The 282,565-nt window shown below is 49.9% G+C and overlaps 5 protein-coding genes, 1 long non-coding RNA gene and 1 pseudogene across 19 annotated transcripts; 4 read left to right on the top strand and 3 right to left on the bottom strand.

The window, feature by feature from the left end:
• The first annotated feature begins 5,750 nt into the window (after positions 1-5,750).
• LDLRAD4 (low density lipoprotein receptor class A domain containing 4) lies at positions 5,751-125,909 on the top strand. 10 transcript variants are annotated; one of them, XM_064481685.1, is made up of 8 exons: positions 5,751-5,787; positions 34,822-34,912; positions 68,231-68,662; positions 80,718-80,858; positions 116,520-116,560; positions 116,979-117,128; positions 123,560-123,610; positions 124,637-125,909. In XM_064481685.1, the coding sequence occupies exons 3-8, from the start codon at positions 68,623-68,625 to the stop codon at positions 125,111-125,113; spliced, it is 900 nt and encodes a 299-aa protein (XP_064337755.1). In that variant the 5' UTR covers positions 5,751-5,787; positions 34,822-34,912; positions 68,231-68,622; the 3' UTR covers positions 125,114-125,909. The 10 variants fall into 10 exon arrangements, with proteins under 10 accessions (XP_064337755.1, XP_031295123.1, XP_064337753.1 ...); XM_031439263.2 differs by lacking the exon at positions 5,751-5,787 and adding an exon at positions 5,908-6,178; XM_064481684.1 differs by lacking the exon at positions 5,751-5,787 and adding an exon at positions 21,999-22,692.
• A 6,379-nt stretch (positions 125,910-132,288) lies between these two features.
• Positions 132,289-144,135, top strand: LOC135319812 (uncharacterized). The gene is made up of 2 exons (XR_010378724.1): positions 132,289-132,590; positions 136,724-144,135. It is a non-coding gene; the product is annotated as an uncharacterized LOC135319812 (long non-coding RNA).
• Positions 135,741-150,829, bottom strand: FAM210A (family with sequence similarity 210 member A). 2 transcript variants are annotated; one of them, XM_031439268.2, is made up of 4 exons: positions 150,699-150,829; positions 144,384-144,900; positions 139,525-139,636; positions 135,741-137,400 (listed from the first exon to the last, which is right to left on the bottom strand). In XM_031439268.2, exons 2-4 carry the CDS (start codon positions 144,857-144,859, stop codon positions 137,167-137,169), a joined length of 822 nt encoding a protein of 273 aa, XP_031295128.1. In that variant the 5' UTR covers positions 144,860-144,900; positions 150,699-150,829; the 3' UTR covers positions 135,741-137,166. The 2 variants fall into 2 exon arrangements, with proteins under 2 accessions (XP_031295128.1, XP_010975280.1); XM_010976978.3 differs by lacking the exon at positions 150,699-150,829 and adding an exon at positions 150,340-150,421.
• A 64-nt stretch (positions 150,830-150,893) lies between these two features.
• RNMT (RNA guanine-7 methyltransferase) lies at positions 150,894-170,211 on the top strand. The gene is given in 12 exon segments (XM_031439261.2): positions 150,894-151,018; positions 153,220-153,669; positions 155,053-155,188; positions 157,922-158,047; positions 160,181-160,296; positions 161,236-161,417; positions 162,190-162,354; positions 165,154-165,271; positions 166,263-166,289; positions 166,291-166,365; positions 167,365-167,398; positions 169,880-170,211. Coding segments are annotated over 11 exon segments (1,425 nt in total). The 5' UTR covers positions 150,894-151,018; positions 153,220-153,261; the 3' UTR covers positions 169,918-170,211.
• A 385-nt stretch (positions 170,212-170,596) lies between these two features.
• Positions 170,597-190,185, top strand: MC5R (melanocortin 5 receptor). 4 transcript variants are annotated; one of them, XM_064481679.1, is made up of 2 exons: positions 170,597-170,731; positions 186,901-190,185. In XM_064481679.1, the coding sequence occupies exons 1-2, from the start codon at positions 170,638-170,640 to the stop codon at positions 187,944-187,946; spliced, it is 1,140 nt and encodes a 379-aa protein (XP_064337749.1). In that variant the 5' UTR covers positions 170,597-170,637; the 3' UTR covers positions 187,947-190,185. The 4 variants fall into 4 exon arrangements, with proteins under 4 accessions (XP_064337749.1, XP_064337750.1, XP_064337751.1 ...); XM_064481680.1 differs by lacking the exon at positions 170,597-170,731 and adding an exon at positions 180,514-181,480; XM_064481681.1 differs by lacking the exon at positions 170,597-170,731 and adding an exon at positions 184,171-185,704.
• A 33,332-nt stretch (positions 190,186-223,517) lies between these two features.
• Positions 223,518-224,576, bottom strand: MC2R (melanocortin 2 receptor). The gene has a single exon (XM_010977012.3). It carries the CDS (start codon positions 224,574-224,576, stop codon positions 223,683-223,685), a length of 894 nt encoding a protein of 297 aa, XP_010975314.1. The 3' UTR covers positions 223,518-223,682.
• A 44,948-nt stretch (positions 224,577-269,524) lies between these two features.
• Positions 269,525-270,654, bottom strand: LOC105099134 (polyadenylate-binding protein-interacting protein 1-like; annotated as a pseudogene).
• Between the last annotated feature and the right edge of the window lie 11,911 nt (positions 270,655-282,565).

The following is a 282,565-nucleotide window of genomic DNA, read 5'->3' on the forward strand; positions in this document are numbered from 1 at the left end:
GAGTGAGGAGGTCTCCACGTTCTGTGCAGGCACATCAGAGAGGTTACGACGTGTTTTAAGGCAGCGTTTATTGTTACCAAAGCTGGCAGGCAGCCACTGCAGGACCCGGTGTGGGAGGCTTGCCCTGCGTCAGGCACCAGCGGGTGGCAGGGGATGGGGGCTCTCCCGTGGTGACATCTGGGATGCAGGGAGGGTGGCCTGGTGCTCGGTCTTACCCAGAACCGTGCTCCTTAGCTGCTGCTCAGCCAGCGCTGGGAGGGAGCTCCATAAGCAGCCTCTCCTTCAGGGCTGCCCCAGGGCCGTGTGCAGGTGGGGGAGGAGGTAACGTGGGAGACAGTGACTTCACTGTAGGTCTGGGATTCGAAGGGAATTTTCTTTTAAAAATTACAAAAGGAGACCTCAGTACCGTGATGGACACATGGCTGGTACACAAGCAAGTCTTTCCATATGAGAGAACAGCAACGGGAGGACAGGTAAACCCCTGCAAGGAAACACGTGAAGAACTGTGTAGAGGTCTGCATGAGGAGAAGTGAAATCTCACTGGAGGATACGGCAGCCTGGACGGGAGGCCCTGCCAGTGCCCATGCAGGCGCCGAAACACCCAAGGCGGTGCCGAGTTGCAGGCGCCCCTCCAGACCCTGTCGCCCCTGCAGGTAGCGGGGGACACTAGCTTGTGCAGAGACCACCGAGCAGAATGGATCCGAAAGACCCAGACACCCCTGGAAATTCAGTGTGTGGTGAATGAGGCACGTGGGGAAAGAGATGGCATATCCCAGGACACCTCCCTGAGAACCTGTTTAAAAGTGAAACTGTGAAAGTCCCAGAAGAAGATGCGGAAGACAGTTTTGGTTCATTTCTAACTGTGAAGGGAGGACTGGCAGTCATGAAAGGAAGAGGGAAGTTCACCCATGTGCAAATCAAACTTTTCTGGGTGGAAAACGCATGGCCAAAGTCAAAAGACATGACAAGTGGGAAGAAAGGTGCAGCACTTCAGCAAAGGGGCTTTAGATGCTAACGAGGAGATGCAACAGCCCAACAGGAACAGGCGGAGACGGGAGCAGACAGCGGATAGAAAGGAAATACAGTTAACTTTTTTGGTTCTTGAAAGACCTGCATTAATCGGCTTTCCAATCATCCAGTAGAATTCCAGGTTGATTTTTTTCCTCCTGTGCAACCTCGTGGAGACCCCGAGCTGGGGGTTGGGGGCTCTCTGGGCTGTGGGGCTCTTGGCGGCCGGTCCTCCGCTCTGCTGTGAAATGCTTCAGTCTGGTGTCCATGGCGAGGACAGAGGGCAGCCACCCCGGAAGGCCTCTGAAGGGAGGCTGGCCGATCTGAGAGGTCAAGGCCAGTCTCAACTGCAGGGCTGCCCCACCCCTCCGCCCCCCCCCCGAACCCACCCTGCCTTTGGGAGGAGGGGCTTACTAGCCCCCCCAGCATGCACACCTTCAGATGGGCTACAGGTTTGGCTTCCCTTTGTTACTTAATGTCCATCCTGAAGCCACAAAGAGGGTTGCTGTTTCTGTGAAGTCTGCAAGTGAAGAGAGCACTGAGGGGTGGCCACAGGGTCAGCTCCGGCCTGGCCTTTGATTCTTCCGGGTGTGGACGGTCTCCCCTCGGGCCCAGGTCTGAGCTACCCCTAACTGACTAAAGATCCAAAGTCGTCAGTTATGCAAAAATTCAAGAGGAGTGAAGAAAGGAGTGGGTTGGAGAACAGTGGGCGAGGGCAGCCCTCTTCTGTGACAAGTCCTGCTGACGGTGTGGACGGTGGTCAGCTGCAGAGAGGACGGGCCGTGTGCTGATGTCAGGGCGGGGGCAGGAAGGCGGGTAATTGTTTCATAATAATGGTATCACCCCTGCAGTCTGGAGGGAAAGTGGGGAAAGACCAAAAGTCAGACAGTGTGAGGCCCAGCCAGCCACGGTCGATCCTGGGCAGTCACTGGGGGAGCAGGACGCACGCGGGAGCCCCTGCTGCTGGTGGACCCTGGGTGGGGCGGATCCCCGGAGAGGTAAGCAGGAGGTGTGCATGGGGGTCCTGGGCCTCCGCCAGCCAGGCTGTCCAGGAAAAGCCAGGGCCCCGGGGGCAGGAGGGGTCCAGCGGCTGCACTGCCACTGCCCGCCCCGCCCCCCCCCCCCACTGTCAGGTACAGGAGCCAAAAGCATCATCCATGGGCTCTCCTTGCAGGTGTGTCAGGAGGCTGAAGCAATGGCTGGACAGGAATGTGCTGCTGATGGGGGTGGAAGGAAGCTGACTGAGGACATGTGGGGCCGTTTCTGTGCTGAGCGCAGAGCTCCCCCACGATTTGTGCCCTGGTAGGGGGCTGACTGTCCTGAGCACTGGGGAGGGCGGGGCTGGAGCAGCGGCTGCGTCACAGAGGGCTGGCCCCAGGCTCGGGGAGTAGCCGAGGTTCCCGGCAGGCGGGGGCAGTGGGGCAGCACCTGGGCACCAGAAGAGGCAGGAGCTGTGAACGGAGCTGGGGCCTCAGTAGACAGAGGGACTGCACTGCGCTGTGTGCTTGTAGACGGTTTTTGAAAATTACGGTAGTGCTCAAGAATCATTCCACCACTCTGGGTAACTGACGTGTAGACACCATCCCTAAATGTGCCTGGACGGACAGTCTTTCAGGTAACCATTTACAATTTTTCCTTTTCCACTACGTGCTCCCCTCCAAGGAGAGAGAGCAGATACTGTTTTTGTTTTTTGTTTTGCCCATGGGGAGTATTGCAGCAAGGCTGAAAAAAGAAGTTACCTGCAAAATATTTTCCTTCCTGTCTTTGGTGGTTTTAAACCTACACCCATAGAAGGGGGCGTGAGGTTTGAGGGTCCTGGAGTGGGGGGGCAGACGGATCCTGCAGCGGGTATTTGCATGTAGATGGGGACATGGCCAAGCTCACAACAGATCCTGATAGGCAGGAGTTGTTATCTCCGGATTACTGGAGACTGGACACTGAGACGGTGTGACGGTGTGCAGTGACGTGGTGAGCCGTGATACCCCAGAGGCCTCTCTCCTGAGCTGGGCTCAGCCGTGTTCTGTCCCTGTGCGTTGATCCAGACCGGGGCTCTTGCTTCCCGGTGGAGCTCTCCTCACGCAAGCTCCTCTCCTCCACGTACTTAAATTAACAGGTGCAAAGAGCAGGGTGGGTCATTCTGCTTAAGTCTCATCCAAAATGAGACCCGAGTAACAGTTATATTCTCTGATTCACATTCTCGTGGTCGTTTGGGGCCCTTAGAGTCCCTTTTTCAACACTTGCTTACGTTTACCCTTCTGTTTTTGTCTCTTTAAAATGACTGACCTTCTTCTAAGGACTAAGCATGGTTGAGATTGAATCGACACTAGGTAAACTGTGATTAATACTGAGAAAAAAATTTTCTCACATCTCATGCCTTGAAAGCATTTTTAGTTGATCTCCGCGCAACTTAATGATATTTTACCTCACTGTTATTTACTTGTCTGTTGCAGTCTAGGCTCCGTTCACCCCCCGAGTCTCTCTCTGTCTTACCCTGCATGACTGTCAGGCACAGTTCTGTGCGCTGGGGACACACATGCTCCACTCTTCTGGGCAAAACAAAGTCCCGTTCTCCTGGGCCCTCACCTTGGCCCTCAGCCTGAATGCAAGAGGTTACTAGCAGCGTTCAATTGTGCTGGATTTTACACAGAGCAGCCGTACCTCTAAGTGCCTGCACCTCTGCTGTGAGGAGTGTGGAGGGGGCCGGAGGGAGGGTGTGGCTGGAATGGAAAGCAAACACGAGGAAGAGAGTGGAGAAGGCAGAATAGCTTCCTCCCCTAGCTGTTTCCCAGAAACAGACCTGCAGGTTCTAGTTAAAGATGAGGGGAGACAACAAGAAAAGGGAATGCAACATGAACTAAGATTCATCACACCTGTTAAAGCTGAGGTTAAGATTTAAAATTTCAGGTCTCAGTGGAAGAGGGTTGAATCGTAACACAAGGAAATTATGAAACAGAACACACTGTTTCGTGTTCTTGGAAAAAATAATTTTCTTCACTGTCCACAGGCAGTTTCAGATTTAGAAGGAAAAAACCACTTCTCTTTCTCCCTCGCCAAGGGAAGTGTACAGCTGCTTCAACCTCACAGCCTGGGAGCTGCTGTTAGAGCAGCACGTTAAACAGAAACTGCCAGGTGTTTGCTAGTCAGATTTGGACGCCCTGTGCCAGGCAGGTATCTGCTCACTGCTCACTGAAAGAGGTTTATCGTGGCATCGTCCTGCTGGTCTGAGTGCTCCTCTGCTGGCCTGGGCCTGGGAGTCTGCAGCCCCTCGTTGCTGGGCCGAGCTGGTCGGAAGGGATGTCAGAGCTGCGGTAGGTAGGTGGCAGTGCAGTTCAACTCCCTCGTGTGTAGGCATTTTACACCCATCTCTTTGTGGTCTGGGCACAAGCGACTGAATCTTTCAGAGCCTCAACTTCGTCATCTGCAAAATGGGGAAGCGATAGCTGCCACAGTTACTGTGAGGACTGAATTAGGCAATCTACGTGAAGTACTTACTATAGGGCCTGGCGCATGGCTTTCAACAAGTGGTGGTCAGTATGTTATGCCACTTATGAGCACTAATCAAATTTATCTTTGTTGAGGAGGACTGAGGACTCTTTAAAGGAAGCTGAATTAAGGCAACACTGCACTGAAAAGTTACTGACAAATTACTGTAGATTTCAAAACATTCTTTTCTCTGATATTATGGAAGTATGAGCCGGTCAACTTTTGGCAGGAGATGTTGAAAACTGTTACCCTTTTCATTGGCTGCACCCCTGTTAGACCCCGCCTGAACCCCCAGGGCGGTGTGTTTTGAGATGTCTGCAGGGGGGTTAATTTTGGCAGAGGGGGGCTGTCTGATTTTGGTGGTTGTAGTAAACTGGGTTAAAGTAACCACGCGCTGTGGCAGGAACCACGCGGTTCTCAAAGGTTCTCAAAGACGGTCAGGTCGGCTGATGTGAACGCTAGTACCTCTGGAGGACGACGCGTGTATTGTCTGCACTCGGGGGACTGACTTCAAGTCCTCAAGGCCTTAGTGCGTCCTCCAAGGAGAAGGGGTCGCAGTGGGGAGAATCCAGCTGACCTTCCGGTCGGGAGCCATTTCCCTTATAAAGTGCGGGGGTCCCAAGGGTCTCACCAGGTGGGGTCGGGAGGATTCACTCGGCCGGGCCCACTGAGGGCCCTGCAGCCCTACTGTGCGTGTCGGACCGGTTCCCGAAGGCCGGCTTGCCCAGGTGCACGCAGCCCGGGCGGCCCCTCCGCGCCGACCCCTACGGCCCTGCGGCGCCTGCGTGGAGTTCCCCGGCCGGCCGGCGGTAGGCGCGCGCCCCGCGAGGCCCGAGCCGCGCCGCGTGCGCAGGCGGGGGTCCCGCGGCCTGGGCGCCCGCTCGCCCAGCCCGGTGCCCGCGGCCCGCTCGGGGTCCGGCCGGCCCACCCCGCCCCCGCCCCGCCCGGCCGCGCGCCGGTCCCACTCGGAGGGGGATGGGGAGGGCGCAGAGGCCGGCGGACTGCGAGGCAGACGCGGCAGCGACGAGCGGGCCCGCGGGAGACAGACGGCGCGGAGGCGGAGGCGGCGCCCGCGGCCCAGTCCCCGCTTTCTCGCTCGGCGCTGCCGGCCGGCGGGCCGGGCCGGAGATCCCCTGCGAGCCGGGGAGGAGCCGCCGCCGCCGCCGCCAGACCGGCTGCGCGCCCGGGGAGAGTGGGAGGGGCGGGGAGCCCGGCGCTGAAGGAGGCCCGCGCGCCCCCGCCGCCCCCGCATCGCCCGCCGCCTGCGCTCCGGGGCCGCCGCCGCCGCCGCCGCAGGTGAGTGCCAACCCGGGTGCTGCGGGCATCGAGGCGTCTGGCCCAAGTTCCGCGCCGCGCGGGCGGGGGCGGGTTCCGCGGGCAGGTTGTGCGGGACCTGCCGGAGTTTGCGGGGGCGGGAGCGTCCTGGACTCCGCGTCCCCGGGCACCCCGCGCGCTGACCCGCAGGGGCTGGCAAGTGTCTGGTCCCGGCGCTGCCGGCGCTCAGGCTGCGCCCTGAGCCCGCAGGAAGCGGGCGTGTGCTGAGCGTCTGTGACCCTCGCGGCGGAATAAACAGGAAGCGACGAGCACCCAGCCGGGCCACCCTGCTTTTGTTGTGCGGGCTGCGGGGCGCAGCGCGGAGGACGCGTCCTGGGACCCCAGCCGGCCGCCCCGGGGCCGGGCGCGCCCTGTAAGTGCGCGCCAGAGCACCTGGGCTCTGGGCTGGGCAGCTCGCCGTGCTGGCCCCGAGGGCATCGGCTTGCTTTTAAACTTTTTTTTTTTTTAATTGTTAAAGGAGGAGGCTTCCAATGACACGGAGGTTTCTGGAGGACCGCGGGGGCCGTGGCGGGTGGGTGGCACCTGAGAAGCCGCGTGGGTGGGGGCCGCTTCCCGGGTTGGTGCGCCCCTCCGCACAGCCGGAAATTCACGGCGAGTAGGGACCCGGGCGCAAGGGTGACTGCTGAGTGCCAGTGGACACAAAAACCAGCTTGATTTTTTGTTTTCCCCAGGGACTCTTAATGAGCTGGAATTGGATACTTCTGATTTGCTTCTGTTCTCTTACTATGTGCGCCATCTAGTTCTTTCTCTTCTGAGTATGTCGGCAGCTTTGCATCCCTGGATCCCAGGGTGCAGTTCCGTGATGCTTTCTAGGTATCAGTGATGATTGTGATAAATATTGTCGATGGCCTACTGTGTGCTCCGCGTGGCGGGATGAGGTGAGGTTATCTGTACAGGGCTGATTCCAGAATTGCCGTTAGTAGGCTTTTTGCAGCGGAGGTGGGTGGCGTGGTGAGCAGCCCTGGCTCCTGGAAATGTGTGGTCCCGTGGCTGGCTGGAGGCTGGTGCTTCTTGGGGCTCGACTGGGAAGATTCCCTTTAAAAGGCCCCTCCCCTGGAGTGTTAGACAGCAGCCTGCAATGGGAAGCTGCCACTGCGTGCAGTCCTGCCTGCATTTGCATCTGTGTTATTCATTTTTCCGGATTGATACTGCCAGTACTGTCGTGCGCACATCCGCCCTCGTGCTCTGCACAGTTCTCTTGGAGTTACCTTCAGTGTAGGGTCGTTATGTCCAGTTTGAGTCATTCCAGGACCAGGGGAGTTGATCTAAATATTATCCTTGTACATGTATTGAATTATGATCTTCGGTTTCCCATCAACCCTTGAGTGCCATTCGATGGCCCTTGCAAAGAAGAGCTTTTTAAGACATGGGGGTAAATTCCTCATGATTGTTGAAAGCTCAGCTCTTTTAAGAGCTTCACTTTGCTACTGGCGTTGAACACAGTGTTAGGAATTAGGGCCGAGACTATGGGTGCCAGGAAGGGGTTTGCTGCAGTGGACCGGAAGCTGCCTTCCTCTCTTGTTTCAAAAGACCCCCCCTAATTTCCTAACATTCTGCTGCTTCCCCTGGAAGAGTCCTTGCTGTGGTTCTAGTTTGTGGAGGTTTATATTTACGATGGAGAAGACTTTCCCCGCAGGGTTTCCAGACTGTCTCGTGAATCCTCTCTGGGGCTCAGTTTGCATGACCACAGTCCTGCAGAGGAACCCAGCCAGTGCCAGCTGCTTACCAAGGGATTCTGTGCCAATTTGTTGGCCTATCGTTTGAGATTCAGAGTCTCCCACCCCCCACCCGCCAGGGTATATACATCCAGAGACAAATATTTATTTCCCCCCAACTGCTGACAGCATTCTAAGAATAGTTCTTTTGCCTGGCACTGAGAGCAGGGCCTGCCCGCCTGCAGAGGTGTTTACAGTGTGGGACTGTGTGTAGTCTCAGTCACTTAGCAGCCTGGCCGAGCAGCCCGCAGCCCAGAGGACGCTGTCTGCTTTTCCTCTGGGCTGCGGGAGGGGCACCTCCCCGCCCAACACGGGGTGGAGGGAGGTGAGGATGACTCGGCGCCCTGTGCCTGGTTCCTGGCTTGTGGTCCAGCGGGGACCCCTAAGCTCCTCCAGGTCCCTGTGCTGTCACCCTGGGATCCGGGCAGGAGGTAACGGCTTTGTGTCATCACGCAAAACCCAAGCCCTCAGGGCTCGGGGCAGGGACGCTGGCAGCCGTGCCGGGTCAGATCTTCCTGGTGACTTGCCAAGTGTCTTCCCATCTTTCTTATGAATCTCGGCTTACAGCGGCTCCGTGATGTGTCTGTCCTTTGGGTGAGAATTAGCACAGAAGAAAGAAATGAAACGTTCACTCCATGTTTACCTGGAGCATTTTTAGACGTGTTTAATATACTTTATAGAGACGTACGGCTATTAAATGTGGACAGTGCAGAATCGCGGTGGAGGTTCAAGCAGCCTTTCTCCAGCTTCCTCTCCCTCCTGTTTTAGGGCTCAGGACACTCTCTTGGAAGCCAGTATTTTCTGACGTCAAACTGCGTTTCTGCCTCCATGGGATGTGTTAGTCTGGAGTGACACCGTGACCTATACAATGCATGTGCATGGAAGGTGGAGCTTGAGTTTTAAAATAGCAACGTATAGCTTCTGCCTCCATTTGAGGATTTAGGCCACAGGACCTGCCACGTCTTAGGCAGATTTTTTTGGTGGCATTATTTGCTTGATTTTCAGGCAACTAGAGGACACAGGCAAGCACCTGCAGTATTAATTGCTGTAGAAATACCAGGTTCACATCTCCAGTTAATACTGTTTTTTCCTCTATTATAGGAGGACTTGAAAATAAGGTTTGTGTTGTCTCCTGTCTCTGTGATTTGAGTATGGATTGCTTTTCTTTGAATTTCCACTAAAAATGGTACTTTGGCCTTTTAAGCTGTTTTTGTAAGGACTTTTCTTTCCACCAAGCTTGTTTTCCAGACAGTCTTAGAAATTACGAAGAACATAGCTATAATTTCTCCCTTGATTGGCAGCGGAGAGCTTTCCCGGACAAAAATAAGGCTGCTCTGTGCCAAATGGTTGACTTTTCTGGAATAAAAACTCTACAGGGCTTGCAGAAAGCCCTCTGGTTAATATATTGGCATTCCCAGAGCCCACTAAAGCCCCGGCAGCCTGCCAGACACCACTTAATGAGGACACAGAATGTCTGGCTCAGATCCCCCTGAGCAGGAGGGAGTGGGGGCTGATGTCCACACCCTTTATTCATTTTTAATGACTGCATTTTTGTTTTGCAGATTTTGCTCTGCACCCCTCCCGACCAACAGCCACCCTGCCACCCCTCCCCCACCCCTTTATTTACTCCTTTCCTTGGCTTTGGGAAGATGTCAAGACTTTCAGGGGTAACAACTCCACTGAGGGGTCATTTCTGTTTACACGGGGTCTTTTGTCGTTGGCTTTTTTTTTCTTTCTCCCCTACCCCCCGTTTTTGTTTTTGTTTTTTGTTTTTTTTGGAAGAGGAAGAGAGGAAAGGAACAGAAAAGGGGATGGCAGCTTTTTTAAAATGATGCTTTACTGTCTGCTGGAAAAGAGAAGCATTCATGAACCTTTAAGTTTGTCAGACAGTGTCTATGGCAGTGCAAGCTGGTACTTGCCAAGCTCCAGACAGATGGCTAATGACAGGGATAAATAATCACCGCCGTCACCCCGCGCCTACAAGGCTCACCCTGCAGCCCGGCGGGCGCGGGCCCGCCGTGCTCCGGAGCCTGCTGGATGTCCGGTGCGCGGAAGGCCTCTGCCTGCTGCCTGGAATTCTGACTCGGTTCAGAAGTGAAAAGGGCGTGTCTCTTGCTTTTATTTTCGGCAGAGCTGCAGGGCGGCAGTCCAGGGAGCAGCTCTGTGTTTTCCAGGCCCCTCTCCCCCATGTTGTCCCCTCCTCTGCATCAGGGGACATCTTCCTCCCAGGGCCCTGCTTCTGATGAAACCAAACTTTGTTCTCAGCTGCTCGGGCCCTCAGGGTTCTCGAAGCCAAGTTTCAAGCCACTGATGGCTGTGTTCTTTCTGCAGGTGCAGACGCTGAGAACAACTCGTCTGAGTAGTGTGTGTGTGCTGCCCGGGAGGGGCTGTGTGGCGCTCCCTGGGCACAGTGTCCTTTCATCCCTGGCAGTTTGCAGGGGCAGCTGGCGGAGTGACAGGTGTAAGGAACTTGACGGCCTCGCTCTAGTTGTTGGCGGACGCACTGCTCAGGTTACAAAGCCACCTCCTCAGTTGGTCTCCTGCCAAACGACTCGCAAGATCTTCTCTTTGCAGACGGGATTCAGGGCCTGGATGCTCCAATGACACTAGGGTCAGGCGTGGACAGGGCGTAGTGTGGTGGTGAGCGACACCTGTGTCCCCTCATCCACGTGGTCCCTAAACGGATCTAGAATTTCTCTTCAGAGTAAGGTTGTTCTGTCCAGTTTGCAGAAGGGTCCATACCGCCCACCTCGGCTAGGTGGCTGGACGGTGGTGTGCGGTGGGGACCCTCGATGCTCCGGAGGTGGCCTGGGGCCCAGCAGCCTGGGCACCCAGCTGGGCAGGGAATTTCCGGAGTGAATCCTACTGTCCCGAATGGAGGGGTGCCAGGCTACGCTGGGGGGGGGCTCCGAGCAGAGGTCAGAGCGGCCACAGCGCTGCCTTGTGCCAGGGCATCCCTGGCGTCACACTAGCTGATTTAATCCTCACAGCCGCCTGGGATGTGGGCACCGCCACCACTGCCGTTTGCAGCCAGGCAGCAAGAAGCCTGAAATGCCCCGCCCTAGTTGAACCTGGCTTTTTATTCCATAGTGTGTTGGGCCCGGCTGGAGCCAGTGTCACTGATCTGGTCTCTGAAATCCTTTTTTTCCTGATTATCTACTTACTGAAATTAAGTAGGAAACGATGAAACAACGAAGAAAAATAAACAAGAAGAAAATAAAAATGACTAAAGTACCTGTAATTCCACTGCCTTTAGAGATGACCTCTGTTAACAGGTGCAGATTCCTTCCAAGCCTATTAATTAATTATAAAATCATGCGTGAAACTGATACCTTTTTATAAACTTAGCATTCCACCCTGAACGTTCTTTCATGTAGTTTAGACATGCCCCAAAATACCACTGCTGGTGTCTGTACTATCCCACCCTGTGGTTATATTATTGTTTAAGCCTATTTTGGGACATTGAGGTTGTGAGCTGCTCTCTGTCGTTATAAACATCACTGCATGGAAAGTTTTGATTCCATCCTTTGGATAGATCCCTAAAGGCAGACTTGCTGGGCGTGAGAAGTTTAGAGAGAGAGGGCTCTGGAAGCATCACCGTTGCCCTTCAGAAAGGAGGGGGCACCGACCGGAGGGTGACTGCACCCTTGCCAATGCTGAATATTGTTAGGAAAAAAGTCCTGGCAGATTTGGCAAAGAAACGGCATAGTGTTTAAATTTTCCTTCCCATCCTTCTGTTGTGAAAATCAAGGTCTGTGTCATCCGGCTGGTAGGGAGGAGAGGTGTGCCGTCTGCTGGAGTTGTGTTGTGGGCCGACTGTGATGGCAGCGGCTGCTCCCGCTGGGGGAATGAGACCGCTGTGCTGTTTTCAGTTTGAATTAAATTCTGCTTAGGGTGGCTGAGGGCACGAAAGAGTCGAATAATACACAGCAAATTAAAATTACAGGATTTTATGGCCAAGGACTGGGCCTGGTCCCCGCCCAGGTCCCCATCCTAACTGGCCGGGGTAGCGTGGACTCCTGCCTGGAGGGACGCGGGCTGGGAGCGGGGAGCTGTGCGAGTTCTTCCCGGCACTTCTCTCCATTCTGACCGCCCGCGTTTAGAGACCAAACTGTTCCCTGGCGTTTCCCCCACGGATGCAGACATACACTTCATTCTCTCACCGGGTCCCCGGATGGCTGCTCCAGGAGGCCCAACTGGGTGCGCTCTGCAGCGGGCACTCCTCCACCCGGACTTCTGCTCCCGGCCGAGGCCGGGGCCGCGCAGGGTCCCTGCAGGTCTGGCTGGCATGGCTGCGTGCTGGCTGCTCCTGGCGCTCTGGGGAAGGCAGGCCGCTCAGGAGGTCGCGGTTAGCTAGCACAAGTCGGTTTTGTTTTCTTCGAAAGGCAGCCTTTCAGGCTGCCAGGTTGGGACCAGCTGGAGGGAGCGCGCCCTGACACCCGCATCTCCGTAGCTTCTTGTGCCCACGCCCACCTTCGCGGCCGGTGTCCGGCAGGAGTGGGTGCCTGCGGCGCCCCGGGGTGCGCGCTGGGAGCTCTCTGCCCCAAGGGGCGTGGCCGGCGCCGTGCCACAGGCCCGGCCTGAGTGGGTGCTGCTCTCCCCTGAGCTCCGGTGAGTGGCCCCGGCCTCTGGGCCCAGCCCGGGAGCTCCGCTGGCAGTCATCTCGCCCACATTGCCCCCGCCCACCATGCGGGCAGCCACACCTCTGTGGGGCCAAGGCCTTGGAGGTGGGGTGTCAGAGGGGACCAGCAGGTGGGAGGGCTGGCTGGTGGCCACTCAGGTGTCTGACCAGCGGGGTCAGGGAGCAGCCCATGTGGGGTCCCCCCTCACTGGGACTGGTGGGAGGTTCCCAGGGGAGTTGGTGCCAGGGGTGTAGGACTAGGGGGCTCCGGGCACCTTCCCTACTTTGTTGTTGGCTGAGGTGTGCGGGGCTGGCGGACTTTGGTTTGCTCTGACCTGCCGGGTTCCTTCAGCAGAATGGCATCTAGAATCTTCCAGCTGGAACAGAGGGCCTTCTGGACATAATGCAGCATGATTTTACGGGTGGGTAATGTTTGCAGTTGGGTGTGTTTCTGTGACTTCAGCTATTAAGATCAATATTGCACCCTTACAGAACTTAGCTTTCATGCTACTGGTCTTTAAATATGAGAGCCATGCCCCCGGGAGGCTGTGTGACCTTGGAAGGTCTGTCTGCCCTTTCCTGAAACAGCCATTTGCCCACCTCTCAGGTTTTGAAGGGGATTAAATACAGTAACGCTCATGCAAACCAGCTGGGAGAGGTCCAGCGTGCTCCTTAGGGGACGCTCATTAGAGGGCAGCTGTCTCAAGTCAGATCAGTCTCTGGGAAGTGCCTGCCCCGCCTGCAAGGTGGAGACCCCGCTCCTGCCCCGGCCCTCGGAGACCCACGGAGAAGGTAGACTGGGCCCAGGAAGCAGCAGCAGGTAAGAGCGGGCAGCGTGTGACCAAGTCCCGGGTTAGGAGCTGGGAAACGGCCTCTGAGCCGTCTGGGTAGGAAGGAGCCCGCACCTCGGCGCCTGTTCCTCCTCCGCTCCACGTCCTTGTGCGGCCCGGAGATGTCTAAGCACTGGCTCCGTCCCCACACTGTCTGCTCTGCTCAACCAGGAAGGCTTCGGGGAGAGGCTGGCTTTGGGCTGAGAAGAGGACAAAGAACAGTTTGCAGGGCGGCCCAGCAGGGAGGCGAGTCCTCTGTCGGTGGCTCCCCAGAGCTGTGTGCGCCGGGGTCAGAGGGTGCTACCGGAGCGTAAAATTCTGTGTATAATGTGCACAGGGCACTGTTATTGGAGCCACGTGTGTAACTTACAAGCATGTGCGCGTGACCCACGCGTGCTGCTCACACTTTTTGCTCAGAGGAGGCTTGCTTAGACAGTGGGGGCCACTCTTGGCGGTGCAAGTGCGTGTTCAGAACAGGGTGAGGGAGCAGCTGCTGGGGACGACGGCTTATCAGTCGTGGGTCCGTGGTGACGCGTGGAGGTCCTTCAGAGGACCCCCACCCCGCCCCACTGTGGGACGGCACCGAGACCCTGTGCCGTGTCAGTGTGTTGGCGCCACCTCTCCGCCTGGCCACCCTGGCTCTCGCGGCCCTCTTCCCCAGTGTCCAGGCTGTCAGGGTCGGGGCTGAATTCTGACGTGATTGCTGGGGGGACTTGATCCCAGGTCAGGGAATGTGGAATACGCGTAGGACGGCTTTGTTGACCCCAAGAATTAGCCCTCTGGAAGGTAAGAGTGTTTATACAATCGAGCAGGCATGCTGGAGTTGGGTGAGGGGGTTGTCCAGGGGGCCGCGGGGCCGAGACACCGGGTCTTCCCGTGCCTGCGCAGGATGTGGCCGGAACTCCTTTGTGTCAGACCTGGTCAGGGTTGGTGGCCAGCGGGAACTCGGGCTGCCGGGCGGAGGACGGCTCCTGGGGAGGTGCTGTGACAGACTGGCAGTTGACATTTGGCTGGCGTGGTAGTGGGCGGAGGGGGAGGAGGGCGTGCTGTGGTGGGGGGCTGGGGGTGGGGCTCGAGCTGTGTGGGAGGCGCTGCCGTCTGGAGGTGGGAGCTGGCTCAGCTCTGCCCTGTGGTTCTGGTGGTTCTTCCATGGAGGCGCTGGGGGGAGGTCGGCAGACTGGTCCTGTTGTGAAGTTTCTGCCCATTGTGGCTGAAAACCCAGTCAACTGGCCAGAGACGCGGAGGGGGGAGGCTGCCGGGATGCCTGCTTTCTGCCTGCTTTCAGCCTGTTTGCACGGGGACTCTGTCTTGCCCGCAGCTCTCGATACTCGGTATTTGTGCGTGTTTCGCAAAATGCTTAAGTTTTCATGCTCCAAGCAGCTGGCACCAGGAAGCCAGGTTTACACTTTCACGTGGTAACAATAATGTCTTCTATTTGCAAAAGACACTTGTAACTTTGTAAACCTCTTCACAGACATCTAATTTCCTGTTCCTTGGCTTTAAGGAACAAATAATTAATGAAACATACCTAGAACTATAATTAATCTCGAATGCACTGTCAGCTGAATGTGGAATTTGGATCGGAGTTTAATGTGTGAAACCTGCTTGGAAGGAGGTGCCCTGTGCTTGTCTGGGCCATATGGCCGGTGGTCGCCCGGACCAAGGCTTCGCAGTCCCCCGGGACCACAGGTCTCACACTTCATCAGGCCTCGGGCAGGTGTCCTGGTTTCCTCCGTCTGTGTGGGGGCAGGCACCCGGGGACAGTGAGCACAGGACCAGAGGAGCGCATGCTGGAGCCGGACGCCAGAGGTCGGTGCCCTGCTCCCTGTGATTCCCAGAGGTGGATGTCCCAGAGGTGGGGATCCCGCCATGGTCACCAGGGCTCAGATCCTGCCCAGAGGGCTGACACTTAGGCACAGAGAGGGAGGGATGTCCACTCTGCCCCTCCCTTGCCCTCCCCCAATTTAACTTGCTGGCCAAATAAACTGCAGATGAAAGAGAGAACATCTGTGTTTCAAGCAAGTTAATTAAACTATAAAAGATCATCAGATTTGTTAACTTTATTAAAATCATCACAGGTAGAGATTTTTCCTTTGGAGACAGTGTCTTTTTTTTATAACCTTCGTTGTCCTCAGCTGTTTTCTTCTGTTTGGGGGTCAGGAAAAGGTCAAAGTAGAGAAAACTGTGGTCTGTGAATCGTTCCTTACCTTTTCAGAGAAGCCAGGTTACCTGGACGTGGGTCCCATCCTCCTGACCTCTGGCCGAGCTTTCATTCTGGTGTGAGATAACATCTCGAGTCTTGTTGCCTTGGATTTAAAATCCTTAAGGACGTGACAAGTAAGTGTTAGTGTATCAGTGAAAAAACCCGAAGGAGACAAATTCCAGTCAGTGGCAAGTGACACAGGCGTCCACTTCCACCACTGGCTTTCAGCCTGCGAGGTGTGTCCCCACACAGCGTTGCCCGCGGGCGAGGTCAGGGTCTCCCCACGGCCAGAGGACACAATGCAGCCCCGCCCCGGCCAGCGTGGGTGCGTTTTCTCGAGGGCCGAGCTCCACTCTTTGCCTCCGTTAGGAACCTGGTTGGAATGACCCGGGCACACGCACCTCCGCCCAGAAGACAAACTGCAAAGAAATGAATCAGGACCTTAAAAACAGACGTCTCCAGTGTAGCGCTGAGGGTGATTAAAATCCCCATATTTTTATCTTTTCCGTATTTCCTACAACAGTCATTTTTATAATGAGAAGACTACAGTGAACTTGATTTCTTCAGGCCGTGGAACAGAAAAATCGGTTTCTGGAAAACTGTGGAAAACAGTGTGATGTGTGTCTTTCCCAGCGCTCTGGAAGCGCGGAGGAGTTGCTATGGGGATGGTGAGGTTTACTCTTCGCCGAGGGTTCTCCATCTGGCGCCATGTGCACCCCAGCCTCCCGCGTACAGCAGACTGTCTCCTGAGACGTGGAAGCGGTTACATGCAGAATCACCGTTAGCTTTGGGTTCTGAACACTTTCTGCAGCCTCTGCCCGCCCTGCTTCTGGGGTTACCTGGTTTGCCGTGAGACTGCATCGCTCAGTCTGAGGCTCCATCGGTGCCGGGGGAGCGTCCTGGGCTTTTGTCCCAGGGGGACTTAGCGTCGGCCTCTCTTCACCCTCATGCAGCTGCTCAGAGCCAGTGTGAGCCTATGCCGGGTTAGAGAACAGGTCGTAGGACTCCGTCCTGGGTTGTGGTGGGATGTCAGGTGTGCAGTGAAGTTCAGTTTTACCCCTGATGGAGACCGAGGCAAAGCAGCTGAGAGAAGCAGGAGGTCGGTCCTCACTTGCCCTGGAGGTGCAGCTGGAGGACTGAGCTCCTGGGGGACGAGTCGCCCCGAGTGCTGACGCTGGCGGGGTTGGTCCTGCGTGTCCGCTGTGTCCTCCTCACTGCTGACGCTGAAGCCACACGGACACCCTCCTGGCACCCCACCCTGCTCAACGAGGAGACGTCTGCACAGGAGGCTGCTGTGCTGGGGGCCTGCGGGCCCCGTCCTGCCACTTGGAGTCGCTCCTGAAAGCACCTTGAGGCGAGAACTGGATCTGAGCCTCCCCCGATTTCTGCCACGGTTTCCAGGGAAAACGCTCCCACGCCGCCGGGCTTGTGGGCGCACACGCACACTCCAGAGCCTGGTTCTTCAGGTCAGTGTATGTTCGTCACTCAGCGTGAGCTGCTCCAACTCCGCGGACTTTGCTTTCTCCAGCTGTGTGACAGTGAGAACCGGACTACGGCGCGGAGTCTGGCTGCAGAGCCAAGGCCAGGCTTTCGCGCGCCTTCCCGGGACCCTGGGTCAGCTGATGCCCAGGGCTGAGGCGCCGGCCTTGCCCCGATGCTCCTTTCTCCCAAGGAGCCGTCTTTCTTGTGCTTTTTCCCGGTTGTTCGGTGGTGCCCACAGTCATCGCCTGCAGTAGGCATTATCTGGTGGTGGTTTGTTGAATGAATGAGTGAATGAGTGAACCACCAGCCTACTAGTGGATATGTTTATAGGTTTACACGCTGAGCTGCTTCACAGCGAGGTGGTGACGGTTACAGTGCTCTCAGGGCAGGCCCCTGGCGCTCCTGACACTGTGAGGGGACGTCTTGAAGGGCAATTGCTTTACTAGTGGTGGCGTCCTGCCCTTGGGGCCAGTGTCTGGAGGAGGCTGGGCGCTTTGCCTACTGGTGTTCAAGACAATTTAGTGCTTGTATGAAAACTCAACCCTGGTGACCACACCAGGCAAATTGGGGAGGATGTGTTTTCACAGTTCCGTGGAAATAGAAAGGGAAGTTGGGTCCACAGTGAGGAACAGCATGTGTTGGGTTCTCCTTGTTTTCGAGGAAGTCTGCTCACTGGAAGTGAAGTTCTGATGGGAACCTGACGTCACTGCTGAAGCTCAGATGCAGACGTGTATCCGTCCCCGCTGTGCTGACCCCAGGCAGCACCCCTGCCCCGTGCCGACCAGGGGACTGGCCTTGGGGGCCTTCGGCGCCCACCTTGTGCTTCCCGCAGGCACTGCTAGTGTCTCAGTCTTGGGTAGAAGCCCAGACGCTCCATGGGGACCTGGTGGGTCCCAGCAAGTCAGGCACCGGGACTGGCCCCTGGACGTGGTCATCTGAGGCGTCAGGAGTTTGTTACGGGTGGACACTGAAGCACTTGTGTTCCTGTTACCTGGAAGTGTCGTCGTGTGACTTGACGCCCCCGCTGGGTGGGACCTCAGAGATGGTCGTGGGGCGTATAGTAGGTGCCCGAGTCCCTCGATGGGTAGAGGCTAGGGGAGAAGCTGAGAAGCTGCCGGCCAGTGTTCCGAGCCAGGCAGCCAGGTGCTGCTGAGGTGCTGGGAGCAGCCGCCTCCGTGGTCCACGGTTGTGTCTGCGCGGGGCTCTGTGCTGGGGCCTCGTGGAGTGGCTGCCCTTGCTCCTGGGGCCTCGCGGAGCGGCTGCCCTTGCTCCTGGGGCCTCGCGGAGCAGCTGCCCTTGCTCCTGGCACCGTGTCCTTAGTGTCTCATCCTGCATTTCTTGTCTTTATTTTGTCTTGGCATTTTGCTCATTCTCCAAACCGCTGCCTGTGCCATGATGAACGGATGGAGTGAGATAGGCGTGCACTCGAGGGAGACGAGCAGCCAGGGTCCAGGACCCGGGCCTCCACCTCTCCCAGCCGGGGCGCTGTCCCCGGGGGCCCCGTCTGGAGGAGGGCGCAGGCACCGCTCCGGGGACACAGGGAGCAGCTGGCCCGTCCAGGGAAGCACCTCCACTGACCAGACGCCCCCATTCCAGCAGGAATGCCCTCGGGCCCTGTTCTCAGTGTCTCGTTCACTCCGTTTCTCTATCGTGATGTAATGTGGATACTTAAAACCCCACTTTCACAATGAATATATGTGTGTTCATGTGTAACTGAAAAATTGTTCTCTACACTGGATTTGACACAACATTGTAAAGTGACTGTAACTCAGTAAAAAATGTTTAAAAAAAAAACCCCCAAAACCCAAGAACACCTGCTTTCTTCTTCGTTCCCCCACCCTTTGGAGGAATTCCTAAGCCCACAGAGTGAACTGGCAGGACGAAGCCCAAGGAGCCGTTCTTGTGACTGACTGCGGCAGGCGAGGTTCCCTCGGGGTGACGGTGGTTTGTCAGGGGAGTGGCAGGGTGTCGCTCTGTGAATTCTGCAGGTGAGACGGGGGGACTTGTAGCGGGGAAGCGGCAGTGTGTTCAGAGGAAACAGAGCAACCAGGAATTCAGAATAGTCTTTGATATTCTCTTAAAGTCCTGATGATCAGAATCACCACACTTTCATTTTCTATGGAAACGCGCGCTCTCTTGACCAGGCGCAGAGCTGTACCTGCTCCTTGACACTCCGGTGTCACCGGCTGTGCTCAGCCCACCTGGTGGAGCTGACCGTCCAGTGGGAGCATGCAGTGGCCCGGCTGTCCTGTGAATAAGCATGGACCTGCCCCTGGGGAGGGTTGGGAGGGCATGAGCACGAAGGGGTTGCCCGGGCCTGGGGGCGGGACGTGCTGGGCAGGGAGGGGGAGCTGCGTGGGCGCCGGGGCCGGGTTCCACTGGCCGATGAAGGATTTCTTCTTCGGAGACTCGGTGGCAGATGACGGGCTGGTCTCTTGGCTGCAGTGTGGAGACTGGGCTGGGGGTGTGGGAAGGGCCAGGAAAGCTGAGCCTGGCTGCTTTGCAGTGGCTCTGCTGATCTGGGGCAGAGCCAGGCCTCATACTCCAGCCGCAGAGTTTGCTTCTGCGGGTGCATCAGGCGTTGTCTCTGCATTTGTGGCTGTGATGGGGCCGGATGTGTCCCACCCAGGGCCGCAGCGGCCTCAGCACGGGGACGTGCTCATGAGTAACAAGATGAGAGTGGGACATTGAGGGGAAAAACCTCAATTCTTTCAACCTGAAAAGCTTTAATCGTGTGTCAGCATCAGGGAAGTCCTCATCAGTGAGGTGACGTTTGAACAGGGACCCAAGAGTGACCCACGTGGGCATTTGGGAAGGTTTCTATGCAGAGGGAACTCTGCAGAGGCCTGGAGGCCAGAGCTTGCCTGAGTGTTCAAGGTTGTGCTGTGGGGGAGCCAGGTGTGCGCGTGCCCGTGTGCACTTAGGACGCGTGTGTGCACCTGTGCGCGTGCCCGTAGGACGCGTGTGTGCACCTGTGCGCGTGCCCGTAGGACGCGTGTGTGCACTGTGTGCGTGCCCGTGTGCACGTAGGACGCGTGTGTGCACCTGTGCGCATGCCCGTGTGCATGTAGGACATGTGTGTGCACCTGTGGTCCTGGAGGGTCCCGGCACTCCTTGGAAGGAGCCCTTCCAGGCTGGGGATTGTGGTGTCTTGGCTTAGGAGAGAGCCCTGCTTTGGGAACCTTCTCTCTCTGAGGGACGCTCACCAGCGGCGTGGAGCCATGTGTCTGTGATGCAGCCCTGTGCTGGCCAGGACGGGGGCTCTGGGCCTGCCGTGGTTCTGATGGTGGTGCTTGTCAGACTCGCCCTGGTGGAACAGCCCTGATTGGGGTGGTGGGTTTGCCCCGGCCCACCGCCTGCTCCTGGCCCGACTGTGGTCTGCGGTCCAGAGTACAGCCTGGGGCCTCGAATCCTGAGAAACTGAACGCTCGTGTGGGGCATTTTTTATGGCCCTGGAAACTCTGGGCCTGGGTCTCGACTGGGGACGATGTGTCTCCCAGGGCACATCTGACAGAGTCTGGAAGACGTTTTTGGTTCCAACTGGGAGGCAGGAGGTGCTACTGGCATTTGGTGGCAGACCAGGACCTGAAACTGTCCCGCAGTGCACAGGACGGCCCCACGGCAGGGCATTATCCAGTCCCAGGTGTCTGTCCTGCTGAGGCTGGAAACCCTGCGTTCGAGCCAGTGGCAGTTCTGGTAGAGGGTGACAGTGGATGGAGTTAGAACATGAACACTGGCCAGAGAGTGGTGGGATGGTGCGGGGTCTCCAGTGTCTGCTTCTGTTCCTTGCTGTTCACCTAATATTCAGAAAGGAACTTCCATTTTCCCAAAGCCATTTTTTCCAACCAGGAGGATAGTCACAGGCGGCCAGGGTCCAGATGGGCAGGCCCTGGTCTCCTCTGTGCTCCCAGAGTGTTCTGCTTGGCACTGAAGGAGCAGGTCTCTAAAGGGATGGTGGGGTTGCCTTTTTTCAGTTCCTGATTCGTCCTAATCAGTGAATTCTATGAAGTCCTTTCCTGGTTGGCATTAAATTGAGATCTGCTAATAAAGTAGTCCTGGGGACAACAGTGAAGACACTGGAAATGGGATGCGTTTTCTTGAGGGTTTTATGGCCCCTAGATTTGGATATTTACTTAAAGTTTGCTTTTATGACTTCAGAATTCAAGTTTCTTTAAACAAATGTTTAAAAATGACCAGTGGGAGGTTCGGAAAGTGGGTGACCCCTCGCCTGTGTGCTGGAGGTTAGCTTTCTCACAGTTGCCTTTCTGTCTTTGACCGGGTCCCTTAAAGCTTTTGTGATCCGACTGCACCGTACGGAAGTTTGCAGTGATAAATTTGTTGTTCCCTAATTCAGTATTTACTGCTTTCTCACTGTTCCTAAGGCCGTGGTGTGGTCTCTCATGACGCACATTCCCTCTTTCCTTAGCTGGATCACTGAGAGTGTTTAAATGAAGCAGAAAGGATTCGGCCATAACCACTGGCCTTTAACCCTCCATAAAACAAGGTCTTCGTGGAAAATGCCCTCCGAGGACGATGTGTCGCCTTGTGCGGAAGGGGCAGGTGGGCCGCTGTCCCCACTGGACACAGACCAGTGACCCCGGGGGGCTTCCGTCCTCCTCTCAGGGCCCGTTCAGGGTGACGGCGTGTCCTGGACTCAAGCAGTCTGGGGTGCTATGTTCCCCTGGAGGCCACTGCAGCTTCGTGATACCTCCTTAAATGAAGGGTGGGTTTGCATAGTTTGTGCTACTTCCTAATTTTCATCTGATTTTGGGGTGAAAGGAATCTTAATCCTGAAACGCCCTCCAGTTGTAGCTCTTAGAGAGGCACTGAGTAAAGGAAACCACGAGCCTGGAATGTTCTAAGTACCTCGTGTATGGTCCTGACTCCTGTCACCTGTATCACCTGCTTTCATCTCTAACCCTTGTGTCTCCATCGTCCGTCACCTTTATCTGTCGTTTGTCTCCATGTCTGTGTATCTGCTTTGCCTGTCTGTCTGTCTGTCTGTCTGTACTACACACAAAACTCAAGGGGCATCCGTTGTCTCCCCTCAAAGACAAAAGGCTCCACTTTATTTTCCAGTAGCCCCTAGGAGCACGCGCAGAGTGTTGAAGGCCACTGCTTGAGCAACCAGTTGCGGGGCCGTGCCTGCGCCGCCCCGGCCTCTCTGAGCACAGCTCCCGGGGCGGCTGGCGGGCTCAGACCGCTTTGTGGGTCTCTCGGATCTGCTTGGTGAAACAGCCGAGTAGTGTTGGTTTTACCTAATTTGGCCAAATCGGTTCCTGCTTGCTGGGGTGGGGCGGGGCCTGGGGAACACGGCAGTGGTGGAGGCGGCGGGACTCTGGGTGGCCCTTCTCGGGCCGGGCTCCCCTCACGTCCTGTTGTCTGTTGCTGTCCTTCTTTCTCCCACGATCTCCTTCCCTCTGTGAGGATGTCTTTTTCTCCAGGCCTTTCCTGACCGTCCTCCTCACAGGCAGGAGTGGTCACCTGTCCCATTGGCCCTGGGGTCCCTCTGTCCCTCACTTGACGAGGAGGAGCCATCCAGCCTCAGAGTGACCCTCGCTGGATGCGGGGAGCTCATCTCCTTGGATGCAACCCCCTTTGAGGCCCAAGCACACCTGGAAACGTGCCTGGGATTTGGAGCAGGTGGGCTTTTCTTCCCCGTGGGCCCTGCTTCTCTGTGGGGTCCACCACTGAGGCCCCGCAGGGCCTCCTGCTTTGGCTGGACAGTGCGTTTCCCGTTCTTCCCTGGCTCCTGCAGGGCCCCGCGGGTTCTGCTTCTAGGTGGGAGTGCCGTGGGGGGTCCAGCCCCGCAGCTCGGCGAGGTGGCGCACCCGAGACCCTGGGGCCCAGGTCCTGGCTCCGGTAAAAGCACAGGCCGGGGGTCTTGGCTGTCTCGCTGGCTGGATGTCGGGCCTTCTCGTACTGTTTACCACAGAAGGATGTGGCTTCTCAGCCCAGGACTTGGCTTTCCGGTTTCCGGTGACGGCGACTCCTGGCCTCTCCATTTGTGGAAAGGTAATTTTGAGAAAACACTGCCTGGGGCGGGCGAGGTTTCAGCAAATGTTTATAGAAGCCCCAGTTGAGTAGCTTGTGTGTGCTCGCATGTGCATCTGTGTGCACGTGTGTGCGTGTGCATGTGTCTGTGTGCATGCGTGTGCATGGGTGCGTGTGCATGGGTGTGTGTGCACGTGCAGCACTATAGCTCTCGGGTGTCTGTCTCACTTTTCTTGAAGCAGCAGTGCTGGTTCCCCCATCACAGGTCACGGAGGATCTGAGACAAATGGGGACAATATTCTCAGGATCAGGAGGTTTCCAGGGGGTGTGGTCTGTGCATGATAATTCACTTTCTAAAAACCACCTGCACAGGCTCGTAGCCTGGGCCACGCAGCTTTGCGCTCAGACTGGGCTCCTGCTGCCACGCAGCTTGGGAGGAGCCGCCTCCCTTCACGTGGATGCTCAGCCTGGTCACTGCCCGTCCTCAGTTGGCTCCGGGAGGCTGAAGCTGGCGGGGCCTCCTGGGATTGGTGGTGGGGCCAGCCCCACGCCAGCCTGTCCTGGGGCCCAGGCCACAGCCTTGGATTGTGAGTCACTGTCTTTTTTTTTCAATTGAAGTTTAGTTGATTTACAGTATTGTGTTAGTTTCAGGAATACAGCATAGTGATTTGTTTTCGTTTGTTTTTTGCAGATTATGATCTGTTATGGGTTATTACAAGACAATGGCTGTGGTTCCCTGTGCTATACAGTAAATCCTTGCTGCTTATGTGTGCCGTGTCCAGCAATTTGTAACAAATTTACGGTTACCAGAGGGAAGAGGAGGGGAGTGTGGGATCGACAGTAACGTCCTTGCTGAGTTTGGCTGTGTCACGTGTAGACCTTGGCTTCTCTTTATCCTGTGCTCCTCACCCATGTGCCTGCAGAGTTTCCTCCTGAGGCTGAGGCACAGTGTCACACTGTCACGGGGGCAGGATGGGTTGTGCCTCGTGGGCGGCTGGGTTGTGGGCGGCCTGACTCGTGGCCTTTCCTCTCAGTCCCTTCCTCTCCCTGCGCCTTGGTTTCCTCCTTCACCGCCCAGATCTTCCTTTCCCCTCCCTCCTGTCCCGGCGGCCACTGAAACTGAGAAGGTGGCGGATTGTTTTGTGTGTTCAGGTCCTTGTAGGGGTAACTGTTTTCCTTCTCAAAGTTAGTTATTTGAATTTCCCAGCTGTTGGGGTTCTGGCTAAGTGGCACTGAATTCACTGAGGATCTGAAAACTTGGTGCTAATAAGGGTTTACTACCATACACTGAGGAAGAGAGAGATTTTAATGTCAGCAGACGTCAAATGTTATGCTTTGAAAACTCCTCTTCCTTCTGGTAGCGAGGTGGCCCGCACCCACTGCATCCTGCCTGGGGCTTGATTTCCTTGCAGCTGGCGTGGCCGCACTAAGTCACTTCACACTGGCCCTGTCTCCCCTTCACTGGTCATTAACCTTTGCTTGTACTGCTTTCGTAAAGCCTAAAGTAATGCACAGGGGAAAACCCCACAATGTTTAGAAGCTACGCAGTATTATATTGTAAACCTGTAAAAATTCTTAGCAGAGTCAGTAGTTCGGAAGGATTTTCATGAGAACTCCTCCAGCTGAAAGGTAGTAAATTCCTTACAATAGCTGAACTTTGGCTTATAACAGGGTCATTGTTGGGCAGTGTCCATGTTTTTAAAACCTTCCAGAACTCAGGGGAGGAAATGATTCTGAGACAATGGAGTGATTAAAAAATGAAGACATTAACATTTGCATTATTTGTCAACTATTGATTTCCTTTCTTCCAACTTTTTACCCCACATTCTGAATAAATGGGACCACATGAAGAACTAGAAGATTAGCTTTTCTTTTTTCTTTTTTTTTTGGTTGAAATTGGTTTTGCAGAAGTGGATATTTGGCAGCAAGTATGGAAACTAGCAAGTCAGTTTACAGTGTCCTGGGCTTGGTTTAATTAATCAGTTCACAGTGTCCTGGGCTTGGTTTAATGAAACCTGCAAGAATGAGGAGAGACTCTATGCCCTCAAGTAAGAGAAGGCTGAACTGCATAGGTTTTCTGGAATTTTATTTTTACCCTTATTAATTCAGTAGCTTGTATAACAGCATGTGCAGACTGTACTTGGTTAAAAGTTGCCTCCAAGTGTGTAGAATTTCAACTTCAATAGTAAGTTTTTGATGATCTTATGGAGAAAATGCTGGGAAATATTTCTTAAGAATAGTGTAAAATGAAGAATGTAATTTTTTGGATTTTTTTTAATTGAGTTATAGTCATTTTACAATGTGTCAAATTCCAGTGTAGAGCACAATTTTTCAGTTATATATGAATGTACATATATTCATTGTCACTTTTTTTTCTCTGTGAGCTACCACAAGATCTTGTATATATTTCCCTGTGCTACACAGTATAATCTTGTTTATCTATTCTACATATGCCTGTCAGTATCTACAAATTTCGAACTCCCAGTCTATCCCTTCACACCTCCCTCCCCCTTGGCAACCACAAGTTTGTATTCTATGTCTATGAGTCTGTTTCTGTTTTGTATTTATGTTCTTTTTTTTTTTTTTTTTAGATTCCACATATGAGTGATCTCATGTGGTATTTTTCTTTCTCTTTCTGGCTTACTTCACTTAGAATGACATTCTCCAGGGACATCCATGTTGCTGCAAATGGCGTTATGTTGTAGGTTTTTATGGCTGAATAGTATTCCATTGTGTAAATATACCACATCTTCTTTACCCAGTCATCTATTGATGGACATTTAGGCTGTCTCCATGTCTTGGCTATTGTATATAGTGCTGCTATGAGCATTGGGGTGCAGGTGTCTTTTTGAAGTAGGGTTCCTTCTGGATATATGCCCAGGAGCGGGATTCCTGGGTCATATAGTAAGTCTATTCCTGGTCTTTTGAGGAATCCCCATGCTGTTTTCCACAGTGGCTGCACCAAACTGCATTCCCACCAGCAGTGAAAGAGGGTTCCCTTTTCTCCACAGCCTCTCCAGCATTTGTCATTTGTGGACTTTTGAGTGATGGCCATTCTGACTGGTGTGAGGTGATACCTCATTGTAGTTTTGATTTGCATTTCTCTGATAATTAGTGATATTGAGCATTTTTTCATGTGCCTATTGATCATTTGTATGTCTTCCTTGGAGAATTGCTTGTTTAGGTCTTTTGCCCATTTTGGATTGGGTTGTTTTTTTCTTATTAAGTCGTGTGAGCTGCTTATATATTCTGGAGATCAAGCCTTTGTCGATTTCATTTGCAAAAATTTTCTCCCATTCTGTAGGTTGTCATTTTGTTTTACTTATGATTTCCTTTGCTGTGCAAAAGCTTGTAAGTTTAATTAGGTCCCATTTGTTTATTCTTGCTTTTATTTCTATTGTTTGGGTAGACTGCCCTAGGAGAACATTTTTGAGATGTATGTCAGATAGTTTTGCCTATGTTTTCTTCTAGGAGTTTTATTGTATCTTGTCTTATGTTTAAGTCTTTGATCCATTTTGAGTTTATTTTTGTGTATGGTGTGAGGGAGTGTTCTAGCTTCCATTGATTTACATGCTGTTGTCCAGTTTCCCCAACACCATTTGCTGAAGAGACTGTCTTTATTCCATTGTGTGTTCTTGCCTCTTTTGTCGAAGATTAGTTGACCAAAAGTTTGTGGGTTCATTTCTGGGCTCTCTATTCTGAGGAATGTGGTAATTTTTTAAGAAAAATCTGACATAATGGAATATAAGGACTTGGCCAATGACAGTCTTTACAACCAGATGTGTGTTCTGAACTTGACCTCTAACGAGGTAGTAGAACCATGTATCTGTCCTCAATTAAAATGATCGGTTAACATGGGAATACTGGGGCATCTATGTTTACTTCAAGTAAAGTGGGGCAGGTGGACATTGTTTTGAATGGTGGCTTCATCAGAAGTGTTCATCTCCAGCCTGCCGGGGCGCTTGCAGCCACTTTGACATACCGTGGCTCACTTTTGGTGTGTCCGAGTTGCTTCCAAGCAGATGTTCTTTCCCTCCTTGGGCAGGTTATGGTTTCTGCAGTGGACCTGGCCCCGCCTTCCTGTTGGTCTCCCAGTGGACCTGAAGGCCCCGCCTTCTTTTTCCCCCTCACTTGGTGGCTGAATCTGCCCTCCACTCTTCCCAGGGGGCCCTTCCATCACCACCAGTCCTGAAGCTCACATGAGCACGCTGTGGGTGTTGCCTGAATGCCTGCCAGCAAGCAAGCGCTCTGCTGTGCATCGAACACATGTTGTTAGGGGCTAAGGAGCTTCCCTGATCTGTAGAAACCAGGGCTTTCTGGCACTTTGTTACTGGACTACAACGGTGCACCCCCTAGGAGCTTGTTAAAAGTGCGGAATCTTAGGGTTCACTGCAGACCAGCTGAGTCTGACTCTGCTCTGCTCTTGAGCGCCAAGCAGAGCTCATGCCAGGCCTGTTCAGTCACCATTTCCAAGTTTATCAAAGCACTGAAGGCCAAAGGCAAAGACCCCTTAGCAGCGAGTGTGCTTTCATTGAGTTACTTCAGGACACCAGACCCCAGACTTTGTGAGGAGTTTATGCACAGGTGGTGTCGGTGGCCTCTGCTCTGCTTCCTGGTCAGTCTTGCAGGGCTGTGCTGTGAAGGGGGGTCCTTCAGGGCCCCCAAAGTCTCCCTGGTAGAGCAGAGTGTGCGCTTTTCTGCAGGCAGGGAGACAGTTGATGTGACGGATGTGGGCTCGTTAAGTCGTTAATTAAGTGCTTTATTTAAGTGCCTAGACCAGTGTTCAGAACTGCTGGTCACAACCTGTTGGCAGGTCGTGAAATCATTTTAGTAGGTCACAACCAGCACTAAAAAAGTGACCTGGAGGAGAAGAGAAGATGGAATGTACTTCACATAGTCAGGCTACATAGTGTTAGAAATTTTAAAGAAGTTATGCACGTGGTACGTATATGTAAATATTTACTATCACAACTCTGCACGTGTATACGTGTACACACGATATCTGCTCGTACGTGTGTGTTTGTGTGCATGCGTATATGTCTACATATTTACATATATATATTGCATTAACAGTGTTTGAAAGTGCAAAGTGACAGTATTATGGAGGAGTTACAGAGGAAGTATTGAAAGACACAGTCTTGGGTAATTTACTGGAGGAGGGAGACCAAGCATAGATGTTTATTGTTGGCTCAGTTTACAAAAATGGCAAACATGTATCTAGAGATCGATGAGCAGTTACTTCAGAGCCATCACACTACCGCTGGTAGTGTTAAATATGTGGAGTCCAATGAGGCACAGTCAAGACTGAAATGATTTTGAACTTCATGCGGTTTTTAATGAGGCTTGGGCACCTGTAGTGTCTCCCATATCTCTGGTGTCACCTTGGTGAGTGTCAGCAGAGGGTGGAGAAGGGTCTGCAGGATGCTTGCTCCCAGGCTCCCATGTGAGGCCTTGGTTGCTCAGTCCACGTGGTGGAGGCCGTGGCCGTCGTGGAGGGGGAAGAGCCGGGTTCTGCCTCTACCTGAGCCTTCAGCATCCGGCTGGGGCTCGGTGAATTTGGTGTCGGGTGAGCCCTCGTCGGATGAAGGTATGACTCAGTGGCTTCTCCTCGCTCTTGAGTGAAAGCCAATCCAAACAATTGCCCATGAGCCCGCTGGCCCCCGTGGCCTCTCAGACCTCGTCTCCTGGTGCCTTTGCCCTCATTTGTTCTGCCCTGTGTCCAGCACCCTGCTCCGTCTTCTAGATTCCTCCCTGGAGCGCTGACCCCTGTCCAACCCCCTGCCTCCTTCCAGCCATGGCCAGAGGCCACCCTGCCCGCTCTGTGTCTCCAGGTGCTTCCACCTCCCGGCCACCTGCTTGGTTGACTGCCGAGCAGGTTCCGTGTTGGCTGTCACCCTGTTCTGCTCACGGATGCTTGGGGCCAGGAGTCAGGTCTTACGTGTGGTGCCTACCGGCCGGGTGCCAGTCCAATGGGTCCAGATGGATGTTGACACACTCAGATTTCTTCTTCCTACTCATGGGATGGGATGGCGTGTCCCGTCTCTTCCCAGCCTTGAGCATTTGCTCCCTCCCGGTTCCAGGGACTTAGCCCTGGGAACAGCTCTCTGCCAAGAGCTGGGTCTGTATTCACTGACCAAGAGGTCAGTGAAATACTGAGAAGACATTTTACCTTTATGATAAAACTTGTGAAAACCAGGAGACATGTTATTTTGGCAGCAGACTTGTGTCTGTCTCATTTCCCATGTTCCATTTTGGGTTTTCAGGGAAATGACAGCCTAGTCCTCCTTCCTTTCTGATGGTGCATGGCAGGAAGGCTGGGGTATGACGGGTATTCCCCAGCCTGGGACTGAGCCGCCCGTGCTGACCCAGTGTGGTCCGCGGCATCTGCAGTTGCTCCTGCCTGTGGGGTGTTCAGGGGAACGTCCAGAAGAAGCTGAAAGACTGCTTGTGATGAATGACTTGCTGCTGTTTCCTAACACGGTAGTAAAGGGTGGGGCTGAAGATCATGACTACAAAAACACACCTTCGTTTTCAAAGGAATCCCCAGGAACAAAGCATACTCATTTATCCCTTATTTGTAACTATTAGTTTTGATCGCTGTGTGACTCTACCTGTAGGATGGAATAGGGTTTAAGTCCTAGCTCTTCATAGCTGTGTGGCCTTGGACAAGTTACCTGCGCCCTCCAGACTCCGGTTTCCTCATCCGTCAGCCAAGGGCACTAGCGGCACCTGTGCAAGGTTGCTGTGAGGAGTGAGTGAAGACAGTGTCAAGCCCAGGCTGGGCACCAAGCCCACACGGGTGATTGTTGTGTAGACACGAACGACCAAGATGCCTGAGTATCCTTCTCTGTTTGACTTCTTGTCATAATTAAGTGTCCAAGCAGGAGGTCAAAAAGAGCAGAGAATGGGGCACTTGGGCCAGAGCTCCGTCCTGGGTGTGGAGGCTGTTTCTTGCGGCTGCGGCCTTGCCGTCTGATGGGCATGCCGAGGCCCTGGGCAATGTGGCCGGATGTTCGGGTGACCAGGGTGTTTAGCTTTAGCATGCCAGCGGCAACTGCTCTGTGTCACAAGGGGGCTCTGGTATGCGGGTGCCAATCACAGAGTGAGTTTCACACAGCTTGTGCCCCAGGACTTGACCCACCTGGTGCCTAGGTCAAGACCCTCCACCTCTGTGCCCCTAGGTCTCTTCCTCACCCTCACGAGGCTCGAGCCCTAGGGTGTAAGAGGTGGTGAGATGTGGAAGGTGAGTCTCTGCCTCCAGTCTTCTCTGAGGCTGCTCTGCTGGGGAATCCCAATAGGGAGACACAAGTCTGGGTAGGGGGTGCACAGGAGGGAGGCGATTTTATAAAAAGCCCAGAAAACATGAGACCTGTCCTCAAGGGTTGGTATTCTGGTGGGCGGGTCCTGACAATACCTGAGGGTGGGAAGGTGAGGACTGCCCAGGAACACTGGAAACTGCTGGAGCAGGACTGAGGAGGGGTCACCAGCAGGATTTTCGGGACAAGATACTTCCGGAATGAGCCCTGGCATCCGTATCCAGTCCTCCCTGATCAGGAGGGCCCCTCTTGTACTGCGTGGAGCCAGGTCTGACCCCGGGCGGCGTCCCCCGAACTGCCCGCGGAGCTCCAGCTGCGGTGACCACGCTGCACGTCCGTTTGGCTTCTGACAGGCACGGTGACATCTGCAATGGGATGTGCGCTGGGCCGCTTCAAGAGGGCGTCCTTCCAGGACACCACAGAGCTGCTCTGTGATCTTTTGTGGACGCCTTGGTTTGTGACTTTCTTCCCTTGAGTTTGGAGACAGAGCCGCTCCTTGAAGGCGCTGGGACAAAGGGACTGGAGGATGGGGTCGGGCGGGAAGCTGATGGGAAGCCTGCTCCTTGCGGTTCCGCGTGCTCCGGTTCCCTGTGCGCCGGTCTCTGCTGAAGCAGAGACCCCGCCCCCTACTAGTGAATTCAAAGATCTGTGCGAGGAAAGTGGGGGAGAGCCCGCGTTGGGGGGACCCGGAGCTCAAACCCCTGTTCAAGGGACAGTTGTAACCAGACTGACCCGTTGGGCCAGAACATCACTTAAAAGAAACTTTTTTTTTTTTTTTTGGTTGCTTACGGTGCTTTTTCTACCTTTGTCACAAACTTTTGTTCCCCGTCGGGTTTGAGACGTTTACTTCTCCCTTTCAGGATCCAGAATCATCAGTCCTAAGGGCTTTGCAGCCCCGGGGCGCAAACGTGTGCCTCGTGTTTGCCTCTCGTGCGCGTGCGTGCTCCCCTCGTGCGCCCCCCGTGCGTGCGTGTGTGTGCTTCCCTCGTGCGCGCTCCCCTCATGCGCATGCGTGCTCCCCTCGTGCGCCCCCGTGCGTGTGCGTGCTCCCCTCGTGCGTCCCCCCGGCGCATGCGTGCTCCCCGTGCGCGCGCTCTGCGCTCGGGCGACGGCGTCCTGGAAGCAGGGCCCGGCCGCCATGTTGGCTGTGGTTCGCCTGGCAGTGCCGTGTTGCTCGTCAGGTTCCCTGGGTCCCTCACGGGCCGCTCTGGCCGCTGAGAAGTTGGGAGGTGGAGCCTCTGACCTTCACAGCCCGAAGCAGTGGGGCCGGAGACCGGACACCTGTGCGGTTCTGCCTCGGCGACCGGCGGCTGTTCTGCGCTGGGAGGGTCCAGGCCTCTGAGGCGCCCTCTCGCCCTGCCTGCCGCCCGCGGGCCCCACCTCCGCCCGTTTTCCGGGCAGAGAGCGGTCCAGGTGGAGTCCGCCAGCAGTTCGGGGAGGGGTCTGTCGCGGGTTCCTTGCCCGCCGGAGCGGAAGGACCTGGGCGGCCCTTGCCTACCTTTGGTCCGCTTCTCCTGGAGGAGAGCGGGTGTCCACCTCCCTGCTGACTCGAGTCCTGTGCCCGCCGCATGTCCCCTTCCCGGCGCGGTGCGAGGGGTCCTCCAGGGAGCCGGCTCCGCCTGGCCGAGCCTCGCAGGCCGCGCACCCGCGTCCTGAGGTGGCTCCGGCGGTCGTCCGAGCACCAGGCCGGGGCGGGAGGGCCTCCGCCAGTGCCGTCCCTCTGAGTGAGCCTCATCCCCAGGTGGCGTGTCCTTCCTTTGTGGGCGCGTGGCGTTGATGCTGGCCTTTGTGGGATTGTGGGAAAGGCTCCCCGGAGCTGCGGGTGGAGGGAGCTGGGTGGGTTCTACCCTCCGGGTCCCTGCTCTGGGTCATTGGTTGTATTCACACATGGAGATGGGCCCAAGAGGGTTGCAGTTGTGCCGAGGAGGGGTGAATTTACTGAAATTCTCTGCCCTGTATGTCATGGAACTGGTGTTTTTAGTGTTTCTTGGCTTGAGTATGAGAATCCTGCTGCTGGTGCGGCTGTGCCCAGGGTAAACCTTAGAAAGTTCAGGTTTATTGAGTGATTTATGAGGGAGCAAGAGCATACGATAAGGTCCTGAATATGGATTTCAGGGGAGTATAATGGGTTTCTGTAATGAGGAAAGTTTTTATTTTGTAATTTGTTGAGTAATTTAACTGATTTGAGTATTTTAAAGTCTCTCTTAACAAACTAGTCCTTTTGAAATCTAAAATAGACACAACATTCTTTGTAATAAACTAATTCCTCTCTTAGAGGTAGCAAAAACAATGACTTAAGCATTCGACTTCTAATTTTAAACAGAGCTTAAATCTTGCTTACAAGAATTACAAATCATCAATTTAAAAAATCTTAACCTTTGAAATAGATTGTCATGAAGTTGGATTAGCATTTTTGTTTCAGAATTAAAGCCAGGTTATTTGACCTACACAGGTTTTTCCATTTTGGCTGGGAATGCATTATTGGTATAAATGGAGAATTAAGAATGATTCACAAATTCTTACTTTGGAAATGTTCGTAGGGGATTTGTTTTGTTTCTAACCTTCAGTTGATAGATAGCTAATGCCAGAGAAGTGACAAGTGTATTTGGCGAAAGTGGTAATTAGTGAGCGACATTTACAAGCATTGACTCAGGATTACAGGTAGAATGAAATAACCATTATTGCAGAAATTGTTGATTCATCATTGGGGGTACAACATTGCAGCCAAGTGTCTTCTGCTTATTTTGAAATTAATTTTGAGGTTCTGAGCTCCGCTTTGAAGGATTGTACAAATTCTCTTGCTTTGGCCTTATTGCAGTAAATAGAGATTGGCAAATCATAGCTTCAAATTTGGCTTATTTTAAAAAATGTTAGGAGCCTCCTGTTTGCCACACAGTCTTCAAAGTCTTGGGGCTGCCTGGGTGATGGTGATGGTGATGGTGATGTGGTTCTTGCCCGCAAGGAGCTCATGGTGAAGTAGGAGAAATGAGTTTTTACTGGTGGATGCATGAGGCAGGTAGAGAGGGCTGTATTGATGTACTAGTTATGTATGCATTTAATGTAGATTTTATGTACCCTCAATTAATTATTAAATTAAACCTGTTTATTGCTGCAAAACAAATGACCATGAACTTAATAGCTTAAACGGTCACCTGTATGTCACCTCAGTGTTTACATGGATTGGGACTCTGGGAATGGCTTAGCTGGTTCTCTGCTCAAGATCTCGGAAGGCTGCAATCAAGCCGTCAGCCCAGCTGTGTTCTCTTCTGGAGGTGTGAGTGGGGGAAGAATCCACTTTTAAACTCATGTAAATTGTTGGCAGAATTCATTTCCTGGCAGCCATAGACTGATGTCCCTGTTTCGTGGCTGGCTGTCAGCTGGGGGTTATGCTCAGCTCCTAGGGGCCCCTGCAGTTCCTCACCATGTGGCCCCTCACACGTCCTTCAGATGTGGCAGCCACATCTTCAGGGCCAGAAAAGGAGTCTCACTTTCTACTAGACTGAGATGGAGCCTTATATAACATAGCCTGGTTGGGGGAACGACATTGCGTTACTTTGTCGTGTTCTGGTGGTTAGAAGCAAGTCGTGGGTTTTGCCTGTGCTCAAGAGGAGGAAATTATGCAGAAGTGTGACCCACTGGGGTCCCTGTAGACCTCTGCCCACCACATACATTTGTGGTTTCCTCCCTGACTTCTTTTTCCAAGAAATCAACCCTTAAATCCTAGGAAGACTGCCGAGAGCAGTGTCAGTTGAGGAATAAACCATCATCTGGAAAGTCAGAAACGGGCTGCTTGCTTCTCCCAGGAGGGGAAAGTAATGTCTGCAGGGTCACAGTGTTGGCAGGAAGGAGTTACGTGCAAAGAGGGGGCTGTTTGGCTTGTGGCTGGAGTGGACCTCCACAGGAATCTCACAGGGTCCTCTGGCTAGACACAGTCACTTTTCATCTGGTGTCTCTGCATTGGCTGATCACTCGGGTGGCATGGCGGGAACATGCTTTGGGGGATAAGTCTCCTGGAGAGAGCACTGCAGCATGCGAGCCAGACAGACTCCTCTTGCATGGTGGCAGGCTGGGTGCTGCGGGCTATGGTGGTGTCCCCAGCAGAGCTGACTGAGTTTACCTGGAATGTCTCTGTGACCTGGAATGGCGGGAAGCACGTGGGATACTCACCAGATTGGGATGGAGATGCGGGAACAGATTGTGTGAATTGGACGGAGTCTGGAGGACCTTCTGCCGCATGTGTTAAGTCAGCCTCGCAGACAGTCACGGACATTGTCACCTTAGCTCGGGCTTCATTAAGCAGGGGTCAGTGATGCTCCTGCAAAATTAGACTGGAATTTCGGGAGAGGAAAAAGGTTCCACTGGGCCTGCCTCCCTTTGCAGTTAAGGATCCGTGGATCCGTGTGGTGGTGAGATACTTTGGGTTGTTAAAGGTAGTGGTCTTTTCACAGCCATACTTAGGACGCCTAGGGTTAAAAAAACCTAAGTCCACTGAGGACATTATGCACTATATGTTCATGACCCCTCATTGAAGAAAAGGCCCGTGAGTTTGAAGGAACAAGCGTGTGTTCTGTGATTGGAAGCTGGGAACTTGGGGCCACTGTGGCAGCTAGAGAGCTTGTGGGGTTTATCCCCTATTCAGTTGTATCCTGTACCAAGGTTTTCTGCTGTAATTATCTCTTCCTTCTTTTTATAATGTGATGCTTATTTTACTCATTTTGATGTTTTTTGCTTTTTATCATGAGTCCTCAAATATTTTCTGAAACTTGGGGAAGAGGACGATGCACTTAGAGAAACCAAGAAATGGCTCACCGGAATTCTTTATTTTTCCTTTCAGCCGTTGAAGTTCTACATTTGTAACGTCAAACTGCTGTCTCCTGATGGGACCATTTTCAAGAACTGACATCAGTTTTCATACAGCTTAAAAGGTGAGTAAAACTTGAGACTCTCCCCTTTGGTAACGTTCCTGAAGCAGAGCTTGTCCCAGCATTGACTGTTCTGGGATGCTGTTCCTCTCAGGAAAGTGGTCCCAACTTCTGGGTGTATAGACCATCTCACCAGGGTGACTTTTTCACCACTGATGGGGCAAACTTGCACAATACCAGATTAAATGTGATTTCTTTTTTTAATATGCCAGTATGTTTACAGGGGGCTATGAGTGTATGTAAAATATGTGTTTCTGGATTTACTAGCGTATGTTTAGAAATACAACCTTATTCTTTAATTTGTGTTTATTGCTGAGCCTGAGCACTTAATACCATTTATGGTCGGTGAGAAATGGGATTCTTATTTCCCATTCCAAACTTGCTGTTTTGCATGGCTTCCAGCTTCATGAAATGGGAACCATGGTGGGTCCCCATGAGAAGTATTGAGCCCTGAGCTTCACACGGCCCCCGGCCTGTAGCGCACACCACGTACACACCAGCTCCTCTCCTGGCTGTTTGGCTTTCCTCTCTGTGTCGCTAGCACACGTGGTCTGTACTGTGCAGTGGTGTTGACCTCCTGAGTTGCTGCATTGGGCTTTATGTTTGTGTTCCTGTGTTTCTTCTTGGAGGGTGGGGTGTAAGTGGCTGGGCCTTGGGGTGTCTGGAAGCAGAAGCCTGGATGACACCTCTGTGTTGTGGTTCCCTCTGGACATCCTCAGACCCAAAGCTTGATTCAGAGCCAGCCCCAGTGGGGGACGGTCAGGGAAGGTGCCAGCTGGGTGTTGGGTGCCTCCTACCTCCCTCAGCTTGCCCACCACCAGCTTGTCCCCGCAGGTAGGCTGCTTCACCTCTTTCTGCCTCTGTTTTGTCAGCTGTTCAGTGATTTCAGTGATTCCCAATCTGTCTCATTGCCAGGCTGTGAAGAACACCAAGTGGAGACATAGAGGAGAATCTTTAGAAGAGTAAAAAAAAATCCTGTAAAACAAAGAGTTCGACTTTTCCCTAAATTTTTAACGAGCCAGTTAGGACTCTTTATGCCAAATTCCTTACTCGAATGTAAGCTTTATAAGGGCAGGACTCTCCCTCTCTCCTTTCTTCCCTCCCACTTGTTTTGTCCTCCAGGGTCTGGAGCAGTGCCTGCTGCCTAGGAGGGGTTCAGTGAGACTTGTGTCAGGTGCAGTGAGCTGAGGGAGACCCCTCCAAGAGGCTGTCACAGCTTACCCAGGCCTGCCTGTTTATGTTGGTGGTTGCAGACGGACGAGGCAGCTGGAGAATCAGGAGAGACTTAACGTGCTTCCTCCCTGAGGCACACAGACCCCTGGATTTACGTGGACTTTCCACAGGTTGGAAGCTCCTGAAATTGTAGGCTTATGAGACCACCCTGAGTCCATGCTGGGTGCGGCTCCTACGTAGTTTGTTCCTGAGTGCTGTTCATTGTCAGGTATCTGAGCGCTTGGAGCCTGTTCACCAGGCCTCTCACAGGGTGCGCGGTCAGGGTCCACAGGGTCCCCTGGGCCTTGCGCCTCTTGGATGTTCAGTGACTTGACGAAAATAGTCCTCGTTCACGTGACCCTTCGTTACTTGGCGGGACAGCAGTGTTCGGGCACCGCTTGCGCTCCCAGTGGGGCGAGTGTGCTGAGGTGTGCGCCTTCCATTGTCATTTGCACACCCACCTCCAGCTCAGAGCCAGAAGCAGCGCACCGGGCTCTTATTGCTGTGGATCTCACCCACTGAAGCCCAGAACGTCTGTGAGGAGAATTCCCCTGGGTAACTGAACACACCACTGGACTCTGGCCCTATGGGCTATGTAGCTTGATTTATAAAATTGTAGAAGTAGAAATAATTTTTGCAAATTACATAAGTGCCTGATTTCTTCCCATATACGGAGTTACTGCATTCCGTCTACTATTTTAAGCAGCTTTTAAAATTGGTAGTGGAAAACTTTTTCTTGACTGCATTACTGTACATGGATTTTTAGTTGAAAACAAAGCCACTTGCTCCTTCTGAACACAAGGGTGGTTAAGGAACAGATCCCTGTCCGCAGAGCTGTGTATTGCTTTCTGCGTCGCCAGTCGTTTTCACATGTGTACTTGGATTCCTAGGTGTTCTGGGAACTTTGGTAGCACTGAAGCAGATTCTTAGAGCTGACTGTCCTGGAATTTATATTTGCTCTGTGACTCTAAGACGCTGTCCTGTGAAGCTCTCAGCTGGATGGTGAGACATTCCTACATGTGGATGGGACGGACCTGCAACTCTGCGTGGCTGGGAAGGCCCGAGCTGGTCTGGGTTTTTTGTTACCTGCAGACTGTGCCTGTCTTCCTGTACAGTGGATATTTTGGACTTGGTTTTAAAATTGGGTTGAGTCCCCATGTGTTGGTTGGTATTAAATGTATTTTAAAACTTTGACCTCCTTGAAAAATCTGGAGACAGGTACCCCTTTGCTATGTCGCATTTGTGAGGTGTGGTTGGAATCACGGCCTTTGGCTCAAGCTCTGCTTGCCGCTTTTACTTGGGTTGTTGCTCTGGCAAGTCCTCCCTTCTCTGAGGCTCGAGTTTTCTCATCTTTACATGGGATGATTGTTGTTTTGTGGGATTACTGTGAAGGTGCCTCACGAGTTTTGGATGCACAGTAGGAGCTGGGTAAGATGTCTGTTATTCTCCATCTAAACGCTAGCTCTTAGCCAAGGACTGTGGCGGCAGGATCTGAGGACGACAGCAGAGGTGGGTCTCCCCGACCTCTTTCAGGACTGAGGCTTGCTGAATGGGTTTGCGAGACGTCTTGCGGGAGTCAAGTGCGGGAGGTCTGGTGCCCTTGGTTGAGCATATTGCTGCTGGGAGGGAGGAGGAGAAATCATCAATTCAAGCTTTGTGCATCATTTCCTGTGCTCTTCACGAGAGTTAGATGTGCTTGGCTCTCAGCAGAGGTGAGAAGGGTTCAGATGGGGAGAGCCTCACCTCTCTTGATTTTCTTCAAGGTCCTTAGGGATCTGAAGTGGATGATGAGGGCCAGGAGCCATGTGGAAGTCCTCCAGCGTGAGAAGTGTGGTCCTGGTGGGGAGACGCTCCAGCTCCAAGCATAACCTCAGACACAGGTGGTGCAGCCTGATCTGGCGCCCTGTCCGTGTTCAGGTTAGACTTCTGAGGCAGATCAGCAGTGTAGGGAGAGGCACCACCTCTGAGTGTGGCCTCTGCTGTCCACACTTGTGCAGGGGAGCACTTATTTTCTCCAGGTGTGTCATGAAGTGGATTAAACGTGAAGAGGTTTGTGCTGGCGGTTCCCTAACTTGAAGGAGGACTTAAACTCTGCCTGCAGTTGGGTTAGGGTCACTCAGGCTGCGCCCAGATGTCCTGCTGCATGAGAAGCCAGGCAGTGGTGGGTCAGTGCCTCTCTGCCCTTCCAGGTTGTCGCAAGTGGGAGGGGTCCTGGGACAGAGGCCAGGTGGACCAGTTCCAGGGTCCTCTTGGCTTGTAAGAGTTTACGGGTTCTCCAGGCCTCATTCAGCCGCTTCTGCCTCCCCTCTCTCCTCCTCTTCCCTTTCTCCTGCCCGCCCCATGTCTATGCACCATCAGGGTGCTCAGATCTGAGCTGCATCTCCCTGCTTTGCCCTCGTTGTTCCACTTGAAGACACTGAGGAAAACGGGAACTCAGCAGGGCTACCAGGGATGCTGTGCCCTGTCTGATGAGGACAGCCCGCAGCAGGGCGCCACTTTCAGAGGCCGGGAGAGGGGACTTGTTACTGCTCCCATTTCTGCCTGCGGTCTGGGAACTTGGGAGTTTCCTTTGCCTGTTGGATGCTGTGTTTCTATTATTAAACTGTATTATTTTCTTATTTAGTAGACTTCAGAGTTGTATCAGAAAAACACCTTCACGTTTCACTGTAAACTCAGACATGCTGGCCCGTCACTTGATGCCTAGCACAACGTCAGACTGCTAAAAAGCTAGCACATTTTCCACCTAAAAATTGTGTGGGGGAGGTAAGGGTGGGGGGCGTGGAGAGGAGTATAAAAATAAACCTTTCAGAGATTTTGGGTTGCTTGGTGGCGTGTGTATTCCCATGGTGGTGGAGGTTAGAAATAGCATTGCTTTTTATGGGATTCTCAGCAGCAGCTCAAAACCTTGGCTTGGTGGGCCTGTCTCTGCGTGTGGGTGAGCCTGCGGGGTGGGGCAGTGCCTGCCTGTCTTCCCACCCGCCTGCCCCTGGCCGGTGTCACCTGGGTGACCAGCACTCCAGTGTGAGTGTGCTCACCAAGGGCAGGCTCTTGTGAAGACGTGCCTATGGTGGCAGGTGCCAGCTGTAGCAGATGGGGCCTCAGCAGTCCCAGAGTCCCCCTGTGCCCGGGTGTGGGCGGGCACCGGGAGGTGTTGTCATGATCTGGGAGGGCATCCTGCAGGGCTGCAGCCTGTCAGCCTGGCTGAGACCTCTCATTCTGTGAGGTGGTGAGCATCTAATTCCAGCGGGGTGGATGGGCTAGTGCTTCAAAGGAGTCCTCACGGATTCTTGGAAAGGTTAGAGTTACGTAGTTCTTACAGGTAGGGGTGGGCACCCATTCAAAGCAGAAAAGAGATGGAAGCAGGCAGCCACTGGGACGGAGGTTCTGCCCCTCCAGGGGACCTAGTATGTGAATTCCTTGAAGTTGTGCCTCTTCCTGCAGAGAAGGCCAGGCTTTGATGGCATTCTTCAGGAAGATTTTGACCTCCAGAAAGGTTAAGAGCGTTTGTGTCAAGGCTTAGATATGAAGTTCATTTTGGAGGAATCGTTTTGGAAACGTATTGAGTATGGGAGAGGGGATGTGGGCAGGACTGAGGAGGACTGGCAGGGGGAAGAGGGGCTCTGGTTATAAATGGTGGAATGACGCAGAAGGGGAGGTGTCACTGCGGTTTTTTTTCCTGAACTTTCTTCTTGATTGTTGTGTAGTACTTTGTGTTTTGTGTTGGAGATGGTTCCTCCCGGAGGCTGTGTGGCCATGTTCGGTTAACTTCTCAGGCTTGGTGCTGCAGAGAGGTGCCTGCTGCTCGCAGTTGTCTGGGGTCTTTGTGGACTCCGGCCGACATTTAATCAAGTCTCCCCTCTTTTCCTGGGGTCTGCTGTGCCGCAGTGTTCTGCAGTTTTTCTGGAGAATCACTGAGGTGATTGCCCTAGGCGATGGTGACGGGAACTGCGGGCAGTGAGCGCTTCATCTCCGCTGTCACAGCTCGCCGTGGGCCTTCGCGCTGCTCGGTGGCACTGCTCCACCCCTCGGCCCCTGGAAACCGCTATTCTGCTTGGTGTGTCTCTAGACCCCTGTCAGCGGGATCACACAGGGTCTGACTTTGCCTGGCTCACTCAGCACAGTGTCCTTCTGGCCCATCCATGCTGTGGCCTGTGTCACAATGTCCTTTTTGAGACTGACTGATACTTCAGTGTGTGGATGGACCGCATTTTTTTATGCGTTTGTTCGTTGGTGGTCGCTTGGGTTGCTTCCACCTTGTGGCTGTTGTGAATAGCACTGCTGTGAATGTGGTGTCCAGGGATCTCTTCAGACCCTTGCTTTCAGTTCTTGGGGTGTCTTCTTTTTTTCTTAAGTTAAACGACCCAAATTATTTTTTTAAAGCACACTGTCTGTTAGACGCCATTAGGAATCCGGAGGCTGCCTACCTCTGTGCACCTGGTGCTTCACCAGAGTTGCTGCTCTGTCTGGGGAGAGAGGGCTGCCCTTGGGGGAGTGTACTGGCAGTGGGAGCAGCCGGTCGCAGCCTGTCTGGCTCTGCAGAGGCCTGGTGCTTCCTGCTCCAGGGGTGTGCTGCCCTCCCTGGCCGTGTCTCTGGGGAGCCATGCTTTTAAGGCTCGCAGGTGCTTTCTTTCAGGTGGGCTCGTCAGGAGTGCAGAGAGGAGACTGGTGCTTCTCTTCCCAGGTGCCCCCGACCCTTGCCTGCCAGCCTCTTGGGGTGGGACGGGGGTTGTACGGGGCAGCCAGGCCCTCTTGAGGGTCCCTGGAAAGAGAGAGGCATCCTACGCTCTGCTTGGATGGCTTTTTATCCTAAGGGCGTGGTGTCCTTGACGTTGGCCATGTCCCCCATCCGAAGGGAGGGCTGTGATGCAGGGACTGGTGCCTGTCCTGGCTGGTTGCTGCGTCCTGTGGTTAGCTCTCCCCCTCCGCCTGTCCCAGTGAAGATGCCTGGAACCATCTCTGCTTATTTTTGGTGCAGATATTTGAGAACTGGCCCCCAAGGGGAAACCTAGAGTGACAGCAGATGTGAATTTGGTATCTTGATTTAATATTCACGTCATCAACTACTGTACCCTAGAATTCCCTCACTGTGCTGTTCCCCAGACTGAACAGGGTTGTTCAACTGGGCAAAGCAAATGCATTGTGTCCTGTTCTCATGGGGGTCTCTCTGGAGAGCTCCGTCTGATCAGACGTTTCTACGGCTGAACACCTCTTAGGATCAGAGATGGATGTGGTGAGGAAGAAAGTACGGGGAACTGGGGGCTGGCAGCTAGTTTGAGCTCTGAAACCAGTCAGTAGTTAGCTGCATGACTTTGAGCGGCTCATCCCTTAGAGTCTCGGAGTCCTCAGCTGTGCGCACCAGGAGGCCTGTGTGTCTTCTCTGCTTTTCAGCCTCAGCACCTGTGAGAGCCTGACTGCAGTGGGTCTCAGTGGGTGTTCGCCCCGCAGTGAGGGCAAAGGTGGCCAGAGCCCAGCCCCACGTTTGTTCAGATGAGCACTGGTCTTGGGAGGGGGCAAGAGAAAAGATTTCCCGTACACCGAGTTCATAAATGCTGCCTGTTTGATCCCCTTCTTGGAGACCCTTAATGTACCTTTAGTACATGAGAGGCTGGGAGACGCCCTGCAGCGAAGAAAACTGTAGTTCTGTTCAACCGAGACTCTCCTAAACTTCCTTGACCCAAGAACACTCTTGCTGTGGCTCTGTTAGTCCCGGGCCAACTTTTGCTAGACAGGGTAACCTAGAAGGAGACTTCCTGCTGGAGCATTCTGGAATTTGAGAGCAGGGCTAGGATGGGGTATTTAGAGGGGTAATGAGGTGAAGGTTCGGGGCAGGGGTGGGGGAGCAGTGGGTTAGTCTCTCAACAGGGTTTAGACTCCAAATTCTGCAGTTAAACCTTGTAGGCCATGCTCTGCACCCACAGCATAAACGGCCCTGGGGTGAGGTGTTTGTCCCTGGACCTGAGGTCAGCAGGAGGGCCTCTCCCGCACCGCTGCTGCTGCTGCTGCTCCTACTGTCAAGTGACTGGGGGTGAAGGTGCTGAGACCCGTGGAGAGACCTGGTTTCCGCTGCCCGGTCCATCCTTCCTTCCTCTGCAGGGTCTGAGGTGGGCACCTCTGAGAGACCAAGCAGGAGAGTCCCCTCCGTCAGCCACACCGGTGGCTTCAGTCGTGCCCTTGGACATGCTGGGTCATGGCTGGTCTCTGTCCCCTGACCGCCTGCCCCCTGCTGTCTCTGGGGACCTGTGCCCCAGCCACTGAAGTTTGTCTCCATCTACTCCCCTCCCAGAAGAGTACATATCAATGTGATTATGTTTAGAAGCTGGAGCGTTTGCATAAATCAGATGCTTTTGCCCAGCCCGAGAATAAAGGCTGTAGTTATTTTAACAACAACAGCAAAAATCCTGCAGTCTTCAGCTATTTCTGGAGGTAGACTGGTAATTAGCATGCAATTTGTAATTCATTGCTGTCTCTGGCTGTTTGTTTCCTTGTTCCACTGCAGCCCAGTTTGGGAGACTGGGTTGATTTCATTTGGAAATGTGATTTTGGGGAGACCTCTAAAATGCCATCATGAGATTAATGGTTTCCTGCAGCCAAAGTTTGCCAAACCTGGGCCTGCTGTTCGGTGACTCGCTTTCTGTGCAGGGGGTAGCAGCTTGCTTGCAGGGTAAGGACTTTCCAAGGAAACTGTTAGGAGCAGCAGCTTCAGGACGATGGATGCTGCCCGAGGAGTGTGACACTCCAGGGGAAGAGGAGGTGATTTTGGGGATCGGTGAAGGGGATTTACACTGCTTTACCTGTTTCAGTGTTATTTTGGGGAGATGTTTCGTATTTTCAGTTTATATAACTTACTGGTGTTCATGGAGGCTAAATGCAAGCAAGTGCCTTTCGGGAATTTGTGCTGCAGGAATGAAGGGAAAATGTTTACAGGGGTTCCTGTGAAGGGGCCGGTGGTCTCTCCCTCGGACCCTCATGCTTGCTCTCCAGATGCAGAGGGAGAAGTGGAAGACAGGCAGTGCTGTTTCTGTTGTGCAGTGCTGGGCTCTGCCTGTAAAATGAGAACTTGGCCGTGGTCCGAAAGGAAGGCTTTTGGATCCTTCTTTTTAGAAGATTTATTGGGGGTGTCTTTAATGAATAAACAGATTGTCTGGGTTTCTCCAGCAGAGAGTGCCGTCTCAGTCTGGCTCCTCAGTTGACCGCAGAGTTGCCAACAGGGCAGGTGGGCGGGGGTGCTGCAGGGAGGGCACGTGTGAGTGGGCTGGCCGGAAATAGAGGAACTTGGCCCTCTGAGGACTTAATTCCTTTTTTTAATTCACTGAAAGCTGTTGTATGCATGAGCTCGGTCTTTCTAAACTAACCCTCCTGCTCTTACTCCCCAAGACTCCACAGAAGAGGAAGGAAGCTAAAAACACAAAACAAAGCTGTTTTGTGAATGGGCCTCACACGCATTGTTCGCGGGTCCCTTGATGAGAGGGTTTAGATCATGGGCTCTAGGTTCTAATAGTAAAAGCATTAAACCGGCCCTGATTGTTCTGTAGGACGTGGTGCTGAGGAGGAGCTAGCTTAAGTGTACAGAGGCCAAGAAGTCGTGCAAAAACAATGTCCTGAAGTGTTGTTGGTGCGCTTGGCTGGGAGGGGAAGTCATTTCGGGTTTCTGGGTAATGGTGAACAGCTGGAAGGACCTGAGTGCAGTCCTGTGCCCTGAGGGGTGGATGGGGGCCCACATCCAGGTGGGTCACCTGGACCCCAGTGCAGAGGCTCTCACACCAGGGATGTGGGTGCCTTCCAGGCTTCCGTGCTCAGCCTGGTGGTGTTCAGGGTGTCCGATCTCAGGTGTCCCTGCAGCTCTGGCCCAGCGTGGGCTGGGGGTTAGTGCCCCTGGGAAGGCGCTGGGGATGGTGGTTTTCCTCCAGAGTCGCTCAGCCAGCTGCTCCTGTGATTAACCCAGGAGATTTCATCCCTTTCAAGTTTACCTGATGCAGGCTTAGGAAGAGTGGTTCCATCTGCTTTAGTTTCAAATTGTGATATTCAAGAATAATTTACGTTTTCTCAAACTCCTTGCACCAGGGACAGACTTGAGGCTAGAGCACAGTCCTGTGAGGGGATAGTGAGGACCCCTGAGAATGGGGGTGAACGATGTGGAGGCAGATCGTCTGAGGACGGGGCCTCGGTCTCCTGGTGCCTCAGCTGCTGGCGGCAGCCTGGGCTGGAAGGCGGCCGTCGTGTGTGGGCGCTGCTGCGCTGTCATTGTGCTTTTTCACTGGGCAGTGTTGTCACATGGTTCAGCAATAAAACGAGTTGTCAGAAGGCTTTCATTCAGAAGTCTCCTTCTGTCCACTTTGTCCCTGTACTGTCCCAGAATCACTGTCATTAGGTACCTGTCTTTCTAGAGTTTTTTTATGAATTTATAACAGGTGAGAAAGTGCAGTAACTGTCAGACACCTCTGTTTATCCAGAAGGTTCCACCCCCATTTTCCTGTGCCAGTTTTTATGCTTATCATGGTTTGGAGATCCTTCACATGAGCACATGAAAGGAAGCCTCTTTCCTCTTCTGTCCCCTCCGCTCCCCTTCCCCCTCCACCCAGGGCCTCCTGTTTACAGCTGTCTGGTTTCCCGTTTAATAGATGCACCATCATTTATTGAAACAGTTCTCTGTTGATGAACATTTGACTTATTTTCAAATTTTGGTTGTACAAAAATACAATGAATAACGTTTCATTTCACATAACTTCATTGCACTTAATTACATGCAGGTGCACCTTTAGGATAAGTTCTCAGGATTGGAATTGGCAGGTCCAGGAGTGTGTGCATTTGTAATTTTGGTCGACCTCCCTGGAGGCACCAGCTCACCACCATCAGCAGGGGTGCGGTGCCTGTGTTACCACCTCCCCGGCAGTTGGCCGCGTCACCGACCTGGCGGCTGGAGAAGGGTGTCTGATGTAGTTTACGTTACACTCTGTTATGAGTGGCCTTGTGCATCTTTCATGTGGCCTTCAGAGCCGTTTTTATTTGTGAATTGTTGCACTTTTTTCTCTCTTGGATTTCTAGGAACACTTTATGTGTTAGAGAAGTAGATACTATGATAAAACTTGAAAATGTTGTTTCCCAGTTTTTGTCACTTGTCTTTTAACTTTGATTTTTACCAGGCTGAAGTTTTTGATGTGTGTGGTCATATTTATCAGTCTTTTGTGGCTGCTGGGTCTTTAGTTACAGTTAGGAGGGAAATTCTAACATGGCTGTGCAGTCACCCTGGGTTGTTCAGGGTTAACTGGTGTTAGAGAGTCTGTTGGCTTCTGTTACTGAAATACAAAAATAACACTGGTTATTCAAGTTGTGCTTGCTTTTTGTTTCACGTACTTTGCTTTTGTCTTCCCCTTCTTGACTTTGTTTAATGTAATAAGATATACTTCCTGCTTTTTCCCATTTCCCAACCTGGAAAGAGATGTAATGGCCACCTGGAGTGGAAAAACGGAGGGCCTGCTCTCAGTGGGGTGGATGAGACTTGTGGGTTGGAGTACTTGGCCCTGCCCTCCATGTGCACCAGGGCATGAAGGGTGCGGGCTCGTGGGGGAGACTCCCGTCCCTGCTGGGAAGAGGGCTCTGAATGTCACTCTGGAGGCCTCAGGAGGCTGGGAACACACACTCAGCAAGTGGCCTTGGGAATTCATGAGTTGGATGAGGATGATTTGCCAATGAAAATCTTAATTCCAGATAGGTTGTTCTCGACGCATGCTGGTTCCACTTTCTCTTGCAAGTAATTATTAGATGTGCCAAGCCTGTTATGTTTATGACTTACAGTTTTATTTTTCTCTGTGAGTTTACTGGGGACTTGGGAGTTAGTTCGTGGGGAGGAACCCGTTCTCCAGTGGGCTTTTGGAACTCTTAACAGCATGTATTAAAGACATTAAGGACCTTAAAAAAGAACAAACTAGGATCATTCAGAAACCTGCTTAGACCTTGGCCACTTAAAATAAGATTTTAAGTATGACCCGTCTTTGTGGAGTAAGCATTTTCTGTGACTTGGAAGGTGGGATGAGAGTGGGGTCTGAGGGACGCAGGAGAGGCGGGACGGGGACTTGGGGATGACTGTACCTAAGACTGAAAAATACCGGCTGGTCCTGGGCCTGCTGTCCTGAGAAATGATTTGTCGCGGACTCAGCCTGCCCTGACAGGGCCCCTGTCGGCTTGTCTGGGTTGCTGCGGGTCGGCCGTAGTCAGGCTGTCTTGCTGTGCTTGTCTGTGGGCGGGCGGCGGCGCTTCCAGCTGTATTGCATTTAAGCAAATACGGTGACGGAGCAAATTAAGCTTCTTTCTCTGCGCAGGGCCTTGAGTTCCTGCCCTGGGACAGCCAACACTCAGTCCGTACCGGGTTGACTCTGCGTGGTGCAGTGCAGTTAGCTGCGTGGGGGCAGACGAGCAGGCCTGTGGTCCGTCCCTCTGCGTCCCTCTTACCGTTGTCCTTCAGCTGGCTTTTTTCCACTGGTAAAGTCAGTCAAGTTCAGGAAGGGCGGTTTTGCTGAGGACAGCACTCCAGGGCACACCTTGGTGATTGGAAGACATCTTCCGGAGTCAGAATTCAGAGGTGTTTCTTACCTTTGACTGAATCTTTTCAGCCTGTGGCTGACACACTGGTGCCATCGAATTGAAAAGTGAAGTGTCACAATGTATTCTGTCTTACCAGCCTTCCTTGTTAAATTCAGATTGTGGTCTTTGGAGAAACAGGAACATGTTTTCTCTTTATTTTACCCAAACCTCAATTCACAACACCTAATAAAATACTGATACACTCTGATTCGGTTTTTAAAGGTGTTTTAATTGATTGCAGAGCTAAGTCAACCACAAAGGAACCCTCAGTCCTGTAGTGGTGTTGCCCCATTCATGCTGCACCGTAAGTGCCTTTACGTGTGCACACCTTCCTAACAAGGGGGCTCCCGCCCCAGCTGGGGATCTCTCTGTACACAGAGGACAGCCTCTGTGTATCCGTAGAGTTGCACACTGTGACCGCCTCTGCTCAGTTTCACATGAGCGACAGGCCCCAGTATTGCAGCAAAGATAGGGAGAGAGATGGCCTGGGAGTGGCTGGAAAAGCTCACTTGTTCCTTTCACCTCTACTTGAATGCGCAGCATCTTGGAAGGGCTGTCACTTGAGAACCGTCCTTGCTTAAAGGGTCTTGTGTCCCTGCCAGCCACCTGTACAGACTTGGACTGTGGTTGCAGCCTTCCCTGTGCAGCCAGCGTGACCCAGGCCTGCAGCTCTGCCAGCAGTGGCAGTGTGCTCCTTGCACCTGGGAAGGTGACAGCATGTCCCGGCAACACAGAGGAGGGTCTCTGTCCCCAGACAGCTGCGTGGCATCGAGGAGCTAAAGCTAGGTGAGCCCTTGGGCTTTAGGGGAGGAAATCAGTCCTTGAGATCATTTCCCTGCATGTGTGAGTATTTCTACCACGGTGGAGGGCAGGGTGGTGCTCAGAGGACCACCTGCTGGCTCTGTCAGGTCAGCTTCCTGAGCGATTTATGAGAAGAGCCCAGGCGGGGAGGCTTTGGGAAAGTTCAGTCTTGGAAAACAGAAAATAACGGCTAACTTTCTGCATTTATTAGAAAACAATATAATCTGCCTGTTAGATATAAACGGGAAATATTTGGCAATCTTAGGACACAGTTGCTACGTAGTAAGTGGGTTAAAATATTTTTCCTCGACTGCAAGAGAATGAGTTGAATTTTGCTTCATGGCCTCATCTGAAAAATTTTTAATTGGTGAATTGAGTTTGTTATTAAGTTCATTATTGTTATGATAGATACATTTGGTCTAAGCTCTGTCTCGTTGTATGTTTTCTTTTAGTCTTTTTCATTATGTGACCTGTTATGTATTTATGCTCCTATGTCTGGCCTGAGTTCTGTCAGGCTGTTTGAGGTTTTCTGTTTTTATAATTCTTTAACTCTCTTGTTATGAGGTCTTTTTAAAATTTATGTTTTATTTTTGATGTTTACAATTGTACTTTTTCTAGTAGTGACGTTTTTGAATATGACTTCATTAAATCCTTGACTCCTCTGTTCTGTTGCAAAGGCGCTCCTGCAGCGAGCAGTGGCGGTCAGCACGTCGTCTTCTCCTTGTCCCTCCTGTCCCTGTGGTGTTTGCCGTGACTCAGTTGTGTTACCTCATTCGTGTTTACCTTCGTATTGTTCCCTGTGTTTGTATGTATGCTACTTTACTCGTCACGTTGGGCTGATAACTTTGATTCCCCGTCACCGGCAGCAACAATGTGGCTGTTCCCCAGCATCTTGACTGCTCTCCTGCACTGTCAGTTTTTGCTCGTCTTACCGTTGTTACAGTCACATCACACCGCGTGATCTGCATCATGCGCATCACATAACCACAGATTTTACACATTGTAGAATTTGCACTTGATTATCACTTTAATCTGGATATTTGTTTTAGTATTAGTTCTACAGTGTGACATGAATTCAGTTGTCAGTTCTTTTGTCTTTGCTTTGCCAGTGTCTTCTGGATTCAAGGGGACAGTAGTTTCTGAGTTCTAGTGTGTTCAAAACTGTTAGTCTGTGGTCTTTATCCATGAATGAATGCCAGGCTGGATATGAAATCCTTGGATCATACTTTATTTGCTTAAGTATTTTAAGAATTTTGAAGATTTATTCTGCTGATTTATGGCATTAGCTATTACTGTGAAGAAATATGAGGCCAGATTAATGCATTTTCCTCAGATAGGTGACTTGTTTTTTTTTCTTTTTGCCCAGCTACTTCATGAAGTTGTTTCTTTGAAAGTCCAAACTTAGTAAGTCCAGTTATATTAGAATATGCCTGCTTGTTGACCGTTCTGGGTCTGTTTCCCTGTCACATGGACTGCCCTGCGTGCCTGCCTGTATGAATTTGTCTTCTGGTTATTCAGGACAGTTGTCTTGAATAACATCTTTAAACATTTGTTTCATTTCATTGCTTGTCTTTATATTTCGGAAATTCCATTTATGAATGTATTGAATCTCATTTACCATTCTTCAAAATCTGTCATTTTTTCCCGCAGTCCTTCCTAAGCCTGTCTTTAGCTCAGTTTCACTTTCTTGCTTTTCTAATTCCTGTCCTCTGCTTTTTCTTTTGTTTTTGCAATATCTTTTTTGACTTACGGCCATTTTAAATTCATTTTCATTTCTGTGACTTTTCCCCTTCTCAGATTTTTTGTGATTTCGACCAGCTCATATTTTATTTACCTCCTTTTGGTTCTTACGTTTGTACTTGGTAGTCTTTTTTCCTCCCCTTTATTTCCCCAGAGGTGATCAGCTCTTTAAGTTTTAAAAATTCATGGCAAAATATTTTGTCATAACTTTCATCTGCCCAGTGGCAACATTCTCGGGACTGTTCTTCGTCTCTTGATAAGTTTTATAGTTTAACATTTTTTTCCCCACGGAACATCTTTTTAATTGCTTTCCCAGCTCCTTTTTAAGTCATCGTTGAGTGTGCTGGGTTTTCCATGACTAGCTTTCTGCAGGGGCTGTTGTGCAAGGGAGCCTGCACGGTGGCTTTACAGGTGTCACAGCCTGGAGCCACCATCCGCTCCTGCTGCCTCAGAGATGCTGCTACTTCCTGAAATATGCTCATCCATGAAACTTTTTTGATAGCTATGAAATTTTTTTGAAGTCCCGTCTTTTCTGACTCTTTGAGCCCACGTAGGTCCTGGAGGACTCATTACCCCCTTGCTCGTGACGTCTCCTGCATCGTTGTTGCGCACGTGGAGCGTGCTGCAAGGTGTGTGCTTCAGGGAGTGCTCTTCACCGTCACGTAGTGTCTGCCTTGTGCTTGGGATTGTCCAGCACTGCGTCCTCTCTTTTCTCTGTGCTTCTCTTCTTTGCGTCCCCCTAAGCACTTTCTGGCCAGTCTCGGCTTCCTCTAGCAGTCCTTAGATATTTTGAAATCTGAAGATTGTATCTGTCTCCTAACTTCATGGAAAATGGAGTTTGAAAATCCCATACAGTTTTTTTCATTGGCTTTTTGTGTGTGTTTGATATCCAGAGAAGAAGGAAATGGTTCTTCTGGTTCTGTTATTATGGATGAGGAAAAGTAGTTTGACAGGTTAAATAACTTGATCACTGTCACCCAGTGAAAGGCAGAGTGAGGATCCGAAACCAAGTTTGAAAACATAAGCTCTGTTCCTGTGCCATGGTGTTTCTTCAGCACTGGAAATAGTCGCAGCAGTGGGTGGCTGTGTGGTCGGAGGAACCTTAGTCTCATGGGGCATTTGTCACAGAGGTAGTATACATCTAAGTAGCAATTGAGGATCCTGGGACATTTTTGAAACTTTATTTAGTGGAACATGAAGAACTTTATCATCTTCTACAGCTTCGAGTTTATTTGCTGCCGCCCCCTTTTTCATTTTCTTCTTCCTTCTGTGACCCCAAAAAGGAGACTGTAGGTAGGTAAGACTCTATTCCCATCTTCTGTTTTCTTTTGATTTTTAGAACTGGACTCGTTAATATGATATGAGTTCTTGTTTGTTAAGGGGACCACTAGTCAGACATTTTCTGGAGCTGGTGGATGAGTGGGTAAGACCAGGTCTCTTTTCTTACCTTGTCTGCTTGCACGAGTTCAGAGTAGTTGAGCTTCCTGAACGAGATCCCTGAAACCAGTGACTGTGGCTGTCAGAGCGGGACCCTCGGCCCTGAGCACTGCTGTGCTTTTCTTGAACACAGTGCTGGTGGGCTGGTTGGTGAATGTTTCTGAGAGCATAAAGGTTACTCTCAACACCCATGTTTTCTCTGTAAAGATAAGGTTCTGGTGAAAATAGAATTGAACTGTGTGCCATGTTCTCCATCTTTGCAAAGAACAGTCTAGCTTTCAGAGATTATTGGTGATTGTTACTCTATTTAAAAAAGAAAAGGCTTAATTGCCAGCACTAAAGTTAAGGTCATTGTAGGACCAGACTGAATGCTTGTACATACGGATCCTGTATACAAATTGTGGCTGGTGTGTGTTTTGTTGCTAGCTGGGTAGATACATGGGAGACTCAGGGTGAGGAGTAGACGGGGAAGATGGCGGTGTTTCAGAACGACGCTTTGACTTTGCGTTGACTTTGTTTCCTCTGAAGAGGACACGGTGAGCCTGGGGACACCTCTGCGTGTGTGTGTGTCTGTGTGTCTGTGTCTGTTTCAGGTTTGGGTGAGGGGAGAGACAGTTTTTTGAAAGAATTCATAAAGTAATTTAAAAAGCAGTTTACAGTTAATTTATAATACCTGTATTGTAGTGTCTGTTGGTAGGGAAGGGGGAGGCATTTCATAGTTTAATTTCCCGTATTTCAGGGACTACTTTCCATTGCAGCTGAGAATAACATTCACTGATTAAAATAGTAGCTTTTCAAAAATCAATGCATTTTATGGTGAACATGCCTTCTGTTTAAATCTGTTTTCCTTTTCATATATCTGTTTCTTAAGTTTTGTGTCCTTTTCAAATGCAGAGGTAAAAAATCAGCATGAAAACTGCACGTAGCCAGAACACACGGTGCCGACATGCAGGGCTGGTACTCTTTTTTAAAAAGTAAGGTTTTTTTTATTAAGATGATAAGGGATTATGAAAACATTTTGAAAATGGACATAAACAGTTTTTAAAAGGAAATAAAAATCACTCAATCTCACTTTCTGGAGGTAGCCATCATTGTTTTTAAATTAATTCTTTAATATTGTGGTCAAATAAACAACGGAATTGACTATAACCATTTTTAATTGTATAGCTCCATGACATTACGTGTATTCACGACGTTGTGCAGCCACCACCATTGTCCATCTCCAGACCTGTTCTTCCCAGACTGAGACTTGGTTCCCATGACACTAGGTCCTCGTTTCCCCTCCCCCGACCTCTTGGTTGCCATCATTCTAGTTGGTTTTTTTGAATTTGACTACTCCAGGCACCTCATCTGAGTGGAGTCACATAGTATTTGTTTTTTGTCTGGTTTATTTTACTGAGCCATAGTATCTTCAAGGTTTATCCACCTTGTACATCATGTCAGAATTTCCTCCGTTTTTAAGGCTGAATAATACTCCATTGTATGTATATACTACGTTTTGTTTATCCATTCATCCTTTGAAGGACACTTGGGTTGTTTCCACCTTATGTTACTGTGAATAATGGTGCTGTGAACATTGTTGTACACATATCCGTTCCGGTTTCTGCTTTCAGTTCTTTTGGGTATGTACCCAGAAGGCAAGTTGCTGGAACATGAGGTAATTCTGTTTAATTTTTTTGAGGAACTGCTAGACTGTTTTCCACAGCAGCGTACCATTATTTATTCCCATAGCAAAGTGCAAAGGTTCTTGTTTCTGCATGTCCTTGCCAGCACTTGCTGCTTCCTGTTTCATTGTTTTCTTCTCTTTTTGATAATAACCAATCTGATGGGTGGTGGTGTTTCATTGTGGTTTTGACTTGCATTTTCCTGTTGATTTGTGATGCTGAATATCTTCTCATGTGCTTGTTGGTCATTGTCTGTCTTCTTTGGAGGAATGACTATTCAACACCTTATTCTAATCAGGTTGTTTGCTTTTTTTGAGTTGTAGGTATATATTTTGAATATTATTAAAAAAGAGACAACAGGCCTGAAATGGAGTCACTTGTGCTAAATCTGCATTACCAAACCAAGACTTAATTCCTAACTTAATTACAGTTTCATCCTCTCCCAGGAGTGGAGTCTTACAGTCAGTTTGGAGCTACCTGTTTAGCAGTAGTGAGGTAATCTGCCTGATAGGCCCTGTCATCTCCTAAAGGAAGGTGACCTTACCACAAACCATCACTCCTTGCTCTAACTTCCTTCTCCCCTCCCTTTTGCCGATGGACGTCTTCCGTGTGGTCCAGCTCTTCAGATGCCTTTCTATTGGTTAGGTGGGTGCTGTTCAGTTCACGAGTCCTTGAATAAAGCCAGTGAGATCTTTTAACATTTGCTTACTTTAGTTTGTTTTTTAATGATATCAGTCCCTTATTAGATATGTTTCCTCCAGTTCTGTGGGTTTGTCTTTTCACTCGTTTGACAGTGTATTTTGATGCACAAGTTTTAAATTTTGATGAAGTCCAATTTATTTTTTTTTTTGTTACCTGTGTTTTTTGCTGTCATATCTAAGAAATCATTGCCAAATCCAGTGTGATGAGACTTTCCCCCTATGTTTTCTTCTAAGAGTTTTATAGTTTTAGCTCTTACATTTAGGTTTGAACCATTTTTAGTAAATTTTTAGGTAATTTTGTGGTGTTAGGTATACATTCTTTTGCATGTGAGTGTCTAGTTTTACCAACCCATTTGCCCACTGAGTGGTCTGGGATCTCTGCCTTACGCCAGTGCCACACTGGTTTAATTACTGTAGCTTTGTAGCAAGTTTTGGAATTAGGAAATGTGAGACCTGCAACTTTGTTCTGCGTTTCCAAGGTTTTTTGGCCTTTTGGGGACCCTTGATATTCCATATGAATTTTAGAATAAAAATTTCTATTTCTGCAAAAAATGTCATTAATATTTTGATAAGGATTGCATTGAACCTGGGACCTTCGATTATATTGATAGCGTTAATGGTATTAAATCATTTTATTTTTGAACATGTGATGGCTTTCCCTTTATTGATATCTTTAATTTCTTTCAGCAGTGTTTTTTAGTTTTCAGTGTACAAATCTTCCATCTGCTTTGTTAAGTTCATTTCTCAGTATTTTATTCTTTTTGATGCTATATGTAAATGGAATTATTTTAATGTCCCTTCTGTGTTGTTCATTGTCAGTGTGTAGATACGCAGCTGACTTTCGTGTGTGGGTTCTGTGTCCTTCAGCTTTGCTGTCCTCATTTATCAGTGCCAGTAGTTCTTGTTTTTGGTGCTTGTGTGGAGTCTTTAGGGTTTTCTACACAAAGTATCATGTCACTTGTGAAGACAGGTCATTTTACTTCTTTTCATATTTGGATATTTATAAAATAAAACAGATACAAAAACATAACAAAATAAACATGCAGTTTAGTAAAATGCTCTGTGGTGAACATGCCTGTAACCACCACGGGTGTCAGGAGCAGAACCTGGCCGCCCGGCCCGAGGAGGCCCTGACGTGCCCGCTTCCTTCCAGAAGTGACACTGCTGACGCTTGTAATCCTGATTCCCTGCTGCTTCCTTACGGTTTTACCATCCAGGTTTAATCTGCAGTCTTTCCCAATGAAAAAAAACTTGCTGTGTTTTTTAAGTTTCTTTTAACATACAGGTCTCCCTCTGCCCCCTTGTTTCCTTGAAGATTATTTGTGAAAAATCTGGGACATGTTGACCCGTAGTCTCCTTCACCCTGGGCTTGGCTGCTTGCACAGTCGCAGTGCAGTTCTGTGTGTTTCTCTTTCTTCGGCAATTCTGCAGATTGGCAGCTGTGTCCAGGAGCTTGGTCGGGGTTTCTTCTCTGGCAGGCTGAGAAGATGTACTGTTCTTTCATCAGGAGGCATGTAACATCTGCTCGCTCCCCCTTTTTTTGTCATGTTCCTAGCTCTGTTAATTTATTGAACTATAAACTGGTCGTGTTGTAATTCCGCTATTTTGGTTTGTATTAGTTGGAACATTTTTGTAAGGAGGTATTTCCCCTCCTCTACCATCTGGTTACTCAGTGGTGTAGTCCGTATAGACGCTTGATGTCCCTTTTAGCCACCAAGTCCCCTATCATCCTCAAAAGATGATTGATTAGTTTTTAAAATGTAATAATCCTGTACTTATGGATTTTAACAAATGGATTTCAGCTCAATAACAGTTACTACTGTTACTGAAGTTCAGGTGGTCCGACCCTGACTGCTGAGGGCCTCCTCCAGTCTCCTGCTGAGTTCTCTTGGTGTGACCCTCGTGGTTTTGATGGTGTCCTTGCTGGTGTGACAAGACTTCCAGGCTCATCTTGTGCAGTTTCCAAGACAGACCTGGAAACAGACTTTTTTTCTTTTAATGGGAATTTGCATTTTAAGAGCATGTAGTCTGAGTCCTCGGAATGCTCACTATTCTAGATGATTGTTTTTTCAGCCTTTCCAGTGGACAGAGCTGGGCACATACGCATATCACAAGTTAAAAGATCCTATGAATTCATCTTAATATACTCAACTGGAATTTAGGGTTTCAAGATTATTGGGTTTTTACTTAACCTTTTGTATGTTATGTTTATTTCTCTCCTCTTGTTACCAGTGGAGAAAAACAAATCACATCTCAGAACCACTCTTGAAATGGGTTTATTTTAGGTCAGAGTAGGAATAAAATATCCTGTGGAGCTTTTCCTCAGAAAAAGGTATTTTCTGCTCTCGGGTTGTAGTCTAACTGGGATTGTAGCAAGACACTTACAGGTGAGGAGATACGCTGTTCCCGGCAGGCACAGTTACTGACATTTACCAGCGACCGTCCTGCTTAGTCTTTGCTCGCGGGGCTGTCGTGCATTTTATTCGGTTAGGTCTTGGGCCTCTGTTACAGGTACTGAAATAAGTCAGTGCGACAGAAGATCCCTGAATTTTTCAGTTGTAGACTTTCCAGGTCACACATCCCTCGCCCAATGTCTGTAGGCTGGCGGGCAGCCGTTCCGGTTTACATGGTTCTAAACTGTTAAGATTTGTTGCTGTTCATGCGTGGAAGTTGCAGTTTTCAGCCAGTGGTCCTCGCGCTGGCCATTGGAGCCTCGCAGAGGGTCCTGGCCTCTCCACACGGAAGCCCCTGGGACCCGTGCCGGAGACGTTGCCGCCCACTCCAGCCCAGCTGAGCCGCTGCCTGTGAAGATGAACTTGGACTCTTGATTTTAGGTGGGATGCTCCTGGATGCTGCAAACCGCTGCGTGGTGTGCATGTGAGGGCCCGCAAGCGCCGTGCACCGGGCGGCGAGGACGGCTGCTAGGCTGCACATGAGATGAAGAGGGCCTTTCTGGGGCACACAGGGACCAGCAGGCAGGAGAGGGGCGAGGGGGGTCTCCTCATGGACCTGCGTGGGTCCTTCCTTGGAACAAGGCGGAGCCTGGTGGGTTTAGGGGCCAGCGGCAAGCCTGGTAGGGACCGGAGTAGAGGGCAGGCCAGCAGTCTGGGAAGGGCAGGCTGTAAGGCTCTGCTGGTCACGCTTGGGAATCACACATTACACCGCAGACAGTGGTAAACCACAGTCAGTTTCCACCCAGGAGAGCCCTGAGCGGGGGTGTCCTTGAAGGTCAGCCCCGGCAGTGTGAACAGAGTGGCTGAGGGGTCAGTGGGCACCAGGGTGGCTGCGTGTGCAGGTGAGGAGTATGGACGATCTGGGACGACCACCCCTTCTGCTCTGAGTCACGAGTGTAGAGAAGGAAAAGGCCAGGAGGAAGAATTTTTTTGCCTTTAATTGAAGTAGGGCTGATTTGCAATGTCGTATTAGTTCCAGCTTCAGTGACACACAGGTGTCTGCTCTTCCTCAGGTTCTTTTCCATGTAGGTTGTCACAAGATACTAAGTCCCTGTGCCACACAGTAGGGCCTTGTTGTTTATCTGTTCTGTACATAGTAGTATCTGCTAATCCCAAACTCCCGATTTATCCCTCCCCTCCTTTCCCCTGTGGTGACCGTAAGTTTGTTTTTCGTGTCTGTGAGTCAACTTCTGCTTTGTAAATTGGGTCATTTGTTTCGCTTTTTTAGAGTCCATATACAAGCAATGTCATACGCTCTCTGCCTCTGATGCACTTCGCTTAGTGTGATCGCCTCTGGGCCCATCACATTGATGCAGAGGAGGAATTTGTTTTTGATGTCTTAAAGTTGAATGTGTTTGTGGAGTATGCGAGACTGAGCCCACTTCCTGAGGCTGTCCAGAAACTGGATTTGGAGCTTAAGGAAAGTGTCCTGAGCCGCAGTTACAGATTTAGGGCTATCAGCACCCAGGTGGTTGTGAAGATGTCTCTGCAGCGGGGGTGGAGAGGCCTGACACTGGGGCTTTGGGGGTTCCTCGGGGTGCGGTCTGAAGAGGTGGCCTTCCAGTGGGAAGAGTCCTCCACGCTGGTCTTGTTCTGGTCTTTCTGACCCCACCTTACCTGTCTGTAATGGAGACCTGGGTGAAATTACTTGACTGTGGGGAGAGAGAGGTTAGACACATGATGCATGTGAAACAGCATTAAAACACACAGATTACATACAGATATCAGTTATTTTGAAATATTATTTTAAATGTCCATCAGAATTTAAAAATGCCCTCAGGGTCTCCTGTAAGATGGAGTGTTTGACAGCTTGAAGTTCTGTGATTCAGGGCGGCCTGGGGGAGGTCTGGGGCTGGTCCCCTGGGAGGCGGGGACTGGAAAGGGGCAGAGCTCCCGAGCTGGTGGGATGTGTGCCCTTGTTACCCAGGGGCAGGTGCAGTGGGGCGCCAGCTGTGGCACTGCGTGGGGCAGGCTGGAGGCTCTGAGACACCCTGGCCCTGCTGACTGTGCTGCTGGTGTGTGCACAGTGGGTGCGCAGCCAAGTGCCGCTTTCTTTGTGGACGCTGGGAGGGCTTAACAAAGTTCCCTGAGTCTCCACGGGCAAATCCACAGCAGGGAGCAGGGTTTCCAGGCTCTGACAGGTACAGGGTGGATTACAAGCACCGATGAGTCGTTTGCACCTGTGCCAGGGCTTTGTCAGTCCCAACTGCTGGGGCAGCTCCTGTTCCTTGTTGTCTCCTTGGGGAGTAATAGCTCCTTGTTCATGGGAAGCTTCAGGCAGGGTTTCCCCTGTGGGTGTGGACCAGGCCAGAGGGTGGGCTTGGCCCCTCACGGGCGGGAAGATGAGATGTATTCTCTTGCTCAGAAGTTCTCCAGTTTCAGAGGCAATGACCAGGAGCCAAGCTCTCTGTCCTTTAATCCCACCAAGTCCTTCATAAACAGACTCAGCCTGCCTTCCTGCCAGTGGTCTGTGCAGGTGGTGAGCCTCTGCCTCCCTGGACGTGGGAGAGCAGGGTGTTTATTGTCTTTTGAGCAAACGCGGAAATCCCTCATTCTTCTCCATTTTCTCATCACAGCACATGTGGCACCAGCTTCTGGGGCTTTGGGAACCTAAAAAGCTACTGAGTCTTAACACTAACTTGTGTTAAAGTTTGTGTGTGACATACATGCATGTATAAATAAATATATGTATAGTTCTGCCTCGTTGGAATGAAAATGTGTATCACAGACTGAAGTTTTCTTGGGCTGCCTGCAGCCACAGGCCTGCATACGGTGAGCTCTGTTATTTGTGTGCTGACTAATCAAAGAAGTGATTTTCCCCCTTTACATTTTTATAATCAGAAGATTTTTTTTTTCAAGTAAGCTTGAACATAATTCAGTGATTTATAGTTGAATGCTTTGTTCATATTTTAATTTTCAAAAATTAATGTTACGGTTTTTGAAGAAAGATATGAAATGTATTTAAACAAACTGAAATAGCTCCCTTTTTATATATAAGGAAAACGGAGATTTCTTAAAATAGAAAATCAGTAACTTGCTTTTGAATAACACACTGACATTTTCTGTGGTTTGAAACTATTTTGTGGGTTCAGTATTAAACAGTTTTGTATTACTTTTGTATTACTCTGCATATTTTTAGCAGAAATATAAAGTCTGTTCTGTTTTCTCTGTATATTTTTTTAGACTAGGAATTTTAAGGCTAGCCAAGTTATTTCCTTTTAATTGTAGAATTTTTCAAAATTCTCACTTTTAAAGTGGCATGTTCACATGAGATTCTAATTCACTAGTATTGGGGTGACCTGCTGCCTGGTCTGAAGTGGACCATCCCGGTTGGTGAGGGGACCCTTGAGAGAGGGTGAGTCACCTGCTGAGTGTGTGTTGGGAGGGCCTCCACTGGCTCTGGCCCCACGTCTAGCCTGCTTTGAGCCCCCTTTCCTGACGAGCCCTGGAGGCCTACAGGCCCCTGAACTGGCGTGTCAGCCCCCGGCTGCATCTCCTGCTGATGGGAGTGGGGCTTAGCAGGCGGTCCAGCTGCCCAACCTCCATCCCTTCTTTCAGTTCCCATGGAAACAGGTTGCAGGGAGACTGGCACGGTGCTGTCTTTGCCCTGTTCTGGGATCTGAGGTCTGTTCCCATGGGAACCAGCAGGGAGAGGGGAGGTGGTAGAGTCGCAAGACTGTTTTCAGTTTCAGCGGTGGCTCCGTCCTCGAGTGCAGCTCTCCTCTGCCCAAGTCCACCACCGGGCTCAGGGCCCAGGTGCTCTGCGTGTGGCTGGGCCTCACAGGGAGGCAGAGGAGAAGGAAGGGGGAGAGAGGCGCTCGGGACACCCTTGAGGGAGCCAGTCACCTCCTTTTCTCCCAGGCCACCATTTTTAGGCATTGGTTTGCTATTTAGATGTCATTTGTAACTTATTTCTTGTATGGTTTTATTGAACATAATTAACGTTTTTATTCAGAGGAAGTGAAGAGACGGCTCATCGCAGTTGGAGCGGTTTCTCTGATGCGGGGAGTCCCTGCGGTTGATGGTGTGGTTGGGTGTTGACTCTCGAGTGCTGGGTGGGGCGAGGGCCTTGTGGGCGAGCAGCAGGCCTGCGTCAGGCGGTGGGGAGGAAGGGGGTCACGCCTGATAGTGCCCTGTTTCCATAATTATTGAAGTCCAATCTCGTGGGTTCCTCCGAGGAGTGATGTTTGGCAAGTGCCCTTGAGATGCTCTGCCCCGCTCCCCGCATACAGCCCAGTGGTCGGCTGACCACGCGTCCACACACCTCCCGAGGGTCTGTCTCCCTGCCCTTCCTCCCTGCTCGCGCCTGAGCTGCGTTTGGAGGGCCTGCTGGGTGCTTGGGTGCTGCATCTTTGTGTGCTCTTCACGTGTTTTCTCACTCACTCAGCCCCACTGCCTCACAGCCACGTGAGTGCCGTGTGCGTGACAGCTGGGGAGACTGAGTGCAGAGAGTGTGGTGGCCGCTCTGAGCCCCGGCTGTCTGACCCCAGAGCCGTGCTCGCTCCTCTGAGCGCAGCACCACCGTGGTCCAGCGGCTGGGTCAGTGCCGAAGCAAGCGTGTCATTCCCACTCCTGGCCTCTGCAGCATGTCCTCTGACCCCAGCCCTATAAACAAGCAGCTCCTCGCTCTTTGACATTAGTCTTGTGTATTTACTTGTGGTTATTTTCGTATTTCAAATTATTTATCAATATACTCAGTGTTTCAGTTAAAACAGGCAAAACTTAGTCCTGATGGCTGCATGCCTCCTCTCAGGACACTTAGGGGAACCCTCGCCTAGAGAGTTTGCTTTCCTGTGAGGAACACAACCAGATCCTCGTCTCCCTCTTAGGGGGAGTGGGGACGAGCGATGCTGTGGCGTGCCATGCTAATGTCGCCTCCTGTCCCCTGCGGGGCCTCTGTCCTGCCTTCCACGGACGTCTGAAGGAGCTTCCAAGGGCTCCACTGCAGAGCAGGACAGCTCCGGAGGGGAGGGGAGTCATCTAGGGCTGGGCTTCGAGGGGAAGAAGAGCTGAAAGGAGGTGCTGCTTTAAATGCGGAGAAGGTCGCCTGTCAGGCTGGCCAGGCCGTGGAGTGCTTAGATCCTGAAAGGCCCCACAGACACTGTGGCTGACTTTGGCAAGTGATGGGAAGAGGAACAAGGGCTCCAGATTCTAAATTTGGTGCTTAACCTTTCCTTCGGCTGCCAGGACCCTGTAGTTTTCTTGGGTGGTTTCCTCGGAATTCTCTCTTCCAGAACAGGTGGTGGACACGTGGGACAGGCGGATCATTCACTCAGCATCAGGGATGCACACTGTTTGGAATGGGGTGGCTTCTGCAGCCAGGGAAACCCTGCTGACTGCTGACTCTGGGCGTCGGGAGGGCCAGTTCTGTGTTGCAGGAGGCATGTTTCCCTGAGGGGACGCTTGGCAGGACACACGTACCTCCTGTGGTGCTTCCATGAAGAGCACCTGCACTGCCCTTTGTCCCCAGATAGCACAGGTGGGCCTGATGTACCCTTTCTGCTCAGCTGGAGGCCTCAGGACACAGGGGCAGGCGTGTTGTCCCGTCAGCCAGGTCCGGGCAGCCTTTCCTGGAATCCTCTGCCTGTCCACACCTGCTCTTCGGGACAGACGCAGAAGACATGATGTCCTGTTAGTGTGTCCCTGATGGACGTGGAGTCCACATGGACACCGTGCATCGGGTGGCTTGGCGCCCTGGGCCCTCACCCATGGGCGTCACTCTTCTGCGTGGCCACCACTGCGGTGACATCACGTCCGGGGGCCAACCTCAGACTACCATCTTGTGTTATGTCCTTGAGTTTCTCTGGTCGGGTTAAGTTGTTCCTTCAACGCTGACAGGGCTGAAAGGGTAATGTTCCCAGGATGGGCGTGGCTCAGATGGCCGCCTCACTGGTTGGATTCCGAGTTGTTCTTGAAAGGTTGGTCTGCAGATGATCTTTCAGCTCTCCTGTGAGAACTGTGGTTTCTCCAAGGTGGCTCTAGGGTCCTGATCTTCCTGAAGGGTGTGTGATGCGCGTCCATGAGCCGGGGTGGCCCAGGGTAGAGTGGAAGTGCATGTTCCACAGGAATGTGGGTGGGGCTGTACCTGTGTCCCCTCTGCTGGCTGCCTCTGCACAGGTGAGCAGGACTTCTCCTGAGTCTCATCTTGAGAGGCGTGTCTGCCAGGGCGCAGTAGCAGCCCTGTGTGACCCACCAATGCACCTGCGTTAGATTGAGCACTGGTGTCTGCTGGCCACCGGCCGAGCCTCGTGGCCCAGGTGCCGGAAGATGCCTGCCCGAGGCTCACACACGTCTCCTTTCTCCCATGTCTGTCCCAGACCACAGGGACTCTTTTTTGGAAATATCTAAGAAGAATATTATTGGAGTACTTTTGTCCACCACTACCCACCTTCCTGAGTTGTAATACATTATAAAGTGGCACGCTTTCTTTTTCACAGGGGAAAGTGTTTAGAAAATGAATGTGAGAGACAGGAGAGAGCTACACCACGAGTGACTCGGCGCCCCCTGCGTGTCTGACTCTAGGGCAGGTGTGGGGCTGGCAGGAGCCGCGCACGGGCCTGGGGCAAACCTGTGCTCGCACAGCGACTGCAGTTACCCAGCCTGCATTTCTGCAGGGTGCCTCGGCTGTTTCACGGTGGGTCAGTTCTTATGAGCTTTTCAGGTGTTGGTGGCTCTCACACCTCCTGTCACGTGGATAGGCCCTGGATTTACTGAGCTGTGGGCTGGGGGGGGGGTTGCAGGCCTTGCAAAAGCTTGAGAAGTGCACGCGGAGAGCTCGAAAGGGCATTGCTGGACAGAGGGGACAAACCAAACAGGGAGGGTGGGGCGGGTTGGCCCCTGCTTGACTCTGCTCTGGCAAAGAGACGTGAAACCTGGCTCACGTTTATTTACTAGTCTACTGCTGTTTTTAAGAGTCGATATTTCAGTATGAAAATGTGAAAAAAAGTTGACTATCAAGAGATTCTTTTTCCTTTTAAAGGAAGTGTTTTTTGGGTCACTTTTTTCTCTTTTATTCTACCACATTTCATACAAAATACCTCACCCACACATTTGGTTAATTTTGTACCCTCTCCCCTGTTTCTCTCTGTTACTAATTTTAGCTGACATAGGATGCTTATGACCTTAGGTTTTTATCAAGAACTCAAAACAAAAATGAAGATGAATGAGCTGAGGCAAAGTGAGGTGGACTGGTGTCTGTGCCAGGTCAGGTGAGGTGGAGCAGGTGGGCCGGGGGTGAGTGCTGTGTACCTGCCCCTCGGTAGACGCAGACTCACTCTGTGAGGAGGCGCCATTGTTGCTTCCACTTTGAGGGTGAGGAAACAGAGGATCAGAGTAGGGAGGTGCCTGCCCAGACAGCACACTGCCAGGACGAGGTGAACCTGAGTCCATCCGACTCAGAGTCCGGTCTTTTGTCCTCTGGCCTGTTTGGGAAGCTCTCCTTCGAGCATGTTCAGACGGTGGAGGGTTGGCCCTGCCTGCGCTCCTGACGCCTGTCCTGGGCCTCCATAGGGGGCGGATGCCTCCAGCCAGCAGCCTGGGCCCTTGGTGCTTTGTGGGTGGGTGCAGGGCAGAGGTGACCAGCCGAATCGCCAACGTGACTCAGTGCCGCGTGACCCGCGTGTCCTGGGTCCTGCTCCGTGCCCCTGGTCAGTGCCCCGGACACAGAGATCAGGAGAAGCTCCCATTAGAGGTGACTCTGCGGACAGAGATCGAGAGTGGAGGTGCTGTGGGGACAGGAGCTGGTTTCTCTGGCTCACTGTTGCCTCCCCAGCACCTGAAACAATGCACGTGGGGGTAATGAGAGAGACCTCACAGAGAGCAGGAGGTCAAGGGAGCGCCGAGGCGTGAGTCAGGTCGGGGCGCAGCCGCCCCGCTGGGGACCAGCCGCATTCCTTCCTGCTGCTCTTGCACCCCTTTCCCTTGGGGGCCCCTCTTTCTTGGCCTGCTTGCCCACTGTAAGCTGACTCCATCTGAAGATGACGAGGTGGTGGGGAGTCCTGGGTGTGGAGCCCGCCTGTGCTCTTCCCACCAGGCTTCGGCAGGTGACCTCTGCTTGGCAGGCATCCCCTCTCGAGGTGACCGTGACTTGCTCAGACTAAGTCGGGGGACTTCAGTCAGTGCATGTCCACCCGAGGACTCTCTGTGCCAAGGCCCCGCCCTCCGGGACTTCTGGGCGCGCTGGTGCTGTGGACATTAACCTCTGGTGAACCTGCCTGGGCAAGTGGACTTTGTCTCAGGACCTCCTGAGCCACACGGTGTGCCCAGGCCCCTTTCTTGGCCTCTCCCTCTGGCCGGTTGGCGTCCACGGGAGAACGTGGGGCCAGGGCCCAGATTGACACCTGGTTCCGGCCCAGTTTGGCCTTCATCCCACAGTCCCTTAGTGCATTTCCTCTCCTCCTGGGGCCTCAGTCTCCCCCTCCATGAAATGAAGGGGTGCCGGGCGCCCCCCATGGCCTGCCCCGCTCCTAGGTAGTGTGAGGAGACAGAAGGGACAGCTTTCCTGCGTAATTGCCTTAGTCTGGGCACAGCCCAGACTGTAAACCCTTTAGGCTTTATCATGTGTCGGATTTGCTGAGGTGACATCTTGCAGGACGGACCACTAGGACTGCCACTTTCCCTGTTTGCCTCTTGTGTGCGTATTTCAAGAAAGTGTTCTAGATTTTGTACTTGCCTCCTGAGATGGTGACCTCAGTCCCTGAGGTCCATCCCGCCATCCAGGACTGCAGTATCTCCCAGCCTGTCTGTGGACTCTCCAGCCCGAAACACAGAAATGGAAAGTAGTGAGAGGGGTCTGTCCCAAGTGCCTGTGCAGATTCTCTGTGCGTGTTCGCTGTATCCTTCTTGTGCACATCTGTCCCGTCTCCCTGAACCACAGACAGGGGCCCCGGGGCGTGCTCAGATCATAGGGACCTTGACTTCATCACACTGTGGGGCGCAGAACCAGTGATGAGCCTGGCTGCGGGAGGAATGGGGCCTGAGGCTGGCCGCCTGGCCAGGGTCCACATATCCATCCAAGGTGGAGGAAGCCCAGCTCCGTGGAAGCACGTCCTCAGGCTTCTTTGACCCTTCCCCTGCCTTTGGTCTCACTCAGAGTCTGGTGCCACTTTGACCTCTGATGAACCTGCTGGCTGTTCATTTTTTTCCAGTCAACAGCGCAGCACAACTCTGACTGTGTTTACTTTTATTTTGGGGGTTTTGCAGCAGTGCCTTGGTTTGTCGAGTTAGGACCATCCCCCTACGGCTCCGGCTCCTTCCTTCTCGCCTCTGGAGGGAGGGAGCGAGTGCCGGTCAGACAGGCGGGGCCTGGCAGCCTGGAGCCACGCTCCGGCTGGCCGTCACCCAGGCAACCGCCACGCAGCCAGCAAGGCAGTCTGTCCGGGTTGAGAGGGAATAAAAACAAAACTGCAGTGTTTATTCTCTACGCATTGCACTTTTAAAAATGTGACTAGATTTTGATAAAAGGCCATTTCCTGTCTGTTGGGTTTTGGTCTCTGTGCCCAGCGTGTGACTCTGATTCCTGAGTCGTGTGTCTGTGTTCCAGAGCACTTCCATGAAAGGGCGATGTGTTGAACGCAGTTGAGTTTCCCCTCCTCGGTGATTCTAGGAGGCTGCGTGTCGTACAAGTTCTTGGGAACCAGTGGTGAAGCAACCATGTTCCACAGCTTACTTGGTTCGGTTTTGTGGGCATTCATGTTTTAGAAGAAGCCCCTTCCTGTGGGGTGTTTTTCCCCTTGGTGTGCTCTTTTTCCTTAGTGACTGTTGCTCTCTTAGGGAAGGGACTTAGTGACACTTTCCAAGTGCAATGTTGAATTGATGTCTCTCCTGGTTGTTCCAGCCCATCATCCCAGTGTAAATAGGGCGTGTGTGTGCGCGCGCCTGTGCACACACAACAGGATGGTGGTGGTGTGCTTGCAGCGGGGGCTCGTGCATGTGGTTCAGGGTTACCCTGTGATCTTCCGTCCTGGGTAAGTAGCCTCTTTCTGTTCTTTCTCTTTTTCCCCCTTGGTTTTCCTGATTTGAGTATGACCAGGGTTAACGTTTTTAGGAAACAACCTGCGATTCTGGAGTCGCAGATTGGAAGGAGGGGCCGGCGTCAGCCCCACACCTCCTGCTCAGTAGGTCTGGGCTGTTATTCGGCCTCTGTGGGGTTAGAGTGGTCTTTGCGGTGTGAGAGGGTACAGACCCGAGACCCCCACGGGCCTCTCCTGGGCACGTTGCTGTGCAGCGCAGGTGCGCAGGGTCACCTCGCACCCTCCCTGGCTCACTGTGACCAGTGGTGGTAGCCAGAGCCCTGTCAGCGCAGAGGCTCGGAACCAGAGGTGGGAGTAGCCTCTCAGCCTGGGGCCACCACCTGTCACTCAGGCCTGGGGCGGTGGGCTGGGGTGCCGGGGGTGTGTGTGCCCCTCTACACACCGGCTGCCTTGGCCCACTCATCTGTGCGTCCGGTAGACTCCTGTGTACTGAGTGCCTGCCTGGCACAGGTGGTGTCTTAGGTGCTGAGGGCCAGTGGAGGAGCAGCCAGTCACCGCCTGTCTCATGGGGCTTCCAGTTGGGATCCTGCTTCAGCGCCAGGGCTGGTTGAGGGACGCCTCTGAGACTAGCCGGTGAGGGCACCTTGTGAGCAGGGCCCGCGAGGGTGGAGGCAGCAGGGCAGCGATGGGCACCGTGTTCGGCTTCTCCGCTTTCCTGCCAAGTCGTGGTTGGCTGCCAGGCAGTGAAGGCAGACATGCTGTGGCTCTGCTGACCTGGGCCCCAGCCCTCGCCTGTCCCCAGCGTGCTGGTCATCTGCACTTTCCCACTGAGCCCCGCTGGTGCCCGGCCCTGGTGTGGATGGTTGGTCCCTCCCTGATCAGCACAGTCCGTAGGTTCTGGGGGCCTTTTCCTCTCTTTTGTTTGTTTCTGGAAGGGGTGTCTTACCTGTGTTGTTAGCAGTTAGGAAAGCATGGGATGGCTGTTCACAGTTTAACTTGAATGTTGCTCATAAGGAGGCTCCCAAGTGTTTCATGAAGAGGGACTGTGCCCCTTCAGTCTTTGTTGGGAATGGCACGTGTCCTGCCCTAAAAGTCCAGGCCAAGACCATGCCTGAGACCTCAGAGCGAGCTGCTGCAGGCCTGCCACCACGCCTCTCTTTTAGGAGAAGCCCAGCTAAGCGTTGCTGAGCATGACAGAGAAGCGAGGAGAGTTTGCTGTTTCTTTTGCTTCTGTCTGCATCAGCCTCAGTCTTGCCCGCAGCCACTTGAAATGTATAGCTTGGTTTTTAGAAGAAGTCATGTAGCGTACCTTTTGCAGTGAAACAAGATGATCTAAACCAAACCCCACAATGAAACATCAAGACCTCACCACACTTCAGTCTGTCTGAGTTTGGAGAAAGAGGACAAACACAGTCCAGCATTTCTGGGCATTGACAGCGTCACAGGAGAGAGTACAGGTGGTCAGGCTTTAGGGCAGGCAGGCTTTTGTTTTCATCTGGCGGTTCAGTCCCCTGACAACAGTGCATGTGGTCCTTGACTCCCGGAGTTGCCGTAGGACTTTGGGATGCTGGGTGTCCGTGCCTTGTGAGTATTGGCCATTTGATGGGGAATTTTTAAATTTAGAGGAAGAATATTTTCTCACATTTTCAAGGACTTCAGAACCACCATTTATGTAAACGATTTTAATTAAAATTTTCACCTGTTGGTTGAAGTTGAGGACCCCTGGGCTGACTTTGGTGACAGGTTGCTACTGCAGGTACACGAAGGCAGTGCAGCTGCATTTTCTTACGATGAAGGTGCTTCGTTAATGAATTAGGTCTTCCTTCTACTTAGTCTGTGTTAGTGATGTTTTACTTTGTTACCTTACATTTACAGCAACAAGAAGATTTTAACAGAGGGTTCCTGTCTGTTATGTGCTGTTTTCTTAAATTTTTTTTCTCTGATTTGGTGGTGTGAAAGAGGAATAAGGTTACATTTCCTACAAACTGGTTGTAAGTTGGTTGGAATGAGGTGATGATAATCACTTTCTCCAGTACCGAAGATTCACGTTTGGAATTCTGCTCTTGTTAATTTTGCTCTTGTGTAATAGAATGACATTAAAGTATCTGGAAAGTGTTGTGTCAAATGCTTTTATTATTATGGAATATGTAATATGCATGGGCCAGTTTATACATTAAGTTTACTTTTCCGTTCTGTTGTGTTTTTTAAATTTTTTAAATTGGGGAGGTAATTAGGTCTGTTTATTTGTCTATTTATTTAACGGAGCTACTGGGGTTGAACTCAGGGCCTCGTGCATGCAAGGCGCATGCCCTACCCCTGAGCCGTGTGCTCCCCCTCCTTCCTGTTCTTTTAAAGAAATTAATACTGGCCTTTGTTCTCCCCCTTAAGAGTCACTTTTTAAAACTGCTCAATCCAAGTTCTTACTGGCCTGCTGACAGCAGTGGGTGTGAACCCCAGACCCCACTTCTAAGACCTTGGGAACCTGCTTAAGAAATAGGTTTCCTCTCCAGGTGTCTGGCCTGGAGTGGCCTGGGGGAGACCTGTAGAGCAGCTCAGAGCAGCCAGCCTGGTCTGGTTCAGGATGCAGGTGCAGCTTCCGCTCCGCCCTTCACAGGCACCAAAACTGGTGCTGCCCCTCCCCCACCCCACAGTGTGGTCACGAGCAGGCTCTGGGGCTTTTCCTTGTCTTTTTTGGCCTCTGTGAGTCTACTGAACTTCGTGTTCTGCGGGTCATCAGGACAGTGACCTCTCTTTCTAATTTCAGCAGCGGGAGAGAAGCACAGAGAGCTGCAGATGAGACCCTCCTGAGCCCCCTGGAGTGGCTGAGAACCCTGGAAGGATGCTGGCTGCCGGGTGGCTCTGGGGGCCCTCCCTATGAGGTGGGAAGCCCAGGGTCGGTGGGACAGCTTCCTCACTTCTGGGCCCACTATGGCCTCCGCATTCTGGTTGGACAGCTGACGTGACTAGTGCGAGGGTGACGCTGCCAGACTGGGGCCACCCCAGGTGCCGCCTGCTCCCAGGGTCCAGAGCAGGCAGGTGGGAGTCAGATGCTGCCAGGAGCCAGGTGGGCATGCTGAGATGGAGGTCACCTGAGGCCCTTGGACGCTCCTTGTGTCGGGACAGCGGCGAGTCGGAGTGCGGGTCTGCAAGAGCAGCATGCAGGAGGCTGGCTTTCCGGCCACACACGCGTTCACAGGTGAGAACCGTCCGCGCTTCACTGAGAACTTCAGTTCAGCGCAGCTGAACTAGAACTGAGACTAGACTAGATAAAGTACTAGACAGCTGTGCGAAATGAATGTGCACCTGCCTGTAGGTCTCAGGGCCACTGGCGTCACGGCTCAGGCTGCTGCGTTACTGATTTTGACAGAATTGTGCCACGTCCTCCTTCTCTGTAAAGAGAAATTTGAAACAGCATTTGGCAGTTCACTATTCTGCTATTGCTCAGTCATGGGGCACACGCGGTATCCTGTCAGTCGTCAGTTCTGATAGAAACCTGTCACTTGCAGAATGGTGCCCGGGGGTGTGTCTGTGCAGAGCTGGGGAGGCCCGGAGAGAGTGGTTACTGCTGATGGGTGACCTCTCCCTGCGTGTCTTTAGTTTTCTTCCTCAGGTGCACTCGTGTGCAGATGGGGGTGGGCTGCCTGGAGGCTCTTAGAGAAGCCCTGTGTTGCTCTTGGACGTGGATCTGCCCCCGCCTGGTTTGCTCCTTTCCAGGGACCCACTCAGTCTGGCTGGTACCCCCAGAGCCAGGGCCTGCACCACCAGGCTTTTGAATTTGGGTCCTGGTTCTTTGGTTCACTTAACATCCCACTAACTCTCTGGGGCTCTGGCTGGCCCCTCATTTATAAAATGGGGGCCATAAGGTTGATTCCTCGTGGAATCCAAGGAAAACATTTTTATGTGAAAAGAGGTTTTTAAAAAAAATTTTTTTTTTTTAAAGAAGGATGGTAGAAAATATACAAGGATTGACTGTGTTCTCTGGTCCTGTGAGTCCTACAAGTTTGTGGCTCTTCCAGTTTTGTGTGGAGGGCAGGTCAGGTTGCTGGGTGGGCCGGGTGAGAGCTTGCAGCTCTGCCTCCTCCACTGGCTGGAGCTCTGCTCCCCGCCGGTCACAAGCGTGTTTCCTCCTCCCTTTGCTTGTTGGAAAATCAAGATGGTCACGTGCGGCTCTCACAGAAGAACCAGGAGCCGGCGGGCCAGTTTGCCTGGTCCAGTGCTTGCTGCCGGCCCTCTCAGCATCTGCACCTGGAGCAGGGGCGCCTCCCTCCTGGGGGCCGTGCTAGGGAGGGTCGTCCCAGGGTGGGCACAGCCGTGACCCCACCCTCCCCTGGCACCACTCATTTGCTGTTCGCGTGTTGTTTGACTCTAGTCTTATCCCAGGGCAACTGAAGACTCTGTCTTAGTCTCCGGAATTGAGCTGCACGGCTTCTGCGGGTTCTCGACGCTGATGCAGAGAAGTCTTGCTTTAGTTGTCCTGAGTGGTGAGGGGCGAAGGCATTTTTTCCTAGGCTTTTGATCAATGTGTCTGTCTTATGCCAGTAAATAGCACGCTGTTTCCAGTGCTAAAGCTTTGTAATGTAGTTTGAAACCAGGGAGTGTGATGCCTCCAGTTTTGTTCTTCTTTCTTAAGATTGCTTTGGTTGTTTGGTGTTTCTTACCCAACTATAAGATTGGTCCTGTTAATTCTCATAAAAACAGGATGGAAAGCCCACCAAGAAGATGATGGCTTGTGTGGTATTTACTGGCATAAAAACAGACACATCGATCAGTAGAACAGAATGGAGAGCCCAGGAGTAAGCCCACACACACACTGGTCAGTTAACTTACAGCAAAGGAACTGAGGATATAATGCAGTGGAGAGAGGATAGTCTCTTCAGGAAACAGTGCTGGGAAGATTGGATAGGCACACGCAGAAGAATGAAGGTGGGCCACTGCCTTAAACCGTGTGGAGAGATCAGCTCAGATTTGGATTAAAGACTTGAATATAAGACCTGAAACCATAAAACTGCCTCCTAAGGGGTCTCCCTTTAAGATGTTGTGGTCCCCCTGTAGAGGAAGGAGCTGTATCCACCCACTCCCCACCCATAACATACATGTCTCATTTATGACTCTTTACCAAGAGGGATCTAAACCTTTGGTATCCAAATTGGTGATGTTCCAAGCAGTGGTCACTTTAAGTCGTACATACATTTTGCTGGAGAGAGAAAGGGCGCCGTGTGCTTAGATTCACGTGGCCTCTGGTCCAGGCTGCTATGTTCAAACCCAGGTGCTGCCACGGCAGCCTGTGTGGCCTTGGATGAGTAATTTAACCTCTCTGTGCCACACTTTCCTCATCTAAGACACGAGAATAAGGCCAACGCATGTGCTTCAGAGGGCTGTTTGCAAGGTGAGTGAGTGTGTGTGGGCGAGCGCTTCTCAGGCGGCTGTCAGTGTGCAGGACAGAGTCCTTGGTGTCTCGGCAGTGCTTGACTTGATGGCCGCGAGCAGTTGTTACCCCAGGCTCGCCTCATTTACACAGTGTGGCACTGGAGGGACTTGTGCTGCTGTCAGTGGGGTTTGCCCAGAGATCTGAGGACATTTCCGGAAGAGCCGTTCCAGAGGACGTTGAGAGTGTGGGACAGGATTGGAGTCCGTGTTGTGAGCTCACGTGAATGTGTGCTGCTCTGGGTCACTGCTGGGCAGACCTCTGACCTTGGTGCCCTTTGTGAGTGGGGCTTCGTGTTCTCACATGACTGTCTCCACTGCCTTCAGTGAAGACGGATTTCCCCTGCAGTGAGAATCTGTATTACGTGTCATTTAAATGCACGTGTCTTGCTATATTTTATCATAAGACAGAAATGTACTTTCACCATGCGTGCTGCTGAGCAGTTTCGATTCTGTGTCTTTTCTGTTTCTCTTTGTCCTGCTGACGTACAGATAGAGGCACACTCCTGGGTCAGGACCCAGCGGCCTTGGTTCCCTCACTGACTTCCATTGACTTTCATGCCGGGCACTAGGCTGGCCCTGGAAATACGATGGGGAAATGACTTAAAAAACAGGAAAACGTTTAATTTAATAAAAACACTGCATAGACTTCTTCTGTGCAACATGCCCGTGTCGTGTGTGTTTGTACAATTAAGTTACTTGTGAGTGTGGAAAAGGAGGGACCCGTGCAAGACTCAGTCATTTTATTTCCATATAAAAAAGTGTCCTGGGGGGGTTTTATGACCATCCCTTTAAGATCCTGGAGGCTGTCGGGAATGTCCATTTGCACCAGGAGTTTGGGCCTGGGTCAGAGTGCAGAGGGGTGAGGTGGCGGGGGCTCTGGGCTTGGCACGGAGCCAGATCTTACAACAGGGACGGAGACGCTGCCGGCCCAGAGAGTGTTTATGGAGGGAGCCACCCTGGCGCTGGCAGCCCCCGTTGTGCTCACTTGCACTTTCACACGTGGGTCAGGACGGAGACTGTGGAGGAGAGGGGCCACTTGCTTCCCTCCTATTTCTTTGAAACACGTGACCAGCCTCGCTTTGGCTGAAGGATATATCAGGGGGAATGGATGTGGCTTGTTTGTGGGTCAGTGGTGTGGGGCTCACTCTTGGATTCACCTGTTCAGCACATTCTTGTTGAGCACTTATGTGTGCCAGGCACTGAGGCAGGTACTGGGGGTGGAGGGGAGCAAGGCAGAGGAGGCTCCTCCGCTCAGGGGAGTTACTAGTCGGCCAGGGAGACAGACAGGAAGTAAACAAGCAGATCCCATGACTTGACACAGCGGTCAAGTCATAGGGAAAATCAGATGGGGAAGGAGATGAGAGACGATGGGGTCTGACTGTTACTGATGGGGTGTGCAGGGACGGCCTCGCCGACGAAACGGGGAAGGAGTCTAGGCTGAGGGCCCAGCTCGGGCGCAGGGCTCAGGGCACGGCTCTCTCCACGTCTGTGTGAGTATCTGTGAGTTTTAACCAGTGCTGTTTGCTATATATTTAGTACATTTAAATTGTGTCTCTTTTTGAATCGTTGCTTGTTAAGAATTGTCCATCTCCCAAACACTGAGTCCGCGAGAGGGACTTACTCACGTTCAGTTCTTGAACTTCAGTTTCTGTGTTTTCTGGTACTTTCCAAGCACACATTTCAGATGTGTTGATACAGGTGTGAAGGAAACAGCTGCAGGTGGTGGCCAAGCACAGTCTCACTGTCGATCCTGCAACTTGCGTGAAGACTCTGCAGGCGGGTGGGGGGAGGGGCTCCCTGTGAGGAGCTGGGTCTGGGGAGAGGCAGTGCTGTTCCCAGCAGAGGCACGGGGGTGGGAGAGATGGGCGGATGGACACTCGGCTGTGTCCCTGAGGGGCGAGCGTGTCACTAGGGGCCCAATAGGGGGAGGACAGGGCTCCTCCAGCCCCCGTTCTCTTCCAGTCTGGCCCCTCAGGCAGCACCAGGGCTGTTTCTCATGATGCAGCCTTTCAAGGTGCCTCCCCCGGCAGGTAACACCCACACTGGTCCACATTGGGGCTGATCTCTCGGCTGCTGGACAGAGCCCGCGAGCAGTCCCCAGGGCGGTGGGTCCTCATCCGGGGCAGCCGCAGTGCCAGGCGCCCAGCAGCCACGCTCCGGCCCACCTCGCTTAGCGGGAGGGCGTCTGATGCACGTTCCGTGGTGTTTTCAGCAGCGAGCACTGCCGGGCAGAAGGACGGGAGCCACGAACACCCTGCGTCCTCCTCCCCCAGCTCTCCTCCCGGGGGCTTGGCTCTTGGTTCCTTTCTGCTTGTGAGTCTCTTGGTTTCTTAGAAGGAGTCACCACAGCCTGTTGCCATCCTCTCAAAACGAAAGCTGCAGCTCTGGCTACGGGACCGTCTGTGTGGCCTGAATTTGCTCTTGGTATAAACACCGTCTCCAGAACTCGCGGCTGAGCAGTGTGGTGCTTGCCCAGTAACTAAATCTGGATTTACAACCTTTTTCATCTCCAGTAACTCGAGCAATTTTTATAATTTAGATCTGTTTCCAAAGTGTGATTTTGGCAATACAGGGATTTTCTTATCTTAAAAGTTTTACGAAAAAATTTAAAATCCCTTGGACATTTAAGTGAAAACCGTAACTTTTGGAATGCCGAATCTCCCCGTGAGTGTTCTCGTTTATGTCAGTGCTGCTGACACTGCAGACTTTCTATAGCTCCTGGGTCCGTGCTGTTTGCAGACGCCGGTCAGCACACATTCTTTCACACGAGTGGAGGAAACACGTTTGCGGTGACCGGGGGACTCCTGCGTAATTTGAGTTCCTGACTGTTGGCCCCCAAGAATGTGGGTGAAGCGCTGGTGTCCGCAGGATGGCGGGCCCTGCTCTCGGTGCTCGTTGTAGCCTGAGTGCGTTTTGATACCTGCTGTGGTTGACAAGTTGCTCTTTCATCTCTGAGTATTTACTGAATTAAGAGCAACTTTTTGCTACCTTGTACTTCCTTAACTCATTCCGTTACTTTATCATTCTTTTATTCATCCAACGTTCATCATTCCTGAAAAACACCCCAGTGCCCTGGTCCTGTGGGGCCCACACCGGGAGGGGAGGGGGGGAACCAGTCAGAAACAGGGCTTCAGGCTCCAGGATCCAAAGGCGTATCCTCTCTCCAGCCCTGCCCGGCTGCACTGGCTGCCCCGGCCAGGAGACCCTGCACCTGCTGCAGGTATCTCTGCTTGTGTCTCTGGGGCACCCGTTTTCCTCTCCTCCTGTCTCCGCAGCCTTGCGCTGAGGAGGGTGTCATTGGGTATGGCTGCCTCTGGGCGGCAGGCTCGGTTTCCCTCCTGATATGCTTGTGCAGGGCCGCGGGCCATGGCTGCTGGCAGCGCGCTCTGGTCACGTGGCCTCCACTGAGCAGGACTAAAGGGGCGCCCGGGAGCCTGCCCTTGAGACGGCGTGTGCCGCCTGGGCTGCTGCTGGAGTGCAGCCTGTCCTCGTCTCGTTGACGCCAGCAGTGTCGTGGCGCTCACACTCCCTGAAACTCTGGCAGCTGCCGTTGCTGATGTTAAGGAGAACTTGGAAAAGCCCTCTTGACTGTGTCTCCCACGCAGTGGTGACCTCAGCTGCTCCGGGAACTGAGGGCTCTCGCACTCGTCCCTTCTCACCTTCCTGTGTATGCACCATCTCGGCTCATCTGTGGGATAACTGTCCCCACGACCTGTCACGTTCCTTCTCACAGGAACCTGACACTCGGTCATTTCTGTGTGATCCTGTCTGAGTGTGACAAACGTACACACACAGGTCCCCATCTATGTTTTGTGGCTCCCAGTTTGGACACACGGTGCAGACGAGGGGACTGGACCGGTTTGTGTGCTGACCCTGCTCCAGCCGCTCGGATCATCAGGGACAAGCGGCCCTGCTGGTGCGGTGTGTGGGCCGCGGCCTGAGCGTGTCACCCTCTCCACACCCTCTCTCCAGCTGCATGTCTGTGTGGAAGCACCGATTCCAGGTGGAAGGAAGAAAGCCGACCAGAGTGCGCTTCCTCTGCCCCTCCCCCGTGCTCTCGGTTCAGTCAAGTCAGAGCAGTCACTGGTGGACCCACTGCTGGATGCTGGGGCTGCAAAGGTGTGATGTCCTCTGGGCTCGAGAGGGCTTGCCAGTGGGCGAGGCAGGCAGACAGGTGATGGCAGTGTGACAAGGGCTGAACAGGAGGATGCATAGGTCACCATGGAAACAGGCAGCCGTGTTCAGTTGCGGATGGATGGGGAGATGGAAGGTCATAGGCAGCTGTCAGTAAGTGGGGGGAGTGAGTCATTCCAGGCAGGAGAGGTGGGGGGGCACCAGGCACCACGAGGGGAACTGAGTGTGCTTGAGGACAGCCTCGTGTCTGGGCGTGTCCGGCGTCCAGGGCAGTGTGCGAGGAGTCAGGAAGTGAGGTTGGAAAGGTGGTCAGGACCACATCAGGAGGGAGGGTCTCACGTATGTGGCTGACGTGGACTGTTCTGAAGGTTGAAAGCAAAGGGATGGCATGATATTTCTGATTTAGAAATAACAATTTGCTTGATAGAATAAACCTTCCTTCGTCCACCAAATGTTTGTTTGAAAACCTATTACGTTATCTGGGCCTCAGGAAGGTAACAGGAAAGAATCAGTGCCCTCCGTACATTTAGATGAACTCACATTCTAGTGATCGGGGTAGTGAGCAAACGAGAGTCAGTCATGTGATTTATGGAACGGTGTTAAGTGTTACAGGAAAGATAAAGCAAGAAACGTAGATAGGGAGTCTTGAACGTGGGTGGGAAGGGGCACATTTCTAAACAGGGTGGTTTGTTACACTGGAATATGAAGAAAGTGTGTGTGTTTTGAATGAATTCAGCGTGTGCGTCAGGACCCAGAGTCTGCCGTCTTCGTCTCTTACTCGGATCCGTTTTCTTGCTGGTTCAGGACTGTCTGAGAAGCAGTGTTGGGAAGAGCTGCCGTATGTGCTGTGAAGTAGGATCAGACCCTGACTCTGGGTCCCCTCAGTGTGTCTGCTCCTTCCGGTCACATGGGCGGTGGGACCGACTGGGGTCTGGAGAGGAGAAGGCGGGGCGTGGTGAGGGTGGGAGTGATTGTTTAGGCGGGACCAGTGGTTCTGTCTCCGCTGAGGACACACAGGACAGAGCGGTCTGCTTCAGCAGGGATATCAGGCTACAGCGAGGTGCCGTCCGTCCAGGAGCGGGCCCTGGTGCTTCCACACTGCTGTCACTGGTGACTGCCCTGGCGACCAGTCCCCTGACGTGGGCTTAGCCACTGCAATGGTGAGCAGGTCCTTGGAGCTGAGAGTGGAGGGTGTCTGCGGCCCATCCTGTCTGAAGCAGGCCGGCGGGGAAGCCGGGTGAAGGTGGAGGGTGGTTCCAGCCTGTGACAGGAGACGATTCTGAGCAGGTGCTCGGTTGGAGATCTGGGTCAAGTGACAAGAGCAGCAGGAGGCCCGGAGCTCCCGGTGCTGGGTGGCCAGTCCCACCACCCCTGGAGCACGGCTGCTGGTGCGCCCTTGGGAGAAGCGAGCAGAAGGACGGGGCGGTTAATTTCAGAAGGTAGGAATTTTATCAGCCACTGTTCCACTGCGAAGGGCGCATTTAAGACCCTGTCCTGGTTGTGAGTCATGTGGTTTTGAGGTCTCTGTTGAGGAGTTAGGCACAGGACTTCCAGAGCTCCTCAATTGGCCTGTAGTGCTGCAAGGAAAAGAAGTTCTCTATGAGAGGCCAGGAGGGGCATGTTCAGGACAGAAATTCTTACTCTTAGTTGTTCTTTTCCTTTTTCCTCTTTCACGTGGTATACGCCAGACGGTTAGTATTAGCTTGTACGTAATTAGAAAGACATTTAGGACAGAAAGTTTTTTCCCCTAACTTGGTAGAAATCGTGGGTTTTATGTTCCATTTCACAGGAGGCTTGTTGTCTGCCCTGGGTGAGTCAGGAATTCCCTTGGGGCTGTTTGCCGTCTGTGACAGGGAGAGGTCGCCCCGTTCTCCAGGGCCCTCTCGGCAGCAGGGTGTCATGAATCTACGACAATTCCCAGTCACTGAATTCATCAGAAGGCCGTGGAAGAGTTTGGAGAAGCTGCAGAGGTCTCAAAATTGGGAGAAAATTCTTTGTCACTAAGAGCAAAGTGATTCTAAAATCTATTGCTGATTCTAGATTTTTAAAAATAAGAAATCAAATAGAGAATTACGGCAGAAAGAAACGCCGTTTTCTTCACTTTAAAAATCCTGACTTTAGAGAAGGGGATTTATTTATCTACTTTAGGAATTATTTAAATATTTCAACTTTTGAAATTAAACCTGTAACTCCTGAAGGAAAAACTGGCTCTTGAGTCTCTAATTCTATATTCTACTCCAATATTATACGTCTGAAAGAACCATGAATTTGAATTTGTAGCCAGTGTTTCTGATGTTTAACAGTCTTTAATTTTTTTCAGCTTCTGGCTTAGCAGAAATACTCAACAAGTTTCACAAAGAATGGACAAAATATGAGAAGAAAACATTAAAAAAAATTCTTCCGTGTTCCTTCTCTGACTTGCGTCTTGCTCCACGGAGGGCGCTCTGGCTCTTGTGTGTGAAAATGTTCAGGAGCCCTTCCTGTGGTCCCAGGGTTTCTGAAATGCCTCGTTGACAGTACAGAGCTGTAGCAATTGGGCCCTATATCCAGGAATCATCAAAATATCTGCCTGTTTTAAGAGATCAGGGTTTTTAAAAAGTAAATTAGCAAACACCAACTAAACATCCCAGTAGAGTACTGTTAGCTAGAGAGGGCCTCACACGGCGAGGGGTCTGATCTCACCAGGCAGGGGCCCCTCGGGCTGCCCGCCCCATCATTCTGAGGCTCTCCAGGCCCCCTCTGTCCTGGCCACACGCCCGGCCAGGGAGCACAGAGGTCTGGGCAGGGGCTCTGTCAGTGGTGGTGAAAGATCAGCCCAGGGGATTCCGTACACGGCCGAGGTTAGAGCCTCTCACCTGGGGGTCTTAGTTTGAAATGTCACAATAACCTGGTTATTGGAGGACCACCCCTGATGTCTGAACACACTGGGCTTTTGGATGGAGAGTGTGGTGGAGACGGTCTTGCATGGTGGGTCAGGATCGAGTTGGAAGCCTGCCTCTGTCAATACAGTCAGGTTACCTGGGACAGACCCTTGGCCAGACCGTTTCATTCCAGCTGCAGCATTAATCTGTGACACTTAATAACATCATAGCAGTTTTCCCGATAGCGCACCAGGAAGCCGACGCAAAATTTCAGTGCACTTGTTTCGGGTCAAGTGGCATGAGATGGGAGAGGTTTTTAGTGATACCCAGCTGGCGACTCACCACTGAAAAGGTTTCGATATTGATACTGATACTTCCATTATCTCAGAAGTAAGAGCGCTCTAAGCACGTGAAGCTGCTGTGGTGCATCTGGGTGACGGCAAGCCCACCCGAGACACAGGCTCGAGAACTTTGTTGCGTACGTGGGGTACTCATGACAGCTGAGTCTCACATGTCCACGAGAGCAGGTCTGGAAACCGAGAGACAGCGATTGGAGAGCCTGAGACCGGAGGCTGGGGATCTGGACACACACCTGGATTTTGCCATTTGTTAGTAGTTCAGTTATGGGCAGGTCACTTGATGTGAGTCTGCATTTCCTCGTCTGTAAAACGGGAGTAATAATTTCACAGGGTTCTTGTGGGCTCAGGGTAGGTCATACGTTTATTCAGCGGGTAGGTGACTCACCAAGTGCCCGTTACTCGCTGGCAGCAGTGTCTGTGTGGAGAATATGGGGAAGGAACCGCGTCTTTGGAAGAAGTCATGCGTCTTAGGCATGCTCATGTAGAAGATTCACACTATGAAGAGGGCTTGCTCTCTGATCTCCGCGCGCCCTTCTTGCCCCAGGCATTCGGCATACACGGGCCTCCGTATTGGTTGTAGGCATGACTGGGCCACGGTCGTCGCCTTGAAAATATTTTGTTACTTTGGACGGGTCTCCCTTGGACCACCCGAGTAGAGAAGAGTATGGACGTGGTTTCATTTCCCGGCTGGTTTAAAGTTCCACGTCGACTGGGACGTGGGAGTTTAACCCGAGGTCCTTTCAAACCACAGCAGTGGCTGGCTTTTTACTTGGAGTTTGACTCCGTCTCAGTTAGTGTCTCCTCCTTTCCGGTCACCGTTTCGGCAAAATTGGGGGTCCCGGCTTTTGGCTAATGTCCTTTTCATGTTTGATAGTAATCCAGACTCCAGAATTTCAGGGGCTGTAGCTCAAGGGTAGAGCATTTGACTGCAAACTCCAAAATTTCTTTTGGAAAGAAAGATAAATTCTTTCCTTGACATTTCTTTTTTCCACTAAGTTAAAAAAAAGTTCACTTCATAAATGTGATCTCAGATAGCTGGATTTAAACGCGTGCCCCTGAGTGGGGTGGGGCCTCCTTGGAGCTCCCCGCAGCCCAGGCTGCGCCCAGGGCGGTTTTCACCTCGGAGGTGCAGCCAGGGACTAGCTTTTGGTTGTGCCTTGGGGGTGCTGGCACGTTGTCTACACCAGGTTGGGGGCTGCTCCCCCTGCAGCCCCACGTGCCGCTAGCAGAGCTGGTGGAGGGCTGTGTGCTGGTGCCTGCCCCATTATTATTTGTTTGAACAGTGGATGTTAGAGTGGGAAGGACCTCAGACTTGACTCAGGCCTGTCACGCACGTTCCAAACAGAATCAAAGAGGAGTGAAGAGGCTGTGAGGGTCAGCATCAGTGGGGGTCCTGGGGCGCTTTTCCTGAGGTGTTTTCCTGCCATCTGCCCACTGAGTGGGGCGTTCTATGTGTATCCGCCAGCTTCTGTGGGCGCTCCTAGGAGCGGCTCCCAGGCAGTGTAAGGTGTACAGATGTTTGTGTGCTCACGTGTGTGTGATTATGTCATCTCCTTCGTTTAAATTGACAGTGCTAAGATTGCAACTTTATCTTAAAGTCTTAGTTTTTTTATTTTTGGGGGGGGTTAGGTAATTAGGTTTATGTATTTTTATTTTATTCATTTTTAATGCAGGCACTGGGGATTGAACCCAGGACCTCGTGCATGCTAAGCAGGCACTCTACCACTGAGCTACACCCTCCCCCGTTTATTTTGTAGTCTTATAAAAGCGTATTCCATTTTCAGTACTGACCCGTGCAGGTTTCAGGTCCCCTGTTCCTTGGTGGCGGTGGGAGTTGGTTTGGGCTCCATCTTGTTCTTTAAGTCACTCACGTGGCCCTTGGCACAGGTGCTTCTCAGGTAGCAGAGAGCACAAACTATTTTTCCTTCTTGTATGACATAAAGTCAGTGCTGTCCCTTTGGTATTAAACCTGGTCCTTAGGCATGAGATGAACGAACACCAGAGAGGTTAGATGTTTTTCCCAGAGTCTCACAGCATCCTGTGACAAGTTGGAAATAAAATTTTGTAGCCTCCTTTTGTCCAGCCTGAGCCCCCGAGTCCTGCTGGAGCCCGGGCTGCTGCCGCACCCGCTCCCCTCCTCCGTGCAGGCATGGGATAACTGCCAAGGAGTTTTTCAAGCAAAGGAAGAGTTTCAAAGCTGTGACTCTGCTGGCAGGCTGTGGAAGGAGGGCACCTGTGTTACTCATTCTGTGGGTTAGAGACATCGAGTGAGTGTGTCCGCAGGCCCCGGCTGCCCCAGGCACTGAACTGTGCCTTTCACAGAGGGCAGCCCCTTGTGAGCGCGGCTTCTTGTGGTCTCGAGGTAGACCGAGTCCCAGCCATCACGGCACACGAATGGAGAAGTGAACATAGCAGCTCAGGAGCACGGGCTCTCATTGACCACTGCATGCTTTGTGTTGTGCTTTTTCAGAGTGCAAATTCACCTGCACCAGCGGTAGATGCTTGTATCTTGGGTCACTGGTCTGTAACCAGCAGAACGACTGTGGGGACAACAGCGACGAGGAAAACTGTCTCCTGGTGACCGAGCACCCACCTCCGGGCATCTTCAGCTGTAAGTCCCTCCTTGCACCTCAGCGTCCTGACGTCTGACTGTGTTTGGGGGTGGCTAGGAGGCAGGGTCCTGGGGGAGTGGGAAGGATGCTGCTCCTTAGTTAGTGGAAGAGGCCCTGCATCTTCACGGGGGCACCGTGGTTGTCTTTTAGGGCGGAAAGACGGTGTGTCTGACAGTCGGAGGTTCATTCCGCTTTCAGAGATGGCAGTTGCACTGTGTTTGGAATTGGCTTTCTGCTTCTTGCCTTAGAAGCACTGACTGATCACAAGGAATAATATATTGATTCAGTATTCTTCTTACTGGGTTCATAGGCTTTTTAGAGTAATTTTAAATAATGACACAAAAGTTTTTAAATAAGCAAAGAAAGGTATGTAGGGAGTCCACAATTAACCAGGTAGTTACACTGAGAAAGTAGAAAACGTTTATGTGGGACCAGTGCCCGGCTCACCAAGCTCAGGAGTCCAGTGGTGCCAGTGTTCCCCCGGGCCTTTCTGTTGGAGCAGTTTGCCCCTTCTCACCTCGAGCATCCGTAGTTCGTAGGGCGCTGTGTCTGCTCTTGGAGAAGACGGTTAAGGTGAGATGTGTGCTCTCCTGGTGTTGAGATCCTGTTTCCTCTGCAGCGGCCTCGGTGGTCATCAGTGTTGTCCTTCACCCAGCGCGCTGCCTGGACCCGGGAGAAGGGGCCGCAGTGAGCCACGCCCACGGAGCATGCCTGTGGGTCGGGGTCCTGGCTATGGCTCTTCCGGCAGCTCGGTGCCCTCGCCTGTACAGGGCTGCAGGAATCCTGCTGGCACCGCAGTCAGTGAGGCTGAGTCGGAGTCTTAGAAGGAGGAGACCCACATGAGGGCAGTGTCTGCCCCGGGTCTTCTCTGGGCTGAGCGGCAGCAGCACCTCTGTGACGGGCCCCGGGGAGACTTGGGCCCTGTGCGAGGTCACACGGGCCTGAGGCTCTGTGTGAGAAGTGGGGGAGCACCCTGGCCTCTGCCCAGAGGCGGCCTCTCCTCTCCTCGCCCGCCTCTGCCGCCCTCCTGCGCCCTGAGCCTGTCCCTTCCTCCCTGCCTCCCTTTCTCATCAGTATTTCTTGGGTTTTAAAGCTGATCTCTCGACGTATAGAATAAAGTTACAAATATTATCCTTTTTGAAATCATTGTGTCTCTATGTATTGATGTTTTAATTTCCTCTGAACCTGTTCAGAGTAAGTTTCGGGTCCTGTGTCTCTTTGCCTGAAATTACTTGCATGTGCATTTCCTCAGAAAGATACTCTCTTCCACAACAAGCCTTGTCATCAGACCCAGAAGACGTCGTGTTGCCACAGTACCGCTCTCTGCTGCACAGCGCGCGTCAGACTCCTGCGGCTGCCCCGGTCTGGTCTGGTCTCGTCTTCCGTAGTAACTGTTCCTGTTTCTTGGCAGGGGCCCCGTGGACAGTAGCAGGGAGGTGGCGCTGGGAGAAGCCCCGCCATCATCACTGTCCGGGGCGGGCGGCAGCGCGGCTCCTTTCTCTGGGACTAGTGGTGCGGAGGGCCCTTCTGAGGCTGGAGACAGAGCCCAGAGAGGTGAAGTAATGCGCTCAGGTCACCCTGCTAGATGACCTTGGAGTGAGGAACTGCACTCAGGCTGTGGTTTTGTTTTTGCTTTAAGTGTTTTTTTTTTTTTTGTGTGTGTGTGTGTCTTTTCCGTGATGTTTTTTGAGTAAGGCAAGGATTTACTCATCAGTTTTCAGCAGTTTGTAGGGTTTGGGGTGGAGACCAGACAAACCAGTCTGTTGTCGCTAGGCCCGCAGACGTGAGTGCTCCGAGGGCGCTTGTCTATAGGACAGGTTTTAATTGATGGAAAACTGATGATAATCTTGGTTTCATCCTGGACTTTCACATAGATTCTAAACTGTCACCCAGGAGCTGCAGCACACCAGGGTGGCTGGCGTTGTTGAGTTCCTTCGGGTCTCCTCTGCTGACAGACTGGGCGCTGAGTTCTGGCCTGACCGTGCGCTGTTGGCACGACTCGGGGGTCGGTCCTCGAGGGACCCAGTGGACGTGGGGGCCTCTGCTGCTGCTGGCCTTCCCTGCTGGGAGCCTGAGACCCCAGAATCCCCGCTGGAGCTGGCGTCAGCACGCGGGGCACCTCCACGCGCCTTCAGCGCTGCAGCAGGGCGGGTAGGTGCGCACGCCACATGTTGTGCTGCCCCCAGGCAGGGTGGGTGGGGGCTCCCCTCGCGGGCTCTGCCTGCCTCGGTCAAGGCCATAGTAGAGACCGCTCACCGCGGACCAGGCTGTTCTGCACAGCAGCACGTGTTCTTTCGACAGAGCTCCCCACCCCTTTTCCAACTTAGAAAAGAAAAAAGAATCCATGGCGTAAGAGTTACAGGTTTGTGTGAAAATGACCCAAGATGGCATCTAAACGCGATGAGGGGAGGCGGAGTCAGGGGTCATTGTGGCCGCTTCCCGGCACTCTGTGGGGTGAGCCTTGGAGGGGCACATGCCGCCCCCTCCCCACCATCCTGCCAGGGGCCCCTCCCCACCTGCCCGCCCCTTGATTTGTACCTTTGTTTCTCCAGGATGGCTTTCTGATCTGTTAAAATCTTGCAGGTCTTGAAAGGCAGTGTTGCCTTTTCAGATAAACAGAGGGAGGGAGTTTCATTAAACCTTGGGCTCCACTTCCTCCCGCTGTGACACTAAATTTACGTGGATAAAAACAGCCTCTCAGATTTACATTTTGATTCTGTTACTGCTTTCGTGTGTAGGGGGCTGTCCCACTTGAGATGAAATTTATCCACTTCTTTAAATATTTAGTAGTCTAGCATGGATGTTAATGAAAGTCTGGCAGTGCTATTTTGAGAGTTGCAACAGTGATAGTGATTTTCGGTGTCAGGTTCCTGCTTTGCAAAGGGAGAGCGGACGGGAGGAGGAGGGGGGAGACCGTTTCAGTCCTAATAGAGTCTGCCATCCACTGGGCCTGCCAGACAGATGGGTCATGAATACTGTCTAGACAGTCCCTGCCCGAGCGGAGCCCTGGCCCCCGAGGACACACACGAGACGCGGCTTGAGTAACCAGGAGGGTCCTGGCAAGCACTCCCGCCATCAGACAGAAATCGATGCCCGCCTGCTTCCTGGGGGAGGCTGGATGCAGGGGTGGGCTCTGTCTCTGATGAGTTTTCCTGCAAACGTGATGCTAGGCTTTAGGGAGGGGTGAGGGAGAGGTGTGTTGATGGTGCTGTTGCTGTGAGGATGCGGGCATGTCATTCGGAGAAGAGGCGTGTCCTCGGGATGGTTGCTGACTGGGGGCCTGGGCCCGCCTTGAGCACCGCCCAGTGGGTTCTGCTGGTGCTGCCGTGGCCGGCCAAGGAGACCGTCCGCCCCGACTGCTTGTTCCTGGTTCAGCCTTTGCTTAGGACGGGGTTGGAGAGACTGCCCTGGCTGGCTGTCTTTTTGTGTGAACCTTCAAGGACTGGCCCAGGCTGGTCTCCTCACCCGCATCGTGGTGGTGCCGCGGGGGATGAGGAGGAAGCTCGCGGGGGGCGTCCTGGTGCTCATTTCACCCGTGTCTCCTCAGTGTCCGGGGTGCGATTATGGAATCAGCAGCAGGTCCCTGCTTGTGCAGACTCACAGTCTCAGTGCGTGTGTGTCTGGTGCGTGGGGTACCCTTAGGGTGAAGTTACGGTGGGGGGGCCCCGCCCGGACCAGCAGACTCAGCTCAGCCGGGCTGGCCTCCTTGCTGGCCTTGTTGTCAATAGTCTTGTATTTGGCCCCGAAGGTCTGCAGCACGGCTGGGAGGGGACCGTCCTCCAGTAACTGCAGCAGTAAGGCTGACGTTCAGCCATCGCAGGGTTGTGCGTGCTGCAGAGGTGGAGGGACCCCCGCGGGCCGGGCCTCCTGAGGAGTTAACGGCTGGCTGCCGAGCCCTCGTAGTTCCGTCTCACTGGAGATGCCAGCCAGGGCTTTTAATTTGGGAAACAACTCCCAACAACCTGAATTTAGCAGTCATCGCTTTCGTTCCTTCATCCGTTCTTGTTACATCCTAAGAGCTAACGGCAGAGGGAAAGCAGATGGTTGTTGCTTCTGCCTTCCCAGAAGGAAAAGGGAGTCAAAGATGGAAACTCTTCTCAGGGTGCACAGTCCCCACGGAAGGAAGAGACCATGTGTCTGAGAGCTGGGCCTCCTCCCAGAATGCTTTTCTCGGAAGTACCTTCCGGGTCGTCCAGAGGGCACAGCGGACCTTCAGGAAGGCGTCTTCCTTCCCCGAACTCTGCCCGCTGTCCCCATCCGACTGTGACACATGGGGCGGACGCTCATCCGCTTTGGATAGACTGCAGGGGGTGCCCCTCGCAGCATCAGGGTGCGATGCCCACTTACCCGACAGCCCTGGGCGTCTGGGGAAGCCCCGACACCTACTGGTTCTGTTCTCCTGTTGTCAGAGGAGCAGGACATCCTCTATGTCATCAGGCTCCCGCGATTTCCCGGGCTGACTTGTGGGCGTGCACGTGCCTCGGCTGCAGCGGTGCCCTGCGGTCTCCTCTTGGGGAGGAGGCCCCGCCCTCACGTGGGCACACCTGTTCTTGAAGGGACAGCGGGGCACGCTGCCTCTCACCTTTCTGTGTCTTTAGTGGGGTTCTGGGCTTCCTTCATTTCATAGCTCTAAAAAGTGGGAGACAAAGGAACTTGAGCTAAACCTCTGGCCCCTTCCCCTAAGGTCTTGGGAGCCTGTCCACAGTGGACGTGGGGGGAGGGGGATGAGCCAGGCCAGGTCAGTTACATACTTTCTGTGGCTTGATTCAGCTCTGTGTCTGTGACTTGACATAGTGTCCACAGAGGGACAACCGAGGAAAATGCCCTCCTTCCTGTTATGTGTGCTTGGAAGACAGAAATGTCGGGTGTTCTCTGCTCCTAGGGGAGGGGGCTTGGTGTGAACTCAAGTTCTTAAATGCCAGTCTGACCTTAAAAGAGGGAGAGGGCCTCTGTCTCAGATGTACCAGGGCACCTGCAGCCCGACGTGTCCGCAGGAGCCGTGTTTGTTCTAATGTTGGGACATTTTAACCTGGAAATGACAGGGCTGATGGCCAGTTAGTAGCTCCTTCCAGAAAACGAGGTACCAGGACTGGTCAGTTTTCAGTTGTTGAAAGAAGATGTCTGGATAGGAGGCTGGAGAGCACTCTGGGGCAGATGTGCTTAGCGTGCTTACTTGTGGGGATGGGGTCCCTGAATGGCAACAGCACATCCCTCTGGGGCGTGTTTCACAGAGCATTTCGTGAGTGTTGAGAGTGTAAGGGGCACAGGGCCAGAGAACCCAGGGGGTGGGAGGTGGGTGGGCGCAGGTAGACAGGATGTGGCCCTGTCGAGTGTTGAGCCAGGGCCCTGAGAAGATCTGTAGAGATTAGGTGGGTTCCCCGGTGCCAGAGTTTGGGACTGCAGACAGTGTCTTCCAGCAGGTGCTCAAGGCAGGCCTCACTGTGGGTGGGGGTCCTGGTGCGCTCCCTCTCCTGAGCAGCCTGGCAGGAGGGCTGGGAGCACATGGGGGAACAGCTGAGTGGAGAGGTTGTGATGGGCTAGCTCGCTTGGAGGCAAGGCCTGGTTGTGAGGAGCAGCCCTGGACAGGTAGACTGGGACTGCAAAGAGCCAGGGGTGCCAGGCCTGATGTTTCTATTCTCTATCCCAAAAGAAGTCGCGGAAGGTTTCTGAGTAAGAGAGCGAGGCTGTGGCACAGAACAGTTACGTTGTGAGATCCTCAGAGACCACCCAGCGCTGAACTCTGCTTTCTAGGCAGGGACCTAAACCCAGAGAGTGAAGTGTCGTGTCAGGGTCCCAGGAGTCGTCCTTGGCAGGTCCCTGGCGTGGACGCTTCCTGTCTCTTTAGGGCAGTTTCCTCTCCACTGCATGATGTCCCCATGCTGACTGTCAGGGTGGGAAGTGACAGGGAAAGTCAGGGACCAGAGGAGGAGTCACCGGAAGGACCCTTCTCTGCAGGGTCGGTGGCCTCAAGGTGAACTCGCTGTCACCACGTGAGACAAAGCATGCACAGGCTTTGGAGAGTCTTATGTTCCCATGATTGTTAAGATTATGTTTAAATAAAAAAAGGCACCTGAAAGCACGTCAGGAGAGGGATGGAGAGGCCTGGAGGGGCTCCCTGCTGAGGTGGGGAGTGTGGTCATCCCAGCACAGAGAGGAGAGGCTGGGCTGAGGTGCAGACCCCCCACCCCCCACCCGCCAGGTCCTGACGCAGGCACGCAGGCGCTGTCCTGGGCTGCGCGGGAGTGAGCTCGCCTGCTTGGGGAGTGGCCTGGCTGAAGACGTGCAGACCAGGAGAGGGTCTCCGTGCAGACCCTCAGCCATGGCTGCTTCTGGACATGCTCAGACCCGGGAGCAAGGTTTCTGCAGCTGAGGCTGAGGTTGGACACCCAGCTTGTGCCCCAGCAGGGGCGTGATTTCTTAGGGGACACGAAGGGATGAACCGAGCCATCCCTGCCTCGCCCCCCCTCCTCTCCCAGGTGCAGCCTGGTTTTGTCCTAACATCATCATTCATTCCTTCATTCAGCAGATACTTGCTAAGTGCCTGCCCTGTGCTGGGTGGAGCCTGTGCAGAGCCTGGGAGGGCAAAGCACCACTGCCTGGAGGGTCAGGAGAGGCTTCCCTGAGGAAGTGATGTGGAGCTGTGGCCTGAGCGTGGCCTTTGGGGGGTCTGCAGGGGAGGGGAGAGCGCGGGGTGATGTGCAGGGAGTGCCTGCAGGGGAGGGCCTGCTGCCCAGGCGAGGAAGGCTGGTTCCCGGGGAGGGGGCTGCCATGGCTGCAGGAAGGGAAGGTGGGAGTGGTGGACACCGAGCTCCAGGAGGAGGACCGGGGCCTGCAGGAGGGGGCGAGACGGGGTGCTGCGGAGGGAGCCCCGTGATTCCCAGCTCCCGGGGCCCCAGCTCACATTGCCGCAGGCTGGTGAGGCTCTGCAGTGGGCAGCCCAGGCTGCTGGCTGCCGCACCATTGTCTCGTCCAGACACCAAACACAGGTTCCTGTGGGGCATGTGGTCGTGAGTGAGCTCTTATACCTGCAGGAATCCCCGCTCACAGTGGGCCGCTGGCAGGGGCCCACCTGTAAGTCTTCGGAGGTCTTCATTCTCCCCACCTACACCTGGAAATGAGTAGAAGCAGAGCGCCAGCTTGCCCAGGGCTGGAGTATGGGGCGCCCTTGGGGCCTGGGGCCTGCGCTGACCGTGGGGCGGTGCCGTCAGAGGCAGGGGTTCGATTATTTGAAATGACAGCAGGTTAATTACATCAAAATTAAACATGTTTTCACTTAGTATATCCTTTTGTGAGATTTTCACTTCAAAATATTACAATCCAGGTTAAAAATTTCCATGGTTGGGTTCAGTTTCTGAAAACCACGACTTCTGATACGTGTGCTTTTCTATATGTGTGCCACACTTAAAACAATTTAAAAAACGACAGCCCCATACCCTCTTATGCCTTACCTCGTCTTACGGTTTGTTCAAGTCTCCAGGGGAAGTTTTCTGTGTTTTCCAGAAAGGAAAAAGAGGAGTATTAAAAGTGAAAAGAGAATTTTCCGCCCTCTGCTGATAGGTGTGGCCTTGGTCCCGAAGGGTGTTGGCCCCTGGCTGGACCGTCCTCAGAGCCCCATGCATGTGGGGGAGGGGGGCCCACGTGTGGGGACCACCAGGTGTGCCGATGTCTGTTCTGTGTGCTGTGAGGGTGGGGGGGGGGGTGCTTCCCTCCTGGACCTGAACACACTCGTCCAGTGAAGGACGTGAAATGGTGTGTTTACTGCCGAGCAGTTGCCAGGTGTCGTCTGTGCCAGACAGGATTGCCACCCTGACTCGAGGGAAGGCTGGGTTCCTGTTCAGAAGCACATCTCTGTTGTAGACGTGTTGTTCACAACGTGGAAATGTGGACACGTTAGGAGTAACTGGAAACCCTTTCTTTATGGAGGGTGGTTTGATCTTTTAAAAAAAAAATTTAGGAACCACTGTGTACATGGTCTTAGCAACTGCCTGGCCAGATGGCCCAGATCAAGCCGTTTCCCCTCGCTTGCTCGGTGCATCAAGCAGTGGCCTCCTTGCTCCCCTCCCCGCGTGACGTAGGAGTCAGAGGCGGATGCAGAGGGAGAGAGTCCATCCCAGGTGCTCGGCCCTGTGAGTCACGCCAGCACCGCCCTTGCGAGCCTTGAGGGAAGACTTGCCCTCGGACTCACGCTTTCCTGCCCTCACCCCCCCACCAATGATGCAGCTCTCCGGTGAGCGGAGCTCAGTTGGTGACAGTCTGTGTCCGGTGAGGTCGGACACTCAGGTGCTGACTCCTGGAGCAACAGTCCTGTCTTGTTCATGGAGTAAGGCCTGATGTCAGAGGCCTCATGGAGTAGCACACGGGAGTGTGTAACTGAGTGCTCTGGAGCGGTTCTGTAACTGCCCCTGCGGGATGATCCGCTGCATCGTGAGTGTGTGTTGTTCGTGTCACCACGGACGGCGCTTCCAGAGCAGCCCTGCTGCCCGTCATTTGTGAGGCCCTGAAAACAGCTCCTCAAAAATGGATGGTGCAGCAAACTTAGAAATGTTTTTTAGAAGGGAGGAGAAACCTGGCAGTCCACCACATTTCCAGATACTCCAGCTCCCCAGGCAGCTTGAAGCAGGCACCAGGCCCCTTGCCTCTCCCCGAGAGAAGTGCAGGCAGCCCGGCGTTTTGGGTGGTGGTCCCAGGAGAGGCGGCTGCAGCCTGGGCTCTGTTGGGGGGGGGTTGCAGGAGGTCAGTGCTGCCCCTGCCTGGTCGGGGAGGTGGATGTGCGAGTGGGAGGCTGTCTCTTCTCCCCCCACACCTGCCGACGTGGTTCCCATCTTCAGTCTCACGCAGGCGGGATGGCCAGGTATTAATATTAACGCAGTAAAGCTGGCGGCGGTGGCGGCAGGCAAATGTGGTCTCCCGTGGTAGAAATATTTACCCGACGTGTCCTGCCAGTGGGAAAGGTTTTGGCAGCAGACCTAGACGTTACCTCATGCGCCTGGGCAGACAGCCGGTTCGATGCTCAGCAGATCTGCAGAGTGAGGAGTGGCGTGGGCCTGCCTGGCCAGCCCCGTGGCCGGGCCCTGACTGGGAGCCGTGTCTCTGAGCCTGTCTTTCTGTCTGCCTTGGTCTCTCCCTCGTTCCTTTCTCTCTCTCTCCAGCCCTCCAGAGTGTTGTCGTCTTCAGACGGCTGTGTTTTTTATCTTGAAGGGCACATTGTGAAAAGGTCTGCCAGCTGGCGGGCAGGTATTAACACGCGCAGACCTGGAAAAGGAGTTAAGAGGGGAAGTGCAGAGTGTGCCCGCGAGCAGACGTCCCCACTCTCAGGCACACATGGCTTCTCACTCTGTGACAGTCAGGGACCAGTGAATGACACAGGCTTCTTGTTTCATTTTGGTTTGTTTTCATTCATGATAAGCACAAGGCCCATTCTAGGAGGAAGGAGGTTTTATTTCAAGATTTTTAGCAACAAAATAATATTTTGAAACATTTGAAAGTGTACTAATTATGTGTTTTTGGTAATTCTACCCCAAAGAAACGTAACGCTTCACATCCTCTTATTTCACTGGCCTCAAATCTCTTGAAAATCAGTGCAGAAGTTCTGGGTCAGCACAATAGGAAAATCTGGATTAGAAAGTAAAATCTTTGGATAATACTGAAAACATTGAGAACGCTTTGAACTATCACTAAAGTACCGAATACTCATTCTGTCCGCTTTCTAGATAAATAAATAGGGTATGGAAACCGCTCCATCTGCTCCAGGGACCAGCTTGCTTTTTGTTTTCTTTGGATCTTGACCCAGTTTCATTTCACGTAGGTTTTGTACGCCTACTAAGTGGCATAGTTTTATCAGTTGGTGTCACATCTCCTGAAATTCCTTCTTAGAGCTAAATAGCCTCTCTGTTGGCCCTGATTGTTAACCAGCTCTTAGGACTGTGTCGAAGTGCATTTTGAGACAATTTTCTTCTAAAATGCTCTTAACTTGGATTTAAGTAATACTAATGTATTTGCACACCCACAACTGAATGCTAAATATTGGCCTGAGTATTACCAAATCTTTGGATACGAAGTTCATTCCAGCCATCAAATCATTAAAAAATTGTTAGCACTGTAAGTGCTAAGCTCACAAATACACAGTATGGCTGCCTGGTAAATTCTTTTCTTTTTAATTTTTACTTTCTGTTTTTTACTGAAGTATAGTCAGGTTACCGTGTTGTGTCAGTGTCTGCTGTGCAGCATGCTTCGGTCGTGTGTAGGTAAACAGCAAGTGTCTGCTGTGCAGCACAGGGAATGGCATTCTCATCTTGTGCTAAATTCTTACTTCCTTACTGGCTTTTTACAGAAGGCAAACATGCAGGGGAGAAGACGAGGACGCTTCCTGCCGGGGGCAGAGGGAGCCGGGCTCTGTGGCCCAGGCCCCTCGTGCTGTCAGCCGGCCTGGGCCGCGACTGATGCAGCCCCCACGCTTGAAACCAGGCGGGGCTGCCCATGGGGCGGTTGCTGGGGCTGAGCCTGTGCAGGTGACCTGCCTGTTTCGGCGGCTCTGGCTTCCCCGCGTCCTTGGAGAGCCCTGCGGTCAGGGAGCACCACTGGGCTGGGCATCGTCCCACAGGCTGAGCTATGTTCCCATCAGACACATGGGGCTGCGTGGGGACCCCAGCTCCCAGACGGTGGTCGTGGTCTGTGGGCACGGCAGTTATCTGTTGTCCCGGGAAGAATTTGGGGGAAGAAATGCTCGCGAGTGAAGGGCACGGCGGAATTTGCTGTGTTAGTCAGGACCATTGCTCATATTGACACGGGCCTGAGGGGCCCAGGGTGTCACGGGAGATTTTAAGTTTGGACTGTGCGTGAATCCAGTCTCTTGGGTTCACCTGTGGCCACTTTGAAATGATGGTGTGATGGATGTTTACAGTTTATATACTGGAAAGTGGAGGTTGATAACACGGGAGGTTCTTTAAAGCAAGGTTTGCTGCGTGTGTTCTTCCTCAGTTATGTGGAAGCTGGCCCAAGGCACTGTCACAGATGGAGTCGCTGGGAGCCGCAGAGCTCTGGGCTCCAGCCCCACTTCTGTCCTGTGTGGCCTCTTCTCTGCAGGCAGTTGGCAGAAGTGTCCTGCGACAGAGGCTCCACGTGGGCTCCCTCTTGAGGGAGAACGCCTTCAGGACTCTATGTGGGGATTGAGACTCTCTGAGGTCTGCATTTTCCTGCTTTGATTATCAATCTAGGGCACAGCCACGGAGCAGAAAGAGGGGAGGTCAGAGGACTTCCTGGCTGTGGAGGAGACTCTGGGTTCAGTCTAAGCCGCCCAGCGTACCCGAAGGCCCACAGGCGGGAGGCGGGTGTGCTCGGGGCCCAGACGCTGAGCCCGCATGTCGTGAGTGAGGCCTGCTGTCAAGTGGATTTTGTTTTGTCCTGGGGCCTTGCACACTGCACATCAGCAGGAGATGAGAAAGGGCAGGCCGTGCAGAAGGAAGACTGTCCGGCATCTTTAAGTGAGCAGTGGTGTCCTTGAGGCGAGGAAGCCTTGCACGAGGCACACCTGTCTTCAGCGAGAGGCTGGGTGTGAGCTGTGGTCTGGCTGTTGGTTTGCCATCCAGGGCCCGCGTTCCCACAGAGATACCCGTTGCTTGTGGTGGCTGATTGTGACGGGTTCTTGTTGGGGAACTCCATCCTCGTAAGAGGCGCTGTCCTTCCTGCCAGAGCACGGCCGGCTGTGTAGGGCAGCTCTGCCATGTGGCTGGACGAATCACTTCGTGCCTGTCCCACGGGGCCGGTGTGACAGCACAGCCCCTGGCCCGGTGGCTGCTTCTGAGTAAAGCAGTGTAATGATGTGTCTCAGTCCCCTTGGGTGGCAGGAGCTGCCACGCACTGCCTGCGTCTCCCCTTGCCCGAGCAGTTCCCTCCTCCGTGCTGGTGGGCGGCCTTCGCTGGGGGTCCGCTCGCCTGCTGCCCCTGCAGTCTGGTTGGGGGTTAAATTGGGCAGACAGAGGGGTCTTCTCTGTGTTGGAGGGTCAGGAATTTGGCCCTGACCCTAACCAGAGAAACACGCTGGGTGGTGTCACCGCAGGGCTCCCCCCTCACAGTCCGCAGGTCAGTCCTCTGGGGAAGTGTTTCCTCACCAGAAGGTCCCGGAATTCATGTGGTGTATTTTCTTCATCCAGACTCTTCCGAGACCCTGCCGCCTTGTAGCTGCCCGCTCAGCGCAGGCTTCCTGTGGGTGGGCGGCTTTTCTTCTTTGCAAACCTCTTTTCTATTAAGTGGTCAAGACGTAATTAAATTACGATCTTCCTTCCCTTCTTTCACTGGGGAAAGTTCAAACGTGAGGAGCCTCCGATGTTCCCTGGGGCTGCTGGGGGGCCGGGCCCCCATTGCTGGAGGCGTGGCCCAGGGGTGGGCCCGGCCGCCGCCCCCCTGCCCCCCTTCCCCCCTGCCGGGGAGGGAGCGTGCAACGCCCTGTCTGAGCCGCAGTAGCTTCCCTGCCGAGTGGAAAATGCCAGGGTCCCCGGAGCTGTACTGGGCTGTGGTTTCACTGCAGCACCTGAGAGATCATTTATGAAACACCTGTCAGACCAAGTGAGGGCAGAAGGTTCTCACCTGTCCTTCTAAGCTGGCAGCGTTTCAGGGAGTTTACTTGTCTGGCTGATGGAGATTCGGATTGAACGCCAGAGCTTGGAGAAATGACAGAGGATTCTGAGCAGAAAGCAGCGAAGGCTTTTCAGCTATAAGGGCCCTAACTTGTCTCTCTGGACAAGTGCCGGCAGCAGGGGTGACAGAGGATGGGTGGACCATCTCAGAGACGCCTGCTCCAGGCACAGATTACAGTGTACGGTTAACCCTTGGACTGTGCGGGGTTGGGGCGCCGACCCTGCACGCGGTCAGAAGTCCGTGTGTGACTTAGAGCCGGCCCTCAGCATCCGAGGTTCTGCATCCGTGGACTCAGGCAGCCACCTCTGTGGTCATGTGTGTTTACTGCGGAAAGCGCGTGTGTAGGCGGGCCCACGCTCTCCACACCGTGTCGCTCAGGGGCCACCTGTGAGCTGCGTGTATTCCCACTCCGTGACACGGACCCACCTGTTCCCACAGACTCCAGGGTATCCGTGGTCACTGAGTACGTGCCCTTGAAAGGGTTAACTTCATTTCTTTTAACCTCAGTTTCCTGATCTGTACATGGAGATAATGAACTGACTTCACGGAAATGCTGTGGGAGCTAACTGAGTAAATCCCCTGGCACGGTGTCCAGTGTGTGATGGACACTCAGCAAATAGTCCATTCCTTCCTCCCTCCTTTTACAGAGTTCAGCTTGTGTAATGAAACAGATGTCTGAGTCAGGTGGGCCTCCCTGTCAGATGAACCAAAACTCTGGGCCCCCAAACAGAGTCCAGCCCGGTAACGATGTGCCCGAGTTACCCCGAGGGGCCGCTGCTTCTGCGTGGAGCCCTGAGGCGCTCGTCACTGCCAGTGTCCGTCCATTTGAAGAAGCCGTTGATCCACGTGGTTCTCCACGTCTGCCTGGAGTTGTCCTGACACTCAGACAGTGGGAGGGGCTCAGGATGGATGGAGAAGATGGGGACAGCCTCCCTGGGGGGAGAGGGCCGTGTGTGCAGGAGGCCGGCACCGCACCGGGTCGGGGGGAAGTGGGGCTGCCCAGAGGAGCTTCCTGTTTCTGTGGGTGCTGCCGCTGCCCCTCCGCTGCCCCGACTCGGGCACAGCGCAGGGTCTTCCACGGCGCCGCTGTGCAAACGCGGAGTGGGGCCTGGGCAGGGCTGGTGCTGACAGCCTGGTGGGAGCGGAGAGTCGACGTCAGGTTTGTTTGTTCACTGTATTATGTGGATTAGTTAAGACTTCACCTGTTCCTAATCTATTCTCAGGGAAGAATTTTAAAAGATAAAAGGTTAGTATCTTGCTTTATCTATTTTTAGTAAATGTGACATTCCAGTTGAGTCTAAATCCCTGCAGGCCTGGGACAGAGTTAGAATTGTTTGTGTGGAATAGACGGAAGGAAGTGAAGGGCTCACAGCTGGTGCTTTGCTCAGTGTCACGAGCAACTCCAGTGTTTTGTTCACAAACAGAGGTCTGCTGTTCTGTGCATGCTGAATGCTCATACACTGGAGTGTTCACGACCTTATCTGCACACTGCCGAAGGCATGGGTTTGTGGAGCTTCACTTGGGCATCTGCACGCTGGCTGTGGTGACAGAGCAGCGTCTGAAGATGCGAGACGAGGTTTTAGGAGGGACACCCTCAGAGCCTGTCTGCGGACTACCCTCACACAGACCTAGACTTAGAAAAATCTTAAATTAAGAGGATCGGTTTCTTCAAAACTAAGTATTTGCGTGATTTGAACGTCAGTCTTTTCCATCTTCTGAGGCTGGAACGCTGTGCTCCTGAGCGGTGCCAGGAGCAGGGTGCCTGGCCTGGGAGCCGGGCTGAGTGGGTCTTCGTCCTCAGTGCCTGCGCTGTGAGCCTGTGGCATCCACGCCTGCTGCTCGCAGGCACCTGTGCTTCATGCAAGAGCCACACCACGGCTCGGTCCCGGCGGCCCTGACCATACCCGCATGTGGTGCGTGACCTGGGGGCTGCAGTTGGTCACTGTTGTGGCCCTTGACATGGCAGAGAGCTGAGTAGGCCTCACCGTCTGAGACTCTGCTTGCGCGTCTGCCCGTCTGTCCCTCTCTGTGTCTTGCTCCTGCTCGCTGTTCTGGTCAGGTTGCTGGCAGTTGGTCCATTGTCCCGTGGCCTATCTTGTGCTTTAACAGAGAATACAGTCGCTTCGTTTTCCTCTGGCCCTTCGCTGGGCACACAGCAGGAGCTCCCTACGTAAGTGGTTACTAACCCAGCAGGCTGACCCGGCGGCTCGCCGGCTATGCAGCCGCTGCAGACACTTAGTGTTCCAGCTGTTCGCTCACCATCAGCTGTTTGAACTTAAAAACATAATTCCCATATGAAAACATTACAAATTATGGCCAGAATTGAGAATTAGGACCCAGTAGTGTATATAACTGAGAATGCAGCAGATTGTTTCATGTGTTTTTATAAGTCAGGAAACCCACTTACGTTAAGTAAAATAGTTGTATGTTTTGGTAGTGCAAAGCATTTAGTGTCACATATTTAGTTTCAAGCATTTAGTTTCAAATACAGCTTTAGACAGGGCCTTTTCTGTTAATATTTCACCGTTATATGGCCAGGTCTGCTTTGGAAAGGGGGTGAGCAGAATGGACACCAGAGACGCTTTGAAATGATCTACGTAATTTTCTGCTACAGTGAACTGTTGCCCTTTATTTTAATATCAGTATTTCCTTCAGGGAGAATGGATGTTCAGGAACATTAAGGCAGAATTTAAATTTTGGTACCTTGACCATTGAAAATAATATTTTAATGAGTAATTTCCATCTGTGCATATTTTAAAAAGGTAATCAGTAATTTATGTCCATATTCCACCCCCAAGGATGGGGAGTATAGCTCCTCACTCCTCAGTTCTGGGTTGTGCGTAATGTCTGCCTTTCAAACAGATGGGGGGTGGGCAGAGGAACCTCACAGTGCAGGCACCTGACAGCACCTGGGCCAGGTGAGCACGGGGACAGCGGCGGTGGCAAGTCTCTGACAGCGTGGACTCTTGACACAGTGTGACAAAGTGACACTTGGCCTTTGTGGTCTTCCTCCGCCCAGTCCCATAACTGCAGTCTGATCATGTTGGGGAAAGTCAGAGAAATCTCAGTCTGGGAGAATTCAACAAAACACCTGACCAGTCCTGTGCAAAACTGCGAAGATCGTCAGCTACGAGTGAAGTCTGGGAAACTGTCGCAGCCCAGAGGAGCCTAGGGAGACACGGTGACTGAAGGTAATGTGGTCCCTGGATGGATCCTGGGACAGGGAAAGACGTTAGGTGAAAACTGAGGAAATCTGAATCGAGTGTGAACTTCAGTTGTGTTATCTTTTAACGTGATCTGGAAGAGGAAAGAGTGACAGCTGAGTCCTGTTGCTGGAGTGCTGCCTTCCTGGGCCAGTTTGGGACACAGCTGGGCCCGGCTGCGGGGAGGGTAGCCGGCCTCCCCACCCCCTCATCTCCTTCTCTCCTCTTTCTGTTTCTGGGAGTTACTCTGCTGGATTGCTTGTGATGAAACGTCTTGTCATCCTCTTACTGTGGAATGCAGTATTAGATAATCGTTGACTCCGTGTTACTGTTTTCACTTGAAATGAGCTAGAAGACAGCAAGCTACGGAATGTCTAAGTTTTGTTGCCGGCTCAGTAATGTAGACAGCAGCTGTTCCCTTCGGGAATGGGCAGATGTAGGTCAGTTGGTGTTTGAGTTGAAGATGACTGGGCCTGTCCTGGTGAGTGAGCCGGTGGAGCCCCCGAGACGCTCGCTGCAGCTGCACAGCCGTCCCGAACTACGGGGGAGGCGGGGTCGGCTGGGGCTCACGGCTGCGCCCCCCCTGCTTCCTGGTGGGGGTGAGCCTGGCACATAGTCACTGGGAACCTGCTCGACAGTTGCGTTATTTTCTAAGAAGGTGGGTAAGCAGTTTTTTGTGTGTCAGTAGTCTCTTCTGTTTCGTTCTAATAGCTTCATTGGTGTCTTCCTCGTGGCTTCATTATCACAGAGGAAATGTGGTCTTTGTTAATAAGCGTCAGGTTAGTTACCCACTCGGCCTGCAGCAAGTGATAGTTTTGGAAAGTATTCGTGCCCTGGCTGGTCAGTCACAGATTGATAATTTGCAGACTGATTAATTTGAAGGGAAAGGAATTTCAGGTGTTAAAGACATGCCAATAGGAAAAGAGGAAATACATTTGGAAGATTTCACGATGGGGGATTGGCCGTTGCTGAGGACCTGCTAGTCTTTGGCGATCCCCGTCAGTGTGGGTTACGGCCTTGGGCCTGGCTGAGGTGGTGCCTGTCAGCTTTCTCCACTGGAAGTTACTCCCCTCCCCCTCTCTAAAGGGAGCGCCCCCTAAGCGGTGATCCAGCTCTGTAAAGCATAGGTATTGTCAGTGTATTGTGGTGAAAATCAGCCTGTGAAATCCTGGGTGTTCCAGACCAGTTATCAGGCCTAAGAAAACAGTAAGCAAGTAGTAGACTTTGCCTACACTTTGAAAAAGGTCCTGATCGAAACTTGAGCTTCTCAAAAAACTAGCGTCTAAAGGTGGTTTCCTTTAGAGGAGGGTTTTTATAGGGAGACCAGAAGTTGCTCAGAAACAAGCTAAGAAATGCCCCCCATCCTGACACCTGGCATGTGGTCATCGCCGTACGAGTCCCCCCGCGCTCATCTCCACTCTGGTCGAGTCGCAGAACCTCCAGATACTGGACGCCGGGTCCCCAGATTCTTGATGACAAATCTCATTTCCACTCTGAATTTGACATTTTAAAAAAGTTTTTAAACAGAAACGAATCATTGTCCAAGGTACAAGGGATTTCACATACTGAAGAGTAATGAATAGCTTTTTCAACTCTGATTGTCAGTTGGAAAGGTGTTGGGGCAGGACGCTTGGGGGAATTGCCTATTGATCACACTGTTGTCAGTTTCTAAGCAACCATTGCCAGATTTATCTGCACATCACACAACTTGTGTATTATCCCAGCTGGTTGAAATTCTTGCCCTTGTACAGAAATAGATTAGGGAGATTGGAGCAGGACTGAACCACGGGTGGACTGCACGCAAGTGTACTTTCCAGGAGACGCCTCTCTGGCAGAAGGAAACAAGAAGTGATGTGCTCTGAAGAGGAAGGAGACCAGCCCCAGGCGGGGGTGGGGGTGGGGGTGGGGGGGTGGCACACAGACGCCCCTGCTGTGGCCTCGGTTCTCCATTCTCACCTGGGCTCCTCTGACCAGCGGGGCGGCTGTGAAGGTGTCGCGGAGCGGATGCTCGGGGAGGACGTCGCTCTGCCACTTTGGGTGAAGGCGCCGTGGAGCAGTCGCTCGGGGAGTCGTTGCTCTCCTACTTGGGCCACAGCTGCCCAGTTGATGCTTTTCTTCTCAGGAACATCTTCCCAATTTTCAGGAACTTAAATGTTGTCACCATCACTAGATGAGTTGCTGCTGCTGCTTGAGAGTGTGGGAGCGCCCGCAGTCTGCCAGACCTGTGTGAAATCGTGATGTAGATAAAAGTAATCCTTGTCTAGTCTGTGAACCCACCACCTGTGGCTGTAAAGGTCTCTTGAGGGAGAGGCCCTCCTTTCCTTTTCTGCAGTAAATAATTGTGGACCAGTAACAAAGGGCTGCTTCAGAAGGATGCCACGGGGTCACTGAGGTGCTCCTTAGGTGCCTGGTCCCCGGCCCGTGAGCGGAGGCGGGGACTGGGGCGTGTGCCTGGCGTGAGACAGCGTTTGTGGACAGGGTCTGCCCACTTCAGCCATGTTGTTTCTATAAGTCGTTAGTTATGTTTACAGCCTAACCCACTAAATACCGCGACAGGAGCGTTAGCCTCTGTTTGTCTAGAACCGGCATTTCTAAGTACATGCGTGTCTGCGCATACACACGTTATGAGTGTGCGTGTCTTGTACATGTGTGGATAGACACCTGTCTGTGTATGTACCTGTAATCTGTGTACGTCTTCCTCAGAGTCTGGATACCAAGATCACTTTGCCCGAGAGTCAGGAGACCGACATAGCAGCTCCAGGGGCGACTCTTTCAGTGACCTTGGCTAAACAACGCCTTTCCTGCCCCAGTTTCCTCAGCTCAGGAGTGGGGTGTGGTCGGTGAGGTCCCCTCTAGCTGGGGGATTGATGGTTTTTGAGACTGCTCCGGTTCCTGGGCAGCGCCCCAGCGCCCTCTGACCAGGGCATCCGTCGGTCTGTGAAGTGTCTGGTCTGCCCTTTTAGGGCCCACCAGGCTGGACGTTGAAACCTAGGAACCAGGACCCCTTTCTAGTCCCTTTGTCTGACTGTTTCCTGCCTGTTGGGCACTTGTTAGCTCTCAGGTTAAGTGTCAGCAGAAAAAGTAGAACTCTGAGTTCCTGCTTTGCTTTTATTCTTTCTTTCCAAACTTATGTTCAAAACAAGTTGAGGAACCAGGGGGTTATTTTCAGGGAACTGAAGCCCTAGATAGGTGAGGTGATGGCAAGTGTCCCTTTGTTTTTGTGTCTGTTGGCGGGAGCCCGCTGCAGCCAGACACCACTGGGGGCCCAGACCACGAAGAGTCCGTCCGGCGGCTGCTTCCTATGGCCTCTGAGCAGGTGTTGGGAAGGGATGGGGGCTCCGGGCAGTCGTGGGCACTGGGGATGGGTCTCGCCCCCGGGCTGTGGCGGAGGTGGGGCTGCCCTTCGCAACGGCGCCTGAGGACTCACGTTCCTGTGACCCCACAGGACGGCAGTGTCACTGAAGTGACAGGATTTTAAAATCGAAGTTTTCTCCTTATCCATGGTTTTTCAATTTAACCTTTTCTCCAGAAGGCAAGAAGTTTCAGGTAGTTTACCTTCCGGACTTACCTGTGAAGGGGCCTTGATGGGATCATGTCTGGGCTCAGTCTCCACCTTTTATGTTGAGAATGGCATTCAGAGGGGCCTTTGTGTTCAGGGAGCAGTGGCCCCTGTGCCGTGGTTGACCAGAGGGCAGGACATGGCACAGCCCTGGGTGAGGGGACGCAGTTGTCATGGAGACTGTGAGCTGGTGGGGCCAGTGCCACATCCTGTTCCACACTGACCTTCTAATGTGTGTCTAGTCCCGAGTTTCCCACTTGCAACCTGTGTGACCTGGGAGAATCCAGGATCTGATTCTGTCTTCTCCCTTGTGAAGCTTCTGATTGTGCCCCGTGGCCTCGGGGGCCTGAAATGTCCCAGTTTGCGATGCTCCTGTCTCGGGGGTGTGGGGCTGCCCCATAGCTGTTCTGTAGGTTCTGTCTTTGAAGGGTTGAAAGACTCCAGAATTTTTATTTGGTGGGGGAGGTGATTAGGCTTATTTATTATTATGTGTTTTAATGGAGATGCTGGGGATGGAACCCAGGACCTCGTGTGCACGCTAAGCTGCGCTCTACCGCTGAGCTGTACCCTCCCCTGGACTTGGGGATTTTTAACTGGATGTGAACAGGTGAAGTACTTTGGGGGACGATGCAGGTGATGGTCTTGTCGGCCCTCTGAAGTGAGCCTCTGTTACCTTGACTGTTGCACCCGGCTTTTTCCTGGGGGCACCGCCACGTTTGGAGTTCTGAAAATTTCTCAGTGAGAAATAGATGCACGCGTTGCGGCTCCTTAAGATCTTGTGCTTGTAATTACATTTTTGAGCACCTTCTCATGTTGGAGTACATGACATAATTAAGAGATTTTCAAGAAGAGGTAAATGAGAAAATAAATGGTTTCTGCCATGTGAGTAAACACTGCGGCTGAGACGTGGGCTGAGCGGGGGACGTGCTCTCACCATTATGAGGGGTCCTGACTACAGTCAGGAAACGTGACTCGAGAAATCGAGAGAGTGGCGGTCCTGCTCACAGCGCATGCACTGGGACTCACCTGTGTCTGAGGAGGTTTTGTGCTGGGGCCCTTGGGCCTTGTGAGCTGTTGACTCCAGTGAAACAGTGAATGAGGAGGACGCACTGTGAGTCTGAAATTAATTTTGGAAAAGCTGAACATAAAGATTTTCCTGATTGTCAAATCCTCCTGTAATTATAAATAATTGTTTTCTTTTTCTTTTTTTGTTTTTTTCTTAAGTAATTGTTTTACTTATACTAGAGAAAACTTAAAAACAAGGATGTACGACACTGAGTAATTGTAAGAGAGAAAAGCAGAAAGTCTGAAATACCTACTCAGGGTTACACACCTCCTTAATTGTACTCACTACCCGACAGTGGAGACTCTGTGACCTCTGGGGTCGCTGAGACTAGAGCTGTGGGGCTAAGTAGGTGCAGCCCAGTCATGACTGTCCCGTCTCCGTCCCGTCTGGACACACGTGCCCTCAGCTCAGTGTTCAATGTCTGTCTGTGGCAGTTCCTTCATCTGTGCGGAGGGGCCGGTGTGCCCAGTTTGTGGGCTGGTGTGTGCGCGTCCTCCTCGACCCTGGCCCCCGGGCTGGCCACCCTGGATGTTGTAACTGACCTGAGTCAGTCAGATCTGAGCCTTTCCCTTGTCCCTGGCTTCTTAACTGTGTCCTTTCCATTTCAAATTTGTTTTCAGTGAATTTCAATTTAAAAAATTCAGTAAAGGCTATTACGATGGGACATTGATGAACTTAGGAGACCAGAGTTCTCAGCTGGTGCTCCCTCCCCTCCCCACTCCCTGTGCCTCCCAGGCGGCGCCCTCGTGTGAGTTCTGAAGTTGGAAAGGGGCTGCTGACTTGTGGAAACGTTCTGCTGCCAAGTTTCCTTTGCTACAGACTTAAAATAGGCCAGACCGGGGCAGGATGGTGCCCTGGAGCCGGCTGTCACCCTCCCAGCTGAGACTGCTCTGCTGCTGGGGGTCACTGGCGCTGGTCTCTGTCGCTGGTCCCTGTCGGGAGGGGAAGAAGCTTAACCCCCATGTCCCGCCTCTGACTGCTTGGGGACAGACCTGATGGTTTACCCTGGGTGTAGTGGAAGGTTTACTATTTTTTGTCATTCTGCATTTTTTAGTAAAAGATATTTTTATTGTTGGGGATGACAGACATCTTTGTTTCTGGGATAATTGATGATTCTTTTTGGCAGCACGAGTATGTTTACACCTGATTAATCTTTAAAGCAAAATACAAAGAACATTTTCTAGGTTGGTGATTAGACCCAGTTTAATTTTGCATGGGTGCTGGAATTACAGAGATGCCTTCCAGCACCCAGACGAGAGTCTTTCTAGGGACAGCTGTGGCCTCCAGGCCAACGTAAAGAACTGTTGGTGAGTATTAGGCGTCCTGGTTCCACAGATCTGCTCACACAGGAGTGGTTTTCCAGGTGCTGTGGCACAGGAAGGAAGTGAAGGGGGCTGTTCCTCACTGTGGCTCTCGAGAGAAGACTCGTTTTCTGTGCTTTTCCACATCACTCCTTCCACTCAGCAAAGGAAACCCAGGGCGCAGCGCTTCCTCCCAGCATGCCTCCGTGGTCCGAACACCAGCAGGTCGCCGAGGACGGGTGGTCGCAGCTTCCAGTGCTGACACGGGGTGGCACATCGCAGACACTTAGGTGCTCCTCAGCTACTTGACCCCACGGGCGGCGGAAGAGCCACAGGACAGACTCCTGTTTCTAACGGATCTTTAAACACATGCCCTTTCAAGGCCCTCAGTGGTTTTCTGAGCCAGGGCGGGTCATAGCCGGACCATTTTCAAGCTGCCAGGTGCCTCCTCTTCTTAATGCTTTTTGTAGGTAGTTACAGAAATTTTATCTCCCACCCCGCAAATAGAGCATTGTTCTGGGCTGGAAGATGGCTGGTTTTTGTCAGAAGGAAGTGTAAGCTGTGTCCGAAGGTCAACTTTTGTCTCCGGCACTCTGCCCTCCCGTGTGGGCCACAAGGCCAGAGCCACGCCACCAGCTTGCTTCCGCTGAGCCGGCGGGTCCCTGCGTGTTGGGGCTGCTTGTCTTTCCTTGTCTGATAAGACCTGCCTGATCAGCGCTGAGAACCTTTTCCTCATCTGTTCTCCTGATTTGTGTATGTGTGTTTTTCAAGAATGTAAACAGTTCGTTTAAATGTTTTTATTTTCTTTAAAAAAAAGAAGCAAAAGAAAACCGCAAAACCCAAAACCTTTGTGGGGACTAAGTTAGCACTTAGCCACAGCACCCTGAGGGTCCCCAGTGACCTTTCCTCTGTTCCTGTTTTTCGCTGTCCTCACTGCCTCCCCTTCCTCTTGATTTGGCAGTTTGCCTGGAAACTTGTTTTTCTGTCATCGCAGACCCCTCTGGTCCCCCCTGGAACCTGCAGGACCTTTCAGCACAGCGCAGGTTTGACTCTTCTTCCTTCCTGGGCCTCTGCCCACGCTACCCTCTCCTCAAAAAGGAGGAAGGGACACGTTAAGAGGGAGGATCTGAGGGATCTGTAGTGAGTCACCGAGCATGGCTGTGGTGCGCACACTGCTGTCTGGGGCGCAAAGGCTTTCGCTCTGGGTGCCCTCGTCTGAAAAGAAAGGTCACATGTCAAGACAGCAGGACTTTGAACTCGAAGCAGCAACGTGAAACAGAGCCTCACGGCCAAAGAAATGGGCCCTCGTGGCTCCGACCCCCATAAAATGAGGCGTGTCCTGAGCTCGTCGCATCTTAGAGGCTCTTGTAGACCGATACTGCTTGGTCTTTGGGGTCTCCTAGTGTCTGGTGGAGGGGAAGCCAGTGCACCCGGTGGGACCAGAGCTGCGCAGAAGCCGAGTCTCCGTGCTCCCAGCTGGCCCCGAGCAGCAGTTGGCTGAGTTCTGAGACAGCAGGTCACCCTCAGGATGCTGGACGGGGCCTGAGGTCCCGGCCACATGGCCAAGGGCTGCCCTCCGCCAGCGGTGCCGGGGTGCTGCCTGGAGCTGTTCCCCTAGCAGGTGGCCTGGCACAGGGCTGGGGCCTGGGGTGGGACCTGGCCCGCATCCCCCTCTATGTTCCCGATTCTGTGCAGAGGACAGAAGGGACCAGAGCCACCCTCAGCTGACGTAGGGGAGTGGTTGTGCTCACAGAGCTGTGCCCACCTTGTCTCTGCGTGAGGGGGTGCCGCGCCAGGCCTTCCCAGCACCTGGGACAGAGTCCTGTCACCGTGGGGCAGGTGATGGTTCCTGTTAGTCCTGAGGGAAGAGCCTGGCCCACCCGTCCTGCACCTGCTTCTCGTCCCATCCCCTGCATGGCATTCGTTCCTGGACATTTTATGAACAAAGTGATTTCAGTACATTAATAGGAGCAGACTCGCAGTGAGAGGGAGGCTCGGTGTGACGGCAGTTCAGTGCTCGGGCCGTGTTGCCTGAAGATGCTGCTCTTACATGAAGCTTTCCTTTAAGAGGCCAGCACACAGTGGAAGCAGAGAGTCCTCCCCTCCTCCCCGCCCCACGGCCTCATCCCCCTGGCCCCTGCAGTTCAGGGCAGCAGAGCGGGGCTGTCCAGCACGGAGTCATTGTTCTCTTGTTCTCATATGAAAACCATGCTTGTCACTTGCAGGGTAAGTCAATTAGAAATGGAGTTTGGGAACCAATCTGTTTCATAAGTTGAACTCTGCTCATTCACCTTGTAAAAAAGGGAATCTTTATGTTTTTCAAGGAAGAAATATTAAAAAAGACCTGTTGTGCTAATAATTAGCATTACTTTGAGTTAATTTCAGTTTGGACATCAACGATGTGATGGGCTTGTATTCAGTTTTCCCTGAAAGAATGAGGTGCTCTTTGCTTTTATTGATTTGTTTTCTTTGTTATGCATGAGTGAGGCAAGGCAGCTGATCTTCGTTGGAATGAAGCTGCTGGCCCGAAGCGTTTCGAGGGGTGATGATGTTTTATTTTGCCGGTGGTTTTTCTTTTTAAAAATCACTAAGCCTTGAAGCACATTCTTAACCAAATTGAAGCAAAAGGCTGTGATGGGAGGTGGCATTTAGTTTGCTCTGGTCAGTGATCCCCAGTCCTTTGTGTCCTCCAGCAAGGAAATGCAGACAGGTGACCGCTGAGGAGGGGTGAGCAGTGAGTGGGGGTCTGGCTCCCCTCTCCGGTGCCAGTGCAGCCCTGCAGCAGGTGCAGGGCTTCTGAAAACGCCCCGCAGGGTGGCGGGGGGGCATCGTTGGAGCCAGAGAGGCAAGGAAAGACCCCAGCAGGTGGGGGAGTTCACTGCACCCCCCCCCCCCCGGCTCAGCCCTGGGATGGGCTTTGTCCTAACTGGGCGCTCACTGTGTGGAGAGATGCCACTGACCGCCCCAGCTCGAGACGTGTGGCCTCGTGCAGGGGAGGTGAGCTGAGCCCTAAGCGGGGCTGGGGCCCTTGCAGGCCTCCTGCGCCCAGGACCCTGAGGCATGGTCTCAGGCCATTGGAAGCATGTCTTCTCTTCCCTCCTGAAAGCCCCCACATCTGAGAACCCCTGAACCCAAATGGAGCTTCTGTTCCCTCCAAGGACCCTAAGTGAAGCACAGGAAGCTGGACTTCGCCCTTAGCGCCGTTTGTGCGTCTCCACCCGCGGCCCCCACGCGGAGGTCACAGGGAGCCGCCCTCCTGCCTGCTGCTGTGTTGGCCTTGACCTGGTCGGAGGAGCCGTGCTGTCCTGGAACCAAGGACCAGACTCCTGGGAAGTAATTTCCCCATCAGTGCTTGTGCTTCATTCTTCAGATGCGGCCAGTGTGTTGACTGGGGGGCAGTGAAGTTGCCTTTTGTTTTTGTGTTTTCTGTTTCCTTCAGTTTTGAAGTATAGTCGATTTGTAGTGTTGCGTCAGTTCCAGGTATACAGCAAAGTGGTTCAGTTGTACACAGATGTGTTCTTTACCATTGTGGGTTAATACGAGATACTGACCGCAGTTCCCTGTGCTGTGCGGTATGACCCAGTCCTTTGTGTCTCACATACAGTAGTGCGTGTCTGTTAACCCCAAACTCCTAGTTTCTCTCTCCCCACCGCTTTCCCCTTTGGGAACTGTAAGTTTGTTTCCTATGTCTGTGAGTCATTTGTTTTGTAAATAAGTTCATTTGTTTCATTTTTTTTTTTTAGATTTTTCATATGAGTGATATCATACGGTATTTTTTTTTCTTTCTGGCTTACTTCACTTAGAATGACAATCTCCAGGTCCATCCATGTTGCTGCAAATGGCATTATTTTGTTCTTTTTATGGCTGAGTCGTCGTACTCCCTTGGATGAAGTACCACAGCTTCAGTGTGCAGTCATCTGTCTGTAGGTATTTAGGTGCGTCCGTGTGTTGGCTGTAATTAGTGCTGCTAAAATGGCTGTGAAGTTGCAGGCTTCTTGGTGGGTTTCGAGTAACAGAAGAATGGTCCTTCTCACTGCCGTCGCTCGCCGTGGGTGAAGTCAGCTGTGAGTGCCCTTGGCTGCGATCCAGGCGGCGGACTGGGTGCAGTGACGGCACTTGCAGACCTGGGCTCTGGGAGGAAGGAGTCTCGGAGAGCCCCCCTCAGCCTCTCCCTCACTTTGTGTCTGTCTGCCTTGGAAGGTTCAGGGCCCCTTCAGTCCTGGTTGGGAGGCCCCTGCGTCTCCTGTCGTGCTTTGGTGTCAGATGGGAAACCCCAGAAGGGTGTGAGGGGGGACAGCAGTCACTGGGAGCGGGCGATATGGTTGGATGGTCTTAGGGTTCCTGGTCATGTGTCCCACGCCCAGCACGCACCACCTTTTACGTAACGATCCTGGTGACCAGCAGGTGGAGTCTGAACCAGGGCTGTTCTGAAGTGGTCACTTCTGCCTGGACCTGTCTAGGGAGAAATTGTCTCTTCACAAGGTTTGCTGCTCAGTGGTTCTCCTATAAAGTTTTCCTCAACTTCTTCTTGGAAGTCAGGAGGAAGCCGGGCTCCTATGAGAGGTGATGCGGGTAGGCTGAGAACACATGTTCGTCTGCGAGGACATGGGGCTGTCGGTGGGGGGGCGTGGGCCTCGGGAGATGGGAAGCAAGGCCATGCAGGGCAGGGACGTGTGCGCCATGGCGGGCACTGGAGGTGACACCAGTCGGGTCTGCTGGGGGGCCCGTGCCCCGTGTCCACGCTCCTGCTCAGAAACCTGGAGGCATGCTGCATCTCTCCAGCCCATGTCTGCACCAAAGTGAGCTTGGTGGGCTTCCCAGGCAGCCTTGGGTGGAGACCCCGGGCTGCTGAGGACGTGGAAGCGACCACCTAGTGGAAGGAGGTCTTCCCAGAGGCTCACTCCTCTGCAGATGGGACGGGTTTGCAGCGGTACATCTACCGTCAGATTTAGTGATGTGTGCTACCATTACTGGACTATTTCTGTATTATTAGAAAGTCTGGCAGGAAAAAGCAGAAGGTGACTGGGCCACAGTTCTTGGGTGAAGACAAGACAGCACTTCTGGTGCCATCCTGGCCCCAGGAGAGCAGCCGCTCACTCTAGCGTGCCGTCCAGACTGTGCTGAGACCCGTGGCACATCGTGGCACTTGGGCCTGGACGTCTTCCTCACGCGGCACTGGCTCCCTGCCCTGTTCATCTCTGTCCCTGCACTTGGCACCTCAGTGCTCCAGGAACACGGCACCTGTGGCTTTTCCGGCTCCTTCCCGTCTCAGGGCTCGCCTCCCAGGCTGCCGCACTCAGCTGGGACTCTGGACGCCACAGCACAGAAGGGGGCCACTGCGGCAGGTCACAAAGTGCTGTGCTGCTTTACGAACAAAGACCTTCCTGTTTCTCCTGAGCCAGCCTCTGCCAGGTCCAAGCAGGAGCCAAAAGGAAAGCGTTCGGAGCTGGAGCTTATGTTCCCGGTGGCAGTGTTTGTGACTCCCTTTTGTCTCCTGCCCCCATGTAATATCTCTCTAGGGCACAGAGCTGTTTTGAAGTGAGAAGTGATTGTCATCCCATTTTTTTTCTGCCATCCCCAGCGAGTCACTGACCACCCTTAAAAGAAAGAAAAACTCTCACAAATACAAAGGAGGCGTTTAGAGGGAGGGTTATCATAAAGAAAGTCTTTGGGAGGGAATTTTGTCTCCTAGAAGTTACGGCAAAGTTCAGGAGAGTAGGTCCTTGCCCAGTTTATAGCCTGTCCTTTTTTTTTTTTTTTCTTTTAATTGAGTTACAGTCATTTGACAGTGTTGTATCAATTTTTCAGTTTTATATGAACATACACATATTCACTGTTGCCTTCTTTTGCGCTGTGAGCTGCCACAAGATCTTGTACGTTCTTCCCTGTGCTGTACCGTATAATCCTGTTTATCTATTCTACATATACCTGTCAGTATCTACAAATTTCAAACTCCCAGTCTGTCCCTTCCCACCCTCCTCCCGCTTGGCAACCACAAGTTTGTATTCTATGTCTATGAGTCTGTTTCTGTTTTGTATTTATGTTCTTTAGCCTGTCCTTTTAATGGTCACCAAGTCGTGTTCTGATATTTCTGATTTTAAACACTTCTGATTGGAATGAGCGGCTGCTTTATCGAAGCTTCTGCACCAGAGGATAAATGCGAGGTCAGGGAGGTGAGTCCCAGCCTCTGCTGTGCCCCCGGCGCCTTGGGCTGGGACCTTCAGCCTGGTTGGGAGAGAGAACAGGTGTGGTGGGTCCACGTCCTCACGGCAGCGGCAGGACAGGAGGGGCTGTGGCCTCACAGGGTGGAGTGTTGAGTGAGGGGTCCGTGGTTGCTTGGGAGGGAGGTCCGCGGTGGGCCGTGAGCACCGCTTGGGAGCTGTCGGCTCGTGGCAGTGAGGGCCTGGCTTTGAAGAAAGGGTTGACAGCACTGAGCAAAACGATGTGTGGTTTTCTGTGGAAAGGAACCCTTAGCAGAAGTTTTAAAAGTATTATTGGACATCTTGACCTTATACTTAACCAAATAAGTCCTATGCTTAATTTCCTGGTAGCATTTTTCCTTCATGGTTTAGCCTTTTTCTTAAGTATCTGAATTTGCACGAGACTAGTCCCAGATTTCTTCTGGTTTAACCACTGTGATCTGCAGCAGATGTGGAGGGAAAGAGAAACAGGGCTACCCACGGGAAAGCCAGCTCCTGGGCTGTTAACACCTGCGTTGACTGAAAGACGTTGGATTTGGGAAATGGGACAAATACTGCAACGGTTAGGGTCAGGCCTTGGGAACTGGGGGCTAGCCCTGCACTCAGCGGGTGCAGGCCGTGGGAGCCCGGGTGCCGTCTTCCCCACGTGCTGACGGCAGACTAACTGGGGAGACAGTGCAGGGCCTCCACGCCCACCGGGGCTGGGACGGGAGAGGAGCAGCTGCACTTTCTGCTTTTGTTGGTGGGCTGGGGTCGAGCAGGAGAACTGATCTCTCATAACCACCAATTCCTAAGCTTGGAGAGTGCGATGCAGGCCAGCGGTCCTCACCCCAGGAAGGCGCAAGGACACCAAGTTTCAGGTGTTGTTCGGGGTTCGTACCCCAACCCTGAAGCCCACCTGTGAATTCTTGGCTAAGAGCACTTTGCTACAAGCTTGGTAGGTGCCTTAGGAAACAAAAGTAAAGCAAGTGGCTGCATCATCTTTCTGACAAATGACCACCTTACTGTCACATATCTGTGGGGCACGTTGGAGAGTGCCCCCAAACTGCAGTGACTGGACTGGGATCCTGCTTGTCCTGGGAAATGAGAGTGACTTCCCAGTCCCACGTTCGGGCCTCCCAGGCCAGCATGTCCCCACCACCAGCACTGTCCTCCTCCAGGTGGGGTTTGCTGAGCCTGGTTCTGGCTCCCAGAGGAGCTGGGGGACCTGTAGGAAAGAAACTCGTGGAACTGTCACCCTCAGAGGAAGGGGACGCAGCCCCCTTGGGAGAAGTAGTGGAGACATGCAGTGTTGGCGGGGATGTAGGCACATCTTGAACACAGCTGAATGAGGTGCTGGTGCTGGCTGGCTGACTGGTGTGTTCAGCTTGAGTGCTTTTGTTTTCTGACATGAAAATAAGCTGGGATGAAAAATAAGCTGAAACCCAGTGAGGGTTGATACAGGAGCTCAGAACAGAACCCGTGAAAATGCAGCGACCAGCTTGAAAGAGCCCCAGGTCTGTTCTGAGTCAGGGGTCGCAGTGGACCAGTAAGTGCTGCAGGTTGGTGATAATGAGCTGTTTGTTTAAAGTGATACTGGGGCTTTATGAACATGGGAAACCCAGAAAATACTCATGAAAGAAGGAGTAACCGAGTCACGGTCACCTGACTTCTCACGTGGAGTCCTCTGACTGCGTGGAAGGTGCCCCCCTCCCTTGCTGAGCCTGGAGCCCGGTCACCCACGCTGGCTCCCTCCTTGACGGGTAACCGGCTGGGCGGGAAGGGAGGGAGTGGAGTCCCTTTTCTTGCATGCAGCTGAAGGATGTGCGCTTGGTGTGACTGCTGGGTGCGGAGGCCCTGGGCTCATCTGAACTGGAGGTTTATGCTGGGGAGACAGTGCCGTCGGGCTGGGCTCCCAGACGAGGTGTCCAGAGGCTGCGTGCAGTAGGGCTGAAATGCTGCCTTTCCTGTAACATGTGTTTTAGTGACACATGGATTGAAGACACTTCCACAGGGTGTCCCGGATGCCACCCCACCTTTTGTGGTGTGTGTTTTCCATAGAAAAATTAGTCCCCAGTTGCAACTGCTGGCTTTTGTCTGAACTTTGGAATGCAGTCCACGCACATCAGCTGGGCTGTGTGCACTTGGTACGAGTCAGACTCTTCTTACAGGGCGGGTCCCTCCTGGTGCCTCTCCATTCCCCCCTCCCCTCCCTGAATCCCAGAAATGCCTCTGCCTTAGTAATGCTGAGCTTACCCCCTACTCTGTGCTTACACGTGTCTCATTTCTATGGACGCCCTCCTCGGGGCAACTTGAGGGGCCTCCGGACCAGTCTCCTTTCTCTGGCCTCTGCTGCATGTGCCCTAGCCCCTGCCCCACCCCTTCAGCATCTTTTCTCTGCCAGGATGGCGCTCCAACTCCTGGCCCCTGGGTTCAACCCCAGACCCCGCCTCTGACCTCTCTGCTCCAGCGGTTGAGCCTGTCCAGCACTCCACTCCTGCGCTCACTGTCTGCCCCACCCCTTGCCCCAGCTTGGCAGACACCTCCAGGCCCTGGATTCTCCGTCAGAACCACTCACTGGGCTCTCTGTACCTGCAGGAGCCCAGGGACCTCATCCCCACACGACAGCGGGTGGTGTGGGGAGTGCCGGCTGCCCCCGCGGGGCTTGTTCTTGGAACCAGCTCAGATGCCGATGGAAGCACCACCTTGGCTGTTGGGAGGACTCCGGGCCCCGAGGGTGATGAGTGCTGGTGTGTCTGCTGACAGACACGGGGCGCCTGTCCGCCCCCACGTTCTCCTGGGACCGACCACCTGTCACCTCCTCTCCTGGTTGACTGGGCATGCCTTGTCCAGAAGCAGGGCTCTGGACTCAATATGGCCACTAAATTTCGTACATTTTCCTATGTTATAAAAATATAAACATGTTTTTAAACTGCAGCTGCTTCTCAGGGAAGCCCTCGACAGGGAGAGAGGCAGCGTCACCTGATTGTTACAAGTTTGCCTCGCGGTGCAGCTTCTGCCGAGCTCATCTTGTCTCCGCTAAGCTGTCTGGAGGCGTCTGGCACATTTCGCACAGCTGGGCCGCTTGCCTTCTGTCTTCTCCAGAGACTCTCCTATGTTCTTGGGAGCTTTCTCTTTGGGAACATGAGGAAGGGACTTGTGCAGTTATAAAAAGAAATGAGAGATCACCCAGCCACAAAATTGCATTTTCGCTTGTTTGGCCCAGCATTCATTTCCGGCTCATCCGTTTCTAAAGTTTGCCCAGCAGTGTGAACCTGGTAATTTTAGTTCTGTGGTTTCTGTGGACTCCCAGACCCTTGCCCAGTTGTTAAGAATGTAAACTGCAAACGTGTCTTGGTGGGCGTGTGAGCTGGAAGGGACTGAGGCTCCCTGCGCTGCTGGCACCTGAGCTGGGCTGCACGTGCATGTGGGTGTGGGCACGTTCATGTGTGTGTGTGCAGCAGAGGGTTACGGGGGAGACCGCAGCGTTTAACGGTTTAGAACATAAAAAGGTACATCTGTCCTGCTGTGATTTACTCACACTGGGAGGAACGTGGCCTTTGAGAGTTGGAGTCACTGTCACTTGGGATTTTGGCCTGTGGCTTTTCCAGCGTTTGCTGTAGGTGTCGTCTGAGGCAGTAACTAAAACCCTGGGACGTGGTCTGACTTTGTAACCGAGCAGGACCCTGCTGTCAACATCGGGAGCATCTGACGTCTGCAGTGGTGTTTGTAACTGCGTAGCTGTGCCGTGGTGTGAAGGGGTTTTCTCACGCTCTCGCTGAGCAGGGTTGGGCTGCAGCAGGAGGCTTGGGTGGTCTGCCCCCGCCCCCCCCGTGGTGCTGGCACGAGGATCATGCTCGGTGTCCTCCTGACCCCGACACCTCGGAAACAGCAGTTGGGAGTTTGTGCATCTTGCTGCTCATAACTTGCCCTGACTGCTCGTGTCTGCAGTTGTTTTGGACCCCTTGTGGTTTCCTGGTATCCTGCTGCTCGAGCTGCAGGCCTCAGCCTGCTTAAAAGGCTATAAACCATTTATTAACTTGACTTTAAACTGCGCAAGTTCTTCTCTAGAGCTCTGTACCATGGAGGCCCTTCCTATGCACCCTTCGTTCCAGGTACAAGAATATTAGGAGAGTCCCAAAGCCAGAGGTGAACTTCATACCCAGTGGAGGAAAGGGGACCCCTCCATCTGTAAAAAATAAGAACTTTGCAACAATTTGTTACCTGTATGTGATCTCTGTGTAAACTAGTTCCACCCCTTGAACTGTTGAATTTTTACTATAAAACCCCTGGCCTTCTGTCCCAAGCAGGTGCACAGTCTTAGAGGCATTCGCCCACTGTGACCTCCTTTACCTGCAAAGAAATAAAGCTGCTTTTTCTGCTTCATCCAAAACTGTGTCCTCGAGTCCCAGTTCAGTAAATGGGGTGCAGGGGCCCCCAACTTTTATCTCAGCTTCTGATGAAATTCATGCTTTTGCCAAAACCAGGAATGAAAGGTCTGGGGACTGTGGACACATCCTAGGAGTTAGAAGCAGGACAGAGCAGAGGTGACAGTGGGTGCCTCCGTGCACTCAGATGGTCTGGGAAATGCTGTCTTCTCAGAGGGACCACAGCCTTGGCGTTCGTAGAAGCAGTGACCCAGGCTGCTGTAATTCAGCAGCAGCACACACGTGTGTGCGCAGGCGTGCATGTTGTCCGCTTGCAGGCAGGCTCATCTTCCGAGGGTGGTCAGAGTTTGTGTGGGACCAAGAGCTGGGAGCTGGAGCAGGCAGCCATGGGGTCTGGTCACAAACACCTTGAGCCTCATTTTATGTGGCCCATCCAGAAGGAGGGCAGCTTGTGCTGGTTCTTCGCTCTTGCAGTGAAATTGAGAAATGTCGTATATTTGAAAAGCAAAATAAATTTTTTTTTGAGAGCTACATTGAATGTTTTAAACTTTAAAACACTCAGTAGGTATGTGTTTCACCTGAAGTATGACGTGGCCAGAGCGGGCCGTCTCTGCCATCCCTGAAATGAGCTCTGTTCTGCAGGCACTGGCGCTCAGCTGTGCTGGGGGGAGAAGCCGGCCTGGGAGAGCCAGGGGCTGAGCCTGGCAGCAGGCAGGCAGCAGACGTGGACAGCTGTTTTCGGATCTCTCCAGCGCCAGGACTGTCCTCCCCGGTGTCTGCCTTTACTGGGGAGGCCAGCAAGAGAGCATGCGGGCCAGCTCATGGGGTGGACCAGCGACATCTTCACAGTTCTGTCTTTAAGAAGAGTCTGCTCAAGTTTTCCAGGAGGCAGAATTAGAATTCCTCCATAACATATGGCACCTAGAAGTCCTAAGGGATTCTGGAGTTCTTACGGAGAATGCCAGACATCCTAGACACTGTTCTGACACAGAGCCTGTGCTACCACAGGCTGGCTGGCTGGGCCATTCTGCCAGCACTGCCCGCCCTTGCGTGTGGCTGGGCCCAGGGCGAAGGTGCAGAAAGCACCTGTCCCGGGGTTTGGGGCCGCCCTGGCCCACGTGCTGAGCACCGCTCCTTAAAACCACTGCTGGGGCCAGTCTGCCTCGCTCCCTCCATGCAGTGTGCTCAGGGCGCAGACCCTCCGAGCCCCATGTTTACTTGTTTAATCCAAAGGAGGAATTTGGATTAGACTGTAGTTGCAGAAGAAACCTGGGGGTTTTGTTAAATGCAGGCTCTGGTCCCAAGGAGTCAGGGCGGGGCCCGAGGTCCTGCATTTCTAACCAGCTGCGTGGCCCACGCTCTTGAGTGTGAGGCTTAGGTAGGTGGTTTATTTTACCCTCCCAAGTGCCCTGTGAGGGGTTCTTAGCCTCATGTCACGGAGGAGGAGATGGGCTGCGCTCCAGCTGATGCGGTCGGGGCAGGATCTAACCCGCCCTGACGTGGGCTGCTCTGACACCCCGGTACCGCCTTCCACATGCTTCTGGGCTCGGAGGAGTAACCACAGCTCTCAGGGCTGTGGAAGCCACCTGCTAGGGCGGAGCTTACCAGTGTGAAGTCAGCACTGCCACAAACACAGAATGACAGTGATTTTATTTTTCCATCAGAGGGAAAAAATACTGTATTGGTATCGACAGTGTGTAGGTCAGCTCTGTGGTCTGTTAGCACAGGGTGTTGCTGTGTGTAGACCAATTGAGTTAATAAGCTTGCTCGTGTGGTCACTTCCCCTGACGTTCCTATCGCAGGACGGGGCGTTGGGGAGTCACATTTCTCCACAAAACTCTGTGTGTTGCAGTTCTTTAAGCGCTGAGAGCACATCAGTGAGGGGTCCCTGCCATAGCTAATGTCCAAAAATATCAAAGTATCCTGTTTTGAGTCTGCCAGAACGCAACGGGTGTACGAGACATGTGACTCCAAGGGCATCTGGCGACACGTGCACACAGGATATTTAACGCGGTTTGCAGGCTAGTGCCCCAGACGAATCCAGGAAGTCTACCCAGGGCCACTGACCTCCTTGGGTGGTTTTGGGGCCTTTGGTTTGTGGCTGGGTGATTCTGAGCTCCCCGCCCGCTAGGCAGAGTGACGGGAGGGCTTGCGGGGCCGCTTGCTTCTGAATCAGGGCCCGGAGTCCCGGCTCCAACCTGCTCTCTCCCCTTGGAAGCGTGCTCGCCCTCCCTGAGCCGCTCCCTCCTCTGCAGTGGAGAGTAAGAGATGTGCTGTGCTTGGACGTGCCTCCCTTGGTGTTCAGCCACCGCGGCCACACTCCTCACTCGCGAGTCTTCCTCTGCGAACATCCCTGGGGTGCCCGCAGGCAATTGGCACCCCTGCTCCACCCAGGGTTTCTTCTGTAGCTGATGAGCTCCGCCAAGCTGGAGCCGGAGGGCACCCCAGGCAGCCCACCACAGGTTCAGGGCCGTCAGCAGTCCAGCCCCGTCCAGCAGGTGTCCCTGAGGTGTGCGGGGGCCAGGGCAGGAGTGAGGGCAGTGCCACAGGACAGGATGTGGTGGGACCAGGAAGACCCTCCATCTGCCCTCATCCCGGCCGCCAGTCCTCTGTGCCCAAGGTGTGGATGTTGGGGAGGGTGCTACCCAGCCCCTACCTGCGTGACCCAGCATGAGCCCTTTACTGACAGAGTCCTCCTGGCCAGCAGCCTGAGTCCTGCTGCAGCAAGAGGGTGTGCCGTGTGTGCACACTGGTGTGTGTGCGTGCACGTGTGTACTGAGTGCATCGTATGCGCATTTATGTGCACTGAGTTCATCATGCCTGTGTGCGTGTGCACGTGTGCTGCACTCCCAGGCAGCAGTGCTGGGACAGAGCTCTCCCGTCTCGCCTGTCCTTCCCTCTGCCTCGAGCGTCCCCGCTGTACAGCAGAGCTGTGCACTGTCCTCCTCATTCTCCCAGAGCCTCCAGCTCTGCACACGGATGGCCTCGCAGTACCCTCCCTTCCGGGTGTGGGGAGCCTCAGGAACACAGCTGCGCAGCGCTTGGCTTGGCCGGGAGCCGGCCGGCAGGAAGTCTGGGACCCCGGGCTGCCCTCAGGCACCGCGCTGCCGGCCCTCCCTGCAGGACCAAGGGGCTCAGTGCCCTGTTGCTCTGGAAGGCGTGCTGTGGCGCTGTCCTGTGTTGGGGTGCATGGTCACAGTTTAAACAGTCGTGCTGGTGATGGCAGAACCCAGCAGGGCCCAGGGACGGTGCAGACGTGTCTTCTAAACTTGCACAGGGGAGCCTCTGCAGCGCAGAGGTTGGGCTTTTCACCGCTACGTTTTCCCTCCAGGGCTGCGTGGACCCTGCGTGGAGGTACTCCACACCACAGAGGTGGGTTTAGCTGTGCTGGGGGTAGGGGGGTGCGGGCGTCAGTCTGGCAGAGATGGGGTTCAGGTGCCGAGAGTGCTGAGTTTCTCGTATCCCAGGAGGGGGCCTCTGCAGGGCTGCCCGCCCAGGAGGAGGAGTCCAGAGCTGGGCGTGCTGGGCTGGCTGGAGTTCAGGGGCAACGGGGGCCCCTCACGATGCGGGGCCAACGGGATACGCTTGCCGAGCCCTGCTTGCCCCGAATTGCACAGCAGGGCTGGTTGCTCGTCAAGGTCAGGCTGAGCCCAGAGGTCGCCCTCCCCTCTGCGCTGTCAGAGCAGAGTCTGGCCTTGCCCTGGGACCGTCCCAGGAGGCTGGGAGGAAGACAGGTCTGGGGAGCACGCTGGCACCAGGCTGACAACTCTCCTCTTCTGTCACAGCGCAGCTGGAGCTGGCCCAGGTGGTTGTCATCGTGGTGGTGGTCATGGTCATGGTCGTTGTCATCATCTGCCTGCTTAGCCACTACCGAGTCTCCACTCGGTCCTTCATCCACCGCCCGAGCCGGGGCCGGAGGCCTGGGGATGGGCTGCAGCCGGTAAGTGTGGCCAGATCCTGAGACCCCGTGGCTGACAAACTCATGTTGCAGGTTCTCTGCTCGGTGGGTTATCGCCAACCCAACACCCAGGTCGGGCAACCCCACGGAGGCCAGCGCCACCTCTGGGTGCAGTCCCCTCTCGGTCATCGCTGCCCAGGTGGCTGTCAGCACATGGTGTCCCCTGCTCCTGGCCCTGGTGGCGGCCGAGTTGTGCTGTGTCTGCCTCCCCCTCAGCGTTGGGCTTGGGAGTTGCATCCGTGCTGGGACAAGCAGGGCCCGGTGTGGCCGAGCTGGAAGGCAGGGGCAGGGGTGAGGGTCCAGCACCTCCTGGGGGTGAGGGGTGGGCTGTGTGGGTCTTAGCGAGCAGTGCGGCTCTTCAGGTGGTGGTGATGGTTGTTAAAGTTTCTAGCTGCATCCTGCCCTGAGTCGCCACCCTCCTTTGGGAAGTGAAACATTGACATTCGGCCACAGTGCTCTGTGACCTGCACCTCAGAGACCAGGGGCCACCAGGGGCTTGTGTTCCAAGCCGGCTTTCCAGTCTGGGGTTCCGGCCACAGTTACAGGTCCTTGGCTCCCGTGGTGACCATAGGAGCGTATGGAGCCTAGGGCTGCCTGGCGACTGGCTTGAGGGGCCATCGTGAGTATGGGAGGCAGCCAGCCTGGCGGGAATGGTGGCCAGGCTGCCAGGCCCAGGGCCCCTGGGATCCTTTGGGGGACAGAGCTGCTCGGAGTCCTCAGGCCTGCTGGCCCAGGGCTGGAGCTGAGGCTTGCTTTGCGCACACCTGGCCGCCCAGGACAGGTGGGGGGCTGCTGTGTGCCTCCCCTCAAACCACAGCGGTGAGCTAGTGCCCTGGGGCTGCAGGTCAGGCCTGCTCTCGTCCTCTGCTGTCCCCTTCCTCGTCCCAGGTTCCTGGTTGGGCTGCTAGCCCCAAGCCCCTCCAGCCCTGGGACTGCGGCTTCCCTCACGCGGTGACAGTCTCTCTCTGTGGGTCCTCTGTCACCCCAGCAGCATGGGTCCCAGAGGTCCAGACCCCGAGCCCCGTGGTGAATAAGGGCAACTCTCTGCCCACAGGAGGATCTCACTCTTGTCAGGGTCTGAACACAAGGTGCCATTGCCCGCAGGGTCCAGGGCGCTGATCCGGGACCCCCACGGATGAGAAAACCAGAGGTGCTCAAGTCCCCATATGAAACAGGGTGGGGTGTGCACGGGACCTGCGTCTCTAGGTTACATGCCCAGTGTGATGTGCACCATGCATCAGCGGTTTTAAGTGCCACGTGGTTGGTGGCTGGAACTTGCAGGGCTGGTGTAGAACCCGTGGATGTGGAGCCGGGGCGCAGAGGCCGGTGTACTTGGAATCCTCCCAGATTTAGACAGGACGGAGAGCTAGTGCGACAGCAGCACCGGCCCGACACCCGGCTGAGAGTCAGGCTCCTGCGCATACTGACGTGTCCTGTCCACACCGTCTGTGCTGGCTGAGGCGCCCTGAGAGCAGAGACCGGGCGGGAGGGTGGGCAGGCCGGCAGGCCACAGGGCGGAAACACAGATGGAGTCTCCTGCTGGGTTTGGAGGTGGGCCCAGGGGCCGCCGCTGGCCTGCGCCCACCCTCTCCTGGGGCTGCTGAGCGCCAGCCTCCCTTTTTGGAAATTGTGACTTCCCAAAGGCTCTTTCCAGGCCATACACCACAGGGCACGTCTGAGAGGCCCCACCTGCGTCGCCGGGCATTGTCACCAGACACTTGCAGGTCTGCCCGAGGGAGCCCGTCCTGTGCTTATTAGGCAGAGCTCGGGCCGCGCGCCAGCGGGTTGGTTCCTTTGACTCCACTGCTCTTCCTCTGCGTGGCCTCGGTGGGCTGGGCTTCTCAAGGCGCGGGTTTTCCTCCTGAGAAGGGGGGCGTGGGTACTGCTTAGTGATGTTCCAGCACTGGAGGCCCATGTTCATGCGTGACCAGGCGGCTCAGGCCCAGGCTGTCCCTCCACCTCCCGTCTGGTCCTCCTCCTCCTGGATGTGGGTGCAGGCCCAGAGAGCATGTGTCGGGGAGCGTGCTTCCTGCCCCCAACTATCTGCATCTCCCGCACAAGGTCTAGGAGATGCCGCCACTCTTACCCCAGCTCTGGGAGAGCTGTCTGATCATCGGGCTCGTGGTCCCCACCCAGAAGTTTGACAGTGTTGAGAGATGGATTGGCTGTCACAGCTCAGGGCATGGGTCAGGGGCTGCAGGGATGCTCTGCACATCCACCAGTGTGCAGGGCAGACCCCACGATGAACAAGGGTTCTGACCCCAAGTCAGAAGGCCCTGACCTCGGCAGGTGCCAGGCTCTGTTGACACCTGTGGGTGACGGCTGGTCTGGCTTCGTCTGCAGAGGGAAGAGAACGTGGCTAGCAACTGGAAGGAGGGGCGGAGGGGCCACAGGGAATGCGCACCACCCGGGGTCTTGGTCAGGGACCCTGCCTTGGGAACAGCTCCCCTGGCAACTGGACGTGGACCAACATGACCACGCGATCCCCAGCCTCCCGGGTAGCAGTGTCCACCCGACTAGTGCTGGCTGGCATTTCCCCCAACTCCTGGGGGCCACCTGTGCATGTGGGGAGGGGTGCGACTGCAGCCTTTCAGGGGGCCCTCCCTCAGCATCCCAACCAGCCTCTTCTCGAGGGCTCAGAGGGTCTGGGCGCGGGGAGCCCCGCGGACTGATGCAGCACGGCGGGTCCGGGTCTGCACCCCTTAGAGGGAGGTGACTGAAGACGGGGTGTGGGCCGCTGCGGGCGTATGGTTCCGTGTCTGCTATCTGAGCACCTGCGATCTCCCGAAAGCCCTTCACTTGCCCCAGGTCTGGCGTCCCTGGAGCGCACGCTGCTAGCTCGCAGCTTGTGGGTGCGGGATGCCCCCTGCTGGCCTTGCGGCGGGCGAGCATCCTGAGGTCTCAGCCTGCGCCTTGCTGGGACCCCCCACTTCTGGGGCGTTTTGGCCCATTTGTTCTAGAACGATGTGAGGTCTCCATGACCACGCTGGCAAGAAGGGGGTTTCTTGTAAACTGATACCGAGAAGTGCCGGTCATCTGACCCATCAGCTCCAGGAGACCTGGTTTAACACTGTGGGCCGAGGTTATTTGTGTATGTTCTCATGGAAGACCTGACAGTCAGGATGGAAAGTACTGGGGTTTGTCTTTGAGGAAGGAGCTGAACATGCAGCCGTTCTGATTTGGCTGAGGAGACTCCACTCCCTGGCATGAGCTGCCCTCTCCTAATGGGCTTCTACTCTGGCCAAAGGGGGAGGCGAGACTGAGGTTAGTAAGACTGGATCTCAGGATCCCCGTACGTCCCTGGTTCTCAGGGAGTCTTCTGGGAAATGCTGGGCAGGACCAGCAGCTCCTTTGGGCCGAGTCTGCCCTGATTCGGAAGGTTTGCTTTGTCGTCAGGGCGCCTCCCCAGCTCCTTCTTCCTCACACGGCCCCATGCCGCCTGCAGCAGGGTGTGTGGAAGGACACGCCCTGGGCTAGCTCCTCTCCTGCCAAGGGCGGGACGGAGGGAGACTGTTGGCCGAGGCCGGTCAGCCTGCATCACCGCAGCGTCCCTGAGATGCCGTCCAGGGGGGCCTGGGGAGGGACGGACCGGCCCTGCATTTGGTGGAAGCCACCGTCTGGATGAAGAGAAAACGATGGACCCAGCCTTCAGTCCCAGGAAAAGCAAATGCTGAGCAGTGGGTTTCTGAGGGCGCCCTGCCTCAGTTTGTGGGGCCTGGTCTGTGTGGCTGCAGAGCTTTGAGACTGTCTGGACTCCTTTTCCTTATCTGAGCCCGCCAAGTAACAGGAAGACAATAAAGGGCCCAAGAACTCCAGACACAGCCTTGAGAGATGTTGGCACATGTCACTGATGTCTGTCTTCCCAGGCAGCCCGGCCGGCTGGACGGTGAGCCAGGCGGTGGCCGGCCATCTACTAGGAGCAGAGGGACAGCACACTTTACTCAGCTTGAACCATATGCAGCTGACCTATAAAAACAGATTTCAGTGTAAAAATTTAACGAAAGAAGCCACGTCAGGTTACAGGACACACAGTCAGCCCCCAAATCAGTTGCGTTTCTTTGCACTAACAGTGAACACTCGGGAAAGACATTAAGAAAACTTTCATTTTACAACAGCATCAAGAAGAATGAAATACGTGGGAGTAAATTTAACCAAGGAGGTGGAGGACTTGCACACTGAGAACTATGTGATGTGGCTGGAAGAAATTCGACACAAATAAAGGGAAGCTGTGTCGTGCTCACGGACTGAAGACTTGATGCTGTTCGGGTGTCGGTACGGTCCTGTCAAAGTCCCAGAAATGGAAAAGTCCACCCTGAAATCCCTGTGATGTCACAGGGGACCCCCACCCATGGCCAAAATAACAGTGGAGAAAAGTTGGAAGTTTCTCACGTCTTGATTTCAAACTTACTAGGCTGGGTGGACCTGCGGGCAGCGGGGCTGCTTCCTTCCCTGCGCTGCCGACCTGACGAGGACACGGCTGAGGGTGCTTTTGGGCTTCTGTGAAAATGCCAGCAGTGTTGTTCCTGTTGCTCAGAATTCTGTGAACTGCTGTCACCTCGCCTCATGGCTTACTCCGAATGTAACACAACATGACAGTATGGGCATCAGCCGAGACTAGGAGTGCTTCCCCTGCTGAGAGGAGCTTGGTTCTGTCAGGAGGTGCAATGCCAGATGTGCGCAAGGCCCCCTCCTCCCCGGTATCTGGAGACGAAGAAACCCAAGGGTCTCGGCACGAGGTACCACTTCTTGACCTGACTCTGCGGGCCTTTGAGGGAGCAGGCTGGAGGGCCTGTGGCCCCAGGGCAGGTCTTGGTCAGAGGAGCTCACCTCACCAGGAGGGCAGCGTGGCCTGGGGCAGGGCTGGCTCCAGGCCTTCTGGACCCACTCATCTTCTGGTCATGGTTCTCTGCACAGCAGTCTGGTGGCTGTAACGTCTCCCGTGTGGCAGGTGCTGAGGCCGGAGGGGCGGGCGTTCTGTGACAGGGACGCAGCGGAAGGGGCAGTTTTCAGGGAGAGTTAAGTGTTACTGAAACAGCAGGCGTGGTGCCACGGAGGGACTGGAACCTGTGAGAGCGGGGACTGTCCCCTAGATGGCCCTGTCAGCCGTGGAGGGCGGGGTTCCCCCCCGCAGGACTCCAGCATTTAACCCCACGCAGAGCCTGGAGCAGAGTGGCCAGAGGTCAGGGTGGAAACCAGGAGGGGGTGACACTGCCAAGATCGCCAGCAGGGGGACCAGGAAGCATGAATGGATTTAGAATCAGGGACATTGATGTGTATTTGGTGAGTTTTTCCAGTTGCTCATTTCTAGGGAATTTATTTCCCTACAAGAATGGTTATTCTGAGCACGGCCACTGAGAATGGTTACTGCCATTGTCAGGAAATGTGCCATGCTCTCCGGGTCCCCTCCCACCTCACTTGGTGATGCCATGCTGTGTGTTGTCGCCGGGTCTCGGTGGACTCTGGAGGCAGGAGGACACTGAGCTCGGGTCTGAAGGGTGGGAAGAGAGCAAGGGTGAAACGGCGAGTCTTAGAAGCGTCGGGGGTGTCTGTGCCGTCCTCACCGCGGGAGCAGCCAGGGGCTGGACACAGGGTCAGGGTTGCTCTGTCACTGTTGCCCTCGTGTGGCTGTGGAGTCAGACCTTCAGCCCAGACTTGCTCTGACCGCGGCCGCCGCGGGCAAGCTGGGAGGTGGCCTTCGCTTCGGAATACCTGGGGCTTGTTGGGCCTCCCAGGTTTGCCAGGGGCACCTTTAGGCCACAGGAGGCCGAGTGATGCCACAAGGTCACGTGTGCATATCCTGGGAGTACAAAAATACAGGCGCCCCTTCCTCCAGGTCTCTTATTACAGTCACAGGAGCTCAGTGGACCCTGCTGGTCGCCAGCAGTTTGGGCTCGGAAGGGTTACAAATTGAAATGCTTTGTCAACAAGTTCACGGTGTCAGAAGTGACCCTCAGCCACGCCTTCTGTTTGCATGTCACCCTGTTAGTCTGGCCAGACATTTTTGAAAAAACGAGATGTCAGGTTCCACCCACTTTGTGAACATTTGTACTGAAGAATCAATCTGGAGAAGACGCTGTAGGGTTCTCAGGTTTCAGAAGCTCCGTGTTCGCAATGTGGACGGACAGTCCCGGTTTGACACACGTGGGTGGGGATGCCCACGCGAGGGCTGACCCTCTGCGTCCAGATGTGGACCGAACAGCTCGGTGACACCTGAGCTTCAAAACACACGTGTATAGACTGTGGATTGGCCTCAGGGCTCCCGGGGGGAGGCCTGCACTGTCTGACTCGCCGTGGCTGCGGTTCTCCCTGGGGGTGCAGGTGTGAAGGGCCTTTTGTCACAGGAGTGTGGTCCCTTGGCTTTGGTGCTGCGCGTGAAACTAACGTCTTCCTGTGGTGTCTTGTCCCCCCGCCAGGAAGGGCGCCTGTGGCCTTTGGACGGCTCTGGACCTCTGCCCGCCTCGGAGGTGAGGGGTCGGACGGGGGCAGGTGGGTGGCAGGAGCCGCGGGCCCCGAGCAGGAAGGGAGTGACCCTCACACCAAGCCTCACTTGGTTTGAAAGGTGGGGCGGGGTCTTCCTCGACTCTCCCAGGGACTCTCGGTGCCAAGGCTCCTTCCAGAGAGTAGGTCAAGACTCCTGAACTTCACCTGGTGCCTCGGGCTGCTCATGAGGTGCGGGGTGTGGGAGAGTCTGTCAGCACTGCAGCATGATTTATTCTGTCTCCCAGGCTAATATAGGATGACTGTAAAAATGACAGTTTTTTAGTTTAAGTTAAATCTGTGGTGTCAGAGATGCCGACGGATGGATATACGTCCTTCCTCTGGAGGAAACCTGGGTGGTGTAGTAGATAGAAGACTATGTAGGAAACCAAATGCCTGGATCCTTTTTGGGGAAAAAAAGTCTATAATCATATTTACTTTGGAATAGAAAACATTTTGCATGTCAGTACTAAATTATTGGAAAATTCTATTCAGAAAGAAGAAACTGGAAAAATTAGAACCCAGAAAGTCACTTGTTCCTGATGTGAAAGTCACTGATAGGGGCAGCAAGCTCCATAAATTCATAAGTGAACCCAGCGCCCTGTACCTGCTCCAAGGACCCACCTGTGCAGCCCGGGCCCCGAGACAGGTGCCAGAGCTGTGGGGCCACCCGTCCTTACGCTGCAGGCAGAGGAGTGAGGAGCAGGGCAGGGGCAGGTCACGTGGGGGCAGCCCCTCCCTACGCCCCACGAACCAGCAGGAGGGGCCCACGTAGCAGGGCGCCTCCCCCACACCCACGCTTCAGGTAAACCACTTACCCGGTGCTGAGCCAGCCTGGGCTTGGCGAGGTGAGTGATGAAGCCACGAAGAGTAAGAAGGCTGCTTTTTCTCTGGAACGGTCTTTCTGAGTTTCCGACAGGAGAGCACACAGTCCAGGCGTGGGTTCCGGACCCGAGGCGTCGGTGCTGGTCCCTGTGCACAGCGTCTCCCAGCCGCTTCTCTCTCGCTTGCAGGTCATATGCACCTCGCGGTCCCCGGATGCGCTGGCTGCCCCGTCCTTTCTCCAGAGGGGTCGGTTCAGCCGCTTCCAGCCCACCTACCCCTACGTGCAGCACGAGATTGACCTGCCCCCCACCATCTCCTTGTCGGATGGGGAGGAGCCACCTCCCTACCAGGGGCCCTGCACCTTGCAGCTGCGGGATGCTGAGCAGCAGCTGGAACTCAACCGGGAGTCTGTGCGGGCCCCGCCCAACCGGACCATATTTGACAGTGACCTGATGGACGCCTCCGTGTATGGGGGGGGCCCCTGCCCGCCCAGCAGCCACTCGGGCATCAGCGCCAGCACCTGCAGCAGCAACGGGAGGATGGAGGGGCCGCCCCCGGCCTACAGCGAGGTGACGGGCCCCGACCCTGGCGCCTCTCTCGCCCTCCCCCCACACGGCAGCGCACACAGCGGGGGCATGGACAGGAAGCCTGGGAACCTTGTCTGACCCGACAGCCTTGTGAGGATGAGGCAGAAGGCGCTGCCCCGCCCGGCACGACGGGGTCAGTTGCACATGCGGTCCTGCAGCGTGCACAGCGGTCTTTCAGGGGAGCTGCTCACGTGGAACAGAGAAAGGGGTGCTGTGACGACACCATGAAGTAAAGCCCACAGAGGCACCTGATTAACTGAGAGCAGACGTGACAGGAAGGCGTCAGAATGGCCTGTTGTACCATGAACCAGATGCGGAGGAAGCGTTATTACAGTCTGTGGGGAAGAATTGCTAGTTTGCTTTCCCCCAAACTGTGGAACTTCGGCTTTAAAAATGATTCTAAATTCCTGTTTTGTGTGCCAAGGTAGAGAGTGGAGAGGTCAAACGAATGCAGGGAGTCAGTTTGTGTTGTGATGCTGTGTTTTTGAAAGCTGCACTATGTTTAAGATTATGAGGAAGTTTACCTGAAGTTCTGTGTGCTGTCTTTTCACCTGTGGATTATTTCAGGCCCTCGACCCCACAGCCATGCACGAAAGGATGTTCGAGGCAGGAGTGTAACATACGCCACCGACGCTGATCAGGAAGTCACGGCACAGCAGTGACGCGTCACGAAGCACCTGGAGACGCCGGGACAGGAGGTGCTGCGTCCTCGCGGGCTCTCAGGCTGCGTGTTTCACTGTTAGGCCCGACGCCTGGTGCCGCCCCCATCCTCCAGTGGCGCGGTTTCCTCAGTGATGTAGATTTATTTCACTGTAGCATGGAATATACTCAAGATGCACATCTTATTTTATGCAATAAATTGTTTAAAATGCAAGGTGGTTATTCTGTGCCGTTGCAACGTGACTTCTCAGTGTCCACTGTGTCCGTTCCTGGATGGCTGGTCATTGCGAGACTTGGCGGACCCTCCTGTGCAGCCTGCTGGCCCCCCCCCTGGGAGGGACACGGGACGCAGAACCAGCCACACTCCTGGGGGTCACTCAGCCTCTGCACTGGACGCCAGAACTGCAGGCCAGTCTCAGGTGCAGGGCGGGGAGCATCTCAGAGCAAAGGGTGGAAACCACAACACTGCAGCTAAATGCAGCTAGAAAGCTAGCGTTGCCGACTGTTAGTCATAGCTGTTCCTGGTAATTCACACACAGTGGCACTGGCAAGACAGTCATGTCATTCAAATTCACTGTCTTCCAGACAGAAGCTGTTCCCTCTCAGCTGCCGTGGAGAACTGCCCTCCAGAGGTGTGGACAGATGAAACCAGGTCTTGATGGTCTGCAGCTGGGCCTCTGCAGTGACCTGGTTCAAAAGCCAAGGTCGCAAATTAAGTCAGCTTCCCCTCGACCCAGAGCAGAGGTGACCTAGATCTGTGCTCCTTCCCAGGTCTGGCCGCTGGGTGTGGAAAGAGGCGTGACTGTGAGGACACAGCCCATCGGTGGAGCCCAGGGTCCAGGTTAGAAGCGGCGGTTTAGGCACTCGTGATGGGGCTGCTGTCTCTGGGAGGGTCGCAGGGTGCCTGGCGGTGGCAGCTGAGGCTCCAGGCGCCAGTCCTCCTGCTGTGACCTCGCCAGCTCAGCAACTCCCAGGATGTGAGTCCCACTTACAGGAACTCTCAGGCATCTGTTAGCTTTTTCAGGAAGTCTAGTGTTTTTCAGACAGAGGCTGTCCTTTAGTACAGAAGAGTTTGCTACACAAAATTGACCTGTTCTTCTACCTGAACCAAAATTCAGGGTTAAAGAGCCTGACAGGCAGCCCCTGCCCTCCACACCACAGAAGCCCAAAGCTGCAGACAGCAGAGCACGCTGTGTCACACTCAGGAAGGGTTGTCACAAGGATGACACTTAGGTCCACTCATTCAAGCTAGGGGAGGGCGCAGGGCCGTGCACTCACGGGCGCGTCTCAGCTTCCGATCAGTCCACGAGGAGGCCTCAAAGGCAAGCGTTCTGAAAGCTGCCCAGACCTGGAAGGATGCACTCGGTCCCCGCCCTCCTCAGAACCAGAGGCTGCATCCTGACAGGTGGCCTGAATCTCCCCTCCGCCTGCTCTTGGGGCCTAGGGCCGGCCCCGCCTGCTGCTGTTGGCCGCCAGGCGCCCACGAGGTGGCCTGGCCGTGAGGCAGGGGCCGGGGGCGGCCCCCACACCTGCTGTCTGCTGTGTGCAGGCTGCTTCTTGAGGTTCACCACTTAGGGTAGCAGCAAGTTAGTGCAACTCTTCACTTTTTAAAATTGCTAAAGCTCGACAGTGTCTGTGAAGGAAAAGCTAGTAAGGATGCTAGTTCTTTGTTAACTTTCAGATGTTGTCCGCACGGCTAACATCAGAAGCAGCAGTGCTGGACGCTGGGCCTCGCAGTGACATGTGCCCTCTGCCCCACCCTCCACTTCTCGGTTGCCCTGGTTACCGCGGCCTTGGCGCAGTGGTGCCGCGTTAGCAAGTCCCCCCAGGATGCCGTGTCTAAAGGGGCACGGCCAGTGCTCTGACCCAGACCACAAATGCATCCCAAATGCGGCTAACCTGACACTCGGACCCCGCCAGGGCAGGCCTGCCCCTGACGCAGGGACGCGGACAGACGTGGCCGTCCCCAGGTGTCAGCTCAGGTGACTCCACTCCCCCAGTCAGCGCTGCGTGTCACACGGGTCACATTTACACTCACGGCCGGGGAGGCAGCCACTGCCGCTTTCCCGATGTGAGACGCGCGCAGGGACCAGGCCGTGTCCGCGGCTGCGCCCCAGACGTGTGCCTGTGAGAGACACGAGGCTGAGAGCCCCACGGGCTGGGGCAGACGCGCGAACCTGGCTCACGGCTTCGTTGTGCCGCGCTGCTCACGCCTGGGATGTGTGCCGCACTTGTCCTGCACAGGGGGCAGAACAGACACTTGTTACTACCGTGATACCACGTGTAGATCCAATTTTAACAGAAATGGCACAGAATTAGTGAATGCCTATGTGCTTTGTCCTTTTTTGTAAGGAAATTTGCAAATGGATGTATTCAGATACAAATCTATGTAATTTTCCTACTAAACATCAGCATCGTAACACAAGGGAACCAAGTCTGAACAAGCAGGCGGCAGCCCGCGACCAGCATCTGTGGGCGATCAGAGGTGCGTGTTTGCTGTGAAAACACTTAAAATTTTTTTTAAAACCCCACAGCTTTTTTGGTGCCACCAGATACTTATTCTAACCCCTTCTGCAATGCTCGTTGGACCAGTATTAGTTACAATCAGAAAAAATGTTGGTTTTTCACCTTGCTTTATGAAAAGACATTATCTCCCATGTTGTAGAACAAGGCAGGGAGCAGACCCCAGCACGTTTCATAAAAACCACACAGCTTACGTCAGAGCAAGCGGAGTGGCCTGTCCAGATGACTGGTGACCATCTGTCTCCTTGCCTTTTCGACAAACTGAAGCTGTGGAACCTGTGAACCAAAGGAGTGTCTGCAGTGAAGGTAACTCGGGACCAGCCAGTCCGCATGAGTGAAGACCCCGTCCCAGAAACACTAGCTGTGGGTCAGCCAGGTGAAGTCTCATGTCTGTCCTTCTGGTGTCCCTGCTGGTCTCGCCCCAAAAGCAAACTCGGCTTTGCCGCTGGTCGGGGGTCCCGTCACCGCCGACCCGCCCACTTCCAGCTGTGCTTTTGGTGTCCGGCTGTGACCTCTGCATTTTTCTTCGAATGTCCCAATATTTAAAAAAGGAACTGCCTGTGACAGTTTCACTAAAACCACGGACGAACTGTGGACGTGGGTACCCTCTCCAGTGCCGCCCAGAGGTGATGAGCAGATTCTGCCCGTCGGATACGTATTTCCAGTTCTTTCTGCCGTCAGAGGACATTCACTCTAATAAATCCCACGTTCTTCATCTGCTCTGTGGTGCATGTTCTGATTCTGCACATGATGAGATCCTACCCTTGTCCTCCAGGAAACGAGTTACTGATGATCCTTAAACTGAAGACGCCTCTCTCAACTCTTGGTGCGAAGGGACCAGAAGTCAGCAGCCCCCGCCGTCCGCTCACTGCAAACTGCAGGCCTGGGGGTTCAGGTTAGGGGCCGAGGCTGCTCCTTGTCGGAAAGGCTCCCCTCCCCGCACCTCCATCTCTTGGGAGGGCTGCTGAGCAGCGCGTCATCTGAGGATGCTCCAGACTCGGAGGCACTGCACCGGTTACCACGCCATCGCCTCCTTCCTGCAGAGCTACCGAGGCTGCGATATGCTGGTACTGCTTCTTTACAACCCTCGTTCATTTGCGTGGCATTCAGAAGTCATGCTTTCTAGTTTAAAAGCTGTTTTAAAATGCGTGCACTACTACTCACAGCGTCTAGTTCACCTGACCCCCAGGAGGCTGCCTTATAATAAAAGCACAACTGTATCTGAGCTTTTCAGTGGTTGTTCACGTGAGCTGTGATAATCTCAAGTCGTTAAAGTCTTCTTAAACAGCCATTTGTGCTTACTTTTCAACACAGTTCCCATACGGAAAAAGGTTTCCAGCTGTCAAGTGTCTGCGTCCTCAGCGGAGCAGTGGTGACGCAGTTCTGAGAGCTGCAGTCTGTACCTGCAATACGTACTTTCAAAGAAAAATGCTGCTCTAAGTGCTGCGTGCTACGAAATCAGCCTTTTCTGCTTATTCTTAATGCTGTGGTTGAACCATAGCTCAAAATCATTGAAAATAATCAGTAATATACATGTGTCTCCTGTTTCTTTTTAAAAAAAATCTTTCAAAAACAAAGCACACATAAGGGGGAAAACCTACGTGCTTTAAAACCTGTCACAGAAAGGTCCTTGCAGCTCCCTGGCTGGCCCTCCCCGTGCGGCTCTGACTTTCAGGAACCATCGTATCCGCTATAAACAGCCCGCTTGGACCACACACAGGTCTGGGTTCCACACAGGACATTCAGGATCCTCACCTGAGACAAGGTCACCTTTAGGCTTCTGGACGCATCACAGAGAAACTGGAGCTGACTCAGCCCAAACCAGGAACACGACATCTCAGGAAAGCTGTTGAACGCAGGGCGCACGCCCTCACAGACTGCAGTTCTGGGCTTGCGAGGTTCCACCCGGGACGATGCAGCAAAAGGAATCCAAGCCTCCTTCACCGAGACCGTAGAATCATACTGTCTCTAAGCTCTAAGTAAGTTTATGGATTCACAGATGATGTGACTGTGAACATACAAAACCTCCTACAATCTACCAAACTACTAGAATAAGTGATTTTAGCTTGGTTGCAGGCAATAGTTTATTTTTGCATTTCTGTTAGTAAAAAACTTTGGAAACGTACTTTGGAAACTGAAATCTTAAAATTCTCTTTAAATAATAGTAATGGGCCCAAGCTCATTAGTTAACACGCATTGTAGATTCTGGCTTAACGTCCTTAAGATTATTTTGGAAAGGGGATTAGAAACCCGTACAGAGGGAAAGAGCTGAAAGAAAAGGGTTTCTCTCCCTTGAAACAGCAGACAGTCCCTGACAGACTGCATGGTGCTCTGGAGCGGTGTCCAGTCTCCCTCAGCAAGTCCTTTGGGAAACACTACGGAACACCCCTGCCACCCCTTGCCCTCCGTCAGGAAGGTAAGACTGGTGCACACTTTCGTCACAGGGAAGGTTCCGCATAGGATTCCTACCTGACAGCTTGGTAAACCCACCAGGAGTCTGTCTACACGCGGTCGCTAGCAGTATGGTCCAGGAAGTCGTGCTGGCTTCCTCCTGGGTGGTGGGCTGAGCGAGATGCTGGGAGACCACAGAGGCCTCTTGAGGACAGGAGGCCGGATACCCACCTCCACTGCCTGGGTCCTTGGGACCCTTCCCGCCACCCTGCTGTGTGCTGGGCGGGCTGTGAAGACTTCAGAAGCTCCAGGCCAAAAGCAGACAAAAGGCCTGGAGGCTGTTGGTGACCCAGGAGCTGGAGCTGAGGTGATGGAGGCCAGGGAGCCCTGTGTGGGCCTGCTGGCCTTGGCCGCAGCCACATCGCACTCAAGGGGGCTGTGAGAGCCCAGGCACCAGCAGGGAGGATCCGCCAGTCTCTGGGTCTCTTGGACCGACTGCCAGCTGCTAAGCAGATAGACTGGGACCCACTCAGGAAGCCCTCTACCTGCACCCTCAGGGGGTGTCTACAGACACACGGTGTGATCGGAAGAACGCGCCAGAATCCTCCAGAGAGCCACTCACGCTGACCTTGGAATAAACACTTCCTCCGACTCCCCATGATCACACTTGCACATAAGTTTTAAAATGAGTGTCACTTAAAGCATCATCATTAGATTTCTCTCATTACACTGCTCTGATGTTTTGGTTTCAATGGATTCTAATGAAAATGCATGTTTTAAAATTGCAGCTAAAAAGTAAAAACTTTGCATTTGTTAAGTTCATTGTTTTGATGCCACTTTCTGTCTGGATTTTGGGTTTTGCCCAATAATGCAAACCTCATTCACTCTACACTCTACCTTTTTTTAAAGTTTTAGTCATCTGAACAGAGCACAGCAGTAACTAAAATAGATTTTCAAAAGGGCTTACCAGAGAGCAGCACGTGTACTTAAACCAGTTGTGTGAGCAGCTCCTGCGATGGCTTACTGCGGCTCTGCTGCCAGGACCGGGAAGCACAGAACGTCCGGCAGTCTGCACCGGCACACAGCATGCTGACTCGTCTCTCCCGGGTGGCGGGCCACAGGCCCACCCCCTTGGCCTGTCTTCGGCCCCCCGAATCTCTGCCTTTCGTGGGGGACCCTGAGGGCCCACTTCGACAGGATTTCCTGCCTGCAGTTCAGGGGCAGCATGGGCTTTGAAGACCGGGGGGCGGGCGGCTCAAGCATTAGCTCTGTCTCAAGTCGATGTCTCCGAGTGTCACATGAACAACAGGGGCACTGGCACCGGTGGGAAGATGGGAGGGCGTGCTCGTCCCGCGCAGGCCCAGCAAGGCCTCCCGGTCACTGCCCGCCTGCAGATGGCACTCAGCCCACCAACATGGCCGCTGGAAACGCACTGCCCTGAGCGCGGCCACAGTGAGCAGCACGCAGGGCTGTGGGGCCCACATCCTGGCAGAGACTGAGTGCCCCAGCCCCCAGCCTCCTCCCCATGGGCTTCAAGTACAGTATGCCTGTTTCCTTCCCCATCACTCCAGACATGTAGTTTTTCCAGTGAGCACCGCGCGGTGTGTGTTGGGGGTGGGAGTTCTTTACAGCCTTAGGAATAAAATGAAAATCCAAAGGGAGAATAAATAGTTAAAACTTTTAACTTCCCACTTTCCCTGTTTCCCCTGCGCTGGCCTCCTTTCTTTAGGGAGGGGGAGCGGAGCTGTCTGAGCACTGCTCCTGCCTGGAGGAGACGGGCGGGCTCCCTGCTCCTGGACCCATCATCGGGGTGCGGCCGGGCCTCACCAACAACCTGCAGAGAGAGGCCCCCAACCCTTCGTCAGGGACACGACGAGCCTCCCATCCGAAAGCTCCCACAAATGCCCGGTGCTCTGGAGCGGCATCCAGTCTCTCCCTCAGCGAGTCCTTTGAGACTCGCCCCACGCCCTCCCTCAGGAAGGTAAAGCTGGTGCATACTTTCGTCACGGGGAAGGTTCCGCACAGGATTCCTACCTGACGGCTCCGCAAACCCACCAGGAGTCTGTCTACACACGGTCGCTAGCTCCAATGCTTCTGGCCCGAAGAACACAGAAAATCCCGTCTGAGCTGCTCCAAGCGTCACAGGCTCAGACGCCGTGACCGCCACCTGACCCTCTGCACAGGGGCAGTAGGAAAAGCAAACTCCCTTTTTACCAAGGGGACCACTGTAACTTCCTGAGGTCACATCCTCTTTGGATCATGAAATAAATAGCACATAGGTTCAGATGTATGAAGACTCGGTCTAATTCCACGGTTTTGATTACTTGCTCTCAGGTATGGATGTTGGTGTTTGAAAACAGCTCCTGGGCGCAGAGCCAAGGTCCAGCTGGGCAGTGGGGGGGGCGCCAGCTCGGAGCCGGCCCAGCAGATCCTCCAGTCTCGCAGGAGGAACGGATACAGCCTCCTCTCTGCAGCCACAAGATTTCAGAGTAGCCACCCCCCCAACCTCCTTCCGCTCTAAGGAAAGAATTACAGAAAATTAGGGAGTTTAAAGGGAAAAGAAGAGGGAAGGCACCAGCAGACAGAGGGTAAGGGATATTAATAAACTGGCTTCAGCTCAAGACACAGAGGATTTTAAAAGTTTCAGAGCATCACCTTGCTTTACCCTTAGTTCCTGGCACGAGAGGGGAAACACTGTGCTGGGAGTTGAAGTCCACACTTCAGACTCAGCTCTCCTGTGCTGCTTCAACCAAAGCCCCTGGCCTCCACATTCTAAAGCCACCCACTGAAGCAAAGCCCTGCATAGATCCTCTGCAGGCCTGGGGCTCTGTGACTCAGGAAATTTCGCTTAATCTAAAGTGCTTCCAATACAATGCAGTTACTGAGTGGTCTAGGTTTCTCAACAGAAGTTCCACTAGGTTTTATGGACACATGTTTGGTAATATTTTCAACTACTTTGGGAAATTAAGACTTGTCTCTTAGCTCTAAACCAAAACAAGTGGGGCGTGCACATCACGGCCGACCGCGGCCACCGTGCCCTGCAGCTCGCCTCCAGACCAGGTGAAGGCCACCCCGTCGGTGCCGGAGGCGACGCAGACCCCACTTCTGGCACCTGGGAGTCCATGGAGCCCCTTGTCGGAGACTCACAGAACAGCCACAATTAAGTCACCAGATTAAGTGTCCAAAGAAAACACCGACTCAAATTCGATACGATACAGAGCAGTCGAAGTGTGCTTCAAATCATTACATGATCTCAAACCCTGTACTCAAGAGGTGCACACAAGCAAACCCAAACAAAGCACCTGTTTGCAGAACGAATGATTAAGAGCACCCACCTCTGGTTCTACAGATTCCTGGTTCAGACGGTGAACTTCCAAGATGGCAGAGAGGCCCATGCTTTTTTTTTTTTTTTTTTTTAGTTCTTACTCTACTGAAGTGTAGTCACTCCTACGCGACTCTGGCATCTAAGTCTGTGTGATCTGATGCACCCTAGACCACGGTGCGGAAAAAGCCAATCAAGTAAGCTTCTAATACCAAAAAATACTTCAAACCAATGCGAGTAACAATCTATTTTAGTTTAGGGCTTCCTTATGGAGATTCAATTTTGAAAATCTGAAATAAATGAAAGTCCTCATTTAAAAAAAAATGAACTGTAACACATTACTATATGTAAAGTAGATAAACAACAAGGACCTACTTTACAGCACAGGGAACTGTATTCAATTTCTTGTAAGAACCTATAATGGAAAAGAATCTGAAAAGAAAAAAATACATATGTATGTATATGGAGAACTGAACCACTCTGCTGTACACCTGAAATAAACATTGTAAATCAACCACGCTTCAATAAAAAATTTTTAAAAAGAAAAAAACCGTAGCCAACAGAAATACACCTCTACTACGGTGAAAGCAAGAATTTTTCATCCTTTAGTAATTCAGAAATGTGTATCTCACAGTATAGCTTACAAATACATTTTTACAAAACCAGTATCCTCTCAAAGATACCAGAAAAGATGCATGCGTTCTTCCTCATTTGCTAAAACACCTGTCCATTTCACTGCCACACCCTACAGTCTAGGGTGGCTTTGCTTGCAATGTCTGAATTGGTCAAGAAACCCTGAAGGTGGCCTGAACCAAGTGGAAAGAACACGGGAATAGCTGGACGTGTCTCATGTACAACTTGCTGCTTTTCTTCAAACACCTCTCCTGCCCAGACGTTAATCATTAGAGAATTCCCAGAACTATATTCTAAGATTGCTCCATTTCCTCTTGGAGCAAAAAGGACTATTGTAGTATCTTTCATTTGTGAATAAATGGAAGGCAGCTTCTATAACAAATAAACTGAAGACATCTTTGAAGGCATAGTTTTATTTCACTAGTGGCAGGAAGGTGATCTTAATACTTTCTCTTTTGTTGGAATCTGCAAACAGCACCCTGTCGTATGCAAAATGTTGTTTCTGGTACCTTAAACGGTGGGTTCTGCTGTTTTTCTTGAATAAACTAAGTCTTTTACCTGTTTTTCACTTCACTTGCTAATTTCAGAGCAAACACTTCATCCATTTTATAGATGTTAAATCTCAGTTGTCACCCCCTCTTTACCCTGTCAACAGCCCGCAGAAGTCATGGGCGAATTAATCCAAAGCCTAAATGAAGGGGGCTCACAGTACACTGCAGACTGTGTACTGACCAGACACACACCCTTGATAATCTGACTCCATGCGCCCGGTGCTCTGCCGGCTGCTGCGAACCTTCCACATCGGCCCTTCGCAGCTCCCCGAGGACGAGGTCAGCAACAGCAGCAGCAGCAGCATCTGACAAGATGAAAGGTTCCTGCTGCCCAGTCACGACGAAGCACCTCTCAAACTTCCAGAGGGCTTTTTACTAGAGAATTTCAAAGCCTTCCCCGATGTCTCGCCTTCTGGAACTAGATAAACCCAACACAACTATGAAACTGGACTGCAACAAATCTCAAGCAGGCTCAACCCAAGGTGGACACTCAGGGTTATCAGTGCTTCCAAGACCCACAGTTTATCCGCACTGGAAATACACCCTGTGCAATGTGAAAAGTCAAAGGAAATTGTTTCAGAAGAAAGTTTCATACAGCACATAATTTTAAAACAGGACTCTCAAGTGGTTAGTATCTTAGCATTTAATATCGGCAAAAATGCGATTTATTTGATAAACAAGCTAGAACATGTTCACTGTTTTTAGGTCTGAAAACGTGCTGCTAACGTGAAATCACGCACTCGATCTGTATTAGGAGACAAACCGCTCTGCCTCATCAGGCCTGCCCTGACCACCAAGAGAAGGAAGAGTCCAAATCCATTTAAAAAGTGCTCCAGCATAATGATTAGATGGATCAAATGTAAACGTTTTTTTTCCCTTTAAAGTATTCTCTCAATTTGGCCAAAGTAAGTATTTAACACAAAACCCCTGCCAAACAGCAGTGAGCCTGCGGGATGGGTCCTGGCAGCCCCCGACATTCTCAACAACGGCAGTCTGGAAAGAGGCACTCCCTCCTTGGTGTCCACTCAAGGTCAGGACTGAAGAAGAGGCAGAGGAGAAAGTGAACACGAACAGCCCTCAAACACGCTTCTCACAACTGAACTTCTTTCCAAACAGGTCATTAAGTGATACCTTTGTTATTAAAAAAATTCAAGTAAAATGCTCAAGTAAGGATGTTTCAATTCAAGGGGAAAGCAGCAGCTACAGCCTTAAACCTGACTCTGCGGCTGGTGGAGACCATGGCCTTCCGGGCAGCAGCGGGGTCCCGGCCCCCAAACCAGCAGTGCTCTGGGCGCTGCTCAGCCGTAAACTTAAGGTGTAATGATTTCCCCTGTTCCTCTGAGAACTCAGCTCAGTTAGACATGATGCACAAGTAAGAGTCTTATGTTCTGGGTGAGAAAGTGTGACGGTGACAGATTTGCTTAAAAATTTGATTATGACAAGCTTCAGGTAAAAATCATTTTCAGAGGGTCGATTTTTTCATTTACGTATAACCAATACATCTTATTTACAAATACATGACTCAGCTTTCCTCATTAGAAGTCCACACTGAGTGGTATCTAACTGTTATACACTGTTTTCATAGACTCACTATCCTCTTATTCACAGGTAGTTCTGATGATAATACTGTCTCCATTCTGAGAACTGCATACAGTTGACACCTCAATGAACATCAGGGAGGCCCAGCGTGAACTCCATGGCAACACCGGTGACACAAGGAGTCCGCACCTCCACCGCGTGAACCGCAGCTGCAGCTGCGAAGCAGCAAGGACAACTGGAGGACGGAGAAGAGCTGATGCAGGAGACACGGGCCCTCAGCCAGCTCTCGACGCCGCCCCTGGTGTGGAACTCTTATTCGGGGTCCACTCTTTCTTTTCAAAAACCCCTGATTCTTCTCGTGATGTTCACCTTTACAACCTTATCTTAGTTCTTTAACCCTCAGAGAGCTGCTGTATCTGGGCTGCTAACCAAAAATCTCAGGTGTGTGTATCTTTGTCCACATCCTCCCAAGGGTAAAGTGTGTAAGTGTCTAACCTGCTACATAAGGCACGCTATTCCACTTTTTTCTTAAAGGAAACCTTTCCCTTGGTTTCTTGCAGTTTCTCAGTGAGCCTGTCCTTGGTCTCCTCCATCTTCTCCGTGAGGAGCTCCTTGGTCTCCTCCATCCGGTCCTGCAAATACTCCTTCACTGGAGGTGGCGTCGACATGTAGCCGCGGCTGCGCAGATACTTCACCATGAAGGACGTGCCCCCCAAAGTCACTGTGTACCGGGCAGGCGTTGCGATCTGCAGGGACAGCAAACGGGCAGACTGACACTGATGACGACTACTGTTTCAAGCAAAAACGTGACATTGAAATTCTTGCTAGTGACCAAACTATAAATTTTATTTAGTTTCACGAGCTTCACTTTATTATTTCACGAGGCTACAATTACATCGTACGTGGTTTTTCTGCCTAATATGCTGTGAGTATCTCTCACCTGGACACTGACCCAGGGTTGTGGAACATTCAGTGGCAGCACCAAAGTCTGTCACCACGTGCGAGTGAACATGGTGGTGGCAGGGTCACTGGGAACCGGGAGGGGAGGGCTCAGGGCCCTCCCATCAACAAAGGCACTGTGTTCCCACTCCTCTGAGGCCCTGCCGACCGCATGCTCTGTGTCTAAACTGGAACCACAAGTGAGAGGCAAGCATGGGCCAAACGTGTTCCTCACTCAATTTACTTCAGTTTCACTTTTGGATTTCTTTTCCCTGACTTTTCCAGACATTACACTACCTTCTCACTACAGTCCACGCTGGGTCTAGAATCCCAGCCAGGAACTTGTGGGAGGCCAGAAAGTGGTCCAGCAGCACACACGCAGGAGACACGCACAGGCCCAACCTGACAGATTCAGACCGAAGCAAAACAGCAGACGGATGGGCACAAAGGTAAATGCTCAGAGCCTAGGGGCTGTGCCTCGCTCTGAGGCTGTTGGCGAGGTGCCACCCCCGCGCCAGGCTCCAGTTCCCTCCTCACTCCCCCTAGAACTTGCTCCAGCCAGGAGCCCTGCACTCCGTAGGGGTCCCACTCCACAACAAACACGTGAGGCCACCTCCCCTCTGCCCCTGGGGCCCCTCCCTGTTTCCTCCCAGCTTGGGCTGCCTCTCCAGTCCCTGCTGATCCGTCCTCAGGCAGCCAGCTCTGGACATGTGGGGCGCCATCCAGACCACCAACCCCTCTTCCTACACTCCCACGCGGTCTCGTCCAGCAGCCTGTCTGCAGCACCATCTGTGTGACTCTTACACTCAAGTTCTCCTAAGTTCCAGCAAACACCACCGCCTACTCAGTACACCCGTGTGTCCAAGAGGATCTCAAGATGCTGTCTGTCCAAAACTGACCCGTGGATGGTCAACAGTCCTACCCCAGCCCTGCTCCACTCTCCGCCGTGTGCATCTCAGCAAACGAACGCAATGGAGACACGGACGGCAGGATGACATGGCTCTGCACCCCTGCAGGCCCACAATCCAATGAAGACAACAGACACTGAACAAAACCTAACACGCACTCTGAGAGGACGGCATGGGGTCAGGAGCCGTTATAATTAGGGGAATGGCTTAAACCATCAACGACAGTTCGACTCACTAAGGTTATATTATACACAACTAAAACTTGCTAATTTATGAATTCAGTAAGTTTTAATGTTGAAAAACTCAGCAATTGGGCTGTGGCCCCCTAGTCAAAATGATCATAAAAGAAGTCTCTCAACATTTAAGAGGATTTCAATGAAGATGACAGAATAAAATGTCATTTTTGAGTACTACTATAAACCCATAATTCTAAGTATTTTTATACAACAGAAATAAAATAACATCTAGTTTCCAAATATTTTCTACCTGTTTTCTTAGGATGAAGCTTCATGGAACCTCATAAATTTTTTCAGTTGAGAAAAACTACATGAATATGGCTGAATTCTACAACTTACGAGTCTCCTTGTCTAAGACCGAAAGGTGTAGAAACGACTTACAGATGTCACTGTATGAATTCAGAGAACAGCTGTAAAGATGATGAAACATAACATCAACAACTAAGTCTAAGGGCTACGACATAAAGCAACTTGAATTAAACGTCGCCTCTTTAGGAAGGCAAACATAAACAGCAAAATAAACGCTGAATTTCACTAGCGTGGATCTGAGTAAGGAAAAGCAACTTACTACCGACAGAAGAAATGTCAAGAGAGAGGACCACATGCTGCAACTATCAGCAGGCTATCAACAATCTATCTATTTTTAAGGCATTTCTTCCCAAATTACCATTCCGTTTACACTTAAAGATTGTACACTTTACTTGAGACATGCGGCATATAGAGATGAAGGCAGCCACTGGGAGCTGGCCCAGCTCAGTGAGGAGCGGTAGGCCACAGCAGCACCTACCTTAAACAGGGCGTATGCTGTCAGTGCGTTTCCACTCTGGGAATTTTTCAGAATGTTTACTACGCTGTCAGGTAACCCAATAAGTTCTAGAAAAGGAACGACATTCACTCCTCTAAGAAAGAAACAGAAAACAATTTACATATATATACACACATATACATACACACAAATTTTTGGTGATAAGTACTTTTAAAAGATTTATCTGAAAACATCAAAACCCAATTTTGTTTAAAAGTTAATTCTGCATCATCGAACAATACTGCCCAAATGTCAGTGTCCTGCCGTGTCTCACTGTTTACAACTTCTGCTCACGGACATCATTTATCAGAACAAAATCAACAGCAGTAAGTAACCTAAGAGAAAAGGATCAGAATCATTCACCTGACCTTACAATCTTTAGTTCCTTAGAATGCTCCAACTCAAACTTCCAGACCTAAGATTTTTACCTCTAAAATTATATGTCAAATTATACTTTTACTGTAAAAGCAGGCGATATTATGATATCACTTACTGAGTTACCATGCAAAGAATAAATGACTATGGGCTTGATGAAAATTTCACTTATTCTAAAAGGAAGCTTCTATTCAGACTTAAAGGGCAGGCGAAGAAGGAATCACCATAAATTACAGCCAATTTCTGGAGGGAGGGAGAGAAGGCAGAGGAAGTCTGTCTCCTGAACTGTTAAGCCCTCATTTATTTTCAGCTTCCCCGAGTGTCCAGAGCTCGCCACGCTGGCGCTGCCCTCCCCTCCCAGTGTGCGGTTCTGCCGCTGCCAGGAACCTTCACCCCCAGCCACTACGAGTCTCTGTTCTGTGCTTCTGCTTCGTAAAGCGCAGCAATCACCACAGTTAGGAGCCTTGACTCTGTACAGGATGCAGTTAACACCATGGCACACTGTTCAATGCTGAAGTTCCCCGACTGTCCCGCGTGTCCCCTGTCACTGTCTCGTCACGTCTTCCAGCTTCTTTCCTCCACAAGTGCTGCCCGGCACTCTCTGTTGAGGAGGTGGCAGGACATCTTCTCGTGTCAAGGTTTCTGAAGCTCCCAGGCCAGCTGTGTGGAGGAACTGCCCTGGTTGTGGACCTGTCCTAATGCCTCCTCACGAGCCGACTCGGGCTAAGTGCTTTCCAATGGGAAAGCTGCAGAGCAGACCCTTGTCCATCTCGGAGCATCGTAACGGGAGCCATGGGGTCCATCTGATCCATCCCTGGGGAGTGACTCTGGGTTAAGGTGGAATCCACAGGCTGCTCCTCTGTGCAGGTGCTTGTCCCCTTTGTACTGAAGCGGGAGCTGCCTGGATGCATTCTAATTATGGTGGTTATAACCTCCTAGCTTATTCTTAATACTAAAAAAATGGGGAAAAGCTGTCTCTCTCTGATGTCACAATACTTAACGGACCAGGGACTGCTCTCAATAATATGGATGCTCATAACCAAGGAGCGTTTCCTATTGTCCAAGGAGGGAACCAGGTAACGGAAGGAGACTCTGCAGAGTTAAACATCAACTACAAGTCCAGTCTGTTTCTTTCAGCGCCATCAGCTCCTCCTCCCACCTATCTCTCTCAGATAACAACAGGATGTCCTGAAGCAAGACTCAGCTGTGGAACTAACACAGTCGCAGGAACGTCCACCACAACACGCTCATCCAGCCCTGGCTTCAGGTACCAACACAACCATCAGGTTCTCTCATTAATCATTTCCTAGCTCAGACTAAGCCTGGTATGTAAAATCCACAGATTTAACAGCAGTCATGCAAGGGAGAAAAAAGACAAACATCTGGATAATATAAGACAAAATTAAGTGACTTTTAAAAAAAACTATCATGAAGACAAACAATTACGACCTCAGACCTCTTGCGTCAGTATTCCATGTAAAATAAAGGAACCAGCCCCTGGTTCCACTTATCTCAGCTATTAACTTGATGACTTAACTTTCTGAAAAATACAAATAACTTTCACTTCCTTTGTAATTACTAAATATAAAGTATTAATGAGGGTCTGATCCAAAGAGTAATATCCACTTGTCTCACGTTTCACACTGAAGGTCCCGCGGCCCGACAGACACCTGTGCTTCACAAGTGCCAGCTTTCTGGGTGGTCCCACAGATGCAGGAGCACGTCCAGCCTGGATGCAGGGCAATCGGCCAGGGCTCTGCATCACAGTGGGCTTGTAACTTCAGAGACTTGAGGCCCCAGCTCGGGACAAAACCGTCATTGCAGCTCCACTTGATCCAACAGACACTTCTCGTTAGAAGATGTATGATCTCTGCAAACTCTCCAGAGTGGCAGCAAAGCTTAGTTTAAAAGAAGATCTGTGAGCATGCACGACTTAGACCTCCCTGAAATGTTTCAGAAGCCTGAGACCTTTATCACCAAGCGAGCTAAACAAACACAGACGGCATTTTGCTCTGTGGTGCCCAGTGAGGCAGTAACGCCAGTCGTCAGTGACTGAAACAAACACTGGTCAGTAGTGCCAAGTGACATCAAATGCCCGCACTTCAAGTTACAAACTGTTTTTCATTTTTTCTTTTAATAGCAAGTAAGCAACAAGCGAGCAACAGAGAACTTTTTCCAGCTAAAACCGAATAAAATAAAGCCAGCCCCTGGTTAGCTGAATTGAAAACCTGTATTTAACAGAATCAACTCTAAATTTACAATTAAATCATCTCACAGTGTGAGATACATTGCTACTTGAACATACCCTAAATCCTTACTTTCTAAGTATCGTTTTTGATAAGACCTTCACTTAGAGCAAATGAAATTTCAATTTCTGAAGTATTAAGGATTTAATACAAACATTAAGAAGGACTGTTCTGGGAAGCAGCACATCCTTCATAATGTAACTTAGGTACACGATGCTGTCACAGAACTGGACCAGTGGTCGTGGCTGGGCAGCAGAGGTAGGTCTGGCAGCCAAAATCCCACGCTGACAAACAGCCAAAGGCAGGCTGTGGTGGAGAAGGGATATGACCTTAAGGTGGACATGTTTACACACAAGCATTCACAGAAAAAGAGAGGGAAGGACAAAACCAAGAAAGGCGCATTCCACAGGGGACAGAACGTCACCACGACCGCTTCGGTGCCAGACAGCAATGGAGAAGTGTTCAGTCTAAGTATCACGAGGCTGTTTCGGGGTCTGCTTTTTCAGTTACAGAACTCGCTAACTGAAGGCAAGGAACAAAATACTCTTTTAAACAGTCTAAGTGAGAATCTCACATTCAATTAATTAGAAACTTAGATTTCTCCCTCTAAGGGCAAGAGGCTGAATGGTTATTAAAGGCAGCCTAAGGAGGGCAAAAGAAACACAGAAGAAATTCACTATCCTCCACAAAACTGACTCGGAAAAACCCTCAAAGGATCAAAAAAAAATTGTTTTTACTGTATAGAAAGCCGTTAGTTAAACAGAAGAACTGAATGCCTATGAAATTTTTATGCGAAATGGTGAACGATTTTAGGCTGTTAAAAAAAACTAAGGGTAGTTCTTAAGGTTTCTATAAATATCATGTGTTGGAGCAAATGTCATTAAAGAGATAATTCCACAAAATGCACATACAAGGGTCTCTGCAAAGAAAGGAACAGTTCTTAATGTGATACGTACAGGAGGAAATAACTTAGTAACAGGAGCATAAACGGAGAGAGACATGAAGAGAAACAGCATCGGTCACTCAGGGTTAAAAAATCCTTTTAGAACTTTTGTGAAGAACTATTTCTAAGCCCGTGTTTCCCAAGAATAAGAACAGTCTCCATTCCATCAACTCTTAATTTAGTAAATGGTAACTTTTTCCAAGGAGTGAGCTTTCTAGTGAAATATTTCATTAATGCCTTAATACAAACCGTGGACTATAACATTGAAAGTCAGTGGGCTTTTGGAAAGTATGAAGTAATTCTAAACCGTTAGGGGTGTTTACGAAAGCATCACAGTGGTCTTCACTGCCCGTCTCGTCACCTGCAGGACGGACTCTCAGCTCTGCTGGTGGCAGAGACAAACGGAATCACTGGGCGTCTGTTTCTGCATGTGCTCCTGGCTCCTAAAACAGCGTGAATACTACAACCCACCTTAAAAAAAAAGGCACAGCATTTAACAAGAAAGGTACATGCAGAAGTTCTAATACCTAGAGGCTAGGCCCACCAAACTAACTTTTTAAAAAACATTTATTTTATTGTGGTAAAAATACCTCACACGAGATCTACTCTCTTCCCAAGATTTCAAGTGCACAACCAACCAACCTCTGACCAGAACAAAGACCTGACCTTGACGTTCATCAGATGCGAGAAACATTAAAGCGTAAATCTGTGACCTGTTCACTTTTGTGTCTGCAATAGGTATTAGCCAGGCTTCATTTCCAACCAAAATCATACTCATGGCAAAATCATACTCTTCACACATTTATAAACACTTTAAGAAACACGTAAGTATGGAACTAACTGCCTGTGCTGCCCAATTTCCAGAATCTGCTATTTTATTTCTGCATTTTCCTAGATGTTGACGGGATGTGAGCAGAGTGATTAAGATCTGAAATCAGACTCTGAAGTGTTTTGGGAAATACTAAGTGATTTTGACTAATTCTTGCTTAATCTGTTTTCTCATTAAAAAAATAAGTACTACCTGCTTCATATGGTTGCCGTGAAGATTAAATGAGATGATACAGTTTAAAATTTTTAGCATAATGCCCTCTGTACACAATAAGTAATGTTAGCTATTATTGTTGAAAAGTGGAAAACAGCCATGAAAAGCAGCCACCCTCTATCAAGTGAAGACATTAAAGCATTTAAAAAATTATTTAAAGGTTTTCATTAGTACAATTAAGAAGATTACCATTCTGATAAAACAGGGAAAGGTACTCAATCAAGCAAAAACTTACTTTATGGCTGCATAATAAAATGTTCCAAACCAAACTCCAGAAGTTATTAGATGCACTGGAATCAACACTTTCCCATATTGTCTAAATGTTTTCTTAAATCGTTGATAAAGACTAATAGATCTGTCTTGTAAAGGGTCAGGTTCCTCCTTTTTTTCCGAGGGAGTTCCCGGGGGCGTGGCGGTGGATGACAGACTCCTCTTGGGTAAGGTCTCTCGGTCCCACTGTTTACGGTGATGGACCCGTGATTGGGGTGGATGAGCAACGAATGGCTTCTTTTCCTTCGCAACACACGGGGCAGCAGATAAGTGCAGCCACTGTTTCTGAGGGCCTTGTACCCAAACCACTCTGGATCCCGAGTTATACAAAAATAATGGTCCCTCTGAGTTTTGACAGTGTCCAAGAAAACTGGCTTTATGTGGCTCCATGCATGTCCTACGTGCCAGGTGGAATACAGTCTTTGGTACGTTCCATTGCATTTTGAAGAATGGAGTTTGATGGATTTCAGCTTCTACAGAGACTAGATTAAAAAAAATGAAGATTATACATAGATTTCCATTTTAAACCAATCCATTTAAAAATAAATCATTACCTATTAGGAAGTAAAAGGACAGACACTGCTACCAAGTCTACAGAAATTAATGTTAAGGTATAGTTCAATTTTAAAGTTTCATTGAAACACATCACTTAAACATGATACAGTAAACCAGTCCAGCAGACAGCATGGAGGGTGAGATGGTGAGTTTATTTTATTGCTACAAAAATGGTATTTGTAGGGTTTCTGTCATTCTTCTAAGAAGCGGTTTAGTGTAACAGAAAAATCATCAGATCTGAAGCAAAAGATCTGGGCCCTAATGTTTTGAAGGCATAGTAAAACAAAGATTACTTCATAGGCTGATGCAGGAATTACATGAAAATTATGATAAAAAAGTGCTTTTGTAAACTAACAGGCATCACAATAGTGTTGTTACTTATTACAAATGTTAAGGTCTGATGAAGAGTTGACATCAGTATCATTTATTCTAAATGCTTTTAGACTAAATTATGTAACACTATAAATCACGTATGTTATTAGCTGGTGAGAAGAGACTCTTCCAGATAGCTAAAATTTTGTCAGAAAGACAAGCCAGTATAATTTTAAAAGAACACAGATTCTGAAGTAAGATGGGCCCAATGGAGTTCACAGTGGTATTATTTTGAGCAAATTACTTAGCCTTTCTAGACACAACTTCCCCCACTAGTAAAACAGAATTGTTGTATGCATTACTATATAATAAATCAGTTCAGTAATTTCAGATTACTGAAGAAATCCAAGAGGAAACTAAAAAATACCTGGAGACAAATGAAAACAAAAACCACAACAATCCAAAATCTGTGGGATGCAGCAAACACAGTTCAAAGAGGGAAGTTTATGGTGATAGAAGTTTACTTCAGGAAACAAGAAAAAAATCTCAAACAAGCTAGCCTTACACCTAAAGGAACTAGAAAAAGAACAAACAAAACCCAAAGTTAGAGGAAGGAAAGAAATTATAAACATCACAGCAGAAATAAATGAAATAGAGACTGAATAAACCGTAGAAAACATCAGTGAAACTAAAGGCTGGTTCTTTGAAAATGTAACAAAATTAAGAACCCTTTAGCCAGACTCATCATTTTTCCCCAAGAGTGAAAGGGAGAGGGCCCAAATCAGTAAGTCGGAAATCAAAAAGGAGAAGTTACAACCAACATCACAGAAATACAAAGGGTCATAAGGGACTACTACAAATAACTGTATGCCAATAAAATGGACAACTTACAAGGAATGGACAAATTCTTAGAAAGGTACAATCTCCCAAGGCTGAATGAACCAGGAAGAAAAAGACAGTATGAACAGACCAGTTATCAATAATGAAACTAAATCTGTGATTTTAAAAACTCCCAAGAAACAGAAGTACAGGACTAGATGGCTTCACAGTTCAATTCTACCAAACATTTGAGAAGAGTTAACACCTATCCTCCTGAAACTATTCCAAAAAACTGCAGAGGGAGGAGCGCTTCCAAACTCACTCTGTGAGGCCAGCATCACTCTGATACCAAAACCAGACAAAGATACTACAAAAAAAGAGAAAGTTACAGGCCAATATCACTGATGAATATAGATACAGAATATGAATATAGATGCAGAAATTCTCAACAAAATATGAGCAAACAGAATCCAACAACACATAAGAAAGATTATACACCATGATCAAGTTGGGTTCATCCCAGGGACACAGGATGGTTCAATGTATGCACATCAACCAGTGTGATACACCAAATCAACAAGAGAAAGGACAAAAATCACATGATCATCTCAATAGATGCAGAAAAAGCGTTTGATAAAATTCAACACCCATTTATGATGAAAACTAACCAAAGTGGGTACAGCGGGATCATATCTCAACACAACAGAAGCTACTTATGACAGACCTACAGCCAGCACAGTGCTCCACGGTGAAAGCCGAAAGCCTTCCCGCTGAAACTGGAACAGGACCAGGATGCCCACTGCCACCACTTGTATTCAGTACAGGACTGGAAGAGATGAGATACCACTACATACCTATCAGGTTTTTTTTTTTGAGGGGGGGGTGATAATTAGGTCACTACACACCTATTAGAATAACCAATATCAAAAACACTGACCACACAGATTTAGTGCCTTTAAATCTTGTCAGGTTACAGAACCAATTCCGGGAATGCCGCAACCAACTCTGAAAACTCATTCTTAAGATTCCTCTAGAACCACTCTCAGTACCAAAATCTGAATCAGACAGGGTTCACCAGAGATACATAACCAATAGGAAAATATACGTATGCATATATCTACATCTTCTGATCTTTAGGCTTATCTATAGCTACAGAAACAGACAATTCTTTCTTTGGAAATTTATTATTAGGTTTTTCATTTAAACAGACAGACACACTTATTTTAAGGAACCGGTTCACACAATTGTGGGGCCTAGCAACTCTGAAATGTGTAGGTTAGACGTGCAGGCTGGAAATTTGGACAGGAATTGATGCTGCAGTCTTCAGGAAGATTTTTTTTCTTCTTGAGAGGCTCAGTTTGAAATTTGGGCCTTTAATTGATTGGATGAGGCCCACCCACGTTATGTAGGGTAATCTCCTTTACTTAAAGTCAACTGATTGTAGATGTTAACATGTCTTCAAAATACCATCACGGTAACACCTACATTAGTATTTGATTAAATAACTAAGGGCTACCGCCAAGTCAAGCTGATACATAAAACTAACCATCACACATAATAAACTCACAGTTTTCTCAACCCAACCTTTACTTCCAACTATAGGAAAAACCTTTTAAACAAGAATCTTACGTGCTCAAATAAGGCGGTAAAATTTCAGTAGGGACACTGGTTGAGCAGCCTGGAGGAGTGAATAGTTCTTTTTCCAAAACTGAAGAAACAAACCTTCCACAACCACCTCTCCTTGCTACCTCCACGAACACTATCAGACCCAGGAAGCTTTAACATTGTGTCCACACTTTAAAACAATTTCTATGTTTCAAAAATGGGATCTTCAACTCCACAACAGAAATGACACTTTAAAATTATACACCTGAGTGCTCTCTCTTTGAGAACAAAAAAATAGGGATGGTATCTACTGAATCTGTTGCTTGCCTTTGACCAGAAAACTCACAGGTTACTACTTCATTTTCTCTCATTGACAAAAGTATAATCCAAACCAGGAGAAATCCAAACCAGTCTGGGTGAGTAATGCACCAAATTATCAAAACAGCACGTTAAAGAAATAAAACTCTTATAAATGGGTTGAAATAAATTCTGTATGTCTTTTTTTTTTTTTTTAAGTAATTTAAAAAAAACTTCTTGGCAATTCATTCATTCAGTAAGCACCCAGTATGTGCCAGGCACTGTTGAAGGACCTGGGTTAAACCACTGAATAAAATGATGATCCCTATCTTGCTAGAGTTCACCTGCTAGCAAGACAACATCCTTATCCAGCTATTTCCTCTCTGAACATAACAACCCAAGCAATAAGAAGTATCAAAACATTTCCTGAAAATCTGCTATGTGCCAGTCCCAGCTTCCTGCTCCAAGTCTGGCAGACCCTGCTTCATTATCAGCACAGAGCTGGTCTCTGGACCTAGACTGCCTGGGTCCACATCCTGGCCTACTGCCTCCCACAACCTTGACCAAGTTATTTAACCCTCATCTAAAAGACGAAAACAATCATGACAACTACCCCACTGGATTATGTAAGAGTTAAATGAGTTCAAATGTGCAAAGCACTTAATTTGGCAAATAGAAGGTACTAGAATATCAGTTATTATTTCCAGAAAACCAAATATTACTCAGGCAATAGTGGAGAAAGATGACACCAAGAGCAACTTTCGAAACAGCTTTAGCCCATTTACTCCCTCCACCACTACTACCTTCAAGAGTTCTTTCTCTAATCTCGAAACTGTTGGTTATCATTAGTTAAATCCATTTCACTTGTAACCCACCTTACGATTACTGCACCTTTCCCCAATCCCCTTCCCCACGCTCCCCCATGCTCCCCCCCCCAATGGCCCTGCTTTATTCTCTATCCCAGAAATACCCCGAGCCCTTGGCTTTAGGGTAGACAGCTCTGAAATTAGCTCTCCCATCCCCTCGCCTGGCTGCCTTATGAATAAACCCCCTCCCTTTGCTGCAAACCTCCGCGCCTCGGTGTTTGGCTTGCTGTGAGCTGGGCAAAACAAACCTGGTTCTGTAGCATTCTCAACTGAATTTACAGCTTCTAGTCAAGTTTTATAAAAACTACAAAATGTGATCTCTATCTCATGCACATCAATTCATGATGGAATCTGCATATACATATAGTTAAGAAGCTTATAAACTGATGAGAATATTTCTTAAACAGTCAAAAATTAGGCTCATTTTCTGTAAAATTACAACAGCAGTTACCTAAGACTTCAGCGTCAGAACCAGCAAATGTGGACACATAGTTGCCAAGTTCTAAAGCATGGATGTGTAAATAGTATATTCAATCTCTAGGACCTATACCTCTGCAGTTGTCAAAAATTAAGAACTGAGGTTAATTCTCAATTTAGCTCGCTGCATAAAATAAGAAATACAAGTCACCTTAAGTTGATGGCTTATTCTCGTTTGTTAAAAATAGGCTTCGTTCTTGGTCCGAAGTGTACAAGGGGTCAACAGCCTCAGAGAGTTTAATGCCCTCAATTTACAAGTGACTCCACTGCAAAGTACGTGCTGCAAACGCTGCTTTCCCCAAAGTGAAGGCTACTTCATGTAACTGTGCCTTCTAACAAGTATGCAGGCCAGTAAACCCATTTCCAAGGTTGCTCTTAAAGGAGTCAATTTTGGTGAAGAATAATTGAAGACTGCTGTATTTCTGAGCACGCTGTTACACCCTTCAGACGGGAGGCACCGAGAAACGACACTTAAATAATCTTAGTCCACACGTTAGGTAGTTTATATAGAAATGAGCGCTGGGCGGGGGGAGAGGAAGGGGAAAAGGAATAGCCCAGAACATAAGGAACCTGAGCTGTCAATCAACCAGAGCACAGGGAACCTGAGTTGTCAGTCAGTCAATCACAAAACCAGGGTATAAAAACAGGAAAAACGAACGGCACCATCTTTCCTCTCTCGATTGGCCTGCTCCCAGTTCTCAGGAGTATACTTCTACTTTTTTAACTTCACTAATAAAAACCTTGCTTATATCACACTTTCTGCCTCTCATCAAAAATTCTTTTTTTTTTTCGGGTGACTAAATCGAGATAATTCTTACTTTCCTTTTCCCGGTAACACACAGGCACAGTTGTGAGCCTAGCCTTGGAGGGAAAGCCCTCAATGCGGAGCTTCCGACTTTCAGCAGGACAGGTACCTGCGGAGATCTGAGGGGACGGACACCGCGCGCGTGCAGACCACCCCACCCACCCCAAGTCCGGCCACGCGGATACCAGCACTGAGGCGGCTCTCAAAACCAGGTCTGCCCGCACTTTCTCCAGAGTCGGGCACGTGAGAACGACTCTCTCAGGAAGGTCTGGGCGGGCCGAGCGCGGCTGCACGAGTGACCTGCCGTCCCCAGGGGGAGTCCGAGCGCGGGGGCTGAGGCCCGCCCGCTTGGCGTTGGAGGAAGGGCAGAGTGCAGGCCGGAAGCCAGCCCACGGGCGGAGAGCGCAGGACGCCGGCCAGGGCGAAGGGCGGCGTGACCTCTGCCGGCCCCAGGGCGCCCGGGCCGCTCGCTGCCGCGCCCCCCGTTGGAGGAGGCCGAGCCGACCTTCCCGCGCCCGCCCTCGCAGGCCGCTGCCCGGGATACCTCAGGGCGCGAGGGCGCCGCCGCTCCGTCCGCACGGGCCGCTTGGAGCCCCGCCGCGTCACTGTCCAGAGCGAGCAGCCGAGCGAGGCGCCGGGCCCCGGAAGCCGCGGGCCCAGGCGACCCCGCCTCCGGCCCGCCAGCCGCGCCGGCCCGGCCAACCACGCGCCCGCGCCGCGCCAGCCCGAAGCCCTCAGCGCGCCGCGCGCGGCACGCCGGGACGCGGGGTTCCGGCCCACGTGACCCTCGCCCACGGAAGTGGCGTCACAGCGCGCGCGTGGCGCGGCGCCGCTTCCGCAAACAGAGTCTCCGGCGGCTGGACGGTGAGTGTGCGGTTGCCTCGCCGGCTGCGTGCCCTTTGTGTGTGGCTGTGGCCGCCGGCGGGGAAGGGCGCTCCGACTGCTTGCCGTGCCGGGTCGGTGGGCGCTGCTGCTCCGAGAGGCCGGAGAGCGGCTGCGGGCCCGCCAGGCTGTCGGAGCCGGAGCGCCCGGCCGGAGCCGGCGCCGGGCGCCGGCTGGGCGGCTCGGTGCGCCCTCTGGCCGAGGAGACCCGCCGCCGGCCGTGGAGCTGACCTGTGAGCTCGAGCCCCCGGCGCGGCGGGTCCCGGGAGACTCGAGGGTGACCGCGCGCAGGTCGCCGAGGTGCCGGTGCGGTCGTTTGTGCGCGCGCACGTCTGTCGGCTATTTCTTCACCCGAGTCGTTCCCGATGGATCCGCGGGGCAGGCAGCCCGCTTGCGTCGGGAGCTTGCTTCTTATTTCGCGTGGACTCTCGGCCTCAGACGTTCTTAGCCATATCTGAGTCGTTTGGAATTCTGTGTCGTTTATTCTGACCGAACTGTCTTTAGGACATCTCATTGGTGGAAATTTCACAGCTAAACATCAGTAAAACTTAATTATTTCCAAAACTAATTTTAGGTGTTACATTTACAGCGAAAGCTAATTATGGCTAAAGACGGTAAATTACATGGGCTTATTTGAAATTAAAACCAATTTCTGTTTCCTTATTAGGAAATAAAAGGCAGAGAGGAGCAGATACATGATAATTTGTTGGATACTTTTACTAGATGGTAATTTTAAGCAGTTACTCAGGAAATTACGTTTCTGGGTCATTTTTTCCCCCGGTGTTTCTTTTCTTCCTGTTTGGGCACATATTAGTATTTTTTTACCCCAAACCTTGGGTAGGGAAAGCTAATATGCCTTGAAGCCCTTCTGGATTAAAGTGATTTGGTTTTACCCATTCCATTAAGCAACTATCTTGCTCTATTTTACTCAAACTATCCTAGTTTGCTCAGAAGACTACCCCCCCTCCCCCTTTATATCCTTCAGGTTCTGAATTTGCTGAATATCACTGGTTTTTAGGCTTTTGCTTTTTCTTCTCCATTTGGTTTGACTAATACAGCCTAACGTTTTAATAGTGGTGTATGAGCTGTAAACTTCCTGAAGACTAATTCACAGTGCTAATAAGCCTCTGCAGTAGGAGTTCACTAAATTTGTTGAATGGCTTAAAAAATTCCTGTCCCATAAATAGCTCACTTATTTCTTTCTCCCTCCCACTTTGCACATAGGCCTGAGAACATTTGAAAGAGACTAGATGGTCATTAAGTTGCAGGCTGGGTCTGGAGACTTCTTGTTCAGCCGTTTCTACTCTTCACTTCCGGCCTAACTCTGACGCCCATTACAAAGTAAGGGTTTCAGAGCAGTAGGCTCCCAGTTTCCTCTTGGTCTTGGTGCCCTTAGTGAGTCAGAGTTTTTTCAGTGTCCCTAGGCCAAGAGATACCAGTTTCACTTACTAAGAAGAAGGTCCAAATAGTTTATTAAGTCCAGCCAATTTAATAAGTGTGTCCTAAAAACTTTATTTTTAAAAACAATACATAGATTGAAAGAAAAAGTATTTGTGTTAAATTTTCAGTTAACCACAAGTGCGTGTTAATAGAACGTGTATGCCTGCTGAGTACTGTACATCTTAAGCCTTGAGATCAGATTTGACGTGGCCAACTTCATTTACGCTGATTTTCTGTGCTACCACCAAAATCTCAGCTTCATAAAGTTCTGATGTTATTTAGAGGAATGTAGTGCAGTCTTCTCAGTTAAAACTATGCTCTGCTTTAAGCAGCATGTGTACCTTCTGGATGTCAGATATCACGTTTCTCTTAAGTTTTAAAATATCCTGCTGTGCATGTATGTATGAGTTTGTTACAGTGCCCAGCACATGATTTGAGAACCGAGGCTGTGGAGTAAGATCAGGGTAGAAACGTAACCAGCTTCATTTGCCTGACGTTTTCATGCCAGTAGTGACTTCTGTGGATATGACTGTAGAAGTGTTTGGGGATTATAATTAGTACTTCCACATTAGCATTTTCAAAAATTCACATGTGGTATATATCAATTAGTGTTGTTTTCAATATTCTCTAATGAGTTTTTTTTAAACTCCTAGTTGCTCACTGAAATGCTAGTTTTTGGGTAAAACTGTTTTTGAGGTCTCAGCATCAGTGTTTACAAGTAATTCCAATTTTTGCCATTCCAGTTGTAGCTCATGAAGTTTTACCATCTATTTAAGTAATCAAAAATGGAAAATTCTGCAAACGCAGAGGAATGTGAAAAGGTCTCTCTTGAAGAGGCAAAAACAACAATAGATTCAGAAACAGAGTCTTCATTCAGCATTAAGGAAGACACGACCTCTCCTGGGACTGAGCTTTCCGAAAAGGCTCCCACGTGTGGGCAGGTAGACACCCCAAGAAAGAGAAAAATAGAGTTTGAGGATGATCTTGTAAAGGAAAGTTATAGTCGTGGGGAAGACACTTCATCCAAGAAGAGAAAAGTTGGTGCTGAAATCACCCCCGAGGAAAAAGTTTCTGGTGATGATGAAGGCATTTCAAGGAAAACTGATGGATTTCCTCAAGATGAGCCTTCTACTGGAGATGGCATTCAGAAACGGAGGAAAACAGAACTTGAGGATGTTCCTGAAAAGCAAAAAGTATGTTGAATGTATTTTCTTTTATTCATAATGGAATATGTAAAATTGAAATGTGGACCAGTTGTGAAATTATACTGTTTTTTTTAAACATAATTTAATAACTTAAGTATGTCTTATTTTTAATAGATACCCTCTTAAGGTAGAGTAGGGTTTTTAACTCTTGTAATTTAGTTGTTCTTATTTAGGTAAAGCTTCTGCTAATGAGATAATTTTTATGTTATTTTGGAATTCTTATTTTATTAGAAACTTGAAAGGTAGTTTTGATAGTTTGCTTTTTCTTACTGTTTTCAAAAACTTGAGTACAAGGTCCAAATGATTTACCTTTTTTTCCTTTTAAATTGTGTGTTCATCTCTTTTTTCGTGTCTGAAGTAGTTGAGACTATCACTTAAAATGATACATTTCAAAATCATACCAAGATTTACATTTTCTTAATGTATTTCCTTAAACTGTGTTGTTTCCAACTGCTTAATTGGCAGTTACATATAATTTTAGCCAAGTCTGGCATTTAGTGGGGATATTGTAAAGCAACGGTTAGCAAGCAAGTATTTTCATCTGGGAATACTGTATTGTGAAGGAATCTGAGGTGGAATCTGGATTACTCAGTGAATGAGTAAAATTCTGCCATCAGCCTTCAGGAAGGAAGTGGCAGCTGAGCCAGGTGTTTGTGTTTGGTGGAACGTGAGTCCTTGTAATAGAGAGGAGCTTGTATTACAAACATAAGTTTTCACATGCTTACTAGCAGTAGAACCTTTTTTCAGCTGAAAATCTGAAACTTAAACCTAGATAAAGCCCTTTGGTTGAACAGGAAGTGGGGAATCTGAAGCCCTTCACCTGCACTGACATTTTTGCAGAATGCTCAGGGTCTTAGATGCGGAGCACAGATTGAAACTTCCTGTCCAGGTATTTCTACTCTCAAATGACAGTGAATAGCAGATAACAGAAATCACTGATATTGAGCATGGCCTGTTGAGTTCTAATCTCTTTGTGTATGTTATCTCATTTAATGCTCACAAAAATTTTATAATAATGGAATTAGTAAATTATTTCTATTTTATTCTCTTGTTGGGAGCGTCATCTGCTGGCTGACATTTATTGAACTGAATAAATCAGAACTCTGAAAGAGAAGTGATTTTATTACGACATTGACACCAAAATTATGAAAGATCAAGATGAAAATTTTAAATCAAAGATGCTTTTAAAAATAGGGAACAGGGGAAGACCCTACATCTGATTATAATTGGTGAGATTTCTATGGTTATGCCATTGCTTAATGAAGTACATCAATTTCAGTAGTATTTTGTCCATATGTGGGACAGATGCTCTTTTAGACTTGTTTCTGCCATGTTCAGCTTCTTAATTTTGTTCCGTTCTCTTCTTAACAGAACTTGGAAGAAGGACACAGCTCAGCAGTGGCTGCGCACTACAATGAACTCCAGGAAGTTGGTTTGGAGAAACGAAGCCAGAGTCGAATTTTTTACCTAAGGAACTTTAATAATTGGATGAAAAGTGTCCTCATTGGTATGATTGTTTTTGATTTATAGCTTGGAATTTTTAATTTCAGCTTATGTCTCATTTTTTTCTCCCTAAATGGTTAATCATACACCGAACTATGAGGTCTTTAGTTCCTATCCATTTAATCGTCAATCCTTGGCTTTATAAAATTGGAGCAAAAACTAAAACTAGGCCTTCGAGAGAAACTCTTTTCATGTTTACTTTTGGTTGACTATGTAAGATATTAATGAGTGTTTAATTGATATTAAATTGATCACTGAATCAGGCTTTCAGAACAGGGTGCTTTTATATTTAGATTTGAGGTTACCTAGTGCTTGCTGTTAAGTTGTCTGTTTTATTCTAGTAGTTTTGGAGCGATGATACATTGTTGTGTTAAATACTCAGGTTCCATTAGGTCAAGAAAGTGGCCATTGCCATGATTTTTTACCTCTAGGCCTTCAATGAGTTGGTGAAGGTCATGTGTGTTGATTGTCAATTGAACTTGTTTTTCTTGTATGGTGTCTGGAGAGAAAGAAAGTTTACATTGAGGACTGATGAAGACTTTCAACTTTTGAACAGCATTTTATCTATGAAAACTCACCTTTGAAGTTAAAATGAAAGTCAGTGGAGGAAATTTGATTCAGAACGTATATATTACTTTATATTAAATAGCACATTAAATAGCCACATACCTGAGATTAAAGAATTTTTAAAAGCCATTACATTCTGGGGAGGGACAAGTTTACCTCAGTGGTAGAGCGCGTGCTTAGCATACATGAGGTCCTGGGCTCAAACCCCAGTACCTCCATTAAAAAAGTAATGATAAAATAAAATTAAAAAATTAAAACCCAGTATATTTTGAAGTTTTTCACAAAAAGGTTTTTTTAAAAAAAAATTTTGGTTTCTGTTCTTGTTTTTTTTTTAAAAGCCAACCTCAGGAAAAGTGAGAATGCTTTTGTAATTACACTGAGAAGAATAAAGTGTTAATTATGGCTACTTTTTGCTAGTTTTGATGATAATTTACTAATTTTTAAAGATAAATTATCCATTCTGAGAAGTGGTAGGAGTGGAAACTAAACTCGTTAGTTGGAACACATTTTAATATTTTCTGTCTCACTTTTGTTTTTAATACTCATTTTTTTATTATAAAAATGATCATTTGACTCTGCCACTTATCAGCCTGGGTAAATGAGTGAGTATCAGCTCTCTTTTTTTTTGGTGGGGGGGCGTTACTATTATGACATTTTTAGTCTATACTGTTAAGTAATCTTTGGACCCTATTCCTAATTTCTTTTCAGTTTTTCTTCTTTCCTCATCGTCCTCAGGAATACAGAGAACTTACCATTTGGTATTTTTCCTGGTGTGTCATTTATTCATGTATTTATTCATTGAATAAATACTTCTAAGTTCAGCCGTGTTTTTCACATTGTTAGTTGTATTATTTTTGCAAACAGAAAAACAGCTACATAGCTACGTTAGACTGCGCTGACTTTATCTCTCGGCGTGTGCTTGGTATGCTCTCCTCCTACAGCCACCCCAGCAGCGCTCTCCGTGGGCGCTCTGCTGCCTCCGCCTGTCTCTCTGGCCCGGTGGAATCAGTGTGCTCTGTGCCAAATTTCCCCAGTGGCTTTTTTCTTTCTCTTCTCAACCCCCATTCTTTGTCATTCATTTTCTCTTCTTTGTTGGTGCTTATAGCTTAGTAATAGTTGAGTACTATTCTTGAATGTGATAAAGATATCTTTTAATAATGTTTCATGAAGATTTCCCCTTACTTGTTTAGTTTTGTGTGGAAATAAAGAGATTTTTTAATTCTTACTGTTTTTCACTCTTTCCATGTGATTTTGTATGCTATTTTCTTAAGATTCATAGCAGAAAGTTAAATACGGAACACCTCTTTTTCTGTTGAAATTAACTTAAGATCCTATGGAGACTGCAAGGCAGAAGTATTTGCACAGAACTTTCTAGCAGTCACAATAGTACACACAGGAAATAAGCACTAAATTCAGAGCGACAAAGACAGGAAGAGGGGATCCAGGGTCAGGATTTTATCAGATTTCAGAACTGCTGTTTCAGTTGTCTGAAGTGTATTAATACGCCTTTAACTGATGTTTGAACCATTTGGCTCTTGAGGTATTTTGTATAATAAAATGAGGACCTACTGGTGTTATTCATTGGTTGTTAATGTGCTGTAGCAAATTCGGATAGAAGATCCCATTTTTACTTCAGAGGTTTTATGGTAGTAAAATTAAGAGGTATATATGGTTTTGTTTTTTAACTAGTTCTTGTATTTCTTTTGGGGCTAAGCTTGCCACCTTTTCTGAAAGTCAAGCACTCTTATAGTCCCGTAATTATTTTTGATAGTTGTGTTATAAGCTCAACACTTAGCTTTGAAAAGAGAACTACAAAACTAGGAGTAACTAGTCTTATCATGAACAAGTGTTGGGTGTTTTTGTGTTAATTAGAATTTTAAATGTTTGCTGTTTAATGTTGAATCAAATATCAGATTCTGAAAGTACCCTCCAAAAACCTGTCTTAGCTTCTAAAATCCCAGTCACAGACGCTTTTATCTTTAGAGCTGGAGTATTGAGTGTATTAACTCTCAAAGTTTGAAATGTTCACCAAAAGTTATGAATTAATTGCATAAATGTATGTGTTTATATTACATGTCAGGCCAAAGTTAGTAGGTTATTAGGGGTAACAGTTTGTGCTTTAGTGAAAATGGAGAAGAGATCATTTATTTTGACTATTTTTCTTTTTTAGGGGAATTTTTAGAAAAGGTGCGGCAGAAAAAAAAACGTGATATCACTGTTTTGGACCTGGGTTGTGGTAAAGGTGGCGATTTGCTCAAGTGGAAAAAGGGAAGAATTGACAAGCTGGTTTGCACTGGTAAGAGAAGACAGTGGCGTGGGAAAGGGTAGTTTTGGTCAGTCAGGTGAACAGAAAATAAGAAAGATCTCACTGACACACGCTAAAAATTACTACAGGATATCGGGGGGCTGCACACGAGATGGGTGTTGTCTAAAATGAGTTAAGAGATTTTCGCCGATGGTGTTAAAACCAAAGATGGTTGGAGTCATATCTAAAGCACAAACTTGAAAAGGCTCTTCCTGGTCAAAGACAGCACAGTTTCTTCATCAAAAACAGTGATTACAGTGGATTGAAACACATGAAAAAAAGGAAAAAAATTTCATTGTTCACCCTTGGGGGGAACCAGGAAACTTTTTCATTATTCTGAAATTTATAAATTCAGATGTGGGTGATGAGTATCTTCTTCAATCCAGTATGAACTGTATTCCAAGGTAACCAAGTGATTGTGAAGAGAAACTCCTCTTTATTGAAAAATCATAATGAATAATTGTTCTACCCTTGATGAAATAGCACATGAGCAACAGTCATGAAAAGATGCTAGAGCAGTTAGGTGAAAGGTTGGTGGGACTGAACAGAATGAATCAGGCGCCTGAACCTGCTGGTAGGTCCCCACCCTGAGGGACAGGCTCGCGGCTCGCCCTTCCCTGGGTGAGGACTGAGGGAAGGGGACGGCAACACCTGTGAAGCAGGAGGGCCTAAGGTGGCACTTCTCAAATGTTTTGGTTTTATGACCACAGTACACTCTTTTAACAATGGTTGAGGACCCCAGAAAGCTTTTGTGTATGTGGTTATAGCTACTGATTATAGAAAATAAAACTGAGAATTTAAAAAACATTTTAAATTCATCACAAATAAAAGGTAGTGAGAAGACTGGCATTGTAAAAGTATTTTTGCAGATTCCTTTAGAGTCTGGAATAATGGAAGACAGCCAGATTCTTACACCTGTTTCTGCTTTCAGGATGTTGTGATGATTTATTTCATTTGGTAAGTAGTTGTGAAATGGAGTATTTTAGGAGCCTTTTCAGATAATTGAGGATACTCATCTTCAATACTTCATCAGAATCTGGCAACTGGTAGTTCCTTAAAGGTTAGTTACAGTGTGGAATCCGAAACCATACTGATGAAGTTCCATATTCTGTCCTATTTAAATCTATGGTCCAGCTTGCACTTTGAATGGATCTTTAGTCCTGCAAGATTTTGTAATATTTGGAAAATAATGTTCTCTAAAGTTATTCAGATCCTCTAAATGTTGACATCACAAAATCACATTTGTTTACTGTCACCTTCAATCAGAAAAGTCTTTGGTATTAGTTAAGCTGACATCCAGCTCATGGTGGTAGACGGAAGTTTTTTAAAATTGTAATTTTCACTTGAAAGCTCAAACTTATCATTAGTAACATGCACTGTCTGTTGTTTTCATGAAGTGGCAGGCTCGCTTTCTTCATTTTCAAGAAAGTGTCTGCCAGATCACCCCGTCTGTGCAGACAGTGTGTCTGCAGTTCTGTCAAGTGAAGGGTGGCCGGTGCAGCTCACCACGCAGTCACCCCAGCCCCGTCAGACTTCATCACATAGCAGAAATGTTTTGTTGTTTTACATTTCATCACACAGAATATTACAAATCAAAGATTTAATAAAATTAATTGTTGCTGCTTTATCAAGGGCATTCTTAAAGGAAATTGCCCTTTTTTTCTCTGCTGGTTTCTAGTGGTAGAAGATAAGTCAAGTGTGACCAGTACCATTGGTGCGCCTCCTGTCTTGTGTCCATGATGGGGTGATCAGAGGTGCATGTCTCAGCGCTGGGAAAGGGGAAATAACGTTTTATTAAGAAAATGTGGAAAGCTGAGTATATAGGGTTGGGTTTTTATAATTCAAATTGGATTCTAAACTTTCTGCTTTTAACTTTGAATAAGGATTTTGAAATCATGATACAACTTCTCTGTTGTCAGTACTTACGGAGAAAGCTTTTAATTCCTTGTGAAAAATAATTGGGCATTTACACTGGCATAAAAGACTTTGTTCTCTTTTGTTTGGAAGGAAATAGAGCCATTTTGCTTTTCTAAGGCTAGATTCTGCACCAGTTTACCAGTTAACGTTTAGATTTGTGCCGTCTTAGCATTTACCTTTCACCTCTGTTGGTTACCCCTCTTCCAGACATTGCTGACGTGTCTGTCAAGCAGTGTCAGCAGCGGTATGAGGACATGAGAAGCCGTTGTCGTGACAGTGAATATATTTTCAATGCAGAATTTATAACTGCTGACTGTTCAAAGGTACGGGATTTTTTAATTTGTCAATTTATTTTTTATATTTTTAGTTTGGGTAAATGATTTATTCTAAAACATTAAAAATCTTCAGACATGGATTTTCAGTTTTAACTGGAAATTCTATTAATGATAAATTTCCTTAAATGACCCATTGAGTACTTCTGGGGTTTTTAGCTTTCAATAGTTTTAATTTCGGAAATCATTTGTTGCTTTTCTGTTTGGACGAGATTTATTTTCTGGTATTTTGAAATAGATCTGAACTTACGTTTTATTCGTTCACTTTGTAATCTATTTGGGTAGTTTCCCAACATGTCAGAGTCTTTTGTTCCCACCTCCCACTTGTTTCCGAGTATCTAACAGCCACGAAGTTCAAGAGCTGCAGAGGCTCAGGTGCGGTGAAAGCCCCCCGAGCTCTGTCCTTCTCGTCTGACTTGGCAGCTTGTTAAACTACTGCAGATGCGTTTAATCCTGTTCACTTTATTTGCAGTCCTGAAACTGGAAAGGAGAAGTGGTAGTATACATCCAGAAAGTTTGAAACCATTAGAAACACTTTTTCATTTTTTAAAAAGAGGCCCAAAGGCCAGCTTTGTGTTTTGTTTTTTTTTTTAACTCGTTATTGTTCAAAATTATTTCACTTTAATTTTCAAGTAAAGCCAATTAAAGGATCGGCTCCTTTAAATGTCATATTTAATTAATGTATTTTTAAGCATGATTTCAGTCTGTAGTTCTTAAAATTACTATGAAAATAGGAATCAAATTCTATTGAACCAGAAAGAAAGAACGATTTTTTTATGACCCTTGAGATTACACAATGAGAGAGGGTAGGTTGGTGGGAGGACATGTCTACTTTTATTTTAAGGACCCTAATTCTAGAAATTAATTTACTAGGAAGTTTTTATGTTACAGCCAACTTCAAAAATCTTGACCTATTTTAATTTGTTTCAGGAACTTTTGGCTGATAAATTTTGTGACCCAGGAATGCACTTTGACATCTGCAGTTGTCAGTTTGTCTGCCATTACTCGTTTGAGTCCTACGAACAGGCAGATGTCATGCTTAGAAACGCGTGTGAGAGACTGAACCCGGGAGGCTATTTCATTGGTACCACTCCCAATGGCTTTGAATTGATGTGAGTACTTTTAAATATATTGTGGCTTATAAAGTACTCAGAATTAAGCTTATTAAAGAGTAGCAAATATTTATCAGAAATAGTTTATGAAACATACCATGTTGCTCTCACAAGGGCTGAGCACTTTGATGATATATTTCAGTAGATACTCAGATTTTTATGTTCAGAAGTCAAATTTACAGATGAACATTTAAAGCATCTCTCTAAGTCAGAGACTGATGCTACATCAAGTCAAAAAGCCAGAGGTTTTCTTGCTAGACAGACTCCAAGTCATATACGAGGCGCTGAGACTTAACTAGCTGTCATGATAGTGAAACCTGCTTCCAGCCTAATTTTATTAGTGAGATCGTTAATGATCTTTTAGTGCATTGCTGCTGCTGCTGCTGCTTTTTTTTTTTTAATTTATGTTTTTTGGTTTTGGGTTTTTTTTTTGTTTTTTTTTTTGGTTGGGGGGAGGTAAGTAGGTTTATTTATTTATTTATTCTTAGAGCATATACCAGGGCTTGAACCCAGGACCTCATGCATGCTAAGCATGTGTTCTACCACTTGAGCTATATCCACCATTTTGTTTTTTAAATTAAAAAGAATTTTTTTTTTTTTTAGTTTTATTGTACTGCTTCTTAAAAGTAGCTAAAAATCCAATTAAAAGCCAATCGAGTGTCTTTATGAAATTGTGTCATGTATTTTTACAATATGTTTAATCTGATCAGAACAAGTTTGACCTAATAACAAGTTTAATCTTTTTGTTTTGGTTTGGGGATAACCTTTATAGAAGGCGCCTTGAAGCTTCAGAAACAGAATCATTCGGAAATGAAATATACATGGTGAAATTTCAGAAGAAAGGAGATTATCCTTTATTTGGCTGCAAATACGACTTCAACTTGGAAGGTGTTGTGGATGTCCCTGAATTCTTGGTCTATTTTCCGTTGCTAAATGAGTAAGAATGTCATTAATCTGTTACTATTCTCTGTTTGCCCTAAGAGAGAAAGAAATTCAGTATTTCTCTTCGTTTCTTATTTGAAGTGTGCTCCGTAGAAGTTCAGCGTTGTTTGAATAAAAAGACTAACCTCGGGCAGGCTTGGGGCCGTCGGTCTCTCAGAGCCTTGCTCGGGTCGTTTCCTTTCTTCCTGGAATTACTTTATCCTGCAGGTGAGAAAGGGAGCCTGTTGCCTTCAGCTTGCGCAGAAAATAACTGACACTGCAAATAGCAAAAGATGTTTTCCAATTACCTGCTGGTGACTTTGGACAAATCTTCCCAAAGTGAATGCCTTCCTTTAGACAGGAAGAGCTGTTGAAAGTTGTTTTATTTTCACTGCATAATAAATTCCTGATTGAGGAGCTCCCGCACCTGAATTCCTAGGGTTCCTGGCAAACCGCAGGCACAGAGCAGGCTGGGGTTTCAGGCTTCATTAGGTAAGGCCCCAAGTCCCCCTGATGGGGTCAGTGGGAAAGGCAGCCTAAACGTAATTGACACAGCTGGCTGAACTGCATTTCCTGCTTTTTGAAAAAACAAAGTCTTTTATAAAGTTGAGGGAAAAAGAAGAGCTTTAATCTTTGCTTCCTTTTTGGTGGTGACTATTTGAATTGTGTTTCAACCTGCAAAATTATGGGGTATAGGGTTTTCAGGAGTTTACAGCAGACAAAAATTTTATGCAATAATACGAGAAGATTAAATGGCATGGGACTAAACATGGAAAATACTATGCACAACTTATAAACTATAAAATTTGATAATTGACATCACATTTTCCTTAAAATTAGCAAACTTTTGACAAATATTATTTGTTCAAAGTTTAACTTCAACTTTGTGAAAGAAGAAATTAAATATTTTTAGTATGTTTTATGTGTTTGTTTGTTACCTTAATGTTTTGGTTGTCATAGTTGGTGATCTGAGTATACCCCCAAGAGATAAAGAGTAAAATGAAAGGTTTTTTCCTTAATGCTAAGCAAGCTCTAGCAATCTTTTCTGCTTGGATTGCCTAATGAGGATAAGCATAAAGTCATAAGTCATCACTTCAATTCTAAATTTTTAAAAATTACTGAAATAGGTATTCATTCAGGGGATAGAATCTGAAAATGCAGAGAGATTTTGAACTGCCCATTGGCCATTTCATTAAGAAACTGAACAAAAATATAAGTAGTTTTTATATGGCAAATTTATTCACATTGTCAAATTGAGTTTCAGTTCTTTTGTAATTGTATTTCTTTGGTGTAAAACTCAGTTTCATGGCTTACTTTTGGATTTGGATATTTGGATAGAAAATGAACTGCCTAGGATAGAAGAGATGTATCTTTGTTAATGTCTTTCCAAGGAAGACAAATGCAAATTACAGGACTCCTGCCTTTTGCCTCTTACATACAAATCTGCGTGGCCCTCAAGTGTCTCTCACCCGTCCCTTCATCTGTCACCTCACAAGTCCTCCTGCGTACCTTTTCAGGGTATTTTTTTCCCTTTCTTCCTCTCCTCCTCTACCTGCTGCCTGAAGTCATCCTTGGGCTCCCCTGTGTCGTCTACAGATCATAGTAATAAATTCTGCAAATGGCGCTGGAGGGGAGGCGGGGAAAACTATCATAGGGATACCTGATGTAATTGAGGATTTAAGGAAGCCACCTGGGAAGAGTGATGATGAAGTCAGCATCTAAAGGATGACTGGTCGGCCAGTTGGAGACGGGAAGGGGGGATGTTCCACGCCTAAAGCACGGTATATGTGGAGGCCCTGAAGTGGGACAGAGCTTGGCTCGTTCAAGGCGCTGGAAGAGAGCCCTTGTGCCTAGGTCTTGAGGAGTCAGGGCCCACGTGGCTCCAGATGAGGCAGCATACCTGGAGTGAAGGCGCTGGATGTGCCCTTGGGGCTGGAGAACCAGTGAAGAGCAGAGGGGGAGGTGATGCGCGCACTTGGAAAGCACGGTAGGCTGCAGGTCAGGAAGTTGGTTGCGGGAGGCAACAACAGGGAGGCCAGCGAAGCAAAGCAGCTGCCTGGGGGAAGGTGACGGCAGGACGGTGGCCAGCGAAGGGTCGGGGGCTTGTTGGAGTGCGCTTCACAGTGAGTGGGGCGGACGTGGCAGCCTGATGAGCGTGGTGGGCATGGGAGTCAGAGAGCCTGCCTGGACAGTGCTGAGTTTCTGGCGTGAATCCTAGGTGGGTTTACTGAAACGGCAGAGGTTGGTGGAGAACAGGCTGGCGGTTTGGCCCCGAATGCGGAGACAATCCTGGGGGAGATCGAGGAAGCAGGGCAGTGAGGGGGGTGTCAGGGAGTGACGGCGGGCAGGGCCCTGGGCCACACTCTTCAGAACCCGAACGTTTGGAAGTTGGTGGAAGAAACCTGCCAAACAGGCTGTGAAGAAGCAGCCCAAGATGTGGGATAAAAAACGTGTTTCTTACCTGGGAATCCGAGAGATGAAAGAATGTCTTAGGAAATCAGCAGCTTTTTCCACTGTCACCGTGAGGAATCAAGCTAAGTAAAGTGGAATTGGTAGACAAGTGCTCCTGCCGCCTGTCTCCCCACCTCACAGCCTTTCCTTCCTCTTCCGGGCCTGTCTGTCGCATCAGTGGAGCTCCCCACTCAGGACACTCGACCCTGCGGGCTGATCCCTGGGATGTTGCTCTTTGCTGGTTTTGCTTCGCCCCTGTTGTGAACTCACACAGGTTTTTAGTTAAACCCCAAAGATGTAACTGTTGTGTGAGGAATTACAAATACTTCGGAAGCCTTATCATTAAATAATCTTTTTTGGACAGGATGGCGAAGAAGTACAACATGAAGCTAGTCTACAAGAAAACATTTCGGGAATTCTATGAAGAAAAATTACGAACAATGAAAACAGAATGTTGTTAAAACCGAATGCAGGCCTTAGAGGTGAGTATTTAGGAAAGGCGTAAAGAATCCCAGGTCATAATAAAGTGGTTTATTCTACTTTCTAGAAAGTACTGCTTTACAGTGGGGTTCCTCAGCCTCAGGACCGTTGGCATTTGGGGCTGGACAGTTTGTTGGTGGGGCTGCTCTGGGCACTCAGCATGTGCAGCAGCACTCTGGCCTCTACCCATGAATCTGAACCCTAATCACTTTTCAACACTGCGAGCAAATTGCTTAATTTCTGATGTCTGAGCTTACTGTAGGATACTTATAAAGAAAGGGGAGAAGAAGATGGTAAAGTAGACATTCCTGGATCATCATCTTAAAAATTCTTCAGGAAGACGTCTAAAGTGGTTCCTTGCCAGCTGGTTGGTTGTAAAAGGAAAGGAACTGAAAGAATATATAAACTGGTTCTCACAGTGTGACTGCTGCGTCCACCACCCACATTGAAAATAGAGTCAGAGGTTTACATGCCTGGGCAGGTTAAGGTCGTGGCCAGAAGCCTGTGCCTGGTACTAAGATGCACCCCATTCGACCGACGTGGCTGCTGTACCCACCACCCATGTTGAAACGAGTGACTCATTTGTGTTATTCTAGTTGCTGTTGAAACTTGCATGGCTGTTGGGTCACCGCCATGTTCAGATGAATGTTTGGCTCTTCGTAGTGACTTCGTTCAGCTTTGAGTTGTAACAGAAAAGGCCTCTGACCAGAGTCAGAGAGACGGTGGTTGTGGCGTGGTTAAGGGCGCCCTCAGGCCAGGTGCACGTTCTCCGTCTGCTCAGCGTTGACCTCAGCAGCCGCTTGGTTCAGAGAGGGTGATCCCTTTCACTCCTTTTTCCCCCTATTTCAAATGTATGTATAGTTTGTAGTCCTGAAGTAATACTTAGAGATACTGTCTTAATTATTTTAGTCCAGTGATTTGATGTGTTTAATTCTGAGCCGTGAATTTCATTGTAATGTCTCAGCTGGGAATTTCACTTGCTTCCTTCCCTAGCCATATCCTGCAAACGAGAATTCCAAGACTTGCCTCTGAGAAGGTGGGTGACTATGAACATGCAGAGCAGTACGTGAAGAACAGTCAAGTAAGGTTACCTTTGGTAAGTTTTCACTTTTAAACATGTTTTACAGAAGATGGAAACTTAGGAAAGTATTTCGCTGGTGTACAGCGTTGGGTTCACTGAGTCACAGATCCGTTACACGTCAGTCTGTTTCCCCTAAGTTACAGGGACTTCTTAGAACGGTAGGATGTGGGATAAGAGGTACTCTGGTGAGCTGAGAACGGAGTGCTGCGTCTGAGGGCAGTAAGGGTGGGGAGAGCTACGGCTCGTCTGAGGCTTGTCTTGCGCTGCTGCTCCTCAGTGGAGACGCTGCCGACTCCTGTTGTCCCATGGGTAAAATCAAGGCTTCACGAACGTGAAGGCTTCACTTTTCACTGACTTCTACGCGGAAGTTCACATTTCACTTAACCACGAACACAGCACTAGCGCAGTGGTCCTAGCCGTGGCTGTGACTATATAATCGATAGAAGTTACAGATACTCCCGTGACACGCCTTCTGCTGACATCTTAGAGTGTAGTTCACATTGATCACTTCAGAATTACGTGATTTAGTAGATTTTGCCGCTATGTCTTATTACTCAGTGCCTTTGCAAAGTAGTATGCATATTACTAAATATAATTTCCTTTGTGTGATACATACTTCTATTTTGTGATTTCCTTTATAAAAGCACAAAAATCTTACTCCCTCTTGCAGTGTTACTTGATGTTTTAAGATAGGCCTTTTTATTTTTCATTTTCCAAGTTAAAAATGTAAGATGGTTACCTTTTCCAGTTACACATACACATGGATACCCTCTTTACACAAGTTCACTCTTTGAGAATCAGTGGTTTAGAGAATATGACAGGAGGGCGGAAGTGGTGAGATGACACTGAAGGTTAATTTCATTGCACTCTTCATGTGTTCAGATCACAGTAAGAGTAAACCCTGTGCGTGTTCCCAGTGAAGTCAGGGTTACATGGACGCCTCTGTCCGTCACGGAGAAGTGAGCGTGTGTGTAATTCCAGATTCAGTCTGAAATTCTCTTTTTTTAATTTTAGGGAACCTTAAGTAGATCAGAATGGGAAGCTACAAGTGAGTATACCACCATTGTAGACTGACATTTTCAAAGATGGTTTCAGAGTGATTGTTAAAATCTGAAAACTTGAGCCTTCTTCTGACACAGGTTGTGTGGGGAGATTATGTGTCCACAAAACCCCTCTATGTGCCTGATTCCCCCTTCATCCTGCACAGCTGTTTAGAGCCAAGAAAAACATACGCAGGGATGTTCCTTAACATGCACTTTGAGCATACTTAGACGTTCTCCTTGCCTACTTGTCGGTACGAAGTCATCTGCACCTGGTACCTTTACCTCATGTTTCTGTTGGAAATCCTGGCTTATGGAACACTTCCATGTATTTTACTTGGTTCTGGCCTCTCTGATGTTGACAGTAAAGGCATTGTAACTGCTAGAACATTTAACGAAGCAGCAGTGAGCAGGATGTTTAGAAGGCTGTTTCACTGGGAACGACCGTGGTGTGGAGACGTTTTACAGGGAGGTGCCTGTCTCTGGATGAGAAGTCAGAGGCCTGGCCAATCTGTGAAGTGCAGTGGAAATGGATGTTGGGAAGTGAGTCCCCTCCCCCTCTCCTTCCCCCTCCTCTTTCCTCCCCCCTCCCCTTCCCTCCCCTTCCCTCCCCTCCCTCCCCCTCTCCTTCCCCCTCCCCACTCCTTCCCCCTCCCCCTCTCTCCCCCTCCTCCTGCCTCTCTCCCCCTCCCCCTCTCCTTCCTCCTCCCCTTCCCCCTCTCCTCTTCCCCTCCCCCTCTCCCCTTCCGCCTCCCTCTCTCCCCTCCTTCCTCCTCTCCTTCCTGTTCTCCCCTTCCCCCTCGCCCTCCCCTCCCCCCACCCCTCTCTAACCTGAGGCCATGGAGGGCTCCATGGGCTGCTGCCACAGTCCAGAAGCCACGTCTTAACTTCTGGTCTGGGCGGCAAGCTCGTGTTACCAGAGCTTGCTTTCCTCTGGAGATGCTTTAAATGTGAGAGGAAAGAGGACTGTTGCTAATTTGCTTCTGGAAGTGGTTCAGGATTTATTTGATTAAATCCCAGTCGAGGTGCTGACACAGAAGGTGTATGTAACGAGTGAGACTTCCAGAGTTTTTGAGTTAGAAAGGAGAGGAAGGTAGTCATTGCTGATCTGGAATCACACTGCATCTTGGTGATTTTACATGACCCTGGATAAGTGCAGGGTAGGATTGCCAGGCTCCCTGCAATAGGTGTAGACTTTGGGTGTCTGTGATGGGTTTGGCAGGGCGAGGCAGCAAAAGAACAGCGTGGCATGCGGGGTGAGCTCAGTGCTGCTGGCCTGGCCTGGGTCTCAGGACTCGGTCGTGAGGCTGGGGCTGCTGTGCGTCCCACCTTGGAGAAGAATCTTCGTGTGGATGGTCACCCTGCCGATTTCTGCCCACCTGCCTGTTCTCCTGCTGCGTTTCATTCCTCCTGAAAGACTCGGACCTGAGGAGATAAGGAGCCAAGAAAAGCATGACCAGAGTAATGGTTGAGGAGAGTGCTGTGGTACTCCTGCCGAGGTTGGGCTGGATGGACAGAAAGCTCAAGGCTGGCCTGCGGCCTGCTGTCATTTGTCCCCTGTTCATGTTACCCCGAGGAGGTAGGGTTCCTCACAGTATGGTCTCTTGCCTTGACTTGCTGGCTGAGTGTCTGAGCAAATGCCTTGAACATCCTCGTGGTGTTTTGAGGATTTGTCATCTTTTCTTGTGTTTTCGTAACCACAAAAGCTATTGGTATCTTATTAGCAGAACCTCAGTGTGTCCACAGTGGGGAACCGGAGGTGCATTTAGACATCTTTGAGTGGACACACCTCAGCACGAAGTCTGACGTAAGGGAGAGTACTCTGGGGGGCTGGGGACGTGGTGTCGCTGAGCAGCAGCTGTCCTGCGGCTTTTGACTCGCTCTCCTTGCCGGGCCCTACAGCAGCAGTTGCGTAATCGGATGGACTTTAACATGCACGTTACAGGTTCCTTCCAATTCTTACTCGTTTTTGGGGTGGGGGGTTAGAAAAATTTGAGAATACTCCTGCATTCACAGCATGCAGGTATTCCAGGTAAAGAGTTCAGTCATAAGGGTTTCATTTTCATACTCTTTGCTTTTATACCTAAATTTTTTTTCTCAAACTGTTGGTAGAGATATTCAGAGCCGTTGAATTGGTTTTCTCAGGGTTGTGATGTTGCTGAGTATTACAGTAAGTGGATATTTGTTTTTAAGTGAATAGATATGATCCTATATTTGCTTAAATATGACTCAAAAAGTTGAAGAACTCTTAGAAATAATGGGATTTTTTTTCCTCTTCAAAAGGTGCTTGTGGGGAGGGTGGAGCTCGGTGGTAAAGCACATGCTTAGCATGTACAAGGTCCTTGGTTCAATCCCTGGTACCTCCATTAAAGAAAAGAAAAAAGAAAAAAAGCTGCTTGAGAATTTTCACCAAGTTATGAAAAAGACTGAGATTATTGCCCTGAGGGTGTGAGAAACCAACCTCTAATTTTTATTTATTTTCTTTTTAGGCATTTACTTGGTTTTTGCATTTGAGAAGCAGCAGTGAGCACGCACCACACGGTGGTACCAGAGCAGCCGTGTCCGTCTTGCACAGATTTGGGTGGTCCACCTGCACAGATCTGACAGCCGTGTTCGCCTTGGTTCTCGGTGTGCAGGGTGCTGCTGGAAACAGTGTATAAATCCGACATTTGCTGTCTGTGACAGATAAACTTTGTGTGTGTATATAAGAGTGAGTCAGGACCTTTGTCTTTAAAAATCTATTTTTAAGTGATGTTCTAAGAATTCCATTTGCTGCCACTATCTTAGCTCATAAAAATTATAAAATGACTCTTGAAAGCCACTGAGTTCTTTCCCCAGGCTCTGCTTTGCTCAGTGTTTATTCACAGCGTTAAATTGGTTGCGGCTGCAGAACTGCTGAGGGAGTGTGTGCTCATTTCCATAGTTACTGTTTTTCAAGATTAAATTGCGTTCTGTACAGTTGAATGTAAGTGTTCCATATGTGTTGCTATAATTGTAAGTTTGAAACTAAATTTTAGATGATCATAAAAGTTTACATAGAATTTTAGCCAGTTGTTAAATTTCACTGTAAACAATAACTACCTTATTTGCTAATATGATGCGATGCCAGAACTGGACACAGACTTGTATTGGATTTTGGGGGCCTTCTCTTCAGAATTTCCTCCGATAGCAGTTAGTGTTGATAGTTATCAGGGATGTAGTTCACTTCTCCTTGAACCAAAATGCCGTAGGTGTTTTTCTCAGTTTGATGGACCGCTCCCCATGCACCTGTGGCACCTTTGCCTCGGATTTACCTTCAGAATGCAGGAGGGTGTGGCTGTTGAAGAAGCTGACGGGAAGAGGTGAGTGCGCCATGGCGGGTCTCGGCTCCTGGCCTCCGCCGCCCAGGACGCAGCAGTGCCTGGCCCAGGCACGGTCAGGCGTGCTTGCACACGAGGTCGGACACCCCACCCCCAGAGCGTGTACTTGCTGTTTCAGAGCCGTTACAGGTGTCAGCCCTGGCGTCCTGCTTGACTTCCAGAACTGATAACCTGCATGAACTGTTGTCCATAATTTGTCTCCATTTAGAAAACTTGCCAGTTTTTAAATGTGAAAATTTAAAGAGCAGAGCAGTCATTACATATTCTTTAAAAAATCGGTTATTTCATGCATGGTTTTAAAAGACATTTCTTTCTGTGATTATCCCGAGTACTTGATAAGAGTCTCTTAATTCGTTTCCGTGTGTTGATTGTTCATGGTGTTAGGTAACACAGGTTACCACCACCTGTCTCTCCACACTGTTACCAGTTTACAGAAGCTGTCTCTGTCTCAGCAGTGGTTTGGGGTCGTGGGTGCTCGCGCCTCTGCCTGGTGGCTGCAGTTAGCCAACAGAGCTCTGGTCGCGGGGGCGGGGGCGGCGCTGAGCTCTCACTGGTGTCACTGTCCAGGGGAGGTGCCGGGAAGCGTTCTGGTGGTTTGGTGGAGTGTGAAGAGCTGCTTCTGATTTCCTCCCGCTCTTCTCATGTAAAGGTGCTGCTTTACTTCAGGCAAGTCATAGAGAGTGTTTTTAGCTTCCTTCTGCTCCCTCCACCCCGTGGATAATTTGAGGGCGAGAAGGATCCCCAAAGGAGGGAGTGGCTGGTGATCACAAAACCGGGAGGAAACAGGTGGAGTCCCCGGAGCCTTCAGCGCGCTGGGGTCTGAGTGAGCTGTGTGTGCGGAGGGTGCGCGGGGCTTCTCTGCTCTTCCTCGTGTCTCCTGTTGCGCTTGGGTGTCTGGGCGGTGACTGCAGGACTCCCATCACCCGGGTTGAAAAAGCTGGCGGGAACCCCCTCACACATCTGTGGTCTAAATGTTTGCTGATTTCCCATCCAGGACCCATGGAAACTTAGGAAGGGTGGATGGCTTTTCGTCTGGGGGCCAGTGATGTAAGCAGCTCATGGGAGCGACTCAGGGCACCTTCAGACCTGCCATTCCGAGGATGAAAGTCGACATGAGGGTCAGATCCAGCATTTGGGGGAGGGCGTTGGGGGGTGGGGCCAGGAACATGGCTGATTGTGGTGGAGCTGAGAACACACAAGTGCAGTCCTTTGGGCCTAGAGTCTCCTAAAGGAAGAGCTGCACGTAGCCAGTGTTTGGGGCGGGAAGCCAGCTGCCCGCAGCGGGAGGTGTTCTGTCCTGCAGACCAGGCAGCCTGCATGTGGTGATGCCGTGCTCCACCCAGCCTGTGCTCCAGCGTGACTCCCCAGGGAAATTTGCCTTCGGGGAGAGGAGGCGTTGATGAGAGACTGACTTAAATTAACCAGTCTGTGTAAATGACTGAAGTGATCAGCACAGGGTTTCCTAATCTACCCCTCCCCAAACTTGGAAACTGAGGAAATGTGGTTGCTGCCTGAATTCGTGTTAATATTGTTTATGGGGCATCAGAGCAGAGGAGCACAGAGTGGGCCAGGCCTGGGGGCGGGGCGTGAATGCGGATCAGCGGTGGGGGCACCGAGGGAGCCTTGTCAGTCAGGCGTCCAGCCCCTTCAGCTCCTCCGGGAGTGGGTGGGTCTGTCTCACCTTCCTGCTGCAGTGCTGCTTTGATACATCTTCAGTGTCCTTCTCATGGGGATTCGGCTTCTTATACAGATCTGCCTGTGGGGGGAACTGCAGGTGTGAACATTGCAGCTTCAGAACATGATTTATATGAACGGGCTTCTTGTCGACCTCGGGTTTTCAGAGTAGAAGCCGGACTCAGGGACCGGGGCCCTGTGATGACAGTTGTAGGTAACCGTCTGTGGCGTCGGCTGACCCCGTGGTCAAGTAGGAAGCAAGGGTATGTGATGTCACCACCTTCCCGTTGATGTGGCATCTGATGCTAACCCCCAGTATGAAGATCTTTCCTTTCCTGCCCCTGACAGCAGTGGTCCTGGTTCTGTGAAGGCAAAGGACTTACTTAGCAGGTGTGCATGGGACGGAGGCTGGGGAACAGCCACCTCTTCTCCCCCGTGTCCTCCTCCACTTCTCTGTTCCCATTTATCCCTGGGGCACGCATGCCACTTCTCCCTGCAGTGCTGAGCATGTGTGGCACACCCAGAGCACTCGCCCGAGCTTGCCTGGGGGGACTCTGGGGTTAGCCCTGGAGCCCTCTGCTCCCGAGTCTCACCCTGGCCATGCGCCCTTGGGGAACAGCATACCCGGGATGAAGCCATGTTGACTAAGTTCCTACCTTATGTCAGTTGGTTTTCTAAATGTATTGTATGTAATCCTTACAACAACTGTGTGCGGTCAGCACCATTATCCCTGTTTAAAGATGGGGAAACTGAGGCGCAGAGAGGACACAGACTTGCCGAAGGCAGAGCTGAGATTTGAACACCCTCCCCCCAAGTTGGGCCCGCGCCCCGGTTGCATGTTAGGTACCTCCAGGGTGTCAGGAAGGCCCAGGGGACCCCTTGCTCATTCTCTGCCTCAGCTGGGCCCGTTGATGGTTGCAGCTCCTTCCTTTGGGTTTAGAACTTGGGTCGTCCCGCCGAGCAGCCTCCACTCCTGGGTAAGGTGTTGGGGCAGAGAGGCAGGAGGGCACGTGAGTGTTCCAGGGTGGAGGGTAAAACTGAATAATCAACAGGCAGGAAGGCGGAGATTGAGAGCTGAGAGCGGGTCTCACGCTTTGGTGGGCTGCTCCTTTAGCAGCCAGACCTGTAGTGAGTCTGGTTTGTGTGTTAGGGGCTGACGTCTTTGGAAGTGGCCGGGGTTGACGGTGCAAGTGTGAGAGGATGGCCAAGAAGATCATGTCTTCAGTCTGAGCAGGTCATTCCGTTTTAACTGCTTACTGAAGTGTAACGTGCAGGCAGGTTGGTGACTTTTCCCAGAGGGAGCACCCACAGCACAGCCTGTCAGCACCTGGAAGCCTCCTGCTCCCTTCCTGTTACTGCCTCCCCAAGGGTAACCGCTGCCTGGACTTCCAAGGGTATAGCTTAGATTTGTCTGTTTTGGGACATTACATGAGTGAAATAAAACAGCATGTATCCTTGTGTCTCTGGCTCATTTGCTCAGCATTACATGGGAGATTTTTGTACCTGGTTTGGTATTCCGTCGTGTGAATAAACCACGTACTGTGTATCCAACAGATGTTTGGTTCCTTCCGATTTGGGAACTGTTACTCACAGCACTGCTTCAAATACCCTAGTCCGTGAACTTGGGTGCCCGGGTGCTCCTTTCTGCCTGAGAGTGGCATTGCAGGGTCACAGTACGAACATCGTGTTCAGCTTTACTGGATTCTGCGCACGAGTTTTCCGAGTCCCTGTTGCCCCGGTTTTCACTGACACTCAGTAGTGCTGGCCTTTTCCATTTTATTCTGTCAGGCGTATAGTGGTATTTCATCGTGGCTTTAGTTTTCACTTCACTGTTTCTTAATGAGATTGAACACTTTTATATGCTTATCAGCCTTTGGTTGTCCTCTTGCAAAATACCTGTTCAGGCTTTGCCCATTTTTCTATTGAGTGGACTATCTTTTTTGTATTGACATGTTGGGGTTTTTTAAAAATGTATCTGTTCTGGACACAAGTCCTTTGTTAAATGTATTGTGAGAATGTATTTGGTGAAGAGAAGCTTTTCATTTTAATACACAGTTTACCAGTGTTTTCCTTCACAGTCGGCATATTTTGTTTAGGAAATCTTTGTTGACTCTAAGATCATAAAGATGTTCTTTGCTTTCTTCTAAAATCTTTTTTGTTTCACCTTTCACTTTTAAATCAAATCTTACTGAATTGATTTTTGTTAATAGTGTGGAGTAGGGTTTAAGGTATAAGTTTTCCCTTATGGGTTTCCAGCTGTCCCAGCACCATTTATTGAGTAAAACCATCCTTCCCTCATGGTACGAGTTTTCTACCTTTGTCGTGTATGAGGTGATCATGTAGGTGTTTGTTTCTGGACTCTGTTCTGTTCTACTCATCAGCGTATTTTTCCTTGCATCAATCCATCTTAATTATATCTTTATAATGGATCTTAAACATCAGTAAAGGGTAGCTTTTTCTTGCTAATTGAGTGAGCTGAGCAAAGTGAAGAGAGGTGCCCGGTGACTGCAGAGGGACAGGCAGGAGCGAGAAGAAATCTGAATACTATTCCAAAGTCAGTGGAAAGCCACAAGTGGATTAGAGGAATGAGGTCATCTGTTTCATGTTTTTAAAAGATAACCCTCATCTGGCGAGGATATGCGTGACTTAACAACTCTGTCAACCAACTTAAACGCAGTGTCATCTATAGAACACTTCACCCAGCACCAAAGTGGACCTTCTTTTCAGGTGTGTGTGAAATACTTTCCAGAACAGACCATAGGACAAATGTCAATAAAAGTATTAAAATCATGCAGAGTATTTTTCCTATCACTGGAATGAGAAATCAGCAGAAGAAAATTTGGGAAATCCACAAATGTTTGGAAATTAACCCAGAAAAAAATTTAATAACTTGTAGGTCAGAGATGAAATCACAAGGAAAATCAAAATGTTTCACACTGAATGAAGATAAAAATGCACCCGGATGTATGGGGTGAGCCAAAGCCTTGCTTGAAAGTTTTAGCTGTAAACAGCTATACTGAGAAAGGAGGAAGAGCCAAAGTCAGAACACTAAGACCCCACTTAGATAGTGGGGTTAGGGGGCTAAGCCCACAGCACGAGGGCGGAAGGAAACAAGAGATCAGAGTGAGAAATTGGTGAGACAGAAGACAACCAACCAGAGAGCATCAGTGAAGTGAATCCTCCTCAGGGATCAACAAGTGACACACATAACTAGGCTATGAAAAAAAGAGAAGACAGGTTGCCAAAATGAGGGATGAAAGGAACTCACCATTAAATTTACAGAATTTAAATGGATTATAAGGGGACAATGTAAACAATTTTATGTCAACAAATGAGACAATCTGCATGGATCAATTCCTGCAAAGACAAAAGGACCCAAAATACTGACACTCAAGAAGAAATAGACAATCTGAATAGCAAGGAAGTTGGATTAATACTTTAAAGTCTTCCCATGAAGAGAAACTCAGACCCAGATGGCTTCACTGCTGGTTTCTATCAAATATTTAAAGAAGAAATAATACCAATCCCTCACAGACTCTTACAGGAAATAGAGGAGGAGGGAATGCTTCCCAGCTCAGGCTGTGAGGGCAGTATTTCCCTGATATCAAAGCCAGGAAACTGTAAACCACTGTCTCCTGTGAATATAGATCCAGAAGTCCTCAACAAGATACTAGTAAACAGAATCCAGCAGCACGTTAAAAGGATTGTCCACCATGATTAAGTAGGATTTATTCCAGTATTGCAAGGTTGGTTTAACATCTTAAAGTTGATACAACATGCCATGTTAATAGGATAAAGGATAAAACAACGTGAACATTTCAATAAAGTGTTTTACAGAAGTCCAGCATCCCTTCATGGTAAAACTCTTGGCAAACTTGGCATAGAAGGGAAACTTCACCCTGATCAAAAAGGCACCTACAAAACCCTGCAACTAATGTCATACTTGATGAAAGAAAATTGCGAATGAGGCACAAATGTCCACTCACCACTTCTGTTTAATATTGTACTGGAGGTTCTAGCCAGTGTAATCATGCAAGAAAAAGAAAGAAAAGGCATCCAGATTGGAAAAGAATAAGTGAAGCTGTCTTATTTGCAGACAACTATGCATAGAAAATTCTAAAAACTCCAAAAGTTCAGCAGTTACACAATACCATTTTTAAATTGTTGTATTTGCTAGTACATAGAAATACAACAGCTTCTTGTATTAAGAAAAATGCAACTAACAATAATAATACAATGCCTAGGAATAAATTTAACAAAGAAGTATAAGGTTTGTACGCTGCCGACTAGAACATGTTGCTGAGGGAAATTAAAGCTCTAAGTGGAGAGGCATTCCGTGTTCATGGATTGGGACACTCAGTAGTGTTAAGATGTCACCTCTAACCAAACTGACCTATAGATTCAACTCGATCCCTATAGAACTACAGCAAGCCTGTTTTGCAGAGACTGACAACCTCGTCCTAAAATTTATATATTAATGCAAAGGACTCAGCATCGAACAATTTTTTGAAAGAACAAAGTGGGAGGACTTAACACTTCTTGATTTCAAAACTTTCAGTAAATCTGTGGTAATCAAAACAGGGTGGTGTTAGCCTAAAGATAGACGTACGAGTCAGTGAAATAGAATGTTGACTACAAAGACAAACTCTAATATTTGGGTCCCTTGATTTTCAAGAAGGGTGCCAAGACATATAGGGAGAAGATAGTGTTTTTGACAAATAGCGATGGGACAGTTTAGACCCTTAACCTTACACCACATGCAAAAATTAACTCAAAATGGATTTAGGGCCTAATTTAAGAACTGAAACGATAGCACTGTTAGAAGAAAACATAGCAAAAAGCCTTCATGACCTTGTGGTTACTCAGATTTCTTAGAAATCCTATGAAAAACATTCATTTGAAAAAGACTGATAAATTGAACTTGTTCAAAATTTACAACTCTGTGCAGTAAGACACCGTTAAGTAGGCGGACAGCACACAGCACAGGAGAAGATACCTGCACATCATGTTTGTGGTAAGGGTCTTGTATCCACAATATATAAAGAACCCATGAGACTCAAAAACAAGGTGAACGGTCCAGTTTACAAAGGGGCAAAATATTTGAATAAGTATTTACAAAAGAAGACAAATGGCAAAAAACCACAGGGAAAAAGTGGCCATTGTTAAACATTCAGAAATCCAAATTAAATGCATGACCTGATACCACTTTTCATCCTCTCCAACGGTGTAGCCAACATGAAAAGACGTTACAGTAACTGTTGGGGCAGATGTGATGAAGGGGGTCTCGTACGTTGCTGGTCGGGATGTGACACCATGTGGCCACTTTGGAAAGCAGTTTGGCATTTTCTTAAGATGTTAAACATAAATTCACCCTGTGACCTAGAAATTCTAATCCTAGATGTCCATGCAAGAGAAATAAAGACAGATCTGCACAAAGATTTGTGTGAATGTTCACTGCATTATTTGTAGCAGCTAAAATGTGGAAATCATCTCCATGTCTGTCAACTAGCAAATGGGTAAACAAACACTGGATTCTCACACTGAAATATTTAACAACAAAAAGGAAATGAACTTCTTACAAGGTGGAGGAACCGCAGAAACAGTACGCTAAGTGAGAGAAGGCAGGTTCAAAAGATGATGATTGATTCCATGCACCTGAAGTGGCTGGAGGAGGCAAGTCTGCGGAGCAGAGGTAGGCCAGAGGGACGCCTCCGGTAAAGGACAGCATGGTCAGTGTTTCAGCTTTGTAGGCCATGCCGTCTCCGTTTTATATGTTTTTCAACTTTCTTATAAAACTATTATTATTCAACATTAGTGATTGCATGAATTCACACGCTCCTAGCAGTGGGAGTGCTTGTGCACTCCTTTTTCAGTGCCTGTCATGGTCAACCTTTTCATTTTAAGTCTGTCAGGAGCGTAGTAGAATGTATCGGTTTGGGGAATGTTGACACTTCTTAGTATTGAGTCTTCCCATCCTAAGTGGAAGAATGAATAGTCCTCCACGTATTTAAGTAAGCAGGCTTTGACTTTTCTCGTACAGTTTTCTACACGGAGACCGTGGATATCTTTTGTTGTATTTAGTCTTAGGTATTTGGTATTTGTGGCTGCTGTTGTGAGCAGTGTCTAATAACCTTTCGCTTTCTGTTTGTTGCTGGTGCATAGAAATACACCTGCTGCTTGCGTTTTGACTTAGGATCCAGCAAGCCTGCCAGACACACTCATTCTAAGTATCAGCCTGTAGATTTCCTGGGGTTTCTACAGGCGTAATCTTACTGTCTGGGAATAAAGACAGTTTTTTTTTTTTTTTTCTAATCTTCATTTCTTTCCTTGCCTCATTATACCGTCTGAGGGGAGCAGTATGGTGCTGCACAGGAGTGGTGATAGCATGTGTAACCCCCCACATGCACCATCATGTAAGATTTTGTAAATACCACTATTTCTCGTTTTCTAAAAGTTTTCATCATGAATGGGTGTTAAATTTCATCAAGTGTACTTCTTGTTCTACTGAGATAACCATATGAGTTTTCTGCTTTAGTTTGTAAATGTAGTGAGTTCCACGTATTAATTTTCATATGTTAAATGAACCTTTCACTCCTGGGATAAACCCAAGGAGGGCAGTGTATTGTCATTTTTAGGTATTACTAGATTCAGTTTGTTAACATTCTGTTTAGGATTTTTCCATCTTTGTTCATACATGAGATTGACTGGTAATTTTCCTTTCTTGTAACCCCTGTCAGGTTTGGTAGCAAGGTTATACATGCTTTATAAAGCTCACAGGGAGGTTTTCTTTCTTTTTCTGTCTGGTAGAAAAGTTCGTGAGAGATTGGCATTATACCGTCCCTGAGATTTATAAGCTCTTGGCATTGTGTCTTCTTTAAACATGTGACAGGTGATAAAATTTGCTGGTGAAGAGTTTGTGTGCGTGTGTGTGTAGGTCCGTGCACATTTACAGTTGTTAATTCTCCTCCGTGAATTGAACCTTTATAATTACAAAGTAAATCTCATTATCTCCAGTTACACTTTCTGCCTTCAGGTATCCCAGTTCATACTTGCATGGTGTAACTTACTCCATTCTTCTACTTTCAAACTCCCTGTGCCCTTATATGTAAGGTGTGTCTCTTCTAAGCAGTGTATCATATTTCAAAATCTTGTCTGGCAAGTCCTAGTCTTTAATTGAAGCGTTTGCTTTATTTGCATTTAATGTGTTTCCTGTGCTAAGTTTCTGTCCAAATAGCTGCCCCATTGGATCCCTTCTGGTTTGTTTCCGTTGTCTGCGGGATGTTTTTGATCGACTGCTGGACACTGTGTCTGAAGAATCACAGAAGCAATTCAAGGCTCCTGGTCCTATTGTCCTTCAGAGAAAACTTGTTTTTGCGTCTGGTAGTCTGTTTGAGTAGAGGCACTAAGGACTCCAAATCATCGTAATCCAGTTAGGATTTGAGTCGGTTCATGTATGAGTCTAAGAGCTTGCCAGTCTGTTTCTTTCTAGTCTATCCTTGTTCCTAGAATTACATTTCCTAGAATGAAGCCCTTTGGGGTTGCAGACCAACCGCGGAAGGGGCTTGAGTTCCAGTTCCCTCCGAGCGCGGAGTCTTTGAACATCCTGCTTGGGTTTTCAGCCTCTTAGTGGCCTCTTTCCGAATCACCGGGTGTTCTGGGGTAAAACCTGTCCCAGAGCGGGTTCGCTTCTGTGGGTTTCTTTCTTCTCTCAGTTCCTAGACCCGTAATTCTGACGTGCCTTCAGAGATGTAAAAAGTATACTGTATTGGGACTTTCCGGTTCTTGGTGGGGGCGTTGTTCTGGATTTCCTGGTCTGGCAGAACACAGGTAGAACCCCCACACGTTTGATGTGAGATAACAAATCCTGTATTATTTACTGTGTATTTTGGGGGCGTGTTGTTTACTTGCTACCAAACATCCTAATAAACACAAGTGCCCTGTGAAGAAAGTATTCTCAATCTGGTAAGCTTGGGAAATGCTCTACATTTTCCATTCAGGGGTTCACAGAAGATACTACATATTAAAAATAAGTGAGATTCTACATTACAGAGAGGTTTGTTTACCCTCTGCGTGAGACAGGGAAGGACAGGAGTGGGGAATATTTACATCAGTTGCTCGGATGGAGCCCAGTTAACTAGCAAGGGCTGTGCATTTTGAAGCTGTTTCCTGGGAGTGATGTCAGTGTTTCAATGATGTAGACACAAGAAGATAGCACAGAGTTTCAGAAAGGAGATTCTTACCTTCTTGAATGATTTTTTTAAAGGGTCAAGGGGCCACAGAGGAACAGGAAATTTATTTCCCCACACAGGAAAGTGGGGTTCCTGTCAGCACAGCAGACAGTCGCCAGAGCTGAGGGGCCTGCCCTCTCCACAGTCCGGGGACACACATGCTGCAGGCCGAGCTGCAGGTGGGGCTGGAGTGCTCGGGGCTCCGAATCAGGGTAGATGAGCAGCGGGAAAGTGGATCCAAGTCACTCGAGCTCACGACCTGAGTTTCCCGGGGATTCATTAAGGAGCCCTGGAGCCGACGGGAACAGTGAGGGGTGTCGGTGTTCTCTGCTAGCAGTGACAGTGCTGCGTCCGTCAGGGTCCGGGTGGCGACAGGTGCCTCACTCTTGGGTAGCAGCGCTCATCTTAAGTTCGGGAGGAAGGACAGCTGTCGGCACTGAGCTGGCAGAGTGCCCCTAGTGTTCTCCAGTTCTCCGGATGGGCTTCAGTGGGTGATGCTGTCCACCTCCACCCCTCAAGCCTCCTTGACAAATAACCCAAACAGACGGCCTCTGCTTGCGCCCCGCCACCCCGGCCGGTCATCTTGGCCACAGTCTGCCTGCTGCCTTTCGCTTCCTTTCCTTCATCACCACGGCTTCGGACAGAGCTGTACTGCACAAGTAAAACGGGTCCAGTCAACGAGGAGGAAGAGCAGGCGTGGGATTTGGCCACCCGAGGTCTGCTGCAGCTCTGCCCACGTCTCAGCCACACGGTCTGGCTTCTGCGCCGCAGAAACTGCCCCACCCCAGCCAGCAGCACCTTCACGGCAGCATCTCGGTGACATCCTGGGGTAGGTCTGCTGAGGCGCCCCTCCTCCAGGACACCCCTCCCCCTTGTCCCTCCCGCTTCCTCCTCACACCAGTGTCCCATGTCCTCTGGGTGCTCCTCCAGCCGACGACCCCACGCGCTCCATCCTTCAGGTGCCCTCAGACCTCCACGCCCGGTGGCCTCCACACGTCCCCCTGTGATGTTCACAGGCACGCATCTTCTGCTGTGGCTCCTCTTCCACAGGGTGGAGCCGTGGCCTTCCTGGTGGCCAGTACAGGACCCCAGGGCACTGTCCCCCTTGCTTCCTGGCCGGGGGGGGGGGTGGTAGTCACCGCTGTGCCCACCTTATGGGGCTGGATGCCCGGGTCTCAGCTGCGGCAGACGCTGGTTGCTGGCACCCCTACGTGTCTCCTCTTTTATGGAGGGCTGCTCTCAGCTGAGCGGGGCCACGACTGTGAAACACCTAGGGGATTGCGTTTCTTCACCCCTGGGTGGCCCGCGGCCAACGCTACAGATGTAGAGGGTACGACCACCCAGCACTCATGTATGGACAGGACAGCTTAACCCCAGGTCTGCCCTGGGAGCAGGTTGAGGCCAGACATCCTGAAGCCACGTCTTCTGCTGCCCCCGCATGCCCCCCCCAACCCTGCACAGGCCCCCACTTCCTCAGTAAGCAGCTGTGTGGTCCCATCGCGGCGCTGCGGCCTCAGGGCCTGTTTCCTGCAGTACCAGCCCCCCGCCGCTGCCCCTGTGACCCCTCTGCCATTGTCTTGTCTTCACCCCTTGCACCTGCTTCCACCTGGCCCCCTGGATCCTGGCTCTGGGGCTCTGGTCACCTGGTGGTCTTCCCTCTCCCCGAGAAATCAGCCCTCAGCCTCAGTGCCCCTGCCCCCGTTGGCCCTGCTCACCTTCAGCCCCTGCTCTGCTCCTGGTCCTGCCTCCCCCAACCTGCCCTTAGATTCAACCCTGCCTCTGCTCTTCTCCAGCGACTCTGCAGTCCAGGGGCACCAGTCTCTCCCTCTGTGGCAGTGGCTAAGTCACAGGATGACACTAGACACTCTGTGAAGCACAGACGTGAAAAGCTCAGGTCCCGGTTTCATCAGCTGAGAAGTCACAGGGCTACTCTGAGCCTCAGTTTCCTCCTCTGGAAGCTCCTGCTAAGGGCTTTGGCTCCCTAGGGTTGTTGGAGGTTTGCTGACACTCTGGACCTGCAGACCACCACCTTGGGCACTGCAGGTGCTCAGTAAATGTTCATTGGAGATTTGGGGCTCATTGAGGGCTCGACTGTAATGTTCATGCAGGTGTGTGGGCATGTGTGTATTTATAAACAGGGGCTTTGGAACAGGAAGCTCTGGGCTTGATGGCTGGTGCCACCGCTTACCAGCCAAGTGATACCAGAAAATTCACTGCGTTTCTCCGATTCTCGGGGTCCACGTCTATGAAGACGGCAACACCGTCAGCACCTCCTGGCTGCTGTGAGGGTCCAGTGAGTTCATACGTGGAAATGTCTTGTGCACCTTGGAGGTAAAATGCCTGTGGCTGTGCTGCTGTCTCTGTCCTACAGGGAGGCTCTTGCCTCTGCAGCTGCACCCACGATGGTGTTCAGGTGGCCTCGGCACAGAGATGGGATGCAAGCAGTTGCTGAAAATCAAATCCACAAGGAGCTATCACCTCACACCTGTTAGGATGATTGTCATCAAAAAGATGAGGGATAAATGCTGCAGAGGGTGTGGAGAAAAGGCACCCCTTGTTCACTGTTGGCAGGAATATAAACTGGTGCAGCCCCTGTGGGGGACAGTATGGAGTTTCCTCAAAATACTAAAAATAGAACTACCGTATGATCCAGCAATCCCACTCCTGAGTGTGCATCCCGAGGAAATGAAGTCAGTGTCTCACAGAGACACCTGCACCCTCACATTCACTGCGGCCCAGACGTGGAGACAGCCTAAGTGTCCATCCACAGGTGACTGGTCGAGAAGTACTCCACACACACGGTAGAGTATTATTCAGCCATGAAGAAAGGAAACCCTTTTGTAGTAAAGATGGACCTTGAGGGCATTATGCCAAGTGAAAGAAGTCAGAGAAAGAAAAGTACCATGTGACCTTAGTGACATGTGGAAGCTAAAAAAGCCGAATTCACAGGAACAGAGTAGAGTGGTGGTTGCCAGGGGCTGGGGGCGAGGAAGCACTGACGTCGGTCAGAGTACAAGCTTCTAGGTGGAAGAGAGTGAGTTCCAGGGGTGTAATCTACAGCAGGGAGACAACCGCTAAGGACACTGTCCTCTGTACTTGGAAGTTAGGAGAGTAGATCTTAAACGCTATCACCAAGGTGATTCTGTGATGCGATGGACGAGTGAACTAGCCTTACCGTTGGCTTCATTTCCCACCGTGCGTGTGCATCGGAGCATCACGTTGCGCACGTTAAATGTACATGTTGTGTGTCAGTAATACCTCCGTAAAGCTGGGAAAAAAGAATTTACTGGTATTTGAGCCTCAGGCACAGGGTAGTGCTGTCCAGACCCCTGCAAGGAAGGACTTGCCGCCCAGCTGCAGGGGGCGGTCAGCTCGCGCGGTGTGCCTGCCAGGCCTTTCGCCTTCCCAGGGACAGGCTGCTTTGGTGACTGACCCAGGCAGGGTGGAGAGGCTCTGAGGAGGGTGGGCTGCGCTGTGGGCCCACCGTCACCCTGCCTCTTCCCCTCCCCCCCCCCCAGGCTGTGGTCCCCAGCTGCTCCATGATGGACCTTGCAGAGTGAACTCCTCTGAGTCCGTGTCCCAGAGAGCCGACTGTGGCATACGCTGTCCAACAGATCTCACCCTTGGGGCCTTCGTGGACCTGCCCGCACAAGCCGCCTCTGTGCGTTTGAATCGAGGATCATCTCTGTTGCCGTCATTTACACACCAGAACAGAAGAAAATGGGCGGTTGAACGGCTCTCTGCCCCTCACGAGGGCGGAGCTGGTGGCTCTTGGGATGCCGTGTCCGTGTGTGGAGCGTGGTTATCACGGAGCTGTCAGGAAGCAAGTTTCAGGGGCAGGGACCGTTAGAGAGCTTAGTCTTTGAGTCTGTTGACCTCGGCTGGAGTATTCTTCTGCAAGAAACAGATAATTTCCACCTCACTCAAACTGGTTCAGAATAGAAAATAATTAAAACCTTTCCCCAGTTTACTTAGCAAAGCCAGGGTAGCCTGATACCGGAATCTGATAAAGACAAGAAAACCACTTCAAATCCAGCGGCACTGAAAAAAAAAAAAAAGGAACCAAAAGACCGCCAGGACCCTGAGCAGCGGCATCTTCGTGCCTGGAAAACGCTTGGCTCCCAGTCAGGCTGCCAGGCTTTGCACGCCAGCTGTGCTCCTTCCCCGCGTCAGGGCCTTGGACTTGCTGTGCAGCCTCTCCAGGGGCTGGTCTGCTCCTTGTGCGGCGGGGGTGGTGAGGGGGCCCACCCGCCAGGAAGGTAATGGGTGCAGCGCTCCCCCCAGCTGTCTGCACGTGGGCTGGGGCTGTGCGGTCCAACAGCGCGGCTGTGCCACGTGGTCTGGGCAGCTAATTATTTCTAACAGAAGGCTCCGCTTCCACCGCGTTTTGGGGAACCAGGCTCTTCGGCAGAGCCCGATCTGATCTGGAATGTGAGGAAGAAGTGAGGGCTGCTTGAATCCTCTTACGTCTTCTGTCAGCCTCCTTCGCACGGACACAGCACCAAACTCACCACGAGAAACTTCTTCACAGAATTCCATCCTGCGGCTGTGTGCACGGCCCTGGGCACCGGTGCGCGGGGCCTTCCACGTCAGAAAGGTGGTCGGAGCCCATGGGCGCCCCCGCCTCACCTGACAGAAGGGGAGCCCACGCACATCTGCCCCATCAGTGCTTGAAACGGGAGGTCCAGAAACCACTTCGCAGAGCCAAGAGGGGTGGCTGGGGGAAGTCTCTCTTCTCCTGCTGCTGCAGTACCAGAGGCATGTTTGCAGGGCTGGACCTGATGCGGCGCAGCCCTTGCAGGGGGCGTCCTGGGCCAGCAAGGTGGGGTGTCTGGCTCACAGCTGAAGGCCACCAGGCTCGCTCCGAGGACCGTCGTCAGGGGACCCGAGTCCCAGCATGTCCATCGTGCGTGGAGGAAGAGAGAGGAAGTGAAGTCGAGAGAGCAGCCGCTGGGAGACACATTCGAACTCACTCTGGAGAACAGTTTCCAGTTTTCCACAGACAGAAGGTGCTGGTGCCCCAGAGGCCCTGCTCTCTGGCTCCGACCACTAGGTGGTAGCTCTGGCCCACGGCTGCAGAGGAGGGTGGGCGGGCGGCAGGAGGCGGGTCCGCGCGGCTGCTTTAAAGGCAAGGGAGCTGCGAGGAGGTTGGAGCCGCCTTGCCACGGGTCCTGGTCCCGGGCTGATGGCACTTGGGTCCCGGCAGCCATCGCAGCCTGTGGATGCCGGTGCCCGGGCTGAGCTGGGGTCCGAGTGAGGCTCGTGGGGTCCGGTGCAGAGGAGAGGCCGAGGGAGACGGTAAAGAGCCCCGCTTCTCATTCACTCGGTCGGCTTGAGAGGATGCAGACTGCGGCTGACCCAGCTGGGGGCTCGCACATCAGTGCAGTCGGCCTGTAGTTCTGGGACAGAACAGGTGATTACAGTCTAGTGGGGACGTTGTTGAAATTTCAACTCTTTCCTGATGTGCTCTGAGTTTGGAGGGCAAAGGGATCTTTGAATATAAATCATGGGAGAGAAATTGGGCCACAGAGGAGGGGAGTTCTTGGTGAGTGTAAGTGCCTCGTTTCTTCGTGCTTTCTTGTGCAGAACTTGTCCAACTGCCTGTTAATCAGATCCTGGAATTTCAGATGCAAAAGTCAGGGAAAGTTTTAACTGTGGGAAAAATAGCATTCTGTGTGCTTCAATTTTAGTGTGTGTGAAACCTAAATTTATGAATTAAAGGCATTAAGTCTTGTATGTGATTATGCTCTAGTTAATGGACTATAATCTTAGTTACAACCACGGGGACTGAGTCCTAGGGATTTCGACAGAGTCGGGTTGGGTAGGGAGGCACCTGTCTGTGTCTCTTCAGAGACTGGGGACCTGTGTGTCCTTCAGAACCTTGTGCCCACCTGAGGAAACGTGGAGTAGCCACCTTGGGATGTGAGGCCAGGAGACTAGAAGGGCTTCTGTAGATTGTGAGCTGGGGACATGTTTGACAGTCAGCTTGGGCTGCAAGATAAGAATAAGAAGGGGGCTGGGGGGGGGCACACAGAGATGTCCCAAGACTCTGCTCAGAGGGAGCCTAAGCCAGGGGTCAGAGGAGGCTGGTGGGCACTGCATGCCTGCCCGCCGGTGGGCCGGACTCTATCCCTGGGATTGGGGCAGGCAGGGGTGAGTGGAGCTTGGAGTGTTGTGCTCTGGGCACGAGTGGTGGTGCTTCTGTGGACTGTCAGCCTCTCGGGATCATGACTTAAACCTGTTTTACAGTAAATCTGCTGCCAAGAAGAGGAGCCATGAATTCCTCATTCCACCTGCATTTCTTGGACCTCAAGCTGAATGCTACGGAGGGCGACCTCTCGGGGTGGAACATCAGGAACGCGTCCTTGCCCTGTGAGAAAATGAGCATCGCTGTGGAGGTGTTCCTCGGCCTGGGCCTCCTCAGCCTGCTGGAGAACATCCTAGTGGTTGGCGCCGTCGTGAAGAACAAAAACCTTCATGCCCCCATGTACCTGTTTGTGTGCAGCCTGGCCGTGGCCGACATGCTGGTGAGCTTGTCCAACTCCTGGGAGACCATCACCATATACCTAATCACCAACAAGCACCTGGTGCTGGCGGATGCCTCCGTGCGGCACCTGGACAACGTCTTCGACTCCATGATCTGCATCTCGGTGGTGGCCTCCATGTGCAGCCTGCTGGCCATTGCGGTGGACCGCTACGCCACCATCTTCTATGCCCTGCGCTACCACCACGTCATGACGGGGCGGCGCTGCGGGGCCGCCATCGCCGGCATCTGGGCCCTGTGCACGGGCTGCGGCACGCTCTTCATCAGGTACTACGAGTCCACGTACGTCATCGGCTGCCTCGTTGCCATGTTCCTCGCCATGCTGCTGCTCATGGCGTGGCTGTACACACACATGTTCCTCCTGGCCCGGACTCACGTCAAGCGCATGGCCACCCTGCACGGCTGCGGCTCCTGGCGGCAGCGTGCCAGCATGAGGGGCGTGGTCACCCTGGCCATGCTGCTGGGCGTCTTCACTGTGTGCTGGGCGCCCTTCTTCCTGCACCTCACCCTCATGATCTCCTGCCCTCAGAACCGCTACTGCTCCTGCTTCATGTCCCACTTCAACGTGTACCTCGTGCTCATCATATGTAACTCTGCCATCGACCCACTGATCTACGCCTTCCGCAGCCCGGAGATGCGCAAGACCTTCAAGGAGATCCTGTGCTTGCATGGCGTCAGCGCGCCCTGCCGGTCCCTGGGCAGGTTCTCCACGGACAGCCGCCTCTCTGCAGCTCCCTCACTGCCCTCGTGACCAGGTCGGCCAGGGCAGCCCAAACCGGACACCGTCACGCGTCCTTTCTTCCACCTCCAATCTGTGCTTAAGATGCAGATGCCCCGGGCGGTCATCGGGTCAGATGCACACAGGCCACCTCTCCGTTCTGGGGACGTCTGACGGCTTCTCACTGCTCCTGCCCCTGCCCCTACCCCTACCCCCTTCTGGAGTCCACGTGTCCCCGTCTGCGAGGTGTGCACTCAGGGATGTGGAGCAGGTCTCAGCTGATGAGCACGGAGGCACATGAAGGAAAAGCTGTGAACACCCCCAGGAGGAGGCCTGTAACTTTGTGTGGTGCCCTTGGGAGTTACGCACGCTTTTCAGGGCAGAGCGATCAAATTCTTTCCATTTGAAATTTCCTGCTCGTTTGCCGCGGGCCATCCCTACAGCTCTCCTGTCCTGGACGTTTGGTTTCAGTGCTTGTGTCCATGATTGTGCAAGGGTGGAATTTCTTTGATTATGCTTCTGTCAATCACGTTTTTGCACTTACCCAGACATAAAACTTCGTGCCGCAAAACTTGCCTCATGTGGGATGAAAATCTCTGTGACTCTTTCTTACTGTCTTGTTCTGACTCAGTCCGGAGTTTCCAAATGAGTGTTTTGGGGGTGTGTGAGGACTCCAGGCACCTCTGGGCTGCATGTAGCCCACCCCACAGCCAAGCTACCTTTGACCTTCTCAGCTGGGATCTTGGGGTCTGAAACCCCATCACTGTCTTTGCACTTTGCAATCTGACTCCAGCAGCCAGAGTAGGTCAGGGGCCCCACCTCTAACCCAGGGAGCCTCATCTTCTCCAATGTAGGATGGAGTGAGGGAACATGAGGTCAGTCCTGACTCTGCCACTAATGGGTGATGTCACCTTAATCAGCTCATTTCAGGCCCTGCATCTGTGCTGGTGCTGACCTTACAGAACGGTCGTCAGAACTGATGAGAAAATGTGGGAGCACTTGAATCCTGGAAAGCACCACAGGGACTGTCTATGTATTCTAAAGGACGGTTGCAGATGGAGGTCAATGCTTGGAGAGGGTGTGGAGAGCCACGGTCAGAGCACAGGTCAGAGCAGCAGTCAGGGCAGAGGTCAGGGCAGAGGGGACCTGCGTTGCCCTGGAGCAGGTGTGGGCCTTGGGTGCGTCTTCCTCGTCCCAGTGGCCGCGTCCAATGTGAAAGGCTTGGCCCTCACAGTTCTGAATTCCATTCTTACTTTTGGTGTTAATTCTGTCCCTTTTATTTTGGATATTCGTGTCTGGATGTCCCCAGTGAAGGAAATGTGTAAACGTTAGGGTTACCCGCTGACGAGTGTGAGGCCTGCGGGGCAGGGGGCCTTCCTGGTGCAGTGCGTGGACAGCCTGTAGACCTGACCCCGCCGGCAGCTCAGTGCAGACGTGAGTCAGGTGCAGAGACAGCACGCCTCTGGGAAGAGGTAGGCTGGCTGCTCGTTGACAGCTGAGCTGTGAGGGGCAGGCAGCCCTCGGGCGCCTCTGGGAAGAGGTAGGCTGGCTGCTCGTTGACAGCTGAGCTGTGAGGGGCAGGCAGCCCTCGGGCGCTTCCTGCCCTATCAGCTGAACGTTCCTGTGCAAGCGTGGATGAGCTCCGTGCAGGCGTGTGGACCCGCCACCCGCGTTGTGTGGGCGCCTAGGAGCCCAGGCTCTGTCAGTGCTGGCCTCTCGCCGCCCAGCTTGCCTTGGTGGCCATGCTGCCACCACAGTTTCTAGCACTCCGTTGATGTTCGTGTTGCTGAACAGAAGTGTCCTCAGCCCGCTGCCTGGCAGCGCTCACTGAGTGCTGACTGAGCTTACCGGGGCCCGATCCCGTGGGTGGAATGAGACTTCGGCCCTTGGGGTTTACACTGGCTCCACCTGGGAGCCAGGCTGACTCACTGCTCTGGGTGCGTCGTGACTGCAGACAAGGTCTGACCTCTTCCACAAAGTCCTTAAGGAGATGCACAGATGTCTTTTATCTCTATTATTAATAGGCAGAAATAACCCGAGTGTTTAGACGTGTCTTCCTTGGGAAGCAATGCGTGTGCATGGAGACCCGGTAACCACCTGTAAATAAGCCAACCTCGGGATCCCAGCACAAAGTCCCCCAAACAAAAATCCAGGTAACCGTGGTACGGTTTTGTTTATTAGCTCTTTCTGCTTCTGTAGGAACTTTATTTGATGTAAAAATGTGTGTTCAGAAATGGTTAATAAAATGGAAGGAGCAGACGGCCCATCTGAACCAGTCACTGACGTGTGATGTTCAGCCTGTGGTCCTTCGGCCAGTCTGCGAGCAGCTGCTGGGAAATAAGGTGCGTTTGCGGGTGAACCCTGGTGGCGTTTCCTCAACAGCATCTGCTGCCTGCAGGGTGGCTGCTCCTCAGAGCCAAACGATTGAGCTCCTGAAAGGAAAATGAAGTCGCACACTTGACACTGTGTGTGGTCCGAAAGTCTGTCTTTCAGGAAGCAGGTGAGTGTTCTGTGGGTCTCGTCCGGCAGCGCTCAGTGGGGCTGGAGGCAGCACTGTCAGAGAATCTGCCGTCCTGGAGCTCTGGGGACGGACTCTCCCAGGTGTGAGTGCTCTAGGTGTGCCGCTGGAAACAGTGCCCCAGTTCGAGATCATGCACGTAACTACGCGTGAGTTTAGGAGGCACGGTCTGTGGGAACACGAGCTGGGATGTGTGCGGTGAGAGAGGAACTGTCTCTGCAGCAGGCACAGAGGTCGCACCTCGTGGTCTGGAGACCAGCTCACGGGACTGCTTATCTGATGGTTTCCCCAATATGATGGCGGTGGAACGGGGGCCACACAGATGCGCCCATCCGGGCACGGGGTGGCCCAGCAGCGACCCGGGGCCGACAAGGCCTCTCGTCTCCCAGGCTTGCCGTCCGTTTTCCCTTTCGCCCCCAGGCCTGTTTCTTTCTCTCATCTTAATTGCATGTGCTCAAGTCTGCCCGACCCGGAGGAGGATCGTGCCTTAGGCTCTTTTCCCTGAGCCTTTCTGCCCAACTGAAAGGCCTCACTGGACCCTCCTGATGAGCCCCTGGGACTCTCCACAGAGGCAGCTTCCTGGTGCACCCCGACTATCTGCAGCGCAGTGAAAGCCGCTCCTTGATTTGGTCCTGGTGTCAAATCTGAGTTTTAACCCATCTGTGTTGTTCAACTTTCTTAATTTTATCCTTTACTTAATGGGCTGAGAACAGTTGTATCTTCCCATTCTGAGGTCTCCAGCTCTGGGTTTTCTTGAAAAAAGGTTTTTAAGGATGGCTTCAAGTGTATCACTAAAGAATCCTATTTATTTATTTATAAACTTGTGGTAAAATACATACAACATTAAATTTGCCGTCCTGTTTCCAGCCTACAGTTCAGGGTGCTCTGTGCACCACAACCTCGCTTCCCTTTCACTCCTGCTCCTTTAGGTCGTCCTTTCCTTATCTCGTATCTCTCTTGTAGGATCTCGTTAAATGCAGCCGACAGTGGCCCCCATGTGACTGGCGTCCCGGGTTCTGACAGTTCCTGTAAAGCCAGATACACCACCGTCAGCCAAGCGCCCCCCGCCTCCCGCCTCCCGTAACAGGCACTGCCCCCTTCTTGCTCTCTGAGCCCCCATCCTGGGTTTTGATTCTGCCTCTTGGAAGTAACAGTTTCTGTTCCTGTCCGGATGGTCTAGGCTAGGGCTTCTCAGACGTGAGTGGCTATTTGAAATATGGGAGCTTATTCGAGTTTGAATTCAGATCTGGTGGGTCTGGAGCAGGAACTGAGGTTTTGCAGTTTTTAGCAAGTTCCCAGATGCTGTCTGTCAAAAGGCCCTGCTTTGAGAGCCAGGGCCACCCTGTGAAACAAAGCGCTCCCACGTCTCAGACCCAGCCCACGGTCGCGCTTCCATCGTGCTGCGTGCTCAGCACAAGACAGTGGGAATCACGGTCCCTCGGGGCCGGGGACGCGGCGAGCCCCTCCTGACGTGTGTACTTGTGGGTTTCTATTTCCCGCACACGTTCGTTGTCAGAGTAAGTCCTGTGACCTAACTTCAAAGTGGCAGGAGAAACCGACCCTCCTGCGGGCCTGAGAGGGGTGGACAGACACTGGGGGCTGCAGCTGTCATGTGCTCAGCTCGATGCCAGGAGGGTGGCCAGTGTCCCGTCCTCTGGCGCTAACAGGACCATTACACCGGGTGAACATGTGGCACAGAGTTTCCTAGCGACGTTTACAAAGAAGTATGTACTTGGTCTTGGGCCCATTCCTGGCCCAGACTCCTCAGACTTGGAACTTACTAAGTGATGAGAGCAATAAAGGCGTCTTTTGTTTGGTTAATGAGGTGACTTTGGAATGCTCCTGAAGGATTTGGAATCATCCAAGGATGGGGCTGGTCACCAGAAGAAGCAACCTGTGATGAGAGGGTTGGAATCTTCAGAACCACACCCCACAAGTCCCACCATTAGGGAGGGGAGGGGCTGGAGATGGAGTTCAATGGCCAGTGGCCAGTGCTTACATCAGCCACGCTAGTGTCCTGAAGCCTCTGTAAAACCCCTGAAGGACAGGGTTCTGAGGGCTTCTGGGTTGGTGGACGTGTGGAGATTTGGAAGGTGGTGCCTAGAGGGGCAAAGAAGCTCTGCGCCCTTCCCACACACCTTGTCCTGGGCGTGTCTTCCATCTGGCTGTCCCTGAGTACATCCTTCTATAATAAATGTACAATCTCGTAGGTAAAATGTTTCTCCGAGTTCTGTGACTCTCTAGCCAAATAATCAAACCCAAGGAGTGGTCGTTGGGAACCTCTGATTTATAGCCAGTGGGTCAGAAGCACAGGTGACAGCTGGACTTCCACGTGGTATCTGAAGTGTGGGAGCCCAGTCTGCTTCGAGTCTGTGGTGCCAGGGCTGGGCTGCATTGTCCGGCACCCCGCTGGTGTCAGAAAGCTGCTTGGCGCTCTGCGTCGGGAGCAGGAAGCCAGGCTTCGCGATGCCTCGGAGGGCTGTGCTCTCCTGAATCTGCGGCCTTGACGCCCACAGGTGGCTGTGTGGCACATGGCAGAGTCTGGGTGGGGGTGAGTGTGGAAATGCCCCCGAGGCATTGGGCTGTCTCCTTCCCCACTGAGAATGCTTGTTGTGCAGCGTTTGAGAGGAAATGTTGGCGCTAGTGAAATCGGGGAGGTTAATACATGAGGCTGTTACATAAACCCTTGAAGGACGGGTTGGGTTTGGGCAGCTGTGGAGGAAAGGGCAGAGCAGGATGGGGAAGCACTTGGGTAAAATCTGGGTAAACGGTCCAACTAGAGCCAAGGGTACACGTTGGGGCAAAAGCAGAAAGTCACGAAACGTGCTAGAAATTATAGAGATTGGGGTTATGTGGGTCTTGAGGGCCAAGAAGAAGGGTCTGTGTTACACTTGTTTTAGAGGAACTAGGAAGCCTTTGGAAGTTTTCCTTTATTTTCTTCTCTCTTTTAAAACACATGGCCGTGGTCCAATACACTCTGTGCCTGCGAATCAGCCCCGGCTGAGGAGCTGAGCCCAGCAAGTCCGTACACCCTCCCCGCCTCCTTGCCGCCTCTGGAGTGGCCGGGACCACTGTCTGCCTGCTCTGGACCACATCCCTTCCCTTCTCCGGCTCTCCTGTCTCTCCTGTCTCCCACACTGAGGCTCACCTTGAGTCGTGCTGTCAGAGTCCTCCCTTCATGACCTTTCTCTCAGTGGTCCCACCGACGTCTGTGATGTGACTTTATCTCTGGGCTCTGATTCCCAAGCCCTCCATCTCCAGCCTTAACTTCTCTTCCAAGCGTCTGCCTGGTGTTTCGGGGCACTGCACACCAAGCATCTCAAACCTTACCTTATAAGGTCCTCTTCCCACTCCCTGCATCAGTAAAAACATTTCCATAAAGTGCAGAGACAGCGGGGTCACCTGGGTCCTCTCTCACCCCTGACATCTCTGTAGAATCAGCTGGAAGACCCTCTGGGACCTGCCACCCAGACCTCTCATGCCTTGCCTCTTCTTCCATCCCCACTGCCACTAAACGGCCGTCTCGTTAAGTTTGGGTTTTGTGTTAATGTCCAGACTACCCCCGGTCTCTTCCTGTGCTGACCTCCTGTGACATGCTGCTCTGACAGTTCATTCCTTCTATTCAGAAGCCTCGATATCCCCAGAGCATGCCTTTCTAAGTACCTGGTCTTACCTTTACCTTCAAGATTCTCCCAAACATGAGCTAATCTTCCAGTCATCTCACACATCAACAAAATGAGAGTACGCCAAACATACCTGGTGCTTTTCTGCTTCCAGACTTTGTGTAAGCTGCTCTGTCTTCCGGCAATACCCTCTCCACATCCACGTGAGCCTTAAAGGGCACCTTGACGTCTCCTCCGTGAATCTGTTATGATCTCCATAGGCACCCCTGAGGATGGCACACGTCCTGCCAGGTACTTCAGAGAGCAGATGGTTCTCTGCCCTTTACCAGAATGTAAGCATCTCTGTGGGAAGGAACTTGCATCCGTTAGGCAGTACTGTCCAGCAGAACTTTACACAGCGATGGACAGGTTCCAAATCTGCTCTGCCCATTCCAGCAGCCCCTAGCTACATGTGGCCACTGAGCATTTAAAATGTGGCCAGTGTGACTGAGGACCTTAATTTTTCACTTAATTTAATTCACATTTACATTTAAATTAGCATATGTGCTAGTAGTCAGTGCCATCTTGGACAGCACAGAATTAGAATTTGGCTTGTTGCATAAAGCAGAAAACCTGCAAACAACAGTGACTCACTCAACATGAGTATTTATATCTCTTTTACAGAAAAAGTCTGGAGGCAGACATTTCAAGGCTAGAGTGGGGATCCAGGCTGCCATAAAGACCCAAGGCTTCTATCACTCGCGAGATCACTTCATGGCCCAGCATGGCTGCTGGAGCTCTAGCCCTTTGTATGTTCATTACAGGCCAGAACAGCTGGGAACACCAGCTTTCCACTGTATACGTTCTTCTTCACCTGTGGGAAATGGTCTTCTATCGTGTCCTTGATTATTTTTCCTTTTCCTCTTTCGGTGTCTCTGTTTGTGACTCCTATTTGTTGTGTGTCGGTCCACCTGAATTGACCCTCTGTCTCTTAATCTCTCTCTTCATATGTTCTCCCCCTTATCTTTTTGTTGGACATTCTGGAAGACTTCTTCAACTTTTTCTTTTTTTCATGTTTTCTATTTAATTTTAATTTGGCTGTGTATTTTTCATTTCTGTGACTTATTTACCTTTTCATTGCCTTCTTTTCATAGCAAACTGTTTTTGAATTCATGGTTCCATATCTTCTTGTGCAACTTCTCTAAAGGCAAATTCAGTTTTTAAAAATTTCTGTCCTCTAACTTGAATCATTTGTTTTCTCCAAAGTCAATGGTTCTGTTGATCTTTCTCCTTCCTGTTGGCGTAGCTCATTTCCCTCAAATGCTACGTGAACCTAGATTTTCCACTGGTACGTGTTGAGTGAGGAGAGGGTGTGTTTGGTCTAGCAGGCAGATGCTCTTTTGAACGAACAAGCCTGATTGGGCGGCTCTCCGTGAGTGGAGGGTGCACATTGGTCCCGGAACATCACCTGCAGGATGTGAACAGGCTAGTGGGCGGGGATTTACTCTGGGGTGTGGTCTCAGTGTGGTCGTCCTGGCTCCTCCTGGTGCTCCGAGGAAGGCATTCTCGGTGAGACTGTGTGGACCATGCCGTGGTTCTGCAGGTAGTTCTCATGTGGATTGCCCCAATTTCCTCCTTCCCTCCATCCTGGCTTCCGTCCTGCTGACCCTGGGGGCTCTACCCCAGGTTTCTCTCTTGTGTGCCCTGGGCTGGGGCTCCCCTTTGTCTGTTTATCCATCAATATGGCCCCATCCACCCTCCAGCTCCCTAAATTCCCCCAAATTTATCACAAGTTTTAGTCTTCTGACATCTCCCATCCTGTTCTCAGCACTGTTATGATTTTATTCCTTTTATACTTTTAAACTGTCATTTTCATGGGTTTTCAGGAAAAAATGGAGAGAGATACTTGAATGAGAAATCTATTTGCGCTACACTTTGGGGCGAGCAGTTCCAGTCTTCTGTGCAAAGCAGAAAGTCAGGGGACTGCCCGGGATCCAGGGTCTGGTTCTCACCGAGGCCCCACTCACAAGCACACGGCCACACCCGGGACAGGGGCTCTGCCAGCACCGAGGAGGCCCCGGAGGCTTGCCTCACTCTGGCTCTGTGATCCTGCTTCTGTCGCCTTTTTTCTTATGCTGACCCCTGACCAGAGAGAGCAGAGCAATCGGCCCGTTTAAGACTGAAACCCAGGTCAGAGGAGAGGGCGGAGTCCCTGAGGTGTCCATCTTCGGTTCAGGGTCTGTGGTCTTTCTCAAGTTAAGGGTCAAACTTTTTTTCTGCCAGCAGGTGGCAGTGAACTTATCTCAGCATCTCAGTTCTATCTTCATGTAGCCCTCTGACCAGCCAGTTAAGGAAACAAAGTAACCCCAGGTGAGAATTCTTCCCAAGACTTCAATGCTTAAAGCTACTCAAAAATATCCTGAGTGCAGATTGCAATGTTCTGTGTATTTTGAAAGGATGATCTCATTTTATCCTCCAGTCACCATAAATAGCAGTGAAATGTTACCACTCTCGGCTTACGCAGGAGGAGTCTGCAGCTTGGCACGTTGTCAGTGCCTAGTGTGTCCTTTTTTCTCAAACTTAGGGCTCTTCTCCGCTCCCCCAAGTCCTGGGTGCCTTTGCTTTCTTCGGCTTCCTATGCTCCCTGCACACCCTGTTTGGTCCCATGCCCCTTCGTGGGGACACTGCGGGCTGCACCCGCACCTGCGTGTGTGTTGGGGGGCAGGTGGGGTTGGGTGGGAGGTGATGCGGAGTCGAGGTTCAGGGTAAGAGTTATTGGCGAGCACAGGTGCGGGACTAGCTGCACAAAGTCTGCCCCAGACTGGGTCTCCGGAGGCTGCGTCATGGCTTTAGGCAACTCAGGGCTTCACACCCTAAAGGGGTGCCTGCGGCTGACCGCTAGGGACTCCCGAGCTCCAAGACGTGACCTGGAAACTGCAGCGGCTCCTCGGCAGGGCCACGTGGGAGATGGGAGATTTCGTCCAGCATCTCCTGGGGGGCAGCCCTTGCGCCCCTCCCACCCTGAGAAGCCCGGCACCCGTCCCTCCACGTCCAGGAGGCAGCTGGGGGCGGCGCTGGGGGCCAGAGGGCAGGTCCCTCAAGGCCTCCTTCGTGGCCTGGGTGAGACACCCTTACAGCCCGCGGGGACCTCGCCCACACCCTCCTCCGGGTTCCCCCGCAGTCAGTGCCTCTCCTTTCAGGGAAGTCGATGTTTTCCAAGGCCCCACAGTCACTCACGGTGTGTTCTGGCCGCGGTGGAGGAGCGCCTGGCATTGGGAAACACTGGTGGATGGATGTAGTTCCTTCTCTGACAGGCCCGACGGTGCAGGACCCGTCCCAGTGGACTTAGGGGAGCGGGATGCCCGGTGCCTGCGGCCACCCCTCCCGGCCAGCCCCGCCAGCCCACCAGGGTGCTGGCCGCCGGGACACGCAGACAAAAGGAGACGAACAAGTCCGCGCTCTTGTCGAAGGGGCCTTTCACCCTTGTTCCCAGGCGTCTTTATCTCACCTCTCTTACCAGTTTCTCAGAGTTCCAGCTGAGAAGGCGTGTGTGTGTGTGTGTGTGTGTGTGTGTGTGTGTGTGTGTGTGTGTGTTAGTCCCCAGGGGTGCTTGTGCCCCTCTCAGGGGTACATGGCTGAGACTACTTTGGAAAATTCACAGCTGCCCACCGACTCTGAGCCGCATAGGAGCAGCGGTGGGGAGGCAGGGGCCGTGGCTGAGACCTGGGCGCGCGCGCCCTCTGGACACAGAGAACTGGGCTTTCCAGGGTGCCTCTGCCACGCAAGCTGGAGACAAACTTCAGTTCCACTGATTTTTGCTGCCACACCTCTAAACCACCCACTCACGGCCTGGCACCGTCTAGTCCCAGAAACCTGCCTGACCCTGGGACTTCATGCCTTGCTGGCCGCGCTCTCAGGGTGTGGCTTCCCCGGCCCTGCACACTCGGGCTCAGCCTTCTGGCCCTGCGCGCTGGGCACGCGCCCTCAGCTACAACCGCGGTCTCTGGTTCTCGCCTCCAGGCCTTTGCCTCGTTGGAACATACTCTGTTCCACCCTCCCTAGCTCCCGTCTCCACACAGCCCCCTGCAAGGGCGGCGTCTCATTCTCAAGTCTAGATGTCCCTTGTCGGGGTCCCCTGGGGCCCCTGGGCTTCCTTCACCCTCGCACTTGCCATCAGCTTGGCACTGCTTGCTTAATTGTCTTTATTGAGCGCTAGACTCGAGGCTGCAGGAGAGGGAGAAGAGATGTCCACTTTAGTTATTCACTCAACAGATCTTTGTTGAGTGGTTGCCAGGGCCAGACATGGAGCCAGGCCGCAGACAGGTCATGAACAAACCTGTGTTCTTCAAAGATATGCAGGCATCTCCTGGCTCTTGCTGGGAACAACTTGCATGTAATGGTTGTTTATTGTTTGGATGAGTGGATTTTCCCAGTCAAGCTGACTTACACCCACCTCTGATGCTTTGATGAAAAAGACAGTTCCAGATCTATGTTTGAACTCACAAACTGCAACAAAAGCCAAGACTTGAAACTCTTTTGCCAAGTCCCAGTATCTAGCACAGCCAGCAGCACGTGCACCCCAGAAATACCCAGTGTCGTGAGTCCCATGGGACATGATTTAACCAGCTCTTAACCGTGATGGAGTTTCCTGAGGAATAAGGTGCTAATGCAGAAACACCCATACAGGAGCCTGCTCTCCAGGGACCGTCCCAGCCTGTGTTCTGGGGCCGGACAGACCGTCCTGTGCGTCTGGCACTTGAGCACACAGTCTTGCTCCTGACAGGAGCAAGAGGCTGAGAGTCACACACAGGCCTGAGGAGCATGGGTGGCTGGGAGCGCAGACACCAGCCCCCAGTCCCCTCTGATCCCAGCTGGGTTTGTTTCTGCTTCCACATGCCGGCATCAGTACCCAGGGCACTTGGTCTCCCTGGAGACTGGAACCTTCGCTGTATCCTTGAGACCGTCCCCTCTAATCCTAGCATTTCGAGTTTGACTTCAACTCGGCTCAACTCATTTGTAGTTATTAGTGTCTGTAGGATGGTTCCTAATACTATATCCAAGTACATTTCCCTTTAAAAAGAAAAACAACTGAAGGCACAGGTTAGTGAGATAGAAAATCCATACCCCAGTGGACAATAAACAGCTAAGCAGCAAATCCCAGGGGCTGAGGGGTGGGGGCAAATGGCCAACATTTAATACTGGGATAGTTGTACCTTAAAGAGTCTGCGTGCCAAGGAGTGACACGTAGGGGAGAGTTTCCTCCACTCAGATCTGTTCCCTTCCCATTAAAGCTGGAGACCTCTATCAGATCCACCTGTGGGGATATTTTACAGGCAATGGTGAAGTATGTTCACATTCCAAAGTGTTGAATGGGAAGAAGCATTTCACAACACTGGGCCTTGGGCGTCAGCTGCTAAGAACAAAAACAGCCAAAGTTGGAATTGTGTGTGTTTGAGGTTCTGTGCTACCAATACAGAACTCTGCTTATAAAGAGGCTGAGACCCCCAAGGTTTGATACGAGCATGACCACAGTGGGGTCTGAAACACCACAGACTAGCAGGAGTGATTCGTAAAGATCAGAGGATCTATGATTATGATTATTCGTAGCTCATGGTGGGGGAGTAGGAGCCATGCAAGATGGTGTCCCTCCCAGCACTCAGGACCAAGCTCATCAAACCTGGGAAGGAGGGCTGGGTGGTTACCGCCAGGCCTACACCATAGTTATATCTGCACATGGCTTCTTAGGGATGTGCAGCAAGTATTTATTCTGCACTTCAAGTTGCCTCTGCCTCCTGCTGTGTTCCCTAAAGGAAGACTTCCTAGGATCGTTCCATGTGCCAGGCACTGTTCCAAGCCCCTGTCGTATGGAAACCCATTTAGTCATTGTCGCAACCTAGGAGGCTGGTACCATCATTGTCTCCATCTGAGGGGTGAGGTTATGGGGGCAGAGAGATGTTAAGAAACTTGTCTGAGTCCATCACCTGCTGGGTGGCAGACCTGGGATTCAGTCCTCCACAGTTTAGCTACAGAGTCTGCGTTCTTAATTATTACATATATATATCACCTCTAAATGTCAAAACTGCTCATGGGCTCTGTAAAGTCCATTGCGTTTTGTAGGACTATTTTATTTTGACCTAATCTTCTCATTGACCTCATAGATTCTGTGTCAGAAGGTCAACTAATTCTCTGGCTCAGATGGACCTCACTGACTTTTGCATCACCATGTGACGCCCAGTTTGGGTGGGCCAGGTAAGTGCCACCTTTGGCCCTGTGCAGTCAAGAGTCTTCTCCTGTGTAAGAGAAGGGACTCTGCACATGGTCGCTTATGACAGGTTTGCTTCCTTAAACATGTAAAAACCTAGAAAAATATTCAGGAAATTTTAGATAAAAAGGTAAAAATGAAGAAGATTAAGAATCAATTATTATGGAAAATTCCACTTTACACATACTCAGAAGTATATTCATGCCCATGTCTACGTCCCTTCCCACACCTACATGTTTCTATCCAACCACACCTATGCCTGCACCCATGTAGCTGTACCCATGTCTCTCCCTGCACTGCCATCTACACTTATAGCCACACCCACACCGACATCTACATCTGTTTGTAGAGCTACTAGGTGCTCCCCAGACCTGTCCCCCTTCCTCCTGGACACACTGTTTTCCAGTCTCCTTTGCAGTTGGATGCAGCCATGTGTCCTGTATGGCCAGTGAAATGTGGGCAGCTTACTTTTCAAAACCTCCTTCTTCCCTTCTCAGATGCCAAATGTTGAGGAACCAAGGAAGGACTCCAAGCCCCAGGGTGTGATGGAAGGAGGCTGGGTTCCAGAATGACTGCCTCCAGAAGGATCCCCTTCCGCCCTCCCACCCGCAAAGCTGGAAGGTGGCATTAGGCAGAACCAAGCCTTCATTGTGTTACATCACCAAGATCTAGTTATCTGTTACGTGAATCAGGTTATCCTAACAAATAAATAAAAACACTACCAAATGTGGATTGTGCGATTATGAATGATTTTTTATTTGCACCTATATTTTAATGTATTTTCTAAGTTTACCCATGTATTAGTTTTTGTAATATGAAAAACACCTGTTATTTTACATTATTAAAATGGTTTATTTTTTAAACCAAAACTTTCTTTTTCCCCTTCACTTACATGTCTGTAAGTGTTCTTAGAGGTTTAAAGCTCAGGGGAAATTCAAGTGCCTCATCCTTGCGCTGCCTTCTCCCCCAGCAGTGCGCGAGGAACGGACCCTTCGCGGGCGCCGAGGGGCTGCTCGGGCGCGTGCGCAGCAGGTGAGCGCGTGCCCCGCGCGCCGGGGCGAATGCCGCCGGCCTTCTCCTCAGCGCCCTTCCTTCTCGACTGACGCCTGGCTCCTCCAGTACCCACGACCTGGCCGAAGGACGGGCTGGGGGCCGGCGGTGCCTCGGGTGCGAGGAGCGACCCCACGCGAGGCGGGCTCCGCCCTGACTTCGCGCGGGCGCGCGCGCCCGCTCCCCCGGCTGGGCCGTGGCGCTCGGAGGGGCTGCGCCCGGGGGGCTCCGCAGGCGCGAAGGCTGGCGGGGCGGACGGGCGGGCTGAGGAGCGCTGTTTGTCCGTCCGCAGCCTCGCACCCCACGTCCCCAGGGCGAGGCGGCGGCGCAAGCGCCCAGCTCAGACGCGCGGGGTCGGGGAGCTGGACCTGGACCTCGCGAGGCGCGCAGGGGTCGGGGGATGCAAGCCCGGGGCTTCCCAGCGGAGCCCGGAGACACTCTGGGAGCTACGGCTTTCCGGTTTTTGTGCTGACTTGAAAGCTTCTGGGTTGGTTTGACCTGGCAAAGACACCGGATGTATCTGGGCTCCGGGCACCTCCTCGGTGCACGCGCGGAGCTATTGGCCCTGCGGAGACCCGCCGCCTTCCCAGCTCCCTTCTTCCCTGCTTTACCATCTCCGCTTGTGATGAGAGCAGAGGGGGGAGGGTGTTCCCAAGGCAGCTCTTGGTCACTGGTTCACTCTTAGGCTTTGAAATTTAAAAAGTAGGAGACGTTGATTTAAAAGGTCTTGAATCGCCTGTTTTCTTTCGTAAGTACCACCCCTGACTTTTTCTTCTTAACGCGGTAGAAACCTTTTCTCACGTGAATACGTGGGGAGTCAGCACAGCGGACAAGGGAGTACACCGGTGCGGCGGAGGTGAGGCGGGGCAGGGTCTGGGCCCCCAAGGGGCCTCCCCTGGTCTCCCCCACGTTCCCAGGGTGACTGAAACGCAGGTTTTAAAATTTGATGTGGAAGGTTGAAGACTGAATACACTCCCTTGAGTTTGTAGGGAAAAAATGTAAACAATGCAAAGAAGCAAAGCAGGGAATGCTGGTCTCCCTGGGGTCCAAATGCTGCCGTGAGGGGCCCAGGCGGGAGGCTGGGATCCACAGCGCCCTGCCAGCCCCAAGACCTCGTGCCGTGGCAAAGGCTCCCTGAGCTTCGGTTTTCTCGTCTGTAAGATAAATGCAGTTTCTTATGCTGTAAAATAGTTTCCCCCTGTCATTGTAGGCGTTAAATACAGAAAAGTCTGAAAGAACTTGACACGTAGGAGACTCTGAACTGGTAGATATTATAGCAAGGATTCCAGACATAGTTCATCAGCAAGGATTTGGCCAGATCCAGCCTCCAGGTTTGACCTTCACGGTATACGAAGGCAGGACAGACAGATGATGAGTGTCCCAGGGAAAGCCGGGTGGCTTTTTCTGGTTCTTAGTGACCCGCTGGGTTCCATCTGGACAACCCTCCTCCTGGGTCCAGTGTGGCGAGTAAGTGGGGAGCTGGTGGTTGTGAGGGCCTTCTTTCCCCAGGAGCAGAGCAGCCGGGGGACAGAAGAGTGTGCCGTGGGCCCCACACAGGGGCCAGGGATAAATGCAGCCTTTTATGTGAGTCATCCCAGTGGCAGAGCCACGTAGACAAGGTACTGAAAACAACTTGCTGTAAATTGTATTGAATCAGTAATGGTGGCAATAATGGTGCTTGGAAAGAATGTGGCCTGTCTTGTTTGAATGGGAGGCCTTGAGCACCAGAGGCTGATCGGAGTGGGTGGCGGCTCCATGGTAGGGCTGGGGGCCTGTCCTCCGGCCTCTTGGGTGCCCAGCCAGGCAGGCAGCCATGCTGTGGCAAGGGAGGTGAGCACTCCCTGGCTTCCGCGTGGAGCCAGGAGCACACTCCCCTTTGCGGTTGCTCTGCTGGGACTTTGGGGACATTACTGCTGATCTTGGTGAGAGCACAGTGGGCCTTTGGGAGCTGACAGGATCAGAGTCAGACCCGGGCATCCTGCACGGCCTGATGACTGAAGTCTCAGGGAGCGAGGGCATCAAGGTGGGGACCAGACCAGAGGGACCAGGACTCCAGCTGGGAGCCGTGGACAGACACCCCTCCTCACTGCTCCGCTGTAGGTGCCTCTTTGGGAGGGAGGCAAGGCTGAGCATGAACCCACGGAGTCTAAACCTGAAATGATGAAAAAAACAGGGAATTGAGCAAATCTGTCTGCAAAGAACCAGATTAAACTGTTACATCAGACACAGTAAGCAGGCAATCAAAATTAAGTTTAGTTAAAAAAACCCTACAATTTTGCACATCTGAGTGGTGTGAAATATAACTGAGATATTGGATCCATTAGAGAAACTGTGGATGATTTGTTTCAACAAAGTGAAGACATTCCCTGGAATGGCCCAAAACAGCCTGTGAGGGGTGAGGGGACCCGGGAGAGGAGAAGCAAGAGCCGACGTCCACCCTGGGGCTGCTCTGTGGCCCCAAGAAGAGGTGGGGCTGGCTGTGGAGGTGACAGAGTGAGGGTCTGGAGTAAACCAGGGGGGTGGGTTAGAATGGGCCCCGTCACTGAACAAAATCTCTCAGTTCCGCCCCCTCGGGAATTCCATGATCTCCCAGTCTGGCATCTTACTGGAACGACGCTTAAATCCAAGCCTGGTGCAGCAGCAGCAGGTTTCTCTCCCCAGACCTGTTCTCTAGGGAGTCTTTAGAAGGTGAAGGTGAAGGGGCTTTCGAGACCAGGGTTGGTGGGGGGTCATGGAGGCTCTGCCTGGCTTACGGCACATGGTTGACAGTGGTTTAAAAAATCTGAATATCTCTGTGAGACAGAAGGAAGCACAGTTAGATACTCGTTCGTTCGTGGCCTTTGCTGGGAGCTGCCTCCTTATGTTCACATGCCGTGTCTTGTGTGGTGGCTCCTGGTCAGAACAGTGAGATGTGAGTGTACCTTCTGGAAGGTAGCATCGTGCCCAGGTTTCTGGACTCACGGGGTGGTCCTGGCAATAGACCCACCCACCTCCCCTGACTGACGGCGCTGCCCACTGGGTGAGGCTGCTCCTCCGTTATGCTCGGCTGCCTCTGAAGCGTGGAGTCTGCAGCCAACCAGGCGGCCAAAGGGCCTCTGACAGGGGGCATGCACCCCCCCTTACTGGGCTTCCTGAGAGATGCTGGATGTCCTGCACCCCGGTCAGCGGCCACCTTCGCGCCACACTGAGTTTCTGGTTATTGGGTCGGTGGGGCCGTGGCAGTGCCCCCTGATGGTGGGAAGGGTCCCCAGGCAGACGACCCTGGCGGGGGTCCTGCACACTGGCTTCTTCGTCCCTCACTGTGAGCCTCCCACGCTTCATGGCTGCGGGGCAGGAAGCAAAATCGCCTGCCACAATGCTCCAGGCACAAAGTCCGTGTCTCCCAGCACGCGTCTCTGTCACCAGCGGTTATTCTCACACAGAACAGAGACCGTACCAGGGAAAGTGTCACATTGCATGTTATTCGTGATCTTGGACGCAATCATTTTTGCTTAGTTTCTTATGTGACTCAGTCTTTGGCCTATTGTTTCCACTTTGCACGCCTGACTCTCCTCCCCCCGAGGATTCGTTTTTTTATGGAAAATCAGTCTCAACTGTCCCCTTCTGTATTTTGACCCAAAAGCCTCATTATTGATGTGAACCAACACACTGCTTGCTCTAAGATTCCCGCAGCTTCAAATGGCAGTTTAGTGTTTCACTGCTGTAAGATGTAGACCATCATAAATTTACTTGAAAGATATTAAAAAGGGAAGTTTTCTGGTGGTTGCATAAGTTTGTTTAGTTCATGGTGATGCTTAAGATTAGTAGTGAAAATAAGTTAACAGAAAATCTCTGGGTACTGTAGTGTCACCTTCCATCCAGGGCTGACGTTGTCTTCAGGGGCCTGTCCCTGCCTCCCTGACCTAAACGGGGTGATATTTTTGGTCCATCAGTTGCAGCAAAAAGTAAGGCAAACCTTACTGGGGGAGGGGGGCGAGAGGGGACGCAGAGGAAGACTGAAATGCCCGAACAAAACAGACAAAATATGGAAGACATACTGCTTCTGTTTGCAGAAAGAGCACATGACTCTGACGTCAGTCGTGGAGCCCTAAGACCTCCAGACCGAAGTCCCAGGGCTCCTGGGCCGACCACCTCCTCCTATCTCGCATCAGGACCTCCGATTGTTCAGCCTATTTCTGAGTGGTCTTTTTTTAGTTGCGATTTGATGTCTGTATCCTTTCAAATACTTTTCTATTTGAAATATAGTTGATTTACGGTGTTGTGTTAGTTTCAGGTGTTCTGAAAAGTAATTCAGTTATACCTACACATGTATGTACTTTTTCAGATCCTTTTCCATTATGGGTTTTTACAAGACACTGAATAGAGTTCAGTGCTGTATAGCTGGTCCATGTTGTTTATCTGTTTTCTGTGTAGTAGTGTGTATCTTTAATCTCAAATTCCTAATTTATCCTTCCCCTGCCTTTTCCCTTTGGTAACCATAGTTTGTTTTCTATGTCTGTGAGTCTTTCTTTGGCTTGAAAATAAGTTCCTTTGTATCATTTTTTGGATTCCACATATAAGTGATATCATATATTTGCTTTTCTGACAGTGAATGGTTCTTGAAAGGTGGACAAGAAAGTATATACAGTATAAAAGTGAGGCCCGTGTTCGCTGTTTGTCATAATTATGAATGCTGGTTTCCTCTGCCCAGTATCTGCTCAGGTTTTATCCCTTTTGACCTTTACTGATCACAGTGCTGTAGGCTTCACCCTAATGGCAAATCGAAACGTCTAGAATTATATAATCACAGAGTTACTAGGGACTGTAGGTATTACTTAGGAAAATGTTCTTAATTTACTGATGAGCAAACCTCTCACATAAACCACCCAAGTCCCCACAATGTGTAATTGAAGACAGGTGGTTTCCCTGTGTCAGCCCGCAGTCATGGCTGCCTGTGGGACGTACTCAGGCCAACAGCAAGCACGTCGAGGGGCCCTTTGTTACAGGCGTGGGGCCGCCACTCCTGTCCTTTGGGGAGATGCTGGGGACTCAGAACTGGGGACCGTTAGTCCTGGCTGCGCTGGGCACACCTGTCAGGGCACCAGGATTGTGGCTTCTTACGTCGTCAGTCACTCATTCAATACTTTTCATTTTTGGTTTTACTGTTGTAACACTTTTATCCTGTTAGGTTAGACACGTGACAGAGGATTTTGAAGGTGCATTTTAAATTTGCCATATACTCTAATTCTGCGTAAAATTGTGCTCTAAGATTCTATTGCGGTTTTAATGTTTTTCAGGAAGATTCAGAGACTAGTGGCTTTACTCTGCCTTCATGTCCAGACTCTGTTACTTACTAGTTCTTGCAATATTTTGTGTGTAATATAACTTCTCTTAGCCTCAAATTCCTCTTTTCTAAATAGTTTAATATGACTAACATGCCAGATCTGAGTCAAATAATCGGGGTAGTCATTCAGCACAGTGCCTGGCACACGGTGGCAATCAATTGGTCATTGTTATTTGCAAGACCTTTAAGTAAACCTGAGTATTGATTTAGAGATCCATAGAGAAACACTCAATATTTCTTGTTATTTATATAGCATTTCTGGCATAGACTGCAAAAATGATTTCATGTCAAGTGAGCAAAATGGAATTGTTTTGGCTTTCTCATATTAGGCAATCACCGTGTGTGTTACATTTAGGAATACTATGACTTCTCAGTAACTCTGACTATTGAAAATTGTGTAGAAAATCTACATCAAGTTCCAGTGACAGAAAACTGTCATTTGAATCTTCTTTTAGATAACCTGATAGTTCATAAACTCTGCAAATATGCCTTGATTATCATTCACTTAGTCATTAAACTATCATTGAGCACCTACAATTTATCAGTTACCGAGCTGCAGGCTGGGAACCTCTTGTCCTTGAGGCAGTGGCGGTGGGGGAGATAGAGCTCTTCACAGGGATGTGGGGGCACCACAGAAAGGATCATAACCCTAGTTGGAGGGGCTGAGGTTTAGGGAAACCTTCCTGGAGAAGAAGATGCGTGAATGAAGTCTTCAAGAAAGAGTAGGTGGCAGCAGAGGGGAGGGCATTTCAGGCAGAGGTGATACGTAGCAAACAGAGGGAAAACTGCAAAGGCACTCCGGGGGAAGGTGAGTAGTCCAGTGGCCTGGAGTGTAAGCTGCAACTCAGGGCGTGCTGCGAGCCGAAGCCAAGAGGAGGACAGGTCTTGGAGGCCATTGTGCGTCATGTCAGGGAACTTGTGAGTTAACCGCATTGGTATGTCTGGTCTTAAAGGGTCTGAAACAGAACAACGGTGTGATCAGATGTGCATTTTCTGAGTCTGTGTCCAGTTACTTTGGGAGAGGGAAGGGGTGCAGACAAGAGAGGGCTGGTGAAAACTGAGCTGCCCTGTAGGCGGCTGCTGCATTCTAGAGACGTGGCGATGTCAGGGACAGGAGAGGTGCTGGGATGAGGGGAGAAGTGGTGCTGAGGAGGCAGACTCAACAGGCAGACTCAAGAGGGAGGAGTCTGGGTAATCAGGAAGATGGTGGGAGAGGAGTGATTTCGCAGATGGAGGAGCAGGCTGAGGGAAGTCTGTGGATTCAGCTTGAGGCTGAATGGGACTTAGTGAGGGAGCCCATTAGGCACTTGGATAGTCAAGCATGAGGCCAGTGGAAGGTTTCGCTTGGAGATATGTAGTTGGGTGTCTCCAGCATATAGGTAGACGTGAAATCGAAGACTCGAGTTCACTTGAGGAGAGCATGCAGATTGAAGATCGGGCAAGGAGGGAACTGAGGTGCGACCTTAGCCCTTGAGGAGTGGACAGAAGAGGAAAGCTTGCAGAATGTGGGAGAGCTGGGGGACTTGCCGTGTTGCGGAAGATTTACCAGGAGGAGGCGGTGATCAGCAATACAAATGTAGCAGAGTTCCAGGAAGATGCCAGCACCTGGGTTTAATGAGTTGGGGCAACTGGAAGGCCCCAGGTGACAGTGAGAACACTTCTGCAGGAAGGGGAAGGAGCCAGGTGGGCTGGAGAGTAACTATGAGGAGAGGGGACAATGCATACACATTTTTAAAACTGTTTCTTTGGGAAGAATATAACATCTACGACAGTAGACAGAAAAAGCCCGGTGGACCTCTGTGTGCTGACCACCCAGCTCCAGCAGCAACCCCCTCACAGCCGGCTGGTTTCCTATTATTTTAAAGCAAATGCCAAACGTATTATTTGATTCTTTAAAGTTTTGGCAGGTTTCCAGATGTTAAGGGCTCTGGAACATAAAGCTATCATAACCACAGCACCGTCATTCTAGACGTCATCTATTTTAAATCAGGGGAGAGCAGGAATCAGACAGTAGAGAGAATGTGGGAAACTTTTAGGAGACGTGATGCTGAACATGTTTATAGAGTGAGGAGGAAGGCTACTGGAGAAACAGAGATTTAACTGTCACGAGAAAGAGAAGCTGGCTGACGTAGTCAGGTCCCAGAGAAGTAGGAAGCCGTGGGGCCGAGGGACCGCTGGTCTGGAGAGGCTCACAGAGGAGGAGGAGCATCTTCTGGGCTGGAGGGAAGCCTCTAGGCACCCTTCTTTGATGGCTTTTCTGATGTCTCCCTTTTAATGCCTGTTCCTGTTACTCTGGTTGCATAACAACTTATCCCAAAACTCAGTGGTGTAAAATGACCGCTTATTATGTTCATCAATTCTGTGGGTCAGGAATTCGGATGGAGAACAGAAGATGGCTTGTCTGCTCTGTGATGTCTGGGCAGGAAAGCTGGACTGGAATAATCTGAAAACTGGCTCACCCCCGGGTCTGGTGTGTGGTGCTGGCTGTTGGCCCGGGGCCCCTGCCCTCCCCTTGGGCCTTCTGTGTGCTCCCCTCACCCCCCGGGCTAGTCTGGGCTTCCTCACAGCACTGTGGCCTGGCTCCCAGGATGAGTGTCCTCAGGAAGCGTGGGCCAGGCAGAAGCTGTACCCTACTGGGGATTTTGCCTTGGAAGGGACACAGCACCTCTTCTGCCACATTGTATCATTTGGAGCCTTCACTAGCCCAGGTTCAAAAGGAGGAGGCATTCTTCAGTGAAAACATTAGGGGCAAAATGTTTAATTTCTTTTCCCAAATTAAAGAGAATTTTACTGATTTCTCTAAGCACATTTATTTCTTTAACGGTGTAAGATTTTGAGTAGCCCTCAAGAACATAAAATGAGTCTGTTGGTTAGCTACATTTTCATGGAATATGTATACAAACATGTCTAGGATGAACACAGCTATGATTATAAATTCTGCAATGTATATAGTATTTTATAAATTAACTTCAGGAAATATTCTTATAGTTATTGTCTATATGTTGTTTATTTTCAAGATGAATTTATTTCTGCCATTTAGTCAGTAGGTAATTGTTTTGTCAGTAGGAAAATTGGTCTGTCTTTTTCCTTCTCTGAAATGAACTCTCAAGACATTTTTAATTGCTCAAATTTGTTGATGACAGGTGGCTGGAGCCCCAATTATGGAAAATAACCGAATCTCTGCACTTTTGAGCCTTAGCCAACCATTTCCTGGAATAAACTGACTCTGGGTAACGAAGGTGAACCAAATTATCCCAAAGGTTTTGCAAGGGCAAATTCTCAGCCTCCTCCAGAGCAGCAGCTGCTGCCATCACCCACCAGGGGACTGTGACTGAAAACTCCCGCAGATGCCTGTGTCGTCAGCAGCTCTGCCTGATGGTCTCCGTGGGCCGGGAAACCTGGAAGCAGGTGTGTGAAGATGTTAAAGCTTGAAGACCACTGATAGGCCAGGAAGGGGAGTGGAAGGGCAGAAGGGAGGGGCACAGGAGCACGAGGCTTTCGCGGTGTGAACGGCGAGCCGTCGGGAGTGATGGCGTTACTTGCGTCACGAGCGCTTCACCATTTACAGCGGTACTTCGCGTTCACGGGGCTGCGCCCGCAGGCTGAGGGTGGCAGTGTGCTTTGTAGATGAGCACTGACATTCTTATGAGGGATCTTGGAAAAAATACTGTATTTGTCTAAAACTGGCGAAACAGTCTAAGAACCGTTCACCTTGTCAGTCAGCAGGTACCTGTGGCCCCTGGGGCCTGGGCTTGTTACCTCAGACACAGAGCTCAAGACACAGAGCGTGACCGTCTGCCCAGAAGGTTCCAGTTACCTGAGAGTGCTCTCCTTGTGTATTCTTATGTTTAGTTTACTGTGAGGAGTTTGGCCTTAAGAAAACTTAGCCACCGTGGTTACATTTTCCTGAGGGGTTTCTTTCTTTCCTAAGCCTCGCTGAGAAGTAAGTATGATGTGTTGAGATGTAGCTGGGCTTAGCAGCCCGAGACTGGTGACTGAGAACCGCTGGGCAGTTCTGAGAAACCATTGGTGCCCTGGAGGTCAGGGTTGAGGGGCTTTGATTTTAAAAATTCAATAGAAATAAGGTTTCCTTTCACAAGCTCTTTCCACATAGATCACATAAAATGGAAAATTGGGGAGAGCACATGACTAAAATCACACATTTTTAAAGCAAAAAATTAAATATTTTGGTATTGCAACCAGTATATTACATTTCATTGAAACTGCAGAGAATTTTTCCAGTAGGATTTATGTTCTTATAAATTGTGTTCCTAATTTCTTGCTCTTTGGGGGATCATCCTTCTTTCACTAATTAATAGGATGGCACGAATTTCCCATCCCACATCCTGTTGAAAGCGCCACACATTACAAGCATTGTTAGGGTTTTCAGGGAATTTGCGTATTTATGGTGGAGAACTTTCCAGCCCTTCCCACTTGTTCTGTTTCTCTGCACTGTGCTCACCATTTCTCTTATTCAGTCACCGAAGCAGCACTGGCACAGGCTGCCGTGTGCAAGGCCTTGCTGGATGATTTGGGTTGGTGGGTTTTACCCCACGTGCTGTAGAAGAGGAGACTACTTGAAGTTGCAGATTAGCAGCCTCTGTTTTTAAAGTTCTTGGTTGTTTGTTATAAAAGGGAATTTCTCACCGACCCTCTCTCTCCTAACAACTGGTCTGCTGTGATCGCTTCACTTCCACACTTAACCTCCTAAGCTGGGCCTCTCCCCTTACCTGGCCTCTGTCCTGGTCTGACAGCCTCCTTCACACACGCCTTGGCTGCGGCTGGAAGACTCACAACAGGTAACTTCTCTGTGCAGCTCGTGCCTGCGCCTGTCTCAGCCTTCTTCCTGACGAGCCTGAGTTATTTTTACAACTGAAACAACAAACTACAGCAAAATGGACCATTGTAATGATCTTCTAAATAACTTTTCTGTTTGTCTAGATCTCACTCTTAAGCACACAAAGAACCAGAAAAGCTTTCCAAGCCCAGCTTTTCTTTCCTTTGTGCGGCTGGGGTTCTGAGGGAGCCTCGTCTTCTAGGGCAGGGTCTCCGTGGGTAGAACGAGAAGCAGAACAACTGTTTTCCTTGTTTCCAGGGAAAGTCTCAGGGGTGTTCTGTTTCATTTTTTCCTTCTTGCCTATTCTTTTAAAATGAAACATTAAAAAAAAAAACTGTAATTTATTTCTCTCTCATCTCTTTCATCTTTGACAATCTATTCTGTTCTCCTCTGTGACTGAACCAAGCCTCTAGAAAAGCTGTCTTTGTGTCAGATTTCTCCTTATGTTGCATAATAGTGAAAGGCATGTTTTCCTTGATTTTGCTCCAATACTACAACAATAATGCTGGGAAAAAAACACAGGTAATTAGTAAAAAACAAAACAAAACAAAACAAAAAAAAACAGTCTAAATACTTTGATTGAGAAGAAGTGTTTCTTCTGTAACTGACAGCGCTCAGACATTGTAGTCAAGAGTGCCGTACTGGTTTTCCCTCTTTTGATACCTGTACGTATCAGAGATTGCGTGGTGTTCCGAAGCATCTGTGACTACGTACTTCATCTAATGCAGGTACTGGCCTCATTTCTTGAGGGAAGTTCAGATCTCCTCCACGCGAGCCTGAAGTTTCACGGAAGCCTTCAGCGTTAACCCTGCCAGTTACTGAGAGCTGTCGTTTTGCGCTTCTCTTGTTGGTTCCGTCCACGTTTACTCTGGGTTGTGAAGCTGCTGCCATGTGCGGGCACACCTAGAGTTGCTGTGTCTCCCTGGGACCTGAACGAGCCCCTACAGTTGTGCGCTGTCCCTGTCCATCCTTAGCACTGTTCTTTCTTTTGGTTTTAACTTTCTAACAGTAATATAACCACTCCTTTTTTTTTTTTTTTTTTGATTAGTGTTTCATGCATTATCTTTCCCTATCATTTTACTTTGAACCCATCTATGTCTTTATACTTGAATCATGTAGTTGGGTCTTGCTTTTCTATCCAACTTAACTCAGCTGTTTAATTGGATCATTCAGAATATTTGCATTTGATGTAAATATATGGTTGCTAGTTCCTTGTCATCCCACCAGTCTGTTCTTTACTCCCTCTTTTTTGCCTTCTTTTTAAATTTAGTTTTTCTATGGTTCCATTTTTCTTTAATATTCTTTTATCAAGTATATTTGTTTTTCCCCACAGTGGCTGAAGGTTCACGTTGTACATCTTTACCTTTACACGGTGTCTCCTCAGGTAACGCACAGCACCTCACTTGGGGCAGGTCCACCTTAGGCTGCAGATTTCTATGATTTCCTCCCACCTTTGTGCTGCTAGTGTCAAATATTTCACCTCTGTGTGTTACAAACCCCACAATATTATTGTCAGTAATTAGTAGTAGTTAATACTTACTAATACGACTTTCATTTTACGCAGCCAGTTATCTTCTTAACTGACATTTTATTATAATGTTTTATCTTGAAAGGTGATTCCACACAAGAAGTTGCAAAAGAAATACAGAGAATTTCCATGTTTTCCTGCCTTCATTCAGCTTACTTCTCTGGTATTTCCCATCACCCATGATAATACTTTCAAAACCAGGAAATTGGCACTGGCATGCTACCATTAACTCCAATATATATCTTATCTGTGTTTCACCAGTTTTTGCATAGATTTTACATGCAGTGTTATCACATGTGTAGATTTGTGTAACCACAAACACAATTAGTACACAGAACTCTTCCATCTCCACAAAGAAATGCTTTGTTTCAGCCCTTAATGGATGTGCCTTCTCCCAAACCTCAGCCTCTGGCAACCGCTAATCTGTTCTCCATCACTGTAACTTTGTCATTTTGAGAATTATGTATAAATGGAATCTTATATGTAACCCTTTGGAATTTCCCTCTTTCTCCCCCCACTCAGCACAGTGCCCTTGAAATGCATCCAAATTGTTGCATGTAGCAGTAGTTAGCTGTTTTTATTGCTGAGTTGCATTCCGGTGTATAGATGTATCATGTTTTTAAAAACATCCATTCACCCATTAAAAGACATTTATCTTGTTTCCAGTTTTTGGCTATTACTAATAGAGCTGCTATGAACGTTAATGTCCGGATTTCTGTGTGAACGTGCATTTTTAAAATAGATCAGCACACCGCTGTGCAGTCGCCGAGTCGTGTGTAAGTGCGAACTTACTTCTATGAGGAACTGTCAGACTGTCTTTTCCAGGCTGGCTCTATCCTTCGCATCCTCACCAGCAATGTGCCAGAGAGACCGTTGCTCTGCACCCTTGCCAGTACTTGGCGTTGTCAGAGTTTAGTTATTCTCACGAGTGTGCAGTGCTGGCTCACCACGGCTTTACTGGCAGCTGTTGAGCTCCTTCGCAGGTGCCCGGCCTAGAGAAAGCGCCGTGCCAGTCAGCAGGGCCTTCGCAGTGAATGTAGTGCATGTGCCGTGCGTATTCACAGTAATATTCATCGATCTGGTAAACAACATAATACCGAGACAGGAATACCACCTAACCCATCGCAGAAAAGTAGAGGTTTGTAACCCTCTTACCCATGGAATTAGCAGTTCTAACTTTTCCACACGTTTTCCTTTTCTCAAATGACGTGGTGGCTTAGGGATCGTCAACTTCTGCGCGGGGAGCGGAGTCGTCGGGAATGCGGGGAAGTACTTAGTTATGCTTAGGTCAGATTAGAGAGCAGACGCCCTGGTTCCCAGAACCTCCACGATGTGGTTGCGTTGGCTGCTACGTCTGCAACCTATGCATTTGTCTGTTTTCAGAGTCTGAAGTTTAGCCCGTCATTGTTTAATTCAGTTGCATTTTTGAAGTGTAGAAAACAGGCCTTTAAGAGAAGAGTTGAGCTCAGCTGCACTGTGCTGGTGTGAGAGATGCGGACCTCAGCAGGGTCTCAGTTCCAGCCGCTTCTCCCATCCCCTCTTGCTCAACCCCAAACTGACCAGTCAATGGTCAGTGGGTAGATGGCAGCCTCAGAAGGGCTGTCTGCTCCTTAATGAACCCCACCTTGGTCTTCCCGTGCCTCACGAGAACTTGAACAGTAAACAATTCTTTGAACATAACTGAACTGACTAACCTTCCTCAGTCCATCCCTTAAAATCTTCAGACTTCTTGGTCCCCCACAAGACACTTACCTTGAACTGTTGTCATGTTGCAATGCTTTTAACAAAGGCTTAAGCTAGTGGCTTTTGGTCTCTTTGTTGGTTTTGTCCTTCCTAACTACTGACGTGCACTTGCTTCCACTCTGTTAAATAACAAAACTTCAAATGAGTAAACTTAAATTGGTTTTATTAAATGATTCATGAACTGGGCAGCATCCTGTCTAGCAAGTAGAAAGGAGGTCCACTGAGCTGTAGAAAAGGAAAGATTTTAAAGGCTGAAAGGGGGCAGAAAAAGGAAATTATTAGCAAATAATGCATCATTTCAGGGAAGGTTGCGTCCTGAGGTGAGCGAAAGGGCCTGTCAGATGGATCACCTCATGGGTGCTGACCAGTTAACTCCAGGCTGACCGGCTAACGGTTACATCCCCAGGCGGGGTGGGGCCAGGTGCAGGTGGTGTGGGTGGCTGACACTGCACTTAGGTTAGGTGCTAAGTCTTGGTTGCTGACCTGGGGTTTAGCACAGGTAGCTCCATTTTGGGGCTACTTCCTCCTTCTTAGCAGCTCTGACCTTGGGCTGGGAAAGTAGAGCATTAGTCCCTTGGAGTTTTGCCCTGATGTGTTCAGACTGTGCTGCTGTCCACCAATCCCCCTTATCTCTCTGCATGGTGCATTTCAGGGTGGGGTGAAGATGCCAGTACACTTCCCCCAGATACTTCAGCAACCGTGTCGCAGGCTGGGGTTCAGGATTTGTTTACAGATCCTTTGTTTTCTTTTGAGGTAAAACTTACACTCAGTGTGTAGACCTGTGCAGCCCAAACACTTCCAAGACGCAGAGCATCCACACCCCCAGGAAGCCGTCTCCGCTTCCCTCCAGGAAAAGACTCTCCTGCAGCTGACGGAGGCAACCAACATTCTGATTTTCCTTCCCCCGTGAATTACTGTTGCATGTTTTATAACTTTTTGTAAATAAAACGATAGATTATGTCCCCTTTGTCTGCCTGGCTTCTTTTGTTCAGAACAATGTCTTGGAGATTCAACCACTGTTGGGCGCATCAGTAGTCGGTTCCTGTTTATGACGTCATGTGTCCGCTGCGTGAACTTCACAGCATCCGCTACATGAGTATAGTGTGGTTTGCTTCTCCGGTCACCTCTTTGTGGGCACCTGGGCTGTTCCGATTGTGGGTTGTTACAACTAAAACTGCTGTGACCACACTTGTACAGGGCATTTGGGGGGCAAACGTTTTCACTTCTCTCAGGTAGATAACCAGGAGTGGAAATGCTAAGTCAAGTTGTAGGCGTGCGTTTAATTTGTGAGAATTAATTTCTGCCAGAAGTTTTCAGACAGTGGTTGTTCCAGTTTACACTTCCAGAGATGTCTGAGAGTCCTTGTTGCTGCAAACCCTTGCCAACACTTGGTGTTGTCAGCCTTCTGATTTTAGCCACAGGTTGTTGGTGCGTAGTGGTACCTCACTCAGTTTTGATTCACATTTCTTTCTTTTTTTTTTTAGTAAAAGGCGAAAGATTTATTCGATCTGAAGAGAAACCAGAGCATGATTCACATTTCTTGATGATAAGTGACGTCAAGCACTTTTCCCTGTGCTTATTGGCTGCTCATATGTTTTCCTTTGAGAGCTGTCCAAGTTTTTTGCCTGTATTTGAGTTGTTTGCCTTTTTATTGTTGACTTGGAGGAATTGCTTTATATATTCTGATGACAACCCCCTGTCACGGACAGGTTTTGGAAATATTTTTCCCTGCCCGTGTCTTGCCTGTTCCTTTTCCTAATGGGAACTTTTTTTTTTGTATGATGTGAGTCTTAATCTTTCAGTCACAATGTCAATATACTTAAAGGATCACATCATGATTAAAAGCATGCAATCCAGATCTTCTTAGTCCTGCTCTGAAGGTCTCAATTTACCAGAAAACACAACGGAGACGCACAGGCCTATACACTGGCGACACCGTCTGAAACTGTCTGTGTCTTACAGGCCCTCCCCTCCCCTCCCCTTCCTCTCTTCTCTGTGGAGTCGTCTTATTTGGGATTCACGCTGCTTTCTGCATTTGTAGGTTTGTGTGTTTTGCCGCTTGGCGAGCTTTTCATGTTTATTTTCCAAGCACTTTCCCAGCGTCGTCTTCTTTCTTCTCTCCCAGCACTTAGGCTGCATGAATGTTCACTCTCTAAGGCCCCACGAGTCCCTGGGGCTCTGTCCACTCATCTTCCATTTACTTTTCCTCTGTTGTTCAGATTGGGGAATTTCTGCTGTTCTGCGCTGAAGTCCTCAGACTGTCTCTCCCATCCCTTTCAGTCTGCTGTTGGGTCCATGCACTGAGTTTTTAAAGATTTTGGTTATTGTACTTTTCAGTTCTAACATGTTCATTTTGTTCTTCTTTATATCTTTTATTTTTTGCTGAATTTTTTCATTTGTTTCAAGTGTGTTTGTAATTCATTGTTGAAGTGTTTTTATGATGGCTGCTTTAATATATTTTTCAAATAATTCTAATACCTCTTGACATCTGTTTATCTTTTTTCATTCAAGTTGAGATCTTCCTGATTCTTGGTATGATAAGTGATTTGGGTTGAAACCTGGATCATTCTCTTTGGGGTATTATTTTATGTGAATTTTGATCTTATTTAACCTTCTGGCTTAAATACGGTTTAAGCTGGAATATCCGGCTTTCTCTACTGCTGCCAGCAGGGGAAGTGGGGGGCGGGGCACTGCAGCATTCCTTCAGGTGATGGTAGAATCCCACGTCCCTCACTTGGCTCCCCTGCCTCAGGGAGGGCCTTCTCATTGCTTGAGGGTGTGGGTGAGAGCTTTGATTTCTGACGATGCCGCCCTGGCAGGTGTGGGTAGTGTCTTGTTACTGCCCCATATGTGTTACCCACCAGTACCAGCGTGTGGGGAAGGCTGCCTCCTTACGGCTGAGCAGTGGTGAGTGTCTGCACGAGGCGTCCTCTAACACCACTCAGGTGGGAAGAGGGGGCCCCTACTGCTGCTGGCTGAGGAGCAGGCCAGGCTGCCTGTGTGGTCTCCACTGACACCGCTGCCGCTGCCGGGGAGAGGAGGGAGGGTCTTTATTGCCTGGTAGGGATCAAATCTCTGGCTCTGCACTTGGTTTTGCTGGTGTGGTCACAGGTTTTTTTCTGTTGTGTTTTGCTGGAGTAGACCAGTTACTGCCTAAAATTTTCCTCCCTGCGAGCCTGTCCTTTCCTGGTCCTTTGTCTCGGGAGAGCAGCCTTTCATGCGTGTGTGAGTGCGCGCGCCACGCCACATGTATCGGTTCTGTGACCGGTGGAACTTCCAGTTTGCTGGCTCCTTCAGCTCACGTCTGGGAATTTCGAGGCAGAAGGAAGATGTGCTGTTCACTGGGTCCTGCGGTCTCCAGCTGGTCTGCTTTCTCACCGCCTTTCAGAATCTCCATATGTTTGTGCTACACGTCGTATCTAGGGGTTTTCATTCATTTAGCAGAAGGAACGGGGACAAGTGCGTCTACTTTAGCTTCCTAGGATGAGAAACCTGTAACTCATTTATTTCCATGGCATCTCGCCTATTATCTTGTAATATTTTTCTTATGGTTTTTTTTTTTTTCTGTTTCAACCACTCCAGCCTGTGCTTACTGTTTACATGGCATGTTTTTCCTTCCATTTCTTTTACCATGTGTGTGTCTGTAAACTAATGAGTCTCTTTCTGACAGGATATAGTTGTGTTTCACTTTTATTGATCTTGATCACCTCTGCCTTTTAATTGGTGTGGCTAGTTCACTAAAATTTGATATAATTATTTGTGTGGTTTTAATCAGTATTACCAGTTAAACATTTTAATTTATGTTCTTTTCTGTTTTCCTCCTTTTATATCTTCTTTTGGATTATTAAGCATTTTTAAATGAATTGCATTTTGATTTATTTATTCACTTTTCAACTCTCTTTGCATTGCTTTTTCGGTGGTTGACTTGGGGGTCAAATACACATCCTTAGCTTCTCATAATATACTTAGAGTTAATGTTGCATCATTTCATGTAAACTGTAGCAGCCTCGCCACTGTGGAAGTCCGCCTGCCACCCCAGTCCTTTACGCTGCTGCTCAGCTATGTATTCTTTTCATATATGTCTTACTAGAAGATGTTTTGTTTTCCTCTAAACAGTATTGTAAACAAATTAAGAGAAAGTTGTTTCTTATATTTACTCACACGTTTACAATTTCAGATGCTCTTTTTTTCGTTCCTGAAGTGATGTGCTTCATCTGGTATAATTTCCCTTTAGTCTGAAGAATTCCTTTTGGTGATCCTTGCAGTGCAGTTCTGCTATGGATAAATCCCCTTAATTTTCTTTTATTTGAAAATGTCTTTCTTTTTGCTTCATCCTTACAGAATGTTTTCACTGGATGTGGAATTTTGCACTGGCAGATTTTCCTTTCAGCAATTATAGGACGCTGTTCAGGTGTCTTCCTGCCTCCGTTGTTTCTGATGGTAAGTGTATTGTTATTGAACCCCTGTTCCCCTCTGTTTAATGTATTCTATTATTGCTCCCTTTAAAGATGTTTCTCTCCAGCAGTTTGACTGGGAGGTGCCTAGACATGGTTGTCTTCACATATCTTATCTGGCTGTGCTGAGCTTCTTGAATCTATAAAATGAAGACTTTCTCCAAATTTGCAGTTTGGGGCCATTATTCATTTTTTGTTTGTTTGTTTGCCCAGTTCTCTCTTTCCTCTTCTTGTGGTATCTGGATTGCCTGTGCTAGACCTTTGGACATTGCATAAAATGTTCCTAGAGCTATAGTCATTTTTTTTGCAACCATGTTTTCTTTTTCTTTCTCTTCCTAAACTGGATGATTTCTATTCATATAGCTTCAAGTTTACAGATTCTTCCACTGTCATCCCCACTGTACTATTGAGTCCATCGGTGAATTTTTAATTTTAGAGTTTGTATTTTTCATTTCTGAAATTTCCATTTTGATTTTTTATGCCTGTCTGCCTAGTGATATTGTCTATCTTTTTGTTCATGCGCTGCACATACATTTCCCCTTACCTCATCGAACACTGTTCTAATAGCAGTTGTAATGTCTTTGTTGGTGCTGACAGCATCTGAGTCCTCTCTGGGTTGGCGTCTGATGGTTGTTTTTTCCCTTGAGTGAGGGTGCCTTGTTGCAGTTCACATATTGACTAGTTTTGTATCTGATTCTAGAAATTGTAAATATTATGTTGTAGAGACTCTGATTTCTGTTATATTCCTCTAAGGAACTTTGACTGTTTTATTTAGTATATGGTTAACTTGCAGACCCTTTATCGCCTATAGTGCTGTCAGTTCAAATGCCAATTTATTTAAGCCTTGTTTGTATGCAAGCTATATTGAGTCTGTCCTCTGCATGCCTGCTTCAGGGGTTAGGCAGACTTGGGCAGTGTTCATCCACAAAATTTAGGGGCTCTTCTTTCCTGGCTTATCTCCTCTGGGACACCTCCTTTCACCTTCTGGCAGCTGTGGTTGCCCTGGTTCCTCAGGCAGAACAGCAGTGGGCTTTACATGAGAATTTTAATCACCCTGCAGTGCACTGAGACTACCGTCCCTGGAGACTCACCTGTGTCTGCCCCTTTCTCCAGAGGCAACTTCTCTCCAAAACCTTCCTGCTTTTTGCTCACTTTTCAGATCGTGCGGTATTTAAAAATTGTGTCCAGAGTTTATACTTACCTGCTAGAGGACTGGTTTCTAGAAACCTGCTCCAGCAAACCTCAAGTGGAAGCCAAGGCTTTGTTTTAAGTATTCCTTATGATTTTCCAGAAGGTTCTCTGCAATAAATTTGGTCACAACGTAAGATTAAGAATTGGCTGCTTAACCTCTCAGATCCCTGTCTAATTACCTGAAATGTTAGAGATGATAACAGTGAATAACCGTTGTGGTGTCATTTAACCATCTACTCATCAACACGTGGGTGGTATTTTGTGCTAAGTGCTTTGAAGGCGTTATCTCATCGAGTCCTCACTAGATCGCTGTGCAGGCACAAAACACCCGTAGACAGGTGACGTCATGAACCCGGTTTCATGATGAGAGCCAGGGCTTCGCAGAGCTTGAGCATTTCCCCCAGGTGAGAACCCAGCTCTTTCTGACTCCAGCACCTGAATTTTTGAACACAAATCAATGTGCCTGCTGAGACTACTTTTAGGGTTGGAAACCAGTGAAGCCATACAACATGCCCTGGGCTGTGGAGCTGCAGGGAAGGGGAGCCGCGGAGTACTCAGGGGGACGCCGATACCTTCCTGGGAAGCACTCAGAGCTCCTAGGATTAGACGTTTCCCTCTGCCACGTTTACGTGGGAGGGGTTTGGTCACGGTGCCGAGAGTGTGACTGTTAGACCTGAATTCTTGCCAATTGTCATCATAAATAGAGGTGGCTTTTTAATTTGGAATTTTTTGCATATTTAAAGCTAGAGAGTAAGAGAATAGGGAGGTGGGCAAAAAAGGCCTGTTTTGAATCAAAGAGGAAGCACTAACTTAAGCAGTATTGTTTTCTGCACTGTGGTCAGAAGGCTCTGCCCACCTCTCCTCCAGCACTGGCATCGTAATAGTAATAACAATAGACACTAACATTTATTAAGCATTTAGCGAGCTCCAAGCTCTGTGCCAAGCTATTATTTCTTATTTTATTTCCCGCAAACATTCTGTGAGGTGGGTAATATGGTCCCCAGGTAACTGGGGGAAGTATCTTGTCCAAGTTTGCATAAATAGTACACGTGGCGCTGGAATCTGAGCTCAGAGATGTGAATTCTGAATCACTCTCCCACCTCTCGTGACAGGACTTCTCCTATTTGTAAAAGGGTGTTCTTGCCACTTCTAGACGTATATCATGAATTTATTTGATCAACATTTTTCTTTATTGGCATTCGGACAATTTTCACTGTGTCCCAAGTCTCCTTGGTTGGATGTCATCACAGAGGCAGGCTGTCATAAGGGAGCAGGAGAGAAGTTTTAGACTCCTTGGCAAGGGCTGGGAGGCCCCGGTTAAATCTATGTGATGTTGCAGTCTCGTTCAGTAAACTCCAGACTGCTAGAGCCTGTAGAAAATGGAAAAGGATATAGTACGGCGGATAAAATGGAGAATTTTAACAGATTGAAAGTGCATGGCTTCTACTGACATGACACTTCCTCAAGAATTAAATTAGGTACATTGGTTAATAACCTAAAGGAAGCAAGAGACACTCGCTGTTCTTTGGGTGCACGTCTTCTTTGTGGGTCCTCCTGCCTGTTTTGGCAGAGTTCTGGGGGACATGGTCAAAGTCTGACCTAGGACATCAATACGAACTGCACTTATGTTGGTAAAGAAGCGTGTACACAGGGTCGCAAAGGGGAGCAGCTGGATTATTTCCTCAGACACTTTGCAAATAACAGATCTTAAATACACAACCATGTTGGCAAAAGAAGTAACAGTTGCTTGTTGTTTCTTTAACGATTATATTGTAACGTCAGCAGGGGAGTGGCACCTGGAATGTGAACATTTCTAGCTACAAACTGTTGCGTGTGTAGCAAATACGGATCTGCACACAACAGATTTTAGAAAATCACTAAACAGATGTAAATGAGTAGCCAACTAATTATTCCCTGTAGAATTTCTTTTCCTTTATTTTAAAGGGAATATTTATGGGCCTACATATCTTGAATTATTACTTTTTGGTACAGTTCCTGTTTCTCTTAAAATTCACTAAAGGTCATTCATGAAATATATCATTATAGATAATTTCAAATATGTAAAATTATGATTCAAAATAAGCATTTTGTCAAAAAACATAGTTTAGCTTTATAAATATGACAAATATTTGATATAATACATGTCAATCTTTATTTGAAGTTTGCAAAGAAAGCCCAACATAAAAGGCCTGTCACTGTGATGTACCACACTCATAAATTAGAGGAGGAAAACCCGATGATCCAGTAGGTGCTGGAAAAGCACTGAGTCAAATTCAACACTGACTGATGTTAAAGACGCTGTTAGGAGACTAGGCAGGAAAAGAGTATTTTCAGTTTGATGAAAGGTAATTTTCAGGAAATAACCATTGGTGAACTTGGAAAAGGCATTTCTGTTAAAGTTAAGAAAAGCATGAGGGTCCCACAGTCTTTGCTTCTTTTCACCTTTGTGCTGGAGGCTCAAAGGTGAAAAGCCAGAGAAGCAGGAGGAGGAGGAGGAAACGTGGTCCGTCCGTCCATCAGTGCAGGCAGGCCAGAAGGGGGCCAGGAGGCACCCTGTGCGTCTCGTCTGCAGCTGTCTCCCCGTGAGTTTCCTGATGCACTAACCCTCCCCCCCCGACACACACACCTAGTACCCAGCCCATCACAACCGGCGGTCCTGTCTGTGGCTGACTTCTCTCTCTGAGGGCCACCTCTCACGGCGGGTGGTGGGTCAGGGCAGCTCCGCGCGCTGCCACAGACCTGGCCTCCTCCCTCCCCACCGCTCATCCCTGTGAGTTACCTGCCAACTCAGCAAGGACTGACGGTCAGAGTTTGCTTCTTCTTTAGTCGTTAGGAACAGATAAACTTGTACAAACTTTAACTGAAAGAGACCATTGGCCTTTTCTTTCCTCTGAATAATGTGACCGGTGCTTGCTTGCCCTGCAGCAGCTGACTGGCCCTTACGGCTTGCGAAGACCCTGTAGCGTGCGTCCCGGCACTTCGGAACGGCCGCCCCAGTGACAGGCTTGCTAGAACTCTACAGGAGAGCAAGGTGCTCCGTGGCCCCGCGCTCTCCCATGCGTAGTGTGCTCTGCCCTCCTCTTTAGTAATCGTTCTCTCTCTCTGGCTATAGAGGTCGTGCCCACAGCAGGCCGCCCTGGTGGGCCGATCTGTTAGGAGCACAGCCAGCGGGTGCCCCTGGCGTGTTCAGGGAGGGAAAGGACACGCTGGCCGGCCCTTGACAGTACTTTCCCCACGGCTCCTAAATCAGGAGCCGTCGTGCTACTGGCTCCTGCTGCAGAAAATCATCTTCTTGAACGCGTCCCTGAGCTCCGGGCTCCGGAAGGCGTATATGAAGGGGTCGATGACGGCGTTGCACATGATTAGCATGCCGTTCACCTGGAAGAGGGACATGTAGCAGGCACAGTAGGGGTCGGCAGGGCAGAACGTCACCAGGAGGACGTGCAGGACAAAGGGGGCCCAGCAGACGATGAAGACCCCAAGCAGGACGGTCAGTGTGAGGGCCCCTCTCATGTTGGCCCTGGGGAGGGTGGTGGTCCTCCTGGCGTGGGAGCGGGCCAGCAGGAACATGTGCACATAGAGGCACAGGGTGACGGCCAGCATCAGAGGAAACAGCGCCGTGAAGGCGATCACCGTGGGCACGTGGTGGAAGAAGGCCACGATGGCGATGCCGCTGGCTGTGCAGCAGGCCCAGATGACCGCCAGGACCAAGGCGGCACGGCGCAGGGTCACGATGCGGGGGTACTGCAGGGCGTGGAAGATGGTGAGGTAGCGGTCTGCTGCGATCACACACAGGCTGCAGATGGAGCCCAGCAGGGAGAGGACGAACAGGGAGTCGACCACATCATCCGCTGTGGTCTCGAAGCGGCCCCGAGGCTCGAGGTGCCCCCTGTTTCTGAGCACAATCAGGACGTTTTCCAGGACTTTGTACAAGCTGCCCAGCATGTCAGACATGGCCAGGCTGCAGATGAAGAGGTACGTGGGTGACTGAAGGTTCTTATTCCGGATCACAGCCAGGAGGACCATCAGATTCTCCAAGACCCCGATGACAGATATGGTGAAAAATAGCTCTTCTGGCAGAACCACGTGAGGACAGTCGGAACGATTTCCTGCTGTGTCATTGGCGCTGCCGGACAGATGGACGGCCTGCTGCATTATTGCTCACGGTGAAGGCGGGTGTTGCCGGGACCGGACAGAAAGCCTGGTTGGTTCCTCAGAATCTTCTTCTGGTTGCCGTTCTTGCTGAAGATCCGCGGCAGAAACCACACGGCCACCTAAACAAGTGTAGGTAGAAATTTCAGTTGCAAAACAGACCACAGGATAAAAGCAAGTCACGCTAGCACCGAGGTTATAGCATAACAGTGTGACGTTGACGTGAGCAGTTTACTGCACCTTCGTCTTAACTGCTCCCTGAAAACACCTTTCGTGGGGCTTTGAGCCCAGGGATAAAGACTACCTCTGTCTCTCCCCTTTCCCTCCTAACCCTTCTCACGAACCCAGCTGCACGCGAGGTGGGTCAGAGCAGGGAGAGACGCACATGGCCACGGTCCTCCACTCGGAGGTTTGATGGGACGCTTAGGTCCTTCCCTGGCACGGCCTATCTTTCTGGGTCACTGCCTGACCCTACAGCCTGTGGAAAAGGCACAGGCGTTGAGGTGCCCTTCCCATAGTTGACTGTGCAATATGTGTTTTTACTTCTGTTTCAAAGGCAGAACTCACAGGAGCAGTATTTCTGGAGACTTCTAGGATTCTCAAGGTGTCCCTGGTTGGAGTTGAATTGTGGCAGGAGAGGGTGTGGTTTCCGCAAGCAGAAGAGGGTCACAGCTCCTGACTGTGAGGGTCTGTGTCTGGTGTGCACGTGGGTTTTCCTGATTCAGTTTCCAGGGGTCTGAAATCCATCCCATCTGCTTTTGCTGCTGTCGGTCTTCACGGTGCGAGCACACGTGCTTTATACTGTTCCCCTCGGGAGGTGGAGCTCAGTCCCCGGCCAAAGTGCGCGGGAGGCCGGCTACCCCCCAAGGCGGCCCTAGGGGAGGGTGTCTGGGCTGGAGGAGCTTTTCCCAAGGGCCCCAGGCCCTCAGCACAGCACTTGGTCTTACACTGAAGTTGTCCTGGAAAGGAACTAATTTCCTTCCAAGGGGCTAGGATCAGAGTTCAAGGTTTAAGGTGGAAGTTGCTGAGTTATGCAGGGAGGCATTTGGGAAGGGAGTGGGGTGGCAGGTATAGCTGCTGATGGGTCCCCCGGGGCTGACTGAGGTGTCCTGCAGCCAGGCACCCCCCACTGCCAGGTAACTGGGATGACTGGTCACTGTGGTCCTACCTGCTGAGGCCCAGGAGAGTGTGGGTGGTGGCAACGTTCATACCTGCTGGGGAGCATGGGCCTGTGATGGTGTGCTCTGTGCCGGCTGACTGGGCCTGGTGCCAGGTATTTGGTCAGACCTGGGTGTGTCTGAGGGTGTTGATGAGATTAGCGTTTGCATCAGCCGGCAGGGCAGCGTAAAGCAGGTCATCCTCCCCAGGGCAAGCAGGCTCAGGGCCTGAATGGAGCAAGTGGCCCTGTGAGTGAGGCCCCTCCTGCTCTGGCCCCCTCCTGCCTCTGGCCCCCTCCTGCCTCTGGCCCCCTCCTGCTCTGGCCCCCTCCTGCTCTGGCCCCCTCCTGCCTCTGGCCCCCTCCTGCTCTGGCCCCCTCCTGCCTCTGGCCCCCTCCTGCTCTGGCCCCCTCCTGCCTCTGGCCCCCTCCTGCTCTGGCCCCCTCCTGCTCTGGCCCCCTCCTGCCTCTGGCCCCCTCCTGCTCTGGCCCCCTCCTGCCTCTGGCCCCCTCCTGCTCTGGCCCCCTCCTGCCTCTGGCCCCCTCCTGCCTCTGGCCCCCTCCTGCTCTGGCCCCCTCCTGCCTCTGGCCCCCTCCTGCCTCTGGCCCCCTCCTGCCTCTGGCCCCCTCCTGCTCTGGCCCCCTCCTGCCTCTGGCCCCCTCCTGCTCTGGCCCCCTCCTGCCTCTGGCCCCCTCCTGCTCTGGCCCCCTCCTGCCTCTGGCCCCCTCCTGCTCTGGCCCCCTCCTGCTCTGGCCCCCTCCTGCCTCTGGCCCCCTCCTGCTCTGGCCCCCTCCTGCCTCTGGCCCCCTCCTGCCTCTGGCCCCCTCCTGCTCTGGCCCCCTCCTGCCTCTGGCCCCCTCCTGCCTCTGGCCCCCTCCTGCTCTGGCCCCCTCCTGCTCTGGCCCCCTCCTGCCTCTGGCCCCCTCCTGCTCTGGCCCCCTCCTGCCTCTGGCCCCCTCCTGCTCTGGCCCCCTCCTGCTCTGGCCCCCTCCTGCCTCTGGCCCCCTCCTGCCTCTGGCCCCCTCCTGCCTCTGGCCCCCTCCTGCCCTGGACTCCCTGAGTCTCCAGGCTGCTGGCACTCAGACTGAACTGCACCCTTGGCTCCCCACACTCTGCCTCGCTGACCGCAGGTCCGGTGCATCTCAGGGATTCCTTGTGACAGGTCTCTGTGTGTGTGTCTGTGTTCTGTTTCCCTGGACGACATGGGCAAGTGCAGGGAGGAGGGCCTGGGCCCAGCGTGTACCACCCAGGGGGACTTCTGTCCGACACCCAGGTCCGCCAGGTGTGGTCAGATTTGGTATTTTCAATCCTGCGTTTGATGGTATGATTGATAAAGACAAAAAGAAGCGTTGAGAGAAATGGTGGCGCTGCTTAGGATGAGGTGGTTCTGAGACCCAGCTTCAGACAATGTGCCTTCTGGTGAGTGGCCACAAGCCCGTCCATACGGGCTTTGTGTAGAAGTGGAGTGATGCCCCTAGGCCATGGTCAGCAGGCCACTGAGTGTTACCTCGGGTTCAGGAACTGCGACCTGCCTGGCAGGTGGGGTCTGCAGGCTGTGTAACCGCATTCCTGGCGGGAGCGCTTCCGGTGCACTGCACTGCACACGCTGACTCTTTTAATTCTCTAATAACCCCGTGAGGAGGCGCTGTGATGTCCCATCTGAAAATGGAGGTACCCACCTGGAAGGTCAGGTAACTGCCAGGGCCTTGCGCTGGGTGCGTGTGCATTGGAGCACCCCAGCTGCCACACCACGTCCCTGCCCCAGATTCCCTGGGGTAGCAACATCTGGCAGTAACCAGACACATTGCCCGTACCGCAACCCAAACTGCAGCAAAACCCGAACGTGTGCGTCTCTTCCCGACTCAGGGCACTTCTCAGAGCCCTGCTGTGCTATGCCCTGCTGTTCCTGCTTAGGGCCTGTTCACAGAAGACGCTAAATGACAGAAGGAAGAAACTCATGCCATTAACACCTCCCGATGCCCTCTGCTGGCTGACCTCGGTGCACCACGGAGTTCTGGTGAACGTGCCCTTAGGGTGGTGAGCCCCGCGGCCCGTGCCCGGCTCTGACCAGCGCACAGCGCTCTGCTGCTCTCCCGCCTGCTTTCGTGTCTGGCCCTTTACTCCAAGACACAGTGTGGGAGCACCTTCAGCTCCTTTCTGGGCCTGCAGTGTGCTGGGCAGTCAGCACCCACGAGTATTCTGTGATCCTGCCTCTGGTGATCTCCGTGGGTCAGGACCCCAGCCTCTGCCAGCCCCTCACGCTTCCTCTCTGAGCTCCTTTGGTGTAGATGCTGCGTTAACTCAGGCAGCACCCGTGCGTGTTTCAGGGGACAGAAATTATTTGGGAACACTGTGTGGTGTTCTCTTTCGCTTTGGTGGAGCTACAGACTACCCTGGGTGCCCAAGTACTGACGAGAAGCTCCCCACGTTGGCACTCGGCATGAGGGGCGAGGTAAAAGTAGTCATCATAATGGGAGACTCGAAGGGGTGTTTTAAAAGTTTTGGCCATTTCTTTTAAAAAAGCAGTGTGTTGGTAAACGTGAAGCGCGAAACGACGTTACCTGCGGGACATTTAGTCGAAAGTGGAGCCGGCCCGCCTGGTGCTCTTTGCCGCCTGGCGAGGTGCTGTTAGTGGGAAACAGTGCCCGATGGGAGGTGCTTCTCAAACTTAACGCTGGAGTGCTCACATTCCTTGAGGCAGTGCTCTGCTTTATCCACGTGTGCCTGAAAAATGCCTTTAGACCACTGAGGCCTGGACCTGAGTGAGCCCGGAACGGCGGCCCCCCGCGCCTCTCTGCCAGGGAGAGCGGTGTAAGGGCCACCCGTCTCTCCCCAGGCTGCTTCCCGTCGGTCGAAACAATGGCTAAAATGACAGCCAAACAGAGCGTTTCAGAGAAGGACACCAAGAATCATGGTCCCACCATGGAGAGAGTATCCGTGTATTCTCAGCCTGTTTTGGAGCCCCCAGCAACCTGAGGACGGGACTGTTTCTTTTTTTTGCCTTCTGCTGACTCTGTCCTCACCCAGCCCGAGGTGCTGGCCGACCGAGGCCTCATGCCAGGTGGAGCCTAAGCGTGGCCAAGTCTCCGTCCGCAGAGCGGTCTCCACATCTCAGTCCTCGTCATGCTGTCTCTCACCTCTGGGGTTCATTCCTTGCCGGAGGACTTCGGGTTCTGGCCGGGTCTTGGGGACTTGAGTCCCCAGAGTTGATGGCACTGTGGGGCAGACCAGTGTGGCCTCAGCTGGGGAATGCTCTTTGCAAAAGCAAAGGGAGCGTGGGCAACTGTAAAGTGTGATTTTTATATTGATCACTGTCCTTGACAGAAAATATAAAAGTATATCATTTTTATACTTTTGAAGGGCTCTGAGAGAAAGAAGGCTCTGCTATTTGTTAAATTCCTGTTAGGTGCCAGCCGGTACTTTGCCACATGCTGCGCATGGTACCTCATTTTAATCCTCTTGTCAAAGATATGAGGTGTTTCCCCTAATTTGCATCTAAGGGACTGAGGTGGAAGAGCCAGGAGACTTGTCTGAAGTTCCACAGGCTTTAAGAGGCAGAGCTGGGATTTAAGTCAAAGTATGCTTGGCTCCAAAGATGCTTATCTGCTATAACAAATCAGTTCATCTGGTGCTTCTATAAATACTTACCTGATCAGGAAATTTCTTTGGCTTTAGTAGAAATGAAAACAAAATAATTTAATCTGACCAATTCAGGATGGTTTTCCCAAGTCTCTGTCAAAGATTATCAAAGAAATTCAGAGAAGAGCAAAGCTCCGTAACCTGGTTGAGGAGGGACAGTGACGGCTGGTGAGGTTGAGGAGGGACAGTGACGTTTGGTGAGGCTGAGAAGGGCTTTGAGTCGCAGGACTGCAGTCGTCCTCCGGATGGTGGGCTGTGTTTTGGGTGCTCCCCTGAACCTTTCTGGAGACAGGTTACCACTGTGCATGAAAAATACTGCAAACCATATCAGTAAACAAAGAATGCTGAAGCCATCAAGTCATCAGCGGCTGCCCCCCCCCCCCCCAGTGAAGACAAGCCTGCAGCCCGGCCTCTGCAGCCACTCACAATGGTGCCCTCTGAGGGGACTCAGGACAAGAAAGGACAGGACACTGGCCCTAGATAGCTAGGTGCTTGTCAAAGGCATGAAGTCAATGAGCCCAAATGTTTGCTTCCTCCCATAGGTAGAAGAGTGCTAAATTCTTTCACTTGAGATGCCTGGTTTTCTTTAGTTAACAAGTAATCTTTCAATGTCCCAACTACCTGGTCTTTGTTGTAAAGCTCCTATATATCCTGGCTCCTCCCCTCCCTCTTCAGAGCAGTCCTCCAGAGCCATCTGAGAGGCTGTCATCCTGGGCTCGAAGGGGTTCGAGTCCTCAGAAATGTCTGCCAAATTAAACATAACTCTCAACTATTAGGCTGTGCATTTATTTCAGTTGACACGAATACTGTGCCCCGTGCGCTCTGTGCTCCTGGGGACAGGCAAATGGCTCTTCCGAGAACAGGGGAAGGAGGGTCACAAGGCTTATTTTTCTACTGAGCAGATGAATGGTTTTTATGCTGGGGCTTCCAGGCTTTCCCAGCAGATGGAGCTTTTTTGGACGAGGCTTTAGAGAGAGCCAGCAAGGAGCTGAGTGCCTCCAGGTGCCTAGTGGCCTGGAAGCTTTTCCAAACCCCTCCTCTTCGGTTTTTACGGAGGCTTCAATACACTGGCACGATTGATGGAATCATTAGCCATGAGTGATAGAGTCATCCTCCAGCCCCTCCCCTCCCCGGGGGGTCAGGGGGTGGCACTGAAAGGTCCAGCCCTTGAATCACCTGGTTGGGTTCCCTGGCAACCAGCCCCATCCTTAGGTTACCTGGAGCTTTCCAAAAGTCACCTCATTAGCATAAAAGGACAACTTAATTGTTCTCACTTTGAGAATTCCAGCCATCTCAGTCAGGAGCTCTGTACCGGAGAAGGGGAGGAAGACCAGACGGGTTTCTTGTTATAAACCACAAAGCCTCCGGGTTCCTCTCTGCCCCAGAGCTCTGTGCTGCCCTCTCTCCCTTTCTCACTGGGTGTGGGGAATATTCACTCTCCCAACAGGTGCTGCAGTCACATATGTCCATCTGTGGTCTGTACGTGCAGGAATGCACGGATAATCAGCAGTCTCCCTCCCAGCCCTTTCTCCTGTGTGCCCCATTCCTACCCATCTTCCTCTGGAGTTTGTTTCTGCACATAGGACAGATAAGAGGCTGTGTGTCCTCTCCCAGCTGTTCCTCAGGGTGGAGGGAGGGGCAGAGGGGCTGACGGGCAGATGCCTTCGGGCTGGGCTGAGAGGAGGGTCTCAGACCACAGCTTGGGGGATGTTGTGACCTGGCCAGTGGCGAGTCCTGGAGCCAGAGCTGCGGAGGAGGAGTCCTGGGTCCTGTGGAAACAGGCTGTGCCCATCGCAGGCTGGGGGCCGCCTGGAGGAAAACCCAGGTGGGGTCTCAGCCAGGGGAGGCACCAGGCGCCCCACGCCCGCAGCACACCTGAGCGATCACCATGTGCCCGCCCTGGGGCTACACAGTGCTGGTACCTCGTTTTATCTTGGAGACCTTCCACAAACCAGATGGGCTTCCTTCTTCTTTGTCTGCCTCCTTCTTCCTTCTTTTTTTAAACCACTGCATGGTATTCCACTGTGCAGACATGTCTTAAATTATTTAATTTGTACTGGTAGTCACTCGGGTTGCTTCAGATATTTTGCTGTACAGAGAATGTTGTTCTGTGCACGTAAGTTCACAGAAGTGGAATTGTTGAGTGAAGTGTGTACACGCCTTTGGTTTTCACAGATGCCGTCCAGTTGCTTGTGGGGTGCACTCCCCCACTGCCTCCGCAGCACTGGCTCCTCGAGCCTCTGGACTCTTGCGAGTGGAGCGCCTGGTGGCTTCGGTCTGGGTGCCTGCTGTGTATTTTCTCATCTCCCTTCATGTTACGCCGGTGCCCCCGGCTCTCCTGCACTGTGGCCTTCCTGGCTTTCCGGTTTTCGCTGCCGACTTCTGCCTCAGGGCCCACAAACACCAGACCTACCGTCCTCGATATGTGATGAGAGAGGCACCAGCATTTCCCATTTGGGTACAAACTGTCCTTGTAACTGATTTGTGTTTCTGTTTCTTGGTCTTGAATTTAAAAAGAGAAGACAAAGTGTGGGAAGCCTAAGGAGTAAGGTAAGCCAAGGACAGTCCAGCGAAAACAGAAGCGATGAAAAGTAGAAGCAGCAGTGCACCTTAAGCACCAGCATGCCGGGACAGGCTCGGTTTTACACGTGCTGAAAGTAGTGCAGTGGCAGACTTTGTCCTGAATGCTGTGGGGTTGTGGGGGGGTGTCCTGCTCTGGTTGAGTCAGCGCCCTCCCGCATCTTGTAAGTGTTTGCTTGTTGCTCTCAGTGCAGGCTAAGATGAAAGCCACTGAAATGTTGGAAGCCACTCTTTGGAAGGGGAAAATTCATGTGAACTTCAGCCTGAGTGGCTCTGGCTGAAACTGAAATCCCAGAGGGTGAAGAGAGAGCGGGGGAAGGATGTGGGTTGGCTGTGAGCTTGCCAGCTTCCACAGTGGGCCCCTGGCCTTCCCTCCTGCTTAGCACCCAACACCACGCAGCACTGGCGGCTCCTGGAGGCGTCCGTCCGTGTAGCGGTCAGAGTGTGTGTGATGACTGGCTGTCTAGCCGTAGAAATCCTACGGTTGCCCTGAGGAGCTGAGCCCCTGGCAGCTCAAACCTTCAACTCCCAGCTGTCTGACGTGAACAGGGCCGAGTCCTTTGACGGACTTCTCATAAAGGGGACTGACAAATGAACAAACTGGAAAGACTCTTCTGCTTGTTGTGAGGGCCTTGGTCAGTGATGTGAGTCTTCAGTGCATGTTGTGGGACTCCCTCTCCCAGAACTCCGCCCGGTGCCGAGCGGAGGCTTTTCAGGCATGAATACTGCTGGTTGCCGAGGATGGGTTTGTGAAGGCTTTTGCCGGATCTTCCTTGGTTTAGCTCTGCGTGACCCTCTGGAGTTTATGCCCGAAGTGATGCATGTGTTGTTACTGTGGTGGTTTGTGGGGTCGTGAGCAGTCTGGGAAGAGGGCCAGGCTGGTAGTGAAGGTCAGAGAAGTGATTCTCTCCTCTGTGCCTTCACTTCCCTGAGACTCACCTGAAGTGCAGAGAATTCTGGTTTGAAGCTCACTGATTCGTTTACTCCACTTTGTAGCCTTATCAGTATTTACACAGAGCAGCAGAGTTGAGTGGCTGAAGTGAGAGGGCCTTCGGGACGCCTCAGCTCACCAGGTGTGCTGTAAAAATTGTTTCACAAAGGGACGGTTTTTGCTTATCTTTCCCAACAAATTTTAAAGAAGGCTTTATATTAATTATCATAGCTCCCCCCCCAAGGTGCATTAACCTCACGCCTCTCAGCCGTCACTTGGCTGTCCTTACCGTTTTTATTTATTTTGGGGTTTGATAGTAATGGCCAGGGAAAATGCATTGAAATTACTGATAAAACAGGAGATTCTGAGTCTCATACACACATCTAAATGAACATTAATTTTTCTCAAATTACATTATACAATGCGAGTGAAGATGAAAGTCTCAGTCACTGAAGTGGGGAGGCTGCATCTTTGGGATGCTTATGTCCGCTGCCTCGTTTAACTGCGTTCCAGAGAAGTAGTGCACCCTTGTGGCCAGGTGCTCACAGCAGGGATTATCTAAAACGCTTTAAGTCTGATTGCCAAACACGTGATCACAACGGGGTACTTGCTTGGATTTTGGAGGAGTTCATATTTTTAGTGATGCTCTATCTTTGTGTTTCTGTTTATTCAACTTTCTATTTAAAATAACTTCTAATATGCTTTGAAAATTTCCAATATTCTTGGAAGGGGAATCAGACATTGTGTGCGTGTGTGTGTGTGTGTGTGTGTTTGTGTGTGTGGCGGGGGAAACGGTATATTAAGATGAAATGAGTTCGGGACAAGTGCCCCCCTGGGTTTTACTAGAAAGTGCTATATCCAATTTATCCTAAAAACACAAACGGTTTGTGAAAGGTGATCTCTGTTGTAGTCTAAGCCAAATAATAATTGACATCAAGAGAAAGCATCAGGGCCTGAACCTTGGTCACCTTCAGTTCCCTGATGTGCGAATGGAGACCTGCTACTTAGTTCACAGAGCTCCTGCGCCACACCTGTCGCGCAGGACGCTGCGGGGGAGTTTCCCAGCCCAGAGCCAGGCATGCAGCGTGGGCTCCGTGCAGCAGTTCTCACTGCCTACAGAATAAAATCCCATTTTTAAAGCACTTGGCATTGAGGGCTGTCTACGGTCTGTTCCAGGCTAACATTTTCTCACCGTATTTCCCAGCAATCTGCGTAGAACCCACACACCAGCCAGCCCAGGTTTCTTATTGTCTCCAGAAAGCTTAGCACATTCTTGCCTTCCACATTTTCACTGCTGTGCTCCCTTGGGAAGTCCCCAGTCTCCCCTCTGTCTAAGTCCTACTTTTGTTTTGGCCCAAAGTCGAGACTGCACATGTTGAGTGTCTTGGCCCACTACTCAGCCCGTGTGACCTTTCTGCTCTCACGTCCTGAAGCGTGTTTTGTTCCTGCCTTGCATGTGGCGTGTGGCACCCTCTGCCTTTGTGAAAAGTCAGCTTCCAGCGTTCCTGAGCAGCAGGTAATACCCTGGGGAGCAGGCGAGTCCTGCCTCCTTCCTCTCTGATCCACGTTAGTAACTTACTGAGGTGCCCAGAAACTCTCTGTTGATGTGTTAGAATGCGAACATCTTCAGTTGAATAATCAACAGTTTGTGTTTCTAAAAAGATATGTTTGGGGGAGAGACACAAAATGTGCAAGAAATTAGAGTTAGTGATTTTTTTTTCATTTGTCAGAGCTTAACAGTTTTAGTGGGTAATGTTTCACTTAAAATTTTGTGGGGAAATGAGTGCTTTTGCTGGAGATTAAGATTTTGCTTTCCTCTTACTTGAAGGGGTGCCTGTGAAAGACTCTTCACTCTCCTCTTACAAAGAGTGAAGCACCAGGTTCTCTAGAGTCCAGGAAGGCAGCTTCATCTGAAGGAGCAAGTGCAGCGTCAAAGTTCTGGGCCGTAAAATCAGGAAATAATGATACCTTTTGCGTAAGAGAGAGAGGAGGAGGGTTTTACTTAGAAGGAAAAGGGCAAGTAAGTACACTTTGCTGGTAGTAAGGAGTTGAAATCAGATGTCTTATTTGTTGAATGTTGAGAAGGAAAAAATGCCCAGCCTCTGGGAATGTCTGCTTTCAGGAAGAGAAGGAGACAGTGGACAGTCTTCTCTAGGAAGAGTGAATAGGAGAACGTGAAACCAGTTTTGTCCCAGAGCTCAGGCGGCCAGTTCCCCAGGGCGGCTCCCGATGGGGCTAGAAGTGTGAGGATCAGGGTGGTCGTCTTGGAAACCATGGCCACCTGGACCAGAACCTCCGTGAGCAGGGGGAGCAGGACAGCACCAGATGGACCGGTGCCAGTCTCCCTGTTTAGTCTCGGAACCGTCAGCCCCAGGGTTTAGAACATTCAGGGTAGGAGGCAGCCCTGAGGAAGACAGTGGGTGTTTCCACTAACATAGCAGATTGGTGCTTGAACATTTAATTCAAATCTCAAGAGACGTCACTGTTTTTACCACTGCTTTGTGGAGTAACCCATACTGGTTACATGGAGTCTCTATTAAAATTTGTTTATGAGATACTCAGAATAAAAAGGACTGAATTGTTCTAATGAACATAAGTTAGTAAACATATACCATGAACAAAAAGGATAAACCCCATATTATCAATGTAAAGGGGTTGAAGTGGGCGCTGATTTCATGACCCTGAGGCTCGGCTTGTGGCAAATCCAGAGGTAGCCTGTGAGCTGAGAAAGGTTCTTCGAGAAGCAGGTCAGCCCCTCCTGGACTTGGAACCAAGTCTTTTCTTATAGGAGGAAGCACTAGTAGTTGGCTGGAATGTGTGAGAAGGAAGTTATTCTCTGCCTTGGGTGAAGATTGAAGGAGGAAAAGAGAAATACAGTGGTTAAAGTGAACAGTTTTCTATTAACATGAGAGCCTAACCTGACCAATGACAGTTCAGAGAAATAAAAATTGATGGAAAGATGAAAAAAGTTATAAATAAATGAAGGTGTTGTGAAAGAGTATAATCACAGCTGATTTGTTTAAGTCTTGATAAATTTAATTGTTCAAAATCCAGGTAGCAAGTTTTGTTAACTATAGGTGTCTAATACTACTTCAAACCCCTTAATTAGAAAATGTGTCTTAACTAAAAATCTAGAGTAAGGGTCCTAGTCACAGAGCCTAACTCAGCAGAAGGTGATAGATATGGCTCCACCAGCACACTCTGCTGTTAGGACCCGGAAACCTGACTGGTCTATGACTCAGTGGCTCTAAACAAATATTCAATGATATGTACAAAGACGTGTATACAGTGATGCTCACTGTTCATGCTAATTATAACAGTGGAAAACCGAAAACAACGTGCATAATTGGTGATTGAGGATTGGTTAAATAATCAGCCCTGGCAGGTATCTAGGACAGAACACTATTCTGTGACTGAAATCATGGTTCAGTGGTGCACAGTATGTGTACATTCATGCAAAGGTGTAGAAAAATCCCCAGAAAGATGTATCTCAAATTTTAATTGGGTGGTGGAGCTGTGAACTTAAAAAAAAATAAACTTTTAATTTTAGAACAGTTTTAGACTCATGCAAAAGTTACAGATACAGTACAGAGAGTTTCCAGACACAGCACACCCAGTTCCCATGTTGTTAATGCCTTCTGGTGGCAAGGTGCGTAGCCATGCTGAGTGGACCAGTGTCGACACGGTGCTGCCAGCTCAAGTCCGCATTTTGTTCATGTTCCCTAGTTTTCCCCATGGGTCCCTTTTCTCTCTGAGCCACATGGCATTCAGTCATCTTTATGCTCAGCATGTTTCCTTGAGCGCCTCTGGGCTGTGACAGTTTCCCAGACTCCCCCTGGTTTTGATAACCTTGACAGTTTTGATTACAGATCAGGCATTTTGTAGAAAGTCCTGCAATTGGTGTTTGTCTGGTGTTTTCCTCGTGATCAGTTTAGGGTTACAGATTTAGGGGAAGAAGACCACACAAGGTGAAGGAATGTCCTCATTACATCACATCCAGGGACATGCCAGCAACACGACTTACGTGGCACCACCTGGCTAGGGTCGTTGCTGACAAGCTTCCCCACAGTAACACCCCCCTGCCCACCTGCCATGTGTTCTCTCTGGAAGGAGGTCACTGTGCACAGCCCATGTTCAGGGTGGAGAGCTGTGCCCCACCTCTTGTGAGGGGAGGAGCTACGTAAACTGTCTGGAATTCTGTGCAGATTTGTCTGCTCTCTTCCATTTATGATTTATTCAGTCCTTACTTCCCCACGGTGTCCCCTGCATCTCTAGGATGAGAATGTCCCTGTCCCCGGGCGCCAGCCCCTAGCAGAGAGCTGGCCGTGTTTGTGCAGTGAAGGAGACCTCATTAGAGGTTAGTTAGCTGTTAAGTATTCAGGTGGGAAACATGCCTGGGAAACACATGAGGGAAAGATAGGATGGCTTTTTCTACACTGAGCTGCCTGAAGTTGCCTTGAGGAGTGAGAGGGCAATTGTCCCTGGAGCAGAACCCCCGCCCCCACTGAGGAGTCAGGTGCTCTGTGGTGTCTCCTCCGCTGCCTCAGGGGTCTATGCTGGGGGATCCCTGCTCTGTGCTCCCCCAGCCCTGTGTGGGCTCTTCTCTCTGACTGAGAATGCTGTCCCAGTGCCCAGCAGGCAGTTGGAGGGAGGCCCAGGCCCCCTCTGTGTGGTGGGCATTTCCGGTCAGTCCTGAGCCGGTGAGCACAGCTCGGACCCCCCTCCTGACTCCTGCCCCTTCCCAGTCTTGCTCAAGGCCCTGGACTCAGCACCACCCCCCATTACTCTTCCAGTTCTTTCCCCCTTGGCTTTGCTTGTGTGCCTATGCATGTATGTGTGTACATATACACGCAGTGTGTACATACGTGCACGTGTGCGCACATGTATGCACGTGAACGTCTATTCACGTGTGCACGTGTGTGCGCACGTGCCCGTGTGTGTTTGGGAGGAGGATAGTAGGATTATCTCAAGGCAGTTTAGGGAAATAAGATCACCAAGAACAGCTGCCTTTGTTAAAAAGCCTGGGGCCTCCATTCTGGGGAATACATGTCCCCAGGACAGCATGAGTGTCTCAGATGTGCGGTGACGGCACAGCTTTCCAAGTGGTAACCACTTGGAGGAGTGTGAGAAAAGGAATGTGTTTTTAATTCTCATTTATCCTACACCCTGCATTTTTGCCAAGGAAGTCAGAGGACTCCTAAACTAGTGGATGGGAAAGGCAGAGAGTGTTTGTTGCCCCAGAACCACAGAAAGTCCACACGTATGTGTCGATGGCCATGCTGCCTGGGCACCTGTGCCGGAGTGAAGGCACAGAGTTCATCAGGTCAACGGGTGGGAGTCAAAGAAGTGTGATTTTCCCTCCCAGTTCCATTAGGAAAAACCTGCCCATCGATAAAGCTGGATGATGATTTAAAGACTAAAACTATAGAGGAGCTAATACATTCATCAGTAGGGAAGTTTGCTTTAGTCACATAGACAAGTAAAGATTTTACCGTTTAATGAGAAAGATAATACACTACCGCAGGAACACGAAAGACCGTAGTTTAAAAGATGAGCCATTAGGAGGAATCCTGAATATAACCTTTTTCAGATTTGCTCCAAACTGCTCTATTTACTGTCCCGAAGCACTTAAGAACTTGAGAAATTTGTAGAAAATGTGCTTACCTTCAGCTCTGAAGCAGGAACTTTCTGACCAAGATGACTGGGGACGGACAAGGTTTGAGAGAAAAGCAAGGGAAGGACCTTGGGCTCAATTACGGAACACATGCATCACTGCAGACAGCTGTTTGTTATCCTAACCTTGGGTAAATGTCATACGGAACGAGCTGCTGGTGATACAAAGCTTGAGAAATGGAAAGACACAGTCGTGTTGACAGGTTCCAGGGGCTCATCTGGGCAGGGTTGCCTGCAGTGTTCATGGAAGGTTTCTGCAGATGGCAGAGCTGTGACCTTGCTTCTTTTTAACTTCATCTTAGAGTTGCATTTGGTTTTCAACTAAGAAATTCAATAAAACTGGGTTTGGGGGAAGTGGCTTGGGGAGAATTTATTTCTAAATTTCCAGAAAATGTCTCAAGACATCTTGCAAACATCTGGCTCATTAATCCAATCCCATTAAGAAGGAGGGACTGTTCCCACCATCCATGTTTCACAAGACTGAACAGCGAGGCGGGGACCCTGTGCCCAGGGCCCTGCTGGGACACGAGCTGCCGCGGGAACCTTAAGTGGTGCCAGTTCTCTGCTGTGAGACTTCACAGAAGCCACCGTCCAGAGCTCCGTCATTCCAAACAACACTGTTTGGTGTTAGGGTGTAACACTGTTGGCTTTCTGTTTGCCAAGGCCCGCAGGGAAGGACTCCTGTTGTGTCAGGCACGCAAACCTGAGTGTTTAAATGTGGCACGGGGCCAGGCTGGGCTGGACATGGGGCTTTGGGGCCGAGGCCAAACCAGGGGTCACTTCTGAGAATATCAGCTCCAGCCCCAAGATGTCCGTGCGTGGGTGGTCTGGAGAGGACTGAGAATAGAGGTCTGAGTTTGATTTCCCAGGCGGGTGAGCAGAGTTTTATAAATCGCCTTTCCTCTGGCCTGTCCTTGAGGCAAAGTGAGTTCTCCTGGGCGATGCTGGAGCTGGGGTCATGCCAGGCCTAGGAGTGTTTGTGAACAGCTGGGAGCCCCATCATGGGCCCTGGGCCCACACCAGGCTGGTCTGCAGGCCTCCTTCCCACCAGAGCTGCACAGCTGAACAGCATGTTAAAGCTGGGCAGTGTTGCAGAATGCCACCTGGCAGATCAGAGGCACCTTATCCTCTACGCCAAATCTGAGCCTACGCCAAAGCTCAGATTAGCTTGCTGGGAAACCCTGTGGCAGAGCCAGGGCGGGCTGCCTGAGAGGGAGGAGTGCAGGGGAAGGCAGGTCTGGGCGGCTCCTTTAGGAGTGAGGAGAGGCAGGGTGGCCTAAGGGCTTGCTGGGCCCTAGGAAAGAGGAGGATTTGTCATTTTAGTTCTTTTTTGGCTCATCTCCCTCTAATTATGCAGGAAGTGTTTGGATCATGAGAAACCTTGTATGCCATATAAAGGAATTTGGTTTTTAATTAGAGGAGCATATTAGAAGTGGGTAAGAATTTTGACAGTGTGGGTAGTAGGAACACAAAGGCAGTGCCTTGCAGAGCAAATTCTCCCTGACCGGCTTCCTGTGCCATGTCCTGTTCTCTGACTGGTGGGGTGGGGGCACCAGTCACACCCTGAAGCTGAAGACTATCAGAAGGATGGCATTGATTGTTCTGGGGTTGATTGTTGACATGGTCGTGGCTGTTTTTGAAATCAGGATTTGTACCTGAGCCCCTCTGTGAGCAGGGCACTGCCCTCAGGGCTGGAGGAAGTCCCAGAGCAGAGAGAGGTGTGTGTGGGTCGTGGAGCCCCAAGGTGAGAACCCTCCAGCGGTTGGAAGGCTCCCTAGAGACTTCATCTTGTCCAGCCCTCCTTGCTTTCTGGGGAGGAAGCTGGCCCAGAGAGGCCTACCTGCCTGCGTTTCCTCACCCCCCCCTGGCCCGTCCTCTCAGGGCCCCCGTCCTCTCCGGGTCCCCGTCCTCTCAGGGTCCTCGTCCTCTCAGGACCCCCGTCCTCTCAGGGTCCCCGTCCACTCAGGGTCCCCGTCCTCTCAGGGTCCTCGTCCTCTCAGGACCCCTGTCCTCTCCGGGTCCCCGTCCTCTCAGGGTCCCCGTCCTCTCAGGGTCCCCGTCCACTCAGGGTCCCCATCCTCTCAGGGTCCTCGTCCTCTCAGGACCCCCGTCCTCTCAGGGCCCTGTCCTTTCAGGGACCCCGTCCACTCAGGGTCCCCGTCCTCTCAGGGTCCTCGTCCTCTCAGGATCCCCGTCCTCTCCGGGTCCCCGTCCTCTCCGGGTCCCCGTCCTCTCAGGGTCCCCGTCCTCTCAGGGTCCTCGTCCTCTCAGGACCCCCGTCCTCCCCGGGTCCCCGTCCTCTCAGGGTCCCCGTCCACTCAGGGTCCCCGTCCTCTCAGGGTCCTCGTCCTCTCAGGGTCCTCGTCCTCTCAGGACCCCCGTCCTCTCCGGGTCCCCGTCCTCTCAGGGTCCCCGTCCTCTCAGGGTCCTCGTCCTCTCAGGACCCCCGTCCTCTCAGGGCCCCCGTCCTCTCAGGGTCCCCGTCCTCTCAGGTCCTCGTCCTCTCAGGATCCCCGTCCTCTCCGGGTCCCCGTCCTCTCCGGGTCCCCGTCCTCTCAGGGTCCCCGTCCTCTCCGGGTCCCCGTCCTCTCAGGGTCCTCGTCCTCTCAGGAACCCCGTCCTCTCCGGGTCCCCGTCCTCTCAGGGTCCCCGTCCACTCAGGGTCCCCGTCCTCTCAGGGTCCTCGTCCTCTCAGGACCCCCGTCCTCTCAGGGCCCTGTCCTTTCAGGGACCCTGACACTGAAGACTTGCTCTCCACCTTCTCTTCTGCAGGGAACCCTCCTTTCTCCTGCCTCTTTCACTTCATTCCAGAAATCACTTACTTTCTCCTCCTTCTGATCTTGTCTAGTGTTCCCACATCCCTCCAGACTCTGGGGGTCCTGGATGATTGGCTCAATCAAACAGGCTATTTGAGAAGAGTTGAGTGAAAGGATGATTTACAAAGAGCCCAGAACTACAGACAGTCACACCTGTCCGCAGCCCTTGGTCTCGGTAGAGTGGAGGAGGGTGACCGCACCTGAGGGGCCGGTGGCTGTGGTGACCCTGTGGGGAGGCGCTGGGAGGATGCCCTGAACCTCCCCCTTCCTCCCTGATCTGCTCTCGGCCTTGGGTTTGGCTGAGGGTTGCAGTTACTGAGAAGTCCCTCCGGCTCAGCCCGCAGGCACAGAGCTGGGAAGGAGGGTGGGGAGCGGCCAGGCACACGGAAGCTCTCCTGCACAGACTCACAAGTGACTTGGGAGGGGTTTGCAGAGGGGCCGGCCTCCCCGGGCACCACCCGAGGTCTCCGTCCGGCTGCAGCTGCGGGCTGACTGTTGTATCTCTGGGCCCAGGTCCTGCTCCCACAGCGGCCCCCCGCCTGTTTCACAGTCAGAGCTCAGTGCATCCTCTTTCATCCCGGGCAGCAGGACAGCTCTGTAGCCAGGACGCTCGCGGTCCTTAAGCCTAACAAGGGTGGTGACTGATGGTCTGTAGAGGGTGTTTTACACTCTTGGAGGATTGTGGAGGGTTTTCACACTTAAATAACACAGCGTCCCAGAATGTTCCTTTTGCATTTGGCCAAATTGTCCAAATTAGCCCTGCCTGCCTTCACCAGGAGAGTGTTCCAGACAGGCTGTGCTACTTTATATGGAAAAGTAACAGGGTTCCCCAAACTTGAGAACACCGGGAACTGGTTGAAAATGTTCTGGCTCTGATTTGGGCACATTGTCAATCACTGTTGCTTTTGGAGCTTCCCCTGAAAAGGAAAAATTAGGCATTTGGCTTTGCCTCAGAGCAAGTCCATGTGCACGGGGCCAATCACTATGCTTTTAATGAAAAACCTGTAGCGCATCCCAGATCTTGGAGCTGGAAAGGCACCCAGAGGTCCTTTGGTTTAGAAACTTTGATTTGGAGATAAGGAAACTGAGGCCCTAGGAGGCGAAATACTCTTCCGGTGTCACCCTGTGAGGCCAAGTCACACCTTCCGTACCTAACGTGGGTGTAATTGGAAGCCCAAATATAAAACATTAAGTAATACTAAATATAAAAGTTAAATTACTCCAGGTGCCATTCTGCGATACTGCGGGAAGCCTGGCTCCTTCTCCACTTCCTGCTGGGATTTCATAACCAGCGTCCCCAGGGTTGCTGCCAGCCTCCACTTGCTCTGAGCTGCGGCCTCTGGCACCTCACCTTTGCCTCAGCTGTCTGTCAGGCCTGAGCTGAACTTTCCTACACTGCTTGGAGCAGAGGTGCTCAGACGCCTTGCCCCTCAGCACAAGGCTCCTGTGCTGGGCACGAGGCTCAGGAAGGGCAGAATGAAGCAGGAAAGTTCAGTCCATCAGCTGGGGTCTGCTGTTTTATTCACTCATTTGTCCAGAGCTTCTGTGTGACTGGCAGTGATGTGCATGCCAGCAAATAGCTGTTAACATAATGGTCGCCTTCATGGAGCTTCTGTTGTAGAACTGGTCCCTTTTACCCAAAAGTCCCCTTTGTCTCCTTCCCCTGCCTGACAGTACCTTGGTGGGGGTCTGAGCCCTCAGAGTGGAATTCTTGATGTTACATCCTTTGTAGCTTGGATCCTTGGCCTCCCCAAATTCCTTCTGTTCTCACTGGGTCAGAGGGAAACAGAAAATCTCCAATGATTGAAAAAACTACCCAAGAAAGCCCCTCTTTACTTGGTTTTGTTGGGCTGTAGTTCCGAAAGCTGGTCCTCAGACGAGCATTACCTGGAAACACGTTGGAGTTGCAGGGGACCCAGCACCCAAGTGTCACAGGCCCTCCAGGTGGTCCCGATGCCCAGAGCTTTGAGGAGCGCCGCTACCGAGGAGCCTGGCCCCGGCTGCCTCAGCCTCTGTCCCTCCAACGCCTGGGCCGCTCATTAAGTAGCCAAGGGGATCCAATGAAGTGCTTCCCAGAGAAAAAAAGTTACTCTCAGTAAGTGCAGGGAAAAGAAATGATGTAAAGTGTCTTACTTTCAGAAATACACTGTTCACGTATTGTTGAAAATGGATCACAGGGTAGGTATCAAATTGTAGTGTTTACACATTCCTGGATGGAAAAAATGTCACTATGTGCGATATGCCAGGAATGCTATCTTTTGCGGTTACTCAAGCTCAGGAGGGAAAATGTTCGACGTCCCATGAGAAATGTACAGTGGGGTGCAGGCTGCCAAAGTCCTTCCAGCGGGCACTTGAGCAAAAGTGCTCAAAGACTACTGATCCTTAGAGTCACAGCTGCATCTTGGTGGAAACACCCTCTGTGGGGGGCTCCTCTCACCTCTCTGGTCACTGGTGCCTGTGCTGCCTCCACCCACCTTCTCCTCGGTCTTCTGGTCCTCCAGGCTTCCGTGCCACTGCCCTCTTCCCTTCCAGGGACACACGGCGCTCACCTCCCTGTGTCCTGACGATTTGCCTGAGTTTTGCCCACTCAGTCTTGAGCTCCCCGGGGCCTCGCCCCTTCTCCTGCAGGGGTTTTTGTTCGAAGTATCCAGTAACCAGTTTCAATTCACCTTGGTGGCAGCTCTAATGCTTTTCTATTTCCGTTTTCTTTTCTTTTTTTTCTCTTACCGGATTTTGTGAGAATCCTCCTGTACTTCAAAGCGAGAGACACTCTGCCAGAGTTCATTAGGTGTTCTCTGTGGTTCAATGGGTTTGTAGATGTAATTCTTGTTGTGTTTGTGGAAGAGGGCGAGCTGTGAGTCTTTCTGTTCTACCATGGCCAGTCCCCTCCAGTTCCTAAGATACCAGTATATGTCACATTTTGTCACTTTTCTGTTTCTGTGCAAAACATATACAGCACGTTTGTCAAAGTAATTGATTTTAATTCCCAAGTACTTCTTTTACAGTATGTCCAGAAGAAAGTTGTGTGTGCTCCGGTCTCTGCATAATCTCTGACTAATCTTTGAATCTGATTAGTCAGGTGTCCCACATTCCCCTTAAACTGGAAACAGAGAGGTTCCCCGCCAGCCACACACAGAGATCTACACTTGGATTGAAATTCCACACTCCGCTGAGTCATGATTTTTTGTTTGAAGCTACCAAGGAAGGAAAATTTGTGTTTTAATGTCCTGTGGAGCAACTTCAGGTGACAAAGGCTGTTTGTGGCCTGTGCATCCCCTGAGTTGTCTGCAGGCACTGAACTGCATGTCTCTAGGGCTCCAGCCTCTGCAGTGGGTGGTGTTGACTCACAGAAGGGACCTTCTTTCTGTGCAGGTGTACATGTCCTTTACATGTATGTAGTTATTGGACAACCTCAGATCCCTGTGGATAATAAGATGGTGCCTAGGATCTTAAGGAAATGGCAAATTTCTCCCAAGACATGATAGGTGTGTGGCATGCCCCGTGAGAATGTTTGCAGTCTGATTCGTTACTTGCGTCCTATGAACAGTGGGCGCTGGGGGTATAATAAGGGTTTCCCAAGGAGGTGCCTGGGAGATTAGCTTTATGGGGTGCGGAGGAAGGCCCCCAGCAGGTAGCAGCCGGTAGGTGTGAAGTAGGTGACAACTGCTCCCCTCAGCTACTCTTGTGATGTGAGCGCAGCCACAGGGGACACGGACGGATGAGCATGGCTGTGTGCCAATGAAAATTTACTTACTGGCACAAACTTTTGAATTTCATACAATTTTCATGTTTCATAAACTACCTTCTTTTCCACCCCATTTTTCAACAATTTAAGAACACAAGAACCAGTTTCAGTTCACAGACCATATGAAAATAGAATTTGGCCACAGGTGTCATTTGCTGACTAATATAGACTATTCTGGTAGACAGTATTATTCTTCAAAATATTTTCTGCACATCCTACAAGTCCCCTTTCTGTGGTCCCCTATTCACTCTTCTCCACGAGAGGGGGCTGGCTCTCATTTACTGAAGCCGGCCTGGCCACATGATGTGCTTTGGCCAATGATGTGCGAGCTGAGGTGCCGGCATCACTGGAGAGACAGTGTTACCATCCACAGAGTGGCCCCGCCTCACACCCCCCTCTCTGCCGTGGTGACCGCACCTTCTTCTTTGGGGACAGGATGACAACTGCCCTCACTGCACCACTGGGCTGTTCTCCTGGGCCTGGCTAACGGGATAAGAGAAGACAGTAAAACACTGGGAGAGAGATTAGTTGCTTTTGCTGATATTTTATACATAGAAAATTCAGTAATAAAACCTTGATATAATTATTATGGAATTTTGGTGAGGTGATTGGATAAAAGATAACTATGAAGCTTTTTTTTTTTTTTTTTTTTTTTTTTTTTGCTTAACCAACAGAAGTAAATAATGAATTGAGACGGGAAAAAGAATTCTAATTCATAGTATTAAAAAATGAAGAAATGATTAGGAATTAAATTTTATGAGAAACTATATGAAGAAAACAATCTTTTTGAAGGTTAAAGCAAGACATGAAAACATAAAACTAATTACTGTGTTGTTAGATATGAAGACAATGTGAACTGATCAATGACCCCAAAATGGATAAATAACTTGAATGCAATTCCAATCAAAATCCCAATTTTTTAAATTGCATAAAATAGTAAAATTTGTGTGGAATAATAAACACCTGAGAGTAACCAGGAACATGCTCAGTGTGAAATTACTTTTTAAAATCAACTCAACAAACCTGGAAGCTGTAAATATATTAAAACAGCATTTGACCTCATTAAAATTTGTAAGGCAGATTTTGGATAAATTTTGGATAAAAACCTTTGAAGCCTGAGTCCAATAGAGGCTGCCTCACATTGCCCATCTGTTTGGGCCTTGCTTTTCTCCGGAGTCCGCAGCACGGTTGCCATCAGACGTGAGGTGCGTTTGCTGCCTGTCTGTCTTCCCACATAGGAGGGGCAGCTGCCTGCAGGCAGAGACTTCTGTGTTTCCTTAGTGCCTAGAACAGCGCCTGCTCTAGTGTGTGTTTAACAAGCATTGTCGAATGAACCAGTGTCTAACAGTGTGTTACAGCTGATGACAAAAGACAAGCAGTGGACTAGGAAGAAGCTTGAAGATTATGAACAGGCCAGCCGCGGAGGAGCGGGTGCAGAAGGCTCAGTTCAGCCCTGGTCAGGGAAGGGGAAGGTAAAGCGACAGTGACATTTAACTTCTCATCAGTTGGACTTGTGAAAATGAGACATGGTTATAACTTCTCTTCCTGACAGGAGTATGTGTCACACAAAGGATAGTCACATACGTTGCTGAGGAAATTAGAATTGTTACATCATTCTGAGAAAGCAGTCCAACATTCTCTAAGATATTGATTGCAGCATTGGTTGCAATGACAACAAGCAGAAAATTAACATACATCAAAGGAGAAATTATTTTTAAAATTACGGTGTGTCCACAGCACAGAATACTTCTGACATTTGGGATGGAATGATCCAGCCATTAAAAAGAATGAACTATAGCTAAAGTAGTTGATCTTCATGATAAATTGTTGTATCAGAAAAGCAAGGTGCAAAAAATATGTAATATGATGCCAAACTGGTAAAACACACAATGGAAAGACTAAACACGTGTGTGTGTGCCTGTGAGTGTATGACTGTGCAGAAGAGGGTGTGAAGGAAGGGAAAAGAATTCTGTAAATCTGTAACATTCACATGGAAAGAGTCGTCAGGTGGAAATAGCCGTATGTGCGATTTGCTGACATTTGCACTCAAGACACACATCTCTGTGTCAGCAGTGCTCACACGGGGACAGCTAAGATGCCACAACCGCAGTGGGGCCATTAGGGAGTAATGGTTTATGGGGCGGTAATGAAATAATTTTTCTTTTTATTTCATACAGGTTTAAATTTTTCCCCCTTCAGAATGACAGCAGGTTGCATTTATAACAAATTTTGAAAATCAGTAGTGAAAGGTGGGATTTGTCTTGACTCATGGTTCCCACCTGGTTTTGGGACCTTAGGAATTCTGTCTACATCAGAACCTTCTGGGTTTGGCGGCTGTTTGTTGCAGGGGGTGTGGGGGAGGCCCATGCATGTGCGTTAGTGGCTGGGACTAGGGACATGGCGGGTAGTCACGTCTGGATTGGATGCTATGGGTCACCATCTTCTCACTGGGGGCTGAAGGAAACGTGGGTCTCCGTGGGGCCAGTGTGGGGAAGTGACGTCCTGGATGACGAGTGCAGTGCCTTCATTGTCTGGGACGGAGGTAATCCAGGGTGGGAAGGGAACACTTGCATGCCTGTCCTTCTGGTAGAATTGTGGGTTTGGCATTAGATTGTCATGTGTGTCCACCTGTCAGCCCCTCCTGATTTCCCAGGAACTGCAGCTCATGGGCTCTGGGTAGTCCTGGGGACCTGCTCCTCACCCCAGTGCTGCTGGTCACCGCAGCATTTCACAGGCGTTCTGGCTGGTATTTTGGTCGGCAGTAAGGTACAGGGCAAAGCTCAGAGGAAGTGTTCTTTCATTTTCTCATTTGTCAATTTCTCCATCCTTCTCACTACCCACCACTGCACATCCGTATTTGACCAATATTTATGAAGCTCGATGTGCCAGTCTTGTCCTCTGGCTGAGGACATAATGTACAATTAGATCTGCATCTGCCCCTGGCACTCACTGGCTAGGTCTGAGTCAGAACGTGTGTGTGTGGGGCAGGTGTGTGTGTTTGGGGGGCAGGTGTGTGTGTGGGACAGGTGTGTGTGGGACAGGTGTGTGGGGGACAGGTGTGTGTGTTGGACAGGTGTGGGGGGAGCAGGTGTGTGTGTGGGACAGGTATGGGGGGGCAGGTGTGTGTGTTGGACAGGTGTGTGGGGGACAGGTGTGTGTGGGACACAGGTGTGTGGGGGACAGGTGTGTGTGTGGGACAGGTGTGTGTGTGGGACAGGTGTGTGGGGGACAGGTGTGTGGGGGACACAGGTGTGTGGGGGACAGGTGTGTGTGTGGGACAGGTGTGTGTGGGGCAGGTGTGTGGGGGACAGGTGTGTGTGTTGGACAGGTGTGTGGGGGACAGGTGTGTGTGTGGGACAGGTGTGTGTGGGGCAGGTGTGTGTGTGGGACAGGTGTGTGTGGGGCAGGTGTGTGTGTGGGGCAGGTGTGTGTGTGGGGCAGGTGTGTGGGGGACAGGTGTGTGTGTTGGACAGGTGTGTGTGGGGGACAGGTGTGTGTGGGGACAGGTGTGTGTGGGGGACAGGTGTGTGTGGGGACAGGTGTGGGGGGGACAGGTGTGTGTGGGGGACAGGTGTGTGGGGGGACAGGTGTGTGGGGGACAAGTGTGTGGGGGACAGGTGTGTGTGTGGGACAGGTGTGTGTGGGGGACAGGTGTGTGAGAGGAAGCATGGACTGGGCTGTGGAAGCCTGGAAAGCTTCCTGGATGTGACTAGAGCAGGATCTGGACTGAGAAGTAGGAAACTCCCAGGCAGAAAGGGGGTGAATTGAGTAAATGGGGCTGCAGGGGACAGGAGGGGTGTGGGGGAGGGAAGGAGCCTGGGCCCCACGGAGCCCAGCAGTTCTGAGCTGTGCACCCAGAGCGAAGGCTGAGGCTGGACAGAGCTTGGACGGCCAGGGTGGTCACTGAGGGACTGCGGGGAGGAAGTGACATGACCCTATCTCCATTTACGAACAATAAAAACATAATTAGCACCATTCCTGTCCTGTCACCCAACTTCACTCTAAGTCCCCATGGTAAGACTGCTATGAAACATAGAACTGGCTCACAAAGGCACACGTTGGTCTGAGATCGTCATGTGAAAGTGTGAAGTCTTGCTTAGTTTATGGCAGTGACAGAATATCGAGAAGGACAGCCTTCTGTGCACATTCAGCATGTCCAGGAGAGGGTGTCTCATCTGCTTCCCCCCAAGGATCACCTCCCTTCAGAAGTGGAAAAGCAGAAACAAGCTGGTTACGGCTGAGAACACTTTCGACATGCAGAAGTGCAGCCCAGACAACCTTCTCTAACCTTCTCACGTATCCAGAGTGCATTGGTCTTAAAAGGAAAGTGTGGTGGTCGTGCACTTCATCAGCGGGGCTGCTCTGGACCTGTGTGGCACAGAATCCCCTCACTGCGTGACCCCAGGCCCGAGGGGGCCACACGAGAAGGCTGTGTGGGCCCGAGCAGGCAGGAGGAGGAGCCGAGATGTTCCGGAGGCCATGCTGTGAGAGGCAGAGAGAGACAGGCACCCGCCACCCCTCGGGCCTCGCCTCCCCCTGTACAGTGTGGGGTCCTGTCCTGCACCCTGGCCTGGTGTTCCCTCAGCTTGTGACTTCACTGTGGTGCCCTGACTCCCTCCTTCAGATTCCTGCCTCTCCAGCCTTCCCTGCAATTTTGTAGGTTCTTGTCACTACAACACATCTCTTACTTCATAACACTCACATTGGCTTTGAATCTCTGAGTGAAGAATCTGGTAGCTAAAAATGGGGTGCTCAAGTAACAGAAACCTAGACAAGGTGGTTTTGGGTCTGAGTGGTGGGCAGAGGCTTGAAAGTTGTTCTTTAGACTATTAGTGAAGGCTTGAAGGACGGGGAGAAAATTTTCTAGGAAGATGGGAGAAACAGAGACCCATGCTGCATGGTAGTGGAATATTTGCTAAAACTCAGTGGTGTGGAAGTTACCATGCCTGCCTCACGGACTCTGACTAAGGAAGCTTAGTCCTCGTGGGTCTAAGGAGCACTGACACTCTGAACCAGCTATAGCAGAGAATGGGGAAGCTGGACTGGCAAGAGGACAAAGTTTAATTTAGAGGAAACATAAAGCAGTCAGGATTGATTTGGAAACAAAACAGTTTCTCATGCTCAGCCTCTCCGAGATGCCTCCAGCAAGATATTCTGAAAGTGACAAATGGCCTCAGGGAAAGCAGAGTCGAGCACTTCCAGGGTACACACCCTTGGGGTAAGGCGGCCGCAGCCCGGACACTCGGGGTGCAACATGCTGCCTGTAAGCCACGCAGGGATTCTTCTAAGAGCATCAGGGGTGTGTCTTCACAGCCGTCAGCTAGACAGCTGGACTTCTAAGGATCTCCAGGTCTTTCTCCTATCTGGGTCTTATGCAGAGCTCAAGGGTAGAGGAACACTTAGAATAAAACCTGGTTTGGGCTCTGTCTAATGGAGTGTGACAGTGACTTTTGTCTAATTTTATACGTAAGAATTGCAGAAATGTTTTGAAGAAATTGTATCCTCTTGGACCAAAAGGGACAAAGACAGTTTATAGTTAAAGGAGCACTCTGAGCCCTTAAGCTCCCATGGGCAGGGAGCAGGCCGAGGTGTTGCCCACCTCAGCATGGGCCATTTCTCGTGGGAGAAGGAGGGCAGAGAAGCCCTCTGGGCAGCAGCCCTGGGCCCTCCTCGAGGGACAAGCGCTGACCCCAGCTGGATCCCAGGGCGCTCTGGACCCGTGACCATGCGCTACCTCTGCCCACCCCCTGTGAAGTGGGAGAGACCCTGCCTTTCTCACTTAGGGTGTGTGGGGACTTGCTAACTTGTCCCCTCAGTTCTCAGGACTTCAAATTTAGATAGAACTACTCAAGAAGTTGCACCCAAGGAACCACAGTGGAGGAGACTGATATTGTAATTTGAATGACAAGATCCTGGAATTTGAGTTCTTGCTTCATGAGAGCAAGACTTCAGGGATTGTGGGAAGGGTTAGTGAAGTTTTTGTATGGAAAAGACTTGGATTGTTGTGGCAAGAGGGAGCTATTGTCCCAACATAACCTAAAAAACTCCATTCTTCCCTCTAGGCACACAATGCTTCTCTCATGGGGAGCTTATGTCTCTGTCCTTGGTTCTGCATTGGATTTGACCAATAAAAATATGGAAGAACTGAGTTTCAGAGCTTTGGAGTTAGTATTAAAAGAATACTTGCAGTTTCAGCTTCTTCACTTTTGAGAAAGCCGTCACATGGGGAGGAGGGAACTCCAGCAGTGATGTGAAGAGGTCGGCACGAGGGAAGAGTGAGGCCCTGGGCCGCGGCCCCACTAGCTCCCTCACAGCCCTCACTGACCCGCCACCACATGAGTGAGTCCCCGAAGTGGCAGCCACAACCCCAGTTAAGTGACTCTGGTGCCAGAAGAGCAAAAAGCAAAGCTGCATCCCCACCAAGCCTGCTCAGGTTGCAAAACTATGAGCAAATAAAGGACTCCTTTTGTTTTAAGCCATTAAATTTTGGGATAGTTTATTATGCAGCAATAGGTAGTCTACACCAGAAGAAATTTTCCTCCCTGAGAATTTCATTTATTGCCAGAAATTCTCAGCAATGAATTTAAAGTGGAAAGCACTGATGACTCAGGGGGATTTCAAAGAGAACTAGACTGAAAAGCAGCTGAGGATGGAGGCTGGCAGAGACATACTTGGGTGTGTTTTTGGAGCTCCTAAATGCTGAATATAAAATCATAGAGTCTGAATTTGATCAATTTGAGACTTGTGATTCATTTTAAAGGAAAAATGTTTGAAAAGCATGGAAAATATTATCATTTGAAAGAAAACACATACAAAATATAATGTCCTTACTGAGTATAAATCATAAACCCAAGAATGAGGAGACTGACAGGGTTGGAACTGAATGAACATCCTTATTTCCATTGCATATGGTTCTGTACTGGCCCAGAATGGAACAGGCAAAGCCTGTTCATGTTGGCTGTGTTCATAGTTGATTCTGAAAGGAGGCTGAATCCACTGAGTGTTGAATGTGGGGGAAGAGTGGGGATCTCCTTTCATTTTTTGCATTTGGATAAAAGTGAGTAATCAACATCCCTGGTTCATTTCACTCCTTCTGCACCCAGCCCAGGGCCAGAGGAATGGGGACGTCATTGCAGAAAAGTAATAACTTCATATCTCTGGGGAGAGAGCATTTTAATTTCCACCTCTCTCTATGTGCCTCCACAGCTTCATTACAAAACTTTGTTATTGCTTTGAATGAATGACGTTCTCCAGATGAAACTCTTGGAATAACAGCAAAATAGCTTTTGGAGTAACTAACTTCCTTCTTGTCTTATTCTCCCCAAAGCCTCTAACTCCCTTCAGAGAGTGGACAATAATTTAGTTTCCAAATTATCCCGCTTTGATGTGATTTAGAATCTTCTAGATCCATTGTCTCATGCGGACCTGCTATTTGTCCCTGATTTCACAAGCAGGCCTCCTGCCAAGCTGGAGGGGCGGTGGGCGGCTGGGGCTGCCAGGCAGACAGCTTGTGGGAGGACATGCACTTTCCTACGGTAGCAAACCTGTCTGCCCTCGTTCACCTGGGACAAGCTGCCAGTGTTCTGGTTAAGCCTTGTCTTCCCTCCGGGACTCTGTACTGAAGATTTAGAATGTTCATTTTGGCAGGAGCTATGCCTGTTTATATGTTGTGTACCCCAAAGGCGGCAGTTAATGAAATTCTCAATGATTTTTTTTTTTTGGCAGTAAAAGAAGGAATGAGGGATGACTATGGGAATTCTAAAAATCTTAACCAGCAGTTGCAGCCAAATGCAGGGATCATCGTCCAGAAGTGGAGGAGAAGTCTGGCCTTGCACTAGGCTGGTGGCAGAGACACTGGTGAACATTTGGTAAATTCTTTTTTAAGTGGAAAGTTGCCAGGCCTGCTGTGGGTCTAGAGCCCTGAAGACCAGGAACAAGAGGGTGTTGCAGAAGTTGTAGTCACACTCTGTGTTGTCATGTGAAGAACGCTGTTGAAGTCACTCCTCAGACAAACACGCACTGGGATCTGTGTCCCGGATTCTGTGCTTGGTGCCAGGCTGCAGTTTTCCTCTGTCCTCAGGGAGTCATTGTCAGATAAGTTATAAGTGCACTTTTCCAATGTGCAGTAAGAGTGATGTGTAAATGTATACAAATATTTGATAAAACAAAACAAAGGCCAAATATATTAGAAATCTTTGTGAATTTTCTGGTGAAAATCTTTTACTGGAAAATCTTCAACTGTAGGAACTTTTGAAAGCAACAAGAATTGATCTCAATGTTAACAATATTGCAAATTTTGGAATTTATTGGGAAATGGGATTTTTTTTTCAAAAAAGAATCTCTTCATATGGTTATGACTTTTCCTAACTTTAGATATACTTGTTGCTTCATGCGAAAGAAATTTTTCAAAGGTAAAGTAATAAAACGTCTCTCTCTAGTGTGAGTGACAACAGGATGCCAGTCTGGCTGTGCTGTTTCTGGAATGGAACACGCAGCGATGAAGTCACTGACAAATCTGCAAGTGCTTTGCTACTGCCGTGAGCCGACACACAGGAATAAATTCTATTTTCCTTTTTAGAAAATACATTAATGTAAATATATTTGTATATAAATGTAAATGTGATCTTTGTAGTACAGTGTTTATTTAGTTTTTCTTTTTATAGACAGATTATACTTAGAAAACACAATATAAGATGTTTCCCACTGTCTGTATTCTTTTGTAGCCATGATCATTTGTATTTTTTGTTTGCATGTGGCTATACCTGGAAGTTAGTCCCTGCACAGAGGAGAGGGTGCTGAGAAGTGATCTCCTCCTGGTGTCACTGTGGCCCCAGTCACTGCTTTGCTCCACCCAGGATTCAGAGGCATCGTCTCATTGGGGGAAGTCTTAGGGGTAAATCGCTTCTTTGTGGGCTCTTATGAGTAGCTTTTTAGGGAAGAATCACTCAGAATACTTGTTTTCAGACCCTGGCGCCACCAAGGCATGCTGAGGATTCAATATGCTTGGGGCTTGTGGATGGTGAGGCTGGGAGGGGGTTGGCTTGCTTGCCTGAGACTGGACCCCACCCACCACATCAGCAGCCAGTAAAGGAGGAAGGGGCGGCTGGGGGCTTGGGAGCCAGTGATGCTTGCGGCTGAGTGTGCAGTACCTCGGGTGGTACAGACTAGGGCTGTGAGGCAATGACAGCAATAATAAATGTACAAAGTGTCATTCCTGGAAATTTCTGTGCTGCTCAGGACAAGCTCTGAGACGGCTGGGCACACAGGGCAGAGAAGCTGTAACGACTAGTCGGCCTTCAGGTGCTTCCGGTTCTGCCAGCGGCTGCCCACGGTGCTGTCAGTAAGACAGGGTAGATCCCACTACCTGTGGTTTTCAGACTTCCGTGTGCAAAAGTATAAGCCTGGGAACTTGTCAAAAGAGCAGGTTTTCTGAGAGATTCTGATTGGTTAGATTTGAAATGGTGTCCAGGGAAAATGCATTTTTAGTCAGTGGTTCAGGTGATTCTGATACAGGGGTCCTGGGAAAACACAGTCACTCGGCAAACCCTTTCCTCTGTCACTTCTCCGTTGGCACCAGGCTGAAGCATGGACAGCGGACGCCTCGTGCCACGTGACTTATGGTTTGCTTTGCATCGTAAATGTTCGCATGGAGATTATTGGAGGTTGGTGCTCAGGTTTGCTGACATTCATGTCTTTTTTGACAATCTAGTTCACATTATTTCACGGTAATAGAGGAACCTTTTCTCAAATAATAAGTGAAGATCTGCAGGTAGACAGGGGAACCTTCTGGGGGTACTTGTGAGCCCTTTTTCTCCAACTCTGTTTCCTCAGGGAGCTGGGTCCCCCCCAGGGGAGGGGGTAGCAAAGGAAGGGCTGCCTGCTTCCTCCTTTGAGGGGCTCCTTAAGCGACACTCCTTGGGATTTGAAAACTGTCAGAAAACAAAACCAAACTCACTGACTCCTAGAGCCCTGTGTCTGGCACTCCTGCAAGCGCACTGCAGCCTCAGCCTGATGTCTGGAGTTGGCATTTTAAGAAAAATGTGAGGGCATTAAACCCACGGTATTTTTATCACACTTTTGGGGCACTAATTAGAATAAAACTTACATTTTTTCATGCCTCGTGGCTTGAACATCTACTAATTATTCAGAATTAGTATTCACTCCAAGGAGCTGTAAAAAATTCTCAGCATTGAGGAAATTGTGGTGGGGTCTGTTGGCAAAGTCATCTCTACTCCCTTGGTAAAAACATTGTTTTTTCCCTTGGGCCACCACAGTGGGTGTTTTCAGTTGCAGCATGGGGGAGGGTGTGTGTGCTCAGTCCTGGCCCTGAGGCCTCTGAGCCTGAGTCCTCATCCGGAGAGTGTGGAGAATCCGTCTGCTCAGCCTGTGATGAGGACTGAATGTAACCCTTATAAGTACTGTGAACAAAAAATACTGCAAACCATATCAGTAAACAAAGAATGCTGAAGCCATCAAGTCATCAGCGGCTGCCACCACCCCCTAGTGAAGACAAGCCTGCAGCCCGGCCTCTGCAGCCACTCACAATGTTGCCCTCTGAGGGGACTCAGGACAAGAAAGGACAGGACACTGGCCCTAGATAGCTAGGTGCTTGTGAAAGGAATGGATTCAATGAGCCCAAATGTTTGCTTCCTCCCACACACAGAAAAGCACCGAGTTCTTTCACTTGAGATGCCTGGTTTTCTTTAGTTAACAAGTAGTCTTTTAATGTGCCAACTACCTGGTGTTTGTTGGAAAGCTCCTATATATCCTGGCTCCTCCCCTGCCTCTTTGGGGCAGTCCCTCAGAGCCATCTGAGAGGATGTCATCCCGGGCTGAGTGCTCAGAATTGTCCACCGAATAAAACATAACTCTCAGCTTTTAGGTTGTGCATTTATTTAAGTCGACAGTACAATGTTTGGCAGATAGTAAATACTCAGTAAGCATTTATAATTATTATCTTACCTTCATTAATATTTAAGTCATGGATAAAAGAACAGAGAGCAACTGTTTGTTGTAGAATGAGAGCAAATGATCCAGCTGCTGGTCAGATGGGCTATAAAAAGTTTACAAATTGGCATACGCAAGGTGGGTGGACAAGCTGGTGCTGGCTAGGACTACAAGTAATAGCTTGTGCCTCCAGGACCTGCCCTCGGCTGCTAAGGGCCGCGGCGCCTCCTGGTGACTGTGTCTTGTCTCACAGGTCATCCTTAAGTGGACCAAGAAGACTGCTCATGGGCTCTGGACTGGGTAAAATGTGGGCCAAATTGTGTTTATTATCTTGAGTTCAGCCAAAAAAGCACACTGTAAGCAAATCGTCATCAAAGCTCACACTCCCTAGGAAACATCTGTGAATGTCCAAGTCGCAGCCAGTCGGCAAGGAGGTTTCAGGGGACAAGAAGGAGGTTTGAATGGTGTTCAGGACGGGCTCTTCCTTAACTCCACGGAAGGCGGCTCAGACCAAGCTGGGTTCCGGGGCTCCACAGCAGCCACAGCATTCGTCTGGGAGGAATGAAGAGGGCAGAGGTTCTAAGCATTAGGCCAAGGTTTTATCAGAAAATAAAATTGTTGAAATAAACTTATTTTTTCTTTTGCCACTAATTTATTTAAAAACATTAACTTCATAGAAAGAAATATGAAATGAAAATATTAATTTCAAACTACAAATAATCATTCCTAGTTTGTGGTGTCATTAAAAATTTGGTTTCTGTGGTTGGCCTGAGTTCTCAAAAATGATGCCAAACCTGCTAGTTTAAAGCAAGGGATCACTGAAACCAGAGTCCCAGGAGTGATGCGTGCTTCATTTGCTTTTGCTTTGAACTCCTTGACCAGAAATCAAACTAATGATCGATGAAGGAAACAGACGGAACATCTTGAAGGCATTTTTCTCGTAGAAACCCTGGGCCTTTTCTTTTTTTTTTTTGGCAGGGGGAGGTAATTAGGTTTACTTATTTCTTTTTGGAGGAGGTGCTGGGGATGGAACCCAGGACCTCACGAATGCTAAGCACGTGCTCTACCACTGAGCTACACCCACCCCCACCCTGGCCTTTTCTTATTTTCTCTTTTTTCATTTTTGATGGTTTACAGGGTAGCTAGTGAACAGCCCAGTTACATTATAGGCTAAGCAGGCTTCTGTGTGTACCTTGGAATTGACAACCTATATATAATTTTTTGAATGTGGAAACAAATTCTGACATGGAGGAAAAGTTTTGGTCTTCAACCCATTTGTAATCTTGGGACCACATTCCAAAGGTTGAAGGTTGAATCTCACAAGAACAATTGTTACTTTAAAAGTACTCAACTGTCATTACCTTGTCCTATGGGATTTATTTAGCTAACCACCCCCACCTTCCTATACAGGAAGAAATGATTTCTGCGGTGTAGCAGGAGTCTTATGTTCTTCCAGTGACAAATCTCCTGTTTCTGCTGGGCCCCAGTCTCACTCAGGCCTAGGCAGCTGCATCCAGTCCTTTGCTCCGTCCTAACCCAGGTGTGGGTCACAGCCTCTTTGATTGATTAATTCAACACATCACACCTCTAGAGCCTTCATGAGCTACAGACTTTGTGGAATGTTTAAACGAGTGCTGGTGCAGGGGTGCTTGTTTCTTGCCACCAGAGGACAAGGGGGGACCGGACACGGCACTTCAAGGCCTGCCTGGGACGCCTCACCGGTTCGCCCTCCCAAGTGTCCAGGCTTCTGTTTTTCTCTTCCCTGCCTCCTTGCTCAGCTCTGTGTGCAACTTCATCCTCAAGTCCCTTTTCTTTTCTCTTTAGGGGCAGTTTGTCTGATTTCTGAAGTTAAATCCATGCTACGGGGCCTCGCTTCTTCCACCTGATGCAGCCTGTGAAGGTATGGTTGCCTAATTTAAGGTCATCTGCTCCAGAGACAAATCCTTCCATGACAAATATTTGGTTGGTGATAATACTAAATAATTGTTTTTCCCTCTCTCTGTTGTTCTGTGGATGGAAAAAAAAAAATCCTACGTATTGTTGAACAGGAAGGTTTGCCTGTCACCTGCCTATCAAAGTTTGAGTGACCTTTCCAAGGACCAGACTGAGACAGCATCGGGACAAGTTTGCTAGGGTGAGTGGTTCCTAGGCTGCATTAGTGGAAGGTCTCACAGCAGGGAAGTTTGCATGCTCCAGCTTCACCTGGGAGCAGAGAAAGTCCTTTAGGCAGTGGCGGCCTTGGGGAGTAGGAGCTGGCATTCACTGCTGTCTTCTGTGTACCTTGGTTTTGAGCGCCCCAGGGCTCAGAAATCACAGTCCCGCTGTTTTTGGTGAGTTGAAACCTCTCCACTTCTCTCTAACAGAAAGCAGCAGATCATCTGTGTTGAACTACAAAGGATGCTGGTGAATTAGTATTTGATGCCTAGATAGGTTCCACTGGCTGTGAATTCTACATGTGGATGTCTTGGGAGCCTGGATTTTGTGGCGCTTACTTTTCCCTTGCTTTGGTTCATTCACCTTTACAAGCTTTGCTGGTGAATCAGAAATCTTCTACGACTAGTCCGTCACCTGGATTCATGTTGTAAATCACAGCCGACGGATGGTGCTATGGACTGTTTACATCTGCTCCCGGATCCATGTTGGAACCCCAGTCCCCAGCTGTGATGGTGTTTGGAGGTGGGGCCTTTGGGAAGTAATCAGGTAATTGGGAAGTAATCCCATGATGGGACTGCTGTCCTTACAAGGGGGTAAAGAGACCAGAGCTGTCTCTGTCTCTGCCACCGGAATATGTCAAGAAAGTGACCAGGAAGATGGTCTCCTCCCCAAGAACCTGACCACCCTGGCACCCTGATGGCAGATGTCTGGCCCCAGAACTGTGAGATATAAATGTCTGTTGCTTAACCCACCCACCACCCCCGTCTCTGGTATTCTGTGATAGTGGTCTGAACTGACCAAGACACGCTGCGAAACTAACTGAGAGAAATGGATTAAGGATGTGTAAGGTTCTGTGCTTGGTTAGATAAATAACCCAGACACACAAACGCAGTCGGGGAGAGATGCAGCATTTAGGAAGATGACTCAGATGACACATGCTCCCAAGAAGGTGTTAGTGTGACGTGGTTCCCCAGAGAGCACATTCTAACTTAGGTAGAGGCACAGACGACAGAGTGAAGAAGGCAGTAATCCTGTTAGTTTGACCCTGGTCAGACCAAATCTGGACCACCAGGTCCAGGTACCACAGTTTAAAATGGATGTTGTGAATTGGATTCACTCCATGGAAAGTGACCAAGATGGTTACAGAAGCTTAAAATGGCAGTACTTTAAGAGCGAATCCTGGCAAGTGGCTGTGGGACCAACGATGCATAGAAAATCTCACACTTTTATGCGTTTGGCGGTATTTTATGTTACAAATGACATTCTTGTTTACTTTAGGACCATTTATGATCTCCTGCTGTGATCTCATAGTAGGAATTTGAATTTTTATCTTCTTTTTATAAGCTACAGGGATGCAAGTTATGTTTCAGTTCAACACACTGTTGTAGAAGGGCAGAGGGGAGGGTCTCCAGAGTATTTTTATTTTAAAGCTCTTATTTTCATCATACAAGTAATACAAGAACCGTGTAGAAAAATCAGAAAATACAGATAAGAACACAAAATAAAAATCTACCATAAACCAACCCATCACAAATAACCACTGTGTTTCTTCCACCAGAGACCCTGGGAATGCATCTGAAATGGGGCTGATCGGGGGACAGCGCTCACTGCAGCAGCCCTGGGGTGTCTAGAAAGGGCTTTGTGAGGAAACCCACAGCTGGGTCTGCTCTGGTTGAGTGATTTTGGGCAAGGTCTGTGGAAACAGAGGTTTTCTCTGGATTGCGTGTTGTCAGAAAATAGAAACACTTCTAACACTGGGCATCTGAATAAATCTCATTTACAGGGGTGGCAGTGACAGCCGTAGCTGGTAGGAGTCCCAGCTGAGCAGGCGGGGATTTTGGTGTCTGGGTGTCACCGTGCCTCGGGCGCGGCTTGCTGTGTTGTGTCTCAGGGTGACCTCTTTGACACAGATGCTCTGTGATACTGGTTATGGCTTAGGTGTGAGCATCACTGCAGTCCTGGATGTCAAGGGTGGCCTGGTTTGGTTGGCTGGCCTGTAAGAGCTTATTCACACATTGGGACTTAAAAAGTGGAGACTCAGAGGGTTTGGGGAATTTCCCAAAGACAAACACTTCTGAGCTGAGGACATGTTCCTGCCTTAACCTCCTGCTCCTTCTCTCCTGATGCCGCTGCTGTTGCTCACCAGGAGGCAGGGTGACTGTGGCAATGGGAGACAGAATAGTGGAAAGGCATTCATGCTCTAAGGTTCCTCTGGGAGCCGCCCCTCAGAAAGAAGACCTCCCTCTCGTGGTGCTGGTGGCACCATCCACCCAGTGGGGCCTCCTCGGGTCCCCAAGCCCACCGGGTCCTCAGGGAAGAGAGATCCTGGGGGAGAGCCCGCTCTCCCAGCAGACACAGAACCAGACATTATCAGGAAACGTAATGAGACTCAGAGAGGAAGCTGAGGACATGAAGACTCAGAACAATGGTACTGGGTTCAGATTTGAAAAGTGATCCTTGGCCTGCATGGTGGGCAGTGGTACAGATCAGCCTTGAGCAGGGCAGAGGGCGTCTCTGGAGCCACCAGACTTCCTCTCTCTAAGTCACTAACACAGCAGCCCTGGACTCCAGTAATGGTGGAGAACTCAGCAGTTCAGAAATCAGGGACTCTGTTGTGAATGACTGTAGACATTCTTGCGACTGGTTTCTGCCACATTAAATTTCACTGGCTCCAACCTGGGGCCCAGAGGGTGTTGGGGAACAAAGGACCAAGGACTGGGTGCCAGCCCACGAAGCCATTGCCACACAAACAGCAAAAGTGTCTTGTTCTGTCAACGTTGCTTCTCTGTCTGTCTGTTTGTCTGTCTTGGGAGGTGCAGGGTTTTGGCAAGAACGCCTGAAGTGTCTGTAACTCAGAACGGGGCTGTGCTATTTCTGTCCTGAAAATACTTTCTTAATTAAAGAACATTTGACAATAGTGTTTCCTGTGAAGACTGGCAGTGAGCTGTTGCTCTGACGCAGCTGGAGTTCAGCCCTAGCCCAAGGGCATGAAGAAGGGAGCAGAAGCAAACACTGTGAAGTCTTGTGAAGCACACAGCTGCTGAGTAGAAGTGGCCGGATTTCAGAAAACCATGGGGCCAGGAAGGAGGGCCCTGGATGACATCCCAGAGAAGTCACCAAGACTCCGCTGGTGGCCTGTCCTAGTTTTGAAACACTGTTAGGAAAAACTTTTTTTTTTTAAATGTATCTGAAAATTTTCATAGTGCTCATTCAACTCACGTTTTCATGTTTATTTTCAGGACTGTGTCTAGTGAAAAATATTTTACTGAGAAGGGATAAATGTAGGGAGCATACAGTTATGTCTGGGCACAAAGTATGTTTCATCCAGAGAATGCAGACTGAGTGTGGACTGTTGTCAGGTGTCCTTGCTGCTTCCCAAACTTGGCAGCTTAGAACAGCGACTGGTTTCTGCAGGTTAGGAAAGTGGGAGCAGCTTGGCTGGGTGTCTCTCAAGGTCCAGGTCCAGCCCTCGCTGCAACTGCAGTCACGTCAAGGCTCATTTGGGGCTGAAACTTCTGCTCCCAGGCCACTCCCCGGTGTGTCAGGGCCCGGACCTCTCCACGGGCGCACCCTACAAGGCAGCTGGCTGGGCCAGAGCAGGAGATCCGAGAGCAGGGAGCACAAGCGGACACTCAGGACAGGTGCTGTGCTGTCTCATAGCACAGTCTCCAAAGTGGCATGCCCTCAGCTCTGCCTTCTGCTGCTGTCCACAGACGAGTGGGGTGTGGATGCCAGCAGGTGGGTGGCATGCGGACTGTCCTGAGACCCCCACCACAGCTGTTAAGTAGTTTCCAATTTAAAACCATCTCTTTCTCTTTTAGGTGACATATTACCTCTGAATAAACATTTTGTCTGGTTTGGATATCCACATTCATTCTGCAGCATAGATAAATCTTCCAGGTTATTATTTTCTTTGAATCCTGTGATCATATCCTGCCTGCTCCTCCTTCCTTCTCCCATTCCCATTATTTCTTATAATATTCAAAATGTGATGGCTGAGACCTGTTATGGGTTGGATTGTGTCCCTGCAAATTCATACACTGAAGCCCTAGTCCCAGGACCTAAAAACGTGACTGCATTAGGAGACTGTCTGCCAAGAGGTAATTAAGAAAAAAATGAGGTCATTAAGGTGGGTCCAATCTACTGAGACTGGTGTCCTTGTGAGAAGAGGAGGCTGGGACACAAGCCACTGAGGGGAACATGTGAGGTCACAGCAAGGAGGCGGCCATCTGCGAGCCAAGGAGGGAGGCCTCAGGAGGAAGCAAAGCTGCCGACACCTTGAACTTGGACCTGCGGCTTCCAGAGCTGTGTGCACGCAACCTTCTGTTGGGTAAGCTGCCAGTGCTTTGTGGTTGTAGCCCTAGCAAACTAGTGCAAAACAGGAGGGTTTTCCTGTCTCTTTTAATCAATGAAATTGACTTTCCTATGATTAGGTGGGAATAAGAGAAGACATGAAGATCCAATGGAGCTTAAATTAATCAATACAAAAAGTAAGCAATAAGCAAGATTTAAGAGACAATATAGATTTTAACAGATTAACTATTTTTGTTGGGGTGACATCGGAGAATAAAACAACCACTGAGTGATTAAAATTTAGACCAAATATTCGGAATGCTTTATTACATACTGATACAGAATACTGATCAGTGGAGCAGGTTACTGTAGGGACAACAGCAGAGTCCTGTTCTGAAGGTCCTATCAACACTAGGGTTTATGACCTTGATGTTGGATCAGTACATCCCAGTCGTGTAACTGTGATTAATGGTTTCTTCGAAGATGAAAGTTCTTGGTGTTGGGAAGCCCGGGAGCCAGCAGCCTAGGTGGGTGCCAGAGACGCTCAGGGCCCTGGCGGACATCTCTCTCAGCAGACAGCCCAGCCAGAGTGGGGACACTTTGGGGGATTACAGGTTGGAGGGAGTCACTGTCTCATTGATGCTTCAGAAAGTCCACTTTGGGAAGGGATGTGAGATGCACCGTCGGGGCAGGAGCTTTGTCAGGGCCTGATGGGTGAGCCGGGGACAAGATCCAGCTTGGGCCAGGGCTATGGAGGGGAAGCACTGTGGGAACTGGCCATAGGCTCTGGAGGAAGAGCTGACAGTCACCAGGGCACAAGGAAAGTGGGGGACTGGGAGGCCCCAGGTGTCTGGGCTCAGCAACCAGGGGAGGCGGGGCTGCCTCCTGGGGTGTGGGGAGCAGCAGGCTCACAGTCCTGTGAGGGGCCTGTCAGCCTCAAGGTGAGGGGGGGGGACATAGTGGTCAGACAGATGTGTCTGACCTGGAGAAGGGTCCAGGGAGGAATAGGAGAGGCCAGGTGGGGGCAGGTGGGTTACAGCAGACTCCATGCAGGGGACTGTGGTCCTGATGGAAGCAGCTCAGAGCCAGAGAGGAGTGGCTGTCAGGTGCTCAGCTTCACTCTACTGTTTCTTTCTAAGGCCACTGTGTCAGAGTTTGAAACACTGCCAGGGTACCCCTGAGCCCAGTTCTGCCCTGGCTTCATCCAAGGGGCTCAGGTGGAAAACAGAACCACTGCAGACCCTGCCCACGTCCCCACAGGGAATGAACCCCATCAGGGCACTGGGCTCACAGACTTCAGGAGACCATGGCCCTCAGGATTGATCTTCTTCCTTGCTTTGGCCTGTTGGTCAGAGATCCAGGTACCCTATCCTGGCTCCACCCTCTCGGGCCTGGGTTTTGGGACAAGCTGGGGACAGTATAAGACCCTCATGCTCTTTTATCTGCCTGGGGGTGAGAATGTCTTAAAAGCTGCATTGGCTGATTTCAAAGGTCTGAGTGTTTCCAGCAGGAATGGGGGGAGGGAAGGGTGTGAGGTTCCTACATCATTAGGGCTTTCCCAGGGTAAAGAGCTGTGCCTTCTTCTGGCCAGTCCACTCCCCACACCATCCACTTAGGAAGCTCAGGTCCAGGAGTATGAGGGCCAAGGCTCTCCCCTAGCTTATCTGTGACTTCCCATTCCCACAGCCCCATCACATGCCTTTAATCAATGCATTTCTCTTCTCCAGGGTACATTCACAGTGGTTTCAGAATTACTAGCTACTACTGTTCTCCTTTTGCAGAATTCCTGTGGCTGTTCAGGGTTCTTTGTGTTTCCACACGAATGTTAGGAATATTTGTTCTGTTCCTGTGAGAAGTGCCACTACGGTTTATTTTACCTTATAGAAGTATAGTCAATTCACACTGTTCTGTTATTTTCTGGTGTAGCGCACAGTGATTTGACCAGACTTGCTTTGAATTTGAGCACTGCTTTGGACAGAATGGACATTTTAACAATATTAATTCTTTCTTTCCGTGAGCAGAGGGTATCTTTCCTCTTATTTGTGTCTGTTCAGTTTCTTTCCTCGGTGTCTTAGAATTTTCAGTGTGCAGGTCTTTCACAGCCTTGACTAAATGTATTCCCAGGTTTTTTTTTTTTTTTGATGCAATTGTAAATGTGTGTGTGTGTTTTTTTAAAAACTTTCTCTTTCTAATGGTTCATTATTAATGTATAGAAAGGCAACTGATTTTTGTGTATTGATTTTGTACCTTGTAGCTTTACTGAAATCATTCATTAATTATAACAGGTTTTTGATGGTTTGATGTGGAAAACTAGAAACCAAAAATCACCCTGTTAGGACTCCATCCAGGTCATCCACAGCACCTAAGACACAGCGGCTCCTAATCTTCCCACACTGCCTCTAAGTTACATGTGGACTCCTGCAAGGGCGATGAGCATCAGCACTTTGGGTGAACTGGATCTGGTTAAGGGTGGGCCTCTATAAGGAAGTCTGATGTCTTCTCTGCTTTTTTTTTGGCGTGGTGTTGACTTGGTTGTTTTGAGAAGTACTCTGTAGTAATGCCAAGTGTATAAAGAACTTTAAATAGCATTACGGAGTACTCACGTTGGCCACTCCAGTGGGTTTACCTGGGGATACTCTCTCAAGGAACCAGCGCATAAACCCCAAGTGAAGAAATTTTATGGTTCCACCTTGTAATCCCATTCGCGGGCCCACTTCAACCTCACCATGGCCCCAAGCTATGGAAATGTCTCTTTCCATTCTGATCCAGTTTTCTTTTTCTGAAACCATTATGAGACTTTCCCTCGTTTTCAAAATCTGACTTAATTTAAAGTGCACAGTGATCTGTGTGGCTTCTTTCACCTTGAATGTTTTCAGTGTTCATCTGAGCTGTAATAGGAACCATCAGGGCTTCATTCATTCTTTTCCCACTGTGATTAAAAATGTGTAACATAACATTTACTATTTAAACCATTTTAAACACACAGTTCCATGGCCTTAACTACATTTATAGTGGTGTGTGAATATCCTCACCATTCATCTCCAGAACTTACTCAGTTTCCCCAAGTGAAACCGTATCCACTAAACTCCCTTCAGCCCCTGGCAATGACATTCTTTCTATCTCTGAATTTAACTTCTCTGGATACCATGTATAAGTGGAATCATATAACATTTGTCCTTCTGTGTCTAGCTTATTTCACGTAGCACAGTGACTTCAGGATTTATCCACCTTGTAACATGTGTCATAATTCCTTAGTTGTTAAGGCTGTGTAGTGCCCCATTGTGTCTACACCACATTTTGTTTATCCATTCATCTGCTGATGGACACTTGAGTTGCTTCCACCTTTTGCTATTGTGATTAATGCTATGATGACCATGGGTGTGCCCATGTCTGTTCCAGTCCCTGCTTTCAAGTATTTTGATCACACACCCCGAAGTGGAATTGTTGGGTCCCATGTTAACCCCATGTGTAAGATTTTGAGGAACTGCCATGTTGTTTTCCACAGTGATTGCACCATTTTACTTTATTCCCTTATTTGGCAGGATCATAGGGCAGTTTGTGGACAGACCTCATTTGTTTATCTATTCAGCCTGTGACGAATATTTCAGTTGTTCTACCTTTTCCACCGTTGTGAATATTGCTGCTGTGAATGTTCATGCACAGTTTTTTTGAACAACTCTTTTTAATGCTTTGATGTCTATATCTAGGAGTGAGGTTGTTCAACCATAAGGTAACTGTATTTTAGTCTTTTTGAGGAAATGACAAACTGTTGTCAATATAGTCTGTGCCATTTTCCAATTCCACAAGTAAAGTTTAAGGGTTTCAGTTTCTCTGCAGGTTTGCCAATATTTGTTATTTTTATTTAGGTTTTTTTTTTTAAATTGTAAGCAATCTAGTGTGTTTGAAGCGGTATGACATCATACTGATTTGTATTTCCATCATGACTAATGATATTTTCCTGTGCTTGTTGACTATTTGTATGTCTTGTCTGGAGAAGGGTCTATTTGAGTTCTTTGACTGTTTAAAAAGTTGGCTTGTTTGTCTTTCAGTTTATGAGTTGTAAAAGTTCTTAGTATATTCTTGATAAAGATTCTTTTCAGATACATAATTTGAGAATATTTTCCTTGATTTTGTGGGCTGTCTTTTCACTTTCTGGATAGCATCTTTGATACACAAAATTTTTAATTTTGAGGAAATGCAATTTATCTTTTTTCTTTCATTGCTTGTGTTTTGGTGTCAGATCTAAGAAAATGGCTAAATCCAAGGTCATGAGGATTTATTCCCATTTTTTGGGGACAGCTTATACAGCTGTCCCTCTCTGTCTGTGAGGTATTAGTTCCAGTGCTCAAGTCCTTTGTATAAAATGGTGTAGTAGTTGCAAATAATCTAAGCGTATCTTCCTGCTTACTTTAAATCATTTCTAGATCACTTATAATACCTAGTACAATGTAAATGATATGTAAAGAGTTCTGGAAAAATGTAATGTGAAATAGTTGCTGGCATGCAGCAAATTCAAGTATTTCTGTATGGAACTTTCTCAAAATATGTTTTTGTTTTTCTTCTCATATCTGAAGTTGGTTGATTCTGTGGATGTGGAAACTACAGATAAGAAGGGTTGATTGTAATTTTATTTCTTGTTAAATTTAAGCTTTTTATCTATCTTGAATTAGTTTTGTGTGTGGTGTGAAGTAAGGATCCAATTTTTTTCCTCTGCACTTGGAGCCACACCCTATCGCCTTTCCCAGATGTGCTTTTGGAGTCTCCTTCCCTCCCCCCAGCAGAAATACTGGGCTTGAGGCCCGCAAACTCTCCCTTCCCATCAGGCCTCACCACTGAGCCACAGGGTCAGCCTTGCATAGCCCTCTTTCCCCATGGGAAAATCACGCCGGTGAAAGGAATGTGGAGTCCTGCTTGTCAGCGTGACAGACAGGGAACAGGGACAGCGACAAAAGCGCCTCGAGGAACCCAGGACTATAGCACCCAGAAACCCTTGCGTGGTGTGGTACTACAGTACCCAGAATCCTCAGTGTGCCCCATCCTGGGACTACAGCACCCAGGATCCTTAGCGTTTCTGCTCATCCTGGGACTACAGTACCAGAATCCTCAGCATGCCCCCCCCATCCTGGGACTACAATACCCAGGACCCTCAGCGTTCCCGCCCACCCAGGGACTACAGTACCCAGATTCTGCGTGTGTCCCCCCTCCTCTAATCCTGGGGCTACAGTACTCAGAGGTCTCAGTGTTACCTGATCCCCACCAGGGCCAGTCCTGGGATTACAGCACCCAGAAACCCTTACGTGGTGTGGTACTACAGTACCCAGAAGCCTTGGTGTGCTCCCATCCTGAGGTTACAGTACCCAGAATCCTCCGTATGGCCCTGGACTGCAATGCCAGGGACCGCAGTAATCCAATCTGTTTCACTGGCAGCGGAGGCCTCCTTCCTCAGACTGCAGTTTGTTACCTGGTTGGTTGCCACTCTGGCGCCACTCTTTCTTGCTCTCCTTTTTTCCCCTGGAAGGTGGGCAACCAGAACCCATGAGCGTGGGCCTGCAGCAGCCTGGGCAAACCTCACGGGCATGGGTCTGTCCCCAGTTTCCACAGGGTGGACTTAGGCCCAGGGACTCCTTAAGCTGCTGGCTGTACTGCATCTCTGTGTGCTCCTGTGGGGCCCTGAGTCCTTTCCACTGGCATCCAGGGTCTCATGTTAGTGATGGTCACCTGGTTCCAGAGGCATCAGCGCCTAAACCCCAGGTTTCTGCCCAGCCCAATCTTTGAACCTCTGTGACTTCCCTACTAGCCCCAGGGCTTGAGAACTGTTCCATCTGGTGGGAAGGCCTTTCCAGCCTGGCACTCTCTTGCTTCTCCCTCCCATTTGTTATAGAACTGGTTGACTGGACCTGTGTCTGGGTCCCAGGCCAGGACCCCTTGCCTTGGCCAGGGACGTTCTTTTTCTGATGAGGTTCACGCAGCCAATAATGAGACAGATGCTGAGACCGGAAGACCATAAGCTTTACTCAATGGCCAAAGACTGGCAAAGTGGTAACCTAGCTCGCAGATCAGCTTCTCAACCCACGTCAGTTGCAGACACCAAATATATAGAAGGCTCGAAGTGAAGGGGCAGGTTGTGGGGTTGGGGTGGTCTGGTCAGGGTAGGGTGGGTGGAGATTGGAAAGAGTGGGAGGAATATTCATGACTAAACAGGGGTGTGGTTGGACCTGGCACTGATGCAACTCCTTTTCAATCCTTGTGTGGGAGTTTTGGGTTGTTTTCATGGCAATTGTCAACTGTCATGGTGCTGTTTGGATGTGTCATTTAGCATGCTATGTATTACAAGGAGCCTGTAATAAGGCTCAAGGTTGACTGGAAGTAAGATCCTCTGCAGTCTTGGGCCTAGTTTGTTCTAATCAGTTTTTGTGTTTTTCTCTATGCAGCTTCCTCCTGAAACTTAGATAAGAGTAATTGGGTTCCACTCGAGGGAGGGGCAGGGGTATGAACGTGGGGAAACAGAGTCTGATATTTCAACATTTTGATGTCTCTTGTATCTTTTCTGTTGTATGAAAAATTCTGAAGTTGCATAATTGTAAAAAAATTCAGAATTGTTTGTTTTTTTAAATAAAAGTTGACAGTCTACAATCTTTAGGAATATTCAGTAGCTACTTAGAACTCCTTATTTGATATGAGTGGGTCTTTTTAATGAGATTTTTGTCTGACTGCATTGTGTAATATCCTCTGAGGCACCACTTTGATATTTCTGCTGTCTTAACAAAGGATTTTCCATTCACATGTGCTTTCCTGACCATGCCCTGCATTTTATCTTTGTTTAGAATCCTTTTTTTCAGGAGGAGGTAATAAAGGTTATTTTGGGAGATACTGTTAAACAAAAGTTGTGTGCGTTAGCAACGTAACTCAACATCCTTGACTTGGTATAAGAGTAACACATGTTCTTGCTTTCCTGTGTTCTGTTAAATCACCACAAGCTAAATAGCTTTGTGAAACTGATATGCTGAAATTTAGCTCTACTGTTTTTGCTTATGCTCTGATGCCAAACCAAGCTGTTCATAAGTTTCTTTGATCTCTGAGTCAAGCTCATCATCACTGTCATCCAAGTGTGGATCACCAGCCCCTGATAAATCTGTTCCATTTTCTTCCTAATCTGGAAAAAAAAAAGTCTTTCAAGGAATTCTTGATATTTCTCTTCATAATCTGGATGAACTGCAGGGAAAGGAATGCCATCAGATGTGTAGAATATTGGTTCATTCATAAAATAGTCTCACTTTCAGGTGCTGCTTCTCTGTTGCGGTTGCATGGATTCTACCCCAGTTACTTGACCAGAGTTCTACAAGTTTCATGAGCATCTGATTTATATGTCTGTGGCCATTTGCATCTAGGATGACATTTTCAATTCTCTGAATAATTTCTTGCATACCAGTCTTTCCTTTTTCCTTCCAGCATCTTCCAAACTGACCCTGTCAACTTCAGTAACTGTACTGCACAAATTAAGTTGTTGCCCGGAGGGTTAGAAAAAAGGACATTCAACAACCCCTGAAGACAGCCTGAAGAAGACCTGCTCTCATAACCTGGCCCATTTTTTCCCTTGATCTTCAGGTTAAGATAAATTTCTTCCAGGAAGAGTACAAATACATGGAATTGTTTTCAAGTAGCTTCATTCTTTTTGCAGGTTGGTCCTTAACTTCATATTAATTCTGATAGCTTTAAAGTAGCAATTGGTGGAAACTACCACTCTCTGGAAGTTGCCAATTGCTAGCTGTCATGTAAGAGGATTTGAGAAAGATATGGCCCGTTGATACATGACTTTCCTGTGTTCTTGCAAAACATCATCTATTGTAACACAGCCATTCACTGTCTCTGCAAACCGTTCAGTTTCAGTTTCCAAACCTATGAAATGATTTGTAAGATGACTCAAAAAGTCTTGAACATATTCGTATAGAGTGGGATAATCCTCACAACCATCCCGGTAGGATTCTGTATAATTAGAGGAACAAATTGGAGGGTAATATTCAGGGTGTTCACAGACAGCTTTGATGTGAATAAGGAGCCACAACCACCTGAGGCTTACCAGTGCTGACCCCAAGCTCTGCAGCGGGGTGTCAACCTGTGAACTCGGCTTGTTCCCAGGAGGGCTCCCCTACAGGGTGGTTCTCGGAGAGAAGTGCCTATAGTCCGTTTCTAAATTTTAGCATGTTATGTTATCTGGAGAGATGGAATCCCCCACCAGCAAGTTCTGGCCCCTTTTTATTCAATTGTCCTTCTTTTAGTTCTCTCTCTCCTTTTTGCCTTTTAGTTTAAGCAGCAAAGGAAGCAGCAGCTAGGAGACACTCAGTACTTTCTGGAAATCTTAACTAGTTCACCCAATGCTTGGGCTCATTTTGAACTTTCCACATGACTGTAGGAACAGTGTTACTAAACTTTCTGACACTACCTAACAAAGGTCCTCTTTCCTCTAGTTTGTAGTCAGAATTTTTGATACTATCCTTTAGGTCCTCAACAACAGCCTCCTCAAAATATGGACTTATATTAATAGTATGTTCACACCAAGTCAAGCTTTCACTAACGCTTCTGAAATCCTTTTCACTTTCTCCCGCTGCTTGATATCAAAGCCATTCCCACATTTTAGGTTTTGGTTATAACTGCTATAGGTACCAAAATTTGTATGAATCATGTAATGCTTCTTAACAAATTACGGTGCAGTTTATCAACTTAGCAAAAACTTATGTTCTCCCACAGTTTCTGTGGGTTCAGTATCCAGGAGGGGATTAGCTGGGTGGTTCTGACTCACGACCTCTCATGAAGTTGCAGCCAGGTCATCATCATCATTATCATCTGGTGCTGTAAGATCTGCCTCTAAGGTGAGTGTTACTCCTTTGCCTGGTACATTATTGCTGGTGGAGGGCAGTTCCTCCCGGTTCCCTGCATGTGTTTGCTTGAGTGTGCTCACAGTGTGTGGCTCCAGGCGTCCCCCAGAGTCTGTGAACTGAGAGAGACGTCAAGAAGGAATATCCTGTGCCTTAGATCTGTTCTCCAAAGTTCCAAACATCACATGCTTTAAAATTTTTATTTTACTTTTAGTTTTTAACACCGTTACCGTGGTATGGTTCCTGTACAGTAAACTACACATATTTCAAATGTACAATCTGATGAATTTTTTAGATGTCTACACCCATGAAACCACCACCACAATCAAGATAGCTAACATTTCCATCACTTCTCAGGAAGTCCAAATTTTAAACTCCTGATTTGTCTCTTCCCACCCCGTTTACCCCCTGGTAACCATAAGTTTGTTCTCTATGTCTGTGAGTCTGTTTATGTTTTGTCTTTAAGGTCACTTGCGTCCTTTTTTTTTCCTTAAAGTTTCCACATATAAGCAGTATCATATATCATTTTTCTTTCTATTTCTGGCTATGTCAGGTGAGTTTTTGTTTGTTAAGTGGAAAAGTCTAAATTCAGCCCACACCCAAGGGTAGAGGAATTAGGCTCTTTTGAAGAAATGACCAAGGAATTTGTGGACCTATTTAAACCATCACAGTAGGAGCATTTTATTTCTTTTCACTCAGGGATCACAGTCCTTTCTACCTGATGTGAAGTTTCTGAAAACACTTGCTTCATATATCTGGTCATTTTTCTAGTTGCTTATGGTAATGGGCTAGTCTCACACTAGTGATATCAGAGATCTCAACGCACTGATTTGGACCTTACATGCAGATTTTTCTTCTCTCTGGCTTCAACTTCCTCACCTTTAAAGTGGAAACTTTTGACTTAAAAAAAGAGACAGCAACAGAAAGATATCATTTGTTTTCTGCTTCCATTCCCAAAGCAGTCAACCATTTCCTTATTTACCTTTGAGTCACCTTAGATTTGGAAAGAGAATGTTAAGTAGCAACAATAGTCTACTTTATTATACAAATTATCTAACATTTGATTCTGACTGCCTATTGCCCAACACAGGCCCAGGTATTGAAGGCACTAATAAAAGTGTGAATGACTCCTGGGCATATATTCAGAGGGAACTTTAACTTGAAAAGACACATGCACCCCAATGTTTGTAGCAGCACTATTTACAACAGCCAAGACATGGAAACAACTTAAATGTCCAACAACAGGTGGCTGGTTAAAGAAGTTGTGGTATATTTATACAATGGAATAATACTCAATCATAAAAAAGAATACAGTAATGCCATTTGCAGCAACCTGGATGGACCTGGAGATTGTCACTTTAAGTGAAGTAAGCCAGAAAGAGAAAGAAAAATATCATATGATATCCCTTATATGTGGACTATTAAAAAAGTGACAAATGAACTTATTTACAAAACAGAAACAGACACAGACATAGAAAACAAAATTATAGAAACAAAGTGGGGGAAAGAGGGTGGAAAGGTATAAATGGGGAGTTCAAGATTTGCAGATACTACTATATACAAACAAATAACAAGATTCTACTGTAGAGCACAGGGAACTATATTCAATATCCTGTAGTAAACTATCATGGAAAAGAATATGAAAAGGAATATATATATGTATGTATATATATGACTGAACTATTGTGCTGTGCCCCAGAAATTGACACAACATTATAAATGGACTAGACTTCAATTAAAAAAAAAAAAGTGTGAGTGACTCAGTACTGCCATCTTTTTCCATCTTGCACTAGCCCTGGAATGTGAGCACAAGGAACAGGGAAATACAGAAGTAAGACAGGGGCCAAGATGCTAGCTGAGGAAGATGTAGCTCTGGAAAGGCACGGGCAGCTCACTTCTTATTGTTAATGAAAACTGATTATGGTCTAGATGTCGATACTTCTCCACTTGTGTGCTCTGTGGAACCATGTCTGGGAAGTGTTGGAAAGGGGCCCCCAGGCCCTGTCTGATACTTTCATGTTTGTAGGTGTCTAATGAAAATAAGCACAACCTAAAAGTTGGGAATTATGTTTTATTTGGGGATGTGGCTGAGGATGATAGCCTGGAAACAGCTCCTCATGTAGCTCTGAGGAACTGTTCCAAAGAGGTAGGGAGGAGCCAGGTTATATAAGAGATTTTGCTGGAAAAAAAAAAAGCATTCAAACATTAAAAGACTATTGCTAATAATGAAAAACATACATCTCAGGTTAAGAATTTTAGTGTTTTTCTGTGCATGGGAAGATTCGAGAATCTGGGCTCATTGAAATTATTCCTTTGATATGCTCCTTAACTGTCTAGGGTCAGTATCCTGTTTTTGTTTTGTTTTGCTTTTAATTCTAAATTCCCCTCAGGGTGCACTTTTGGGAGGGGGCTGCTGCAGTGACTGATGGCTTGATGGCAGCATAATCTGTCTACACGGACCTGTACCCATGTTATTATGTCTGCACACATAATCTGTGTCTGTACATGGATAAATGATCTTTGCCTCTTCTTCTGGGTCCTAAAACATCCCATCAAAGGCACTTATGGTAGGTTGGCTCTTGATCTCTCTCCTGGGAATAGAAGCCACACTGATAAGGTAATTTATAGCTGTAGTCATTCCTCAGAAGTTTCTGCTTTTATTCAGATAAGGAGAGCTCCAAGCAGGCTTTTTTCCTGCATCTAAATCTCAGGTATCTTCCACTTAAAGTGTCTTTATACCAACTATGGGGTTCTGGCTGGCTTTCCATACCTACAAATTTGTTCTCCTTTTTCAGGATTCCTTTATCTAGTCTGAGCCCCTTGCCTTTTCCACAAGAATTTTAGATTGGTTGTCAATTTCTGCAAAACACCACCTGGGATTTTGGGAGGAAGAGCTGACAGTCACCAAGGCACAAGGAAAGTGGGGAACTGGGAAGACCCTGGTGTCTTGGCTCAGCAAGCAGGGAAGGTGGGGCTGCCTCCTGGGGTGTGGGGAGTGGCAGGACAACAGTCCTGTGTGGAGTCTGTCAGCCTCAAGGTGAGAGGGGGATGCAGTGGTTAGACAGATGCATCTGGCCTGGGAGTGGGGTCCAGGGAGGAAGAGGAGAGGCTGGGTGGGGGCTGGTGGGTTACAGCAGACATACTATCCCCAAAGTGAGAGGGAGACACAGTGTTTGCACAGATGCATCGGGCCTGGGAGAGGGGTCCAGGGAGGAAGAGGAGAGCCCAGGTTGGGGCAGGTGGGTTACAGCAGACTCCATGCAGGGGACTGCGGTCCTGATGGAAGCAGCTCAGAGCCAGAGAGGAGTGGCTGTCAGGTGCTCAGCTTCACTCTCCTGTTCCTTTATAAAGCCACTGTGTGAGGCTGAAACACTGCCAGGGGATCCCTGAGTCCAGTTCTGTCCTAGCTTCATCCAAGTGGCACAGGTGGAAAATAGAACCACTGCAGGCCCTGCCCTTGTCCCCACAGGGAATGAATCCCTTCAGGGAACTGGGCTCACAGACTTCAGGAGACCCCTTCCCTCAGGACTGGTCTTCTTCCTTGCTTTGGCCTGCTGGTCAGAGATCCAGTTACCCCATCCTGGCTCCACCCTCCAGGGCCTGGATTCTGGGACAGCTTGGGGGTAGTGCAAGACCCTCATGCTCCTTTATCTGCCTGAGGGTGAGAATGTCTTACAAGCTGCATTAGCTGATTTCAAAGGCCTGAGTGTTTCCTGCAGGTATGGGGGAAAGGAAGGTGTGTGTTGTTCATACATCTGCAGGACCTTCCCAGGGTAAAGAGCTGTGCCTTCCCCTGGCCAGTCCACTCCCCACACCATCCACCTAGGAAACTCAGATGTAGGAGTATGAGGGCCAAGGCTCTCCCCTTGATCATCTGTGACTTCCCATTCCCACAGCGAGGAGCCTGGCTCCCACCACCTGTCCTTTATCAACTCATCTCTCTTTTCCAGGTTCCATTCACAGTGGTTTCAGAATTGTTAGCTACTACACCCTGGAAAGAACTTTATAATACAAAGCCCACAGGTTAACAGTGGTCCATTCAGCCTTTGCAGAATTATTCTGTACATTTCCAAAGTTAACTTAGGTCAGCACCTTTTGCCCCACCACCGACTGAGTTTGTACACCCATTTCTAATACAGTTAGATTCTGTCACATTGTGTGTTCCATCTTGCGATGCTGCTACACCCTAAACAGCTAAATTTGAGTAGATTATGATTGATCTTTGGGCTGTACAAATGTGTGGGCTTAGACATACTTATAGTGACACCAACCTAAAGTTTCACATGGGATACTTCAGTCCCCCAACCCCACCCTATGATCTGCTTATGTATATAATTGTGCCTTTTCCATTATTGTCATAAATAGGGTCATACTGTGTGCAGCCTCCTCAGACTGGATTCTTTCACTTAGTAATATACAAGTAAGATTTACCCTTGTCTTTCTGTGGGTTGATGGTTTAATGTCTGTTGCTGAGGAGTATTCCACTGCGAGTGTGTGGGAGGAAAATCAGTTTTCCCTCTCCCCTTCTAGGTTATTGGTTAACATCCCCCCCCCCCATAAGACAGATTATAGGGAGAAAAAGAAGCAAGTTTAATAACATGTATACCTCCTGTATACAGGGGAGATACCCAAGAAAACTGAGTCCCTACCTGAAAAGGCCAAAGGCATCACCTTAAATATCACCTTCAGCTAAAAACAAAAGCAAGGCCTTGGGGAGGGTGGAAGTCATTTATGGCAGGTTGTCATGAAAGCTCAATAAACAAGGGTGTAAGGTTTAAAGTTTGTGTCTCCATTCACTTCATTCCATGTGGCTTCCAATTGATTGTTTCTTAAGTATTTGGAGAAATTATGGATATTTGGCTCCATTTCAGTTTGAATTTCATTTAAAGGATTGAGCAGAGCCGCTGTCAGGGCGGGGCCTCCACTGGCTGTGAGGGCGGCTGGGTCGGCGCTTTCCCATTGGCTGGCCGGGCCCGGAGCCCGCCTCCCCCAGCTGCGGCGGGAACTCGCGTGTGTTCTGCCTGAGGATTTGGCGTCCTGCACAGCTGCCTGGAGCCGCATCTCCTCTGGACCTGCCGGGGCTGCAGGACAACAGGGGGTTATGTCCATGCTGACAGGAGCCCAGTCTCCTCAGGACCCAACAGGAGGTGCTGCACTGAAGGGAAGGTGAGGAGGAAGGAAAAATGAGGGAAAGTGAGGAGAAGTTTCCCACGAGGGGCTGACGGCTGAGGGGAGGCCCTCCTCAGAGGCCCCGGGAGAGGAAGGGCTGGATGTGGGAAGCTGTGGGTTTTAGTCAGGTTTTGTGTGTGGTGCAGACAGTGTGCCGTGTCCTTCTTTGGTGTGTGGTGTCCAGTTTCCCCAGCATCATTCATCGAGGGGACTGTCCTTTCCCCGGTGCAGGTTCCTGGCTCCTTTCTTGTGAGTTAACTGACCACATCCCCGTAGGTTTATTTGCAGACTCTCTCTGGTCCATGTCCTTGTTGTTGTGCCAATTCCACAATTTTTTGGTGACTGTGCTTTTGTAATGCAGTGTGAAGTCAGGGAGGGAGATGCCTCCAGCCTGTTTCCCTTTTGTAGAATCTCTTTGGCTGTTCAGGGTCCTTTGTGTTTCCACATGAATGTTAGGAATGTTTGTTCTGTTTCTGTGAAAAATACCACTGAAGTTTATTTTATTTTGTTGAAGTATAGTCAATTCAGTGTTCTGTTATTTTCTGGTGTAGGTCATGATGATTTGATGAGGCTTGCTTTGAATTTGAACACTGCTTTGGGTAGAATGGGCATTTTAACAACATTAATTCTTTTTGTCCGTGAGCAGAGGGTATCCTTCCATTTATTTGTGTCTGTTCAGCTTCTTTCCTCAGTGTTTTAGAATTTTCAGTATGCAGGTCTTTCACAGCCTTGATTCAATTTAATGCTAGGTATTTTTTTGGATGCAATTGTAAATAGGATTGTAAAAAAGTCTCTTTCTGATGTTTCATTATTAATGTATAGAAAGGCAACTGATTTTTGTGTATTGATTTTGTCCCTTGTAGCTTTACTGAAATGATTTATTAGTTCTAACAGGTTTTTGATGGTTTGATGTGGAAAACTAGAAATCAGAAGTCACCCTGTTTGGACTCCATCCAGGTCCCCCACAGCACCTAAGACACAGTGGCTCCTAATCTTCCCACAGTGCCTCTAAGTTACATGTGGACTCCTGCAAGGGCGATGAGCATCAGCACTTTGGGTGAACTGGATCGCGTTAAGGGTGGGCCTCTATAGGGAAATCTGATGTCTTCTCTGCCTTTTTTGTTGTGGTGTTTATGGTTGTTTTCAAAAGTAATTTAGTTTCTCATTAAGTTTCATAAAGTTTTCTTACAAAGTTCCGTATAAAATATTTAAATAGCATTTCGCAGTACTCGCATTTGCCACCTCACATGGAACACTCCAGATGGTTTTACCTAAAACTGGGATACTCCCCCAGGGAACCAGCACATAAACCCCAAATGAAGAAATTGTATGGTTCACCTTGTAATCGCATCCACAGGCCCACTTCAGCCTTCCCCATTGCCCCAACTTATGGATATCCTTTTTTCCATTCTGTGCCAGTTTTCTTTTTCTGAAACTGTTACTGAGAGTTTCCCTCTTTTTCAAAATCTTAATGGATTTAAGGCGCACAAGATGAATACTATCTGGGTGGCCTCTTCTGTGTGTCTCCTTTCACTTAGAATGTTTTCAATCTTTATCCAATTTGAATCATTAGTGATTCATTCACATTTTTCATTGTCATTAAAAATACAGAACATAACATTTACCATTTAAACCATTTAACTATGCAGTTCTATGGTATTAACTAGATTCACATTGTTGTACAGATGCCTCACCATCCATCTCCAGAACTTATTTATTTTCCCCAAGTGAATCCCTGTGTCCAGTGAACACTGACTCCCCTGAGCCCCTGGCAAGGACACTCCTTCTGTCTCTGCATCTGACTTCTCTGGATGCCTTGTATAAGGGGAATCATGTAATATTTGTCCTTCTGTGTCTGGCTTATTTCACTTATAGCATATTGACTTCAAGAATTATTCATGTTGCAGCATGTGTCATAATTTCCTTAGTTTTTAAGGCTGTGCAGTATCCCATTGTGTATACACTACATTTAGTTTATCCATTCATCTGTTGATGGACAGGTGAGTTATTTCCACCTTCTGCTGTTGTGATTAGTGCTGCCATGGGTATGGGTGTACCCATTTCTATTCCAGTTCCTGCTTTCAAATATTTTGAACATATATCCTGAAGTGGAATTGATGGATCACAAGTCAATCACATGTGTAAGTTTTTGAGGAACTCCTATATGGTTCTCCACTGTGGCTGCACCATTTTATTACTTCATATGGCAGAATAATATGGCAGTTTATCGATGTACCCTGTTTGTTTATCTTTTTAGCCTTTGATGGACATTTCAATTGTTCTACCTTTGGGGCCATTGCGCATAGTGCTGCTATGAATATTTGTGTGCTTTTTTTTGGTTTGTTTTAACACCTATTTTTAATGTTTTGTGGTCTATATCTAGGAGTTAGATTGTTGAACCATAACTTAACTGTATTTTTTATCTTTTTGAGGAAATGCCAAACTGGAAACTTGAACTGTACCATTTTCCAATTTTTCAAGTAATGTTTAAAAGTTTCATTTTCTCTACATTTTTGCCAATATTTTTGTTTTGTTTTGTTTTGTTTTGTTTTGTTTTCTTGACTGTAGGGCTTCTGGTGTGCTTGAAAGGATACGGTATTATGGTGTTAATTTACATTTCCATCATGACTGATTTTTAACATCTTCTCATGTGCTTGTTGACTATTTGTCTTGTCCGGAGAAGGGTCTATTTAAAAATATATTTAATTTAATTTATTAAATTATTTGTGTTTTTCTTCTTTTTCATTTTTATTAGGTAGAATTATTACTGTTTGAGCGCACATATACATTATATTGCATGTAAATACCAATATACAATATACTGAAGATTTTTTTGTTTGTTTACATATGGGGAAGGGTCTATTTAAGTCCTTTTACCATGTTAAACATTGGGTTTATTTTGTCTTTTTATGAGCTGTAAATATTCTTGATATATTCTTGATAAAATTTTTTTCAAGTATATAATATGCAAATATTTTATTTGACTTTGTGTGTTGTCTTTTCAGTTTCTGGATAGCATCCTTGATGTACAAAAGTCTTTAACTTTGAGGAAAGGCACTTTATTTTTTTCTTTCTTTGCTTGTGTCTGCTATTAAATCTAAAATAATGGCTAAATCCAAGGTCATGATGACTCATCCCCATTGTTTCTTTGAGAGTTTATATAGCTTCCCTCCCTATATGTGACATCCTGTGGATACTAAATATCTGTTGGTGCTCAAATCCATTATATAAAATGGTGTAGTATTGGCAAATAATCTAAGCACATCTTCCTGTATACTTAAAATCATCTCTAGATCACTTATAGTAAGTAATACAATGTAAATGATATATAAATAATTTTGAAGAAAATATAGTATTATTTAAATAGTTCCTGGCATGCCACAAATTCAAGTTTTTCTTTATGGAACTTTCTCAAATTGTTATTATTTTTTTATCTGAAGGTGACTGATCCTACAAATGTGGAATCAGCAGATGAGGGCTGATTGTCACTTTACCACTCTTTAAATGAAAGCTTTTTATGTACCTTGAGTTAATTTTGCATGTAGTATGAAGCAAGGATCCAATTTCATTTATCTTGGAAATGAAAAAAATTTCACTGGATAGACAATTGCCTGGCACCAGTTGTTGAAAACACAGTTTTTTCCCCAGCTTAATGTTGCCCACTGTAGTAAAAAAAAAAAAAAATCAGTTAGTGCATGTGTCTTTTCACATTAGTTTTGCTCTGGATACACGCCCAGCAGTAGGATCTCAGACTTTTCTTGCTTCTGAGCTAAACAGGAGGAGGTCACTATGTGGAACCTACACTTCAGAAGAGGGGGCTTTAGCTCCACCTCCTTGATGGATGTCATGAATTATTAGGAATTCTTCTGCATAGGAGTTTTCTATTCAATCCCATTCATTAAAATAAAAAAAAAAAACTATGTCATCATTTAACTTCACCACTGTGGACACCTGGATAGTTATTTTAATCTTTTGGTTATAATACAGCACTACAGGTTTGGTTGCTCAGTTAATTCCTGCTTTGGCTATTGAGAACTCTTTCATTGGCTCCTGTTTCCTTTGAGATTATTCCATATTTTGATTTTTTTCCCCCCTTGGTACTTCCTTACTTTCTGATACAAGATTCAAGATTATCCTGGCTCAAATACTGACTCTCAGTCCTAGTATAAGCCATTTCTTCAAAGAGTCCTGGTTCCTTTAATTAGAGAATGGTATTAAGAACTTATATGGGAGGTAAATATGCTTGGCTGACAATGCAAGGAAACGTGTGCTTGTGTTCCCACCTTAGTGTATTGTTGTTGCTCAGGGAGCACGCCCCACAATCTGCCACAACCACATAGTATTTTAAATTTAAGTTACTTAGAAATGGCCAAAGCAAGAGGGACACTCTGACCCCCACTCTATCTCCCTAAAAGCAAGAAATAAGTCTGTCACATGAAAGGTTCAGAGATGCATATAAACATAACTTGTAACTTCTTTAATGTACCGCCCCAAGCCCAGACTCTGTTTAGATTCTTCACTGAGTACCCAAAAGCTACATTTCTTTGGGCTGTCAATTCCTAACCAATTTATAGTTTTCTAGATGTATGAGATCTGCCTGTTTTCATTACTTCTTACTTCTCATTTCTATGAGAATTTTTTGTGTAGGAATTAAAATTTCTTTTTCTTCTGCTGCTCTGTCTTGTGTTAGTTTTATTATTAGTCCAGCCACAAGAAGTCAAGAGGGATAGAGAGTGAAATTTCCCCCTTCCCAATAGTATACACTCCTAATTGTAAAGATTTCTATGTGGAAATGTCTGTATTCATATTAAGCAGAAGATGGGCTTATACTGATGCCTCAAACTTGATCCATTATCGTATGGACAGTGTACATCTCCCCCCCCCCCCCGCTTATCTGTAACTCCCAGTCAGGCAGTAGAATCCTGGTTCCCACCATCTTCAGTATATTCAATTAATTTCTCATTCTACTCCAGTGTTCTTAGCTCCTACCTGTGTGGGATGGATCTTATAGATCCCACTGTTTATGTGCAGTATGTTTTCCCTGTAGTCTACTCATTCTGTTCATTCCTGCAGTTACTGAGGCTGGCACCTTCTGCTCCACCACATCACTGAGTGTTTTCATTCATTTCTAATACAGGTCTTTTGTTACATCCTGTATTCCATCCTCTCACACTACCACTTACTTGATCACTTAATTGAATTGTTTCTGTAATATTTCTGTAGAAAATGAAAATGTCCCTCATAAAATGGCAACCTCTACTCAGTTTTCTGAGAGTCTTTAAAAAAAATTACTCAGGTTGTGGTAGTCATTAGGCTACAGACCTATTTGAGGGGTGGAATATTATGCTCCCCGTGAGATGAATATGCACTACTTTACTTGTGAGTTCATCTACAGACGGGTATACTGACCACTTGAGTTTCTAAGCCGTTATGAATAGACCTCCTGTGCATTCCTTGATGTTAGTTTTTGTTTGAACAGGTTTTCAAAGCTGATGTCTAAATTCAAGAGCTGTTTTTTGGGGAGACTCTAAGTTGAGAATGTTTAGCTTTGGGAGAAACTGCCAAACTGTCTTCCAAAGTTGGCCATATCTGTATTCCACTAGGATCTTGAATATATTTTTGTATGATTATTTACTATCTGTATACCTTCTTTAGCTTGACGTTTGTTTCTATCTTTACCCATTTTAGTGGAGTTGTTTGTTCTAGATTTTATTGGTATAATCTGAGTACAAATCCTTTATCAGATATGCATTTTGCAAATACTTTCTCCTAGTGTGCGGTTTCTCTTCTGCCTTTATGAATAAGACCTTTCACAGAGCAGAAGTTTATAGTTCTATAAAGTCCACGTTATTAATTTTGTGTTGATTTGTTCACAGGCATTTGTTGTTGTGAGTTAAAACTCATCACCAGGCCCAAGGTCTTACAGATTTTCTCCTTTTTTTTTTTTTTTTAAGACTTTTATAGTTTTGCCATTTAAATTTGTCTATGGGCAATCATGAGTGAATTTTGCTATCA

Source organism: Camelus dromedarius, chromosome 32 (assembly GCF_036321535.1).
Source record: "Camelus dromedarius isolate mCamDro1 chromosome 32, mCamDro1.pat, whole genome shotgun sequence".
In the NCBI taxonomy this organism is placed as follows: domain Eukaryota; kingdom Metazoa; phylum Chordata; class Mammalia; order Artiodactyla; family Camelidae; genus Camelus; species Camelus dromedarius.

Coding starts and splice junctions, on each gene's coding strand:
- LDLRAD4 (XM_064481682.1), top strand. CDS start 82,096: ATGTGCATTTCCTCAGAAAGATACTCTCTTCCACAACAAGCCTTGTCA. Junction 82,414..116,978: donor TGGAGACAGAGCCCAGAGAG/GTGAAGTAATGC, acceptor GTCACAGCGCAG/CTGGAGCTGGCCCAGGTGGT. Junction 123,611..124,636: donor GACCTCTGCCCGCCTCGGAG/GTGAGGGGTCGG, acceptor TCTCGCTTGCAG/GTCATATGCACCTCGCGGTC.
- FAM210A (XM_031439268.2), bottom strand. CDS start 144,859: ATGCAATGGAACGTACCAAAGACTGTATTCCACCTGGCACGTAGGACA. Junction 139,637..144,383: donor TTTTATTATGCAGCCATAAA/GTAAGTTTTTGC, acceptor TTTCTTTCTTAG/AGGAGTGAATGTCGTTCCTT. Junction 137,401..139,524: donor CAGCATACGCCCTGTTTAAG/GTAGGTGCTGCT, acceptor CTGTCCCTGCAG/ATCGCAACGCCTGCCCGGTA.
- MC5R (XM_064481679.1), top strand. CDS start 170,638: ATGGACCGCTCCCCATGCACCTGTGGCACCTTTGCCTCGGATTTACCT. Junction 170,732..186,900: donor GAAGAAGCTGACGGGAAGAG/GTGAGTGCGCCA, acceptor CCTGTTTTACAG/TAAATCTGCTGCCAAGAAGA.
- MC2R (XM_010977012.3), bottom strand. CDS start 224,576: ATGCAGCAGGCCGTCCATCTGTCCGGCAGCGCCAATGACACAGCAGGA.